We start from the raw sequence: 288,358 nt of genomic DNA on the forward strand, positions 1-288,358 counted from the left end.
GGAGGTGGTGGAGTCACCATCCCTGGATGTGTTTAAAAAAAGATTGGATGTGGCACTTGGTACCATGGTTTAGTTGAGGTGTTAGGGCATGGGTTGGACTTGATGATCTTAAAGGTCTCTTCCAACCTAGTGATTCTGTGATTCTGTGATTAGAGTCCTCCAAATGTCTCTTTCAACCTATATCATTCAATAATTCAATAAATGCCTGTCATCATCCACTTGTTTTCTTGTTCCTCTAACTGAACTACTACAACACCTTAGGAAGCTTTAAAGACTTCCCAAGCTATGGAACAAAGGTATTACTCACATCATCTGTACTCACATCACACTCACCATGGGAAACAGCAACTTCAAGCTGGAAAGAGAGAACAGTTGGGGACAACATCTTGTTAAACACCACTCCAACTAAATCTGTGAAAGTATGTCTGACTATGCATTAAACTCTAGTAGTGAAGACAGCTTCAGATTTTGGGTGCATAGTATTTCCTTAGGAAAACAGTTATATTAATTAAATTGTTCAGAACAAACTGTCAAGAGCACCACATTGTAGGCAAGATTTCTTTTTGTTTGTTTTTTTTAATATCCTTAGGCTAATCCAGTTATTGGGGAAGAATACATACAATGGTATTTAGTGAAATTTGGAACAAGATTAGGAATAACAGCATCAAGTCAACACAGCAACTCTATTTGGCATAACATTAACAGTGCCAGAAAGAGATAAAGGTTTTGATGCCTTGAGAGGCTGACCTGGAACAGACACTAGACAGAGCTAAAATAATAAAGTAGGTATTTATTAAAAGGCCTTAATGGATACACCTTGGGCAGTACAAGACCCTGGCCAGGGCTACACCCAAGATGGACGCAAAATGGTCACAAAATGGACGACCAGTCACATGGTTTCAAACTTCTATAAATTTTGGTCCGTTTACATATTGGGGTTATTTGTCCAATTACAGCTTCAGGTTATGAAGTCCCATCCTCCTTATTTGCTCTCTTCAGTTCACCATTGTTTATGCTTTTTGGGCCTGAGGCTGTAACAGTTGTCTTTGGTTCTCAAGCTGGAAAAGGATTGTTTTGTCTACCCACCCTGTGAAGAGAACTTACTAACACTTAATATGAAGCTCAGAACTACACACCAAGGCAGCACAGAATCTGAAAAATATGAAAGGTAAAACTTAAGGCATCAGTTTAAGTGTCTGGGTTCATTTGTGGAATAATAATTGGCTTTATATTTGTCTAGGCTTTTGACACAGTTTAGATTGTTGTGGACTATATGTGTTTTTACACATTAGAGGCGATTGCCTGAGGTGAGGCAAATTAAATACATTTAAAATAACCTGATATGGACTGTGACTTGCTTGGTAATATCAACACTGTGCAGAAAAATCACCTTGCAGAAGTAATAAAAATGGTATTTTGAGGTGCAACCCATCATATTCTATTGTCTTCTTACAATAACTTGCATCCCTGAATTTCCACCATTTCTGCCGTATTGTATGCTATGGGAACTATATTATAGCACTGCAGGGGGGTTGAACGAAACTTCCATTTATGATTTAAATAAAGTTGAAATAATTTTTCTTCCAAATTCATTAGTATTGCAATCTAAAGTATTTAATTATAGAAACCCCAAAACAATTCAAATGTCAAATGTTTGTAACAGGAAAACAAATTTATTTATTTCAGAAGACAATACACAATTTTATTTTGAAAAACACAAGAAAACTAGCCTGAGTTCAAGTCTGAAATATTCAGAAAAATCCTACCGTCCTTAGCATGTTCCAGCCATTATTTTTAAAAACAACACACTAAAAGTTAATATATATTTTTAGAGTTATAAAAGTTTCCTAGTTATTGTACAGTACACAATACAAATTGCCCACAAACTATTATCTCCTTCCAATTTTGAGAGGACATGATATACCAAAAGATTAACCATTTCTCACAAAAAAAAAAAAGAAAAAAATCACATCAGGAAATACATATTTACAAAATCAAGCACATTATACAAAAAATCCTATCAAATTATTCTCTAAAGAGGTTTTCCTTAAATAATTAAAAAGTGTGTTCAACAAATTAAAAAACTGCAAAACTACATTATGTCACATGCACCTTCTACAAAAAAGTTGTTTTCTTAATTTACATAATGTATGTAGTAAATAGGAAAGCAAAAGTTCAATTTCTCCTAGTGTTATTACATTTCTGTGCCTGTGGTACTGAATAATGTAAACTGCCACTTACTAAGTGAAATTTAGATGATGGCACCTTAAAAAAATACAGTAGAAAATAAATGGAACCAAGTAAGTTTTCTAGAAGCTAAGAAAGCCCTGAGTGATGACAGAATTATTGATTGGCAAGCTCTAGAATTAACCTAATTACAGTTTACCACCTGAGGCAAAATTTCCTAAGTGTTTGAAAGGCACTCAAAGTTTATTCAATAGCCTCATTGGTCATTACTGTAAATCCAAATTTTCAGTGAGGATGAGAAACTTGCTTTGGTGCATAATTATATTTTTTTTACATTTAAATTGGTTTATTGGGTTACTTCAATATGATATTTAATGTTTAAATACAGAACAATCACTTTAACAATGTATTTGAGAACCCTATAGTATTCTTTGCGTAACAAAATCTAAAAGAAAAAGACCCTCTTATCAGCGAGTCAAAAGATAATGGATAAATATACCTGGTGAACCCAAATCAAGGGAGGTTGTCCCTCTACAGTCTTAATTATTTTCAAATATTTATTATTTTAAAGTTCACCCAGTGCTGAAAATTCTTGAAGACATTTGCAACATGATCAAGGAAGCACTTAAGAACATAAGAGCCTTTCCCTGATTCTGATTTAAGTGAGGGTCATTTTGATGCTCATAGTCTTGTTATAGAGTTTTTTCTCTATAGTGAAGAACAATTTTTACAAAAACTTTAATTACTCAGGGCTTCCAGTCCCAACATTTTAATTGCTGAGTTTCTTTTTTAAAAGAAAAAAAAATAGAATAAACCACGAAAGTTTAAATGATCAAACTGAGGGATATTTTCCTCAAACAAAAACTAGGCAGTCACTTTGTAAGTGGCTTTTACTCTTTCTTAAGTAAAATGGGTAAATTACAGTTAGGTTTGCTCACATTTAGAATCACTAGCAGCAATATTCAAGGCAGGCAAACTGGGGAGCATTTACAGTAAATTATGAATAAAAGATTGTTAAATTAAACCCCTTTGAGTATTGCATTATAATTATGCATGAATTTGCATTAACTTACTAGAAATCTTTACAACTTACTTGCACTATATTAGTGATGTAATTCCACTAAATGTAATGAGACTTTTTTCACTCAGCTAGATTTGAATAAAATGCATTTGCACCTACTGTTGTTGATTGCTTCTGCCATCAACCAGTAGAAAAGCTAAGTAAGGTGGTATTTCTATCTATAATTTTCAACAACTCTGTACTCACTTCTGAACTTGTTCCCTTGTTCTGGTAAGTACTACTTGTAAGAACAAAGGACTTTTCAACACAGCAGAAGGCAGGTGCAATTTCTAGGGTTTGGTTTTTATTTCTTTTTAAATTCTGACATTCAATAAGAGGCATCCAAACTGCATCCCTGTAGAGGAAGCTGAATCTAGTACCACTGTCTTTCCATTAGTTCATATCACAGTGACTGATTGTTAAAAGTAATATGAATACAATGTCCTTTTTGTCTATTTATCAGATAGACTGCTGAAAATTTGATTGCAAACATACCAAGGGTTCTGTAAAATTTATTTTCTTGTTAATTAAATAGTTTTGGTTTTATTTGTGAAGATTTTAATTTACAGTATTAAAGTATTTTAATATCAGCCTGAAGATATTTCCAAAAGAGTACAAACATTTTTTCTAAACCTCCATATTGTAAAGAGGTCTTAAAGTAAACAACCTATGACTGTAGAGTCAAATATTTTATTTCTTCAGATATTTATGCAATTATGAAAATAAAATAGCAGAAATAGTTTTGCACCATACAGCACATATTGGTGGCAGTGAATAATTTCACCTAAATCTATTAAGCCTTTTGAAACAGAAACATTTCTGTCTACCATGCAAATATTTAATTTAGAAATTAAAAAAAAAAATTCTGCAGGACAATCAGTTACTTAAATATATAGAATATTTTCAGTGGTCTAATTAAATTACCTAAAAAGTGTATCCTCACAATGCTCAAAGGGTTAATGCAAGGCATTACATTAAATTAATTTTCTAAGGCTAAAACTAAGTAAGTACTTTGTATTTATTCTTCTATTCCTGTTTTTTATTTTTTTAATCACCAAAGTAGCAAAGATACTAGAATACCATTTATTGACCTATTTTTAAACCACAGACATGATAGTTTTCTTTTTCTACAGATGAGGATGTAATTTTCAGAAATCTATACTGATCTGTCAAAAGAATGTTTTAATCTCTGAAATAACTGTCACAAAGTACAAAAAATACTTACATCATTTAAAAAGTTACTTTTCCACCTTTTTTTTCCATGACTATAAAATGTTATTTCATTTTGTAAAACCACTCTGTAAAGTAAGCTAGATTGCAATGTAGTGCTAACTAATATAAATGTATTTCTAAACAATGCTGATATCATTTGGTGAGAACCACAAATATCAGGTCAGGTCTTCCCCCGTGGAAAATATTTTGAACAGAAGCAGTATTTCAGACATTTAAAAATGCTTCAGTTTAAACTGAAATGTTTTATAAAGCTATACATTCCTCAGCGACAGTACACCAGCACAGTATTTTACACATTTTTGAACTAAAGGCAGAAATGCTGTACATCATAATTTTGCAAGTAAACAATTTAAAGAGTACTATCCAGTTTTTTTTAATGGAACATTAAAAAAAAGATGCACAAAGCATGCTACAGTATAATAATAAAACACAGAAGCAGATAACTGAAAAGAGGGGGCTTTTAAAAAAACTGATTTACAATGAGAAATATGAAAATGTAACTTTTCATATATTTAAACTTGTGAAAATTGGGCCCCATGTTACGAAAAAGTAATTCAACAATACCCATTCCCATTCCGCCACACTGTTTACTAAGTAATTTATGCCAATGGGGGAAGCGACTCTAAAATAATTTTTTAATTTCACGTCAAGATTGGGTAAAATCCACAAATGATGTGAACCCTTATCTTGTAGTGTCTAGACAGTAGATGCTTGCTACAGCTCTTTAGAGCTCTAAAAGAGTTAAGCAGGCTTCAGAGTGGCAATTCAGCCACATGCTACACACTACATAATTTGGACTGAGGTATCCATATTTCTGTTCTCAAATCATTAACAATACCCATCTATTAACAAATATCAAAAGTACTAAATTTTTTCATGCGCGTATGTTTGATTTAAATTGCAGTAAATTTAAAAGCAAAGCAGAGCAGCTTACAGCAACTTAATTCTGTCAAATAATTGTTAAAGTGGGGAAAATATTACTTTAAAATTTGAGAGAATAATCAGTTGATAAGCATAGATATACAAACTTAATTCAGTTATCTGAATAAGGAATAATTTAAATTTGTTTTGACAACTGCTATTAGAATCCATGATATGCATTCTATCTTTGTATGCATATATTTTGTTTTCTTTTTGCACTACATGAACAGTGATTAACTGTTCAGAAGATGTTCAGGTCCCACCTCTTCTTAGCAATCTAGATTTACATGTTACAACCATACTTTTCTTTCAGCAACAATAAATCCAACATTCTACCAATAAAAAATATTTAAAGTTTGTCAACACAAAATTTGAAACTAGGCAATAGGGACCATCAGTACAGCATAGGGCACCCTATGTTAAGAATGAAAAATGCTAAGTATTCAACTATATTTTATTTTTTAAAATATTATAATGCAAAATAAAAGGGAGCAAATATCATAGGTTAGTTTTTAGGATTTTTGGTGAAAGGTGCTGATTTCTAAGGGAAAAAAACCCAGGATGCAGTGATATTTGGGAGAACACAACCTATGAGGATTCAGTGCACAGGTGAATTTAGAGAGAAATTAATACAAACCTCATTTGCACTTTTTGCTGTGACAAAAAACATCCACAGACATAAGTAGGAATTGTGCCTACATAGAATGGAGCAGGATGGGTTTGCCTCCAAATTTTGCTAAGAAATTTACAAATAATTTTGTACCCCAAAAAGTATTAAGCCCTCTTAGTTGAGCTATAACCATTCTTGATTAATCTGAAAGCTCTAGCAACAAATTTCTTTGCTAAAAATACACTGTTCATGTCACATGCTGTTTAACCATTTGGTATATATGACTTTAAAAAAATATCAATCCACAGTCACACTAGATAAAACAAGAGACTCCCTTCATTTTTAATGCAGTCCTTTCTATAAAATTACCTTTGTTATTCTTTCTTTCACTTTTTTGCTTTTATTTAATTATTTTCAATATTTTAGCCTAGCAAATTTATGTCTGCTTTAAAAATCATGAAAATGCTTAAAATAATCAGAAAAAATAATAAATGTTTAACATCAATTAATATGGACTGTATAAACTATCACTATAAAATATAATCATTAAAACCTAGCATCAGACTGACACCCTACCACATATGCAAATTGAAAATATGTGCTGCATTATGTACCTGCTTATTTATTTAGTCTGAATTTTTAAAATTAAAATCTGACAAGAGTTTAAACAATATAACCATGCTTATGACTATGGTGCATTTAATTTAACAAGATTTGAAGTTGGCATTAAAGCTAGTTTTGCTTTTCAAGTTCCCAAGCAAATTTTATTTGTAATGAAGTGAAATTCAACTAGAAACAAGAAAAAATATTTTTAATATCAATTTTACGAGGGATATAAATATCACTTAATAATAAAACCCTCTTTATTTCTTTGAAGACTATGCAACCTGCCCCTAATACTTAGGAAATTTGAAAGTGACAGGCACACCTTGTTGAATAAATTTTAAGAGTTATTAAAAATAACAAAAAATACTAAATCTTAGTTTCAGTTCTGTTTAAGGCACCATGTAATAGCCGAGGTACAATGATCCCTGATGTACATTCTTAAATAGCAATGATCCATCTAGCCACCTATTAAAATTTAATGCAATTGGGAATAAGTACAAGGGAGGCATGCCAGTTACACTACCTTAATAAGTTTTTGTAAAAAATTAAATTCACTTTATTAATCAGGAGACACATTTTAAAAAGAAAATTATGCAGGTTGCTACATTTCTTACATTCTATAAATTATCATTTTTGAACGCAGCTAATTAAAATAGTAGGAACAGGCCTAGAATAGAAGAAAGTCATCCAAAAGGAATGTTTTCCTATATGTCTAGTTCAACATAAGTAGCATGTACACTTAAAAAAAATCAAGTTACTTCTATTGTGGTTTAGTTTCTATTAACTACAGTACCATTTGACAACCAGATATATCTGTGCAGTGGTCTCAAAATAGAATCAGTAGTCTCCAAAACCAGAGGAATTGGCATGCAAATATAATCCAGAGCTGTTGATTTTAAAGGAAGCTTGTATTGTTTACATGTGATCAGATAATTAGGTGTGCCTACAGTGTACACATTACCACATTGTTACAATTTTATCACTTATTCTGCATTTGTAAATGCAGTGAAAACACTTCTTACTTACAGAAAGAAAACTAGATCTTCCCAACCCTCCAACATTATGATAAAAATACCCCCTGAATGCTCACACTTTCATGAAAATAGCGTCTTCTAGTTGTGTTCAATGAAAAGCACCTTTTATAACAGATTTGATGCATCTACTGTCAAATGAGTATGCATCCAGTATGTCAAAGAAAGTATTTCTTTTCATATTTTGCATCTAATTAAAAATCTATGTATATGAAATCATTATGAGAAATAATTAGCATTAAAATATATTTAAACTATGAAAAAAATAAGTTATTTTAATTTTAAGAGGACAAAAGCATTAACATTAAAAGCTTGACAAAAGTCTTCATTGACACTTGAAACTACGAAAACTCAATATTGAATAACCAATGTAAAATGATTTTGCTTAAAATTTTTTTAAACATCTGGCAAAATGCATACACCCATTTTATTTCACAATCCAATAAAAGGTAATGTTCAGCACAGCTAAAATTTGATAAGATGACTTTTAGACCTATTCTCCTATCTCCCCCATTAAGTCCAGCATCAACAAGGCTAATGCAGTTAAGGAGCACTTCAATATTAGACTGCAGTATATGTATTTCCAGTAGCACTGCATTGTCTGATAGTCTGAGTATTTGTAACAATGTGCTCATTATGAATTGGGTTCAGGAGGCTCTGCTCTATTCCACTCTCAAGCACTGGCTGCTGCAAGCAGCCCACCTGAAATGCTTGGTTTAAGTCTGTTTTCTCCCTCTTGGCTTGTGGCCCTCCATTTTCATCCATCTCTTCTTCTACTTCACTTTCAACTTCACTGCCTTCATCTGAAAAGAAAAGAAAAGAAAAGAAAAGAAAAGAAAAGAAAAGAAAAGAAAAGAAAAGAAAAGAAAAGAAAAGAAAAGTAGCACAAAGGGGAAAAATCTGAATACAAAGGCCTTCATTTTGCAAATAACATGAAATATGAAAACACAGGAAAGTGTAATAACCAATCATATCTCCTTTATCCAGCTGTCCATCCCCTTCAGCTCTCTCACCAGAATATACAATTAAATTTTGAAAATTTCTTGTGTAAAATATAGACATAAAAAAAAACTATTTAGGCCCTAGAGTATTCTAGTCCTTATAATATACTATATATCATGTATAGCATATTGTACCCCTATAATAGTAATATTCACAAAATTTAAATTATGATGTAGCTTTCAATTCTGCTTAACTATATTTTTTAAAAAAAGAACTTGCTTTGCTCCAATAGACATGTTAGTTCTATATAAAATTATACATTTGGGAGTGCTTACCTTTATCCATATTTCCAGGGGATAGAGCATTTAAATCACCAAACTGCAAAATAAACAATAAAAATTGTGCGCACAGTCCTACACAAACATGACCTTAGATTATCTATGGTAAAGCCAGTAGTATGCTCTAATGGCTTGTGGCTAGTATGAAAGTGCATGCATTTGACTGCAGTCACATCCATAGTATACAATTTCATTTTCCATTCCATTATATTTGTGTTCATATTAAGGAAATTAAAATAAAATATTGACAGCAATTAAAACAATAGGATATAAACTTAAGCATATGTATTTGCATTTTTAGGGTGACATGTTAAGGCCTTTGTTGCTTTGAGTGAGATATTTCTGATGTAGAATGCTGGAAAATATGACCGGTGTCCATTTTTAAACTGCAATACTTTAACCAAAAGCTTGCTTAAAAGTTATCCTGAAATGGTGTGTCACTAAGGCAGTTATAGTGTAGCAAAACTATACATAGAGTAAATAAATGGCACCACTGAAAATAGGGTTGATGGTTACTACAGTATATTATGCTGACTAGTTTACTTATAAAAAATAAAGTGAAAAGCTGCTCACAAGTAAAAAATCAAACTTCTTTCCTCCCTTTCTTTGTCTGAGTCCTTTACCCTTCTCTTAAATGAGAAGCTGCAGAGCATAATTTGATTCGTTAATCTCAAATAAAAGGAGTACAGTATTTAAATAAATATATTTCTAAACATACCTGACTCAGTCCTTTTCAGAAATACAGAAAGATAAAACTTCAGTGAACACTAAACCAGCATAAGCAGCAGCAGCCCTATCTTTCCAGGTTCCCTCATATATACTCCCTCCTCACCTTCCCATACCCATCCTTTCACCTTAAGTCATCCACATGGCCATGCAAAGAACAACATGACAGACCTAACCCAATAAAAATAGCCCAAGGGATTATTTCAGACAGGATTAATTCTCTGATCCAGTTAACCACAGGACTGTCTGAGTACTTGTACCAGAATCAATCTACAAATCTAAGGGGATGGGAGAGAAGGAAACTTTTTCTCAGCCATAAACACAGTTCATAATGGCTTCAAGTGTTTGTCAAACTAGCCTTAGTCTTTCCCATTTTATTTCAACTAGTCAGTAAATGCAGAGAAACACAAGAAGCCATGCATTAAATGAATGTTTACAACTTCCCTGTTCCCCTCTCATCTCTCAAAATTTTAGATTACATGTTTTCTCTCTAAGATAATATCTGTCTTAAGTTCACCAAAACATTCTAGGAAGTCCCACAGTACACCACAAGTATTACATTTGACATATACTATGTCAAGAAAACAAGAATGTAGCAATATTATACTTTTCCAATACTTTGCTATAAATGTAATGGCAGAGTTCAAGTATCTAATCAGAAAGTAATTTCTTTTTTACATGTCAGATTAATCAAACTACAAATTAAGCCAAGACTTCCAATCTCTATGAAAATGTACATATTTTTATAATATTTAATTATACTTTTTAATATATCCTGAGGAAAAATATATATATCAAGTCATGCAAGGTGACTTACAACTTATCAGTAAGATTAAACATGATATAATGATCATCAAGTATAAAAACATCGAGCTTCAGTCTGGTGAACTATCTATTGTATGTCCACATCCATTTTCTAGAACTTTACAAGTACAATTCCTTGATGATAACTCCTAAGATAATGTGAATTCCTAAGCAACTTACACAAAATTAATTGTTAGGGGTGCTACTGAAAAAAAAAGAGTGAGGAAAACTTCAGATTGCAAATACCATAAATGCATATAAGACACGGTGTTTCTGAATTTATACTTTGCTCTGTTTATTTTAAACAAAATACATTGAAATATAGGCATGAAATTATGCCATGTCCCAATCCTGCAAGTACTTCCATGCTACTTTCATTTCATTTGTGTGAAACATGAATGAAGGCATATAACCCAAATTTGAAGATGCCAATGTATTTGCAACTCAATCTACAACAGATTACAAATATTATTAAAAAATATCCTATAGGTCCATGTAAATGTTAAAAAACCTGAAAATGCATATCTGAATTTATTGCTTAATTCACCAATCCATTTTCGTGTGTATTATCTTACCTCTCCCATAACTGCGATAGGTGTTTCTCCTGTTGCCTGAGCAACACGATGTTCGACTAAGTAAAACATGTACTCATCATAAAGCAAGCGGATCAGATGAAAAGAGCCAAAGCTAGCAGCACTGCGTAAGGTTAAATCTCGAATCACCATTGAGCTATTTAAATATGGGGGGAAAATATGAAATAAATATCACAATTCTTTAATAAATCATTCATATGGAATATACACTTCAAGAATAATAAAGTAATGCTATTCAAAACCATCTGATTTATGATGTCTTCAGAAAGAAATGTCTGTGAAAGACAATTATTTGTCTCTCCCCTTTTTTGAAAGCATGGTTAGAGACCATATTACACAATGAGAAGCTAAATTTTCAAAAAGGCAGGAAGGGGTTTTTTGGTGTATGCACAATTACTAATATGTGAGCACGTGTAAAAACTGAACTTAGCAAAAGTAAGTTCTTTGTTAAAATTTTAAGTAGCAAAAGTGTATTAAAGTTATTTAATTTCAAACAAAGTGGTCTTTCAAAATATTGTGTCTGTTATGCTCCCATTCCTAGTTCAAAGTTTTTAATTGGTATGATTTTTAAGCTTGTAAAATTTAGATAAGTTTGTGTATACCTTATAGTAGAAAAATACAGATTGTAGATGAAAACATCCATATGATACTCTCACAAAGTAGATGCTATCATGCACCATTTTGAAAAAAAATAGCTTTACTATGATAATTGATACAGTAGCAGATGACATAGAACATTTGTCTTGTTCTTTTTACACAATTAAAAAAAAAAATTGTCCCTACATAATAAAAATAGAACCCATGGTATTTTAATAACTAATAGTAAAACATTGGCTTTAAAATTGTATAACTATTCAATCCAAAATATTTCATAGCATGTTTCCAAATCCGGATAAAATTCTAACCTCATTACACTTGCACAAGGTCTATAAAACAATATACAAGAATAATTTCATCTGCTGCTGAGTTGCACATATCACTGTGTTTAATGTTAAGAACACCGATCTTTTGGGGGGTGGGGGAAAAGCTCTACATTTCTTGGGAACTATTGTCTGATATAACTTTTTTCAACATTATTATGGCATACTATTGAGCAAATAATAAAATAGCTAAAATAATTTAGAAGACTACCTGTAGAAAGACCATTTTAAAAGAAATTGCCGTGCTGCTTTAGGAAAGCTGGGTCTTCCTTCATATGGTTTCAATGCTTGCACCATTACATTATCAAGCCAGGCCGCCCACTGCTCTAGAGTGCTCTGCTGCTGAAGAGTCATCTTGAAATCTGTTTCTAGTTTTTGAACCATATTGTCATCACACTGACACACCCAGGAAGCCTGTTCCTGTTATAAAACATGGCAAAAATGAAAGCAAAACACAAAATGTAAATTATACCTAAAGATTGAACAATTAAATTAAAAGGATGAAATATACTTATTAGACAAACTAATGAGTATTTTTATCTTCATGTCTGTCTCAGTTTTGTTGGAAGAAAATGAGAGGAGGAATCCAAAGTACAAAAATGGACATGAAATAAAGCACACAGACAAAATTACAATGAAAATCCATAAATACATTGCAATGTTCCATATTCATTTTCATTAAAGAATTTTCAACTTCCCTCATTCATAATTTTTCTAGTAAAAGTTCCAGGAATTGTCAGGCTTGAAACTGCAGGAAAAAGGAGTGGAAAGGGCAGTCAAATGTGTGAAAAATGACCAGATAATACTGGCTTTCACATTTATGTATTAGCTTATGTATGTTGCTAGTGATTATAATTATTTAGAAATAGTATCAATTATAACTCTTTTTAGCTATATATATATATATATATAATATAATATAATATATTAGCTTAAGTATGCACTGCGTTGCTCATAGAAATAGTAGTGTAATGAATATAATATCTATGTATCGTTTATGGAAACACTAGTGTGATTGATGTATTGTGATATAGATCTTAGCAAAACATAAGATGTAAAAAAGGCTTTTGTGTAACCAAGAAGAACAGTGTAAGGCCATCCACTGACCAACCTGTCCAAGTGATAAGATAACCCTGACACAAACCAGAGCACTGGAGGACAATTAGAGAATACCATGTTAAATTTAAGGAGGACATACTAAATCCTTATCAGAGGATGTGAAACAGCAGGATAGAGACACAAGAAGAAATAAAATATATTGACCTGACACACAGGATGTCATGCAGATAAGCCAGAGTGTGAAGAAGCTAGGCAAAGGAGTTTCCAAAACATCAGAAAGTTCAAAAGAATGTTTGAATAATGCATGAAACACATGAATACTCATGTATCTCAGCGATGTAACCTATAAAGATAACACTGTCCATATACATCAGCAGTGTTCTTTGGCTGTTGGCCAGGAGCACCCCAGCGCCGGATTTTTTTTTTTTGTTGCTTACTTAATCTCTTATTAAACTTTACAAAAATTATTTATTTTCTACTTCATTTTTCACAAATGGGAGTTGAGAAAGTAAAAACTAAAGAGGAACAAAGAAACCTAAGTACCATGGCCACTTTTGCTTTGAAGGAGTGTCCTGATTCTGGCCAGGAAAGAATTAATTTTTGCAGCAGCCAGATGGGTTAAGACCAGGACCCTGGGTTTATTCTATACCATGTCATACCATGCACAGGAGGTGATGTGGTAGGCCCTATGTGGAGCCTGAACCAAAGTTGACCACTGTGTGAACCTTTAAACATATGTACCTTTTCAAAACAACACATGCAATTTTAGGAAAACAGGGGCTTCATGATTGACATGCCCAGGAGCCTGGCCAGCAGATGGGTATGTCAGACCACAAAGTTCAAAAATAAACATCTGATCATGTACCTTTATACAAGTAACAATATAAGAGTGAAATCCCTTTTGTCTTAGTTCGAAAGACAGGTGTCTGCCAAGGAAGGTGGGAACCTCCTTTGAAATAGAAAATATGACCTCCTTCCCTCCAAATTACTATAACTTTGAAATTAAGAGGCTTTCAGGCAAAGATATGGGAAAAAGAATAACACTTCTTTACTAGTATGTATAACAAGGCAACCAAACAACCACAACGGCAGCAACAACAAAGAAAACCAGAAACCAATTAACAGCTTTCTCATGGTTGCCAAGCACTTTCCCCTTTGGTGTAGGTATGGTCACACCTGGCAGGGGCGCTGTTGGCTCCTGGCCAGGTGGGGCAGGTGCAATGATTCTCCCGTGGCTGCAGGGGGTACTGTGATGCACGGTCAACTGCCTTTCTGCATGTGGGTAATGGTGGGCGAGCTGGCAGAAGAGATGGAAAAGAGGCTTCTTTTACAAACCCCCAGGGGCAGCCGTTCTCAGTGCCCCTCTGGATGGCAGAATGGGCTGTTACAGGAACCTCTGAGCGGCAGCTGGAATGGCAGAGGCAGGCACATCCAGGGTAGTGAACAAAATGTAGCAGAAACTCCGCAGCCGTAGCAGCAGTCGTGGGGTGTCCTGGCAGGCACAGGGTGCTGGGTTAAAATGTAGAGAAAAAGTCCAAGACAGCAGCAGCCAGGTGTCTGCAAGCAGCTGCGGCACATAGCCGAGAGACGCGCCCTCAGGGAAGGGGGAGGAGTTTGGGGTCCCAGGTTTTTTTCCCCTGAGGCATCTGATTAGATGATGAGGGTCCTTTCTACTGCGACCGGATGTTAATAAGGTCCCAGTTCAATGTCCGCTATTACAAGCAAAGACTCACCCACCGTAAGGAAGAAGCAGTACAGGGACTGGACTCCACAGTGGCAGCGAATTCTCCCTGTGGTAGCGGCAATTCGACCATTCTCCTCCGATCCGAGAGCAAGAGAGCGAGCGAGGACCTGAGCCTAACCCCACACCCCTCAGCCAAAGTCTCAGTCCTTCCCGAGAAAACCCCCCCACCCCCAGCTAAGAGAGTAGCCAGCTGCGGGTCCCGGCCATGCCGGGGCTACCGGCCCGGGTCGCCGTGTCCCGCAGGGGCAGCTGCTGGCTGGCTCCCTTAGCCGGGCGTCGCCCTGCTGCTTCCTGGAAGATGGCACCCGGATGATGAAGGGGAAGGGACATCGAGTCGGCATGCAAATGACATCGGGTCCAGCATGCAACGGGAGGGACCCCTCACCAAACCTAGCCAAAAACCCCTAAAACAACAAGCCAACACAAAATTGATGAATCAAAGCAATGTCTAGATGTGAAGAACAGAATCTAGTATCCGCCAAGACCTTTTTACCCCTCACCCTAGACAGAGGACCTTGAATGTTGAACATAAAACTAAGGGAATTTCCCAATGCTCTCGTGCAGACAGAACTCCCAGCTCTGCCCACAGACCGGTGGACAAAGATGCACTCTTCCTCCTCTTCTGAGTCGCTCCTGGGAGCAGTGGCGGGATGAGCACGGGCCCATTGGTTCTCCCCACCCGAGCGGATCACTTTTAGTAAAGGCATTAAAAAGGAGAAAGGTCTCCTGCCCGTGTTTATTTCACCAATCAAGTCTTACCTTAGCGTAATATATGTTATGAAATAATTCACGCTTATAAAGAGAATGTATTTTATGAGATTGTGAAATCCAAACAAGCTTCTGACCGCAAGCAGCCCAGAGGCAGACGTCTACTTTGAAATCTCAAAATTCCTGAAGGCGGCAGAGTAATCGGAAGACGCCCAATAGACAATCATCACCCAACTGGTACCATCGATTGAGATAGCAGAAGTCGCCAGAAAAATACATCTGAGTATGCGACTTCCCCTGACATGATCAACACCAGCTACCCCGGCTACCACTCAGGAAACAGCGATTGTCCAGCTCTGCACAGTGAAAGAAACTGTCTTGAATATGCAGAGTTACAAAAGAAATCAGGACTCCTCTGCCTCAGGCATAAAAAACTGTATAAAATAGCCCCGCAAGAAGTGGCGCTCATGAACAGAGGGAGATCTGATACAATAGAGGTTGGATCAAGGTTCACCCAGTGCCGATCCCGGGCTCAATGCTGTCTCTTTGGCTGTGGGTTTTTTGAGGACCGTATTTTGGTCACAGAAAAAAATAAAATCTTTTTTGCATTTTGATAAATTTGGCTTTTCGATTGATCATTTATAACATTAGCAAGTCACATTGTAAAAGGACCCACTACTTTCATTAAACTGGCCTTCTGATTCACCTTATGAAGTCTGGAGTCTTTCATTCTGTCTCTGACTCAACAGCGTCATAAGTCATTTTGTTCTGATCCCTTTGCTGATCACATAATTTGGCAGAACAAAAATGGTGTAGTTGACAGGATTTGAACAAAATGTTTAAATCAAAAAAGAAGAAAGACCAGAAACCCCTGCTTGACATTACAGGAGGGGAAGATATGCCTTATAGTTCAATAGCCAGGAAATGGTCTGTTGCTGCAGGACTACACGAATCATGGAATGCAAAATTGGGAGAGGCTGAACGTCTTGATGTGGTTAAATGTTTACAAAAATTGCCTGTTGCAAAAGGGAAAGAAGTTACGAGTTTAGGTGGAAGGGGATGGATTCTTTTGACTGCTTATCACATACATCCGACCAAACAAACACTATTGTGTGAACAAAGTATTTTAGAGAAACAAAATTGTGATGCTACAATGTCAGAATAAGCTGCTTGCTCATAAATAGGATACCTACCAAACCGTGGATGAAAAAGCAGCTGTTAGAGTAGCTGAATATAAATACTGTAAACACAGGGGGCAAGTGAATAAAATCAAATTACATGTAGTAATTGCAGAAGCTGGATTGTGTAGAGAGCTTTTTGGATAATTGGTTAGCTGAGAAAGGCCATTTCGATGTGATACCAATGGATAAGGATAGGGGAAACAAGCTGGGGATTATGTAACCGGTGTCCAATCACTGACAAAGGTCATAGTGACCTTCACTGAAACGGGAAGACGGGGGAGAAAATCGCTTGCCAGAAAATGTAGATATCCTAGGTAGAGAAGCTAGAAGAATGCAAACATAGAAACAAAATAATCATTAGAGCGTAGAAGTAGGTGTGGTTGATCTAAGTGTGCTTTAACCAATAATGAGCTCAGCTTTTGCAATATGTATAAGCTTCATTAACACCAATATAAATATGTGTGAGCTTTCAATAAACTTTGGGATTTGCCATCCACGCATATTGTGTGAGGCATTTCTTCCGCCGTTCACGACAAATGGTGACCCCGGACGTTCTTCGACACTAGCCACGGTCGAGCGGCGTAACAGAGTTCGGGTCCTATCGCAGCTGAGGACGGCAAAAGCACCGCTGAAAAAGGGAAGGTGCCGTGCCCTGGGGACCTCATCGGAGACCCCGGCCGATACGTGCTGCCGACGCCTTGAAGGGCTGCGAGAAGCGCGCTGTTATCTTCAACATGGATAAAGAAAGGCAAGCAGCATATGATTTATTTCCTAGCTTTTTATAAAAGCGTAAGGTTAAGGGTATAGATTTGCAGAAAGAGCTTCATGGGTTGTTAGCTCATGAGTATGCACAAAGACTGTTTTAAAATCCTCACACAGTGCATAGGTTATCAGAGTGCCATATATTTAGGAATAAGTTGTGGCAGGCAGTCATAGATGATGATAAAGCCGCGAGAAAGTTGGGAAATTTATGGCGGGACGTGCATGCTGAATTGTTGAAATACCAGGCAGAGGAAAGAGCTGCCCAGCAGGCTAGTGCAGCCTGTGACTGTGGTCACAAGGGTTTTCAGGATGAAGAAGAGATGAGAATGTTGACTCCATGATCAGAAGGCTTGATTTATTATTTTATGATATATGTTACATTAAGACTATACTAAAAAGCAATAGAAAGGAAAGGTTTCTTCGGAAGCTAGCTAAGCTAAGAATAGAAAAGAATGAATAACAAGGATCTGTCCTCAGACAGAGAGCAAGAGCCAGCTCTGCCATGAGTGGTCAAGAAATCCAAACACCCACAGGAGACCAATCACGGGTCTACCTGTTGCATTCCACAGCAGCAGATAACCATTGTTTACTTTGGTTGCGGAAACTGCAGCTTCTCACAAGGAAAAATCCGAAGAAAGGATTTTTCATGAAAGATGTCTGTGACATGTCACCTTTTTTTATTTAGTTAAATTAAAAGGAAAAAGTGTTTGTAATTTTCTCTGCTGTACTCACGCCGAAGAAAAAGACAAACACTTGACAGGTTATCTGTTGCCAATCAAACTCCACTCAAGTGCTCCTGTGGAATGCACTGGGAATTTCTTCACCCGTAGAACATAAATTCTATCATATCACTAAAACAGTTTTACAATATAAGAAAATGCAAAAACAATGCAAAGAAAATTCAAGTCCAAGCAGCTGAGTTTCAGGAAAAGTCCATGGTCTGAAGATGTTCCTCTTTGCCATATCTGAAAGTTTCTTTTGGTCCTGAAACAGGCCTGCTACAGAAAAGTCCATCAATAGTTATCAAAAGTCCATTGACAGTCTTCAAAGAATTTTGAGAAAATTTCTGAAATGTCTTGCCACAGCCCTTTATTGAACAACTTGGGCTGAAGCCAATCCCTGGCTCCTCAATGCCTCTGAGCTGCTGCCAGCTCTTTCACCCTTTTTTATTCAATTTAATTTTTTTTTTTTTTTTTTTTTTGTCTTGTCGGAAAGAGCAGCAGCAGAAGAGGAGCCAGAGAGAGGCCCTTGGGGGCCCTGGCCCATGTGGAAGGATCAGGAACCCCAGACCTGGCCCACAGAAAGGTGGCCCAGGACCAGAAGGGGGAAGCAAAGCCCCCAAACCCAACAGTAGGCCGGGAGGTGGCCCTGGCCCAAGCAACCAAGCCAGACAGCCCAGGCCCAGCCCCCGAGGCAGGCTCTGCATTGGCACAGACCCGCACCCTGCTGCCAGTACAATGGCAGAAGGGGTGAGCAAACGCTTCCTTTCCCCAAAATCACCGAGGCATGCCGGCAATGGGAAGACAGAAACTGTCCCGAGAAACTTCATCTCAGGTCTGGGGATGTCTTTTCCCCACAGCAGACAAGCGATGCTCGCTTCCTGCTGTGCCCTCTGCCTCTGCAATGCAAATGCACCAGGTGTTCCTCCCATCTGCCTCACGGCACCACCGCCACCCCCTCTGGGCTGGGGACCAGGGGCAGAACTTTCGGGACCCACCTCCCCCTCGCCGCTGGAGCGTGCGAGGGGCGGCAGAGAGATCCGCATCCCCCAGGGGGAAACCCCGGACCAAACACCCCCCAACCCGCCAAAAATGCTGATCTTCAAAACAGGCAGCCGGGCTGCGCCCACAGCCAGCTGTCGGGCCATGCCTCCTCCACGGAAGGACAGGCTGACGCCCTCTTCCCCTGTCCCAGCTCCCCTCGTAGGGGCAGCCCCGGGACAACCCGAAAAACTCGGGGAGGAAGTCATGCTGGATGCAGGAGGCGCCGCTGCAGCTGCCGCCGGCTCCAGCGCAGCCTCTGATGCAGACACGGAGGACGGAGTCCCCGCAGGCGGCAGAACTGCTGGGGCGGGCAGCGGGGCTGCCTGGGGAGGCGGCGGGGGCGGTGGGGGCAGCACGGGGTCGGCAGCTTCTTCTGCGACGGACATCGGCCGCAGAAGCGCAGTCGCAGAAGGCGGCGGGACGGCCAGGGGGAGCGGTGGATCGCTGTTGCCCAGCAACATCGGCGCAGCCGCGGGAAGCGGTGTCTCTGAGGTCTCAGATGCAGGCAGGGAAGCCGGCGGAACCGCGGCCGGAGTGCCCACAGGCTCCCCCGCAGGGGCGGCCGCGGGAGGGACCGTGCGGGGAAGCGCCCGCACGCGCGGGGTAGGTTGAGGCGGCACTCGCGGCGCTGGCCGGGGCGGTGCCGCCCACTCCCATCCCCCCTGAGAGCAACGGGAGGGGGGAAAAAACGGCTCCGTCTGAGCATGCTCCGAAGACGCAGTAAAAAAAACTTCGGCTGCGGGCGAAACTTCGTCCCCCCACTGTGGTTCAGGGGGGCTGGAAAGCAGCAGAGCGTGTCCCTCCAAAGGGTCTTCCCCCGGAATCGGGGGGAACGGGGTTTTGCCCTTGCAGTTAGCAATCCAGGGAAAAACAGCTGCTCTCCGTTTCAAGACTAGAAAGAGCAACAAAAAGGTTGGATAAATTGAGGGGCATCCGAACCCACGGCCCAAAAAGAATTGGAAAATGGAGTCCATACACTCCCAGATGAACATATCGAGGGCATATAGCACATTCGTAAAAAACCCAAAGAGCTTTGCCCATTGAAAAAACTCATAGAAATCTGTCTCCAACAGGAGAATTCCGTCCTCTTCACCCCATTTTTGCCAGAGGGCAATAAGTTTCTCCTCTGAAGGGGAGAATGGAACCTCATCCTCTAGGGGAGAAGTCCTCCAGATGAGCAGCCACAAACTGCGAATGGCCTCATCTTTAGGAGGGGAAAAACCAACAGTACCATGTGACAGTGTCCAGGACTCTCTGGCTATCTGCACGGTGCTGCTGAGCATTCTGAACATCTTCCTGGAGGCTTTTCAGAAGGTTCTCTTTGTGGTCAGCCTTGCTGTGAACTCTGTCCAAATCTGGATCCTCAGTTCTTCAGCTCCTGGCTAGAATCCACTTCTGTGGTCACTTGTGAAGCAACCATCAATGACACGCATTCGGGGTTTACCCAGTGCAGCAATGCTCCTCTGGTGGTCTCACCAAGTGATGATTGTCCTCCTCAGTCGAGGGTCACCAATTGTGACTGTGGTCACAAGGGTTTTCAGGATGAAGAAGAGATGAGAATGTTGACTCCATGATCAGAAGGCTTGATTTATTATTTTATGATATATGTTACATTAAGACTATACTAAAAAGCAATAGAAAGGAAAGGTTTCTTCGGAAGCTAGCTAAGCTAAGAATAGAAAAGAATGAATAACAAAGATCTGTCCTCAGACAGAGAGCAAGAGCCAGCTCTGCCATGAGTGGTCAAGAAATCCAAACACCCACAGGAGACCAATCACGGGTCTACCTGTTGCATTCCACAGCAGCAGATAACCATTGTTTACTTTGGTTGCTGAAACTGCAGCTTCTCACAAGGAAAAATCCTAAGAAAGGATTTTTCACGAAAGATGTCTGCGACAGCAGCCCATGAAAGAAACAGGAGTTACGGAGACTGGTTTGGCCCCCCCCATCACCGACTTCGGTTCCTGCCTCATACGGCGGTCCCCTGCCGGCACCGGCATCTACATTAAGCGGCGGCTCCCCGCCGACACTAGCTCCTGCTCTAAACAGCAGCTCCCTGCAGCTATCAGCTCCTGCTTCAGGCGTCAGCCCCCCCCCGTGCGTACTCCAGCAGTGCCGTCCACGCCGCCTGCCCCTGTGTCGAACCCTACACCTCCTCCGCCTAGTAACGCGCCCATCCCCGGGTCAGAGAGTGACCTAGCAGGGGCCGTTGCACAGCAGCGAAGGGAGGCTCATGCCAGCCCCGGCCCTAAGCGGCTTAGCAGCTGCAGCCCGGCCGCCTCCCGTCCCGCTCCGCTCCGCAGCCGCCCCGACCCCCGAGCTGGGGGGGCGGCAGGACGGGCCTCCCACCCCCCGTGGGGCCGCGGGCTCCGTTGGGTCCACCCGCCCCGCGGCTGCCCGGCGCGGTTCTGCTTCCCGGCCACCAGCCGCCGCGCCCGGACACAAGTAGCAGCTGTCACCGCTTCAGCTCAACCTGCCTCCAGCCCGCCACCACCGGGAGCCTTGGACTGGACCTGGCAGCCGCAGCAACAGTGACTTTGATGACTATTCACCCAGAAAAGGTTCCAACTGGGGTAAAAGGACCACTCATTATTGATGGATTACCTATGGGAGCTCTGCTTTTAGGACATTCCTCGGCTACAATGATGGGATTATTTGTTTTATCTGGAATAATAGACGCTGACTATACAGGGGAGATTTCCATTATGGTGCATACCCTTTTTCCACCTATGCGAATCGAAAAAGGACAAAGGATAGCTCAATTGATTCCTTTGCAACAGTTGGCTAAAACTGTACCCCCTCGTCAGGCACAGTCAAGAGGAGAGCATGGATTTGGATCCACGGGGGGTCTTACTCTTTTAACAATGAACTGTTAGATGAACTTCGACCTTTTTTAAAGGGAACTGATCCGGCACAGCCTGTTCGTATAACCCCTGAACAGGTTGAAACACTGCAGCAGATATTGGACTGTGTCACACAAGGCAGTGTTCGGAGGCGTGATCTTGATCTCCCTATACAGCTGACAGTTTGGTGTGGACCAAAATTTTTCCTGGGTGCACTTACTCAGCATAACAGAAAAATGGGGGAGACATGGGCCTTGGAATGGATATCTCCTCCACTTCAACAACATAAAACCCTTCTTCAGAAAATTGAAATTTTAGCTGATTTGCTCAAAAAGGGTCGTGATAGGACAATGGGGTTGGATTCAATGCCCAAAAAGATCACTAAAGCCCTTATCGGATGCTATAACTGTTTACACAGATGCAGGAAGAAAATCCAAGCTGCGGCAGTGACCTGGCAACAAGAGGGACAATGGCATCATCATATACTCCAAGCTACTGAGTTGGACACTTTGCAAACGATGGAGCTATTGGCTGTTGTATGGGCCATGATGCATTTCTCTGGACCTCTTAACATTGTAACAGATTCTTTGTATGTTGCAGGCGTGTGTGAGCGAATAGAGGATGCCTCTATAAAAAGGGTTCAGAACAGGAGGTTGCATGAACTGTTTATGCAGCTCCAGAGAGCAATCAAGCTAAGAAAGCATTCTTTTTGTGTTATCCATATCAGAAGTCACAAATGGGATATTGGTCTGGGAGAGGGTAACATGCGAGCAGATAAATTAGTCTCAATCACACAAGCAAATCCGATTCCCAAACAAACCATAGCCAGAGAGGCACACTCCATGTTCCACCAGAATGCAAAAGGCCTTCACAGAGAATTTCAAATACCTATGGAGGAGGCACGGGCAATAGTCAAAGCCTGTCCTATATGTAGTCATCATAATGGAGGCTGTGGTTTAGGTCTGGGAGTTAACCCAAGAGGGCTGAGCACAAATGAGACCTGGCAGATGGATGTCACACATGTGGCAGAGTTTGGGAGGTTGAAGTACGTACATGTTACCATAGACACAGTCATTTTCTATGGGCCACAGCACAGACTGGTGAGAAAGCAGGGCAGGTAGAGAGACATCTCAGCAGTTGTTTTGCAGTAATGGGAGTGCCACAGTGCATCAAGACAGATAATGGGCCTGCTTACTGTAGCAAAAGAATAAAGCAATTCATGCAAGTAGGGGGGATAGAACACGTAACAGGCATCCCCAGTTCTCCTACAGGGCAAGCGATCATGGAGAGAGCAAATGGTACCTTGAAAAGATATCAGAGTAAATATATGGATACCAGAGAGCCACAAGAAAGATTGTTAAAGTGATTGTTTGTTTTGAACCACCTGTGTGTTTTTGGGGAAAATAAGGTTCCTGCTGTGATTCGTCACTACGTACAAGAAACAGATGGTGTAAAGAAGGATGTATGGGTGAGATACAGAGATCCTAAAACAGGACAATGGCAAGGTCCTGCTAAGGTGTTATATTGGGGCCATGGATATCTTTGTGTTTCTACCCCTACAGGATCTCTGTGGGTACCTGCTAAATGGACCTGAGCAGCTGTGTTTGATGGAAACTTTATGTTATTGCTTTATTAATTTTTGCTTCTTTTGTGGACAGTGTAGACCATCAGGCATGGGCCCCACCTCAGCCCAAGACTAACATATGGGTCACCCTGGCAAACTTGACTAAACAGGAGACTATTTGCCTGTCATTATCTTCTCCTGGCAATCCATTCACAACCTGTTTGGTTGGCTTAGCAGCAGATCCCTGGCCGTGCCCTTCACATGTACCAACTTGTAAGGTCAGCAGTGCCAGGACGAGTGTGGATAATTGGGATCAGTGGATTTCCCACTTTCCTATAGCACCACAGGAACCCCAAGAGTTGGAGTTGTTAGGGTCAGTGATGGCAGATGCATGTATTCATTTTAACCATAGAAGCCTGCTGTCAGTCAAGAACCACTCTAATGTCGTAACTTCTAGCATGGCTGTCTACCGAAATGCATCGGCCTGGTGCAATTATACAACAAAGAGAGTGTCAGTCTCATCAAATGACCCTATTCAATTGCCAGCAGGATATTTCCTGATATGTGGAGACCGTGCTTGGGCCGGTATCCCATCAATGCTGCACGGGGGACCATGTACACTTGGACGGCTGTCTCTACTTACACCTAACATGTCCATGATACTAAACATGAGCCGCTGCCATCGTAGAAGCAAACGAATGGCTCATGCATTTGCAGCAGACTGCCGGGATGATGTAGAGTTTTGGTCCCCAGCAGCCATAATCACAGCATCTTTCTCAGCTCCAGGGGGGTATCAGCAGCACGTGCTCATGCTATTTTAAATAGGTTAGGGTGTTGGCTTGCTAAACAAACAAATGCAACTTCTTTAGCGATTTCTAGTCTTTTGCTTGATGTAGATTCTATTCGCCATGCGACACTTCAAAATAGAGCTGCAATTGATTTTCTCTTACTTGCACAAGGCCATGGCTGTGATGAATTTGAGGGCATGTGTTGCATGAATCTTTCTGATCATGCACAGTCTGTTCACTCACAGCTCTCTGAGTTACGGAGGTTAACTGGGAATTTACAGGTAGAATCAGGCCTTGGTATTGATGGATGGCTCAAATCTTTAAGCTTAGGGTCATGGTTACGCTCTGTTGTTAAGGTTGGCATTGTAGTAGCTATTGTAGCTTTGTTGTTAATACTAATTTTGCCGTGTTTTTGTATATGCTTGCAGAATATGGTGCGAAAGATGATAACTACCGCATTTAATCAAACCATGCTTGTTCAACAGAAAAACGGGGGAAATGTAGAGAGCTTTTTGGATAATTGGTTAGCTGAGAAAGGCCATTTCGATGTGATACCAATGGATAAGGATAGGGGAAACAAGCTGGGGATTATGTAACCGGTGTCCAATCACTGACAAAGGTCATAGTGACCTTCACTGAAACGGGAAGACGGGGGAGAAAATCGCTTGCCAGAAAATGTAGATATCCTAGGTAGAGAAGCTAGAAGAATGCAAACATAGAAACAAAATAATCATTAGAGCGTAGAAGTAGGTGTGGTTGATCTAAGTGTGCTTTAACCAATAATGAGCTCAGCTTTTGCAATATGTATAAGCTTCATTAACACCAATATAAATATGTGTGAGCTTTCAATAAACTTTGGGATTTGCCATCCACGCATATTGTGTGAGGCATTTCTTCCGCCGTTCACGACAGGATTGCAATGGGATCTCGACTGAAACATGAGGTCAGAAACTAGAGGACATATATTAATCACAAAAATTAGAAGGTATTGATTAAGAATAGGCACATAAATGATGGACATTGCTTAATATTTGCTGCATCCTTGGTTGCATGAGAAAGGAATGACTATGTGCAAAACAGCAAGAAAGAATGCAAGGATGCCTGATAAGGGTAAGGATGTTTATCAAGAACAGGATACAATATGCAAGGATACTGAGATAACAAGGCTCCTTGAGCCCCTAAAACCAGATGAATCTGGACTCCTGGCTTAGTCCGTGGCCAAAAGATCAGTAAGCATGCGCAAGGCAGCGGGGTCAGAAAGTCAACCCTGAGGAAGACAACTTTACTTCATCCCCTACAACCCCTGAGACAACCAGCAGAGACAACTGTGCAGGCACAAAGGGCTGATAAGATCATTAGCATGTGAAGAAGAGAGGGAGGGGAGCCAAGAAATGATCTATTGTGAAACTTGATGCATATGTAACATTCTAGGGGATAAAAGAAAACCTGAGTGTACAGGGGGTACACGTCTTTGTGGAGATATTCCCATGCGTCAGGCTGAATAAAAACATACCTATAGGAATGTGCTCCCTGTTGACGGAGTGACCAAATTATCCTTTGCCCCATTAAAAAAGAAAAGACCCCAGAAATTTCTCTCCTCAATTTGGTAAAAAGACACCTCATAGGACCTTTGGGACTTCAGGTCAAACCTGGGGCTGCCCAATTGTACAGAGGCCAAAAGGTCCCACCTAGGTAATTCACTAGAAAAAGAAGAGAACAAAGGAAATAATTGCTTTTGTTGGGTGTTTTTAGCAGGAGCAAGAACTTCTTGCCCCTGGCTCGGTTTTTCTCTGTAAGAGCTTTGTTATTTTGCCTTTTATTAAACCTTTTTCTGTTTCCAACACTACCTCAGAAGCCATCCTGCTAATTTTATGCCATTAGATGTAGCTGGGCTATCTCAGGTGTGATAGGTTCTCTGAGAGCTCATAAGACCTGGCTCGAGGAGAAAACCTATCACATACATACTTTAAAACTCATTTTGTCTTTGAGTTTTAGAGTCTCTCTCTGCATGTCACGACCAATGGGACAGAGACATTTGGGACTCAACTGATCCAGATGATTCTGGAGCCACTGGTGTAGGTACAGACCCCGGAGACAGTAGGAAATTTATGACTTTGAGCTCGGATTCTTTTATTCAAGAGGCATTTTGGGGAACACAGCTAGATACTAAACTGCTGTCAGTTGTAGCTGAGAAGTGTAAAATAATAAGTACACAGTAGAAACTGAGTGGTTGGGGGGGATAGACCTTGGTACACATTAAGAGATTGCATGAAGCATCTTGAGGAGGAATGAAAAGAGTTGTCTTTATTGGAGATGCAGACACAATGCCTCAAAATGTTTTATCAGTACACATGAGAAATTGATAAATTAAGGTTGGTCCTCCTGCATATAAAAATGCCATAATGACCCTGTAAATTAATGAAACAGGAAATTCAATTAGAGATGTGAGAAAAAATACAGAAGTTAGGGGATTTGGGAGAATGGGAGCCACGTGGATCTGGATGGAATAAATCAGACTCCCTGTCTGGAGGGGATAATAAAGTTTCAAAGAAAGAAATGTTTGCTGCACTTCTGAAAGACAGAATGGTGCGAGAAAATATAGATGGAATTCCCACTGATGAAATGTGGAGGATTTACAAAGACTGTGGGCTGAATAAACTAAATAAGAAAGTACAGAGCTCCCCACTGAAAATTAGGGCCCCTGTTGTGTTGTGTTATTATGCTCCCCCGGTTTAAGCTGGAATGTTCTGTTACCCCCTTTTTCTGTATAATGGTTCTGTCTGGAATTCCCCCTCTTTCCCAGTTATCTGTCCATCACCAGTTACCCTGGAAACTCGCGCCTTTCTGTCACCCCCAAATGCCCCCCTTTTATCCAGAATTTTCGGTGTTACACATGAGATTATTGGGTCGGGGACCGGGGTCCCACCTTTGAGCTCTCTCGGTTGGCTACCCGTCCTGTCTCTCTGAAAAGCCCGCGCTCACCATGAGCCCCGATTCGCTGCCTGAGCTCTCCCCCTCCCGTTTCTCCTATATAACACGTGTATTCCCTCCCCCCCGCGGCCCTTCGATCCGGCGGCTTCCCCTGGGTGTTACTCTGCGTTCTAGAATAAAACCTGGACTGGCTCTGGTCGGAGGGACACTCTCCCATCCCTGTCTGTTGGTGCCGTGCCTTTTTATCCGCCTCTGGCAGAGCTGACAGCCGATCCGGCACGTCCCTGACGACAGAGCGGCTCCCGCACACCGAGCCGCGAAACCGCGCACCCCCCCCCCCCCCCCCGGCTCCGTCGGCTGGCAGGCGGGAACGGCGGCGCAGGCGGGATTTTTAAAGTCACGGTTACCGCAGGCCCCAAAAGATGCAAGTCAGCCATTGGCTTCACCTTTGGAACCTTGATGGGACATTCCATCTGCCCATGGAAGGTCCCCCCATGGGTGGGTCATTAGTTCCAGGGGAAGGAGGATTGGGATCTGTACACTAACTTGCTGTACCCCTTACAGGAAGTGCAGGAAATAGAAGTATATCATAACCAAGATTAGGAAATAGGCCAAGCTCCAGTACAGGAATGGGCAAGAAAGGATTGGCATTCCCATGTGGACCTTCAAATTTTTTGGATAAACCAATCTACTCAAACAGTTAAAACCCTTGTGGATACTTGAGCAGAGGCCTCGCTAATTTAAGGGAATCCAAAAAGATTTAAAGGCCAAACGGTTCTCATAAGTGAATTAGGAGGTAAACAAATTGAAGCTGTACAGACACAAAGTGAAATGAAAATAGGAAATTTACCATGTCAAAAATACTCAGCGATGACAGTTCCAGCCCCCGAGTATATAATTGGAATTGATATCTTAAAGGACTTAACTTTAGAATTACCAGATGGACAGTGTCAATTTGGCACCAAGCCATATATTAGTATGAGACCTATTCTGGTAGAAAAGGTAAAAATACCTCCAGTAGAAATTCCCCAGCCACAAAATTAGTCTCTTTGAAGCAGTATTGCATTCCTGGAAGGCAGAAAGAAATAATGTTAGCAATTAAAGATTTGCTTGAGGCGCGTGTCTTAAAACCCATCACCACATCTTGGAATAATCCTGTATGGCCCGTTAAGAAAAATGATGGGTCATGGTGAATGATTGTGGGTTTACACAACCTGTTTTTTGGTAGTGGGGGGCCAAAGAGGTTGCTTCTGTGAGAAGCTGCTAGAAGCTTCTACCATGTCTGGCAGAGCCAATCCCTGATGGCTCTGAAGATGGACATGCTGCTGGCCAAGGCTGGGCCAATTAGAAATGATGGTGTACTGGGGTGACTTTATGATGCTTGTATCCCCAGTCGTGTGTTCTGTTTAGGCTGGATATTATGTTCTGTGCCTTCAAGACTGGCTCTGAAAAGAGAAGTTTTGTTTTGTTTTGTTATCAGCTTGCTCCCCCACAGCTGGCGGGACACAGAGATGAAGCAGTACATAGTGCAGCTTTTTCTTTTTTTTTTTTGTGTTGCTCTTGCTCTTGCTTCTGCTTTGCTCCTGCTTTGCTCTTGCTTTTTGCTTCTGCTTATTAGTTAGTTTAGCTAAGCAGTCCAATTTTTTCCCTGGACTGTTTTTCGTTTCCCTTTTTTGGAACTATTCGAACCTGCTCTGGACTGGGACCTGGGAAACACCGAGAGTTTGCACCTTGTGGCCTGCAGCAGCTATTCCCAGTGCCAGAGGGACTGATAACAGAGCGACCATTCCCAAGAGAGACTTTCTGAATTTGTCATCTTTTTCAGAGCAGTGAAAGAGTGTTGTCGTCCGGTATTGTTCATTTTGTGTGCTGGGGGGTGCTTTGCCTGTTAAATAAACAGTTTTTTTCCATTTGTCTCCGAGGAATCCTTCCTGAACCGGTTGGGGGGAGGGGCTGTGTGGGTTTGCTTTCTGGAGGGGCCCCCTTTGGAGGTTTTCTCACAAATTTTGCCCTAAACCAGGACAACATCCCAATGTTACAATTCATCAGTTACATCAAGTACCAGCCACTTGTATAGATGTAGCTCATCAGTATCAACAACATATGATTCATTTTAACATTACTTTTCCTAAATTACCAAAGTGTAGCCAAAAATGAGCCTGGTATATAATACCTTTTTAGGAGGAGTAGGAGCTGAAGTAGGCTTTTTAAATTTCGGTGATATTGGGCCTATGAATAATAAATTGAGTCGTACTGGATATGATGTGGGGCAAAATTTCCAGTTGAAAGCTAAGTGAATGCCTACCACATTCAAGACAAACACTATGATATGATACTGAATTTTTAAAGTTCAGTTGGACAGAATGAGAGCAGTTTCAAGCTGATCAAAATCTTACACAGAATCACAGAATCACAAAATGAATTAAGTTGGAAAAGACCTATGAGATCATTGAGTCCAACCTATGACCTAACACCACCTTGTTACTAGACCATGAATTGGACTGAATGTACGTTGCAATCATATGTTCTTATGCAGAGAAACAAGGCACAAAGTGATCTAATATCTAGTAATGAACTGCTTTGGTGATCAATATTTGAAACATATTCTAACACAACACGGGGTACAACTGACACCACAAACTGTAAAATGTACTGATTTATACCGTACCAGACAAATAATTCATTATAACATTAGTAATGTCAAAATGATGTACAAATTTGTCATAATGCTTGTAATCTTTGGAGAAGAATCTTTCGTGCCTGAATATCGGTTACCAAGTTTCGCTGGAATGTATATTGACAAACAACACAGAATTCATAATCTATGTTTATGTAACATAGTGTGGAATGGTGTTCTTTGTGGACAGGGATCACAACTATACGAATCTTATTTACTAGAACATTCAGTTAATAACTGTAAATGGGCAATATTACCTTCTTTCCAGATGTTTATTGAAATAGGACTGCAACAAATATGTATTGTCACAAATGATGAACAAACTATGTAAATGTATAATTTAACTGCTCCTTTTTCAGGGTGTTTAGAAAATGTTACACATCTAATTTGGCAAAATTGGATATATGTATGTTGATCTGACATAAATGAGCAAGTAACTATGTATTGGCACTCCAAATATCTAAACATTTCCATAGGTGTATTGTTACACAAAACCTTGTTACAGGCCTCAGAACATATGCAAAAACATTTGTCAATATGAAATAAAACTTTAGCAGAATGTCAAATGAATACTGTAATAGTAGAAGACAAACTGCTATCTAGCCAAATTGAAACTGCCCATCATTTTGTTCCTGGATATTCACCCACCGCCACTAAGTCATTAGATGTATTGGTGCACTCTATCTTAATTGCCTTTATTATAATTGTACTAACAACAATGTTTAATTGCTTTATTTCGTATAAATTAAATGGATTGATAGCACTTATATGCCATATTCATTAACTTGAAGTTCACACAGAGGTCAAAGGACCGAATTATGTGGTAGGCCCTATGAGGAGACTGAACCAAAATTGACCTCTGTGTGAACTTTCAAACATATGTACTTGTCTTGGGGTGATTTTATGATGATGCTTTATTCCCAAACTGTCTGCTTTATGCCCAGAAAATAAGTGCTGTAGCTTTAAGATGGACCCGATGGGTGGGGCAGGGAGCCTTGGGCTCCTGCGTGGGCTCTGTTCAAGCTCTCCATTTCCAGCTCTCCATGTGTTCCAAACAGTGTGGATCTGGACGCTACATTGTTCCTTTTGTTGGATTGGTTTGAGATTTTTTTTGCTAGCGTGAAGCAGAAAGGTTTTTTCCTTTTCCCTAGCCTGGAGGCTGGACAGGGAATCCTCTAGGCGATTTGTTGTTTGTTTAATTTTGGGGTGGGTTTTTTTTTTGTTGTTTTTTTTTTTTTCCCTTGAACTGTTTCAGCTCGGCCCTTTTGTTTATTTTCTTTTTTCTTTTTTCTTTTTGTTTTTTTTCAGCCTGTCTGGGGAGCTGGCAGGACCGCTTCAAACCCGTGACCTGGAAGGAGCTGAACTGACACGAGAAAGGACATTAAAATCCACCAACTTTGGCTGCTGCATGGAGAAGACCCATGCCAGAAATCCAACAGGTTCCCAGATGCTGTGAACTCTTCTCCTCCCGTCCCCATTGAAAAAGAAGGGCAGTCGCCATCTTTGCCTCTCGGCCTCGTGGCAAGGTGGGGATGGGGTGTAAGGTTCAAATTGCTTTTTCCTTTTCCTTTTGTTTTCTGTGCCTTGTGGGCACTGTGGTTTTTTTTGTTTTTGTTTTTTTTGTTTGTTTGTTTTTTTTGTTAATAAACAGTAATTTTTTTTCACTTTCATCCCCTGGTATCCATTTCTCTCACTGGCAGAAGAAAGGGGAGTTATTGAAGCCCTCTCTCTTTAGAGAAAAGCACTTATTTTAGAGCGTTTTTCCTCCTAGAATTTGTTTTGAAACTGAGACAGTACCTTTTCAAAACAACATATGCAATTTTAAGAAAACAGGGGCTTCGTGCTTGACATGCCAAGGTGCTTGGCCAGCAGACGGGTATGCCAGACCTTAAAGTTCCAAACTAAACCTCCAGTCACATACCCTTATACAAGTAGCAATATAAAAGTGAAGCCTCACCCATGAGCAGATGCGCTATGTAGGATTTCCCAATTAGCAGGAAGGTGGTTTTGGTCCTTTGCTGAAGTACAGACCATGATAATGGTAACCTAAATGGGTAACTGGTGATGTATCTTTTCTTAATCACTAGCTGTAGTCTGTAGCAATGATTTGATACATTGCCTTTCTATGCTTATTTCTGTTATCTGCTTATTGTCTTTGGAGACCCTGGGAGACACAAGAAGCTTCCCTCAAAAAGCTGTTAAGACCCCACTGGCTCCTTCCCCTGTTCCTATGTATGTTCCTATGTTCCTGAGCCACTCCCTCCCTATTCCCTGATTGGCCCTTATCTTTGTACTGTGTGGCAGTGGGGGTTTGAAAATGTTTAGTCTCTCCCTGTTTGTGGCAGTGGTGGTTTGAAGATGTTTAGTCTCTGTCTAAGGTTGTTTGCCCCCTGTATCACCATGGTAGTTAATAATTCCAGATTTTTCCCTATCTCAAAAAATCCTGCCCCTTTATCTAGAGAATTCTCTGTCAGTAATGATTTTTCCTTTTTGCCATTGGTCTGTGTCTTTCCTGCTTCAGGTTATGTTTACAGTTGTCACTCTAGCTAGCCAGACAGTCCCCTCCCGGGTTTCCACCCCCCTCCTCCATAAAAGACGCTGTTTTCCTCTTTTCCCGCTCTCTGCCACTGCCCCCCCTTCGAGTCTCGAGGCTCCCGTGCCCCACCGGCACTCGCCGCGGGGCAGCCCTTTGCAGCCGGCACCACTCTCCGTCGTGAAAGAGAAGAACACCAGTGTGGCATCAACTGCTCCGTTCCGGTGACGGGAAAGCCGCCGCCGCTACCGTGCGCCCTCCCCGGCGCTCCCCCTGTGCCGCCCGTGCTACCGCGGCTCCTGCCAAGAGAGACATCGTTCATACTGTTGACGCCGCCGGCGCTGCTGCTGCCCGCGTGGCTCCTACCGCGGGAACAACTGCCACCGCCGGCGCTGCCGCTGCCCGCAAGGTTGCGTCACCTGCCTCGCTTCGGCTCTGCTCATGCCGCGGGAAAGAATAACTCCTGTGCCACGCCTCCGGTTCCAAGCGGCGCCTCCCCGGCACCGCTTCTGCGTGAGAAAGAAAGCAGCTCGAAGAAGCAAGCAGAGAGTCCTAACTTTTTCCTTCGCTTCGATCCTTTGTCGTTGGGTCCACGTTTATCGGCCGCCTCTAGCAGTTTAGGGACCCCAGCCAGTGGCCGAACGGCAATCCTGCCTGCCAGCGGCAGAGGTAGGGCGCGGCCCCTCCTGGCGCGCGTGTCGATAGCCTCCTGCGATCAGGGGGCAACATCAGAACTGTCCGGAGACCAGGGTCACCCCCGGCCCTGAGAGAGAGAGAAACCTGGACCCTCCACAAGTGTGTGCCTTGGGACTCTGAACATCTCACCGCGCAGCTGAATTAAACATCTGTGGAGATTATGCAAAGGCCCTTTTTGCTTCTTTACCTTGGACTTTACTAGCAGCAATACAGGCTGCAACAAATCGCACCCGAACAGGGACCTCTTCTGGAAAACATCTGCACTAGACCACCCTGAGAATTTGAGGTTTTTTACCCCAGTGTGGTGAGTTTGAAATTTTTGTTCTTTCCTCCTTTTACTCTCGAGTGTTGGGAAGAGATTGGGTTAAGATGGAAACAACACTCACCTACACACAACAAGAAGTTTACCTCCACCTTAAAAAGTCTTTTCTTCAAGAAAATTTTTGTTTTTCAGAGGGGAGTTGAAGGGTTTTTTACACTGGTTATTCAAGCATTTCCCTTATATTTCGCGAAACTCAGTCCTAACCGATGAATTTTTGGACGTACTTTGGGAAAAGTTAAAATCTAAGACAGAATTCCGTCCTTTATTTAATATGATGATGAAATGCATTCTGAATCTTGAGGATGGTGAACCCCAGCTGAAAACCCCTCCTCCATGTTCCCCTCTTTGTGCCTCTGTACCTCCTCCCCTGTCGCAAGGAAAGACTCCTCCAGGTTCTCCCATTCTTACTCCTGGGGCCCAAGTTGGCTCTCACTGCATGGCCGTGGCTGCACGGTCACATTCACGTGCTCAAGATGGCGGAGACCGCATGGCAGGGGCCACGGGGTCCCTCTTTCTGCCCTCTGGTCCTCACACCTCATCCCACAGTTCCCAAAGTCCCGGTCCCATGAGTGAAGGTGGTGGGGTACGAGGAGCTGCCCCTGATTGTCAATATACAGCTGCACCAGGTTCTTACAACCAAAGGGAAAGAAAACCCACATGCGCTTGCAGTGCTGGAAAGGACAGTAAACAAAAGAATGGACGTGTTTACCTCGGTTGCTATAGCACCGCGAGACAAGGCGCAGGTGGCAAGAACTGCCCCCCCTCGCACCGAACTGCTGCCCCTGCAGAAAACCCGTGGCCGCCCCACTGCCGCTCCGCATGGCCAGAGCAAGCCGGCCGATACACGCTGCCGAGTCCGGGTCGCGGCAGCCTGGTGCACCGGGGCCTAGGGCAGGTGGGTGAGGCCGGCGGGCCTGGGGCGCCGCTGTTGCCAGGCGGTGGATGGCTCAAAGCTGCAGTCCTGGCAGCAAAACCGTCGCCCCCCGCCCACCGCTGCTGTAATAGAAGCCCCGCACCAGGAGCGCGTGCGGGCACCAGCCGAGACAGACCCCCGAGAAGGAGAAGGGGTCGAGTCTCAGCGCGGCTGCCAGCACCGGGAGCAAGACGAACTTCGCACGGCAGCGCACCAGCGCCAGCAACACGTCCAGCACCACCAACACAAACACAAACCCACTGGCAAAGGTAAGAAAGTCCTTGCCATGAACGTTTTGGGGACAGTGAAATAGTTCAATGTAAAAAACAGATGCGGTTTCATAACCCGGAATGATAACAAAGAAGATGTGTTTGTTCATCAGACTGCTATAAAAAAGAAAACCCCAAGAAATACCTCCACAGTCTAGGAGATGGAGAAATTGTGGAATTTAATATAATACAAGGAAGAAAAGGCCCCCAAGTAGCTGATGGGACATGACCTGGTGGAGTTCCAGTGCAAGGTAGTAAACATGCACCAAACTGCAAACCTGTGAAATATTATCCACTTCATAGAAGTCCTACACACACCTACCAAGGAAATAGAACCCAAAAAACAACCATCAAGCCCCAGCAACAGTCTAAAAACCAAAAGGGCACAGAACACTGACAAGCTGTCCTGCACCTTAAAGTCCACCTCCATAATGACTGAACCTTTCAATCGTTAAAGTCCCACTTCTTCTAATACCCTTCCTCAATTCCTGTGGCTGCCCTACCTCCCTCCCACTTTCCCCTTTTCCTTTCCATTGTCCTATTACCCTTTTGTTATGTTCCCACAAATTCCTACCTCCCTTTCCACCCTTCCATGTCCTTCCTCCACTAATCCCTTTTCCCAGAGTTCCTTCCCAATACCAGAGGGAGGGTGATTGGGAGGGAAAGAAAGGAAAGTTTCCCTAAAGTAATAATCTTTTTCTTAAAAATTAATGATTTCTATTTGGAGTTTCCAACAGGCACACCACCACCTACACTACCTTGTACAGAGTCTATCACAGCCGACCACTCGACCACAGGTGACAGAGAACCAGTCCCTGCTGAAGGAACCTTCTCCTGACTCAGTTTCCTGATAAACCGTACTAAGAAAACCCCACATCTGTCCTGCCAGCTCTCAGTTTGGACACTGGGGACTCAGATTTGTTTGCATTTTGAAAATTGTCTTATGGGTGCTTTTGATTGTTTTTGTCATTTTGTGTTGATTCAGTTGATCCTTCAGAGAAGCTTTCTTAATAATATCGAAACGGGGAGTTGTGGAGACCCTGGGGGGCAACCCCTGAGTTGAGGAGACACAAGAAGCTTCCCTCAAAAAGCTGTTAAGACCCCACTGGCTCCTTCCCCTGTTCCGATGTATGTTCCTATGTTCCTGAGCCACTCCCTCCCTATTCCCTGATTGGCCCTTATCTTTGTACTGCCCAGAGACCAGGCCCACCCCCCTGCCCCCCGGCCCCTTGGAAGAGAGAAACCTGGACCCTCCACAAGTGTGTGCCTTGGGACTCTGAACATCTCACCGCACGGCTGAATTAAACATCTGTGGATATTATGCAAAGGCCCTTTTTGCTTCCTTACTCTGGACTTTACTAGCAGCAATTCAGGCTGCAACAATTATCCATGTAGCTTATTTCTGTTATTTGCTTATCATTCATGTTATAAATAAGCCTATCTCTAAATAAGTCGTTGTTTTGTTCTGATCCCTTTGCTATCCACATTAATAAGCAAGAGGTCAGTAGTGTCTTTGTGGTTTGCCGGAGTGTGCAGTTGGCTAGCACCGGGTACCACATGGTGAGCAATCGCATGTGAATTGTTTGCCTATCTTATACACTCTGTTATTAATATTGTTGCTGTTACTGTTTGTTTTCTTATTTCATTGCTGGTTTTTGGTAAATTGGTCTTATCTCAACCTGTGATCTTTACCTTTTTGTGCCTTGAATTCTAGTCTCCAGCCCGTTGCGGGGGAAGGGTGGGGGGGTGAGGAGGGAGGGTGTGCAAGTGGGACCATGGTATGAGGTCTTTCAGTGGGAGTACTAAACTAGCCAATACAATTCCTAAACCACAACAGCCTTATTTGGTGCCCGCAGCACGAAGGCTTGACATAAAAACAAACCTGCCCAGAGCGGGTTGGAAACAAATTTGATCTAGCATTTGCTGTACTGGTACGGAGTCACTGGTTACAATATTGCTTTGTCTGTTAACGTGGGTGTTGTACCTAACCCTGTATATATTCCAGTATGTGCTCCTCATGATGATCTTTTTCAGAGCAGGGAGAAGGATCAGCATAGCTTTGTTGCTGTACTGTGGGATATCAGTTTATGACAGGATAACATCAAGAGCAATGAGGGTCATTTGAGATGTGTATTCAATGCTGCTCTCCTGTCCTTACCTCAGACGCTACCTCTGGGAATTCATTAATAATTGTACCCAGTCTCGGAGTGGAAGAGGAGAGAATGACATTCTGCACCTTTTCACCCCCTTTTCCTCCTTCAGGCCTGTTACAAGAGCTTTTGAGAATTTAGAATTTCCCTTGGATGTTAAGGAAAGCATGTTCTTATTGCTAAGTCTTCAGGTCTCCTCAGTGCAGTTCACACCATATTTAGAGTCAAGAAAGAGATTTTTAGGAAGGTCATTCAGAGATCTGCCCCAAGGGGGAATAGTCATGAGTAGCATGGAATGTGAGAGAAGATGGGCCTGTTTCTGGACAAATTATCTCCTCCAATGTTTTGGGAGTTCACCCCTGAACAGGACCCTGATAAAATGACAGAATATTTGCAAGGAGAAAGCTGTGGCAACTCCAGAGAAAAACAAATTGCAGTGTGCTGGGCCCTGGCTACTTGTCATGGTTTTTCATGGGGGACATTTAGGGAAGTGATGCAAAGCTTCCAGCCACTGGAAAGCTGGACACGCTTCTGTGAAAAACACATGTTAAAGACGAAAGAAACCCGGGAACTTCCTCTTGCCCTTCCGGCTGGCAGAGACGTAACACGGCTGGGCCGCCCCTGCCATGGGACCGGGCCCCCTTTCCCGGGGCGCCCGCCAGCCCCCTCCCCACACCTCGGCGGCCAGGCAGGGGAGGGGAGGCCGCAGAGCCGGGCCGGGCCATGGCTGAAATTGCTAACATCTGTCTGCTTGCTACAGCCCTGCCACTCAGCCTGGGGGCCAGCTGGGCCCGCTGGGCCCCAGAAGCAGCCCCGGGCCGGGGCCTGCTCCCAAATCCCATCACCATGGAGATTTGCCCGCAACCACTGGGCAGGGGGAAGGAGAAGCCACCCCCCCTTCACCCCCCTCCCCCCCCCCCCCGGTGTGCTGCTGCTGAATTCTGGCCTGGTTGATTATACCCGAGCCATCCCCCCCAGCCGCAGTTCCGCCGCCTGTAGCACCCAGCCCGACCGGAGTCAGGTGACCATTTGCAGGCTCCAGGCGAGATAGTAACTCTTTCAGTGCTTCAATACTCCCTCGAGTGAGAGAAAGGAACAAGATGCAAGCATGTAAAGGGGCAACATGAAGACATCAAGATCTTAAGAAGTCAAGTCCCAGATAGGAGGGATGAGGAGATGCCTTAATCTTGGGGCTGAAATCCTCTGATAAAGCTATGGAGAAAGACTCTTTTTCCCTGTAACACATGAAAGCCATGGGGAGATGAGGGGTTCAATTTGATTTCGAGCAAAGGCCTCCATGCCAAAGTAAGCAGATGTTAAAGTAGCTGTGATTTTATGAGAAGTTTGAACAGAGGAGAGAAGAGTGATCCTGTGCCCCCAGGAAGAGAAGACCTCTGTTCCCAGAGATGAAGATGATTTTAGTTAGATAATTAGAACTTTTGCCTTTGAACAGCTCATCTTTAGAACAATACCCCATAAGTTGACATGGCCCATAAACACAGCTGTGGGAAAAGCTTGTGGAAAATGGGAGGGACTTCACGATTCCAGATTTCCCCGGGTGGCTGCTAGTTGTGACAAAATTGAGAGCCATGAGACAACTGCTTTTTTCTTGTGGGGAAATCTCCATAACATTAACAAGAGGGACTTCTCTCCTTAAGTGAACTGAAAAAAGACTATTTTAAAGGTGGTAAACTGACTGGAAATTTTAGGTTTTGTTTCTTTACATTGTGAGTGGAAAAGGTTGTGGGGGGGAGGAGAAGTGTTCTGAAGGGTTTGTTTTGATTCTTGCTACTTCTTTTTTTTTTTTAGTTACTGTTAATAAAACTTTCTTTATACCCTTTTAAAGTTTTGAGCCTGCTTTGCCTTTCTCCTAATCCTATCTCACAGCAGGAAGTGAGTGCACAGGTGATTGGCCAGCACTGAACCCACCACACTAGTTGGTGCATTGGCTGGGAAATCTAAAAATTGGTGAAATCTAATTGGCGAGCCAAAACCACTACACTACTATTTATCAAACACTGCTTGTCACTAGACAGCACCCTCGGGGGGAGGAGGAGGGAAGCAGACCAACAGGCACCATGGCCACTCAAACTGCAGCTGAGCCAGAGGAATAACCTGTGCCGGTAGCAGCCGCCCTTATCCAGAAGAAAAAATCCAAGACAAAATCAGTTCACTTAGAAAGGGATGAAGACGAGTAAGCAGGGCCCTGACAACAGGAGGAAGAGGCAGAATCAAAGATAATCACCCGACCCTGGGTGAGCTATGAGACATGCAAAAAGATTTCTGCCACCAATCGGGTGAGCCCCTGGTGACCTGCCTGCTCTGATGCTGGGATAGAGCAGCCCAGAGTTGAAAACTAGATGGTAGTGAAGCCAAGCAGCTGGAACCCCTGTCTGGGGATGTGGACATTGACAAGGGCATTGGGAAGAGGACAGAAACTCTCAGCCTCTGGGGGTGACTCCTGTCAAGCATGAGGGAAAGGTATTTTCTCAAGGATGATCTATCAGTGCACCAAGGCAAGTAGAACACCATGGAGAAAGGTATCTAGTACCAAAGAGAATTCGCTGTGCTGGAGGTACTCTATAGGGATTCAAATAATGAGCAAACCCCTCTAGATTCAGATGAGGTCCACTGTACACAGTACATGTGGTGGAAGTTTCTACAGACCATGCCATTGTCATATGCCAACTCATTGTCAGTGATGTCATGAACAAACAGTGAATAATTTGGTTGCCCAACTCTGGCAATATGAAGCAAGTCTGTCTTCCCCCATACAGGCCTGCATCTTGGCTGTAGAAACACTAAGGACCATCAGCAATTTAAAGAGGAAATATCCCATGCCCTGCCAGTACAGACAAGAATCTCTGCTACTAGGAACAAGCACCACCCTGTTTAAGAGAGGGAACACACCTTGAGGTATTCTGTGATTTTACGTTCATGATCACAGAGAGGAAATGCGGAAGTGGGATGGAAAACCCACGTCTGCCCTAGGACCATGGATACACAAGTTGAAAGGAAGAACAACCACCACAGGAATTTCTTCAAGAATAAATGCTGCTCCAGTTTCCAGTGGGCAACTCTTCACACAGAATAGATTATGTTATTTCTGATTCTCTTGAAGGAACCTCAAGTTGATCATAATTACAAAAAGTGAGCAATGAGTACCATGACCAGTACTAATTTGAGAGACAGTTCAAATTGGAGAGACATGGATTTGATGGACGGACCACTCAGTGGATAAAGAATTGGCTGGATGGCCACATGCAAAGTGTTGTGGTCAACAGCTCATTGTCCAGGTGGAGACCAGTGACTAGTGGTGTCCCTCAGGGGTCAGTACTGGGGCCAATACTGGTCAACATCTTTGTTGGCAACATGGAGAGTGGGACTGAGTGCAGCCTCAGCAAATTTGCTGTGTGGTGCCGTTTACATGCTGGAGGGAAGGGATGCCATCTAGAGGGACCGTGACAGGCTTGAGAGGTGGGCCGATGCAAACCTCATGAAGTTCAACAAAGTCAAGTGCAAGGTCCTACACCTGGGTTGCAGCAATCCCAGACACCCCAACAGGTTGGGGGGAAAAGTGATTGAGAGCAGCCATGCAGAGAAAGACTTGGAGGTGATGGTTGAATTAAAATTCAACATGAGGCAGCAGTAAGTGCTTGCAGCCCAGAAAGCCAACTGTATCTTGCTGCATCAAAAGGAGCATTGGCAGCAGGTCCGAGGTGAATCTCAGCTCTGGTGAGATGCCATCTGGAGTACTGCATACAGTTCTGGTGTCCCCAACATAAGAAAGACATGGAACTGTTGGAGCAAGTCCAGAGGAGGGCCATGAAATTGATGACTGGAGTACCTCCCCTACAAAAACAGATGGGGGCCTAAGAAAGTAGGTGCTATTCAGCCTGGAGAAGAGAAAGTTGCATGGAGACCTCATAGCAGCCTTCCAGTATCTAAAGGGGACCTACAGGGAAGCTGGAGAAGGACTCTTCATCAGGGACTGTAATGATAGGACAAGGAGTAATGAGTACAAATTGAAAGAGAAATTTAGGTTAGACATAAGAAAGAAATTCTTTACTGTAAGGGTGGCGAGGCACTGGAACAGGTTGCCCAAAGAAGCTGTGGTTGTCCCATCCCTGGCAGTGTTCAAGGCTGGGTTGGATCAGGCCTTGAGCAATGTGGTCTAGAGTGCAGTGTCCCTGCCTATGGCAGGGGGGGTAGGACTAGATGATCTTTGAAGTCCATTTAAAATTCTTAACATTCTATGATTCTATGATTAAAGGGGCCCTGCCATCAGCCAGGTGGAGGAAAGGGATAATCAAATCTATTGCACTGTGTGGATCCCATGGCCTGGCACATCAGACCCACAAGAGTATAAGACTTTAGTTGACACTGGCGCACAATGTACTCTGATGTCATCAAGATACGTAGAAGCAGAATCCATCTCTATTTATGGGGGATGGGGGACCCCAACAGCTGACTGTACTGGAAAATGAAGTGAGCCTGACAGGGAATGAATGGCAAAAACAACCCAGAGGCCCTGTGCATCCTTGGCATAGATTACCTCAGGAGAGGGTATTTCAAGGGCCCAAAAGGGCATCTGTTGGGCTTTTGGGATAACTGCTGTGGTGTAGCAGGACATCTCACTCCTCCACAAGAGCTTACCTGTTGTTTGTTAACTGGTCAAATAACTCGAGCAGGACAAGCAGTCTTGTAGTGAGTTATTTTGGTGCCATGGGGTTAACATCAATCTGGCATCTCCCAACTGTCAATACACATCTTACTGTTGAAGTGAGATCTGGAAGATAAGCTGGATTTCTGACCAACAGACACCTCACTTTATGACTATAACAGCCACACCAAATTTTCACAAATCAGTAATCTTCTATACATTTCACTGGAAATGTGGGGAGCTTCTCCCATAAATAGGGACACCTGCTTCACAGTTACTCCCAGGGGGTTAAGTGAAGGAATCTGTACATTATCATCATTTTGGTGGCAAGTTGCATTTGACTCCTAATCAATACTATTTCTTTTGCTAGTGTTAATATGGTACCTTGATATTGTGCACTGTTTTATGTTATGCTGTAATCTACTAGTAGTTTAGTTCTATACTGTGTATTAAGTAACTCTGATTAAGATCTTTCATCTGTTATTTCTTGTCTGTTTAATAAATAATTTATTTTTATAAATAGACCTGATTCACCATCACTATAACTGGCTGGGCCAGAGTGATTCCTTAAATTTAAACTCCTGCCAAAATCTGAGGCTAAGGCAGGGCTTGTCTGAAGCTCCCACTCATCCCATGACATGTGAAGACATAGGGAATTCAACAGCTGAATCCCTTGCCTGGTGTCTCAGAGGACCCTTCTGCTGTGGGGCTCCTGCAGGTCAAAGAACAACAGGTACCAATTGCTACCACAACAGTGCACTGTCAAAAACACTGCACCGACTGGGACTCTGTGACCCCCATTCATGAGATGATTTGTGAACTGGAGAGCCAGGGAGTGCTCAGCAAGACTTGCTCACCCTTTAATAGTCCTATCTGGCCAGTGTGTAAGTGTAATGGAGAGTGGAGACTGGCAGTGGACAATCATGACCTGAACGAAGTCATACCACCACGGAGTGCTGCTATGTTGGACATGCTGGAGCTTCAGTATGAACTGGAATCCAAGGCAGCAAAGTGGTGCCACCATCGATATTGCTAATGCATTTTTCTCCATTCCTTTAGCAGCAGAGTGCAGGCCACAGTTTGCTTTCACCTGGAGGGGCGTCCAGTACACCTGGAACCAACTGCCTGTGGTATTGCATACCTGCCTCACCAGGCCACATTATGATCTGAGAAATGCTCATTAGGAGCCTTCACAAACAGTTCCTCTTGAGCTTATCAAAAACACTGTCTGTTCCCAGGAACCTGTGCTGTCTAATGAGCTCCTTTTTTTAATTAACAGCCTTGGAAACTTATTTTTCTTGCCTGAATAACAACCCAAGTGGAATAGTATTTTTTAAATCAACCTTTCAAAGAAAGTTACTGACCTGAGTTGCAGCCAGAATAGAAAATTATTATGACTAAAGTCCACTCTCTTGTGACCCTATCAACAGTGGTCCTAAGTAAGATCCTTTGAGCTCTCCTGGACTGCAGCAGGCTGTTACCAGCAATGTCCCTCTGAGTAGGGTCTCTCAGAGCCAGTGAACTCTCAAATTTACTATACTCGGAGGATCACTAAATGACAACAATGGATCCTGGGCTGATACCCTCACTCCTCAGGAGTCAACCCTTCACCCTCTGAGAAGATGCAATGGCATCTGAAGTATCTCACTGAATTTGGGGGGATTTTTTCACAGGTACCGTCTTTGTACATGCGAGTTTGCATATGCTGTAGCAAATATACCAGGAATGTTGTTCTCCTAGATTCTCAAGTATTTTAGATTTGTAACTAAGTTAGGACTGCAAGTAAGTTACTGTTGTAGTATAGCAAATTCTACATGAATCCTTTACTAAATTGCTTAACTTATCAATTGAGTTTAAGTACTATTAAGTTTAAATGCAGTTGTTTAAGTTAAATGAAGTGCTGTTCATCAAGTCCAGGGCTCAGTTTATCATTGGAGTCTACTCTGAAGCTTGTGACTTGTTGTGTTGTGTCTGTATAAGTTGGACTGTTCTGTTCCCCCTATCATGTAATGGTTCTGCCCTGGTTCTCCCTTCCCTCCTTTATGCTGCCAGTTATCCCAACTCCTCCCCAATTGCCTTGGAGATTAATGTACCCTTTCTCAAATCCCTCCCCGGTGCCCTGTCCGTCACTCGGCGCTCCCACCCTTCTCTCTAGAACTCTCTAGAAACTTCCAGCTAGAGCGTCAAGCGATTGGCTCAGGGGCCGGGGCCCCACCCTCAAGTTATCCCCATTGGTGTTCTCCCTAAGTCAATCTTTTGTATCCCACTCCCCTCTGAAACCCTATTCGTCCAAGGACTGACTCCTCCCTTGTTTCCCTCCCTCCTTATAAGCAGTTGCAACTTCCCCCTCTTCCTCTTCAGTTGTCGGTTTCCCCTGGGACCCAATAAACCTGGATTCACCACAGCTGGAGAGCGCTCTCTTCTTATTTCTGCTGACTGTAGCCATAAGCCAAGCCACGTCCTACCACAAGGTAGCACTGCTGTCATAGCATAGAGCGTTTGCCTTAGGTGCTGTCCTGAACCACAGAAATCGGGATAGTGCCTCCCTACTGCTAGCGGTGCTGGATAGCTAGCCGGGACGTCCAAGAAGGACAATCAATCTTTCTGCAGCTGGACCGCTTCAATTCTTGGTGCCCAATGTGGGGCCTGAGGGCATCTCCAGACCCCGCGGACGAGGCTGTAAGTCTCATTGGCCGTCAAACTACCTCCAGAAGAGTCGACCCCTTTTTGGTGGGTGGCGCTCTGGGGGATTGGGAACAGCAGCTCCTCACACCCAAGGAGTCATTCCCCCAGCAGAAACCATCGCTCCCAGATTTCTTTTGGCCCTCGCTAGATTGTAAGAATGTCTCTCTTTCTCTCCCTGTCTTTCTATTTTGTCTATCCCCCGGCACCATGCGGCACTTTCCTCTGCCATTTTTCGCGCGCGTGGTTTCGCAGCCGCGGCACGTTCTCTCCCTGCCCCTCCCCTGCCTGGCGGCATGGCGCCGGCTCGGTTTTCAGGCTCTCTTGGCTTTTCGGCACGGGGCGGCTTTCCCGCCGCCACTTTTCGGCATGGGGCGGCTTTCCCACTGCTGCTTTCGGCGTGTACGGGCTTCCACCGGCTCCCGCCGCTGCTTTTGGCGCGCGCGGGCTGCCACGGGCTCCTGCCGCTGCTTTTGGCGCGTGCGGCTCCCGCCGCTATGGCGGAGCACCGGCACGGGCAGTTCCAAGCTCCCGCGTGGCGACCACATGGCGCGGGGGAGCTGGCGGCCATCGCCCGCCATTTTAAGAGCCGCGTGACGTGGCGCAGGGGAGCCCGCAGCTGCCGTTTGCCATTTTCCGCACGGTGCGGCGGGGGGCTTCACTTTGCTGCGCAGCTTTCTCTTTTTTCTGACAGGGGCTGGTGTGGGGCTCTTTGTTCTTTTCTTTAAAGTTTTTCTGGGGCGGTGGGCGGACTGAGTCGCACCACATAATATCTTTATAATGGGTGCTCGCTTTTCTGCAGCTCAGAAGAGAGCTTTTACCCAAGTTGCGGGAATCCTTGGGGGGGGGGGGGGGGTGGATTTTAAAGTTCAGAAAAGAGAGTTAAAAAATTAGTAAAATGGCTGTGTTCCAAATTTCCAGAAATTTCCCCCAACCAAATTTATGACCCCAGTTTCTGGGATGTTGTTAATCATAAATTACAAGATTCTGTTAAGTCAGGAGACTCTTCTTTGTTAAAAATCATATTTTGTACTTCTCAAATTAAATCGGTGTTAAAATCCAGCTCAAAATTGGGAAAACAGTCGTCTTTACAGAGCTTAACCCCCAGTTCTCTCTGTTCCCCTGCTCCTAGCCCTTTTCCCTTCCCTGCTTGCCCTAAAAGTGGGATTTTGAGAGGAGCAGCTTGCTCCAGCACAGCACAGGGTGCCCACCACCATTCCCCTGGCTCCCCTCAAAGCTCCCAATCCCCCTGCCCGAGGAGTCCTGGCCAGACTCTTCGGGGTTCCTTTCCTTCCCCCTCTCACCCAGTTAATAAATCCCCAGTTTCTAAATCCTCAGTTCGGTTTTGTCTCCCTCCCCAAGATGGCTCCTATGGAGAACAAGATGGAGGGAGCCACATGGTTTTTCCTGCCCTTTCTCCTTCTTCATCCCACAATCCTTTTCGTTCTCCAAAAAACCTCTTCCTGTCCCTAGACTCCTCCCAACTTCCTTCTGCCCCTCCTCCCTTGGCAGCTCCTCCCATTTCTCCTCCCTCCTATGAAGCTCCGCCCTTTGAATACTCCCTTGGGGCGGAGACCCAAACATCTGACATCCCTGCCCAGTCCTCCAGCCACTCCCCTTCCCCTCTCAGTTCCGGTTCCCACGCCCCGCCTTCCAGTTCCCACGCTCCGGTGCCCAGGGGGAGGAGGGTGGAGACCCAGGACCCAGAGCCAGTTTCCATCCCTTCAGCGGCTCTGGTCACGTACCACCTGGTGAGGGAGGGAAGAGCCCAGGCCCAGTGGACCCCATTCCCCCACCACATCATCAAAGAGCTGTGCAAGGCCCAAAAGGATTTCTCCCGGGAGAGCGAGTACTTCCGGGGGATCCTGAGGGCCACGCTGACAGAATCAGAAGTCACCCCCTCCAACCTACGGTGCCTTTTTTCATGCCTGCTAAACCCCACGGAGTTTGTTATGTGGGAGGCAGCATGGAAAAAGGAGGTGGTGGGAATCTTACCCTCCCTTTGGGACGATCCCCACACTGGTGTTGATTTTGATGGTGAGACCATCTCAAATGACCATCTGTGCGGGATGGGGAATTGGGCAGATGGTCATTCCCAAGCTAGGTCCATTCCCCCGGAGGCATTGAAAGAAAGTACCAGGGCAGCAGAAAGGGCTTTCTTGAGGTTGCGGTCAGCAGCGCCTCATGTCACCTATTCTAAAATTTTCCGGCATTGAGATGAATCATTTGTGTCTTTTGTTGAGCGCCTTCGCAAGGCAGTTGATTTGCAGGTGCAGAGCAAGGAGGCTGGGACAGAGATTCTCAAGCAGGTAGCGTCTGCAAATGCTAACCCAGCTTGCAAGGCTGCCGTTTTCAGTTTACCCCTGGACCCTCCTCCTACTCTGCAAAACATGCTGGAAGTTTGTGCGCACAAAGTCTCACTGTCACCGGGAGACCTCGATTACAAAACCTGACCACAACCTCAAAGGATTGCTGCTGCTGACACCACGGACGTCACACCTGCAGATCCAGCCCTGCCTTCGGCCGATCATCCACCGCATCCCCGCGCCCCAGGACCGTCCCAAAGGAGAATTGCTCCCTGCCATCTCTGCAGGAAGCTTGGACACTGGATGCCTGACTGTCCCCTGAGACTCCAGTTTTTAGAATTTAGGAAAGGGCAGGGACCTCGGGGAAACCCCCAACAAAAAAACTAGTTTCTGAGCGCAGCTCCCCCTTGCGTGAAGATAAAAATGAGGCGGGTTTAATAACATCTTGCGGGGAGGGGAAAGGAGGAGAGAATTCTAAACCAGGCCTGCCTGTGTCCACAACCGAAACAGACTTTGTTAAACCGGACTTGACTTGTCTAGACTGCATTCAACCTAGACCCATTTTAACTACGCTTTCCAAAACTGTCCCTTTCAGGTTGCAGCTGACCAAACCACTCCATCTAAGAGACTCCAACTTCCATCTGGTAACTGTTTCCCTTGAGTGCCCAGGTAACTGACGACAGATCGGACGTAAGTATGTCGTCGTCGGAGACACAAAATTTACACCCCTTGAAGTAAATATAGTCCCAGATCTCTTAACATCAGACCCAGGGAAGTTTTCTATGGGGCTGTACTGTGCCCGCCCTCCCCTCTTCCTGCCTAAAGGCCAGGTTGTAGCTCAGGCCATCCCAGTGCCTGAGCTGACCTGGGGTCAGAGCTGCCTTGCACACCTCGGCAAGATATCCCTCACACGGCAGCTTGGGCCCAGGTTCTGGGGCGAGAAAAACCCCGGATCACCTGCCGCCTTTCGAGGGGTGGAGATCACAAATCTCTCCAAGGGCTTTTGGACACAGGGGCAGATGTGACAATCATTCCTTCTCGGGAATGACCGTCACATTGGGAGTTGCAGGATGTGGCTGGTCGCGTTCAAGGTGTCAGGGGCATGCAATTGGCAAGACAATCCAAGAGTATCATGCAAATTAAGGGGCCAGATGGGCAATTGGCTTCTATATGCCCATTCGTTTTGGATTATACTGAACCCCTGTGGGGGAAAGACCTTCTTGCCCAGTGGGGAGCCAGAATTGACCTCCCAGCAGCTCATCAGGTTTTTCGGGCAGCGGTCGCTGAAGAGCGCCCTACCCAGAAGCTTCATTGGAAATCCAATAAACCAGTATGGGTAGAACAGTGGCCATTCAATAAACAAAAATTGAGGGTGCTCAACGAGCTTGTCCAGGAGCAGCTACTTAAGGGTAATCTGGTAGAGACCATGTCGGAATGGAACTCCCCAGTTTTTGTCATTAAAAACCCCAACAAAGATAAGTGGCGGCTCCTCCACGACCTCCACCAAATTAATGTCATTAAAAATATGGGTCCTCTCCAACCAGGGATGCCATCCCCAACGATGCTCCCCCAAAATTGGAATTTGACAATTGTAGATATAAAAGATTTTTTCTTCCAAATTCCTCTACACCCTGACGACGCCCCACGTTTTGCCTTCATGGTCCCCACCATCAACTGTGAAGCCCCAAGGAAGCGCTATCATTGGCGTGTTTTACCACAGGGAATGAAAAACAGCCCTGTTATCTGCCAGTGGTATGTAGCTTCCTTGTTGTCCCCAGTACGTACAGCCGCGAAAGATGCTATAATTTTCCATTATATGGACGATATACTTGTTTGTGCTCTGACGGATGACATACTTACTCACGCGCTTGACCTGACAATCAATGCATTGATTGCTGCAGGGTTCAAGCTTCAGCAGGACAAAATTCAGCGGATGCCACCCTGGAAGTACCTGGGTTTGGAGATTAGCAGGCGGACCATTGTGCCGCAAAAATTAGTTATAAAGACTAACGTTAAGACCTTGGCAGATGTCCACCAGTTGTGTGGGTCTTTGAATTGGGTAAGGCCTTGGCTAGGAATTCCAACTGATGACCTAGCCCCCCTTTTCAATTTATTGAAAGGGGGAGAGGAGCTCAGTTCTCCTAGGTCACTTACCCAGGAGGCACAGACAGCACTGGAGAAAATCCAAGAGTCCATTTCAGCCAGGCAGGCCCACAGATTTCAGCCGGGTCTGCCATTCAAGTTTATTATTCTAGGAAAGTTGTCACACCTCCATGGGGTGATTTTTCAGTGGGACGAGTCACCCCAGGATAAGGACCGAGGCTTGAGAGACCCTCTCTTAATTATAGAGTGGATCTTCCTCAGCCACCATAGGTCCAAGAGGATGACACAGCCACAAGAGCTGGTGGCAGAACTGATCCGCAAGGCAAGATCGTGGATCAGGGAGCTTGCAGGTTGTGATTTTGACTGAATTCACATCCCCATCCAATTGAAATTGGGCCAATTCAAAAAGGACACATTTGACAAACTGCTTCGAGAGAATGAGATGTTACAATTTGCACTGGACAGCTACACCGGCCAAATTGCTGTTGATCGACCGGCCCACAAAATTTTTAATCAGGACGTTCAATTTTCCTTGTCATTAAAAAGTGTTCAGAGCCGAATCCCTCTAAAGGAACTGACCGTGTTTACTGATGCGTCTGGAGCATCCCACAAGTCTGTAATGACTTGGAAGGATCCTCAAACCCAGCGGTGGGAGGCTGATGTTACTGAGGTGGAAGGATCACCTCAAGTAGCTGAGTTGGACGCAGTCGTCAGGGCTTTCAAGAGGTTCTCTGAACCGTTCAATCTGGTCACAGATTCGTCTTACGTTGCAGGTGTAGTGTCCAGGGCAGAAAATGCAATATTGCAGGAAGTGTCCAACATTCCCTTATTCAACTTGCTCTCAAGATTAGTCACACTGGTCTCCCACCGAGAGCAACCTTTTTTCGTAATGCATGTCAGATCACACACTGACCTGCTGGGGTTCATTGTGGAGGGCAATCGAAGAGCTGATGCCCTTGCCACTTCAGTCCAGATGGCCCCACTCCTGGATGTGTTCAGCCAAGCTAAGATTAGCCACCAGCTATTCCACCAAAATGCCCCTGGCCTTGTTTGACAATTTCAGATCACTCGAGAACAGGCCAAGGCGATTGTGGCTACGTGCCCTCAGTGCCAGTCCCATCAACTCCCATCCATCAGCTCCGATGTCAACCCCAGAGGCTTGTCTAGTTGTGAGGTGTGGCAAATGGACGTGACACACGTCCCATCTTTTGGCCAGTTGAATTACGTCCATGTTTCCGTGGATACCTTCTCCGGTGCAGTCTATGCTTCCGCCCATACAGGGGAGAAAGCAGCCGACACAGAAAAACATATTGTGCAGGCTTTTGCTGTGCTGGGCATCCCCAAGGTCATCAAAACTGACAATGGCCCAGCGTACAAATCCAGGGAACTCAAGAGCTTCCTGCAGCAATGGGGAATAGAACACAAGACTGGCATCCCCTATTCCCCAACAGGCCAAGCCGTGGTGGAGAGGACCCACCAGAGCCTAAAAAAAGTTCTGGAACAACAACGCACGGCAGTGAAGGTGGAGTCCCCACATGTCCGACTGTCCAAAGCACTTTTTACGATTAATTTTTTAAATTGTTCCTTTGACAACCTTAATCCCCCTATAGTTAGGCACTTTGGTCACCACGAACAGCTGCACCTGAAAGCCAGGCCTCCACTCCTAGTCAAGGATCCGGAGACCTGGAAGACAGAAGGGCCCTTTCACCTGGTAACCTGGGGAAGGGGATACGTGTGCGTGTCCACACCCTCAGGTTTGAAATGGGTTCCATCGAAATGGGTCAGGCCCTTTCTTCCAAGGAAAGCACCGGTAGTTGGAGTTGTGGCACAGGTTGAGGAGGCCTATTGGAGGAGAAAGCGCAAACTCTTCAGCCTAGACCTAGACCTCCTCCTGGGGCAGAACCAAGGTTTTTAAAATTGTTTCTCCATTTTGTTTCTCTGTTGTTTTTGAGACCCCAACCTGATGGCTCCCTCTCAAGCTGCTGTCATCCTTCTGGTGACTGCATTCTGGTCCTTTGTTCCACCGTCGGGCCAATGGATTGTCCCTCAGCCCAAAGCTAATGTCTGGAGGACACTTGTGAAAGTCGTCGGCCAGGATCACATCTGCCTTAACACCGCATCGGCAGAGGACCCGATGTCATCTTGCCTTATGGGGATCCCTCTCCCTCCCAATGATTTCCCCTCTCCCCTTGCTACCTCCCTTGCTCCCCTGATGCCCCAAAAGGTTGCCTATTCTCCTGGTTTCGATCCTACGATTGGTTGGAGGGACAGAATCCAAGGTCTGACACCTTTGGATTCCGAACCCCTGGAATTCGACTTGCTCGGCTCCCCTGATGCCTCCCTCTGCGTTCAGTTTATGTTCACCCCCAACCCTCCAGATAAGTTATTCCAATCAGTTCAGCAGTTCAAAAAAGAATATACTGCCAGTCTATGGTGCAAAGTTGTCGCCCATATAGATATGGCATCCACCTTTGATTACAAACCTTTATCCCTACCCCGTGGTGTGTTTTTGGTTTGCGGAGACCGAGCATGGGCAGGCATCCCCTCTCACCTAATCGGAGGCCCTTGCACTTTTGGACGGCTGTCGCTGTTTACCCCCAACAAAACTCAAATTAATAATTGGATCTTAAAAAATGTCACACTGAATTCGGCCTGTTCCAAAAAGGAGTTGCGGTTACTGTGGTTTTGCCCTGGGTATCCGCAGCAAAGGCTCTAGGCGAATTGGCCCACCGAGAGTGTTGGGTGGCTAAACAAGTCAATCTTACATCAGCCGTATTATTGGACCTCCTATCAGACAAGGAAATTACAAGGAAGGCAACATTGCAAAATAGGGCAGCCCTCGACTTTCTGCTCCTCCTTCACAACCACCACTGCGAAGAATTCGAGGGCCTCTGTTGCCTCAATTTATCATCAAAGGCCGAGGACGCGAGAAGTGCTATCAAGAAGATGTGAGACATTAAGAAAAAAACATCGGACTGGCTGGGGGACATTTTCTCAGGATAGGGCCTTTCAAGTTGGGTGGGGTCGATTTTAAGGTCTGTGCTTTTAGTTCTTTTAATTTTAGTTATAGTTTTAATTGCCTCCTCCATCATTTGGAGTTTAGTTAAGAGACTGTTAATTAATTTGGTACCCACTCTGAGCATCAACCAGGTGGTGAGCCCAGATGATGGACAATCAGATGGTGGACAATCTGATGATGGACAGGCTGCAGAAGAGGATCAGTGGGCTTCAGACACGCTGAGCCACCCCTGGTTCGGAGACATTTACTCCGACTCTGAGTTCAATAACCAAGTTCAATTCACTTCTTTTTAGATCTTTATTTATTTATGTATTTATTAAACAAAAAAGGGGGAGATGTTGTGTTCTGTCTGTATAAGTTGGACTGTTCTGTTCCCCCTATCATGTAATGGTTCTGCCCTGGTTCTCCCTTCCCTCCTTTATGCTGCCAGTTATCCCAACTCCTCCCCAGTTGCCTTGGAGATTAATGTACCCTTTCTCAAATCCCTCCCCGGTGCCCTGTCCGTCACTCGGCGCTCCTACCCTTCTCTCTAGAACTCTCTAGAAACTTCCAGCTAGAGCGTCAAGCGATTGGCTCAGGGGCCGGGGCCCCACCCTCAAGTTATCCCCATTGGTGTTCTCCCTAAGTCAATCTTTTGTATCCCACTCCCCTCTGAAACCCTATTCGTCCAAGGACTGACTCCTCCCTTGTTTCCCTCCCTCCTTATAAGCAGTTGCAACTTCCCCCTCTTCCTCTTCAGTTGTCGGTTTCCCCTGGGACCCAATAAACCTGGATTCACCACAGCTGGAGAGCGCTCTCTTCTTATTTCTGCTGACTGTAGCCATAAGCCAAGCCACGTCCTACCACAAGGTAGCACTGCTGTCATAGCATAGAGCGTTTGCCTTAGGTGCTGTCCTGAACCACAGAAATCGGGATAGTGCCTCCCTACTGCTAGCGGTGCTGGATAGCTAGCCGGGACGTCCAAGAAGGACAATCAATCTTTCTGCAGCTGGACCGCTTCAGTGACTCAACAGGAGTGTCTTTCATATTCCTTTTTTACCCTTACCATTTCCTAGCCGCTTGTCTTCCCCTCCTCCTGTCCCAGCCTCCACATAGATATTTTTGTGTTTATTTTGATTTGGATTAACTGATTTCAGATTTTTGTTTGCTTTTTCTCTGTGTGTTTAAACCATCTAGTAAATAAAAGAGTGAACCTTGCCAATGAACTTTGTAATGATGTGGCTTTTTATATTAAACTTTTGCTGGTGATTAGGTGAACTTAAAACACTCATTCACAACATTGCCCCAGGAGTGGAAACACAGCCCGCTATTTGCCATGGACTGATCTAGACTGCACTGGAAAAGGGTGAGGCTCCAAAATACTTACAGTACATTGATGACATCATCCTGTGGGGCAACACAGCAGAGGAAGCTTTTGAGAAAGGGGAGATGATAATCCAAATCCTCCTGAATGCCAGTTTTGCCATAAAACTAATTAAGGTCAAGTGACCTGCCCAGGAAGTTCAGTTTTTAGGAATAAAATGGCAATATGAATGTCATCAGATTCCAAGGGATATGGTCAACAAAATAGCAGCTATGTTCCCACTGACCAGCTAGAAGGAAACACAGGCTTTTTCTGTGTGCTGTGAGTTTTTGGAGGATGCATATTCCAGATTACAGTCAGATTGTAAATCCTCTCTATCAAGTGACATGGAAGAAGAACGATTTTAAGTGGGGTCCTGAAAAACAACCTTTTGAGCAGGAGACGGTTCATGCAGTAGCCCTTGGGCCAATCAAGACAGGACAGGATGTAAAAATGTGCTTTACACTGCAGCTAGGGAGAATGGTCCTTCCTGGAGCCTCTGTCAGAAAGCACCAGGGCAGACTTGAGGTCAGCCTCTAGGTTTTTGGAGCCAGGGATACAAAGGATCTATGGCCTGTTACACCCCAACTTAAAAAGAGATACTGTCAGCTTATGAGGAGCTTTGAGCTGCTTCAGAAGTGATTGTCACTGAAGCACAGCTCCTCCTGGCACCCTGACTTCCAATGCTGGCTGGATGTTCAAAGGGAAAGTCCCTTCAACACATCAGGCCACTGATGCTACATGGAATAAGTGGGTTGCACTGATCACACAGCAAGCTTGAATAGGAAACCCCAATCGCCCAGTAATCTTGAAAGTCATCATGAACTGGCCTGAAGGTGAAAATTTTGGACTATCGGAGGAAGAGGAAGAGAAGGTAACACATGCTGAGGAGGCTTCACCATATAATCAGCTACCAGAAAATGAAAAGCGATACGCTCTCTTCACTGACAGTTCCTGCCGTATTGTAAGGCTCCATTGAAAACAGAAAGCTGCCATACGGAGTCCTACGTGGTGAGTTGCAGAAGTTATTGAAGGACAAGGTGGATCAAGGCAAGTTGTACCTCAAGGAGATTTGATTTTTGGGTGAGAACAGTCTGCAGTGTTGAATTGTATAATACTGGTTGCTGAATGATACTGCCACTGTATGTCATAACTACCATGGACAATGAGGATGGAGTGCTCCAGATACACCAGTCCTGATGCAGCTTTCAACCAGCCAACAGCACACCAGCTCTCCTGCCCTGGAAGACATCTAGGATGGAAAGAACCTACAGTCATGGACTAAATGAACTCAACAGACATCTTGGAGGGATGGCCATTGACTCAGGCAATGACACCTGTGATTGTGCATATATGTGTGTGTATATATATATATATATATATAGTTGGAAGGTGTAGGGGTGGATGATGTCCTGGTTCTGGCCAGGACAGGGTTAATTTTTACTGTAGCCAAGAGGGGGCATGTCTAGGACCTGGAGGCTGTTCTATACTACCTCATGTAATTTTCCAGGAATGGGAAAAGGGGTCCCTTCCAGGTCAGGGTAGTGTGGCAGAGGTCGAGTATTGTTGGGCTCCATTTAGTGTAGTGGTGAACATTTCCATGTAAATTGCTCACCTCTCTTATACAGTTTTGGTATTAATATTGTTGCTGTTACTGTTTGTTTTCTTATCTCATTGCTGTTTCTAGTAAATTGTTCTTATCTCAACCCATGTTTTTTACCTTTTGTACTTCCAATTCTCCTCTCCATCCTGACACGGGGAGGGGAAGAGTGCGTGAGTGAGTGGCACATGGTCTGGGGTGTTTCAGTAGGAACACTAAATTGGGGAATACCATTCCTAAACCATGACAAAGGACTTAAGGCCAAATAAAATTTCTGTTACATTTTTTAATCACCTCACTTTAAAAGAGCTTTCTTTTATAGGCAAGAAAGGATTGTTGTGTTTATCCACAGTCTGCGATATATTACTCATTGCCTAATGAGTAATATAAATAGCACACAATTGGACAAACGCAGTCTACATGCAATAAACAGCAATTCACAGTATTATCATGGAATATGACTATAATAAATTTTAAAGTTTTAATAAGACCAATATGGATACTTCTGTTAAATGGAAAAAACAATATTGATTTAACGAAGACCATATTCTTAAACTCTAGCTATCACATGCCAAGTTAACATCTCAACTTTCATTAACTCTATATCTTACCACAGAACAATTTTTAATATACCATATATTTGGTTACATGCTAAATCTTAGGTAGTTTACACACTCTTATGCAATATAACTATTTTGTGTTAAATGTTATTTATTCAAAGACCTTTGCAACAAACAAAAAGAATTCAACTGTGCTAGTGAAGTTCTGAACTTCTTTTAAGTTAAAATGTTTTAAAATGTTTGTTAATGAAAGAAGACAAATGTATGACTACCAGTAATCTGGGCCATGTAAGTTAGTTGAGCAACAGAAGAAAAAACTTGTTTCTTCTAAGCAGAAGAAAGAGATAAAAAGGAAACCTTTTTCTACACCAAATGAAAAATAAATTGATGTTTTACATATAACTGGAAACTAGTTCTAACCATTTACTTAGGAAAGGTTGGAAATGTAAACACAAACAATTAAAGAAAGTATGCTAATGATATTGTATTTTAAATAAAAATATGAAACATATTAAAATAATTAAACCATCTGTACTAGAAATAGTGCTTTATGATCAGTATTTTTCAATGAAAGATCAGAAGCTATGCTATCCAAGATTTCATCTTCAGGTATTGTTCATGCTGTTCATTCTAAGAACACATGTAGTCTACACTTTCATCTGCATTAAATAAAAACTGGCAGAATGCATGGTCTGAAGGATAAGAAGACTTCAGAGAAAATGGAAACAGATAATGTTTCTGAGGTTCTATTTTTCTTATGGCTAAAGCAGAAGCTGGAAAGTTTTGACTGAATGTCATGGTTTGACACTGGCACAATGCCAGTGCCCCCATGAGAATACTCTCTCCCTGGTTTCTGCTGTGAGATGTGACCAGGAATAAGCAAAGCAGGCTCCCACTTAGGAAAGAAAAAAAAATTTATTAACTAAACTACAAGGGAAAGGAAAAAAAAAAAGAAACACACAAGGAAAATGAAAACTTCACAGATACATCTCCTCCTCTTCCCCACCAAATTCCCAATACAATACATCCCCCAAATCATTGACTCTCAGTCCGGCACCACGCTTCAGAATACTCAATCCTCAGTTCATCAAGAGAAGGAGTCCTTCTTGTGCCAATGGTGACCTCTTCCTTTCATGTCCAGTGCTCTCACCACTGAACACGGACCAGAGCTGCTTCTAGGGTCAACTTTTAAGGATGCTTCGTCCCACTCCAAAAAGGCACAGTCTCAACTTTGGGACATCTGTCCCCCCCATATTTTTCACCCCCTGGGGCCGAGGGGTACCCACACCGAACCCTCTTGGTCCTGAGGCATTGCCTCCCCCTAGAATGCAGTCCCTGTATCACAAGGAAACATGGCTCTGTCCATGGCTATACAAAAAGAGTCCAGCATAAGCTACTTCATCATCTCTTCCACCTGCGTTCTTCTCTATTTCTCTCGTGGCCCATTCCCTCTTATCTCATCTATATCTCTCTTCTCATTCAGCTCCAGGAGGATTAGCATTCGCAAGGTTTCCATCATCCAAGGAAAGGGTTAAAAATCTGAGGCACTGTCTGTCCGGAACTCCCACGGCTGCCCTGCCGGGCACCTTCTCACACCCCCCCCCCCCGCTTCTCCTTCTCGGCCGGCCAAGCACAGACACCAGCTCTCTCTCTGTCTCTCCGGGGGGGGGTGGCTGCCCGATGCCTCTCAGTGCTCCTCCACCCTTCCATCCTGCAGAGGCCTTCGCCTCCCTTCTGTCCAGGGCCCCGGCCTACCTCACCCAGCCGCATGGCTTCCCCTCCCCCGCCCAGCCCGCAGCCAGGCAGGGGAGGTTGGAACCTTTCACTGACCGGAACCCAAGAGAGCCTCCCAGGGGAGAGCCCTGCTTTTAACCCCGTGTTCTCAGAGGCGGATCCAATGTCCCAATGGCCACATTAGGTGCCAATATTAAAATCTGAGCATCCATTGGCCTAACCCCAGCATCCCAGAAAACACATTTCCCGTCAAACCACCACACCGAATCACTGTATATATATATATATATATATATATATATATATATATATATCAGAAAAATGTTCCCACTTTGCTTTCTTGATAAAATAAGAAATAACAATAAAATTTTTTTACATGTGTGGAAATAATTATTTTTCAAGTCTGGGTTTTAAAGCTAAAGGTACCTGTACATTGGCAAAATCCACACGGTTGAGATCACTGAGCATCTGGTTGATCTGAGAAGTGTTCTGAAGCACAGCCCGAGCTGCCTGAGCCAGGTGATTGAGAGATGTGTATCTTCTCAAAGTCTGGGCAAAGGCACTTACAGTGGCAACCTATGAAGAAATCCATTTATCTTAACACATTGTATTATCAACCAATCTTCTGTTTTGTCTATTTTAATTCTAAAATTGCTGTATTAATTTATGAGCCCTCAGATATTGCAATTCACATATAATGGAACAAATACAGTTTTTCCTATGATTTACTTTTGGCAAAACAAAGTTATTTCCAACCCCATGGTTCATGTTTGAAGTTTAACCTAAATATGACATTTAGCATAAAAGTTAAAATGCTGCTATTTTTAGATCTTGAATGACATCTAGTGTACAATTGCAAAAAGAGAAGAAAACTGTAGTCATCTTTGTTTACCTTGCTTTGTATCATTCTCTGTGGAATATTGTTCATGGCACTGGAAAGCCAGCCTTCAAGGCTTTTTGCAAAATTGCGAATGGCCTGAGTCAAGGCACCTAAACATTAAAGAATAAAAATAAAATGAAAAAGATGGCAAGGTGCCTCTCTTGAAACCTTTTGCATCTTCAGTATTTAAATATTCCACATTGAGAACTACTGCATTTATTGGCTCAGAGACTTATCCAGTTAGGTTTGGATCCCTATCATTACAAGAAGTATGTTGATAAGCTGCAGTAAGTTCAGTAGAGGGCCACTGACATGGTCAGGGAGCTGGATCACATACCTTATGAGGAGAGGCTGAGGGAACTAGGTTTTTCAGCCTGAAATAGAAAAAGTTTAGGGGGGACCTAATAGAAGGCTTTCAATACCTACAAGGTATCAAGAACAGACTCAGCCTCTTCACAATGATGCATGGCAGGACGGTGATAAACACTGGGCATAAACTGAAAAAGAGTGATCCTGACTTGATAGGAGAAATTTTTTCACCTTGAGGACAGTTAAGCAGTGCCAATTCATGGCCCTTCATTGGACTCTCTTCAGTATGTCCATCTCACTCTTGTACTGGAGAGACCAGAACTAAATCCAGGACTCCAGGTATACAGCACTCAAATGGTGCTGAATAAAGGGGAAGGATCGCCTACCTGGACCTACTGACAACACTTTGTCTAATACAGCCCAGGATACCACTAGCCCTCTTTGCAGCAAGGGCACTCTGCTGGCTCATGTTCAACTTGGTGTCCACCAGGACCCACTGGTCCTTTTCTGCAAAGCTGCTTTTCAGTTGGTTGGCCCCCTTGGCATGTACTGGCAGGTGGGATTGTTCCTCCCTAGGGGCAGGACTTGGCACTTCCCCTTGTTGAACTGTATGAGGTTCCTATCAGCCCATTTCTCCATCCTGTCGAGGTCCCTCTGGATAGCAGCACAACCTTGTGATGCATCAGCCACTCTTCAGTTTATTCAGCATAAACAGAACAAGACGATTGGGGATAAAAGCATCATATAGTCAACCTAGGACAGTCATCAACAAACTTGCTGAGGGTATGCTCTGCCCCATCATCCAGATCACCAATAAAGACATTGAACAGTGTTGGACCCAGTACTGACCTCTGAGGTACACTGCTATTTACTGGACTCCAACTAGACTTTGTGCAACTATAACTATGGGATTCTCTGGAGTGCTGCAATGGATAAATACAGAATCTTTAGGGGAAACAAGACAAAAAGGTGCTATATATGAAAGAGGAGCTGCAATGCATAGAGCTTTACCGAGGGATGGATGATAAGCCAGTTCAGAGCTTAAGGGTCCAGGTTAGATTACATAACAACATGGGTGATGTTGTGGGTATCTGATACAGCCTACCTCATAAGGAAAAAGTACATGAAGTCTTGTGGTGGCTTGACCTTGGCTGACTGCCAGGTGCTCACCAAGCTGCTCTATCACTCTCCCTTTTCAACAGAACAGTGGAGAAAAATACAAAGAAATGCTCATGGGTCAAGATAAGGACAGGGAGATCACTCAGCAATTGCCGACACAGGCAAAACAGACTCAACTTGGGGAAATAAATTTAATTTATTGCAAATCAGAGTTGGAGAGAGATATAAGAACAAATCTAAAAAAAAACTTCCTCCAACCCTCCCTTCTTTCCAGGAACAACTTAACTCCCAACTCTTCTACCTCCCAAGTGGCCCAGGGCAACAAGAAATGGGGATTGCACTCAGTTCATAACACTGTCTCTGCCTCTCCTTCCTCCTCACGCTCTTTGCCTGCTCCAGTATGGGGTCTCACCCATGGGAGACAGTCCTTCGCAACCTTCTTGAACATGGATCCTTCCCATAGGCTGCAGTTCTTCACAAACTGCTCCAGCATAGGTCTTTTCTATGGGGTGAAGTCCTACAAAAACAGACTGTTCCAGAATTTGTCTCCTCACAAGGTCACAGGTTTGTAAGAGATGGTCTGAAGTTTCCCTCTTTTGCCTCACGACCATTGCAAGGACAGACACTGGGACCCTGAAGACCCTGACTGGAGTTCTGGCCTGGTTGAGGTGGATGCTCGCCAAGTGATTGTTCGCAGCTGTGTCTATAGTGCCACCATGGTATACTGCTTTCTAGCAGGGCCTGGCAAAGGAGCAACTCGCCCTATATGCTTGCACCTGCTTCATGACAGTAGCCCATGAATTTCCCCACCTCTTGGCCAAATGAACTTTCTGGGGTAACTTTGGTGGTCCCCCATGGAAAATCCTTCATCTGTTTCACGACCACCGTGGCAAACAGAGATTGAAGCTCCCTCCCAAGGACTGAGACTGAGACCCTAATAATTCTGACACAGGGGCGCTGGCCTGACTGAAGCGGGATGTCTGCCGTGTTACCTGCAGATGTGATCGCTGGACCAAGAAAACAATGGCTCCCGCTCACTGCTGAGATTGACTTATCCTGTTTCAGAACGTGGACTGTCTGTACCCGTTTTCAATAGACTTATTCTTCATTGTCTTTTACCTGTTCCCCCCTCGACGGAGGACTATAATAGACCCCTGAGTTAACCAAGACCTCGAGATTCTCCCCGACGTGACAAGGCAGATCTATTGGCTGGTCTACAAGGATTTTGTCTCTACGTCTGGTAGCTATACCCCTTTCCCCTCTTTCTCTCTCTCTCTCTCTCCTTTATCTCTTTTCTAATCCCTCTATCGCATTTGCTGGGGGCACTCAATAAAAGGTGCATTTGTTTTGATTAACACTGAAATCCCCTTTGTGTTGTTTTTTGCACTCTGAGATCAGTTAACGAACCATCACGACCCCCGCTTATACGAGTGGATCGTGACAAGGTTCCAGCAAAAAACCTGCTCTGGCATGAGCTCCTCTCCATGGGACCACTGCTCATGACAGGACCCTGCTCTAGCACGGGCTCTCTATGGGCTGCAGCTTCCTTTGGGGTACGCCCACCTGCTCTCGTGTGGGATCCTCCATGGGCTGCAGGATGACAATGTGCTTCACCATGGTCTTCCCCATGGGCTGCAGAGAAATCTCTATTCCAGCAACAGGAGCACATTCTCCCCTTCTTCACTGACCTTCATGTCTGCAGAGTTGTTTCTCTCACATATTCTCACTCCTCTCTCCTGGCTGCTGCTGTGACCCATTTTTTTACTCTTTTTAATATGTTACCACAGAGATATTACTAATGTCTCTGGTTTAGGCTTTGGCCAGCAGCAGGTCCATCTTGGAGCCAGCTGAAAGTGTCCCTTTCTGACATGGGGACAGCTTATGGTATCTTCTCATAGAAGACATCTGTGCACCCCCCACCTCTACCAAAAGCTTGCCATGTAAAGCCAATACAGGTCTCCTTCAGGTACCTGGAATAAGTTTCATGTTTACAGGCTCCAGTTTTGATGAGGGACTTGAACAGCAGAGCTGTCCCTATCTGCTAGAGGGACAACAAAGCAGAGCAAAAGCAACCCAAGAAGACAGTTGAACAGTGCAACTGGTCACCCAGAGAGCTTTGTGTAGCTTCCATCCTTAGATGTTTTCAAGACCTGACAGGGTAAAGCCCTGAACAAACAAGTCTGAATTCAGCATTGACCATGCTTTGAGCAGGAGGTTGGACTAGAGACCTCCTGAGGTACCTTCCAACCTGAATTATTCTTTGATTCTATATTATGTAATAATTATTTCGTTTCTGATTTAACAAACAGAACTGACCATTTCACCTAAGACCCCTTCAAAAAACTTATGATCAGCAGTGAAAATTCTTTTTGGCATTCCTACAGGTACATCAGTAATTGTAACAACTGTTTCCTATCTTCTGAAAACTTTCATAATGAATTTTCTGCCATAAATTTTTTGCCTTCAGTGCTTTTGCTTTTAAAGAGCAAAACCCCACAGGACACAGCAATTATTGCACTAGTTCAGTTTCCTCAAGTAAGCTTGAAGTACCCTGAACCATTGCCAACATGTTTTTCTTTTAGTTCTGAAGAACAAAATGCAATGTGCAATGTTCAATGACAGTATCAATAAGGAATATATAAGAATGTATTAAACAAACAAGGTAGGATTGCTCATACTGGTATGAAAATTTGGTGGTGGAGAATGAATGCTGCTAGAGTAATAAAGAAGAAAAAAACAAACAGAAAAGGGAAATATTACTATCTATAAGTGATTTTGTTTTTATTACATCTAAGAAGAAACAGTGGAAATAAACAGTGAATTTTGTTTATGAGGCAAAAGAGCACTTTTGGTAGAGTAAGAATTAATTGCTCATGGAAGTCACCTAATATGAGAAATGTCCTTTTTCAGTTTGAGTAATTGATGAATCCTGTAAATAAAAACTTCTAGTAAAGTTAGCCAATTTGCTTTAAAAAGAAAGAAATATTTTATATTTTAAAGCATTATTTTCTTCAAATTTATAGTGATAACTGGTTTGTGTAACTGTCCCCAAATGTGAAAGCTCATATGAAATTTAATTTGGACTTATAAAACTTCTGAATTAGCTCTATGGAATGGGCTTTTTCTTTTTTCTTTCTTGAGGTTTCCAGGCAAAGAGCAAACACTCTGTTTCACTGTCAATCATTTAACCCACATGTTTCTACATTAACATTTTTGTATGCACTTGCTAATTAACAAAGCATTCGCTCATGTTTATTTATTACCTGCAGAACAAAAAAAAAAAAGCTCATTCAGATAGCTTGCAAAGTGTTACTAAAGACACATTAAATGATACAGCAAAAAAAGTTAAAAGGAAAACATGTATTTTTGTATAAGCCTTCAAAAGCTTGTGTTTCTCATCTGAAATATTTCTTCTACATAAATAACAAGATTTTGCATTCTTTCTGGTATTTGTAATTGCTGAAATTGACAGATACAACATGAAAAATATCTTGAACATAACTTCTCTGTCTGGAAGAGGAACTCCCAAACAAGTTTGGTGCTATCCATCCTGTCATTTGTGAAGAGATAATAAGGCCATTCTCAGGGGAAAGGATCTATTGCCATTGTGGCTCTGGTCTTTTGCTAGAATCATAAGATAATAAATTTTACTCCTGACTGAAGTATAAAATGTTTGGACTCTTTAAACAAAGAAATGGGGCTTTTTCCCACACAGTAGTTTTTCATTTATTTTGTGGACACTGAAATGTTTTCACAACAATTTCAACTAATCAAATTTTACTTAGAGCTTGCTTTTCAAAAGGTTTTCTTCACTATTAATTTATTTTATGGTAATATTTATTAGGAAGTTATGTGAAAGAGTAGGTTTCCCCAAATACTTGTCCTAGGGTGACGTTATGATGCATGTATCCCCATTCGTGTGTTCTGTTTATGCTGGATATTATGTTCTGTGCCTTCAAGACTGGCTCTGAAGAGAGAAGTTTTGTTTTGTTTTGTTATCAGCTTGCTCCCCCACAGCTGGCGGGACACAGAGATGAAGCAGTACATAGTGCGGCTTTTGCTTTTTGCTTGGCTTTTTGCTTTGCTCTTGCTCTTCCTTTTTGCTTTGCTCCTGCTTTGCTCTTGCTTTTTGCTTCTGCTTATTAGTTAGTTTAGCTAAGCAGTCCAAATTTTTCCCTGGACTGTTTTTCCTTTCCCTTTTTGGAATTATTCGAACCTGCTCTGGACTGGGACCTGGGAAACACCGAGAATTTGCACCTTGTGGCCTGCAGCAGCTATTCCCAGCGCCAGAGGGACTGATAACAGAGCGACCATTCCCAAGAGAGACTTTCTGAATTTGTCATCTTTTTCAGATCAGTGAAAGAGTGTTGTCATCTGGTATTGTTAATTTTGTGTGCTGGGGGGTGCTTTGCCTGTTAAATAAACAGGTTCTTTACACTTCTCTCTGAGGAATCCTTCCTGAACCGGTTGGGGGGAGGGACCGTGTGGGTTTGCTTTCTGGAGGGGCCCCCTTTGGAGGTTTTCTCCCAAATTTGCTCTAAACCAGGACATACTGAAAATCAGGAAAAGAAAAAAAGATGAAACTCAAAAATAGAATTATCAGTTTGCATCCTTGTCCTCAGTAATGGTGTTAATGTGTCACAGATTACCACTTTCAGCCATCAGAGCAACTATCCCTATAAAGTCAGAGGCCTCAATCCAGACCAGACTTCTGAGGGAAGATGCAGCTCAGAGTACAGCAAGTGCTTGGGGTCTCTTGCTGAGGCTGAGGCAGAGGGACACAGTTACCTTGCCTGCAGAAGGTGTGCAGTGGAACAGGACCTGTGTTGCCAAGAAAGTGCAGGAAGAGGTCAGCAGACTGTGCAGTATCAGAGAAGGTGAGAAAGAGATCTAGTGGATCTTTATCAAGACCCTGCAGCCTGAAGTCTCAGCTGTATTGAAGGAGAATCAGGTGGTCTGTGCTAACTGGATTAGGAAATAGCAAAGGCTGGAAGCCTATGACTTCTGGAAACAGAAAGAAGGCTCCTGCTTCACTTGCATATCTCCAACAAAGAACAGATGCAGTACCCTCACAGCAGATGAGGGTCTGGCAACTCTGTCCAAGAGCTAGTTAAGCCTGAGCCATGTAGCAGCATCAGAAGGAAGTGATAGCTGATAATGGGAGACTCCATGCTTAGGGGATTGGGGCCCACATCTGCCAACCTGACCTGCTGTGTTGGAAGATTTACTGCTTGCTGGGGGTTGGATCTGGGATGCTGCGGTGATGTTGACAAGGTTTGTGCAACCCTCGGATTATTACTCCTTGCAAATCTTTATGTGGGCACCAATACTGCCAGAGGAGATCTGGAGCATATAAGTGTGACTACATGCATCTAGGGGCAATGGTCAAGGGTATGGGGGCCCAGGTAGTTTCCTCATTGGTCTTTCCAGTGAGAAGCAAGAGCTGGAGGGGGAATGGAAGTATCCTGTGGGTCAACAGTTGCTTGCCCAGCTGGCAATGACAATCGGCATTTGTATTTTATGATGACTATGGGGACCCTTCTTTAAAGATTGAAGACTGTTAGAGATGGGATCCACCTGACCAAGTGGGGCAAAACCATCTTTACCAACGGGCTGGCCAACCTGGTGAGGAGAACTTTAAACTAGAAATAACGGGGAATGGAGATGATGACCCACAGTCAAGTGAAGGAGTACTGGAATGAGTTGGTAAGCAGAGTGTTATGGAAAAGAGAGAGCTTGTAATTGGCAAAACAGATGAAAAGGAGACTGCTGGACCAAATTCTTACAAACAAGGAAACTTTTCTTACAATTCTTACAAACTGTTGGTGATATGAAGGTTGGGGGGAGTCTGAGCTGCATTAACCATGAGATGGTGGAGTTGAGTATACTGAGAGGATGGAAAAAGGCAAATGGCAGGATAACAATTCCAAATTTCAGGAGAGCAGACTTTGGCCTGTGCAGAGACCTGCTTGGAAGAATCCCATGGAAGATGGTCCTGGAGAGCACTCTGGATCTAGGAGACCTGTTTGATATTCAAAGATCACCTCCTCCAAGCTCAAGAATAGTCCATCACAATGAGCAGGAAATCAAGCAAACGTGACAGGTCTGCATGGATGAACAAGGAGCTCATGACTAAACTCAAACATGAAAAGGAAGCACACAGGAGCTGCAAAAAGGGGCAAGTGACCCAGGAGGAATGCAGAGACACTGGCCAAGTATGCGGAAATGGGGTTAGGAAAACCAAACTGGAGTTGAAACTGAGGAGCAACATTAAGGGTTTCTACAGGTACATCAGCAGAAAAAATGAAGACCAGAGAAAACGTGGGCCTGGTGCTGAATGGGAGCGGGGAACCTAATGACAAAGGCTGAGGTACAGGATGCCTTCTACACTTGAGTCTTTACTGGTAAGGACTACCTTCAGAAATCTGAAGCCTCTGAGACCAGAGGAAAAGTCTGCAGCAAAGAAAACTTCTCTTCAATAGAGGATGAGCCAGTTAGGAAAACATTTAAAAAATTGGAGAGGCATAAGTCCATGGCCCTGATCAGTGCACCCATGAGTGCTGAGGGAGCCGTCTGATTTCACTGTGAGGCCACTCTCAATTATCTTTGAATGGTCATGGTGATCAGGGAAAGTTCATGAGGACTAGAAGAAGGCAAATAACCATGTCCCTAAGCACCACATCTATATGTCTTTTAAATACCTTTTAAAACTGACCAGAACTGTGGGTCCCTAAGCCCTCAAAGCAGATTCCGAGGGTACTCTGCTACATATCTCCCTTAATAGCTTAGTTTGCTTTCTTAAAGTCCAGTGTAACAACTCTGCTGATGTTTTTTTCTCACTACACTGAAAATTTTAAACTCAAACATTCCATGATTATAGAATCATTAAGATAATTGAGTCCAACTGTTGATCACTGTGGGCAAGACAGCCACCAACCATCACATCTCCCAAGAGTCCTTCTCTAGTCACAAACAAGTCTAGGAGGGCATCTTTCCTAGTTGGCTCACGGAGTACTTGTGACAAGAAGTTACCTCCCACAAACTTCAAGACTTCCCAAGGCCTGCTCATCACAGCAGAATGATATTGCCAGTTGATGTCCGGGAAGTTGGAATCTCTCATAAGGATGTGGGCTACTGATCCAGAGATTTCTCCTAATTGCTTACAGAAGAACTCATCACTGCTTACATCCTGGCTGGGAGATCAATAATAAACACTCACTATAATATCTCCTTTGTTTTCCATCCCCTTAAGCCTCACTCAGAGGCTCTCCACCACATCACTGCCAACTGTAAGGGCTGTACAATCAAACCTCTTCCTTACATATAGTGCCACATGTCCATCTCACCTGCCCTGCCTATCCCTCCTAAACAGCCTGTAGCCCTTCATCCCAGCATTCCAGTTGTGGGACTCATTCCACCTAGCAAATATAGCACTACCTGCTATATCAGTTAGACATACACAAGTCTATGGGACTTAATGGGATCCACCCAAGGTGGAATGTTTTGGAGCAGATCACCCCTACAAAGAGGGGTCTGGACAGGCTAAATTGATGGACTGAGGTGAATTGTATGAGGTTCAGCAAGGCCAAGTGCCAGGTCCTGCACCTGGGTCACAACAACCCCATTCAGCACTACAGGTTTGGGGAAAGCAGGTGGAAAGCTGCCCAGTGGAAAATTACCTGGAGGTGTTGGCCAATAGCCAGCTGAACATGAGCCATCAGTGTGCCCAGATGGCCAAGAAGGCCATGTATCGGAAATAGTGTGGCCAGCAGGACCAGGGAAGTAATTGTCCCTCTCTACTGGGCACTGGTGAGGCCACACCTCGAGTACCGTGTCCAGTTCTGGACTCCTCACTACAGGAAGGACATTGAGGTTCTGGAGCAAGTCCATAGAAGGACAAGGAAGCAGGTGAAGGATCTAGAGAGTAAGTCATATGAGGTGTGGCTGAGGGAGCTGGGGTTGTTTAGCCTGGAGAAAATGAGGCTCAGGGGTGATACTATCACTCTCTACAACTACCTGAAAGGAGGTTGTGGTGAGGTGGAGCTTGGCCTCTTCTCCCAGTCAACTAGTGACAGGATGAGAGGACACAGTCTCAAGCTGCACCAGGGGAGGTTTAGGCTGGACATCAGGAGGAATTTCTTCACAGAAAGGGTTGGTAAACATTGGAATGGACTGCCCAGGGAGGTGATGGAGTCACTATCCCTGGAGGTTTTAAAAAAAATGGTTGTGACACTTAGTGCTATGGTGTAGTTGACAAGGTGGTGATTAGTTAAATGGTGGACTCAATCTTAGAGGTCTGTTCTAACCTAAATGATTCTGTGATTCTGTAATAATATTTATAACACACAGATGTTTTGGTATTTCCCAAGTAGAGCTTACCCTAAGTCAAGGACTTTTCAGTATCTCATACTCTGCTAGTGAGGTGCACTAAAAGCTGGGAGGGAACATGACTGGAACAGGAGACCTGAACTGGCCAAATGGATATTCCACTCCATAGAAGGTCATGCCCAGGATATAAACTGGGAGGAGTTAGCTGGAAGTGATCAATTGCTGCTCAGGGACAGGCTGGGCATCGGTCAGCAGGTGGAGAGCAATTGTATTGTGCATCACTTGTATTTCTTGGGTTTTATTTTTTTCTCTCTCTCCTTTTCATTACAATTATTATTATTGTTATTATCATCATTAAAAATATTAGTATTATTATATTTTAATTTGTTTCAATTTTTAAACTGTTCTTAACTCACAAGTTTTACTTTTTTCTGATTTCCCATGCAGCTAGTGGGGGAGGGAGCATCTGTATGGTACTTATTTGCAAGCTGGGGTTAAACCACAACACCATCTAAGTGGCCAGAATATTTTGGGGGACTGTATCAAAGGCCTTACATAAATCCAGGTAGATTACATCTGTAAGCTCTCCCCTTTTCCACTGATGCAGTCACTCCATTGTACAAGGCCACTAGATTAGTCAGACACGGTTTGTCCTTGTTGAAGCCATGTTAGCTGTGTCTAATGTCCCCCCTGTCATCGATGTAGCTTCCAGGAGGATCTGCTCTGTTAAGGAAACTACCCAGTCTGACCATACACGAGACTCCTTAGAGGCACCAGCTCAGGCTGTTTCTGTGCTGCTGTGCAGTGAATAAATTGCTTTATGGAACAAGACATCTGAGATTGCTATGGGAAACATGGGGTCGAACTGGTAAGGAAACCTGGTCTGACTGCATGTGAGTGGGGTGTGCAGGGGCTCCCTTCAGCTCACTGGAGCCACCACTGCGAAGAGGCTTTAGTCCCAGCAGTTAAAGTCTCTGACATTTGGAGTGTGACTGCCAGAGACTCTCCTGAATGGTAAGACTGGGAAGTTTCCTTTACATGCTCCATGATCTTACAGGTAACAGGTGAGGCCAACTGGTCTGGTGGTTCCCAAAACCTTGTTTTTACACTATTTAAAAATGGGTGCAATGTTTCCCTTTTTCCAGTCACTGGTGATGCAGTCTGACTGCCATGACTTCTTAAATGTAATGGAGAACGGCTTGTGAACTACATCAGTTCCTTCAGGACCCTGGCATGCATCTTGTTGGGTCATGGAATCATAGAACTATTTAAGTTGCAACAGACCTCTAAGATCATTGAGTCCAACCATTAACCTAACACTGCCAAGTCCACCACTGAACTATGTTCCTAAGTGCCACAGCTGCGTCTTTTAAATACCTCCAGGGATGGTGACTCTAATGCTTGACAACACTTTCAGTGAAGAAATTTTTCCTAATATCTACTCTAAACCTCTCCTGGTGCATCATGAGGCCATTTCCTCTTGTCCTATCACTTGTTACTAGGGAGTAGAGACCCCCACTTTGTTGCAAGCTCCTTTCAGGTAGTTGTAAAGAGACATAAGGTCTCCCCTGAGCCTCTTTTTCCCCACACTCCAGCTCCCTCAGCCGCTCCTCATAAGACTTGTGCTCCAGACCCTTCACCAGCTTCATTGCCTGTTTTTGGACACACTCCAGCACCTCAATATCTTCCTTGAAGTGAGGGGCCCAGAAGTGAACACAATATGAGGTGCAGCCTCACCAGTGCCAAATACAGGGGAACAATCACTTCCCTGGTCCTACTGGCCCCACTATTTCTGACACAAGCTAGGATGTCTTTGGCCTTCTTGGTCACCTGGGCACACTGCTGGCTCATATACTCCCCACATAAACTCATGACATGTTTGTAGTCCTCCTGAGTTTCCTGTCCCTCCTTCCAAAGGTCATAAACTCTTCTTTATTTTTCCCTGAGTTCCAGCCAAAGTCCTCTGTTCAGCCAGGCCAGTCATCTTCCCTGCAGGTTCATCTTTGAACACGTGGGGACAGTCTGCTCCTGCACCTTTAGAATTTCATTCTTGAAGAATGTCCAGTCTTCCTGGACTTCTTAGCCCTTCAGCACTGCCTTCCAAAGGACTCACTCAACCAGTTTCCTAAACAGGCCAGTCTGCTCTCAGCAAGTCCAAGGTAGCAGTTCTGTTGTCACCCCTCTTTACTTGTCTGAGAATCAAAAACTGTCATTACATGATCACTTTGCCTAAGACATCATCCAGCAGTCCATTACTGTTCACATACAACAGGTCCAGCAGGGCACCTTCCTGAGTTGGCTCACCATCTGTGTAAGGAAGTTCTCTTGCACACACTCCAGGAACCTCCTAGACTGTTTCCTCTCTGCTGTGTGGTATTTTCAACAGACATCTGATAAGTTGGTCTCCCACGAGAACAAGGGCTAGTGATTATTAAGACTTCTCCCAGCTGTTTATAGAATATTTCATCTGCCTCTTCACCCTTTTTGAGTGGTCTATAACAGACTCACACAATATCTGTCTTGTTGGCCTTGCCCCTGATTCTTGAGTAAACACTCAACCCTATAGACACCATCGTTAAGCTCCAGACAGTTGAGTCAGTCCCTAACATACAGGGCTACCCTACCATCTCTCCCTCCTCGCCTTTCCCTTCTGAAGAGTTTATAGCCATCCATTGCAGCACTCCAGTCATGTGAGTCATCCCACCATGTTTCTGTGATGGCAATAATGTCATAGTTTTCCTGCTGCACAATGGCTTCCAGCTTCTCCTGTCATCCCATGGACTGGTGTATGCTCAGGTTCCTCAGGTGGTCACAAACCTGATCTTCTCCCATGATGGGAAGGACTTCTTCCTCCCAGTCCCTACCTTGAATTTCAGGGTCTTGAAAGATGTGGGAGGAGAGATTGCTGGTGTCAGGGCAGTCCCCCAAGAGGATCAGAGCCTGTGAGTGTGATGCTTCCTGTAGCTGAAGTAAGAACACTTCATCAACAGGCTCCCCTTGATTGGGCAGCCTGTAGCAAACACCAACCATGAGGTTTCCTTTGTTGGCTTTTCCCTTATTTTTACCCAAAAGATTTCAACCCATTCAGCACTTGTTTTCAAAGACAGCTCTCTCCAGTCAATTTTTTTTTACACAGAGGGCAACCCCTCCACCCCTTCTTCCTTGCCAATGCTTTCTGAACAGTCTATAGCCATCGATTGCAGCGTTTCAGTTGTGTGATTTGTCCCATTGTTTCAGTGATGGTATTAAATCATAGCTTTCCAGGTGCACAGAGGCTTCCATCTTTTCCTGTCTGTTATCCATCCTGCATGCATTGCTATAGAGGCACTTCAGTAGACCTATCAGCCTTGTCACCATTTTAGAGGAACACAATTCCTTTGTGGCATTTTAAAGGTGTCTCCCTGTTGGTTCCTAATATTTCTTTTATAATTTCTTTTAATATTATATATATATATATATATAAAATTATAATTACATTTCAAGATTTAACACAACATACAAAACATGCAATAAATGTTTTTAAAAAGAATTTATCCTTCCTGGAAAACAATTTAAAAATCATTTACTACCAAAAGCAGCCATTAAAAAGTACCATGGATGCTATAAAAGAATGCTCTATTCCTGATAATGGTCAGTTTGCCATAATATCAGAATGAATCAATGAGTCCTTCATACTGGAAATCAAAAATAAACTACAATAGACTGGAACAATAAACAAGTCTTAAGATGTTTGATAGTGTTATGTTGGTTAAATAGGTATCAAAACTGATAGGGTTTTAGAAGCCGCTAATAATACATTAATGTTTAATTATCCAAAAATAAAATAAAAAAGTATATACATTTTACTTTTTTTAATAACTAGAACTTATATATAAAAAACTTAAACTAAAGCCTACTGAAGTCAACAGAAAGACTGTCTTGACATTATTGGACTCAGGCTTAGGGCCATAGTGCATTCACAGCTGTCAGTTAGACTAGAACTAGTATATTAAAAAAGCCATTTTTATCTTTGATAAAAACTTAGAATTAGCAGTAAAAAAGGCATAATTCATAATAAAATATATTCTTAAAAATTCTATAGGCTTTCCTAAATACAATGAAACATCCACTCCGCTTTTCTTTAAATACAATGCTTACATCAACTCCAGTATGCCTTTCTAGTCAACAAAGTTAAGGAAAGATCACACACATACACACACAACGTTTAGATCCTTTGAAATCATTCCCAAAAGTTTCACGAGGCACAAAAATCTCACCACATAAAACAAAACAAAAGACAGTCTTATTAAATGTTATCTGTGTTTAACTTACTAGGAATAGGTCTAAGGACATCAGGAATGAGAATCTCCACCAAAGCCTGGTACATCACATGGTCACAGTTACCCATCCATTTCAGAATAGACTCATTTTTGCACAGAGTAATAAGTTTTCCTTTTGGAAGTCGACTTTCTATTTCACTCAGATTGCTGTTGCGAATAAATGTAACAAATGGAAATGCATTTACATACAGATAAGTGCAATCCATTTTGAAATAGATTATTTAATGAAAACTTTATAGATGTTTCTGTTACATCCAATTGAAACTCTAACTTCATCATATGAAACTGGGGGGGAAAATGGCCTCCAAAGTTCTGCTCCAGACCATAAATAATGCAGATATGATAAAAATGGTCCTTGCAATTTAAACAGATCAGACAACATATTGTGAAAAGATACTTTGAATCTAGTAATCCAAATGAAAAAAATAGATGTATACAATCATTTCAAGGCTGCAGTTTGACATATACCAACACCGTATATATCAAATAGCAGACAACACAAATTTAACCTGAAAAACTATTGTTATCAGAAAAGGTTCTTAGCCTATAGGTAAAACTAAGTCTTCTGTTGATTTGACTCCTGCTGTTATATCATGATGTTGAACAGTAAGCAAAGATACATTTACTGACCTCAGTTCAATAATAGCCGCATCGTCAGCTGGAGCAGAGGGAGAATAGCGCCAGAAAGTTTGCCACAATTTTTCTATCAGGCTAAACTGAAGATTCACAATAACATCCACTATTGCCTAAAGAAATATAAAATCAGTGCAGATAGTCTTCTAAGTGATTCTCCCCACAATTCTTTCACGGGGTATAGCTGCCCCTGGTCATTTTGCAGAAAAAAATATTAAAATGCATGCTTATAAATAAACATAGAATATCCTTTTTAATAACTTTGTAGCAAAAATTTTTCCAGCTGTCTGGACTGGTGTAACCAGAAACTAAGATCAGGCCAAGTGACTAAGATCAGCCCTCCAGAAAAGAGCCTAAGCATATATATATATCAGGTGAATTCACTTAAACTGAACTTTTAACACTAGTGAAAACACAAAGGAAACCTATTTCATTAATTTTGTTAGTTCATTACATGCTTTAAAACACCTTCAACAATAATTTTAAAACACGCTATTCAATATAAAATGCGGCCTTAAGTTCTTAAGCAACCTGCTTCTTTAAAACTTGAAGAAAAAAATTAGTTTGTTTTTAACATAAACATTACAAATAATAATTTGATTCCATCTCATATTAAAAAAGCTCAATTCTGAATATATATTATCTAAAGTTTGTTTTATCTAAAATTCTCAAAATCTACACATGATTACATTCCAGTATCGGTATTCTATTACATGGGGGTTTTTTTCCTGTTAAGAGAGAAATTTCAGGGGTCTTTTTGTAAATGTCCTTTCTGAATAAGCAAAATATTTGAGAATCACATAAGATACAAGTAGGCTGGCTGTAATCTGTTTTGTGTCAGTCTGATTCTCACTAGAAGACATGAATTTTCAAAAAATGATTTCTGTGAAAAGACACTTTTCTTACCTCACAGTGTTCTCGATAAAGACTTTGCAGTGATTTTATGTCCTCAAGGGTAGTACCATCTGGCAGAGAAGATATTTCAACTTCTCCAAACTCTGGAAGTACTCGAGATGCATCTGTTTCCATGACAACATAACAGAAGAAAGACATTGCAAATTATGCCAATTACAGTTTGATCAGAAAACATGTAAGGATGATGTAAAGAAATAAAGTCTAGAAGGTCATAATGCCCAAAGAGGAATGTCTTTCATACTTAACATGTTTTAAAGTTGCAATAAAATTGTGAGCAAACCAGCTAGCTATTTTTAAAACAAAAGATGTTAAATTATTCTTAAGAGGTAGCAGATAAAAATGATTACACATACATATTGTATCTGTATGTAAAAAAAGATAAGACTAATTTTCAGAATATTAATGTCAGTATATAAGAGATCAATATAATGTACTAGTTTTATTTTGATCAACCAAAGAGCTTTTGCATTGACATGCATGTTAGGGTTTAGTAGACTCAGCAGCATATACTTACTTGAAATTTAAAAGCCTTTCTACTGTAACCAACATGTGCTTTTACTATTACTCATAAGTGTTTCCAACAGATATACTGGTACGGGGGGGAAAATGCACTGTCAACTAGGGGGACAGTGGAAAGGAAATTAAAAAAACCTGCTAACTATAGCCAAAGGTTCCCAATGATTTTGGTAACAGCAAGGTTGTGCCAAAAGATGAGATGCTTCAAAATCCCCAATATATGAATTCAAAACAAAGTGTACAATTACTGCAATAACACATTTAATAAGCATTTTTACATTAGCAAATGTAAAAGCCAGGATGCCATTGGCTTTCTTGGCCACCCGGACACACTGCCATCTAAAGTCCAGCCGGCTGTTGACCAGCACCCCCAGATCCTTTTCCAACACTTTCCAGCCACTCTTCCCCCAGCCTGTAGCATTGCATGGGGTTGTTGTGACCCAAATACAGGACCCAACACTTCACCTTGTTGAACCTCATGCCACTGGCCTCGGCCGATTGATCCAGCCTGTCCAGATCCCTCTGCAGAGCCTTCCTACTCTCTAGCAGATCAACACTTCTGGCCAATTTGGGGTCATCTGCACAGTTACAGAGGCACATTCAACCCCCTCATCCAGATCACTGCTAAAGATATTAAACAGGACTGGCCCCAATACTGAGCCCGGGGGAATACCACTTGTGACCACCTACCAACTGGATTTAACTTCATTCATCACCACTCTTTGGGCCTGGCTATCCAGTCAGTGTTTTACCCAGCAAACAGTGTATCCATCCAAGCCATGAACAGCCCCTTCCTCTGGGAATGCTGTGGGACACAGTGTCAAAAGTTTTACTGAGGTTTAGGTGGACAATATCCACAGCCTTTCCTTCATCCACTAGGCAGGCCACCTTGTCATAGAAGAAGATCAGGTTATAGAATCATAGAATGGTTTGGGTTAGAAAGGACCTGAAAGACCATCTGCATCAGTTGTGTGACTTGTTCCATTGTGGCAGCAGCTCTCTGGCTACAGAGAGTGGCACACAACTTTCCCAGGCATCATGCTGGGAAAGACTGTGAGAAGATCAGAGAAAAGAATGATGAACAATTCTTATCTTCACTTGCTGCACCTGTTGTTGTGAACATGTGGAATGTGTTATGGAGATTTGTTTACCAAAGGGTGGTTTCTTAATTAGCCAATGGTGATGAGGTTTTAATTAAAGGACCAATTAGGTCAAACTGTATCGGACTGTTTGTAAAGGCGATGGGTTTCTTAATAAGTATAGTATAATAAAGTGATTGATCAGCCTTCTGGAATCATGGAGTCAATGCCAATTACCTGGCTGGGGATGCCATGCTACGACAGTTCCATCGTGTCTCTCTGATGGCAACTATGTCATAGTTTTCTTGCTGCACCATGGCTTCCAGTTCCTCCTGTTTGTTGCCCATGCTGAATGCATTGATGTAATACACTTAAGTTGTGCTATTGATCCACTATCTTTTCAGGGGGAGAAGCTCTAATTTCTGCTTGACCATTCTCAGCTGCTTCTGTGGTTTCTAGCACATCAATAACCCGTGCATCCTTGCTACTGCATGGATCTCCATCTCCTACCTCTATCAAGACTACAGACTGAAGGACCTCATTAGCACACCATCTGTCATTGGCGTGCCACCCCCAGGCTTATCTCCAGTGTTCCTGATTTTATTCCCTTGAAATCTAGTTTAAAGCTCTCTCAATGAGCCCTGCTAGCTAATAAGGATCCTTTTTACCCCTTTGAGACAGGTGTACCCCAGCTGTTGCCAGCAGGCTCAGTGTCATGTAAAACAACCCATGATCAAAAAAACCCAAATTCTGCTGGTGACACCAGGCTCAGCACCAGGTATTCATCTGCATGATTTTCCTGTTTCTACCTCCATCATTCCCTGCAACTGACAGAACAGAGGAGAAAACTGTTTGCTCCAGATCCTTCAACCAGTCATCCCAAAGCCCTGGGGCTCCTCTCTATTGTCCTCAGACTTTTTTTTGGACTTCATTATTGACCACCTGAAAAACCAGTAATGGATAATAATCAGGGGGCTGTTCCAGGCTACAGAGTTTCTTGGCAATGTCTCTTACCCAGGCCTCAGGGAGGCACCAGACTTCCCTATGGGTTGGGTCCAGTCAGCATATCAGGCCTTTGTTCCTCTCAAAAAGGAGTCATCAATGACAATTGCTCTTTTTTTCTTGACTGAGGCAGTTGTGATGCAGGGGGTAAACTTACTCACTCTAGGCAACTCCTCCAACCTGGACAGACCTTTGTTCATATTGTAGGGTGCCCATGTTGTATTTGTGTTCAAGAGGCATCTGGATATGGCACTTGGGGATATGGTTTAAGGGTGATTATGGGAGTGCTGGGTTAATGGTTGGACTAGATGATCTTGGAAGTCTCTTCCAACGTTGATGATTCTGTGCCTGGTCTTCAAGTTCTAGGGCCTCATACTTATTGTATTGCAGCTGGGAAGGTGAGGTAGGCCAGGAGGGGATTTGCCTGCTGCCTTGAGTAGACACCTGTTTCCATTCCCTCTCATCTCTTAGGTCCCCTCCTTCTGCCTGGTAGTGAGAGTGTAAGGGATCATTTTCTTCTTGTGGTGTGGCCAGCTGGTGCATTTGCCTTAGGAATGGTAGAGATTGGCTCAACCATTCAGAGTCCCTGATACTTCTTTTCTACCTCCTCTCTTAGATCTGCCCCTGGGCTGAGCAGATAATCCACTTCACCACACCTCACACAGCTGTTGTCTCTACTGCCATCCAGTACCAGTGCCAGGCTCTGGCATTCCCTGTAGCCCAAGACCTAGATGGCTGCGTGTTTTCATGGCATCACTGTCTGTGTCACCACATCCTTTCTGGCAAGTCCAGAGGACATAGCTCCCCTCCAAGTGGATACTATAGCTGAGCTCCTTCTGAGAAGGTAATGACCACCGAGTTCTCCTCTTGAGCTGGTGGGTGACTGCATTCTACCTTCCTGAACTGCCACACCCTGCCCTGTTTACCTACTTTGTGCCCTAGGAGCTGCTTTTGTAGGGGTGTGTCAGAGACTGGAAAGATCAATGTCTGGAGACAGTTTGGGATGCTTGGAATGTGTGTAGTAGGGGGCAGTCCAGCCTTGCTCCGGTGAGGTGGTGCCCTGCCCCCAATACCCCCCAGCCCTGCAGTCTCTGTCAATAATAGAACACTGGAGGCATCCCCCCAGTGTTGCCTAACCCAGCCCCTGAGTGGCTGAGCAACTGGAAGTCCCACCTGGGAGGAAGGCCCATGAAGGGCCAAGGGTTTAAAAAGGCTGAGCACAAGGCAAGCATGTCATTCTTTAACCCTACCTTCATCTTGGAGTTTTCTATCTGTTGCATTGTTGGAACCCAAGAGTTGGTAGCTATGACTCTTTTGCTATATCTTTCCCGTCTTTCTCCCTTTCTTCTTCTTCTAACTTTCTTCTCATGGAACGTAACATCAAATGGGTTTAAAGGTTGCGAAGTTGAATGGGCTAAGATGATGCCGTGATAAGTGTTTTATGTTGTACTAAATCTTTTGCCAAAGTTCCTTGATTTTCTATTTTTTGCCAGTAAACCTTTGTAGGATTTTTACCTCTTGAGAATATCTGGTTGGTATTTCTCCCTTGCATCTACCCAAAGCAAAGGAACCTCAGTTTAGCCCCATACATTGTCTGGGGTGTTACAGGGTGGGGAGTGGACCTCATCACTCCTGACCTCACCCACACTGAGTCAGAGCTGCCTCTGGGTCAGAGCTTCAGTGCTTCCTGCTGGGAGGGGAAGGTGGGGTGCTGAGGCACCTCTCAGTGCTAATTTTGAGGTCTTGCCACTTCAGGAACTCTCTCCACAGTCCCTGGGCATGATCCTTGACTCCAGAGCACATCTGCCAGAGCAGTTTGCCTCAGAGTCTTCACCACACTTGCATTGCAATATATTTTAAATCTACTGTGCAAATAGATTTTGTACATTTTTTTTTATATCTGCATAATGAATATTAAATACTGCAGAAGTCTTGCAATACAGAACATATAGCTCCTATGAGTATCTTTTTGTTCTATTATCAGTGAGACGACAGTATAACATCTTTTCATACCTAAAAACTGTTGATGATGTTGACTTTGGGCAATTATAGTTTGTTCAGCAGATGTGCCTGTCTGTTGACCACTTCCTGTGAAACTATCTGGAACTCCATCCACTTTCTGCAGAGGCTTGTACCTACAAAATGATCAAATACAAAATCATTCTTTAGGATCACTTTTTTGTAAGTGCCTGATTTCTGAGTCTTAATATACAGTTTTGCTAGTTCACACAAAAGAAAAAAGTAACATCAGAATAATTGTAGCAAGGAAATGTAGAACATTGGCAACACATAAAATTCATAAAGCACATATCACAGCACAACTACCAATTTCTTGTGGAATTTGGTTAAAAACTATACCACTAACATCTAAAGCGCATTTACACTAAACAGAAACACAATATTTCCTTTTCCAAAGGACTTGTCTTCCCAGGAATCAAGTAGCTCAAAAATAAAGGTTTAATCACCTAAAGAAGGGTGATTCATTTGTATGAAGACAAAGTAATTTAAATAATTTTAACATGTAACAAACCTCTCATGAGCTCAGAAGGTCTGAGAAGGCTACCTAAACTAAGTAGCTGAAGCAAGGGAGGTTCAGACTTGATATTAGGAAGCATTTCTTTACTGAGAGGGTAGTCAAACACTGGAACAGGTTTCCTACAGAGGTGGTCAATGCCTCAAGCCTGTCACTGTTCAAGAGGCATTTGAACAATGCCTTTAATAATATGCTTGAACATTTGTTCAGCCCTGAAGTAGTCAGGCAGTTGGACTAGATGATTGTTGAAAGTCCCTTGCAACTGAAATATTCTATTCTATTCTATTCTATTCTATTCTATTCTATTCTATTCTATTCTATTCCATTCCATTCCATTCCGTTCCATTCTATTCTCTTCATCATTTAAGTCGCAAAAACTTTTATAAAGGATAAAAAGGACAAATATACAAATAGGAGTTCTGTTTAGGGTGGTCAGATGTTAAAACCATCACACAGACAGGCTGAAGATTCTGCCTGCCATCTTCAACACAATTGAAAATTAATTCTGCCATAGCTCTTATGATAAGAACTTGGAACCTTTGTCCTTCTGAAGTAGCTTTGTAGCCAGAAGAAAACTAGACAAACCTCAATGCAGAAAGCAATGCATGTGAACTGTTGCTCAAGTCTGAAATTGCAGATTGTAAAGCTTTGTTTTAACTTTAGAAGCATCAACAAATTCCACTCTGAAAATGCTCCTCTTAAAAGTAGTTGAGTCAGATGTGAGCATGTTCCCATTTTGATCTTATTCAATAGATAATAGAAATGTCCTATGTGGCTATTTAGATTTTAGTTTATGAGAAAGTTCCCTTAAGAAGCAAGCATCCAAGGTTCTGGTCATTCTAGACATATATTTAACTATACAATAACATAGAACATGTGATATACAAGTGTGTTGATTTGGCATGGCCTGGTTTTTTGCTGCGGCCGCTGCCATCCCCAGTGTGGCTCGTGGCCAGCCTTGCCTGCCTGGCTGCCCCTAGCCAACTGCGCTGTGGGCAAAAAGGGCAGGAGTGATGACGATAGCTTCCCCTTCCTGGTGCCCCACATAAAGAAAGGTGTTAAATAGTGTCAGTGCTGCAGCAGCCGCCACTGCCTGCACAATGGCAGCAGGGCCGCCTGGCCAGCAGCAGAAGCATGACGAGCGATTCCCTGACGCGGAACCTACATGAGATCAACTTCTCAGCACTGTGGGATCTTGCAAGAATCTTTGAATTGGTGGAACTTGTTGACAATGGTAGCTACAAGCAGAAGATTTTCTTCTAGTCAGAGAAGAGGAGGAATTCAGGATATGTGAGGGAAAACAACATGGCGGCACCAAGGTCAGTGGAAAAGAAAGAGGGGGAGGAGGTGCTTCAAGCGCTGGAGCCAAGATTCCTCTGCAAGCCGTGGTGAGGACTATGGTAAAACAAATTGTCCCCTTTTAATGCATGAAGTCCACAGGGGATGCAGAGGTCCACTCGCAGCCTGTGGGAAAAGTGCTCATGCCAGAATGGGTGGATGTTTGAGAAAGCTGTGGTCTAGTGGGAGACCTGAATAGAGAGAGAGGGCCCCTGTTTCCAGAGATAGAGAGAGAGAGAGCCATTGCTTTCAAACTTGAGCAGCCTAGCCTTAAAAGACCACACCCCGTGGACAAAGGACCCATGCCACAACAGTTTGGGGATGATGGTTTTGCCCGTGGGAGGGACCCCATGGCATAGCAGAAAAAAGACTCCTCTCCCTGAGTGAATGGAAAAAGATCTTGAAAGATGATCTGACCAAACCCCCTCATGCCCTGTCTTCCTGTGCTGTCGGTGGGAAAGATGGAGGGGCTGGGGGGAAAAAAGGTGTTTTAAAGGCTTATTTTACTTCCCATTTTCCTCCTCTAACTCTGTTAATAATAAATTTACTTTATACCTTTAAATTTGAACCTGTTTTGCTGTTAAAGTCTTTTTTTCTCCCAGTCCTTAACTCATGAACTGTTAGTTAATTTTTTCCCCTCTCCTCTACCCAACTGTAGCAGGAGAGAGTAAGCAAACAACTTCCATGAGTGCCTGGCATTTGGACAGCGTCGAACCACAACAACAAGACGTATACTTTTCCAAAAGACACCTCTTGGCCTTAACATAGAGTATGATAACTTTAGGAATGAGAATACTTGAAAACAAAAACTTTTGTCATCATCTAAATCTCCATGAATTTTTTATGAAGTTTAGTTATTGTAAAGGCCCAGGATAAAATCCCGGGCCTGCAGAAATAAATTTTACAACTGTAATCAACTTTAGGAAGATTAATCTCTAGTATCACAGTGATGCTGAATTGATTTTTGCCTTTTTTTCTTTTATATATTCTCTATATTCTTTACACATATATTTGTAGCTCTGTAGCCTATTATTGTATTTGTAGTTAGCTCCAGTACTTTTCCCTACCTTTTCCCTACCTGATCAACAGTGACATTGAACTCTTATGGATAAACTTGTCATCACTTGATAGATCTCTTTGCAATCAAAAAACCTAATTTTTAAAGAATTATACTCATTATACGCTAAAAATGTCTGGCAGAAGATCAATTTCTATTTTTAAATCAAAATCAGTATGTTCACATAGTTCCACTAGTTTCTAGAAAATTTATTATTTCACAATTTTTTCAGCTCTTTGAGTAGAATCCAAAGTGTCTTGAATGTATAAAAGTAACAGTCTTTTGAGTTTCCTGGGTTTAAAAAGAACTTTCACACAGAAAAAAAAAATCTAGGTACTAGGAGCCAGGATTATGCTACCACTTGCTCCAATGTGCTTTATCTTGGGGAAAAGCCTTAATTCTGGCATTATTACAGGTGACATTATAGAAGTCAAACAGTTTTAACAGTTTTTATAGACCGGTTAGCCTCACCTTGTTCCTGAGAAGTTGATGAAGCAGCTAAACCTAGAAACCATTTAAAAACACATGAAGGAGAAGATGGCAATTGGGAGTAGTCAGCATGGATTCACCAAAAGGAGTTCGCACTTGACCAAATTGATAAACTTCTACAATGAAATGACTGGCCTGGTAGATAAGGTGAAAAATTGATGAAATATGGGCTGGATGAGCAGACACTGAGATAGATTGAGAATTGGCTGAATGGCTATATTGGGTTTATGTGGCAAAGTTTTGCTAGTGGGGGTCTTCAGGGGTAGCTTCTGAGAGGAGACAGCAGAAGCTGCCCCCATGTCAGAAAGAGCCAGTTTCAGCCAGCTCCAAGATGGACCCACCACTGGCCAAAGCCTGAGCCGATCAGACATTAGTAGTGCCTCTGTGATAACATATTTTAAAAAGAGTAAAAAATGCTGCACAACAGTAGCTGGGAGAGAGGAGTGAGAATATGTGAGAAAAAATTCTGCAGACACCAAGGATCAGAAAAGAAGGAGGAGGAGGAGGTGCTCCAGGTGCCAGAACAGAGATTCCTCTGCAGCCCATAGTGAAGACCATGATGAAGCAGCTGTTCCCTTGCAGCCCATGGAGATCCATGGAGATGCAGAGATCCACCTGCAGCCTATGAGGAACCCCCACCAGAACAGGTAGATGTGCCCTGAAAGAAGCTGCAGCCCATGAAGAGGCCACACAGAGCAGGATTTTTTTGGCAGGACCTGTGACCTTATGGGAGACCCATGCTAGAGCAGTCTGTTCCTGAAGGATTGCACTCCATGGAAAGGACCCATGCTGGAGTTCATGAGGAACTGCAGTCTATGGGAAGGACCTACACTGGTGAAGTTCATGAAGGACTGTCTCTTGTGCAAAGGATCCCACACTGAAGCAGGTGAGGAGAAAGGAGAGGCAGAGATAATGCATTATGAACTGACTACAACCCCCATTCCCCATCACTCTGTGCTGCTGGGAGGGAGGAGTTACAAGAGTTGGGAGTGAAGTTGAGCCTGCAAAGAAGCAAGAATTGAGAGGAATGTTTTTCTAAATGTATTTTTATTTCTCATTATCCAAATTTGATTGACAATAAATTGAATTAATTTCTCCAAGTTGAGCCTGTTCTGCCTGTGACAGCAATTGCTGAATGATCTCCCCGTCTTTATCTTGACCCATAAGCATTTTGTGGTATTTTTCTTTCTTGTACTGAGCAACTTGGTGAGCAGTTAGCAGTCAGCCAAGGTCAACCTACCACAATGGCTGAGCCAAGAGGATGATGATCAGTGGCAAAAAGTGTAGTGACTAGCAGTGTACTTTAAGGGTCAATACTGGGTCCAGTCCAGTTCAACATTTTCATTAATGATGTGTATGATCAGGCAGAGTGTACCCTCAGCAACTTTGCAGACAGCACCAAAACAGGGAAGAGTGTCTGATATTACAAAGGGTTGTGCTGCTTCCAGGAAAGCACCTGAGAGTCCTCATGAACATCAAGTTGAACATGAACAAGCATTGCGCCCTTGCTGCAAAGAAGGCCAATGGTACCCTTGTCTGCATTTGTCAAAGCATTGCCAGCAGGTGGAGAGGCATGATCCTTCCCCTTTACTCAACACTGATGAGGCCACACCTGGTGTACTGTGTCCAGTTCTGAGCTCCCCAGTACAAGAGAGACATGGACATACTGGAGAGACCCAAACAAAGGGCCATCAAGATGATTAAGGAACCTGGAGCATCTCTCTTATGAGGAAAGACTGAGAGAGCTGGGACTCTAGTCTGGAGAAGAGAAGACTTGGAGGGATCTTACTCATGTATATGAATCCTAGAAGGGAAGATACAAAGAAGATAGAGCCAAGCTTTATTCAGTGGTGCACAGTGAAAACAAAAGAGGCCATGGGCACAAGATGAAACATAGGAGATACCCTCTGAACATCAGGAAATATCCAGTGATTGAGCACTGGAGCAAGTTTCCCAGGGACATGGTAGAGTCTCCCTCTTTGGAGATATTTAAAAGCCATCTGGACATAGTCCTGATCAACTGGTCTAGGTGGTCCTTCCTGAGCAGGGGGGTCGGACAAGATGACCTCCAGAGGTCCCTTCCAACCTCAACCATTCTGTGATTCTGTGATTCAATTATTTAAATATCCTGGCATTTCATTCCTGTCTTGGGGATGGTTTATTATCCCATCCAATTTTGGTGGTTTTTGATCTGTTTTGTTTTGTGCCCAAGGGTGGCAGCTGTCCCCACCCCACCCCCCATGCACGTGAGAGGGAGAAGGCCAAAACCCGTGCCACAGCGCTCCCTGCAGCCACAGGGGAATCATCGCCACCTGCCCTGCCCAGCTGAGGAGCCACTAGCACCCCTGCCGACTGCAGCCATAACTACACCAAAAGGGAAAGTGCTTAAAGAGCGGGAAGACTGTTTATTGGGTTTTCTGTTCTTTGTTTGTTGTTACCATTGTTGTTGTTTGCCTCGTTATACATACACATACTAGTAAAGAACTGTTATTCCTTTTCTCATATGTTTGCCTGAAAGCTCCTTTATTTCAAAATTATAATAATTTGGAGGGGAGGGGATCATATTTTCCATTCCAAGGGAGGCTCCTGCTTTCCTTAGCAGACACCTGTCTTTCAAACCAAGACACTTCCCATAAACGATCTAGCACCAGAATGTCAAACACAAACCAGACTTCCATTTGGAAGTCTGAGCCATATAGCAGCTACAGTTGAAAGGCAGGGCTAATACCTATATAGGTGAGGCAAGTCCTTACCTGTGCATTTCTTCAATTCCAGTACAAAGGTGCTTTAAATTGCTTGATCTGTGTCTGTTGAGTCCAAGCTACTGTCTCAAATAGGAGATGGGACTGTTATCAACAGTCATCTGTAGTTTACATGTACTATTTTTAAATTGCTTATTGGAATACAAAAGTAGTACTCCCATAGCTTATGTTGACCACAGTTGTGACTCAGCAACCTTTGCATTAGCTCAGTGGTTGTTGCCACTCAACTGAAATTAATTTCTAAAATCTCAGACCCTGAATTAAGGGCCATGTCAAACACTGCACACAAGCATACCTCTAGCAGGTCTTTGGATATATTCACATTTGTGGTGGTTTAGCCTTGGATAACAGTGAAATTCCCACTCAGCCACTCACACCCTCCCTGCCCCAGTGGGTCAGATGGAGAAAATAGGAAGAACGGGAGCAAGAAAGATTGTAAGCCAAGATAATGACAGGAGATGCTTACAAATGATTGTTGCAGCAAAACAGAATCAATTTAGGTAAAATTAAGTAAACTTATCACCAATTAAAATAAAAATGTAATTACTAATTCAGGTAGCAGAAAGCAAAAAGACAAATATTAAAATGCACTTCCTCCTTTCCCAGGCTCATGGCTTCATTCCAGACTCATCTTTTCCCCCCCGTTGCGATTGACACAGGTTACATGCAGCCGCTTCAGTGAGGCAATGGGCTCAAGGGTGTAAGGGTGTTATGGTCAGTACATAAGAAAATCTCTCTGCCACTCCTTCCTTCTCACACTTCTCTGTCATGGATTCTCCATGAGCTGCAGTTCCTTCACAAAATATCCAACTGCTCCAGCATGGTCTGTTAAGTTGCTATGTGAATACTGATTCTGGCACTATGCAGCACCTCCTCCCCCACCTTCTTCTTTGACCTCTGTTCATACAGCTGGCTTTCACTCTTTTTTTTTTGCCCTACTCCTCTGCATGTGTGGTGGGTTTTGCCCTGTCTTAAGTATGTTTTCACAGAGGCACCATCAACTTTGTTGATTGGCTCAGCTTTGGCCTGCATTGGGTCCATTAGCAAGGCAGCTGAAACCAGCTGTGTCCAGCACAGGGCAGCACCTTACCCACTACCAAAAACTTAAGAATCAAAGGACAAACAAATAATGCAGATGTTATCATGGGAGTCTACCATAGACCTCCTAGCCAGGACAATGATGCTTCCAAGTTAACTGTCCTTGTCTTTATGGGATACTTCATCTTGCTAGAAATTAACTGGGACCATCACACAGCTGGTACTAACAGGATCAGAAGATTCCTAAGAAACCTGGATGACAACTTTATGGAACAGGTCCTTAGGGAGCCTACTCAGAAAGATGCCCTCCTTGACATACTGCTTGTCAACAGAGTGGAACTCATGAGCAAAGTGGAGATTGGCAGCTGTCTTGGCCACAGTGATCACAAAGAGATCAATTTTAAAATCTCTGTTGACAGGAGAAAAGGTCCATCAAACCTCAACTCTGGACATGAGGAGAGCAGACTTCAGGTTGCTCAGAGAATTAGTGAATAAGGTCCCCTGGGAAAATGTTTTTGCAGGTGCTGTGGTCCATCAGTGCTGGTCACTTTTTAAACACCACCAGTTAAAAGCACAGGAGCAGGCGATTCCCAAGTGTTGGAAGTCAAGCAGGCAAGGCAGAAGACTGGCTTGGCTGAACAGGGATCTTCTCTTGGAAATAAGGCCAAAAAGAAGGGTATGGCCAGTGGAAGCAAGGTCAGGGGACATGTGAAGAATACAGAAATGCTGCTCGCCACTGTTAGGAGAAAATCTGTATGGTCAAACCTCAACTGGAGTTGAGCTCCTCAAAGAGCTGGCTGATGTCATTGCAAAACCTCTCAAGGATTTTTGAGCAGTTTGGGAATCCGAAGAAGTCCTAGCTGACTGGAAGCTGGTGAATGTTGTCCTGATTTTCAAGAAGGGCGAGAAGGAGGTCCGTGGAAATGTCCTGGGTTGTAAGATAAGTGTGTATTCTATTTGCCATCTGTTAGAGGTGGGGCAGTTAGCTTCTGTTAATTGGGCAGTTTTCTTTATCTCTTCCACAAACCAGTCCTCCCTCTGGGGAGATACCTTCTGTTAATGGGCCATTGAGTCTCACTGCATGACTGATAAAATGACATCATCCCATTGTGAGATGCTCCGCCCAGGGGGAGGAGCCAAGCATTCCTACCTGGATATAATCTGAGATTTTGGAACACCAGAGCAGTCTTTTCCCACTGGATTCCCAGAGGAGTAGCTGTCTTCTGCACTGGATTCCCAGAGGAAGACCAGGTCCATCTACACCACCACTGGACCTTCAGAGGAAACTTACACCCTTCTACAGGATCACTGCTTCAACAGAACCACACCTGTCACTCCAGGAGGACTGCATACACCATTTAATTGGACTGCTACCAACACCCTGACCCACAGGGTGTCAGGTCGTATTCTGACTGTCAGTGTTTTGGGGGTTTTTTTGTTTGTATTATTGCATTTGTATTTTCTAGTTTTCCTAGTAAAGAACTGTTATTCCTATTCCCATATCTTTGCCTGAGAGCCTTTTAAATTCAAAATTATAACAATTCGGAGGGAGGGGGTTTACATTTTCCATTTCAGGGGAGGCTCCTACCTTCCTTAAGCAGACATCTGTCTTTTCAAACCAAGACAGGAAACTACATGCCTGTTAGTCTCACTTAGGTGCCTAGTAAAGTTATGGAGAAGATTATTCTGGAAGGTATTGAAAAACACCTGAAAGACAATGCAGTCATCGGTCAGCCAGCACAGCTTTATGAGAGGAAAGTCCTCCTTGTAAAACCTGATTTCCTTTTATGATGAGGTAATCCAGATAGGTGATCAAGGGAAGCCACTTGATGTAATCTTTTTGGAGTTCAGCCCAGCTTTTGATAGTGTCTCCCACAAGATCCTTCTGGACAAAATGTCCAGCCCACAGCTGGATAAACACATCATGCAATGGGTGAACAACTGGCTCATGGGTTGGGCACAAAGGCTTATAGTGAATGGGATGACATCACACTGATGACCTGCATCTAGTGGGGTTCCGCAGGGTTCCATCCTCCTCCCTGTGCTCTTCAACATCTGCATAAATTACTTGGATGCAGGAGGGGAAGGTATACTAAACAAGTTTGTAGATGATACAAAACTGGAGGAGGTCTCGACTCCCTCGAAGCCAGAGAGACCTTGACAAATTAGAGGACTGGGCAATCACCAACCATATGAAGTTCAACAAGGGAAAGTGCCAGATTCTGCACCTGGGATGGGGCAACCCTGGATGTACAGACAGACTGATGAATGAGATGCTGGAAAGCAGTGCCGTGGAAAGGGACCTGGGGGTCCTGGTTGATGGAAAGTTTATCATGAATCAGCTGTATGCCCTGGCAGCCAGGAGAGCCTACCATGTCCTGAGGTGCATTAGGCACAACAGTGCCAGACAGTCAAAGGAGGTGATTGTCCCACTCTGCTCTGCACTGGTGCGGCCTTACCTTAAATACTGTGTGCAGTTTTGAGCACCGCAATATAAGAAAGATATTAAGCTATTAGAGAGTGTCCAGAGGAGGGCAGCAAAGATGGTGAAGGGCCTTGAGGGGAAGCTGTGTGAGGAGCAGCTGAGGTCTCTTGGTCTGTTCAGCCAGGATAAGAGGAGACTAAGGAGGGACCTCATTACAGTCTCCAACTTCCTTGTGAGGGAAAGAGGAGGGGCAGGCACTGATCTCTGTGGTGACCAGTGACAGGACCCAAGGGAAGGGCCTGAAGCTGTGTCAGGGGAGGTTTAGGTTGGATATGAGAAAAAGGTTCCTCACCCAGAGAGTGGTTGGGCCCTAGAAAGAACAGGCTCCCCAAGGAAGTGGTCATACCACCAAGCCTTACAGAGTTCACTAAGTATTTGGACAATACTCTCAGGCACATGGTATGACTCTTGGGGATGGTCCTGTGCAGGGCCAGGAGTTGGACTCGATGATCCTTGTTGGTCCTGTTCAACTCATCATATCCTGTAATTCTGGGAATGCAGCGTCACACAAGTAGGAAAGTTGCATGACCTTTCAAATTAAGAAAGAATGAGAAAAAGTGTTCTGTAGCATAAATTCAGCCTATACTTTGTCAAGAACTCAAAGTGTCTATCTGATTCAATGTGATTGATGGAGAGGGGGTAAAATTGATACATGTTAACAGAAAAAGCAAACACAGTTGTCAGATGATTTTAAAGGAGAAAAATATTTCCCAGCTTGAGTTATCAGAAAGGAGAAGGAAACATTCATGATTCTTAGATTCTCTTTGCTCTGAATATCTTTTTAAAAGAGAATTATTGCATGTAAGTTAAAACTTTTTTAGTTTTTAAATAAAATTAGAAATATTCATAAAACTAAATAATAAAGATTGCTCCTAATGACTCAAGCTATAGTATTAAGCCCTTTATATCATGTAAAAACACGATAGATTTATGAAGACTGTAAGATAAAATTTATAAAAATATACAGTTATATACCAAAATTCTCAAATATTTACTAAGCATGATTCATAACTGTGGCAGAAGTCTTAGTTCAGAAATGTAGTGTTTAAAAAATGTAATGCAGCTTAATGCATGCTTTTGTTTGTTTGTTTTTCTTACATGTAGCTCTTTTATCCTGTCCCCCACCTCCCAAGCATTAACCTCTGTGGTCTAGTACATACATGAGAATCTTTATATCCATTAAAATAAACAAGTAACTATATGGGTCAAGCTTTCCCCCCATACACATTTCAGAAGAAAATCTGACCAAAAGTATCCTAAACCCTGCAGAATAAGGATATAAACAGAAATAAAAAGTAAAATGAAAGATTTCTGCATGCTAGAGAACAGCAAAATTATATTAAACATATTAGAATAAGAAATGCTGGTGTTTTATATATATATTTAAACTTTTGTTTAAAATTATTATTATGTTAACCACAGTTCATTGTGATAAAAATATTAAGAAGACATCTGATCTTGCTTTTAAAATGTCTATTTTTCCATCAAAAATTTACATAAAAACCTTCAAATTTGGCAGTTTTTGCACAAAACATTGTGTAGGTAGCAGTTGGTTCATGGATTCCCAATCTTTTCAATGAAATTTTCTTATTTTTCTGTTGGATAAACACCTCTTTTCTGAAAAGTATATTAGTATATCTGATTTTGCACAGGAAACAGACAGTACTAAGTTTTTTACCTTGTAAATATCACACAGTCATGCTAGCTCCCTACTCTCTGCGTTTCATCTATTTAGAATGCCTGGGATTTGGAAATTTATTTTACCGAAATCTTTGCACCCCTGAATTGATTTAGGGGATGAACAAAGATCTTCAAAACTACTTTATAGAGATACTGTTGGGATGTAATAAATAAAGCAGATTCCCACTATTTTCATTAGTATCCAGTGAAAGGACAAAAAGCAATGGGAACAAATTGAATTGCAGGAAATTCTGCTTTAACATAAGAAAATTCTTGGGTTTTTTTACTCTAGGGCTGGTTGAGCACTGATACAGTTTGCCCAGTAAGTTTGTGGAGTCTCCACCTTTAGAAAAGTTCAAAACCCAACTGTACATGGGCTTGGGCAACCTGTTCTAGCTGACACTGCTTTGTGCTGCAAGTGTGTGTGTGTGGACTAGACAATTGCCAGAGGTGCTTTTCAACTAAATGACATTTTCTCTTTTTCAGTTTGTGCCCATTGCTCATTGTCCTGTTACTGGGCACTGCTGAGAAGAGTCTGGCTTTGTCTTTACTACCTCCCATCAGGTATTTATACACATTGATAAGATACCTGTGCTGCAGGATTACTGATTTCTATCTCAGCCACACCCACACCTGTGACTGGTATGGCCCATTGACCTAGACCCCAAATTATGGATTTGCTTTCTGTCTTGACCTTGGACCTGTCTTGCCCCTAGGGACCTACCCAATGATCAGTGGACTGTGTCTGACCCTGGTTGTCCTCACCAGACCTGAGTCTGATTTGTGGACTGACTTCCTGGCTGGACCTTGCACGTGTGTCATCATCACAAATTTGTCTGATGATCTGGACTCTCGGTTGAATCTGACTCCCATCTCCAGATCTGCCCTGCTTACTTCACTTGGATACTGCAGGACTAGGCCTAGGCTGGTGAGGTCTCTGCTGTGTATACCATGGTACTCAACTCCCAACTTCCCATTCCTTAAGGAGAAGACAGCCCTTGCTGCTCCCTGACAGGAAGACAGTTTTGAAAGCCTTGCTAAAGTCAATATAGACATAATCCACTGCTCACTCTTCATCCACGGAGCCATTCACCTAATTTTAGAAGACTATTGGGTTGGTCAAGCATGATTTCCCCTTTGTAAATACATGCTGACAACTCCCAATAATCTTCTTGTCCTTCATAGGTAGGCTTTGACTTTCCTAACATCATCCCTGCACAGTCAGACAGTCTATACAGAGTCTATAGACAGACTCTATATTCCTCTTGGGTTCCCTGGCATTGCTTCCACCTCTTGTATACTTTCTTTATATGTTCGAGCTTTGTCAGGAGCTCCTTGTTCATCCATGCAGGCCTCGTTCTACCTTTGCTTGACATCCTGTATGTTGGGATGGACCATTCTTAAACTTCAAGGTGATCCTTGAAAAATAAACCAGCTCTTCTGGACTCCTTTGCCCTGTAGGACTGTCTCCCATAGGATTATTCCAAGCAGAGCCCAGAAGAGGCCCAAGTCTTCTCTGCTCAAGTCCAGGAGTTTGATGCATCAGTTCTTGCCAGGAGGAGGACATCAACACAAAACTGAACCTAATAACAAGTTCTTCTATAATTTTTTATATGTGCTGAATAAAGACATGAAAATGAACAGCAGGATTTGAAACTCAAAGCTCCTATTACTTTTCCCCCCCATCTTTTGATCAAATAACCCAAAACCACCAAGAAGTGTCTGTTCTGAAGAATTGAATAATATCTTACTTTTTAAATCAATTTTTCAAATTTATGAGTTTTTAGAAATGTCTACTGATATCAGACTCCAGTGATATCAGCTGCTGAACTGACAAACCTTTATTTTTTCCAAGAGAAGTTTAAAAATTTCCATTAGAGATTCAACTTTGCCACATAAATGCAGACAAGTAAGGTTCCAAGAACTAGAAATATGAAAAGGTAGTTTCATATAACACTATACCTCTGTTTCTGCTGCATGGGTTGCTGTCTCATAGCCATATATTGCATGTCCTCTTGTAACCGATTAAGGGGAGAATCTGGTTTGACACGAATCCCATAATAATGGTATTTAGAGTTCCCCCTTCATGAAAGAACAAAAATAACATTGTTTCTTTAGTATATACATCACACATTAACATTTGCCTTGACTGGAAAACAGTACATAAAAGTTAGGCTTGTCTTTCACTCTGGTATAAAACTGATATAACTCCACCAGCTTCTGAAAATCAGTTCACTTAAACTATATTTTCTGGCACTTTACTGTTGGGCTTCATTTAAATAGAATAAGGTAAATAAAAAATCAACTAAATTACTTATGCAGTCATGGTGAATAAAACAATTCCATAAATGGGGTATGCTTGTGAGTGAGGGTTTGTGAATGTTTCACTAATCAACTTCAGTCCTGGTCAACTGGAAAGAAAGAACAGAATTGGGCTGTCTGTGTTCATGTTTATGAGTGTCTATATGGGTGCTGGTAAAGACATTGCCCTGTGTTAGCTTCTGTGGTTAGCTGTGTTAGTGTCATGTGTGTGTTTGTCTGCATCTTTGGAACACATGTTCAGTCTCACTGCTATCTGGAGCTGCAAATGGAAACAGCAGTAACTGCATTGATTGGACTGAGATGGAAGATATCTGGGTCATAAGAGTACACAGAATCTGGCTATAGCAGACCAGGAGTCCCCTGAGTCCTGAAGTCTGCTGGATTTGGCAACTCCCTTAACAGAAAGGTTTTAAATATTTTTATTTGCTTATTTCCTTGCTTGATTTTAACATATGAGCTTCATGCTCATGATTATTATTGATATTTTTCTGTTAAACTTGAAGATTTTATTAACACAAACCTGGTTCCCAGTCTTCTGGTCCGTAATCCCATGAAGATTGACCGTATGAGTTTTCCAAAGGAGGCAGCATTGACTGGATCTAACTTGTGCTCCTGACAATGACGTAAGTAATGGTTGTAAAGGGTACTTCTGGGGAGACTCACTCCTTCTGCAGTTTCATAGTTGTCTAAAAGCCATTGGAGCTATGTCAAATATGAAAGAGTGAACATATATAAATTCATTATTACTCTACTGAAAACCCCCACTTAATTGTACAACATAGAACTGATATTTTTTAGACCACTCAAGGCCTGTTTAATACAGTGACTGTTCTTTGAGCAAATATAATCTCTTTAAATCTCTTTCAATGCTAGATATGCCATGATGCCTTAGTTATGGAATTTTTTTTTTTAGGTTTACAAGGAAATAACAAGACTCATGGTACCTGTGAGCTCAGATAGCTCCACTTCTAAAAATATTTCAGATTCAGTACCATACATTAACATTTTATGAAGTTATTTGTGCTTTCGAGAAAAATTGCTAGAACTCCAAAGAAATAAAATAACCAATGTAATTTATACTTATTGCATTTAAAAAAAAAACCCTAATAGAACTAAGTTAATACATTTTTAATTCTGGAATGATATACTATTTCTCTTCACATAGAATTAAAAAAAAATACAAATAAAAAACCCCAGTACTACATTTAACTGAATAGGGTTTATTGTCTTTCAAATACAAAGAAGAAACGATCAAATATAAGGTAAAAAGCAATCTAGATGATATGAAAAATAACTTGTATAGCTATAAAGCATCATGGGCTCAATCCCTTTCTGTTGTAGCCTGTTTGCTTCTAGGAGGAACAAAATCAACTTTTTTTTTCCTGTGTAATCTATTGCAGAATTTTGGTGAGTAATTTTGGAAGCATTTAGGCAAACAGTTTCTAATACATGACTGTACCTCTGTATATAACAAATAGTAACTAACATAGCTTCACAGAATATTCTGAGTTGGAAGGGACCCACAAGGATCAAGTTCAACTCTTAAGTAAATGGCCCATACAGGGATTGAACCCACAACCTTGCTGTAATTGGCACCACGCTCTAACCAACTGAGCTAATCTCAGGGTCATGCACACTAAACTCAAGTAAAATGGTCATTTACCAGTATAAGAAAACAAAAAAATAAAAAGGAAATATTTTTATAGTTTTTATTTATCAGCAGTCCTGACTAATGGGGGAGGTCCTACTTGACTAGAAGTTAGCAAACCTATAAGGAGGGCCAGAAGGAGGATCCAGGGAACTACAGGCCTGTCAGTCTGACTTCAGTGCCAGGGAACATTATGGAGCAGATCATCCTGAGTGCCATCTCATGGTACGTACAGGACACCCAGGGGATCAGGCCCAGTCAGAACTGGTTTAGGAAAGGCAAGTCTTGCTTGACTAACTTGGTCTCCTTCTATGACAAGGTGACGCACTCAGTGGATGAAGGAAAGGCTGTGGATGTTGTCTACTTGAACCTTAGTAAGGCCTTTGACGGTGTCTTCCAGTGCATTCTCCTGAAGAAGCTGGCTGCTTATGGCTTGGACAGGCATACTGTTTGCTAGGTAAAAATATGGATGGATGGATGGATGGATGGATGGATGGATGGATGGATGGATGGATGGGCAGGCCAAAAGAGTGGTGGTGAATGGAATTACATCCATTTGGTGGCTTGGTGCTTCCCAGGGCTCAGTATTGGGGTCAGTTCTGATTAATATCTTTATCAATGATCTGGACAAGGGGATTGAGTGCATCCTCAGTAAGTTTGCAGATGACACCAAGGTGGGTGGGAGTGTTAATCTGCTGGAGGGTAGGAAGGCTCTGCAGAGCTTGCATGAGGCTAAACAAGGTGAAGTGCATGGTCCTGTACTTGGGTCACAACAACCCCATGCAGCACTACAGGCTTGGGTAAGAGTGTCTCGAAAACTGCTGGTCAAAAAAGGATCTGTGTGTGCTGGTTGACAGCTGACTGAACAAGCCAGTGTGTGCTCACTTGGCCAAAAAGGCTGATGGCATCCTGGCTTGTATCAGCAATAATTTGGCCAGCAGGGCTAGGGGAGTGATTGTGACCGTGTTTACAGGGGTCTTAGGATGAGGGAAGAGACGAGGATTTGACTCCATGTTCCAGAAGGCTTGATTTATTATTTTATGATATATATTACATTAAAACTATACTAAAAGAATAGAAGAAAATATTTCATCAGAAGGCTAGCTAAGAATAGGAAAAGAAAGAATGATAACAAAGGCTTGTGGCTCGGACTCTCTGTCCGAGCCAGCTGGGCTGTGATTGGCCATTAATTAGAAACAACCAACATGGGCCAATCAAAGATCCACCTGTTGCATTCCACAGCAGCAGATAACCATTGTTTACATTTTTTTCCTGAGGCCTCTCAGCTTCTCAGGAGGAAAAATCCTAAGGAAAGGATTTTTCATAAAAGATGTCTGTGACAAGTGATTCCCCCCTGTACTCAGCAACTGTGAGGCCAAACCTCTAATCCTGTGTTCAGTTTTGGGCCACTCATTACAAGAAAGACACTGAGGAGCTAGAGTGTGTCTGAAGAAGAGCAATGAAGCTGGTGAAGGGTCTGGAGCACAAGTCCTATGAGGAGCAGCTGTAGAAACTAGGGTTGTTTAGCATGGAGAAAAGGAGGCTCAGAGGGGACCTTATCACTCTTTCTACAACTACCTGAAAGGAGCTTGTAGTGATGTAGGTGTCAGTCTCTTCTCATAAGTAACAAGCAGTAGGACAAAAGTAAATGGAAATACAGGAAAAATTTCTTCAATGAAAGGATTGTCAAGCATTGGAACAGGCTGCCCAATGAAGTGGTTGAGTCACAACCCTGGACGTGTTTAAAAGACATGTAGCTCTGGCATTTAGGAACATGGCTTAGTGGTGGACTTGACAGTGTTATCAGTTGGACTCGATGATCTTAGAGGTCTTTTCCAACCTAAATGATCCTATGATTCTATATTTAACTTATGGGATTTCAGATTTTTGAGGATACAATAATTTTATTTAGCTTAACCCTTCTTTCTGCCATGGTTTCATATCCTTGGAATTTCCCTTTAATTTCCACTTGAATTTCCAAATTTTGTTTTTGTCTTGTATTTACTAATTAGTTAAGAAAGTAATTATGCCAAAATGAATTAGAATGAAAATCCAAATTTTCCAGGTTCACAAATCTTACAAAAAGTCTGGACTTAGTTTGAGCATCCAATAAATCCCCAAACTATGGATTTGGGTTTGGCATTTGGAACAAAGTTTTATTCCAATATGCTGGACCCTCACACGATTGTTTAATTCATTTCATTTTAGACCACCAAAGTAATTAATATGACCAAGATATGTGTTTAAAGTACAGTAAAATAGATAATTATGTGACATTGAATATGCTACTCTGCAGGGCTACTTACTAATAGATCACTGAACTAATTCTGTTCTAGTAATGTTCCATATAACTTGTCATTTACAGAACAAGAATATCAATATTTTAGTGCCCATTACTCTTGAAATAATTTTCCACTCTGACCCTTCTTTATTGCAGAACTATTAGTAAAAATTAGATTATAATGAATATATTGGACATACAGTCCTGTTTAAGTCAGTTGTGAGCAATTTACTGAACACAATACATGAAAAATGAAAAAAAAATAGGAAAACATTTACTCAAGACCTTCCAAAGAACATCTTCATGTTTACTTTCTTATAGAAAACATTACCAGAACTATCATGCTTAGGTTTCTAAACAAGAGCTCTGTGTAAAGATGTAGGAGAAGCATGATCTAGCTGTTTGCAAAATGGATGTAGATAATGTTGCACTTTAAATAAACATTAAAAAGTGCAGTTCATCATCCTTATATCAACTTTTAGGTATAAATGCAGTCCTAACATTCACAATGTTTTATCAACTTGAAACAAAACCTAGGAAAAATATTTTAAACTTTTACCTTTAAATGAGTGTATTATCAAAACCATTTCACTGTATCTTAATTATAGCCTTCAAACTTATCATTTAAGCTATACCAATTAGTTTATGGAATATGAGCAATTTGTTTTATTTCACAAAGAAAAAAATTACTGACAAAACCCCCAAATTATTTCCAATTTAACTTCTAAATATAGTATTAAATTTTTTTCTAGATTAATTATAATTTATTAGGATTCATTTCAGTGCATTTTACTAATGATCTATATTTGACAGATATTCTTTCAACCACAGCTTGGCATTAGCCAACAATGAGAAAGCAAAACCCAAGATAAGTACAAAGTAAGGATATTTGCTCCAGGGTGAAAATATTTCAATAAAAAAAGGTTGACATGATTATTTGGCAGGTTACAGCCTTCAAAGAAGAATGTCAATAGCTGAATGCCATGTAAAAAAGTAAATAATCTGCAGACATGAAAACATTATTTCAAACAGCCTTAAATACATTTTTGTATTTATAGAAATCTAATTCTAAAATTGAAATGTTTACACTTTGACTTGTTGATTTATAATATTAACAACATTAGAATGGTATGAAATGGTTTATGCAGAACGGGTAAATTGACTACAACTTCAATGGAACTCCGGTATTTAAAAATCATTAGATTAAAAATTAGTCAACTCAATCACATACAGAAAGAAATCAGGAAAGAAAATAAAATAAAGTAATTTTTTTTAAACCATTAAAATAAACAGATATTGTAGCAGCATGGGGTTTATATAGTGGTTGCTGCTACCTATATTCCCCAGTAAGCATCTCCTGTGGAAAAGCCGCTTGGGTAAGCATTCAGGCAAAGCAGTTAAGTACACACACACCACGACAAGCTCAGCGAAGAGAGGCAGAAGGGCCTTTTATATGGTCAGTTCTGGTGAGGTTTATTTCAGCATACCAAAGGGAAACCAGAGACAAAAAATGAGCCATGTGCTATGCAGAAGGTTTAAGTAGGGGAGGGCATGGGGGCGGTACAATGGGCAGGGCAAAGGTGATTGGCTTTTAGGGAAGATGGGGCCGGCCACCAGGGATGCCACAACCAATGAGGAAACAGGGAAAGGAGAAACCAGGGGAGATTGGGACATATGGGGAAAGGAACTGGGATGGATCACTGTTAAGCAAGAGTCCATGAGGAAGACCTTTCTGTCTGCCCAGGTAGGGAAAGACTCTATGGTAAGTCTCTCCAAGGGAGGGCTCTGAGGATTTCCCTGAGGGGGAAGGAATCAGATGATTCCACAAGGTATTAATTAAGGCAACAAAATGCCAGCTTAAGGAAGAAGATAGGACTAAAACCATATTTACTGTCCTTATTTGAGTTGCAACTCAATAAAAGTTTCTAAGAAAGGGAAAATATCCAGTATTTAATCTGGGCTTCATTAATTTCTTCCAAAATGACTGAGGCTAGGAAAGAACATTTATTACACCAAGACACCTGGAGGTCTTTTTTTCCCACAGAATCCACAATAGATCCTCTATTTGTCTTTCAGTAATTTTGAAAATACCTCAGAATATTTAAGAAACATCAGAATAAGACTACCATAACAGACAGATGCAAATCTCCTTATTGGAAACATATTTTTATAAAATCATAGAATAGTTTGGGTTGGAAGGGACCTTTAAAGGTTGTCAAGTCCAATTCCCCTTCAGTGATTAGGGGCATTTTCAACTGGATCAGGTTGCACAGAGGCCCATCCAACCTGACCATGAACACTTCCAGGGACGGGGCAGCCATAACTTCTCTGTGCAACCTGATTGTTTCAATGTCTCACCATCCTCATTGTAAAGAACTTCCTTCCTTATGTTCAGTTTAAATCTATTCTCTTCTAGTTTAAAACCATTGCTCTTTTTGCTGTCACTACAGGCCCTGGTAAAAAGTCTCTCTCCATCTTTCTCATAAGCCCCCTTCAAGTACAGAAAGGCTGCAATAAGGTCTCCATGGAGCCTTCTCCAGGCTGAAAAACCTCAACTCTCTCTGCCTTTCTTCATAGGAGAGGTGTTCCAGCCCTCTGATCATTTTAGTGGCCCTACTTAGACCCACTCTATCCCACTATCTAAGCTGTTGATGAAGTTATTAAATGGCAATGGTCCTAGTACAGTCCCTTGAGGGATACAACTCATTACTGATCCTTGTTTGGACATTGAGCTGTTTGCTGTAATGCTTTGGATGCAGCCATCCAGCCAGTTTCTTATCCATCTAAGAGTCTACACATCAAACCTATCTCTCTCAAATTTAGCAGCAGGAATGGTGTAGGGGGCGATATTGAAGGCCTTGCAGATGTCTAGATAGGTGACATCCATATCTCTCCCTTTGTCCACCAAATCAGTTGCTCCATTGTGCAAAGCCACTAGATTAGTTAGGCATTATTTGTCCTTGCATGTTTCTAGGTTGTCTTAACATGATCTAAATCTCTTTCTTCACACTTTACAGAATTCAATTTCCTTTACCAAATTTTAGCATTTTCTAAGAAAACTAAATTCTCTTCCAAGAAATTGTACTGGCTGTCTTTTTCTACCATGATGATAAACTTTTACAAAATATTTTTGGTATTCATCTCCATATTACCACATTCTTGGGGGGGGAAATGTCAACAAATCAAAATAAGTGTATAGACTACCCAATATACTCATACATTCATATTACAATCAATATTTTCTGTGGTAAAGAAATACAAGAATCTGAAAAAATATGTAGGTTAATGTTTGTTAGTAAGGCTGAGAAGCAAAAAGGATGCAGTATGTATAGCAATTTAGCAGCAATTAAAAATACAAAACTATTTATACTAGCTAAAGAAAAACCATTTTGTTTACACAACATTTCAAGAAAGACTAGCACTATTTAAAAACAAACTGAAAATTAAATTTTGAGCCTTACTCCTTTACCTAAAAGTTATATTTAATGGCTTTGCTACTATATTTGCAACCATCTTCTTATGCGAACATCTTCACCCTTTTATTATGGAAAATTGCTAACTACAGGATTTGTAAAGACAGAACAAAGCAAAAGGCAGAAGAAGCAAACATATTAGACACTAACAGATTGTTTTAATTTTTAAATCTCATGAGATGGATCTACAGAATTGTTATACTAAACTTATTCAGAATAATAGAAATATTTGAAAAGAAATCTAAAGTATATTTTTATCCAAACTGTGTGCAATACTTCTTTCCCCCTTTACCTGCTCTTGAATTATTATATCAAGTACATAAATTATAGAAAATTATTTTTGAATGTCAAACACAGACTACCTAAGGTTTATTTGGTTATTATTTTTACATTTACATTGGGACCTGCAAAATAGACAAATCTGTTAAGTTGCGTTAACACAATACAGAACCTAGAAAAGAAATGCACTCTACAGTGTGTCATGACACTTTGCCTGACAAAATATAGTGACATAAGATGTAGATTACAAGCAACTAAAATGGAAAGATTACAAGTAAATATAGCAATAAATTAAAACAAACATTTAGAGGCAGGCTAAGCATGCAGAACAAGATAGAGATTAGCTTTCATGAAAGAAGAGACAACTTACATGGCTGTTGAGAAGAGAGCTTCTGTGAGTAGAAAGACCATCAGATTTTTGAAGTGTCTCAATCGCCATCTCAATCTGATAATAGATGTCATTAGAAAATGACTCAAGACAGTATAAAAGACTAATCAGAAAAATTCTGATAGGTTCCCTTAAGTTTTACAGAAATATCTAGTTGGGTCAGAGCTAAGGGATATTTTCTACTTTAAGGCCTCATCCTTAAGTCCTCATGAAGGCAAACCTCCTAGTGATGTCAGAGTGGCATTTTGCTTGCATATATACTGCAGGATCCCACTTTCAAAGTCCAATTTACCTTCCTTCCTACTCATGAAATAAGAGAAGTAGATTTACTAGTAAGCTACATTGCAAACAGTAAAAATTACCGAACAATCAGTGTTTTGAATAGAAAAAAACCCCAGAATAAAATCCTTAGAAATTAAAAAACCCCAGAATAAAATCCTTAGAAATGCCTGTGTTTCTTCCTCTAAGTATTTGAGAAAGAACTGTGCACACTTTGAGTGTGAATAAGAAGCAAAATTTCTGCTCTCTGCAACCATAGAGTAAAATCTCAGTCATTCAGTGGGTTTTCTGCCATTAGCTTCATTGTACAGGATATCACCCCCTACAGCCTGTTAGAGCATTCTTTGAATATCCAGAGCTCTCAAAGTAAACAAAAATTGGAGGCTTACACAGACAGCAAGATCCATCCTTAAAAGAAAATAAAAAATCAGATGGGTTCAAAATAATACTTTTAAAGGAAAAAGTATTATAAGCCACTAATTATACAGTAGCATTACTCCTAATACAAATGAGTAAAGACAACCATAACCATTCCTATTCTTCCCTTCCATATTAATGCCTCTTATTAATTCAATGACAACAATAAAAATAAAATTACAATCTAACTGTAGTTTAGATGCAGAGCTAAAATAGCAAAAACATTGAAAGTCATTGAGACAATGGGATGTACAGTAAAAGAAGGCACATAATGACCCACATTAAATGGAAAAGACAGAAAAGCAATGGAACAGTATCTGTACATTTAAAACCACTTATATCCACTGTTGACAGTTTTAAAATAAATCTTCCCTACACTTCTTTAATTATTACACTATTATCCAAAGAGTTTATACTGGTAAATTGCATTATTGAGTTCACTCAATATACAGCACAAAACTGAAAAATATTTTAGATTATATTTCACTTAGTGCATAAATAAAATGTGGTTTCCCCTTTTTATAAACGAATCAAATAGTATTCTTACTGTCGGAACTCTCAATGAAAAAGGAAGTCTTTCTTACAACTATTTACTATTAGAAATATGTCTTGATAAAAGCATACTAGATCTGATGAGTATGCAAGAAATATTGCAAAAATAATGTTTGAACGCAGATTTTTTTTCTTGCATCAGTAGAAAATACTATTAAGTCAAACTATTCAATCAGACAGAAAAGGTCAAATTTAAAAGGATGCTGTATATTAAAAATTAGAAGTTTAAGGTTTCATCATACTAAGATCAACTCACTATATAGTGCAACCATAGACTCTCCCATTTTAACATGATATTATAACATCATGCAAAATTTAAATTATAATTCTGAATCTCACTCCACTCTGACAATACCTTTTCTACAGCAGTACTACAGGGCTGAGGTCCTGCCTCCTGCTGCTCGTTCCACCTATTACACTACCCTCTCACTTCACTGAGACAAGTTTTTGTGACCTGTTCAAAGAACCAATTTTTTAAAATCATAAATTATGAAGATATATATATTCATAGAATCATAGAATGGTTTAGGTTGGAAGGGACCTTAAGAATCATCCAGTTCCAACCCCTCCACCATGAGCAGGGACACATTCCATTAGACAAGGTTGCTGAGACCCCCATCCAACCTGGCCTTGAATGCTTCCAGGGATGGAATAGCCACAACTTCTCTGGGAAACCTGTGCCAGGGCCTCACCACTCTCACAGTAAAGAATTCTTCCTAATATCTAATCTAAACCTACTCTCAGTCTGAAGTCATTCCCCCTTATCCTGTCACTACATGCTCTTGTAAAATGTCCTTCTCAGGCTTTCCCTTTGGCTCCCTTCAGGTACTGGAAGGCCACAATAAGATCTCCCCAAAGCCTTCTCTTCTCCAGGCTGAACAACCCCCACCTCTCTCAGCCTTTCTTCAGAGGAGAGGTCCTTCAGCCCTCAGATCAATCTTGGTGGCCTCAAGGGCGAGTCTCACCAGAGTGAAGTAAAGGGGCAGAATCACCTCCCTTACCCTGCTGACCATGCTGCTTCTGTTGAACCCCAGGGTACCATCGGCTTTCTGGGCTGCAAGCACACATTGCGAGCTGAGCTCATGTCCAGTCTCTCATCCACCAGCACCTCCAAGTCCTTCTCAGCAGGGCTGTTCTCGATCAGTTCATTCCCCTGACCAGCACCTTGCACTTGGCCTTGTTAAAACTTAAGAGGTTCTCATGGGCCCAGAATTTAAGCTTGTCCAGGTCCGTCTGGATGGCATCCCATCTTTCAGGTGTGTCAACTGCACCACTCATCTTGGTGTTGCCAGCATACCCATGGCCACAGATACATAGATTTTAAAGCCAGAGATCTTAATGATTACTATGATCAGCTTGTCTTATTTTTTTAAATAATGTAGGTCAAGAAGTGTTCATTGCCTCTAAAATTCACCCTTAATTCACCTTTCATTAATCTCATGAAGTATTACTGAACTAGAGCAGGTCTTCCAGAAAGACTTTTCATCTATATTTGAAATTATAAGTATTCTTCCTATTCTAGAGTAACTTGTTCCAAAAGTAATTGTAATATATAATGTAAAATAATTCATGCTTAAGGGGAAATGTATAACATAAAATTTGTAAAATGAATTTAACATCCAATGAGCCTCTGACCAAAACCAACCTGGAGACAGATTACTACACTGGAATTCCGAAACTCCTGGTGGCAGCAGGAGAACAATGCCTCATTAACTAATAAAACAACTTGGGGGGCACAGAGATGGGTTTCCTCCAGAACCATCAGGGAACACCCAAGGACGATCAGCACTTGATAGATATCATCAATCAAGATAACCGAAGTCATGGAGAAACATACATCTGAATACACGACTTCCCCTGACATGATCAGTGCCCGCCACTGCCCAGGAAACAGCAATTGTCCAACCCTGCACAGTGAAAGAAAACTTCATACATATGCAGGGTTACAAAAGAAATTGGGGCACCTCTGCCTCAGGCATAAAAAACTGTATAAAACAGCCCCACTGGAGACGGCATGGGTGAACAGAGGGATATCCGATGCGATAGAGGTTGGATCCAGGTTCACCCAGTGCCAATCCCGGGCTCAACACTGTCTCTTTGACTGTGGTTTTTGAGGACCGTATTTTGGTAATGAAAAAAAAAATCTTTCGCATTTATTAATTTGGCTTTCTTGTTGATCATTTATAACAGTAATTATTTTCATTATTAAACATTTTGTGCAGTATTCCTTGTCTAAATTTTGATGAGTTGCCTTTTAAGCTTTACCTGTATTGTGGGTTTGGTTTTTTCTGTGAATTTTCTCCCATTTGTTACCTGAAAAGGGGGACGCTGAGAGGAAAGGGGAGAATGAATGATGGGCAATTAAGGTACAAAAGAACTGGCCAACGACTGTTGCATTTCAGTGAAAGCTTCTGGGGAGGGAGGGCCGGAATCAGGAATTGGGCACTGGCTTGCTGAGGGGGGAGCCAGCTGGCTGGGCTGAGATCAAGTCAGTGTAGGTGGTTTTTGGTGCTGGACCCTTGCTGCTGGGGAATTCTTGCCCCCCCCCATGGGTGAGCTCGCTGCTTGCAGTAGCTGCCAGTTGATGGGGACTTTTCAGGACTCGCCATTGCTGGGAAGACCCATGCCTATGTGCGTGGGTGCTTCAGGGGAAACCGGACCCCCCTCACACACAACTCCTCCCTCCCTTTCTCCAGAGCTGCTGATTTAACTGGAACCTCGGCTGCTGCCATCACCAGGATACCATTTCGTGCATGTGAGAACCTGGGGAAAACCATACTCTCTCCCTCCCACACACCTTCTCTCTCTCTCTGAGGCTGCCATTACCTCCTGGGGAGGCTCAGGGCTTGCATTGGCTACCCTCTGAAGCCACAGGGGAGTCGCTGTAGCCTCTCTGCCTTGACATGAGCCAACAGCCCCCCTGCTTGGTTGGAGTCATAACTACACCAGAGGGAAACTTGCTTAACAGATGGGAAAAGGCTGTCATTGGGTTTTCTTTTTTTTCTTGCTGTTGTTTGTTTTGTCTTGTTTATATATATATATATATATATATATATAGTCTAGTAAAGAACTGTTATTCCTTTTCCCATATCTTTGCCTGGAAGCCCTGTAAGTTCAAAGTCATAATAATTTAGAGGGAGAGGGTCATCTTTCCATTCCATGGGGGCTTCCTGCCTTCATTGGCAGACATCTGTCTTTTAAACCAGGACAACGTGCTACTGAAATATCTCTTTACCATCAGGTAACTTTTTCCCATGCAGGGACCTAACCATAGACAAAGCAGCTCTTAACCTTCTCTAACATGTAGTTAATGGCTTACCTTGAAGGCAGATTTTCTAGACAACGAATCATTTGTCTGGCTCATTTTGAAAACTTTCAGCTACTTCTGGGTTCCCTCTCATTCAAATTCATTCAAATTTATTTTATTTTTAAAAATCCCAAGCTTCTGAGAGGCTTGAGTCCTCAGGCTTTCAAAATGTTCTATGTGAAACAGTCCCCTGCATGTTGGGGAAGTAACAGAAACTTTAATGGCAAGTATTTTTAATCATATATCCCAAATTAAATAGTGGTTATCCCAAATAGTGGGGTTTTCTTTTTAATTGTAGCCTTGACATTTTGGAAAAAAATACAAAAATAAGTTGAACATTTGAAATTATGCACATATCGTTGAAATTATATTATGCACATATCAAGGTTAATTAATTACATTCCTTACATTTCTAAGGACAATCAATCAGAATTTACAGGCCTATTTAACAACTGGAATGCTAATTGACAAAAAAATCACACCCCCATCAGTTTGAATGTGTGATCAGTCATACATTTCTTCTCACTGAAAAACTATTTCTATATGAAAAGTCATTTAATAAAATGTTTTGACTGATAACTGAAAAAAGTTATCTTTCCCACAGCAGCCCCAACCAAAGCATGTTAAACAAATCTGCATTACTAATTACTAATACATGTAATCATGAGTGTACATGTTAATATAAACATGGGTGGGGAAATTACAGCATGATAATAATGGGAATTGTGATTTTAGACTTCTATGTCAGTTCACTCAGATTGCCTTCTAAAATGCTAATTTAATATCTGCCATAGTCATTAATGGTTGAGAAGGGTAGAACATTTCTGTGGATAATAAATTCAAAACTGTGATTATTATATGTCAACTAAATCCTACAATGTTCAGCCTTTATGTAATCTTATTAACTGTTATTTTTAAAGTCTTTTTGTCCATTAACATTTTATCAGATGAACATATACATTAACATCTCAGATGCCTCTCTAGTATATACATAGAAAAACACTTAAAAATCCCCAATTTGCATTGAAAAACTTCCTAAAAGTCAATGGCAAGGAAAAATTATTTTCTTCATGATTCAAGTATTTGACACAAAATACTTAAGTTGTTCTGAGGAGGTCAGGACATAAGGAAAAAAATCCTCAGAAATTTGAGCTCCAAGTTACTGAAATTAACATGGACATCCTCTAATTCATTATCTATATTTGTTTGCCTTTCTAAACCCCTCTTCACTGACAGTAAAACAGACTACTTTTCATATCTTAAAGTTTAAGACATCTCCTGCCTCATGCCCAAAAGAAGTCCATGTCTCTACACAGGCACCTATTTTTAACTTCATCTGCTCCCTTTAATTTTTATCTGCTGTATATTTAGCAAATTTTAAATTTATCTGTTTCAAAAATGTTGCAATTTTAGTCTTTAAGCAAAGTGAAATACAAAAGAAGTTGTGAAGAAATTATCAATTCATCAAATATGTATTAAAAAAATTAAATTCAGCACAGCTAATGAAGTCTTGAATACTAGTAATAACTGTATTTGCTGTTATAACTTTTCCTGGTAACAATTCTTACTTTCTCATTGACAATCCTAAAAAAGGTCTATGCACATCACTATATTAAAGTGTTATATGATCAATGAATGAGAACTCCAGCATCCTTTTGAAACTGAGTGGAAATTTAACTGGGTAGAAATCCATTTCGGATTTAGGTGAAATGTGCCGTTTTGAATTATTTAGTCTGTAGCTTGCTTGCATAGATGAAATATGCTGTTTTAACTTGTTTAGTCTGTTAACTCTGCTGTGCTCAATACGGCCTGTTCTCACAAAAAGCCTGTGCTCGCAAAACTGCCTCAGCCAAGGAAAAAGAATGCGAACTTCCAAGCTAAAAGGAAGATAAGGGGAGGGGGGCCCTTGAACTTTGAAACAAAGACGAGAGCTAAAGCTGAGGCTGCAAGAGACGGAGAGGGTGACCAGAGAGTTCTCTCTGTACAAGGACTGATAAAAACTAGATGCAAGTTGTAACTCGAAACCAGTAAAATGAATATGCATTAACCTATTGTGAAACTCTATGCATATGTACAAGTAAGGGGGGTAAAAAAGGTTTGGAAATTCTCAGGGGCATACATGTCCTTTGGGGGGAACGATCCCCACATGCGTCTGGCACTGTAATAAACATACCAGCTTTACAACTTTTGCAAGTTGTGGAGTTAGCTTTTTTTCTGCAAATCACTTTCCACTTATATTTCAAAACAGTGCATTCATACAAATGCTACTGTCCTCTGAAGAGGTTCTCATGCCAGAGCCTTGATTTGGGCAGACAAACTTGCCTAGATGCAAAGACTTGAAAATGAAGCATCAGTGACCATCTAAAGAGAACTCACAGGTCCAACACCCAGAAAAATGTGATTCTCTTGAAAGTTCTCATAGACTAAGCAACTGTCATAGAGCTTTTACTAGGTTATATTGGATTTTGCTCAAAGAATGAAAAAGTAATTGAAAGACAGAAGAAAAAAACCCAATTGTTTTAAATTTTTGTGAAAAAAAGTTTTGTACATACACACAAAAAGATCACGAAATATATCTGATATTTTATACATGCCAACTTTAAAAGAACACGGAAAAGCTTTAGAAGTGTTTATATTGGACTAGACACACAAATAGCAGGAGGTAGATCATATTCAAAGGAGAACAAGAGAGAAAATAATGAATTACTGCAACAGTGTTGTCCCCTTCAGTAAGAACAGTAGTCAAATAATGAAAATACTGAAATTTATGGTAATCCCCAAACAGACAGACACAGTTGTTGTCTTTGCTACTGTATCACTTGTTTTATTTCTGTTTACCTTCCAAAACAGAATACTGTAACTAATATAATAATTAAGGGGAAGATGGAAAAGTTCAAGAAAATAATGGCTTCCAAAATTCACACTATTCCCAGCTGAAATGTTTAATTAGTCTGAGGACTTCTTTTCTGTCCCTAATCAGATAAGACAGATGGGAGAAATTGAAATGGGTATTAATTATTTTGTTTGTTTTCTGATGTTGATGTGAGGGTATTTCAGATCCATTAAATTTCATAAAATAAACATCACATTTATCTTCAGTATTCTGCATGTGCACAGGGTATGCTTATTGACTGACGAATATAAATATGTCTTATGATCAGAAAACAACATATGGGGCCAACATATGGAGCAGAAGCATACATAGCATCCATGACTTGGTAAAAATTAAAAATGTTTGGTGTTTATACCAGATGACTCCTTTCTCCCTAAGTTCTCAAAAGACAATTAAGTGTCCATTTTTATTTCCTTATTAAATGTTTCAAATGGCTGGTCAAATTATCAATTCCACTCTTTCTCTTCAATACAATCCCTTTATATGAATCAAAAGGTAGTCTGTATACCTCACCTTTCTCATGCACTTGAGATTCTAAACCCCTAAGCTGCCCTAAGTTGATCTGCCAGTTATGGTACAGACTTAAAAATCTCCCCAAAACCTTGACAAGCTTACATACGATTTCTAAAACAGGCACACTCCAACTGAGCTAAAAAGCATATAGCAAGAGCTGTATGCTTCCACAAGAGTTAGTTCCATCAGGAAATCAGGATTGAGAAACAAAGCAGAAAGTTTAAATTTTTTTTTTAAATTCAGAAAAAATATGACAAGACAGAATTTGCAAGAAATTGGCACTTTTTGAACAAACTATCTATTTAATTAGACACTGTGCTGGTTTTGCCTGAGGTATGGTAATTTTCTTCCCAGTGGCTGATACAGGGCTGTGTTTTGGATTTGTGCTGATGTGCTGGTTTAGCACAACCTGTTTTTTGGTAGTGGATTGGGGGGAGCCATAGAACTGGCTTCTGTGAGAAGCTGCTAGAAGCGTCCACCATACCAAACAGAGCCAATCTCTGATGGGTCTGAAGATGAACATGCTGCTGGCATATTAGAGAGGTTGGTAACGCCTCTGTGATGATGTATTTAAGAAGAAAATTTGAAACAGTGCAGGCACAGCTTTATCCAAGGGGTGGCAAGGCATTGCCACTGGGGGCAATCCTGGTGGTGGAGGCTTCTCCTTTTCAGCACCCCACATGAAGAGAGGCATTGAATGGTACCGGCACCACCTGCACGTTGGCAGCCAGGCTGCGTGGCCAGCAGTGGAAACATGGCGAGCGATTCCCCAACCCAGAATCTAGACAAAATCAAATTCTCAGTGCTGCGAGATCCTGAAGAAATCTTTGAACTGGTGGAATTTGTTGGCTATGGTACTTACAAGCAGCAGTTTTTTCCTCCTAGTCGGAGAAAGAGGAGGAAGTGAAGAAGTGGAAAAAGACAGCATGATGGCACCAAGGTCAGTGGAAAGAAAGAGGGGGAGGAGATGCTCCAAGCATCAGAATCGAGATTTCTCTGCAAGCCATGTTGAGGACTATAATAAAACAGTCTTCCTGTAATCTATTAAGTCCATGGGGGGATGCAGAGATCTGCTTGCAGCCTGTGGGAAAAGGTGCTCACGCTGGAGCGGGTTGATGCTAAAAAAGCTGTAATCCAGTGGGAGACCCAAACAGAGAGACAGGGCTCTTGCTTCCAGAGACAGAGATAGAGAAAGAGGGCCCTTGCTTCCACACTAGAGCAGCTTATACTTAAAAGACTACACCCCATGGACTAGTGACCCATGCAATGGCAGATTTGGGAAGACTGTTTTGCCTGTGGAAAGGACTCATGTTACAGCAGCTTGGGTGGGACTGCTATTTGTGAAATTAGAACCATGCTAGAGAAGTTCATTGAGAACTGTGTCCCATAGGAAAGACCCCACAGCATAGCAAAAGAGAGAGACTCCTCTCCCTAAATGAACTGAAGAAAGATCTCGAGTGATGAACTGACCAAACACGCCCACATCATCTCCCTGTGCTGTCGGTGGGAAGGAGGGAGGGGCAGGGGGCAGGGGGGGAAGGTATTTTAAGAGCTAATTTTACTCCTCATTATTCTCCTTTGACTCTGTTAATAATATATTTATTTTATGCCTTTGTTTGAGCCTGTTTTGCCCTCAGGCTGTTTTGTCCCAGTCCTTATCTCAACTCATGAGCCCTTCATTATGATTCTTGTGGGTGCCTGGCGTTTTAACCAGTGTCAAACCCCAACAGCTGAACACAAGGTTGATAATATATAGATGGTTTTGTTATTGCTGAACAGGGCCTACACAGAACCAAGGCTTTTTCTGCTTTTCATACTGCCAAGCTGTCAAGGAGGCTGGGGGTGCATGGGAAGTTGGGAGGAGACACAGCCATGACAGGTGAGGCAAACTGACCAAAGGGATATTCCAGACCACATGACATCATGCTCAGTATATAAAGTGGGGGTAAGAAGGAGGAAGGGGGAGGGAGATATTTGGAGTGATGGCGTTTGTCTTCCCAAGTCACTGTTATGCATGATAGGGCCCTGCTCTCCTAGAGATGGCTGAACACCTGCCTGCCTATGGGAAGCGGTGAATTAATTCCTTGTTTTACTTTGTTTGTGTGTGAGGCTTTTCTTTTCCCTATTAAACTGTCTTTCTTTATCTTAGCCCATGAGTTCTCCAGCTTTTACCCTTCCGATTCTCTCTCTGATCCTGCTGATGGGGGAGTAAGCAAGTGGCTGTGTGGGACTTGGTTGCTGGCTGGGGTTAAACCACAACAGACACATAGAAATCCACTACTCTAGAAAAGTGCTAACACCATGCCACTAAGATTTGAACTATAATGATAGCAGTGGCTAGTCATATTTGACCTACTTTATACATTTTTACAGAAGAAAAGAAAAAGAACAGACAGAAATTCACTTCAGGGATTCAGAGGCATCTCCAATATCAAATTTTGAATACCTCAGAAACAAAATATCACTGTGTTCCTTTGACCAATTTTTTAATGATGAGAATAGTTTTCCATACGAGTGTATTAGGTTTATGTGGCAAGGTTTTGGTAGACCTGGCAGTTCAGGGATGGCTTCTGAGAGAAGATGCTAGAAGCTGTTCTCATGACAGAGACAGTTCCAGCCAGCTCCAAGACCAAACTGCCACTAGCCAAATCTGGGCCAGTGATGTTGCTAGAGCCTCTGTGCAAACATATTTAAGAAAGGATAAAAAAAACTTCACAATGACAGCTAGAAATGAGAATATGTGACAAATAAAATTATGCAGCCACTAAGATTGGTAAAGGAAGAGGGGAGCTGTTGCTGTAACGAGCCCCCAGCTGGGTAATAATTAGTATTGATGCCATGATTTACAGAAGGCTGATTAATCTCTTTTTATTATATATATTATTATTAAGAAACTTATTGCTTTTATAGACAGTTACGATACACCTAGACTTAATTGGTCCTCCAATCATAACATCATCACCATTTCTACAGGTTCACAATAACAGGTGCAGCAAGCTAAGATAAGAATTCTCATTTTTTTTTCTCTGATCTTCTCACAGCCTTCCCCAGAAAGGCCTGGGAAAGTTATGTGTTGCTCTCTGAGTCCTCAGAGCTGCTGCCACAGGGAGCAAGTGCTCCAGGCATCTGAACAGAGATTTCCCTGCAGCCCATGAAGGTTAACAGTGGAGCAGATATCCACCTGCAGCCTGTGGAGGACCCCACAACAGACAAGGTAAATGTGCCCTAAAAGAAGCTCCTGGCAGGAATGGTGGCCTGTGGAGAGGAGTCCATGCTGGAGCAGGTTTGTTGGCAGGACTTGTGACCCTGTGGGGGACCCATGCTAGAGCAGTCCATTCCTTAGGGACTTCACCCCATGGGAAAAAAAAAAAAAAACAAAACACTCTGGAGCAGTTTGTGAAGAACTGCAGCCAGTGGGAATGCTCACATTAGAGAAGTTCATGAAGGACTGTCTCCTGTGGGGGGGACCCTATGCTAGAGCAGGACAAGAACACGAAGAGAAAGAAAAGGCAGAAACAAAGTGTTATGAACTGATGGCAACCCCCATTCCCTGTCCCCCTGTGCTGCTCTGAGGGAGGAAGTAGAAAAGTTGGGAATGAAGATGAGCCTGGGAAGAAAGGAGGGGTGGGTGGAAGGTTTTTTTAGATTTGTTCTTATTTCTCATTATCCTGCTCTGCTTAATTGGCAATAAATTAAAATAATTTCACCAAGTCAAGTCTGATTTGCCTTTGAAAGTGTGGTAGGTTGACCTTGGCTGGCCTTCAGGTGCCCACCAAGCTGCTCTAACACTCCTCCTCAGCCAGACAGGGGGAAAAAATATGACAAAAAGCTTATGAGTTGAAATAAAGACAGAGAGATCACTCACCAGTTATGGTCAGAGGGAAAACAGGCTGTTGAGGAGTGGAATTGAGAGTGGCTTGGTGGGCACCTGGTGGCTAGGCCAACCTACCACAAAGAGTTATTTCAGAAACAATTTGTTTGTAATGAATACACTAAATATAGCATGCTGATATAGGTATGTGATCTACTGAATACATACATTAAGAGGCAAAACTAGAAACAAAATACTAGGTGCTACAGGGCTTTTAAAATTTAATTTTTAAATGCAATTAAAAATTTTTAACACAACAAAAGATAATGCCTGAAAGCTAGAGAGAAATGAGCAATATAAGCATATGAGGCCAGAATGTAAATGGTGTGTCTGACCTTAGTCTCATGGGGATTTTCTGGAAATCCAGTGGGGGCTGTATGGGGGTCCCAGGGGCAGAGTAGGACATATGTAATTCTATCTACTGTGCAACACTAAAACTTCTCTCTTTTCCTGGGAAGGGATAGAAACAAGTCATGATGCTTCACAGATATGGAGCAGAACAAATCAGGAGGCAGAGTCTTGGGGGACAGAAGTTAATGAGAGTACAAGACCCCCCAAATCCTCTAAACTTCTACCCCACTAGTTAATTCATAATTGACCAACATTTTTAATAGTGATAGTACTTGAACATTTGACTGATTAAACAGATTATTCACCTTCTTGTGTTTGGAAGCCTAGACTGAATGCCTTTTTCACCAAACAAGTCACTGTGTTCAGAAGAAGATTTGAATAAAAGTGTCAGGCCTGTATAATTAAAAGGTCAGAATAGGTGATTTAATTTTCCAATATAACGTAAAGATCCATGTATCTCTGATTTTTTCATCTGAAGCAGTTTGTCTGTTTTAGGATGAATTCAGCTATAAAAACTGTTCTGCCAATTACCAGAGGGGTGAGGAAAAATGGAAAAAAATCCTTTACCTAGAAAGAGGTTGGCTGTTTGAATAAATAAAATCTTACTTCAAACTATTTTCCAAATCACAACTACTCCAGCTTAAAATAAGGCTATGGAAGCTTACACATTTTTATATTTTTTTTTCTCTTAAAAGAACTATCCTTCTTCCAAAATTATACTATCAGGATTTGACATTACTATTAGCCCTCCTTATTTGTGGCTGTTATTCTTTTTCTCCCACTCCATTATCAAATGGTTTATTTTAGAAAGGTGCCATGCTTTCTTTTACATCAGGAGAATGCTTAGCACACTGTATTTAGTACCAGGAGTATTCATTAATGAATTCAGAAGTATGAACTAATTAATTAATTCATATTGGCTTTGTTTTTATTTCCATGTACCTTTTGATGCGCACAAGCATGACTGAAATAGGATACATTTCTGAGTCAATAGTTCCTATGGATAGTGATGACTGATGAATAACAGTGATTGCAGATCAACCCTAATGCTTGCTAGAAAAAACAACTAATAGGTGAGAGTTCCTTCCAGGCTGACAAGCATAATACATTTTTTAATTTAATAACTAAATACACATTTTGACAGTTTTGACATTAGGAAACATTGGTATTACAATGCAAATTTTATCATAACAATCCTTAAAATATTTACATATAGTAAAAAGTGCAGGGTGATTTAAAATCTATTATTTATAGGAGAGTTAATTTTCTAATTTGTCTTTGCTGTAGCTGCTAGTCCTCTGACATTAACCATCGGTAACCCACCCAGACTCATCGTTCAAGTAGGATACATGTGATATAATTTCAAATTGCTACAATGTATTAATAGAATTATCAGGAAGAGCTAAAATCTTATCAATGTTACGACTAATTTGCTAGTTACAAAAATGTAATTTTTTAATTAGTGACAGTGAATAAAACAAAATGAAGTTATTGTAAACAATGAAACAGAACTAAATCTTGATATGGCAAAAGTGTCAGAGGTTATAAAAAGCCTGTGCCTGGTTCATTTGTCTTCATGTGAAAATTATCCAAGATTATTTAAAAATATTTGAATACACTTGATGAATATTACAGTAAGAAGTAGGTTTGGCTACATATTATTGTGATCTCTTAAATTGTCTATACAAGTATGAAAAAGAATATTATGATGGTGCAGGTAGAATTAGGATTAAAAGTGAAATCTACCAGGTAAAAAACAAGAAAAATTGAACTGGTGTGTTGCTCTAGTTTACCTGGTTTATTTAAATCTTCTAGTAAATTTAAAGCAGCATGTGTTTGATTTCACACTTTAAGCTGAATTGTTTAGGTTTCAATTGATTATTGCTTGTATGAGTTTAACCCTATATATCAAGAGCCTTAAATTAATTAAAGATGTCAAGAACTAATTAGAGTTCTCAAGACTGGTGGCAACCCTTGCTGCAGTAATCCTGCCCTGGTGGAATTCACAGTCTTGAGGGATATGGGCCAGGTGAAGAGTAGAGTCAGGACTTTGAATTTTAAGAGAGCAAAATTTCAGTTGTTTAGGGAATCAGTGGATGGGACTCCCTGGGAAACTGCCCTCAGGGATAAAGGAGCTGAACAGAGTCGGCAGCTCTTCAATGACATTATTCTTAGAGCACAAGAGCTCTCGATTCCCACATGCAAGAGATCAGGCAAGGAAGGCAGGAAACCAGAATGACCTAGTAAGGACCTCCTGGTCAAACCTAAAGTACGAGAAGGAAATGCACAGGCTGTGGAAACAGGGACATGGAAACATGGAAAAAATATAGGGATGCTGCCTGAATGCATAGGGATGGGATCAGGAAAGCTAAGGCACAGCTGGTACTGAATTTGGCAAGGGATGAGAACAATGAGAAGGACTTCTACAGGTACATTGGCCAGAAAAGAAAGATTAAAGAAAATGTATTCTCTTCTCCAGCCTGATAAATAGCACAGGAGAACTGGTGACAACTGACATGGAAAAGGCTTAGGTACTCAACAATTTTTTTTGCCTCAGATTTCAATGAAAATCTCTCTTCCCACATATCTAAAGCCCCGAACCTCAAGACAGTAAATGGAGGAAAGAAGTCCCTCCTATCATAGGAGAAGATCAGTTCATGACCACCAGAGGAACTTGAGTGCACACAAGTCCATGGGACCCAACAAGATGCATGCCAGGGTCCTGAGGGAATTGGCTGATACAGTTGCCAAGTCATTCTGCATTATATTTGTTATGGCAGTCAGGAAACGACCCAGGTGACAGGAAAAAGGGAAATATTGTACCCATTTTAAAAAAAGGTAAAAAGGGGGACCCTGGAAACAATGGACCAGTCAGCCTCACCTCCAGCCTAGTAAGATCATGAAACACATTATCCTGAAAAGTATTGAGTCCAGTATTATTTAGCTTATTCATCAATAACTTGGATGAAGGGATAGAGTGCCTTCACTGCAGGTTTGCTGACCATACAAAACTGTGAGGAGTGGCAGATACTCCAGAGTGTTATGCTGGCATTCAGAAGGATCTCAACAGACTGGAGACATGGGCAGAGAAGAACTGTCTGAAATTCAACAAAGGCCAGTGCACAGTCTTGCACCTGGTAAGGAATAACCCCAGGCACTAGTACAAGCTGGGGGTGACCTGCTGGAAAGCAGCTCTGCAGAGAAGGACCTGGGGGTCCTGGTGGACAACAAGCTGCCCATGAACCAGCAGTGCCCTTGTGGCCAAGAAGGCCAATGGTATCTTGGGGTGCATTGGGAAGAGCATTGCCAGCAGGTGGAGGGAGGTGATCCTGCCCCTCTACTCAGCCCTGGTTAGGCCTCACCTGGAGTGCTGTGTCCAGTTCTGGGCTCCTCAGTACAAGAGAGACATGGAGATCCTTTACCAAGTCCAGTGGAGGGATATAAAGATGATTAGAGGACTGGAGCAACTCACTTATGAGTAAATGCTCAGGAAGCTGGGCCTGTTCAGCTTGGAGAGGAGATGACTGAGGTGATCTTACCAATGTATATAAGTATCTAAAGGGAGGATGTCAAGAGGATGGGACCAGGCTCTGCTTGGTGGTGCTGAGCAATAAGATGAGAAACAACAAGCAGAAACTGGAACACGGGAAGTTCCAACTGAACATTAGGAAGAACTTTACTGTGCAGGTGACTGAGCATTGGAACAGGTTGCCCAGAGAGATTGTGGAGTCTCCTTCCCTGGAGATATTCAAGAACTGTCTGGATACAATCCTAAATAATGTATTCTAGGGCCCTTGCTTGAGCAGATAGGTTGGACTAGTCAACCTCCAGTGGTCCCTTCCAACTTACCCCTTCCATGATTCTGCATATGTCAAAACGTGGAAAACAAGGAGGTGATTAGAGACACAGCCAACATGACTTCACCAAAGGCAAATTATGTCTGACTAATCTAGTGGTCTTCTACAATAGAGTGACTGCATCAGTGGAAAAGGAAAGAGTTATGGATGTCATCTACCTGGCTTTCTGTAGGGCCTTTGAAATGGTCCCCCAAAACATTCTGGCCACTAAATTGGAGACATATGGGTTTCATCAATGGACTGTTAGATGGATAAGGAATTTGTCTGGATGGCCACGTCTCAAGAGTTACAGTCAATGGCTCCATGTCCAAATGGAGATCAGTGACTAATGGTGTCCCTCTGGGGTTCATACTGGGATCAATACTGTTTAATATCTTCATCAACGTAACACACAGTGGGACTGAGTGAACCCTCAGCAAGATTCCAGATGACACCAAACTGAGTGATTCAGTTGGTTTGCTATGTAGCATCCAGAGGGACCTTGACAGGCTTGAGCAGTGGGCCCATGCAAATCTCATGAAGTTCCCCAAGGACAAGTGCAAAGTACTGGACCTGGGTCAGAGCAATCCCCAGTATCAATATCAGTATCAATATAGACTAGGGAATGAACAGATTGAGAGCAGCCCTGCGGAGAAGGACTTGGGGATGCACTGGTGGACGAAGAGCTGGCTATGAGCTGGCAATGTGCACTTGCAGCACAGAAAGACAATCACATCCTGGGTTGAATGAAAAGAAGCATGGTCAGCATGTCAAATGAGGTAATTCTCCTTCCCTACTTCACTCCTGTGAGACCCCACTTAGAGTACTGCATTCAGCTCTGAGGTGCCCAGCACAAGAAAAACTTGTTAGAGTGGTTCCAGAGGATGGACACAAAGATGATTGGAGGGCTGGAACACCTTTCCTATGAGGAAAGACTGAGAGAGTTGGGGATTTTCAGCCTGGAGAAGAGAAGGCTCTAGGTAGTCTTTCAATACTTAGAGAGCTTATAAAAAAGACAGGGACAAAATTTCTAGTAGGGCCTGTAGCAGTAGGACAAGGGGTGAACACTGAAAGAGGGTAGGTTTTGATTAGACATAAGAAAGTGTTTACAATGAGGGTGGTGAGACACTGAAACAGATTGCACAGAGAAGTTGTGGATGCCCCATACCTGGAAGTGTTCAAGGTCAGATTGGTCGGGTCTTTGAGCAACCTGATCTAGTGTAAGATGTCCCTGCCCATACTGTAATCGGTTTTGGGCCCCTTACTACAAGAAAGACATTGAGATGCAAAGAAGGACGAGGAAGCTGGTGAAGGGTCTGGAGAGTAAGTCATATGAGAAGCAGGGCTGAGGAAGCTGGGATTGTTTAACCTGGAGAAGAGACAGCTCACGGCAGACCTTATCACTCTCTACAACTACCTGGAAGGAGGTTGTAGCAAGATTTTCAGTCTTATCCACATTCTTATGCATGCAAGCATCCCCAGTGAACTGCACTGGTTTTGGCTGGGATAGTTAATTTTCTTCACAGTAGCTGTTATGGGGCTGTGTTTTGGATTTGTGCTGAAAACAGTGTTGATAACACAGGGATGTTTTAGTTATTTCTGAGCAGGGCTTACACAGAGTCAAGGCCTTTTCTGCTTCTCACACTGCCCCACCAGTGAGTAGGCTGGGGGTAGACAAGAAGTTGGAAGGGAACACAGCTGGGACAGCTAACCCTAACTTGACCAAAGGGATATTCCATACCATATGATATCACAGTCAGCAATAAAACTAGGGGAGACATTGGCAGGCGGGCCACTGCTTGAAGACTGACTGGGCAGCTGGACTGGCTCAGTCGGTTGGTGAGCAATTGCTTTCATTTGCATCGCTTGTCTTTCTTGGATTTTATTTGCATTCTCTGATATTTCTTTCTTTTCCTTATAATTTTTTTATTCCTATCAGTATTATCACTATTGTTTCCATTTTAAAATTAACAAACTGTTTTTATGTCAACCCATGAGTTTTCTCCTTTTTATTCTTCTGATTCTCTTCCCCATTCCACTGGGTGAGAGTGAGTGTCTGTATGGTGCTTAGTTGCCAGCTGGGATTAAACCATGACAGCACTATACTATTTACATGTACAGAGTTAAGCTAAATGTAAATATTTGCAAGACAAAGTCATGTATTACTGATTCTGCCAACATAATATGCTTTTTGCTACAGAAACATGTTAGCATGCCAGAACATCATAGTGATTAAGAAATATCCCCAAAGATTTAACATAGTTCTGAAGTACTTACTGTAGCTGGGGAGGCCCGTGTTGTATGAGTCACTGAATGACCAGAATTTTCCATTGAATTGCCAATCAGATAGGTCCCTCCTGAGTTGCTAATGAGCTGTCCTCCTGCAACACCCATCTGAATCCCTCCGGTGCCCACCATACTATGAGAGGAGACCACCGTAGTTGCCTGTGCAGAACTTCCTTCGAAGTAATTTCCCCCAGTGTTTTGGCTATACATCTGGGTTTCCGTGTAAGGATAAGTTGTTCGACTTCAGGAAAAGAAAATAAAAGAAGTAATAGTTATTTATTTGAATTGTTTAAGTGAGGGAAACATCATTGTAGAAAAGAGTGTACAGTTGCTATAACCAAACTTAACAAGATTGGCAAAAAACCCCTGCATCTACACAAAATAGCATTTCATATGTCAAAGTACTGAGTAATTAACTTGGACTCACTGTTAAAAGAAGTATTCATTAAACTTAAGAGAAAATTATTTTAGCCCCATCTGAAGATGGGTGGAGAAAAGTATGACAAAAATTGAAGATATGAGAGGAAGATCTCATTCAAGTATTAATATATTATACAGTAATTAAAAAAACTGTTTTAACTTTTAAAATCCTCCAGTCAAAGATGGATTTTTATTTATATGACATTTATTTTGTATACTGTTTTCAGCTGGAATAGAAGTAATTTTTTTCATAGAGGTTGATATAGTGCTGTGTTTTGGATTTAGGATGAGAATAATGTTGATAACATACTGATGTTTTAGTTGTTGCTATGTGGTGCTTATACTAAGTCAAGGACTTTTCAGCTTCTCATGTCCAGCCAGCAAGAAGGCTGGGGGTGCACAAGAAGCTAGGCAGGGGCACAGCCAGGACATCTGACCCAAACTGACAAAAAGGATATTCCATGTGTGAGCTCACAGCCCAAGAAACCAACCACATCCTGGACTGCATCAAAAGGAGAATTGGCAGCAGGTTGAAGGAGGTGATTCTCTCCCTCTACTCATTTCTTTTGAGACCCCATCTGGAGTACTGGGTACAGTTCTGGTGCCCCCAACATAAGAAGGACATGGTACTGTTGGAGCAAATCCAGAGGAAGGTCATGAAGTTGATAGGAGGACTGGAGCACCTCCCCTACAAATACAGGCTGAGAAAGTTGGGGCTATTCAGCCTGGAGAAGAGAAGGTTCTGTGAAGGCCTCATAGTAACCTTCCAGTACCTGAAGGGACCTACAGGGAAGCTGGAGAGGGACTCTTCATCAGGAACTGTAGTGATAGGACAAGGAGTAATGGGTACAAATTAAAAGAGAAATTTAGGTTAGACATAAGAAAGAAATTCTTTACTGTAAGGGTAGTGAGGCACTGGAACAGATTGCCCAGGGAGGTTGTAGATGCCCCAAACCTGGCAGTATTCAAGGCCAGGTTGGATGAGGCCCTGAGCAACCTGATCTAGTGGGTGGTGTCCCTGCCCATGGCAGGATACTTGGGACTAGATGATGTTTAAGGCCCCTTCTCCCAGCCCTTAACATTCTATGATGTCATGCTCAGCAAATAAACTGGGAGAAGTTTGCCAGGGGGCTGGAATCACAGCTCAGGGATGGGCTGGGCATCAGACAGCAAGTGGTTAGCCATTGAATTTCGCATAATTTGTTTTGTATATTCTATTTTTTTCTCTTCCTTTTTTATCTTAGTAAACTTTCTTTATCTCAACCCATAAGATTTGCTATTCATAAAATCACTGAATCATAGAATCATCAAGGTTGAAAAAGACCTTTAAGATCATCAAATCCAACTGTCAACCTCAACAACTGTCAAGTCCAACCATCAAACCATTTTTCCCAATTCTCTTCCCAATCCCACTGTAGGGAGGGAGGAGTGAATGAACAGCTGTGTGGTGCTTAGTTGTTGGCAGGGGTTAAACCACAACAACTGTGTACATTACAGAACTGTGAGAAACGACTGCTCACTATAAAAATTTTAAAAGGTTTATTAAACCTTAACAAAAATACAACAAAAGGACTAAATAAGGAAAAACAGGTCTGGGAGCCTCCCTCGTGGCTGTGTTATAAATGATCAAATTGTGAGCCAAATTTATAAGAAAATTTAGCAATGATTTATTAGATCGTCAGCAAAACAGAATTTCGAAAAACAACCACCACAGCCAAGGCAGCGTCAACCCCGGGATCGGCACTGGGTGAACCTGGATCTGACCGCCAAAATGTCAGAGTCTACCCTTCGGTTCACCCCGACTGCTTCATGCAGTGAGCTTATATACAGTTTATTCTGCCCGAGGCAGAGATGACCAAATGTTCCTTCACATGCAGAACTGGGGCCATACATGTGCAGGGTTAGACAAAAGTTGGTTCCAGATGTCTAGATGTTGTCAGAACGCTCAGAAAAGTCTGCATTCACATGTAGTAGGGTGGCGCCGGGGCAATCTTCGAGGTGCGAGATCACTCCTACATTCCAGGGAAGTCGTAGATCATCGCCCAGGAAGGTCCCAGTCATACGTTAACAGACTTGATATTATCTGAATGTCGTCTGGGAACTAATTGAATAAAAATAATACTCCTGCTCCCAGCTGGGGTGGTCAAAAGACATGGCTTGGATTTTACAATATTTTATACATAAACAGCATGAATTATCTCTACCATATACTACAGCTGCCTACCACACGGCTCCTCTTCAAGATCGATGATTCGCCTTTTATACCCCGGGGGGGGGGGTTTGCATCAGCCAAACCTGGCCCCTCCCAAAGTCTGTCCATCAACTCTTCTTTGCCATTTATTGGTGGACACTGCTTTCTTGCAACTTGATTGGAGGGTCAGGTATTGTCATGCTGTGCCCCCCCCCCTCCCCCCCAGCAATAAGCTTTTCCATTCTCAACTGCCCCATGCAAGGGGCACATGTACACGCCTTTTTTCTACCTGTCCTAGATTACCCAGGCTGTCTGATGACAACAATACAAAGGGGGGAAAAGGGGACTATGGGGAGAACAGAGGACATCTAAACAACAAACTACAATAACATAACGATACATCAATAAAGCTTCTCTTAATATTCACACAATATTCATCCCTTAATTGCGAGTGCAAATAATCTCATTATCCATCTATAACAAAACTGTAAACATGACAAAAAAATGTCAGCCAAGAGGGTCCTATATACAGGAACCCTATAAATGCTTTGCTTTTATTTCAAATTCACTGAAATTCTCTGTCTGAAGCTTGAAATTCTGAGCTCATTTGTATTTTAAGACATTCAGTTAGTTCAGCAGAGTGAAATTTAAATTGGACGGCAATATGTACAGTGTTATTATGTTATGAAAAAGAAGGAAAAACTAAAATAGAACTACAATTTGTGAAAAGATTTGTGAAGGGAGTAGAAAAGTCAAAGGAACAGCAGCAATTTTACACAATTCTTTCCAACTATTAAACATTTGGGCCTCATTAACCAGGTAATCTTTGTGGAAGGTTAAAATGTTGGGTTTTTTCCTTTTTCTCTCAGGAAATTTTCTCCCATTTGTTACTATGAGATATTAATGACTGGTACTTAAGAGACACAAAAGAAGTGTCCAAGGTGGGGGGAAGGGGTGCAGCTGGCTGCATCCCCTTAGCCAGGGGCTTTTCTCTTGGGAAGGGCAGAGATACTGTGAGATTTTGGCTGGGGGTAAGGGGCTGGGCTCAGCTCCAAGCTGTCTCTCGCTCTTGGGACCAGAGGGGAGATATGCTGCAGTCGCTGTGGGAAGAATTCACCACCACTGCAAAGTCCCATCTCCTACTAGTTTTTCCTACCGTGAGTTTTGGGTTACTCTCCTGGCAGCTGAGTGAAAGGACTCTGTGTACACTATTGTCAATTCGGTAGTAAATTACATTGACTCCTAATCTATACTATTTCTTTGCTAGCTATAATATAGGTACCTTTATGTTGTGCACTGTTTTATGTAATCTACTAGTAGTTCTTTTAGTTTATACTGTGCAGTAACTCTGTTTAAGGCCTTTTGTCTGTTACCTCATATCTATTCAATAAATAACTCATTTTACAATAGACCTAATTGACCGTTCTTAAGAACTTGGGAGCTAGAGTGATTTAGGTGAGGGTCACTTAAGTAGAGCTGCTGCCAAAAATCTGAGCCTAAGGCAGGGCTTAACTAAAGCTCTCACTCCATCCAAAACAGTCTCACCAGAGTGAAGTAAAGGGGTAGAATCACCTCCCTCAACTTTCTGGCCACGCTGCTTTTGATGCAGCCCAAGGAAACAGTTGGCTTTCTGGGCTGCAAGCACACATTACCAGCTCATATCCAGTCTCTCATCCACCAGCACCCTCAAGTCCTTCTCAGCAGGGCTGCTCTCAATCAGTTCATCCCCCAGTCTATATTAACACCAGGGTTCACCAGGACCCAGGTGCAGCACTAGCACTTGTTAAATCTTATGAGGTTCTCATGGGCCTGGTTCTCAAGCTTGTCCAGGTTCCTCTGGATGGCATCCCATTCTTCAGGTGTGTCAACTGCACCACTCATCTTGGTGTCATCTGCAATTCTGCTGAGGGTGTACTCGATCCCTTTGTCTGTCATTGATGAAGATACTAAATAACACTGGTCCCAATATAGATCCCTGAAGGATACCGCTTGTCACTGATGTCCATCAGGACTCTGAACCATTGATCACGACCCTTTGGATGCAACTGTCCAACCAATTCCTCATCCACCTAACAGTCCACCCACTGAATCCATCTATCCAATTTAGAGAGAAAGATATGGAAGACCATGTCAAAGGCTTTACTGATGCCAAACTGATTCTTTGCCCTTTTTTTTAAAATATATTTTCTGTATTTTTTACACATATATTTGTAGCTCTGTAGCCTATTATTGTATTTGTAGTTAGCTCCAGTATTTTTTCCCTAGACTGATAGGCAGAAATACAAAACACATTCCAGAGACTCCAAGCTGGGGGTCCAAGGCTCCTTTCCTATCTTGGTTCTTCCTGGGAACCAAGGTTGAAACCAGCTCTTTGAGACACATTTTCATAAACAGAGTTTAGTCCCTATCTAGAGGAGGGGGAATTCAAAAAAGGGTTGAACTGGGGGGGAATTACCTTACCAATTATGCTTCTAATTGGGGATTCTTGTCAGATATGCTAATTTTCAAAACCTATAAAAATTGTATATGCATTATGCTGTGTGTGCATCTTCGGTGTTTTCCACCTACCCAATTGTGCACCAAAGGATCTTTATAAAGGTAACCCCTTTTTATCACCCTGTGTCTGGCTCATGATTTTAGGGCCAGTGAAAAGGCATCATTACAGAAGTCCAAATAAATGTCATCTGTAGCCCTTCCCTTGTCCACTGATGGAGTCACTCCATCATAGAAGGCCACTAGGTTGGTCAGGCAGTACTTGCTCTCAGGGAAGCCATGCTGACTGTCCCAAATCACCTCCCTGTCCTCCATGTGCTTTAGCATAGCTTCTGAGAAATAATATTTTTTTTACTCTAAGGGTGGTCAAATGTGTATTTGGTCTGCCTGAACTGGAATTAATTTTCCCATAGCAGCCCTCCCAGTGCTGTGCTTTGCATTGGGAGCTGAAAAGGTGTTGATAACACACCAGTGTTTTGGCCGCTGCTGAGCAGTTCTGGCACAGCATCAGTGCTGTCTCCCCCACATCCTCTCCCCCCCCATCAAGGGGCTGGGAGTGGGCAAGATCCTGGGAGGGGACACAACTAGGCCAGCTGACCCAAATTAACCAAAGGGATATTTCATACCATATAATGTCAGCTTAAATATAAAAGCTAAAGGAGGGAGGAAGAATGGTGGGCATTTGTTATTTATGTTTGCCTTCCAGATCAACCACTTCATGTGCTGAAGCCCTGCTTCCTGGGAAGTGTCTAAACATCACTCACTATAGAGAATAAACTTTTTTTCTCTGCTTATGTTCCTGCAAACTTTTGCTTTTACTTCAGTAAGCTGCCTTATCTCAACCTTATCTCACCTCATCTCAACTTGTTTTCCATCTTATTTTCTCTCCCCTGTCTCACTGGGAAGGAGAGTTATAAAGTGGCTTGGTGGGCACCTGGCATTTAGCCAAAGTCAACCCTCTACAACATGTTCATCCTGTTTGTTTCTCATACTGAGTGCATTGGTGTACAAGCATTTCAGCTATCCTCCTGATCCCTAAATCTAAATGTAAACATTGCCTCTTTCAGTTTAAAACTATTGCGCCTTGTCCTGTCAGTACAAGCTCTGGCAAAAAGTGCCTCTCTGCCCCCTTTATATATTGAAAGGCTGCAATAAGGTCTCGCCAAAGCCTTCTCTTCTCTAGGCTGAACTACAACAACTCTCATAATCTTTCCTCTTACGAGAGGTGTTCCAGCCCTCTAATAATCTTTGTGGCTCTCCTCTGGACTTTCTGTAACAGAACTGGATGTTGTACTCCAGGTGGGGGTATCATGAGAGTGAAGTAGAGGGGGAAAATTCACCTTCCTCAAACTGCTGGCCACACTGCCTTTTATGCAGCCCAGGGTGTGATTGGTTTTCTGAGCTGCAAGCGCACATTGCCAGCACATGGCAAATTTTTCATTTACTAGTATATCCCCAAGTCCTTCCCTTCAGGGCTGCTCTCAATCTATTCATCCCTAGTCTGTATTGATACTGGGGATTGCCCTGATCCAGGTGCAGGACCTTGCACTTGGCCTTGGTGAACTTCATGAGGTTTGCATGGGCCCACTCCTCTCTAGCCTGTCAAGATCCCTCTTGATGGAATCCCATTCCTTCCCTTTTCCTGTCTGTTACCCATGCTGCATGCATTGCTACAGAGGCACTTTAGTGGGCCTATTGACCTTGTCAGCTTTTTAGAGGAACACAAAGGCAAGGGATGTCAACTGTACCACTCAGCTTGGTGTCATCTGCAAACTTGCTGAGAGTGCACTCAAACTCACTATGTCATTGATGAAGATATTAAACAGTATTGGTCTCAATATGGACCCCTGACAGACACCAGTTGTCACTGGTTTTCACTTGAACACTGCACTATTGACTATGAGTCTTTGGACATGGCCATCCAGCAAATTCCTTATCCATCTAACAGTCCCCATATCTCTCCAATTTAGTGGTCAGAATGTTTTGGGGGACTGTTTGAAAGGCCTTACAGAAGTCCAGGTAGATGACATCTGTAGCTCTTCCCTTTTCCACTGATGCAGTCATTTCATTGTAGAAGACCACTAAAATGATCATGCACAATTTGCCTTTAGTGAAGTAATGTGCTAATCTCCTCCCTGTCATCCGTATGCCTCAATATATCTTCCAGGAGGATTTGTCCCATGATCTTACTGGACATGGAGGTGAGGTCTACTGGTTGGTAGTTCTCAGGGTGGTCCTTTTAACATTTTTTTTTAATGAGCACAATGTTTCCTTAGTTCTAGTCATTGGGGATGTGGTCTGACTGCCCCATAACTTCACAAATACAGTGGAGAATGGCTTAGCAACCACATCAGCAAATTCCCTCAGGACCTTGACATTCATCTTGTGTGATCCTGTGAATTTATGTATGCTCAGGTTTCTTAGGTGGTCACAAATCTGATCTTCTCCTATGATGGGAGGGACTGCTTCCCCCCTGTCTTGGATACAGACCTTGAGGTTCAGGTTGTGAGAAGAGCAATTGCTGGTGTCAGGGTGGTTGAAGTCCCCCAGGAGGATCAGAGCCTGTGAACATGATTCTTCCTGCAGTTGAAGTTAAAATGCTTAATTGACATCCTCACCTTGATCAGGCAACCTGTAGCAAACACTAGCCATGAGGTTTCCTTTGTTGACTTTTCCTTTATTTTTACCCAAACTGTCTCAACTCATTCAGCACTGGTTTTCAAAGACAGCTTTCACCAGTCAATCCATTTTTTTACATAGAAGGCAACCCCTCCATCCCGTCTTCCTTGCCTGTGCTTTCTGAAGAGTTTATAGCCATCGATTGAAGTGCTCCAGTCATGCAATTTGTCCTAACAAATCTCAGTGGTAGCAATTAAATCATACCTTTCCAGGTGCACAGTGGCTTCCATCTTTTCCTGTCTGTTACCCATGCTGTATGCATTGCTATGGAGGCACTTTAGTGGGCCTATTGACCTTGTCACCATTTTAGAGGAACACAACCTAATTCCTTTGTCGAATTTCACAGGTGTTTCTCTGTTGGTTTCTAACACATGAGCAGCCTCTGGTTCTTTTGTCTGGATGGCAAATGGATCCTTCAGTGCCTTTCAGTAAGGAATCTTTAAGATTCACAGAGCATCCACTATTGCCCAAAAAAGTATAAAACTAGTGCAGATATTCTTCTACCCCCTTTGAACTGGGCAAGGGGAGTGGGGGAGGGGTGTGCACTAGACAATCTTCAGAGCTTTCTTGATATATGTGCAGGCAATATCTTTGTCCCAAGAAGTCTGTCCCTGATTCCACCTTCTGTGTACTTTCTTTTTGTGTTTGATTTCAGTTTGGAGCTCCATTTGCTTGGGTGGTGGTGGCTGTTCCCCAGCCAGTTCGAACCATGGGAAGCCAATGCCAGCAGCAGCAGTGGCGGTAGTGGCAGAAGTACTATTTGCTGTGTGCTGAGAAGAGTGTGATGCTTATGAAGTCCTGGAGGGTGTTTGAGGAGCTTTCTGGGCCCCAAATACCCTTGGGCTCTGTGTGTGTAGAGACTGGCTAGCAGTCAACAGGTCTCATAAGAGGGGCATGAGAGAATTGGGTGGTCCCCGCTGTTGGTGCAGCCAGTTCAAACCACAGGAATCCACATGTAACTGGCCCCTAGGAAGTGCAAGTGACCAGGGTGTGGTGCTGTAGGGAACAGTGCCTGAGAGGAATGGTGCAAAAGATTGTGCAGCAGTTCAAGCAGAAGGGTGCATAAGGAAGGCAGCACATCCTACTAGTTGTTGGACTGCTGCTTGCTCTTCTAACACAGTCTTATGCTGCAGCTCCAATGGTCACCCCAAATAGCTGTTAGCTGTGCAAGCCTATCCAGCAGTTTGATGTCTCCAGAAAATTATAGGTCCTTATTAGGCAGTGTTTTGAAGTTGTTGAAAGCATGGTGGTAGAGACCAGATGAGGGCTGAACTCTGTAGCAGGCAGGAATTGGCTGTCTAGCCAGTCTAGCCTGGAAGGAGTGGAGGCAGCCACCCAGACAGAGCTTCCTGTCAGGGAAGCTGCCATCCAGGTGGAGGGCTATAAAGACTGCACCTCATGCTCCTGAGTGGAGGAGATGCAGGAGAAGTCACTAGGTTATGCTGTACTAGGGAGGGGTGTGAAGACCCACTCTTAAGGGGAAGGGAGCACCTAAGATTCATAAATGCTCGTGTTCGAAAGGAATGACCAAAGTCAGAGGCTCTGCAAACAATGAGAAAATTTTATTACTAATTTACACACTTGGCATGGAAATCAGTATGTTAGTCCCTGGCCTACTATATAAGCACACGGCAGTGGGTTTTGGATAAAGGGGTGGGGTGAAAGGAAAGACAAAAAGGAAAAGATTAAAGAGGGGGAGAGAAAATGAAAGAGAAAGAAATAGATCACCAGTCTTGGTTTCAGCATCAATCCAGCAGTGTTGGTCCGGCTGATGAGATGTCCAGTATCCTGGGGGCGCTGCCTGGGCTTGGGGGGTGGGTACATTTTTATGGATAGGTTTCTCTGCCCTGAAGACAGGTTTCTCGGTTTCTATGCAAATTAATTCTCATGCGCAGTCCATTCTTTCAGACCTTTCTGGAAATGGGCCAGAGGGCTTCGGGGGGGGGTCTTTGGTGGTCTTAATCTCCCCCGATAATCCATGCCCACTTCTTGGCCTCATTCCTGTGGTTGCACTGTACTGTGTTGTGCTTATCTTCAGGAACTACAACAAGGATGTTTATCCCAGAAAAGTGCTGCCCTACCCTACCTCTGCATGGCCCCCCTTCTCACGCCAAACCTTGTTTTTTCTCACGGCAGCCAGTCCTTGGTTGGCTCCACAGCCATCTGGTTATCAGTGTTTGAGACATACACATTATCCCCTTATCTTCTGGTAATCAAGAGCTCAAAGGGTGTCACGTCGGACTGCTGTTCATAATGTTGTTGGAGAATGAGCTTTAGTCATAGTAAATTTCCATCCTGGATGCAATTTGAGTCAGTAACTTTCTTTGAAGGTCCAATAACAAAAATATTATTCCACTTGGGTTGTTATTCAGGCAAGAAAAATAAGTTTCCAAGGCTGTTTGTTAAAAAACAGAAGTCACAGAATAAGCAGAGTTGTTAGTTCCTGGGAACAGACAGTGTTTCTCATAAGCTCAAGAGGGGCTTAGTCCAAGAGCAGTTAGTCAAGACCAAGGCCTAATGAGCATTTTTCAGATCATAGTGCAGCCTGAGCAGGGGGGCAGTAGGATGCATCCTGTGACCAAAGTCACCTTCTCTGGGCCTTTACAAGGGGGAACAAGAAACAGAGTACTATTTGAGATGTTGCAAGAATAAATACTAGGACCCCATGGCACTGACCTCCAAGGACTACCAGAGAAAGAGCTGCAGTGCAAAACAGACAGCACCTTGGAGGAGGCACCATGGTCTTTGGTGAACCATGGAAACAGGATATTGCTTCACTCCCCTTCCTTGTATGTACCAACCAGAAAAAGATATGAAGCCTTGGTAGTGGGCAAAACCAATGGGCAAGATTCACAGGGAGAAACTGCAACAGCAGGGCATACTAAAAGCTGCAAAAGAAAGCAGCAAGTGCTAAGAGTGGGTGAGAAGCATAGAGGCACCCACCTGCCAGCCTGATATACAGTCAAGGGAAGTTTGCTGCTTGCCAGGAGCCAAGATCCAGGATGTCACAGAGAAACTGCCACAACTGGCTAAAAGTGCAGATTACTATCCACTACTTCTTTTCCACATGGGCACCAATGACATGGTAAGGCATTGTCTGGACAAGATCAAGCAGGATTTGAAAGCACTAGGGCTTCAAGTGAAAGGGACAGGTGTCCAAGTGATCTTCTCCTTTGTCTTGCCAGTCAGGGATAGGGGTGCAGGCAGAAGTCAATGCATCATGCAGATCAGTATCTGGTTTTGTGGATGGTGTTGTCACCCAGGCTTTGGTTTCTGTGGTCACAGGATTTTCTTCAATGAATACAGCCTATTGGGAAGAGTTGGAATCTACTGATCTAGAAGAGGTGGGACAATCTTCGCCAACATATTGACTGACTTAGTAAATTGTGCTTTAAACTAATAAACTTGAGAGGACAAGAAAGGATTCTTCGGGTATGTCAGACAGAAAGGAAGGTAAAAGATTATGTACCCTCCCCCCCTCCCAGTAAGCAAGGCTGGCAGATGGGTAATAACAGACAAGAAGGCTGAGGTACTCAACAAAATTTTTGACACAGTCTTTGATGGCAACCTCTCCCACACATCTTGAGTAGATGGACTGCAAGATGGGGGACTAGGGGAGCAAAGTCCATCCCACTGATCATGTTTGTGACCACTTGAAGAAACTGAACAGATTTGAGTCTATGGGACTTTATGAGATGAATCACAGTCCTGAGGGAATTGGCTGATGTATTTGCAAAGCCATTCTCCATGATATTTGAAAAGATGTGGAGGTCAAGTGAAGTCCCAGGTGACTGGAAACAGGGAAATATTGCACCCATTTAAAAAAGGGTAGAAAAGAAGACCCTGGGAACTACTAGCCTATCAGCCTCACCTCTGTGCCGAGTAATATTATGGAAGAGATCCTCCTAGAAGCTGTGCTAAGGCACGTGGAGGACAGGGAGGTGATTCGGGACAGGCAGTATGGCTTCACCAAGGGCAAGTACTGCCTGACCAACCTAGTGGCCTTCTATGATGGAGTGACACCATCAGTGGACAAGGGAAGGACTACAGATGTAATTTATCTGGAATTCTGTAAAGCCTTTGACATGATCCCCTACAACATCCTTCTCTCTAAATTGAAGAGAGATGGATTCAATGGGTGGACTGTTAGGTGGATGAGGAATTGGTTGGATGGTCTCATCCAGAGGGTAGTAGTTAACAGCTCAATATTCACATGAAGATCAGTAATGAGTGGTGTCTCTCAGGGGTGTCATTTGGGACCAGTGTTATTTAATATCTTCATCAATGACATAGACAATGGGACTGAGCACAGCCTCAGCAAGTTTGCAGATAACACCAAGGTGAGCGGTGCAGTTGACAAGCTGGAGGGAAGGGATGCCATGAAAGGCAAACTTGACAGGCTAGAGCGGTGGGCCTGTGCAAACCTCAAGAATTTCTATGAGGCCACATGCAAGGTCCTGCACCTGAGGGAATACCATGCAAATATACAGGGCGGGTGGAGAATGGATTGAGAGCAGCAATGATGATAAGGATTTGGGGATGTTGGCTGATAAGAAGATGAACATGACCTGGTAGTCATAGAATCACAGAATCACAGAATCATTAAAGTTGAAAAAGACCTCCAAGATCATCAAGTCCAACCTTTGACTTAATACCACCATGTCAACTAAGCCATATTGTAAAGTGCATGTCCATTCATTTTTTTAAACACTTACAGGGATGGTGAATCCACCATTTCCCTGGGGAGCCTTTTCCAATGTTTAACCACTCTTTCAGTGAATAAATTTTTCCTAATATCCAACCTGAACCTCCCCTGGTGCAACCCGAGGCCATTTCCCCTTGTACTGTCACTAGTTGCCTGAGTGAAGAGGCCAACTTCCACCTCACTATAACCTCCTTTCAGGTGGAGATTGATAAGGTTTCCCCTGAGCCTCCTTTCTCCAGACTAAAAAACCCCAGTTCCCTCAGCTGGTCCTCATAAAACTCATGCCTTAGACTCTTCACCAGCTTTGTTGGCCTCCTTTGGACATGTTCCAACATCTCAATGTCCTTCCATGTCCTTCCTGTAGTGAGGGGCCCAAAACTGAACACAGTATTTGAGGTGTGCCCTTGCCAGTGCCAAGTACAGAGGGACAATCACTTCCCTGGTCCTGTTGGCCACACTATTTCTGACACAAGCTAGGATGTCTTTGGCCTTCTTGGTCACCTGGGCACACATCAGGCTCATGTTCAGCTGGCAGTTGACTAACACCTTGTCCAGGTTTAGAGCAAATTTGGGAGATAATCCCCCAGAGGAGCTCCGGTAGGAAAGCAGATCCAATCAGCCCCTCCCCCCAACTGGTCCGGGAGAAAATACCTCCTTGGAGAAAGGTGGAAAAACCTGTTTATTAAACAATAAAACCTAAACAATATCAAACAATAAAATCCCTTGCCACTTCAAAAGAGATGACAAACTGAGAAAGTCCCTCCCCGGGTTGCGGCTCAGCTCACTCAGTCTCTGATCAGTCCCTCCGGTGCTGGAAATGTCGCAGGCCAGGCCCGGCCTGGTGGGCCACAGATGCAGCTGCCGGTGCTCCCCTGGGTGTTCAGTCCAGAGCAGGTTTCAAGAGGTCCAAGGAAAAGGGAAAAAAACAAAAGTCCAGGGAACTTCTTTGCCTCAGCTAGCTAAAACTAACTAAAAGCAAAAGAGAGCTCTGTCCCGCTGTCTGTCCATCCGCAGACAACAACAGTCCAGGAGCAGGAATGTGGAGGAGTGAGTACAGTGTCTGAAAAAAAACTGCCGCTTCTTCTCTCCCCCCCCTTCATTCTCTGGAACACTCTTAAAGGTGCAAAACTTATTATTCAACATAAACAGAATGAGACGACTGGGGATAAAAGCATCATATAGTCAACCCAGGACACACCTCCAGATACTTTTCTGCCAGGCAGCTTTCAAGTCACTCTTCCTCAAGCCTGTAGTGTTGCATGGGGTTGTTGTGACCTAGGTGCAGGACCTCGTGGAGTGCTCCCATTCCAAAGAGGTGGGAATTTGGTTTTACCTTCCCTGTGTTGCTAATAACTCCTCCCTTGACCCAAACCCTAAACTCCACCCCTGCGATGCCCTATAAAAACCCCGTGACCCTGCCTTTGCCCAGTCTTTTCGTCTTTGTCTCCCCCCTCATCTCCGGGGGTAATAAATGGATTCTCGAGCTTTATGAAATGAAGACCTGTCTCTTTTTTGTTCCCATGCCTGACACCGGCAGCTGCACTCTCCCTGGACACAATGAACTCTGTTGCAACATGACACAACAAATGGTGGAGAATGCAGGCAACCAGTGAGGACAGCATGACCAGCACTCCGTAAGTCACCTGCTGACGGCTACACCTTGCATGATCCCCATCTTAAAAAGGAAGACTCAAGAGTACCATGGCAAGAGGCCAGGTTGAGAGTGACCTTAAAAACATGGGGGTAAAAGGCTTCTAGGGAAGGGAATTCCCAGTAAGGGGACCAGCTTACTGGGACCGGGTGATGGGACTGACATCTATCATCACGCAGTGAGATGTTTATGAATGGTTTAAGTTTTTTCATTTTTCATGGAAGGGGGTTTTTAAGAGCTACAAGCAGCTAGTCTGCCTGCAAAAAGGACCATTCTACCGACTCTTGTCAACTTTCCCAACACGTCTGCTGCAGCTTATGGACGGTAAAGCTCTGGGAGCTACTTATAAATGGCTATGGAAGATTACATGCAGTGCCTTGATGCCCTAGATGAGTGGTTCCCCCTCCTGTGAACCCCCACGATTTTCAGTTTCTGTGAAGCTGCCCATATCTTTCCTTACCCTTTTGTTCTTAGAAGTGCAGCAAGGAGTGAAAACTGCCAGGATGGCATGGAGTTGCTACCGTCTCTCCGTCCCCCCCTGTCCCTCTCCGCCACCCTATCCCCCTTTTCCTCAAAGCAGAACAAGGGATGGAATCTGTCCACAGAAGTGACATGGGAGCGCTACCATCCTCTCACCGTCCTATGTCCTCCTTCGCCCGCTGTCTTTCCATATCCCCTGTTCCCTACCCGGGAAGGTGATGGCTGCACTGTCCTGGGCCCTCCTTTTAAAAATGGTGCTTACCACACTGTTTAAGGTTCCCCTTTTTCCCACCTAAGTCCTTCTTTTCCTGTCCCGAACTTTCCCTTTCCTTCCCCCCTACCTACCTTCCCCACTTCTTGCCATGCCGCTGCAGCTGAGCCCGCCCCGGGCCCGTGTGGTGGGGCTGCTCAGCCCTGCAAAGAAGCCATCCCCTGCTGTAGTGCTGGCCCCGCTCCAAGCTCTACGCCTAGGGCTCTCGCCACTTCCCTCGCTTCCCAGTCATCATCATCTAAAATAACAACACCCATAACACCAGTGCCAAAGCCGAGACCAAACACTAAAGACTGTGCCCCTCATGAAGAGGAGATCAAAAAACTTCACCCCTTCTGGTGAGAAGATCAAAAGCTAGAAGAGATTGAACTATTACCTCATTAAGTAAAAATGCATTCATTTAGTCAAGTATCATAATTTCTGTTACTTTATCCTTTGTGATTAAGTCTCAAATGCTTTTCTATTACTTGTTAATTTAGCTTAATAATGTTCATTTTAGTTTTGTAAACTATTAAGTCATATTCCCGAGAATCCCCTTGTTATGAGTTATTCAACATACATTGATCGATTTAAAAAAGGGGGAGTTGTGGAGTGCTCCCATTCCAAAGAGGTGGGAATTTGATTTGGCTGGGGTTAAACCACAACAATCTTTAATGCACAGTGTATTTAGACACAGATAAGATCCCTCCTGGGCCTTCACTTTTGCAGACTAAACAATCTTAAACAATTCAGGAAGTGTGGACTGGATGGGTGGACAGTGGGGTGAATTGACATCTGTCTGAAACTCAGATCCCGGAGGGTGGTGATCAGTGGCACAGGGTCTAGTTGGAGGCCTGTCACTAGGGGTCCCCCAAGGTTCAATACTGGGGCCAGTATTGTTTAACTTATTCATCAATGACTTGGATGACAGGGTAGATGCATCCTCAGCAAGTTTGCTGACAAACTGGGAGGAGTGGCCAATACTCCAGGGAGATGTGCAGCAATTCAGAAGTACCTCAACAGACTGGAGACATGGGCAGAGAAGAACTGTCTGAAATTCAACAAAGGCCAGTGCACAGTCTTGCACCTGGTAAGGAATAATCCCAGGCACCAGTACAAGCTGGGGGTGACCTGCTGGAAAACAGCTCTGCAGAGAAGGACCTGGGGGTCCTGGTGGACAACAAGCTGCCCATGAACCAGAAGCGCCCCTGTGGCCAAGAAGGCAAATGGTATCTTGGGGTGTATTGGGAAGAGCATTGCCAGCAGGTGGAGGGAGGTGATTCTGCCCCTCTACTCAGCCCTGGTTAGGCCTCACCTGGAGTGCTGTGTCCAGTTCTGGGCTCCTCAGTACAAGAGAGACATGGACCTCCTGGACCGGGTCCAGCAAAGGGCTAAAAAGTTGATTAAGGGACTGGAGCATCTCTCTTATGAGAATAGGCTGAGGGAGTCGGGCTTGTTAAGCCTCAAGAAGAGATGTCTGAGAGGGCACCTCATCAGTGTCTATAAGTATCTGAAGGGAGGGTGCCAAGAAGATGAAGCCAGGGTCTCAGTGGTGCCAAGCAATAGGACAAAAGGCAATGGGCAGAAACTGATGCACAGGCAGTTCCACCTGAATATGAGGAAGAACTTCTTTACTGTGTGGGTGACCAAGCACAAGAATATTACCTGGAGAGCTTGTAGAGTCTCCCTCACTGGAGATATTCAATAACTGTCTGGACACAATCCTGTGCCATGTACTGTGGACTGATCCTGCTTGAGCAGGGAGGTTGGACCAGATGACCCACTGTGGTGCCTTCCAACCTTACCTATTCTGTGATTCTGTGATCCTGAGTCAACATCCCTGAAGGCATTTGGCAAGGCATAAAGACAAGGCACTTAGGGACATGGTTTAGTGCTAGACCACAGTATTAGGTTAATACTTGGACTGAACGATCTTAAAGGTCTTTTTCAACTTCACTGATTTTATGATTTTATGATTCTGTCCCAGCTCTTCCACCATCTGTTCCTGTAGGAGATGCTCCAGTCCTTTCATCGCTGCAGTGGCTCTTTGCTGAACTTGTTACAGTATTTCCATGACTTTCTTGTACTGAGGAGATCATAACTGCACACAGTACTACAGATGTGGCCTCTCCAGTGCTGAGTAGAGAGGAAAGTTTACCTCCCTCAATCTCCTGTCAACCCTGTTCCTAATGCAGCTCAGGATACTATTGACCTCCTTTGATGCAAGGGCACATTACTGGCTCACATTCAGCTTATTTTCCGCAAGGACCCCCATGTCCTTCGCTGCAAAGCTGCTTTCCAGCCAGTCAGCCCCTGCCTTGTACTGGTGCATCATGTTATTCCTACCCAGGGGCAGGACTTGTCATTTCCCTTTGATAGACTGCATGAGGTTCCTGTCTGCCCATTTCTCCAGTCTGTTGAGATCCTTCTGAAGGCACAACAGCCATCTGGTCTATCAAATGCTCCTTCCAATTTTGTACCATCTGAAAACTTGCTGAGGGTGCTCTCTGTCACATTGTTCAGGTCATTAATGAAGTTGTTAAACAGTATTGGCCCAAGGATCAGCCCAGGGAAACACCACTAGATGCTGACCTCCAGCTAGACTTTAGGCTTCTCATCACAACTGTCTGAGCCCAGCAGTTCAGCCACTTTTCAGTCCACCTCACTGTCCACTTATCTAACCTGCACTTTGTCAGCTTGTCTATGATGATGTTATATGAGACAGCATTGAAAGCCTTCTGCTGCTCTCCCCTCATCCACCAAAGCTAGTTGACTTGCAGAAGGCTTACAGGTTGGCCAAGCATAATTTGCCTTTTGCAAATCCATGGTGACTACTCCAAATCACCCTGTGTCCATTGTGTGCCAGGAAATGGCTTACAAGATTATTTTTTCCATCATCTTCACAGGAATAGAGGTGAGGCTGACCAGCCTGTATTTCCCCAGATCCTTCCTCTTGCCCTTTTTGAAGATTGAAGTGTCATTTGCTTTCTTCTGGTCCTCAGGTATAACGATGGGGTTCTTGGGGTCTGTCTAACCCCGTCAGCCATCAGTGTCCTGGATAGAGGAGTACCGCTAAGCACAACCTGTCCAGGTGCCTCAGGCAGGCTCCCAGCCACAGGCAATCTTAGCAAGCAGCTCAGCTCTTAAATGAGATCAGCTTTTTGGTGAATTCAGCTCTTTAGCAATTTCAGCTCTTTGCTTGCTAAATGCCTCAGCAGATGCAGGGATGAGAGAGGAGAAGGCTGTATGAGGTTCCACAGATGTGTCTTTATTGGCAGCCTCTGCGAAGGGTGACAGTGACAGCTCTTCTGCCGAACTGGGCAGAGGAAGGGGTTTAGATAGGGTATGTGGGTTTTGGGGAACAGTCCAATAGTAAGGGTCGAGGTAAATATGACCTATTGTCTTACAGAGAGATAACAAGGGTCTGAGGTGGAAGAGGGGTCTCTTGGTCCAGTCATTGTAACTAGGCATTTCTTATCTTAGGCAACTGACTGCCAGGGAGGCCTTGCAGGCCCCGTGGCTGCTACACTCAGGAACCTCCCCTATCCTTGGAGGTGTACACAACCTCTATCCCTGGAGCTGTACATGACTTTATGGGACAGGTCCCTGAGCAACCTGATCTAATTAGACTTAGTTTGAGCAGAGGGTTGGACTAGATAACCTCTGGAAGTCCCTTATGGCATAAATTTTTCTATGGTAAATTATCAGCCATACTAAAATACAGCTTACTGGTGGATGAAATAGGACTACGAGCTATGTCACATCAGCCAGCTCCTCCTTCCATAGCCTTTTAAGGTGCTATCTACAAATAAAATTGTAAGGAGTTACACCAGGGAAAATATAGGCATCATCTCCTGTATGGAGACAATTTTTCTGGGCTGTTTATCCAGTCAGTACTTTTGTTTTGTTTTGCTTTTTAAACTTCTTTTTCCCATGCATTTTGACATTTTGTTAGATTTCTATGTCTGCCACCAGACTTCCTTCTTTCCACCCACTGGTTCTTGGCTTCCATCAGCTCTTTATCTAAGACCAGAACCCTTTCCTGCTCACTCGATCACAGTTTCACTATTCTGAATCAGACAACTCATGTTTTCCTTTCTTCCTCACCAACGGGGCCTAGTTGCTGTTTTCATGAGCAAGTGATCTCTTGGGAGGTCTTAAGGGTTGCATTAGAATCAAGCTAGCACATGACCAAAAAAAGAGAATGAAAGAATATCCATGTTACTTGTCAGAACATTTTCCATTCTCACCATAGGTTTAGTACTTGCTCCTTTCTCTGTTTTAATAGGATAGCTTCCTTCAACCATTTATCCTAGGCCCTGTATATGGAATGGAATAGACTCTTTGTTAATAGATTAGGTACTAGAAACCAGAGTTCAGATAATTAATAGCAAAAGCAGCAGGTGCAAGGAAATACCCCATTTAGGGTCATCTGGAGGACATCCATTGGTCTTTGGAGCAATTAACATATAAACAGGATAAAACAAACAATCCTCTGCTTGATATATTTGAGCTATAAAGTCAGGTAAAATGCCATGAACTGCAATAAACTACACATTCCCAATATCACTGCCCATAATTTAAAGAGGAGAAGCACTAGAGCTTTTAAAAGAAAAACAAATGTGGATGAAGAAATATGTTTTCTTTTGTCTCAACAGTTCAGTGTCTTTAGCTGACATTTTTCAAATAGAAGTTAGCCTGATCAGACATTCTACAGAGATATTTTCAGTCTTCGATTACAGTTTAACAATGTGATGAGCAACTTTCCATTTTTACAGTATCTTAAACAGGGACACATTGGTAATTCTTAATAATAAGCATGTCTTAACAGACCCATTTATGACAGAAGATTGCTTAGATATTATAAGAGTAAAGAAAATAAGGGAACAAGAGTGTTGAAAAAGTTTATCGGAAGAATAAATTTGGCAAAATATGTCTGTGAAGAGGATGCTGCAAGTGTTAACATCAGCATCAGAACCCAATAGTGTTGTTGACTTTTTTGTGTCAATGCCAGATTATCATCAGTGGACATTTGCTGGCACCAAAAAAGTCTTCTACAGGCCTTTTGCTTCTTCCATAACCTTATATCAGAAGTTTCAGGGGATATATTTAGACTTAACTGGAAAAAGAAGGAGGGAAGGTTCTTCCTGAGCAACTTTGAAGTTAGTCCTACTCTGACTGTGTGTGTGGGTTTTACCATATAACCTCTAGAGGTCTCCTTTGACCTAAATTATTCTATTATTTTAAGTTTGAACATGGGAGAAAGGAATTTGATGGTAGAAAACCATGTTCATTGAAGCAAGAAAAGCACAGTAAATAGAGGAGTCTGAGAGAGAAGCAAAAGGACATATTCTCCTTCTTCTACCTTCCTTCATTTGGAAAAAATAATATGTATATCATTGCACTTAAAACAATAAAGAAACTATATAATTGTTTTCTGTAAGTAATGACTACAGCTGCCTCAGCAATTTAGGAACTTCCCAGTAAAATTTCAACTAGAAGAATAGAGGCCCACATGGAGACTACTTTATTACACAATGATCATATTATGACAAATTTAGATCATACTTCCTATCAGCATAACTTGTCCATAAACTCAAGTTTTTCCCCAAACAACAAAATGCTGCATATACAGTTTCACACTGTCCAACTGTAACAATTACCTGAATTCATTTTAGATTAATTCAAGTGATATGAATCTTACTTGTTTTCACTCAAATAATGATTTAATATGACAAAAAATAAAGTTTTTGTTCAAACATTTTTCTTTGCTAATTCAAACATAGCAGCCCATATGATGTCATGAAAAGTGCATTATTTTAGTAAACATTTTAATTTAGATGAATAACCAACTTACATTGTTCCATTTGTGTAGACTGTGTCACTTCCCTCCACATACTGAACCTGGGCTGGGTAGACATGTTGTACCTGTTGCACAGTCTGTACTTGCTGTACCTACAAACAAAAACACCAGAAATATAGGATAGTTTACCTTATAAAAAGAATGACTAGTGCTTCAGAGCATCTAATCATCTAATGGTTTCTAAACAATACTCTTAATTTTGGGACATCCCTGTTCTCACAATTACTAAATGACACAGAATGCAATACTGTGCTGCAAGTCTGTAATATGCTAAGTGGAGTGCTGTGTTGATTTGGCATAGCCTTTTTTGCCTTTTTTTAGCCTTTTTTTTTTTTTTTTGTAGCCGGGGGGGGAGGGGGGGGCACAGGAGTAGCTTCTGTGAGAAGCTGCTAGAAGCTCCCACCATGTCCAACAGAGCCACTTTCTGATGGCTCTGAAGATAGACATGCTGCTTGCCCAATTAGAGAGGTTGGTAACGTCTCTGTGATGACATATTTAAGAAGAAAATCAAAACAGCGCACAAGCAGTTTTTTTCCCCAGGGGTGGGGAGGCGCTGTGGCCGCTGCTGCGGCTTCCACCATCTCAGTGCAGACTGCGGCAATCTTTGCCTGCCTGGCTGCCCCTAGCCAACCACGCTGCAGGTAGAAGGGCAGAGGCGATGGTGGCGGCTTCTCCTTCCCAGCGCCCTGCATGAAGAGAGGCGTTAAATAGTGCAAGCACCGTGGCGGCCGCCACTGCGCACATGGTGGCGGTGGGGCTGCATGGCCAACTGAAAATGTGATAGGCAACTCTCTGATGCAGAACCTGGATAAAATCAGCTTCTTGGCACTGCAGGATCCTTCAAGAATCTTTGAATTAGTGGAACTTGTTTGCAATGGTACCTACAAGCAGCAGTTTTTCTTCTAGTCAGAGGAGGAAGTAAGGACATGTGAGAGAAAACAACATGATGGCACCAAGGTCAGTGGAAAAGAAAGAGGGGGAAGAAATGCTCCAAGTGTCAGAGCCAAGATTCCTCTGCAAGCCGTAGTGAGGACTATGGTGAAACAAACTGTCCCCCTGTAATGCATGAAGTCTATGGGGGATGCAGACATTCACTTGTAGCCCATGAGAAAAGTGTTCACACTGGAGTGGGTGGATGCCAGAGAAAGCTGTAATCTAGTGGGAGACCTGAATAGAGAGAGAGGGCCTTTGCTCACAAAATAGAGCAGCCTAGCCTTAGAAGACTGCAGCCTATGGACAAGTGACCCATGCCACAACAGTTTTGGAAAAACTGCCCATGGGAGGGACTCCACAGCATAGCAGAGAAAAGGCTCCTCTCCCTGAGTGAACAGAAAAAGATCTCGAATGATAAACTGACCAAGACCTCCATGCCCTGTCCCTCATGCATGTGATGCATCATCATATGTCTCCGAGGTAAACTGCTCTGGCAGACATGCTCTGGAGTGGAGGATTGTGCTGAGAGCTTTCCAAAAACCAGCAAAACTGTGAACCTAGCTCAGAGACACAGAGGGCACACTAGCCTCAGCCAGAGCAGGAGGTGTTAAAAGCTAGATAAGCAGCAGCTCTAACTCAGTGTGGGCAGCGCCAGGAGTGAAGGTGACCAACCCCCACAGGTACAAAAGACGTACCCAAGAAGCAGCCAGGAGTGGGGCAAATAAGGTAGGCAAACAGGGTGTGACTGTCATGGTTTAGGAATGGTATTCCCCAATTTAGGGCTCCCATTGTTTTATGGCAAAACCAGCTTTCAGGAGGATTTGGATTATCTTCTCCCCTTTCTCAAAAACCTCCTCTGCTGTGTTGCCCTATAGGATGATGTCATCGATGTACTGTAAGTGTTCTGGAGCCTCACCCTTTTGCAGTGTAGTCTGGATCAGTCCATGGCAAATAGCGGGGCTATATTTCCACCCCTAGGGCAGTTGGCTCCAGGTGTACTGGACACCCCTCCAGGTGAAAGAAAACTGTGGCCTGCACTCTGCTGATAAAGGAATGGAGAAAAATGCATTAGCAATATCGATGGTGGCACCACTTTGCTGCCTTGGACTCCAGTTCATACTGAAGCTCCAGCATGTCCAGCATGGCAGCATTCAGTGGTGGTGTGACTTTGTTCAGGTCATGATAGTCCACTATCAGTCTCCACTCTCCATTGGACTTAGGCACTGGCCATATGGCGATATTGAAGGGTGAGTAAGTCTTGCTGACCACTCCCTGCCTCTCCATAAATCATCTGTGGATGGGAGTCCCGGAGTCCCAATTGGTGCAGTGTTGTTGACAGTGCACTGTAGTGGTAGTAATTGGCACTCATTGTTCTTTGCCCCGTAGGAGTGCCATAGTAGAAGGGTCCTCTGAGAGACTGGACAAGGTACTCAGCTGTCTAATTCCCTCTGTCTCCACAGTAGCTATCCCAAAATCCCAACAATGCCCTTTTGGGTCTTTGAAATACCCTGTCCTTGGGTAATCTATGCCAAGGATGCACAGGGCCTCTGGGCCAGTCACAATAGGATGTTTCCACCATTCTTTTCTAGTCAGGTGTCCTGGGGTGACTTTATGATGCTTGCATACCCAATCATCTGTTCTGTTTATGCTGGATAATAAGTTCTGCACCTTTAAGACTGGTTCCGAGAGCCAAGGGGGGAGAGAGAAGAAGCACGGTGTTTGTTATCAGAAACTGCACTTGCTCCCCCGCATCCTTCTCCTGGACTGTGTTGTCTGCAGCATGGACAGATGGCGGGAAAGAGCTTTCCTTTGCTTTTAGTTAGTTTTTAGCTAGCTGAGGCAGACAAGTTCCCTGGACTGTGGTTTTTCTTTTTCTTGGAACTGATTAAACCTGCTCTGGATTGAAAACCCAGAAGAACACCGGGAGCTCGCACCTGTGGCCCACTGGGCCAGGCCTGGGCCATGGCATTTCCAGCACCAGAGGGACTGATAACAGACTGGGTGAGCCGAGCTGCAATCCACAAAAAGGACTTTCTGAGTTTGTCATCTCTTCAGATTGGCAAGAGGTTTTATTGTTTAATATTGTTCATTTTTTGTGCTGGTGAATGCTTTGCCTATTAAATAAACAGGTTTTTTCCACTTTCCTCCAAGGAAATCTGTCACAGATGCATTTTATGGAAAATCCTTTCCTTAGGATTTTTTCTCCTGAGAAGCTGAGAGGCCTCAGGAACAAAATGCAAACAATAATTATCTGCTGCTGTGGAATGCAACAGGTGGATCTTTGATTGGTCTCATGTGGTTGTTTATAATTAATGGCCAATCACTGTCCAGCTGTCTCGGACTGTGTGGTCAGTCACAAGATTTTATTGTCATTCCATTCCTATTCCTTTCAAGCCTTCTAATGAAATCCTTTATTTGATTCTTTTAGTATAGTTTTAATATAATATATATCATAAAATAATAAACCAGCCTTCTGAAACATGGAGTCAACATTCTCATATCTTCCCTCTTCCTGGGCCCCCTGTGAACACCACCACAATTGGTGACCTCGAGTGATGAAAAATTCCCACCACATTTGGTGACCCTGAGTGAGGAAAAATTCCACATTTGGTGAGACCCCAGAGGAGCATTGCTACACTGAGTGAACCCCGAGTGTGTAGCATTGATGGTCACTACGCAAGTGACCATGGAAGTGGCTTCTAGCCTGGAGCTGAAGAACCGAAGACCCTGAAGTTGGACAGAGTTCACAGCCAGGGCTGGCCACAAAGAGAACCTTTTGAAAAGTCTCCCAGACAGAATGTCTGGAACCCTTCACAGCACAGAGCAGCCTGCTGAAGCCCAGAGGACACTGTCGCAAGGTACTGTTAACTCTTCCCTTCCTGAAAATGCTGCCCTTCGCAGAATGTGGGTGGACATTTGGCAGAGACTGCCTATGGAGACGGAGGTTCCGTTCTCTCCCTCAGAGAAAAAAATTATTGCCCTCTGGCAAAAATGGGGTCATGAAGACAGAGTTCCTATGGTGATGAGACATTTCTATGAGTTTTTCAGATGGACAAAGTTCCATGGATTTTTTACAGATGTGGTGTATTCCCTTGATTCATACATATGGGAATGCATGGAATTCATTTTTGGGGAGGCTCTTTACCAGGATTTTGGATTTCCTCGAATTTATCCAGCATTCAAAACTATCTTCAAAGTTTTGAAAGGAAGGGAGCGCTTGGAGCTGATTGCCGACTGCAGAGGTCGTGCTCCCTTCCCGCCGGACCCAGCAGGAGGGACACCTGTCCAGGGACACAAACAGCTGGTTCCCAGCCCCCTCGCATCGCAGCGAGGGGGCAAGGCTTTGCCCGCAACCGAGGAAGGGTTTTTTTCTGCGCCTTTGGAGCATGCTCGAACGGAGCTGCTTTTCCCCCCCTCGTTGCCCTCAGGGGGGATGTGAATTGGCTCCACCGCCCCGGCCAGCCCCATGGGTCCTGCCCAAGCCAGCCCCGCAGGCCCCGCCCCAACCAGCACCGCGGGTGGCGCCAGTCCCCGCGGCCCCGCCCACGGCCCCGCCCGCGGCCCCGGCGCCCCTGGCGGCCCTGCTGCTTCCAGCAGAGTTTGTCGGTGTTCCGGTCGCGGAAGCACCGCCTCCCGCGGCTTCGCCCGTGTACCTAGGCAACGCGATCGATGGCAGCGACGATCAACAAGAGCCTGTCTCCGTGTTGCTAGGCAACACACTCGACAGCAGCGGCGATCAACGGCAGCCCATCCCGGAGCCAGGGGCAGAAGCTGCTGCCGCTCCTGTGCCTTCTCCTTCTGCATAGCAGCCAGCAGTTGTATTCACAACAGTGCCGGCAGCGCTGGCAGGGGCCGACCTCGTGCCGCCCCCGCCAACCCCTCCCGCAGGGACAGGGCTCGCGCCTGCGCTACTGCTCCCAGAGCCAAGTGAGACAACGGCGGTGCTTCCCCAAGAACCTCTCACACCCCTGCTGCCCCCACCGGCCCCCCCGGCAGTTCTGCCGCCCTCAGGGACCCCGTCCTCCGCCGCAGCGTCTGTGTCAGACCCTGCGATCAGGCTGTCCTGCGGCGGAAGCGGCCCAGCTCGACTGCTTGCGGCTGGTGCCGCAAGAGTGAACACTTTCAAACTTAGCGTTTTTGTGGGACACAGAGTTTTTCGCAGGCCAATTCGCGTTTGGTCGGGGATTTCTCGTTGGGGGTTGGAATGCCTGCTGTCCCTTGCGTGCCCCAGCGGCGTGAGGGAGGTGGTTCCCAGAAGTTCTGCCTCTGGGCCCAAGCCCAGAGGGTGTTGGGGTGGTGCCAAGGGGCAGAAAGCGGGAACACTTCTTGCATTTGCATTGTAGAGTCAAGAGAAACAGTGGAAAGCGAGCATTGCTCGCTTGCTGTGGGGACAAAGCACCCCCAGATCTGGGGTGATGATCCCTGGGAAAGCTTCTCTTCCCCAGCTGCCGGTATGCGCTGGTGGTTCGGGGAGGAGGAGACGCTCCGTCCCTCGTGCTGCCCAGGCATTGGCAGCGTGGTGCCAGGTTGTGAGAACACAAAGCCCGCTCCGCGGGCCAGGTCTGGGCCATTTGGCTCAGTTGCCTGGGTCAAGGCCACCGCCCGGCCGGCTGTTGGGTTTGGGGGCTTTGCTTCCCCCGTCAGGACCTGGGCCACCGTTCTGTGGGCCAGGTCTGGGATTCCTGATCCATCCACGAGGGCCAGGGCCCCCGCGGGGTCCTAGAGGCTCCTCTCTGCTGCTGCTCTTTCAGGAAAAAAAAAAAAATCAATAAAAAGAGTTGAAAGAGCTAGCAGCTCAAAAGCATTGAAAAGCCAAAAATTAGCATCAGCCCAAGTGGTTCAAAAAAGGGCTGTGCCCAAGACATTCCAGAAATTTTCTTAAAATTGTTTGATAACTGTCAATGGATTTTTGATAAATATTGATGGATTTTCTTTAGCAGTTCTTGGTTTCAGGATTCTGCAAGCCTGTTTCAGGACCAAAAGGGACTTCCAGAGATTTCAAAGAGGAACATCTCCAGTCCATGGACTTTCTCCTGACACTCAGCTGTTTGGACTTGAAGCAATGAACTTTCTTTGCATGTTTTTGCATTTTCTTATACTGTAAGATTATTTAAGTGATATGATAGAATTTGATGTTCTACAGCTGAAGAATTTCCCTGATCATTCCACATCAGCACTTGACTGAGGGTTTTGATTGGCAACAGATAACCTTTTAAGTGTCTGTTCTCTCTTCTGCATGGGCCCAGCAGACGAGATTACAAACACTTTTCTTTTTAATTTAATTTTTAAAAGAAGGGTGACATGTCACAGACGCATTTTATGAAAAATCCTTTCCGTAGAATTTTTTTCTCTTGAGGAGCTGAGAGGCCTCAGGAACAAAATGTAAACAATAATTATCTGCTGCTGTGGAATGCAACAGGTGGATCTTTGATTGGTCTCATGTGGTTGTTTATAATTAATGTCCAATCACAGTCCAGCTGTCTCGAACTGTGTGGTCAGTCACATGGTTTTATTATCATTCCACTTCTTTTGCTTTGCTTGCTAGCCTTCTGATAAAATCCTTTCTTCGATTCTTTTAGTATAGTTTTAATAAAATATATATATCATAAAAAATTAAACCAGCCTTCTGAAACATGGAGTCAGATTCTCATCTCTTCCGTCTTCCTGGGACCCCTGTGAACACCACCACAGAAATCTTTTTCCTGTACCAGTTGGGGGAGGGGCTGCTTAAATCTGCTTTCTAGAGGAACCCCTTTGGAGGCTTTCTCCCAAATGTGCCCAAAACCAGGACATCAGGCTGTCCTGGTTTAGGGCAAATTTGGGAGAAAACCTCCAAAAGGGGCCCCTCCATAAAGCAAACCCACACGCCCCCTCCCCCCAACCGGTTCAGGAAGGATTCCTCAGAGAGAAGTGGAAAGAACCTGTTTATTTAACAGGCACAGCACCCCCCAGCACACAAAATGAACAATACCAGATGATACCACTCTTTCACTGCACTGAAAAAGATGACAAATTCAGAAAGTCTCTCTTGGGCGTGGTCTCTCTGTTATCAGTCCCTCTGGCACTGGGGCAGCTGCTCCAGCCACAAGGTGCAAACTCTCGGTGTTCCCAGGTCCCAGTCTGGAGCAGGTTTGAGTAGGTCCAAAAAAAGGGAAAGGAGAAACAGTCCAGGAAAAAATTTGGACTGCTTAGCTACTAACTAATGAGCAGAAGCAAAAAGCAAGAGCAAAGCCGGAGCAAAGCAGAAGCAAGAGCAAGAGCAAAGCGAAAAGCCAAGCAAAAAGCAAAAGCAGCACTATGTACTGTCCCATCTCTGTGTCCCGTCAGCCGTGGGGGAGCGGCTGATAAGAAACCAAAACAAAACTTTCACTCTTCAGAGCCAGTCTTGAAGTCACAGACCATAATATCCAGCATAAACAGAACACACGAATGGGGATAACGTCACCCTAGGACACAGGCTAACTTCAGTTTACAGTACAGTCAGCTGTTGGGATCCCCCTGTCATCCCAGAAAAAGATGGATTCTGTCCCTACATATCTTGATGGCATCAAGGTACATTATGCGCCAGTGTTAACTAAAGCCTTATACTCTTGTGGCTCTGATGTGACAGGCCATGGGATCCCCACAGTCCCATAGATCTTACTGTCCCTTTACTCCACCTGTCTGGGAGCATTACCCCTCTAGTCCTGGTCATAGTACTCATTGCTCACTTCTTGTAAATATGACCTGGAGGTCCCTTCAAGATTATGGGAAGTGACATCAGCTCTTCTATTCTGTCTGAGGACTTGCCCACTGGAAACTGGAGCTCATTTATCCTTGAAGAATTTCCTGCAGTGGTTGTTCTTCTTCTCAAATCACATATCCATGCTACTAGGGCAGAGGTGGGTTTTCCATCCCACTTCCTCATGTCCTCTCTGTGGTCATTCAGGTAAAACCACAGGTTACCTCATGGTTTGTACCCTCTCCCTCGAGCAGGAGGATGCTTGCTCCCAATAGCAGAGACTCTGGTTCATACTGGTGGGGCATAGGACATTTTGTCTCTAACCTGCTTGAGTCTTTCAACTCTGTCCATAGTCTTGGACAGTTTTTCCACAGCTGAGGCACAGGTTGGTAGGGAGGAAAAAAGTTGATCTTCATATTGCCAGAGCTGGGTAGTCACCTGAAGCACTGTTTGTTCTCCTTCTGTCATTGACATCAAAGCCAGTGAGTTAGTGTATGACAGTGGAGTGCTCTGTACAAACTTCTGCCAAGTGGATTGTGTACACTGGACCTCATCTGGATCTATAGGGGACTGCTCGTTATTTGAATCCCTACAGAATACCTCCAGCACAGCTAATTTTCTCAGGTACTAGATACCCTTCTCCATGGCGTTCCACCTGCTTGGGCTCACTACTAAATCATCCTTGAGAAAATATCTTTCCCTCATGCTTGATGGAGTTACTTCCAGAGGCTGAGAGTTTCTGTCTTCTTCCCAATTGCCTTGTCAATGCCCACATCTCGGGACAGGGATCCCAGTTGCTTAGCTTCACTACCATCTAGTTTCATATTGTGGGCTGTAATATCCCAGTCCTGGAGCAGCCAGGTCACCAGGGGCTCACCCAATTGGCAGCTGAAATCTTTTCACATATCTCTCAGCTCACATGAGATAGGGATCGGGTGATTATCTCTGGCTCTACCTCTTCCTTCTTTTGAGATGGCCCTGCTTCCTCTTCAGCCCTCACTAGGCAAAGTGATTTGGTCTAAGATTTTTTCTTCTGTATAGGGGTGACTGCTACCAGCACAGGTTGTTCCCCCAGCTCAGATGCAGTTTGATGGCCATGGTGCCTGCTTGTCTGCTTTCCTCCTACTCCCTCTGAGGGTGCTGTCTAGTGACAAGCAGTGTCTGATAAATAGTAGCCAGGGCCCAGCACACTGCAATAAGTTGTTTTTCTCTGGAGTTGCCACAGCTTTCTCCTTGCAAATATTCTGTCATTTTATCAGGGTCCTGTAGTTGTTCAGGGGTGAACTCCCAAAACATTGGAGGAGATAATTTCTCCAAAAACAGGCCCATTTTCTCCCACATTCCTTGCCACTCATGACTATTCCCCCTTGGGGGAGATCTCTGAATGACCTTCCTAAAAATCTCTTTCTTGACTCTAAACATGGTGTGGACCATACTGAGGAGACCTGGTAGACTTAGCAATAAGAACATGCTTTCCTTAATGTCCAAGGAAAAGTCTAAATTCTCAAAAGCTCTTATAGCAGGCCTAAAAGATAAAAGGGGGGTGAAAAGGTGTGGAAAATAATCCTCCCCCGTTCTCCCCAGAGGCTAGGTATGATTATTAATGCATTCCCAAAGGTAGCGTCTGAGGAAAGGATAGGAGAGCAATACTGAATACACATCCCAAATAACCCTCATTGTACTTGATATTATCATGTAAATATAACAGCTGATATCCCACAGTACAGCAATGAACCTATGCTGATCTCTCTCCCTGCTCTGAAAAAGATCATCACGAGAAGCACACTCCGTAATATATACACGGTTGGGTACCACACTGTCCTGGGTTGTAAGATGTGGTTTGGGGGTGTGTATTCTATTTGCCACCTGTTAGAGGGGGGGGCAGTTATCTTCTGTTAATTGGGCAGTTTACTTTATCTCTTCCACAACCAATCCTCCCTCCAGGGAGATCTCTTCTGTTAATGGGCCATTGAGTCTCACTACATGACTGATAAAGTTACATCATCCAATTGTGAGATGCTACGCCTAGAGGGAGGAGCCAAGCATTCCCAACTGGATATAATCTGGGATCTTGGGACACCAGAAGCAGCCTTTTCCCACTGGATTCCCAGAAGAAGACCAGGCCCATCTACATCACTACTGGATCTCCAGGGGAATACTACACCCTTCTACAGGATCACTGCTTCAACAGAACCACATCTATCACTCCAGGAGGACTGCAGCCACCATTTAATTGGACTGCTACCAACACCCTGACCCACAGGGTGTCAGGTTGTATTCTGACTCTGTCAGTGTTGTTTTGTATTACTGCATTTTTAAATTTTATTTTCATTTTCTTCCCTAGTAAAGAACTTTTATTCCTATTCCCATATCTTTGCCTGAGAGCCTTTTAATTTCAAAATTATAACAATTTGGAGGGAGGGAGTTTACATTTTCCATTTCAGGGGAGGCTCCTGCCTTCCTTAGCAGATACCTGTCTTTTCAAACCAAGACACACACCCACTTGAACAGACCAAGCAACATTGTGACCAGTGTCTCCGTACCTTATACAAAAAATGCTTAGATCAAATTTGTTTCCAACCCACTCTGGGCAGATCTGTTTTTATCTTAACCCTTCATGCTTCACATTGGGCGCCAAATCAGGCTGTTGTGGTTTAGGAATGGTACTCCCCAATTTAGTGCTCTCACTGAACACATGCTTCTGCTTCCCCACTCCCCTCCAATTGGAAGCATGGAAGGCAAAGATCACATTTTGAGATAAGAACAATTTATTGGAAACAGCAATAAGATTAGAACAAACAGCATCAGAAGCAATATTAATAACAAAAGGTATAAGAAAAAGAAATTATTTACACAGAAATCCCACAAGAATAAACAAATACCTGACAGCTTTACCTGCCACATTTTCTCAACCAGAAGGAACATCTTTCTCCTTGGAAGTGAGAGAGATTCTTTTCCCCACCCCCAAAGCAAGAGAGTCCCTTTCCCACCCCTGGCAGTGATGTGAGGCGGTATTGAATAAAATTATGGTCCTGCCCACACCCCCTCCTGGATACTGCAAAAAATTAACCCTCTCCTGGATGAACCCAGGACAGTGACACATCAGCCAAGGCAGGTGTGGCAGTTTACACAGCAGTTCAGGCAAGAAGGGCATGCAGGGAGGACATGGCCCCCCTATCAACTCAAGTGGCAAGCCCAATTAGTGGTCATTAGTAGGTTTAGGAAAGGCAGGTCCTGCCTGACCAATGTGATCTCCTTTTATGACCAGGTGACCTGCCTAGTGGATGAGGGAAAGGCTGTAGATGAGTTGACCTGGAATTCAGTAAAGCCTTTGATACTGCCTCCCATGGTATTCTCCTGGAAAAGCTGGCAGCCCACAGCTTAGACAGGTGTACTCTTTGCTGGGTTAAAAACTGGCTGGATGGCCAGGCCCAGAGAGTGGTGGTGAATGGTGCTGCATCCAGTTGGTGACCGGACACTAGTGGTGTTCCCCAGGGATCAGTGTGGGGCCCAGTCCTGTTTAACATCTTTATTGATGGTCTAAACGAGGGGATTGAGCCTACCATTATCAAATTCCTCGATGACACTAAATTGGGTGAGAGTGTCAATCTGCTGGAGGGTAGGAAGGCTCTGCAGAGGGACCTGAATAGGCTGTATCAATGGGCCGAGGCCAATTGTATGAAGTTTATTAAGGCCAAGTGCCAGGTCCTGCACTTGGGTCACAACAACCCCATGCAACACTACAGGCTTGAGGAAAAGTGACTGGAAAGCTGCCTGGCAGAAAAGGACCTGGAGGTGTTGGTCAACTGCCAGCTGAACATGAGCCATCAGTGTGCCCAGAATGCCAAGAAGGTCAATGGCATCCTGGCCGGTATCAGAAATAGTGTGGCCAACAGGATCAGGGAAGTGATTGTCCCTTTGTACTTGGCACTGGCAAGGCCACATCTCAAATACTGTGTCCAGTTTTTGGCCCCTCACTACTAGAAAGACATTGAGGCGCTGGAGTGTGTCCAAAGGAGGCCAACAAAGCTGGTGAAGGGTCTGGAGCACAAGTCTTTGTGAAGAATGGCTGCGGGAGCTGGGGTTGTTTAGTCTGGAGAAAGGTGGCTCAGCGGACACCTTATCAATCTCTACAACTATCTGAAAGGAGGTTGTGATGAGGTGGGGATCAGTCCCTTCTCCCAGGTAACAAGTGACAGGATGAAAGGAAAAGGCCTCAAGTTGTGCCAGGGCAGGTTTAGATTTGATTTTAGGAAAAATTTCTTCACTGAAAGCATTGTCAAGCACTGGAACAGGCTGCCCAGGGAAATTATTGAGTCATCATCCCTGGAGGTATTTAAAATGTGTAGATATAGAGCTCAGAGACATGGTTTAGTGATGGACTTGATAGTGTTGGATTTGATGATCTTAAAGGTCCTTTCCAACCTAAATTATTCTTTGATTCTGATTCTATGATTTACAAGAGCTCTTTAATAACATTTTAGTTAGAACACATTCATCATCCTCACTATATTCTCTAAAATTCCTATCCCTCCTTTTCCACCATTAACTTATATACTTCAAAACAAGATTCTAAACATTGTTAACTACTGGGAGTAGTCTGGAGGTGCTCAAGAAGTTGAGAGGGAACACAGCTGGGACACCTGACCCCAACTGACAAAATTGATATTCCATACCATACGATGTCATGCTCAGCAATAAAACTAGGGGGAAGGTTAGCCAGGGGACTGCTGGGCATTGGTCGGTTGGTGGTGAGCAATTGTTTTTATTTGCAGCACTCACCTTTCTTGGATTTTATTTTTCTCTCTCTTTGGGTCTTTTTTCTCCTTCTTTTCCTTACAATTTATTATAATTACTTTTAATTTATCAAACTGTTTTTATCTCAGCCCATGAGCTTTCTCATTTTTACCCTTCCAATTCTCTCCCACTGGGAGGAGGGGAGGAGTGAGCAAATGGCTATGTTGCTTGGTTGCCATCTGGGGTTACATCACGACACCTAAGGAAAAATTTATATAGAAACCCTTAATTTTGAAAAAAAATACATTACTTTGAAAAAGACTGTTCAAGTGTGACAGAAAAACAGAGTTTCTGTCAATCAGTAATAATGATATGTACTCTTTTTGATGATTAAATGGAAAATTCAGCAGGTTGCTGATTTCATATGTTAACTGTTACATAAATTGACATTGGCCTACCATCCCTTAACAGTGCTCCTGAACTATAATTTCCCAAATTCAAAAAATACATCTCTTATATTAAGCAAGATAAAATTGTACAGAATTTTGATTTTAGATACATGTGTTTGCATTAAAAGTACTAATAAGGTCAAAAGAATAATACCAGGGTAAGATATGGGAGGATTTATAAACTCCATTTAAATTAAAAAAAAAAAATCAGAGATGTATACACAAAGATTTCTGTTCTCAGAGAAAAAAAAATCATCTTAATAAATTAATTAGTCTGTAATACTTTTGGAAAGCAATTCATGCTGTAATGTTGATATTTAGATAAATGACCAATATAAGTTCATTACTAGTTTTTATGTTTAAAATTATTTTTCATTTAGCTCCAATTTTCATTAGCAGAAGTTTGTATGTCCAGTTGAATGATACATTTATTTCTGAATGCTATGGTTATAGTCTATGATGGATAGGAAGATTTATTTTGTGTAATCTTTGATGCATGGATACACCTTCTAAAATAGGTTAGACAATTGTTTTTAATTTTACTCTTTGAATCCTTCTGTACTTCATGACATAAACCATAAGGTCAGTGAAATTAATTTAAAATCCTTTTAAGCTTGCTACCTCATGCCTAAGAATGCATGTTAAAACACAAATGATACATGATTGGAAAATTATATTTAAGGAAAAATAAGACTAAGAAAAATCACACAAGATGTTAAATGGCATTTAATTATGCTTCTCACTTTTTCACCTTACTTTTGCTATGTTTTACTTGCACATATATAGGTTTCTCCCTTCACCAATTCAAGGTTCCAAAAATGACAATTCCTGTGCCATTTGAAAACATCTGTGAAACCACTGCCACTACACTCGGAAGGGAATCTTAGTTTTTCCTTAAGGACATTTCTTTTTTCTTCATTTGAAGCACCATATCAAACTTTCATGAAACCCATAGTTATATTGTCAGTGTGCAAATAAAAAATTTATTTCAGCAGAAAATAATTTAGATGCTGAAAAATTATTCCCCTCATAGCTAAAAGAAAGAATTTTTAAAAATAAATTATTTCTTCTGAATTTTTAATCTTTACCTAAAGTAGTCTGCTCCTAAAGTATGTGTACATAAATTCAAATTTTAAATTTAAGCAAATATATAATATATGCATTAATTTTTTTTCAGATCAAAGCCACTCTTCTTCATCAAAGACCTTGTTTTAATGCCTGAGAGCCTTTTCTTTTCCTACAGTGGAAAAGCACCTATCTTACCCACATTCTTCATCAAATTTCCTAGTGTTATACTAGATTCACATCTTCTTCCCAGAATCACAGAATAGTTATGGTTAGAAGGGATCTCTGGAGATTATCCAGTCCAATCCCCCTGCCAAGGCAGGGTCACCTAGAGCAGGTGACACAGAAACACCTCCAGGTGGGTTTTGAATGTCTCCAGATAGGGAGACTCCATCACCTCCCTGGGCAGCTATTACAGTGCTCTGCCAACCTCAATAGAAAGAAGTTCTTCCTCATGTTGAGATGGAACTTCTTGTATCTTAGTTTGTGGCCATTGCTCCTTGTTCTGTTGCTGGGCACCAATGAAAAGAGTCTGGGACCATCCTCTTGGCACCTGCCTTTGAGACATTTATATGCATTAATAAGATCCCCTGTCTTCTCTTCTCTAGACTAACCAGGCCCAGCTCCTGCAGTCTGTCCTCATAAGAGAGATGCTCCAGACCCCTAATCATATTTGTGGCCTCCACTGGACTGTCTCCAGTAGTTCCTTGTCTTTTTTGTTCTGAGGAGCCCAGAACTGAACACAATACTCAGATATGGCCTCACTAGGGCCGAGTAGAGGGGGAGGATCGCCTGCCTTGACCTGCTGGCTGCACTCTTCCTGATGCATCCCAAGATCCATTGGGCCCCCTAGCCACAAAGGCATAGACAGCTCATAGTCAACTTGTCTACTACCAAGACTCCCAGGTCCTTCTCTGAAGAGCTGCTCTCTAGTAGGTCCGCCCCCAACTTGTACTGGTACTTGGGGTTATTCCTCCCCAGGTGCAGGACCATACACTTGCTCTTGTGGAACCAAGTGGGCCTTGGCCTTCCTCGTCACATCCCTGCATATTCTGACGATATCCATATAGTCCTCCCATGTGGCCAGTCCCTTTTTCTACATCCCATAATTTTTTTTCTTCCATTTGAGATTTACTAGAAGCTTCCTGCTCATCTATGCAGGTCTCCTTTCCCCTTTGCTTGATTCTTACTCATGGGGATACACTGGTCTTGAGCTTCGTGGAAGTGATGCTTGAATACTGACCAGCTCTCTTGGACCCCCTTCTCTTCTAGGGCCCTAACCCATGGGATACCTTTTAAGTAGGTCTTTGAAAAAGTCAAAAATAGCTTTCCAGAAGTTCAGAGTACTAGTCCTGCTTACTGCTTTGCTTCCTCCATGCAGCATCCCGAGTTCCGCCCTCATGGTCACTACAGCCAAGGCTGCCCCCAGCCTTCATGTCCCTCCTGGTTTGATAGCACAAGGTCCAGCAACACACCTCTCCTCATTGGCTCTTCCACCACTTGCCTTAAAAAGTTTTCATCAATAATCTGCAGGAACTTCCTGGACTGTGTGCGCCAAACTGTGTTGTCTCTCCAACAAATATCAGGGTGGTTGAGGACACCCAGGAGAACTGGAGCCTATGACCATGAGGCTATTTCCAGCTGTCCATAGAAAGCCTCATTAACTTCCTCCTCCTGATCAGGTGGTCTGTAGCAAACAACCACAAGTGTCACCTATATCAGCCTGTCCTTTAATTATCACCCATAAACTCTCAACTGATTCATCTGCCACTGGGTACATCTGTCCCTGGATCAATACATTTCAGTTGCTGTCTCACATAAAGAGCAACTCCACCACCCTGCCTCACTGACCTGTCTTTTCTAAACGGTACATAGGCATCCATAACAACATTGCAGTCATGTGAGCTATCCCACCATGTCTCAGTAATTGCAATGAGATCATGGCCCTGGGACCACACAGAGATTTCCAGTTCTTCCTGTTTATTCCCCATGCTGAGTGTGTTTGTATACAGGCACTTCAGAAAGATAATCAAGCATGCAGGTTACCTAGAATAGGTCTAAGAGGATTCACCACAGCCGTACACACCCTCAATGTGGTTAGCCCTGTGATTTTCATCCTGAGAGGCAGCCCAGGAACATCTGTTGCTGAACTGGTTGTCATGGCCTACTCCCTGTGAGGAAGCAATGGCATGAGCATTGCCACTTTGGACCCCATTCCCTGAGTCCTTCAGTTTAAAGCCCATCTCACCAAACTGGCCAGACTGCTGCCAAAAATTCTCTTGCCCGTTTTAGACAGGTGGATCCCATGCCTCCCTAACAGGCTACAATCATTGTCATAAAAACCAAAACCTTCTCGATGGCACCAGCCACAATGCCAGACATTGATGTGCACTACATGTCTGCTTCTGGCTGTCCCCAATTCTCTAACCAGTAGGATAGATGAGAAGATGACTTAGGCACTGATGTTTTTCACCTGCCTTGCCAGGGCTTTATAGTCTTCCTTGATCCTATCTATTTTTTGGCTTGCGGCGTCATTTGTACCCACATGAAAAAGTAGTTGTGGGTACTAGTCCATGCTCTTGACAAGATAGGGTACCCTCTCAGTAACATCATGGATCCTACCCCCTGGTAGGCACATACCTCTCGTGACTGTTTATCAGGCTGGCAGGTGGGGGCCTCAGTGCCCCTTAATAGAGTCACACACTATGAGCACTCAAAGTTTCTTTTTATGGTAACTGCTGTGTGCTGCTGGTGTGGATTCTCCTTGTTGGCCTTGCTCATGGACATCTAAAGCCTTTAAAGCATCAAATCTCTTTTGGTCTGGACGTTGGAGGGTGGAGGTTGAATTGGAACTCTGCTTCTGTGGGTCACCAGGTTCCAAGGTGCCTCATGCTCAGTGGTATCCATTGTAGGTGGATGGTTCCAAAGCCACATTATCTATCCCCATTTCAGCCCCTCTAATACTGTGCAGCCTATTAACTGTCATGTAATTCAGCCACCTACTGCAACAGGTCATCAACCTGTGCATGCTTTGTGCAGGTATCAGCCTTTTCTCCAGGAGAAGCATCCGGGCATCCATTGCAAGCTATCACCTGTACTGACATCTTCCTTACCAGTTCCAGCTGGGTTGGAAGCATCAGACTTCTTAGGGGCTATCTCAGTAGACACACTGTTTTTGGCTCTGAGACAAGTGCCCACCATTATGGCTGAGAGCTAGAGCACTTAGCACTTACCTGAGCTGTGGACCTACTTTCAGATTGCACCACCTTCCCCATATGCCCTGCCCACGTGAACTGCAGTGTCACATCCTTCTGACGTGCCACATCTTGTTTGCTTGCCCTGTTCGACACTTTCTGGGTTGCTCATGCTTTCTGGAGTTGTTTAAATCTCCCACAGTGCTCCTGGCTATAACCCCTCCTTGTCTGATTGGCTCACAAGAGCTTCCAAGCTCTGACATGGCTCTGGGTTGCTGATCAGGCTGGACTGCTGATTCTTCCTTTTCCTTCCCTACAGAATCACAGAACCACTAGGTTGGAAGAGACCTTAAAGATCATCAAGTCCAACCCATGCCCTAACACCTCAACTAAACCATGGCACTGAGTGCCACATCCAATCTTTTTTAAACACATCCAGGAATGGTGACTCCACCACCTCCCCGGGCAGATGATTCCAGTACTTTATCACTCTTTCAGTAAAAAGCTTTTCCCTAACATCCAACCTAAATTTCCCTTGGTTCAGCTTAAGACTGTCATCTTGTTCTGTTAGTTGCTGCCTGACACCTTCAATTCCTTTAGAATTCCTGACCTTTTCTCAACACTTTTATAATCTATCCTTTTCTCTCTAAACTAGTATCTCTTTCATATTCTGTCCTAATCACTGCAGAATCATCTGGATTGTTTTTCACTACATATGCATCACCTTTTCAGTCTATACAAATTATTGCAGCAAATTCCTCTTCTTTGGCCAGGCTGATCCCCCAACATTCCTTTCTGAAACCTTACATAACTTATACTTTCAAAATAAGACTCAACTGAAAAATACAGTCCAACAGAATCAGAAAATGCTCCTAAGTACAGTTGAAATAGTGAAACAGAAATATTTGGAATAATAACACTAGAACATAAGTAATACCTTATTGAAAATATATTCTGATATAAACTATATCTAGTTTTCAAAAGTTTGAAGCAAAGCTTAAAAAGAGTTAACCACAGTAAGCTTCATAGAAATCTTTACTAAGCCAAAGCACCATAGTAGCTTAATTTAAAAAGTTAGCACAATAATAGAAAAACCTTATAGTTTTCCCACAGGCAGATAGTAACAGGACAAGAGGGAATAATTTTAAAATAAAAAAGGAGAAAGTACACAAAGATAAGCTTTTAAATTCATGTTAAGTGCCCAATATTTGAATGTTTTGTTGAAACACTGCATTTTGGGGGTTTTGGGGAAGACGGCATGTCTAAAAAAAAAAGCAAATGTATTCCAAGGTACATTATAAGTAGAAGTGATATTAATGCAATTATTATGCATTATGAGTTGAGTCTGTATACCAGGAAATATTATTAGTTAAATGTATGAGACAGTTAACCAGTATTGCAAAGAACATGCTGTATTGGGTTTGCATGGACTGTTTTTTGGTGGGGGGGGGGGGCACAGAGGTGGTTTCTGTGAGAAGCTGCCAGAAGCTTCCACAATGTCTGGCAGAGCCAATCCCTTGGGGCTCCAAAGATGGACATGCCACTGGTCAAGGCTGGGCTAATTAGAAATCGTGGTAACACCTCTGTGATAACATATTTAAGAAAAAAGCAAAACAAAGGTTGTGGCGCAGTTGTAATTTTCATCCAGAGAAGAGTGGAGTGAGAACATGTGAGAAGAGCAATTATGCAGACACCATGGTCTGAAGAAGGACGGGGAGGAGGTGGTCCAGGCACCAGAGCCGAGATTCCTCTGCACCCTATAGTGAAGCTCATGGTGAAGCAGGCTGTCCCTCTGCAGCCCATGGAAGACCATGGTGATGCAGAGATCCACCTGCAACCCATGGAAGAGCCCCATGACACCTGGGAGGAAACTGTGATCCTATGGGAGACCTGTCGAGGGAGGAGCCCTGCTCCCAGGATGGACCTGTCTGTCCTTGAAGGACTGCACCCCATGGAAGAGTGACCCGCTCTGCAGCAGTTTGAGGGGTACTGTTGCCTGTGGGCTGGACTCACTGCAGCAGTTTGCAGAGAGCTGTTGCTTGTGAGATGAACTCACGTCAGAGAAGTTCACAGAGAACTGTCTCCCATGGGAGGGACCCCACAATGCAGCAGGGAAATGACTCCTCTCCCTGAGCAGCAGAAGCCTCGGGTGATGAACTGACCATAACCACCATTCCCTGTCTCCTTATGCTGCTGGGGTAGGCAGTAGAGCTGGGAAGGAGGGAGGGGTGGGGGGAATGTGTTTTTAAAGGTTAATTTTACTTCTCATTATCCCACCCTGATTTTGTTAGCAATAAATTCACTTTGTATCTCTAAGTTGAGCCTGTTTTGACCATGATGGTATTTGCTGAGTGATCTCTCCCAGTCCTTATCTCAGCACATGAACCCTTTGTTAAATTTTATCTCCTCTGTCCAGCTGCAGATAGGAGTGAGTGAGCGGCTTTTGTGGGTGCCTGGCATTCTGCCAGCTTTAACCCACAATACATGCAGAAAATATCACCTTAAATTTTTAGACTAAACACAATGCTAGAAATTTTAGTTTAGACAACAGTGATTCACTAGTACAGAAACAGACATACATAATTTAACAAGATATTCTCAGTTTTAATATTGTTGATTTTGAAACTGTAAAGCCAAGTTATATGAAAAAAGAACATCAGATTTCACCCAAATAACCTGAAACAGTGACAGCTGAATGGAGGGAAAGTGGAGAGGGAGATGATGATCTCTTCTCCTTGGTATCCTGTGATAGGATGAGTAGGAATTGTTTAAAGCTGCACGAGAAAAGTTTCAGACTAGATATTAGAAAACATTTCTTTACTGAGCGGGTGGTCAAACACTGGAACAGGTTTCCTAGAAACGTGGTTGGTGCCCCAAGCCTGTCAGTGTTTGAGAGGTATTTGGACAATGCCCTTAATATTATGCTTTTGGTCAGCCCTGAAGTGGTCAGGTAGTTGAAGTAGACAGTCATTGTAGATCCCTTCCAACTGGAACAAAGAATTTTTTTAAAAAAGGAAAAAGCTAAATTACACATACTAAAGGAGTCTTGAACAAAAGTCATGGCTTTTCACATTCAGTTCCTGTTTTCCAACTCCTGTTTCCCTCCTCGCTCACCCCATGCAGCACACCCTCCAATGTTGGTGGGGCTGCATAGGTAATTAATCATGTGACAGAAGTGTGTGCTGAGCTGGCTGCTTCAGAAGCCCATTTAATTCCCTGACAAATCCAAATTATGCATTACTTACTGTAGTATACGGTAGAGATAATTCATGCTATTAATGTATAAAATATTGTAAGATCCAAACTATGTCTTTTGACCACCCTGGCCGGGAGCAGTGTCTTATTCATATACATCTAGTTCCCAGACGAAGTTAAGATAACATCGGGTTCTTTAACGTAAGAATAGAAGCTTCCAGGGTGATAATCACCGGCTTCCCTGGGTTGCCAGGACCACTCAAGAGTGATTATCGCCTTGAACATTACATCTACCACGGCACCACCCTGATGCATGTGAATGCTGACTTCCCCAAAGTTCTCTGACAACATCTAGACACCTGGACTGGATCTTTGTCTACCTCTGCACATGTAAAGCCCTGGTTCTGCATGTGAAGAGACAAAAAGAACATTCGGTCATCTCTGCCTCGAGCAGAATAAACTGTATAAGAACTTGCTGCACAAAGCAGCATTCGTGAACCGAGGGGGAGACTCTGACATTTTGGAGGTCAGATCCAGGTTCACCCAGCGTCGATCCCGGGCTCGACGCTGACTCTTTGGCTGTGGTGGTTTTTGACGACAGAAATTCGGTCTCGTGGACAAATTAATAAATCTTTGCTAAATTTTCTTATAAGTTTGGCTCTCGATTTGATCATTTATAACACTTATAGTTTTACTTCACATGTCTTTCTGCATTTGCTCAAGAACCTGCAGGGAGATCAGCTTAGAAGTACAAAATTACATTGCTTTTGAATTTTATATCTATATTGAATTTATTTTAAAAATCCATATTCCTTTCAAAGGAATAAATGTGAATATTCAGTAACTCAAATGAATGTAATTTTTATGAGATATTGCACATATTTCATAGTAATCAACTTATAGAATCATGCATATATATTTCTGGTGTTTGACAAATATTCTAGTTCAAGAAAGAAACTCTGAAAACTGCATGTCTGCTTATGTAGATATTTTAGTTCCATCAAAATAAAATTGAATAAAACAGTGAAAAGGAATTGGTTTTGCAGCCTTGTACAAAATAGGTTCTTCACTACACCTATTGAAATGCATCATTCTGTCTTGCCAGGGCTTTTTGTTTTCCCAAAATTAACAGACACCTACCTGTTGCTGAACCGGTACCTGCTGTACAACCTGTGTGGGCACTGCTGCCTGGCCAGCCACAGATGCTTGTAAAGTCACAGTCGAACCTGTGTCTGACCCAGACTCTGATGTCTGCATCGTGGTCTCTGAATAAAATTAAAATGTAAAATTAAAAGTTCAGCACAAACTTCTTTGCTTTTTGTCATTTATTCAGATCTTAAAAGAAGTATATTCACCCAAAATCAAATCGGGGATTAGCTAAAGATTGTTTCACGTACTATTACATAAGTACACAGACATATTTATTTTTCATTTTTTAAAATGCTGCTTTGGCCTAAAATATTAGAAAATTCATATTCTATATTCTATATTCTATATTCTATATTCTATGTGCTATATTATTACTTTGTCTAATCTAAGGTCTGCTTAGAGCTTGCAGCACATCAAGAAGAGAAAAAGCTTTGGACTTCATGATTTTTTTTCTAACAGTTTACAGTCTGCTTTGTAATAGCAAATAGATTTATCAAGTCAGAAGCAAGGTGCACACAAACCTATTTACTGCTTTAAAGAACTTTTAGAAAAACATCTGTTCACAGGCCTGATTCTTCTCTAACTACACTTGTATACATAAGCTGCAACTATTATTAAATTTTGAGAGGAGACTCAAAACCTTTTACCATATTAAGACAACACGCTTTAAGCTACCTATATGCACAAAAATAATTAATTATAAAAGCTGCACATATAAATGCTTACTTCTTAATTAAGCATGCCTTCACAAAAAGACTTGCAATCGCCAATGCAAAAAAAACTGAATTATGGAAATATTTAAAACTAAGTCATCACAATTCTAAAGAACAAAAAGAGTAATTTATGTAGTAATCACAGTACAAGTAAATTATAGTACCTTCAATATCATCAGCTTTCAGAAAGAACTAACATACACTGAATAAAGTATACTGCAAGAACACAATGGGTAAAATATGCAATACCAGAAAAAAATTTCTTTTCATTTTCTTCCCTGAAACAGTTCAAATCCTTATGTACTAAAATATTAAAAGTTTTCTCTTACCTTGCTTGCCCTCAAGATATCTTATTTAATAATGCAAATCAATAGAAACTTCTCACTTATTTATGTGACTTCAGGAACAACTCATTAAAATCAGAAATAAGTCAAAGTCCTGCCATCAGCTTGTAAATGACTACACATTCTTCAAAGCTGTCCTTCCTCTGGTTTACTGAGTTGCACTACAAATTTTTCATATTCTAATGCTGAGTTAAAGCTCTGGTAGGTGATAGAATGAGGGGCTTCAACCTGAAAAGAACCTGGAAAGAATTTTAAAGGTGAAAAAGTGACTCAAGTAAGCTTTTTTAGCAGATCACTAGGATTATAAACAGGTATTTTACCCCCACATGAGGTTGGGGCACTGACATTTTTAAGAGGACTATTCAAAATTTGGATACAGCACAGAAATGGTCCAACAGTTAAGGAAAATGCCTTATGTTATAAGTAGAAAAAGCTGCCAATTTTTTTTAAAAGGTTGCAGAGTGAACAGGTTGGACCAGTTGCTGCCAGGGTGGAGTTCTAACTGTTATTGTAATCACCAGTCGTTTTCGTTAACTACCTGTTGTTGATGGTTAAGAATTCCGCCTTTTGTCGAGTGACACCCTGCTGCTTCCTAGAAGATGACACCCAGACGGTGGAGGGGAAGGGACATCGAGTCAAGATGCAAATGACATCGGATCCAGCATGCAGCGGGAGAGACCCCTCACCAAACCTAGCCAAAAACCCCTAAAACAACGAGCCAACACAAAATTGACGAATCAAAGTGATGACTAGACGTGAGGAACAAAGTCCAGAGCCTGCAGAGACGCTGAGACCCTTTTTTGCCCCTCGCCCTAGCCAGGAGGACCTCGGCCAGAGGTAGGACCCTGGAGGTTAAACGGTAGGAACAAGGGATTTCCCCTATGCTCTCGTGAGGACAGAATCCCCAGCTCTGCCCATAGACCAGTGGACAAAGCTGCACTCTTCCTCCTCCTCCGAGTCACTACTGGGAGCAGTGGTGGGGCGGCGTGAGCGTGGACCCATCGGTTCTCCCCCCCAGAGCTGATCACTTTTAATAAAGGCATTATAAAGGAGAAAAGTCTCCTGCCCGTGTTTATTTCACCTTGCAAAGAAAACCTATTCAGATCATCATAAAGAAGACTGAGGATTACTTACTCTGTTGGGTTTGTGTGGCCAGTTTTAGCGAGTGGGGGGGGAGGGGGCTACAGGGGTAGCTTCTGAGGGAAGCTGCTAGAAGCTTCCTCCATGTCTGACAAAGCCAAAGCCAGACAGCTCCAAGACTGACCCACCACTGGCCAAGGCTGAGACAATCAGTGATGGTAATAACACATTTGTTATAATATAGTTAAGAAGGGAAAAAAAAGGTATTGCATAGAAGTAATTGCAGTTCAGAAAAGAGTGGAGTGAGAACATGTGAGAGAAGAAACTCTGCAGGCCCAAAGGACAGGGATGAAGGAGGGGGAGGTGCTCCAGGTGCCAGAGCTGAGATTCCTCTGCAGCCTGTGGTGAAGACCATGGTGAAGCAGCTGTGCCCCTGCAGCCCATGGAAGAGTCCCACATTGGAGCAGGTGGATTCCTGAGAGGAGGCTGTTACCCTGTGGGAGGCCCGTGCTGGAGCAGGGTCCTGGCAGGGACCTGCAGACCCATGGAGAGGAGCCCACACTGGACTGGGTTTGCCCGTAGTACTTGTGACCCTGTGGGGGACCCACAGTGGAGCAGGCTGTGCCTGAAGAACTGCACCCCATGGAAAGGGATCCACACTGGAGCAGTACCTGAAGAACTGTTACCTGTGGGAAGGATTCATGTTGGAGACGTTTGTGGAGGACTGTCTCCCATGGGAAGGACCCCATGCTGGAGCAGGGGAAGGACTGACTCCTCTCCCTGAGCAGCAGCAGGAACAACGCGTGATGAACTGACTGTAATCCCCATTCTCTGTCTCCCTGAGCTGCTGGGGAGGGAGAAGGTAGAGCCCAGGAAGGAGGGAGAGGTGGGGGGAAGGTGTTTTTAAGATTTGTTTTGCTTCCCATTGACCTGCTCTGATGTCGATTGGTAATAAATTCAATTAATTTTCCCAAGTCAAGTCTGTTTTGCCTGTGATAGTAATCAACAAGTGATCTCTCCTGGTCCTTAACTCATGAGCCTTTCATTATATTTTCTCTCCCCTGTCTAGTTGAAGAAGGGAGTGATAGAGCAGCTTTGGTGGGTACCTGGCATCCAACCAGGGTCAAATGACCACACTTATACATAACAGGAATTAGAGTAATCTTCAGTTTTGCACAGAATTACAGAATTGTTTAGGTTGGAAGGAACCTTTTGAGATCATCTAGTCCAACCCTCCTGCTCAAAACAGGGTCACCTAGAACAAGTTGCCATGTCCAGTTGGGTTCTTAATACCTTCCAGGATAGACACTTCACAACATCTTTGTAAAACCTGCTATAGTTCTTGACTAACCTCACAGTAAAAAAGTGTATTTGAGTATTCAGATGAAATTTCCACATTTTTTCCATTCGTGCCCATTGCCTCCTGTCCTGTCAATGAGCACCACTGAGAAGAGTCTTGCTCCCGCATCTTCACTCCCACCCATCAGGTATTTATGCACAGTGATAAGGTCCTCCCTGAGCCTTCTCTTTCCAAGCTGAATAGTCTCAGATCTCTCAGCTTCTCCTCATATGGCATATGCTCCAGTACCTTAATCATTATTGTAGTCCTTTTCTGCCATTGCCCTTTCTTGTACAGAGGAGCCCAGAACTGAACATGTGGCCTCACTAGGACTGAGTAGAGAGGAAGGATCTACCTCAAATACTAGCAATGCTCTTCCTAATGCAGCCAGGGATACTCTTGGCCTCTTTTGTCATTAGGGTGCATTGCTGGCTCATGTTCAGCTTCTTCTCCATCAGGACACATTTTCTTCTCCCCAAAGCTACTTTCTAGCTAGTCATCCTGCAGCCTGTACTGGTGCCTGGGGTAAATCCTCCCCAGATGCAGAACTCTGCATTCCCACCTGTTGAATATCATGAGATCCTTCTCTGCCAGTTCTTTAGAGTGTAAAGAGCTCTCTGAATGGCACAAGAGACATCTGGTCTATCAACAGCTCCTCCCAATTTCATGTCTGTTGCTGGGGTCGTTCAGCCTGGAAAAGAGAAGACTCCAGGGAGATCTTATAGTGGCCTTTTAACACTTAAAGAAGGCTTCTAAAAAATATGGAGAGAGACTTTTTACCAAGGCCGGTAGTCTCAAGAAAAGGGGCAATAGTTTTCAACTAATTTAGATGGGAAAGATATTTAGATGACCTAGTGAAAGGTGTCCTTGTCCATGAGAGCAATTAGCTGATGATACCAAACTGAGGGGAGCTGCTGAATCCCTTGAGGGACAAGAGGTCATGCAGAGGGATCTGGATAGACTGGAGCAATCACCAATGGCATGAAAATTAAAAAGTCCAAATGCCAGATTATGTACCTGTGACAGAGCGATGCCAGGCACAATTATAGATTGGGAGAGTGTAGGAATGTGCCCTCTGTTAACAGTGTGACCAAATTATCCTTTGTCTCCTTAAAAAGAAAAAAATCCCAGAAGTTTCTCTCCTCAATTTGGTAAAAAGACACCTTATAGGGCCTTGGGTACTTCACCTCAAACCTAAGGATACCCAATTGGACAGAAACCAAAAAGTCCTGCCTAAGCAATTCACTAGAAAGAGAACAAAGGAAATCATCACATTTGAGGGGTGTTTTCAGCTGAAGCAAGAACCTCTTGCCCCTAGCTTGGGTTTTCTCTGTAAAGAGCTTTGTTATTTTGCCTTTCATTAAAACTTTTCTGTTTCCAACACTACCTCAAAAGCCATCCTGCTAATTTTATGCCATTTGAGGTAGTTGGCTATCGCAGGTGTGATACGTTTTCTCTGAGAGCTCTTAAGACCTGGCTCAAGGAGAAAACAGATCAGGAAAGTAGTGGCTGGAGAGCAGCCTTGCAGAAAGGGATCTGGGGGTGCTGGTTGACAGGAAGCTCAATATGAGTCAGCAGTGAGCCCTGGCAACCAAGAAGACAAACCTCATCTTGGGGGGCATTGGGAACAACCTGACCGTAAAGGGATTCCCTGCTCGTGACAGCGGGGTTGGACCTTTAAAGGTCCCTTCCAACCCAAACCATATGATGATGATTCAGAGAACTATAGCCTGTCCAACTACTGATGGTAGAACCCTCACTCACTCCTGTAGCTGACACCACAGGCCCCAGGGTGTCTACACCCCCCAGTCTGACTCCAGTAGCTGGGCACCAAATTTCACTCACACAAACACAGGTCTCACCAGCTGCTGGCACCTGTTCCTTGCAGCACACATACTGTCCTAGTTTCAGCTGGGATAGAATTCATTTTCTTCTCAGTAGCTGGTACAGCGCTGTCTTTTGGATTCAGTATGAGAATGATGCTGATAACACAGATGTTTTGGTTGTTGCTGAGCAGTGCTTAGCCTGAGTCAAGTGCTTTTCAGTGTCTCATGCTCTGCCAGGGAAGAGATGCTCAAGAAGCTGGGAGAAGCATACTCCAGGCAGCTGACCTGAACCGCCCAAAGGGATAGTCTGTATGATAGAACATCATGATCAGTGAATAAACTGGGGGGAGTTAGACAGAAGGGGCCAATTGCTGCTCAGTCAGTGGGTGGTGAGCATTTGTATTGTGCATCATTTCTTTTTCTTGGGTTTTACCTTCCTCTCTCCCTCTCATTTTTATTAAAACTATTAGCAGTAGTATTATTATTACCATATTACCATAATTATTATTATTATATTTTACTTTGTTTCAATTATTATACTGTTCTTATCTCAATCCATGAGTTTAATTTTCTTTCCTGATTCTCCTTCCCATCACAATGGGAATGGGGGCAAAGGGAAGTGAGCGAGCAGCTGTGTGTGGTATTTAGTTGCCAGTTGGGCAACACATACACAGAGGACAGAGAGTGAGATTAAGCAGGGCGATAGTTAAGAAAACATTTTAAAAGAAAATATAAGAAAATAGGACATTCTGCAGTGATCAGGCACAGGGCTCAGCCAGACAAGCATACTGACTGGCTCCATTTTACCTGTGACTGGAAACTTTTATCCCCCTTTCTGTCTATCCCCCCCTCTTTGTCTCTCCCTGCTTCCTCTTTCCCCTGTAATTCCCTTTATCAGTTTGTATAGTTCTATCAATTCCTGCCTCCATCCCAGTTTGATGTCTGGGATCCCCCCTGGTTTGACATCTTATCAGTTGCAAAGTCCATGTTGATCTTCCTGAAAGTGGTGCCTGTAGTTTCTTGACAGTCCATTAATTAGTGTGACTGGAGGTTTGTTTCTTGTCATTGTCTCCCATTGTAGTGGAGAGCCAGGTGAACCCATGTAGTGGTTTAGGAATGGTACTCCCCAATTTAGTGTTCCCACTGAGACTCTCCAAACCACACTGCTGCTCACTCACTCCCCCTCCTCCTCCTCCCCCTCCCCATGGCAGGCTGGAGAGGAGAATTGGAGGCACAATAGGTAAAGATCAGGGTTGGGAGAAGAACAATTTACTGGAAACAGCAACAGCAACCATATTAATAACAAAGGTATGCAAAAAGAGAGAATGATTCATATGCAAATAATGCTCACCATGGAGCCAGCAACAATAAACAACACCAATCATCTTCCCCTCACTTTTTCTCCACCAGAAGGAACCCCTTCTACCTGGAATAAAGAGCCCCTTCCCCCTGCCCCCAGCAATGAGGTGGTATTGAATAACTCCCGTGTCCTAGCTGCACCCCACCCCAGCTACTGCAAAAAATTAACCCTGTCCTGGTTGGAACCAGAACAAGAAAACATGGAAACCCCCTGACAATAGACAATATCAAATCACTCTCTCTGCCAAACTACGCCGACCTCGGAAGAGACTCCCTTCCTCCCACCCCGATAATGACATGAGGTAGTATAGAATAACCTCCAGGTCCTAGCCATGCCACTCCTGACCAGAACCAGGACAACCTGGAACCTTGTCAAGTAGCTAGTCAAAGGTCTGTTGAACAGGAAGGCTGGAAGCTGATCACTGTCCATACTTGAAGGGAGGCTCCTCTGCCTGAAAACTTGACAATGACAAGTAGGACTGGAACTTTTTACAACAGGTATGAAGCCCCGGAACCAGGACAGTCAACTGATGAGGTGGAGGAAGGTCCTTCTGGGATAGAGGGGCCACCTAGGGCAACACAATCTACCCCCTGCATCATGACCACTGTAATATATGGTAGGGATAATTCATGCTATTAATGTATGGTATAAAATATTGTGAAATCCAAACCATGTCTTTTGACCACCCCAGCCGGGAGCAGCTGTCTTATTTAGATTCAACTAGTTCCTGGACACAAGTTAAGATAATGATCGACGCCTTAACATAAGAATAGAAGCTTCCAGGACGATGATCGTCAGTTTCCTGGTTTCCCCAGACTTGTCCAGAGCCACCCAAGAGCAATTATTGCCTTGCCGATTGCATCTATCAAGATAGTCAACGGTGCCATCCTGATACATCTGAATACACAGCTCCTCCAAAGCCGATGGCACACCTGGACTTGGCCTTTGTCCACCTCTGCACATGGAAAGCAACAGCGATGCGATGCGTGTGAAGAGACACAAAGGAAATTTGGTCATCTTTTGTGGAGAGCTTTGTGGATAATTGGCTAGCTGAGAAAGGCCACTTCGATGTGATACCGTTGGATAAGGGGATAAGGATAGGGGAAACAAGCTGAGGATTAAGCAACCAGTGTCCAATCACTGACAAAGGTCATGGTGACCTTCGCTGAAACAAGAAGATGGGGGAGAAAATCGTTTGCCAGAAAATGAAGATAGCCTAGGTAGAGTAGCTATAAGAATGTAAACATAGAAACAAAATAATCATTAGAGCATAGAAGTAGGTGTGGTTGATCTAAGTGTGCTTTAACCAATAATGAGCTCAGCTTTTGCAATATGTATAAGCTTCATTAACACCAATATAAATATGTGTGAGCTATCAATAAACTTTGGGATTTGCTGTTCACGCATATTGTGTGAGGCAATTCCTCCGCCGATCACGACAATCTTTGCCTCGGGCAGAATAAACTGTATAGAACCTCGCCACGAGAGGCAGCATTCGTGAACCAAGGGGGAGACTCTGACACTCTGGAGGTCAGATCCAGGTTCACCCGGCATCGACCCCAGGCTCAACGCTGTATCTTTGGCTGTGGTGGTTTCAAAGACCAAACTTCGGTCTCGCAGACAAATTAATAAATCTTTGCTAAATTTTTGATAATTTTGGCTCACGATTTGATCATTTATAACAACCACCTCTGTTAAGAGAAGAAAGGTAATTGTCATACATAACTCCCTTCTAAGGGGAACAGAGGGCCCTATATGCAGACCAGACACAACCCACAGGGAAGTCTGCTGTCTCCCAGGGGCTCGGGTAAGGGACATTACTGGAAAACTCTCCAGTCTAATAAGGTCCTCTGATTATTACCTGTTATATTTTCTTCAAGTCAGTAATGATAACAGAGAGAAGTCCAAGGTCAGTCAAAAGGGATTTCAGGGCCTAGGGACAACTGGTTGAAAGACTGGGAGCAAAGGTAGTCTTTTCCTTGATCCTTCCAGTAGCAAGGTATGATATAGAAAGGAACAAGCAGATCCATCAGATCAACACATGGCTCCCAGGCTGGTGTCATCGGAAAAACTTTGGGTTTTATGACCATAGGATGATTACTCAACACCTGATCTACTGACATCTGATGAGATGCACGTATCTCAGAGGGGAAAAATTGTTCTAGCACAGGAACTAGTGATGCATTAAACTAGATTAGAAGGGGAAAGGGATGAAACCAGGCTTGCCAGTGATAGACAGTGGGACGGTGTGCCAAAACATGACAAGGTGAGCACTAGTGGGATCCCTCAATCGACCAATCGGCTCCATAAGGTATCAGCTACAATAAACCACACCTGAAGTGTTTCTATACCAACGCATGAGGAACAAACAAGACGGGCTCAAAGCTTTGGCCCTGTGTTGATTTGATTTGGCACAGCCTGGTTTTTGGTAGCCGGGGGGGGGGCGCAGAAGTGGCTTCTGTGAGAAGCTGCTAGAAGGTTCCACCATGTCGGACAGAGCCAATCTCTGATGGCTCTGAAGACAGACATGCTGCTGGCCCAATTAGAGAGGTTGGTAACACCTCTGTGATGAAATATTTAAGAAGAAAATCAAAACAGTACGTGCATGTTTTTTTTCCCAGGGGTGGCAAGGCACTGCCACCTGGGCCATCCCAGCACAGCCTGCAGTGATGGGCTGCTGCAGCCGCCACCATCCTGGCATGGCCTGCGGTGAGCCTTGCCTGCCTGGCTGCCCCTAGCCAGCTGTGCTGCCGCCAGAAAGGCAGGGGCGGCAGGGGCTGCTTCTCCTTCCCAGCACCCCACATGAAGAGAGGTGTTAAATAGTGCCAGTGCCGTGCCAGCTGCCACTACCCACTTGGTGGCGGTGGGGCCGCATGGTTGGCAGCAAAAACATGGTGAGCAACTCTCTGGTGTGAAATCTAGACAAAATCAACCTCTCGGTGCTGTGGGATGCTGTAGGAATCTTTGAATTAGTAGAACTTGTTGGCAATGGTACCTAAGAGCAGCAGATTTTCTTATAGTCAGAGAAGAAGAGAAAGTGAAGACATGAGGAAAAACAACATGACAGCACCAAGATCAGTGGAAAAGAAAGAGGGGGAAGAAATGCTCCAAGTGTCAGAGCCAAGATTCCTCTGCAAGCCATAATGAAGACCATGGTGAAATAAACTATCCCCCATAATCCATGAAGTCCATGGGGGATGCAGAAATCCACTCACAGCCCATGAGAGAAGTGCTTATGCCAGAGTGGGTAGATGCTAGAGAAAGCTGTGATCCAGTAGGAAACTCAAATAGAGAGAGAAAGACCCTGCTTCCAGAGATAGAGAAAGAGAGCCCTTGCTCCCAAACTAGAGCAGCCTATCCTTAAAAGACTGCACCCTGTGGATGAGTGACCCATGCCACAACAGTTTTGGAAAAACTGTTTGCCCATGGGAGGGAAGCCACGGCATACCAGAGAAAAGACTCCCCTCCCTGAGCGAACAAAAAGAAAATCTCGAATGACAAACTAACCAAAAGCCCCATGCACTGTCTCCCTGCACTGTCAGTGAGAAAGAGAGAGGGGCTAGGAGGGAAAAAAAGTGTTTTAAAAGCTTATTTTACTTCTCATTATCCTCCTCTGACTCTGTTAATAATAAATTTACCTTATACCTTTAAATTTGAACCTCCTTTGCCCTTGAAGTGTTTTTTTCCCAGTCCTTATCTCAACTCATGAGCCCTTTGTTAACTTTTTTTCCCTCTCTCCTGCCCAACTATAACAGAAGAGAATGAACAAATGACTTTTGTAGGTGCCTAGTGTTTGGTCAATAACAAACCACGACAGCCCAGACCCAGAGATTTTACATCCTTGGCATAAGTGAAACCTGGTGTGATGAGTCCTGTGACTGGAGTGCCATGTTGGACAGTTACAGGCACTTCAGGAGGGATAGGCAGGGCAGGCAAGGCGGGGGGGAGAGGGTGGAATTGTATGTATTGGAGGGGGTGGAACGTATGGAGCTTACAGATGACTGGTGCAGTTGAGAGCATCTGGGTAAGGATTAAGGGACAACCAAATAATGCAGATGTCATTGTGGGAGTCTAGTATAGATCTCCTAGCCAGGACAATGATACCAATGAATTATCCTTTGAGGAACTAAGAAACCTCTAAATCAACTGCCCTTGTCTTTATGAGGGAATTCAACATGCTTGATGTTAACTGGGAACACCACATAGATGGTACAAACAAGTCCAGAAGATTCCTAAGAAACCTGGATGACAACTTTATGGAACAAGTACTAAGAGAGCTGAATAGGAAAGATGCCCGCCTTGATTTGTTGCTTGTCAACAGAGAGGGTCTTGTGAGAGAAGTGGAGATTGGCAGCTGTCTTGGCCACAGCAACCACAAAGCAATCGAGTTTAAAATCTCTGTTGACAGAAGGAAAAGTGCCAGCAAAACCTCAACTCTGGACATGACGAGAGCAGACTTCAGGCTGCTCAGGGAATTAGTGAGTAAGGTCCCCATGGAAAATGCTTTTGAAGGTGCTGGGTCCATCAGTGCTGGTCACTTTTAAACACCACCTGTTAAGGGCACAGAGGCAGGCAATTCCCAAATGTCAGAAGTCAAGCAGGTGAGGCAGAATGCTGGTTTGGCTGAGCAGGGAACTTCCTCTGGAGCTAAGGCCAAAAAGTAAGGTATATGCCAAGTAGAAGCAACATCAGGTGACATGGGAAGGATAAAAGGGTGCTGTTCACCACTGTAGGGAGATATGTGCAACCAAAGCTCAGTTGGAGTCGAAGCTGCCAGAACTGTGGGGGACAATAAATGGGTTTTTTTAAATGCATTAGTGGCAATAGGCAGTGCGGAAATTACATCAGCCCATTACAGGATGAGGATGATCACCTCACAAACAGGGACATGGACAAGGCAGATATGTTTAATGCTTTCTTTGCCTCTGTCTACAAGACCAATGACAGACTAACAGGGTCCTAGTGCCCTGAGCTGGAGGACCATGGCTGTGAGAATTATCAACTCCCAGTTGACCCTGAAGTTTTGAAGGACTTCATGTTCCAGCTGGATGCTAATAAATTTATGAGGCCTGATGGGATTCATACAAGAATGTAGGAATATGCCCCCTGTTGACAGAGTGACCAAATTATTCTTTGCTTAAAAGGCAAAAAGCTCAGAAGTTTCTCTCCTCAATTTGGTAAAAAGACACCTCATAGGACCTTTGGGACTTCACCTCAAACCTGGGGCTGCCCAACTGGACAGAGGCCAAAAGGTCCTGCCTAGGTACTTCACTAGAAAAATAAGAGAACAATGGAAATAATCGCTTTTGTGGGATGTTTTTAGCAGAAGCAAGAACGTCTTGCCCCTGGCTCGGTTTTTCTCTATAAGAGCTTTGTTATTTTGCCTTCTATTAAAACTTTTTGTTTCCAACACCACCTCAGAAGCCATCCTGCTAATTTTATGCCATTCGGGGTAGCTGGGCTATCTCGGATGTGATAAGTTCTCTGAGAGCTCATAAAACCTGGCTCGAGGAGAAACCTATCACTTGGTGACCAAACTGGTGATTTCTCATATTGAGAGACATAGCTCGGGAATTTTTGATTGGCCCTCGATCAAAATAGGACATTTTTTCCTTGGTCTTGCGTTTTGGGGAGTGCAGGCCTGCGACTGGGTTTTTGTGGCACCAGAGGAAAAAAACAATCCAGGTTACAGAGGATCTGAGGCCATTGGAGGGGACCACACAGATCAAAGCCTTATAGCCGGTGGCAGGAGGCTGAAAACAGGGACAGGCTGGAAAACGTACAGCGAAAGTCTAAGTACCCCTTCGGAGAGAGCTGCTATTGGTTTAGCTAAGACTGCCGAACACCGCTGCGTTTCCAGACCCGGGGAGTTCAGACCAAGGACGATAGCTGCTCTGAAAACCATCTTTTGGTGAGTAAGAGTATGGGAAACAAGCTATCTATAGCAGAGCAGGATCTTTATTTTTATTTGAACAGCAAATTAGAAATTCAAGATGTAAAATTTGAGAAGAAACAGCTTTAAAAACTCATCAGATGGGTTTTCACAGAATTCCTGACCATAAATACATCTGAGACGCTTATTCTAAAGTTCTGGGATGCTGTGGGACTTAGATTATACAGTTTAGAAAAGAATAAGAAGTCCAGCCTAAAACTACGTCTAATATTTCAGACAGTGTTACAATTTGTAACATTGGAGAGTGAAAAGCAAGCTAGAGAGAGCCACAAAACACCTCAGAGCATAGAGAGAGCCGAACGCAGGGTGCAGCAGAAAGAAAGAAGGGTGGGCAGAGATTTTGAGACCCCAACCCTGTCCCCAACTCACCCTGAAGCACACTGAACCCGGGAGGGCTGAAGACGGCGTGGCCAGTTGCTCCCCATCCGGCCCCCCCTCCCCCTCTGCCGCGAGGGAAACAGACTGACCCCGGCCAGGCCAGTCTGCAACCCATCTCTCCTAACCTCTCCCCTCGGTTTCCTCTCAAAAGTAACCTCAGACGCGCTAAATTGGTGAATTTTGGCAGTACAATTGAAAAAAGCTGAGCTGAATCCATGCTCTGTGAGGACAATAGCCCATGTGGCCAGTGCCATGTTTCGGAACTGCCATGGTCTGCCCTTCGTGGGCGTATTCCACCCTCATCTGACTCACAGAATTCGCTTTCCGATTCGTCAGTAAGCTCCTGCCCATCAGACGTGGGACGCTCCCCTTTTGTGGGCCGAGCCCGGTCTACCTCCCTGCCCCTACTTCCCGCCCACACCCCTGGACGGCACGCCCTCACCCTGCCTACCGTGGGAACCGGATGTGACCTCCCAGAAGTGACACCAGCCCCCCAAATGGCGGCAGCCATATCGGGAGAAGCCCTGATCCCAAACAGGAGATATTCACACTCCCCCCCGGGGCAGCCCCCCTAAATCTGATGACGAGTTTTATACATCAAGAGGCACAGATACCTGGCAGAGAATAAGAAGGGACGCAGGTCAGGATGGAGAATGGCACATTGACTCTAAGATATCCGTGTTTCCAGTCCGATATAATGTCGGGGGTAGGGGAGGACCACAGATGGGAACAAATAAGCTTTGCAGAAATAAAAGAAATCTGTAAAACGGCAAGCTCGTATGGGAGGGAATCAGCATATTTCTGAGGTTTACTACAAGTTACCTTTTTAGCCAATGTATTCACCCCTCATGACCTAAGACAGCTTTGTACATCTTTGCTGTCTCCGACAGTATTCTCTGTGGGAACTGGCATGGAAGCGTTTATTAAATGACCTTTTAAGAGGTTATACAAGAACTACAGCCACTGCAAATATAACTCTAGATCAGCTTGCTGGGGAAGGAGCCTACATAGATCCACAAAGACAGGCAAGGGCTCTTAATAGACCAATCCTTCAGGATATTAAGGAAGCAGCAAGGACTGCCCTGCTCCAGGTGCCTGACAGGAATAAACCAGAATTAGACTTCACAGAAATAAAACAAGGGATGGATGAGCCATACATTAAGTTTTTGGACCGCTTAAAATTGACATTGGATAAGCAAATTCCCATAGATCATGCCAGACAAGAGATATTAAAACTATTTGCAATCTCTAATGCAAATCCAAGCTGCAGAAAAATCTTATGTGCATTGCCACGAGACTCCAAGCCTACCTTAACACAGCTAGTGGAGGCTTGCAATCACCTGGGTACCCCTGAACATGCAGCAGCCATTGTCCTGGATTGCCAAGCAAACTGTATTCTATTTGCCATCTGTATGGCAGTTGTCTTCTGTTAAGTGGGCAGTTTTCCTTATCTCTTCCACAACCACTCTTCCCTCCGGGGAGACATCTGCTGATAACAGGCTATTGAATGTCACTGCATGACTGACAAGAACTATAGCATCCCATTGCTCCGCCCAGAGGGAAGAGCCAAGCATTCCTACCCAGATATAATCTTGAGATTCTGGAACACCAGCACAGCTTTCTCCACTGGATTTCCCCAGAGGAACAGCTGCCTCTTCCACTGGATCTTCAGAGGAAGACTACACCTTTCTACAGGATCACTGCTCCAACAGAACCACACCTGACACTCCAGGAGGACTGCAGCCACAATTCCAATTGGACTGCTACCAACACCCTGACCAACAGGGTGTCAGGTTGTGTTCTGACTTAGTGTTGTTTTAGTTTACTGCATTGTTTATTTTATCTTTTTATTTTCTTCCCTAGTGAAGAACTGTTATTCCTGCTCCCATATTTTTTGCCTGAGAGCCCCCTTAATTTAAAATTTACAGCAATTCAGAGGGAGGGGTTTACATTTTCCATTTCAGGGGAGGCTCCTGTCTTCCTAAGTAGACACCTGTCTTTCGAAACCAAGACAGCCATGCAGGCAGAGGTGATAGCTAATGCCATCACACCTGCACAGGAAAACACCCTAAAGCAGCAGGAAAAAGCTGTAGAAATTTAAACACAAACCCTAGCAGAAGCTCTAACAGCATTTAAAGGGGCAATTGAAAACCAACAGATTCCAAAGGATACATGCTATTCCTGTGGTCAAAAAGGGCATTATAAGAGAGAATGTCCAAGAATACGAAGGAGGCTGCCTCCAAAAAACAGTGGATACAGAGGTCCCTGTCAGAATACTAACAGTTTTTGCCCAGCACAGGGTTGTCCATGCCATCTTCCGGGAAACTTGCAGCCGAGCACAGTTCAGTGGCGTGCAAGGACACAAGAACCACTGTATCACAGGCGAGAAACCACCACAGGCCACCAAGTACAGAACTGCAGCAGTTCTTTGCAGGACTATCGAGCACAATGTCCCCAGGTACCAGATTGGAGCTGTCTACAGCCCAGCCAGTAATGCTAACAAATGCCATTGCTCACACAATATTCACAGGACAGCTGGGCCCTGAACCACAACCACATCAGTTCTTAATAGTGGGAGTGAACAGATCTCGTGCAGAAGGTTTCTATATCATTCCAACTGTGTTATCTGTCACCTGTTCATAGGAAATCACTGTATTAGCTTTATGCCCAGACCCTCCATGTTTCCTGCCTAAAGGACTTAACCATAGTGCAAGCTTTTCTCCTACCAGAGTCACGGAGCAACACATCCCTCATAGCTTGGACCAGGCACATCAGCCACGAGCGGCCTCAACGCACCTGAGTTCCGAAGCATCTCGGGGAAACCATCAGCCTTGTCAGCCTGATAGATACCGGAGCAGACATCACTCTGATATCAAAATCGAAATGGCCACAGGACTGGACCATTGTACCCATGCTGGACCAATTGGCAGGTACTGGTGGTCACTGTGAAAGCTTTCATAGCTTGCACTCTGTCACATTTGAGGGACCTGAAGGCCGTGTTGCCACCACAAAATCATTCATAGTTGGGGCAGATATAGTTCTTTGGGGAAGAGACATTCTCTCTCAATGGAGTCTGAGAATAGAAACCAATTTTTAACAAGGGCTGTTGATGGACATAACACTCTAAAACTCACATGGACATCCAATACACCTGTCTGGGTCAGCCAATGGCCCTTGCCAGAAGAGAAACTTGCTGCATTAGGGCAGTTGGTACAGGAACAGTTAAATAAAGGTCACCTAACTCCAACTACCAGCCCCTGGAACACTCCATTTTTTTAAATTAAAAAGCCAAACAGTGGGAAGTAGAGGTTATTGCAGGATCTCAAAAAGGTTAACAAAGTGATTCAAGAAATGGGTTTTTTACAACCAGGTTTACCTTGTCCCGTTATGATTCCAAAGGATTGGAAGTTAACTGTTATTGATTTAAAAGACTGTTTTTTAAATATTCATTTGCATCCAGACGATGCACCACGATTTGCCTTTTCCATCCCATCAATAAATCAGCAGGCCCCTTTAAATATACCATTGGCTCGTACTTCCTCAAGGTATGCAAAATTCTCCGAGTATATGCTAATGATATGTAGCAAAAGTACTTTCCTCAGTTTGTGTACAATACCCAAATTCCCTCATCTTGCATTATATGGATGATATTTTAGTAGCAGCAAAGGACCAAGCATCAATGCAGGAGACAACAGATCAGGTCATCTCAGCAGTGCAGAAAGCAGGACTCACAATAGAGAAGGAAAAAAATACAGACACTCCATCCCTAGAAATATTTAGGATACAGAATCACAGAACAAACAGTAACTCCACAACCACTCCAGCTAAAGAGAAATCCAAAACAACTGAATGAAGTACAGCAACTGGTAGGGACTCTGAACTGGCTTCATCCCCTCCTAGGCATCTCAAACTAGGACTTAGCCCTTCTGTCTGATATATTGAAGGGAGACACAGCTTTAAACTCACCACAAGAATTCAACAACGAAGCCCACAATGCTTTAGATAAAGTGATGTGAACCATCCAATCACGCCAGGCTCACCCATATAATCCTAACTTGTCTTTTTTGTTTGCAGTTTTAGGGGAGAGTCCACACCTTCACAGTCTAATATTCCAGTGAGATCTAGAGAAGAAGGACCACCTGATAATCTTAGAATGGGTTTTCCTATCTCGTCAGCTGGGTAAAACTATAACAGCTTGCCCTGAAATTATATCACAATTGATTATAAAGGCTAGATCCCAAATGTTTTCGCTTTCAGGAAAGGATTTTGCAGAAATCTTTCAGCCTGTCACATCCATCTCTTTGGAATGGTTAATTCAAAATTTAGAGGCTATGCAATTTGCCCTAGAAAATGTTACAGGGAAAATATCAGTCAATTGTCCCAAACATGAGCTACTAAATTCATCTTTAAAATTAATTCATAAGCCCTTAAGAAGTCATGTGCCTCTAGATTCAATCACATTTTTACAGATGGTTCAGGGAAGTAAAAAAAATCAGTGATTGCTTGGCAAAATCCAGAGACAAAAAAATGGGAATTGGATATTAAAGAAGTAGACGGTTCTTCACAAATAATAGAGTTAACAGCAGTTGTGTGAGTCTTTTCAAAATTCACATTTCCTTTTAATTTAGTAATGGATTAATTCTATGTTGCAGGTGTAGTGGAGAGAGCAGAAGGGTCTCTGCTAAAAGAGGTTTCCAATGACCAGCTATACGGTTTGCTTAAGAAATTAATCTTCCTTCTTTCTATTTGACAGGAACCTTACTTCGTAATGCACATTTGTTCACATTCTTCACTTCCAGGTTTCTTAGCAGAAGGCAATGCCATGGCTGATTTTTTAGCCATGTCAATACAGAATACACTTCCCAATGTTATTGAACAAGCCAGAATGAACCATGCCTTCTATCACCAAAATGCACCTGCTCTAGTAAGAATGTTTAACATCTCTCAGAACCAGGTGATTGTTCAATCATGTCCAGATTGCCAAAAATTAGCCATACCAGCAATAGCAACAGGGGTTAACCCTCGAGGCTTAAATAGCCTACAGATATGGCAAACTGACGTAACTCAATATCAGTCGTTTGCACAGTTCAAACATATACACTTATCTATAGATCCGTTCTCAGGAGCAATTTTCACTTCCGCACATCAAGGAGAAAAGAGTAGAGATGTAATTAAACATTTCTTACCAGCATTTGCATCTGTAGGCATTCCTCAAGAAGTTAAAAAGGACAACGGACCAGCCTATGTTTCTAACAAACTGCAGGAGTTTTTCAAAACCTGGGGTATCAAACACACCACAGGTATTCCACATTCTTCCACAGGGCCAATCTATTATAGAAAGAGCACACAGATCTCTGAAAATGATCCTTGAAAGGCAAAAGGGAGGGACAGAAGTGCTGTCTACCATAGAGAGGCTGAATAAAGCTATATATGTTTTTAATTTCTTAAATAATTCTGTTGGAGCAGGTACCACCCATTTTCAGACATTTCAGCAATACCAGTCAAGTGGAACTCAAGGAAAGGCCACCAGTCTTCCTCAAGGATCCAGAGACAGGACAAAGTTCAGGACCCCATCCTTTTGTGACACGGGGGAGGGGGTTTGCATGCATTTCTACAAATGCAGGTCTTCAATGGGTCCCTGCAAAAAATGTCAAACCACAGGTACAGCCGATCCAAGAGCAGCAGAAGACGCCAAAAGAAGAACACGCAAATAACTGAGCAACAGCTGACTATATTCAAATGTGAAGATATTTCTTAAAGTAGAGACTGTGTTTTCTAAGTTTGCACTAGTTAAAATTGTTTAAAAAATAGTTTTGCACTGAAAAAGGTTCTGTAAGTTACTGTTGTTGTGTTAAAAAGTTATTAACCTACCTTCGAAACATATGTTAAAAATGTGTTTTGAAGTTCTATATGTTCAAATCATATATAGCCAGAAACTTGAGGCTTGCCTGGGAAAACACTTCACCAAAGTTAAGATAGAAGAATAGTTTACAAGCAATAAAAATTATAACCAAATTTAAAAATTATTAGCATAACTACAAATTGTCAACAAGGGTGAGACTTTTTCAGATCATGTTCCTTTCTCCTCTTTCCTTTTTATATATATAGAAAGGGTGAGATGTAGGAATATGCCCCCTGTTAATGGTGACCAAATTATTCTTTGCTTAAAAGGCAAAAAGCCCAGAAATTTCTCTCCTCAATTTGGTAAAAAGACACCTCATAGGACCTTTGGGACTTGACCTCAAACCTGGGGCTGCCCAATTGTACAGAGGCCAAAAGGTCCTGCCTAGGTACTTCACTAGAAAAAGAAGAGAACAATGGAAATAATCGCTTTTGTGAGGTGTTTTAGCAGAAGCAAGAACTTCTTGCCCCTGGCTCAATTTTTCTCTTTAAGAGCTTTGTTATTTTGCCTTTTATTAAACCTTTTTCTGTTTCCAACACTACCTCAGAAGCCATCCTGCTAATTTTATGCCATTCGGGGTAGCTGGGCTATCTCGGGTGTGATAAGTTCTCTGAGAGCTCATAAGACCTGGCTCGAGGAAAAACCTATCACAAGAATCCTCAAAGAGCTGGCTGATGTCATTGCAAGGCCTCTCTTGAGGATTTTTGAATGGTCTTGTGAATCTGGAGAGGTTCCAGTTGACTGAAATCTGGCGAATATTGTCCCGATTTAAAAAAAAACCAAGAAGGATGACCCTGGAAACTACGAGCCTGTTAGTCTCACTTTGATGCCTGGTAAGGTTATGGAGCAGATTATTCTGGGAGTTATTGAAAACCACTTGAAAGACAATGCAGTCATTGGTCACAGCCAGCATGGGTTCGTGAGGGGAATGTCCTGCTCGTCAAACCTCATTTCTTTTTATGGCAAGGTAACCCACCTTGTTGGTCAAGGAAAGCCACCTGATGTAATCTTTTGGGACTTCAGCACAGCTTTCGATAGTCTCATAGTATTCTTCTGGGCAAAATGTCCAGCCCACAGCTGGATAAACACATCATGTGATGGATAAACAACTGGCTCATGGGTCAAGCCCAAAGGGTTCTAGTGAATGGGGTGACATCAGACTGGCAAAGGTATGCTAAGCAAGTTTGCAGATACAAAATTGGGAAGTCTTGACTCCCTCAGAGGAAGAGAGGCCCTGCAGAAAGACCTTGATAAATTAGAGGGCTGGGCAACCACCAACCATACAAAGTTTAACAAGGGCAAGTGCCGGATTCTGCACCTGGGACAGGGCAACCCTGGATATATGTAGAGACTAGGAAACGAGATGCTGGAAAGCAGCACCACAGAAAAGGACCTGGGAGTCTGTTGGGAGGAAAGGGTTAAAACTGGAATATTTGGCAAGGAGGGAATAATTTCACTAAAAGTAACCTTGAAAACTCTACTTATTATGCCTAGTGTTGTTTGTCCTCTGCCTGTTTTGAGAAGTAGAATTCCTGTGTAGAGATAACACACTCTCACAGGCATGCTTGAGCCTCCTGTTGGGAGAGAGAGAGAGATGATAAAAGCACAGCCTTGTGATAAATTGTGCATGCCCAAAGCCTTTTGATATATTGGGGGCAGCAGCTGCCCCGCCCTCCCCCCCCCACTGCTGTCCACTAGAATGAATTAAGCTTAACAGAGCCAGTGTCCCTGTGTGTCTCTGCTGCCCAGTGTTGTTAGTGAGGTAATGAAATAAAGTTGTTTTGATGGTCACCTTGGTTACCTGTATGTGTCAATTCACACAGGGTCCTCGTTGACGGCAAGTTGAATATAAGTCAACAGTGTGCCCTGGCAGCCAGGAGGGCCAACCATGTCCTGGGGTGCATCAAGCACAGCATTGCCAGCCAGTCAACAGAGGGGATTGCCCTGCTCTGCTCTGCACTGGGGTGGCCTCACCTTGAGTCCTGGGGGAAGTTTTGGGTGCCACAATATAAGAAAGATATTAACCTATTGGAGAGCATCCAAAGGAGGGCTATGAAGACGGTGAAGGGCCTAGGAGGTTAAGCCATATGAGGAGTGGCTGAGGTTGCTTGGTCTGTTCAGCCTGAAGGAGACTGAGGGGAGACTTCATTGCATTCTACAGCTTCCTTGTGAGGAGAAGAGGAGGGGCAGACACTGATCTCTTCTCTGGTGCACAGTGACAGGACCTGAGGGAATGGCTTGAAGTTGTGTCAGGGGAGGTTTAGGTTGGATATTAGGAAAAGGTTCTTCACCCAGAGGGTGGATGAGCACTGGAACAGGGTCCCCAGAAATGTGGTGAGAGCACCAAGCCTGACTGAGTTCAAGAAGCATTTGGACAACACTTTCAGGCACATGGTGGGATTCTTGGGGCTATCCTGTGCAGGGCAAGGAGCTGGACTTTAATGATCCTTGTGGGTCCCTTCCAACTTAGGATGTTCTATGATTCTATGATGGTGGAAAGTTTCATGCTATAAGAGATGAGAAAGGTGAGAGCAACTTGAGAGAGTAGAGACACAAGGGAGATGAGAGACAAGGAGGGGCAAGAGAACTGCGATGTGAGGCAAGAAGTATGGGGGGGATGAGAGGTGGGACATGAGAAATGTGACGAGACAAAATATGAGACATGCCATGAGAGTCAAGAGGAAATGAGAGATGGGAGAAAGAAGAAAAGTGGAGGTGAGTGATGAGAAGGGAGACAGAGAGTCAAGAGGTTAGAGGCTAGAGATGAGAGAGCTGGAACAGGAAACCAGATGAGGGACAAGCCGACAGAGGCAGAAGAGAGAAGAGATGAGAAGAGGGAGACCAGGCAAGACAGGTAAGAGAGACTGGATCATATAGGAGCAGTGAGATGAGAGAAATGAGAGACCTGACAAGATGAGAGTGAGTGAACAGCTGTGTGGTGTTAAGCTGCCTGCTGTGGTTAAATCACAATAGCCCTTTTTGGTGCCTGTATTGGGTTTACATGGCAAGCAGGAGGGCTGCGGGGTGGGAGGGCTGCGGGACAGGGACAGGGATGGGGATGGGGGGGGCTTCTGTGAGAAGAAATCATAAACTAGCCCCATGTTTGTCAGTCAGTTTTAGGAAGTTTGTGGTGCTTCTGTGATAACATCTGACATCTGCTGGAGGAACACCACCACAAGGTACAAACAATCCAGGAGGTTCTTGGAAAGCATAGACAATAACTTTCTGATACAGGTGATAGAAGAGCCAATGAGGAATGGTGTGCTGTTGCACCTTATACTGACTAACAAGGAAGGTCTGGTTGGAGATGTGAAGGTTGGAAGCAGTCTTGGCTACAGTGACCATGAGATCATGGAATTCAGTATTGTGTGAAGATGAAGCAGGACAATGAGTAAGATCACAACAGTGGACTACAGGAGAGCTAACTTTGGCCCCTTCAGGGACCTTCTTGGAAGAATCCTATAGGAATGTGCCCTAGAGGAAAGAGGGGTAAAAGAGAACTGGTCAATATTCAAGCACCACTTCCTCCAGGCTCAAGAGTGGTGCATTGCCATGGGCAAGAAATTGAACAAAAGGGGCAGGAGATCTGCACAGATTAACAAGGAACTGTTAAAACTCAGACATAAGCAGGAGATACATGAGGTGGAAGCAGGGACAGGCCACCTGGGATGAATATAGGAATGTTGTCAAAGTATGCAGAAATGCAGCAAGGAAGGCCAAGGCCCATCTGGAATTAAATCTGGCTAAGAATGGCATGGATAACAAGAAGGGCTTCTTCAAATGCATCAATAACAAAAGGAATACCAGGGAAAATGTGAGCCTGCAACTGAATGGAACAGGGACCCTCTGCAACAGAAGTTGCAGAGAAGGCTGAGATACTGAACTCCTTTGCTTCAGTCTTCACTGCCAAGGCAAATCCTCGGGAATTCCTGACCTAGGAGACCAGGGAGAAGGTCAGGAGAAAGGAAAACTTTCCCTTGGTTGAGAAGGATTGGGTTAGAGACCATTTAGTCAAACCTGACATCCACAAGTCCATGGGCCCTGATAGAATGCACTCATGAGTGCTGAGGGAACTGGTGGACATCACTGCTAGGCCACTCACAATCATCTTTGAAAGGTTGTGGAGATCAGGAGAGGTGCCTGAAGACTGGAAGAAAGCAAATGTCACCCCAGATTTCAAAAAGGGCAAGAGGGAGGACACAGGGAAATACAGCCTGACCTCAATCTCTGGCAAGATGATGGAACAGCTCATCCTGGAGGCCACCTCTAAGAACATGGAAGACAAGGTGATCAGGAGTAGTCAACATGGAATTACCAAGGGGCCATCTTGCTTAACCAGCCTGATTGCTTTCTACGATGAGACAACTGGCTGAATAGATGTGAGGAAAGGGATGGATATTGTGTACCTGGAGTTCAGCAAGGCTTTTGACACTGTCTTTCATAATATCCTCATAGGAAATCTCAGGAAATATGGTCTGGATGAGTATATGGTGAGGTGGATTGAGAATTGGCTGAATGGCAGGTCTCAGAGGGTTGTGATCAGTGGCCCAGAGTCTAGTTGGAGGCCTATAACTACTGGTGTCCCCCAAGGGTCAATACTGGGTCTAGTATTGTTTGACTTATTCATCAATTGTTGTATTGCACTAAATAGTTATTTAGTTGTTTGCACTGGGTGTTTGGTAATTTGCACTGTTCACATGATTTGTATCCTATCATCATGTGGTCTTCCCCTTTCCCCCTCCTAAGTGTCAGTGTTGGTGGTCTCTTCCTGGTTTACCCCTCCCCTCACCCCTCCTCACTTGTATCCCATTGGCTGTTGCCCCCTTTCTCCTCCCCCCTTCGCCTCAGCTCAAAATGCCCCCCCCCCCCCCAGGCCCCCCCAGGAGAAGGCCACTCACTCTCTTCCACCTGGGAAGTCACCTAGACAACTTGGTGTCTTCTATTTATAAAATAGGACCTAATCCCCACGTGGAGAAGAGCGCCTCTTTTGCCTTTTGTCCTATGTAAGATCGTGTGGGCTGGGGTCTATAGCTAGCCGGATTGGACCCGAACAGCCCGCCAGGCATGAATTCTTACAGCTGGCGCCCACGTGTTCGTCTCCCACGTGGTCTGAGATGCCACGCTGAAGCCGGCAATCCAGGTATGGATTTTCATAAGCTTTTGGGACTTCCAGCTTCCTCTGACTTCTTGGCCGCTTTTTGGACGGCACAGAGTCACGAGGGTGGAATCGGCAGCCTGTCCAGCACAGGGCAAACCAATCTCAGGATGGAAGACTTTGTTTCATCGTTCCAGCCAACCAAGGTCCCCAGGAGGGGTAAGTTAACCCCAGCGAGTGGTAGTGGGACTCCAGGGTTGCCCCCAAGGGGTGGGGGTTAGTTCCCGGTGCAGAGGAAAGGTCCAGCCCCGAGTGTGAGGGTTTGTGTATCCCGTGGTTTTTGCTGGTCTGCACGGTGCTTGTTTGTGCGGTCCGAATGTGCGCGGAGCGGCTCTGAGCTCCACGGTTAGCGGTGGAGTGGCTCCCAGGCTGTGGGCAGCAGCAGCGCGCGGTTCTGGGCAATGCGCGACTCCAACTTTTGGTTTCTCGTGGTTGGTTTCAGCAACGCAGCTGTTTCAACACTGCGGCAGGACCGCAGGCAGCGGCGGATGCCGCGGCTCGGGTTTTTGCTGCAAGCGGACGCACACAGGTGGAGGCGGACCCCAGCAAGTTGCGGGGGGACCGGCACGTGCGGCACTGATCCTGGCGCAGGGGCCACATGGCTTGGAGCGGCGCGGCAGCTGCCACCCGCCATTTTAAAATCCACGTGGCTTGCACGCAGGCATTTTCGTTCCTCCCTCAGAGGTGGGGGAGAGGAAAGCTTCCTGAACCCTTTCCCAGATTGGCTGTGGACAGAGCGCTTTCAGTTTTCTGTTTGTGCTTGTATAGAAGGTAGATTCCAAGTGTTGCAGAAAGCAAATAACATCAGAATGGGTGCAAAGCTTTCTGCAACACAGAGAAGCATTTATATCCTAGTTTTAGATACCCTAAGTAGTGGAAACACTAAGGTTTCCAAAGCAGTTTTGAAACGGTTTGTGCACTGGATATCTTTTCATTTCCCTCAGTTTACCCAGCAGAATGTTAATTCTGTGTCTGCCTGGGACAAAATTGGAGCGTTGCTAACAGCAAAAGCGGAACAGGGAGACGGAACAGTGTCTCAATTTCTCCCTGTGTTCCTTGTGATTCGGAAAGAAGTGCTTAAGAGGGATTTGAAGGGACAGCCACAGCAAATCTCCCCTCCTGCGGCTCCCCCTACCCCTTCTCCCAAACCCTCTGCCCCTGAACTGAGAGGGACGAGCAAGGCACCCCGAGAATCGCAGGGTACCTGGAACAGCCACTGTTTCCCTGGCCTTCCACCTCCCTCTCAGTACCCTGGCTCTGGCAGTTGTGTGCAGGCTGAAAGAGTACCTTCCCTGCACCCCTTTAACCCAGTTGCTGTTTCCCCAATTTTGCGTGCTGACCCCCCCATCCCCAAAATGGCAACAACCACATGGTTGGCATTCAAGATGGCGCCAACTGCATAGTCAGGGCCAAAATGACTGGCGGCCACGTGGCTGACCCCTCAACCTACCCTTCTTCTTCCCACAATCCCTTTTGCCTACCTGGCCCATCCCACAACCCCTTCCTTCCCTTGGACACTCCTCCCCTGCCCTCCATGTCTCCGCCCTCCATATGTCATCCTCCAACCCCACCCCTGGTTCCCAAGGTTGCCATGCCCCCCAAAAAGCCCCTCCCCCCTGCCTGTTCCTGTTTCCCACGCCCCCCTGCCCGGGTCCCAATAGGGTGGGGCCGAGGGGTGGAGGGGTAGGCCCCTTCCTGGTTCCCACAGGGGTGGGGCAGGCAGACGGGGTGTCCCACCTCCCAGTTACCAAGGGGGTGGGGTGGGGGGGATGAATCCCCGTGTGCTTCACAAGGGGGTGGGGCTGGGGTGGGGGGTAGCCCCTTGTCCAGTCCCCAAGGGGGTGGGGCTGGGGTACAGGGTGGTTCCCTTCCCACGTCCCATGGGGGGTGGGGCCAGGGGAGGAGGTAGCCCCCCTGCCGGTTCCCAAGGGGGGAGTGGCCCTCCTGCCAGGTCCCACGGGGGTGGGGCCAAAAGGGAAAACCCTAGGGTTCAAAACTGGGAGGAGGAAGCAATTCCCTCAGTAGTCCCTGTCCAATATACTGGTGGTAGAAGCGGGCCTAGAAATTATCAGCCTTTCTCCTACCAAACAAAGAGAGAATTGTGTAAAAGTCAGAATTAGGAAGATATAGTGAAATTTGTAGAAGCATGATGAGAGCCACACTAACATCCCTTGAATTTGTTCCTACTGACCTCCTAGACCCTTTCTGGTGACTGCTTACCCAGTCAGAGTTTGATCTATGGGAAAGCTCCTGGAAGAGATCTCTAAGGGGACTTTTGGTGGAACTTTAACAAAGCACACAGGGTGCCAAAGATTTAGAAGATAACGACATCTCTTATGAACATCTATGCGGCGAGGGGGAGTGGGTTAAGCCCGAGGACCAAGCTCGAGTGTTATCAAAATTCATTCTAGATAAGATCTCGAAAGCTGTGAACAAGGCTTTTAACCAGTTGCCGACTGTTAAAGCTAGGAGTAGTTACCTTAACATTACACAGTCTCCTTCAGAGAGTTTCTTGCAGTTTGTTGACCGGCTCCATGCACAAATTGAGAGAAAAGTACAAGACCCTGGGACACAGGCGGAGATAGTTAAAGAGGTGGCACAGAGGAATGCCAGTGAGGTCTGCAGCAGGGTGCTCCTGGGACTGCCTCTCGACCCTCCACCTACACTGGCAGAGATGATTGAGGCGTGTGCTAAGAAGGCAGAACTGTTTGCTGCACAGGAGGTGTGGGCAAGGCCGACAAACTCAGGGACTGTGGCAGCTGTATCTCCAGGAGTGAGGAGGGAACAGATGTCACCGGAGCAGCTTTAACATGTCATCTGCTTTACAACCCGTGGCTGGTAAAATCCAAGGTGTAGGAGGAGTCACACTGGCAAAGATATCATAATGCGTTGTGCAAATTGAGGGGCCTGATGGAAAATTGGCCAGCGTCTGTCCATTTGTCACCGATTGTGAAGCTCCCTTGTGGGGGAGAGACACCGTGTCCCAGTGGGGGGTCAACTTGGTCATCCCTAAGACACCCCAGGATTTTTAGAGCTGACCACTGTGGAGCACCCTGCCCACAAGTTAACATGGCTGGATGATAATCCAGTCTGAGTAAATCAGTGGCCACTCAGTAAGGAAAAGCTGAAGGCACTCGATGATCTCATAGAGAAGCAATTGGCAAAAGGACACATTAAAGAGACAACTAGCCCTTGGAATTCCCTGGTCTTTGTAATAAAAAAGCCAGGGAAGGATAAGTGGCAGCTCCTCCATGATTTAAGAGAAATAAACAAGAGAATTGTGGACATGGGGTCACTCCAACCAGGGATACCCTCCCCAACGATGCTTCCCCAAACTTGGCAATTGGCTGTCCTCGACATCAAGGACTGTTTCTTCCATATTCCCCTATACCTGGAAGATGCACCACGGTTTGCCTTCTCGGTTCCAACCATCAATCAAGAAGCCCCAATGAAGTGCTACCACTGGAGAGTATTGCCTCAAGGCATGAAATGCAGTCCTTCCATCTGCCAGGGGTACATGGCTTCATTGCTGTCCCCAGTGCGCACGCAGAAAAAGGAGGCAATCATCCTACACTACATGGATGATGTGCTTGTGTGCGCTCCAGATGACATAATACTCTAAAACACACTTGACCTAGTGGTTAAAGTTCTAACCTCTGCTGGATTCCAACTGCAGGAAGACAAAGTTTAGAGGATGCCCCCTTGGAAGTACATGGGCTTGGAGATCACTGCGCGGACCGTTGCGTCGCAGAAATTGGAAATCAAGAGTGATCCCAAAACCCTAGCAGATCTCCATTCCTTGTGTGGGTCTTTGAACTGGGTCAGGCCTTGGCTGGGCCTCACCAACGAGGACCTAGATCCCCTCCTCAATTTATTGAAAGGGGAGAGAGAGAGCTAGCTTCTCCCAGGGAACTAACCCCAGAGGCAAAAACCGCCATCCAAAAAGTGCAGAAGGCTTTGGCCAAGAGGCAGGCTCATCATTATCAGCCCGAGATGCCCTTCAAATTCATTGTTTTGGGAAAGTTACCACACTTTCACAGGTTGATATTCCAGTGGATCGAAGGGCAGAAGGATTCACTCTAAATCATAGAGTGGGTTTTCCTCTCCCATCAGCGATCTAAAATCGTCACACAGCCATAAGAGCTGATAGCTCAGCTGATCCAGAAGGCCAGGGTAAGATTGCGTGAGCTGGCTGGTTGTGACTTTAAGTGTATTCACCTCCCGGTCAAACTTTCTAAGGAGGGAAGGAACTCTCCTGAGAGGTTGACCAAAGAGATGTTCGAGGACCTGCTCCAGAGCAATGCCAGCCTCCAGCTATCTCTGGACAGCTACAGTGGACAGGTAGCAGTCCACGCCCCGTCACACAAGCTGTTTAACGAGGAATTCCACCTCATTGCTCCTGAGAAAAGGAGTCATAGGCCACTCAAGGCACTTACAGTGTTCACTAACGCGTCCAGGGCATCCCACAAGTCGGTGATGACTTGGAGAAATCCCCAGACTCAGCATTGGGAAGCTGATGTTGAGTTTGTGGAGGGGTCACCCCAGGGTGCCGAACTGGCTGCAGTTGTGAGAGACTTTGAGAAGTTCTCGCAGCCAATTAATTTGGTCACCAATTCAGCCTACGTGGCAGGAGTAGTGTCCAGGGCAGAGCAGGCAGTTCTCAAAGACATCAAGAATGAGCATCTCTTCAGGTTGCTCTCAAAACGAACTTATTTAGTTTTGCAGCAGGAGCATCCATTCTATGTGATGCACCTCAAGTCACATACCGATTTGCCAGGCGAGGTCGCAGAAGGTAATCGCAAAGCAGATTCCCTTGCTGCCCCAGCAGAAATGGCACGCCTACTGGACGTCTTCCAACAGGCAAGGCTAAGTCATCAGCAATACCATCAAAATGTGCCAGGTCTGATCTGTCAGTTCCAGCTAACACCAAGTCAGGCTCGTGCCATTGTGGCCACCTGTCCCAATTGCCAGCTCCAGGCAGAGCCATCGCTAGGTGTTGGGGTTAACCCTCGAGGCCTTGGGAGCTGCGAAGTGTGGCATACAGACATCACACACATTCCCAGTTTTGGTCGCCTGAAATATGTGCATGTCAGCATAGACACATATTCAGGTGTGGTTTATGCCTCTGCCCACGCAGGGGAAAGGGCTGTGCATGCCAAACAACACCTGGTGCAAGCCTTTTCAGTGCTGGGGATCCCTAGGGAGATTAAGACTGACAATGGCCCAGCGTATGCCTCCAAGGAGTTCCTAGAGTTTCTAGAGTTTGTCCATCAGTGGGGGGTGGAGCATAAGACAGGCATTCCCCACTCCCTCACAGGTCAAGCTGTGATTGAGCGTGCCCACCATATGCTCAAACAAGTCCTAGCTAGGCAGGGCAGTTCAGCAGCAGGGATGACACCACAACAAAAGCTCTGCAAAGCCCTGTTTACCATCCATTTTTTGAATAGTTCATTTGAAAACATGAGTCCTCCAGTAGTACAGCATTTCCACAGTAACAATTTATTTAAGTTGTCACAGCGTCCACCAGTTCTCATTAAGGACTCAGAAACTTGGGAAACCAAGGGTCCTTATGAGCTCGTCACCTGGGGGTGTGGCTACATGTGTGTATCCACCCCCACAGGCCAGTGATGGATACCCCAAAAGTGGGTAAAACCTTTCGTCCCCATTAATCCAGCTCCAGCAGATGGAGATGAAAAGCAAGCAGCCATCGCCTTGAAGAGAAGATGCTGCCAGAAAGAGGAGGAAGAATCTTCCTAAGAGATTTAGCCACATTCTGGCAGACCCCTGAACTTTAATGTGTTTTGAAAATGTTTGTTTTTTCCCTTTTAGAGAAGAAAATCTACTTCCCACCCAACCTCACGATAAGCCCTGTCCCAGTTGTCATCCTGTTTGCACTGAGCAGTCTGACAGCTGCGTGGATCGTCCCTCAGCCACACCAAAACATCTGGGTGACCCTGGCACAGACGCTCCAACAGGACAATATGTGTCTGTCCACTGCAGCAGCGAAAGACCCTATGTCTACCTGCCTGGTAGGGATTCCATTACAAGCTGGAGAGTTTCCAGCCAAGTTCGATATACCTATGCCTGACCCAAGTCCCAAATCACATCACACACAACCACACAATACCTGTCAGCAGCGGGCTGTAAAGATTAGGAACCCCATAGGCTGCCAAAGTTACCCAGAACTGCTCAGGAACTCCAAGAGTTATCATTGTTGGGTTCGTCTCCCACACCATACTGCGTACACAGTCTTTATCCCACTTTCCAACACTAAACCTTTTAACAATACACTACAGTATCGAGAGGAGTTCACTGCCAGGAGGTGGTGTAAGGTTTTAAGCCATGTCAGAGCCATTCACATCCCAAAAGCCTCCCTAAAGGTTGGTTTTTAATTTGTGGGGACTGGGCATGGGCAGGAATCCCTTCTCGGCTTTTAGGAGGGCCATGTACCATCGGGCGGTTGTCCCTGTTGACACCCAACCAAACCATGAGTGGTGAATGGACTCGAAAGAACAATTCAGTCAGCAAAATTCAAAAGAGAAGCATTGACAATTTGGACCAAAATTGTGAATCAGAAATTTTTCATTGGGTGAAGCCAAAGCAAATCGCTGTATCCCTGTTCTATCCATGGGTTGCAGCAGCCAAAGCTCTAGGTGAATTGGGCCACTAAAGAGTGCTGGGTACTCAAACAGGCAAACTTGACATCCATGGCCATCAGCTCCCTCCTGGGGGAAGAGGAGATTACCAGGCAGGCCACACTCCAAAATTGTGCGGCCATAGATTTCCTCCTGCTGCTGCATGGACACGAGTGCCAGGAATTTAAAGGACTTTGCTGCTTGAACCTAACATCAAAAGCACCCAATGTCCACACGGCTCTCTGAGAAGTGAAGAGCCTGATCAGACAAGTCGAGCAGGAATCCAAGGACTGGTTCAGCAGACTGTTCAAAGACTGGAGACTCGGGGTGGTGGACTTGTACTGTAGTAAACCCCATAAGTTTGGGAAAGGCACCATGGAGAATATGAACAATAGGAATGCTGAAACAGCAAAAGAAAATTCCTGTTTCCCTGTCCTCCACCCTTAACCTACCTCTGTAACCCTATAAGGCAATGTCATGTTAACCCCTTAGCATTGGTCAAGCTTGGATCCTTTCCAACCCTATAAAAGAAGCATACTGTACCCCATTAGTTGGGAAAGAAGAAGAGCAGAGACCCTTCATGGACCTCCCCAAATAAAGCCATCTTCGTGGAACAGCCTGCGCCTTCTCCTTCTCCTCTCTCTCCGTCTGCTGCAGCCTCAAGCCCGGGGCACCGCTACCTAGCAAGCAAAGCTGAAATCCTGAGAACTTGTTAATCACTATAGAGCTGATAATCACCATGCTTACTAGATGGTAGCCCCGCGGCATTGGCATGAGCAAGCTAGCTTCGGGCACCCAGTCCCTACCCAGGGACTGAGCTCCTGAGCCCTATTGCTCTGCTTTATAATAACGCCAAATCAGAGGCTTTATTATTCTATAATTAAGACAATTCTGTTGTTTTTTGTTGTTCTTTTTCTAATCATGTTAGCTTTTGGAATTCTATGTCACATACTTTTAAAGGCTATCAACTATTTAGTCTCCACTACCTCAGAAGTCAACCACACAGAGTTTGTGGACCTAAAGCAAACTGACAGGCCTGCAGATCATGAGTAGTGGACGAATTCATAATCTGTATCAAAAATGGGCTGATGATTTTCCTTTAATTTTTTTTTAACAGAAAAGTGGGAGGTGTTGTATTGCACTAAATAGTTATTTAGTTATTTGCATTGGGTGTTTGGTAATTTGCACTGTTCACATGATTTGTATCCTATCATCATGTGGTCTTCCCCTTTCCCCCTCCTAAGTGTCAGTGTTGGTGGTCTCTTCCTGGTTTACCCCTCCCCTCACCCCTCCTCACTTGTATCCCATTGGCTGTTGCCCCCTTTCTCCTCCCCCCTTCGCCTCAGCTCAAAATGCTCCCCCCCCCCCCCAGGCCCCCCCAGGAGAAGGCCACTCACTCTCTTCCACCTGGGAAGTCACCTGGACAACTTGGTGTCTTCTATTTATAAAATAGGACCTAATCCCCACGTGGAGAAGAGCGCCTCTTTTGCCTTTTGTCCTATGTAAGATCGTGTGGGCTGGGGTCTATAGCTAGCCGGATTGGACCCGAACAGCCCGCCAGGCATGAATTCTTACAGCTGGCGCCCACGTGTTCGTCTCCCACGAATTCTTGCAATCAATTACTTGGATGAGGGGATAGATGCTTCCTCAGCAAGTTTGTTGATGAAACAAAACTGGGAGAAGTAGCTGATACCCCAGAGCTATGCAGCCATTCAGACACATCTTGACAAGCTGGAGGGATGGGCAGAATGGAACTTCTGAAATTCAGCAATGGCAAGTGTAGGGTCCTGCACCTGGGGAAGAATAACCCCATGCACGTTTTGATAACAGCAATGATGGTGCGCCTAGGTTGGCAAATGCCCATGGCATTGCTGCTGTTTCTGTGCTGCTGTACTGGACAGGCTCTAACTTTAGTGTGAACTTTAGTCAAAGTGACCTGTGGTGAGTCTATGTGGGAGCAGAGATCCACCTGCAGCCTGTGAAGGACCCCACCCTGGAGTGTGTGGATGACCAAAGTAGGCTGCGACCCTGTGAGAAGCCTGTGCTTGAGCAGGCTCCTTGGCAGGACCTATGGACTCATGGGGGACCCATGCTAGAGCAGTTTGTTCCTAAAGGAACAGTGACAGACACTTTGTAAATGCACACAGGAAAGTAAAAAGACCATAAGTTAGGTCTTGCACTAATTGTCATCTCCTTCAACTGTGTACATCTCCAAGTGTACATCTAAGAGCTGTAAATTTCTGACAGGCATATAGCAGCATGCATCTTTTTCCTCTGAACCAATTTATGAAGAAAGACAGATTTGACTAAAGTCAATATACATAAATCAATCTTCTTGTAAAAGAACTGCATTGTCTCAAATGAGCCATAGTTTATCATCCCTCTTTATGATCAGAAAACAACTTGGGTCAAGTTAATTAATCTGAATTTCTTAAATGCTGCTTCCACAGGAGGAAGCAAGTCTTTTAAAGCATGCTTATCTGAAAAAGGTCCCCAAAGTGAGGGAGGGATATGAATAGAAGAATAGGGTTAAAATATACAAAGTAATCTTGCACTATCTTTAGGATTTACCTTTCCATGGTGATATAATTCCAGCTATTAAATAATGGGACAATCTCTACAATGGAGAAAGGTGAATTGTACTAAAAATGCAATACAGTTTCAATACATCACACCATATCTAGGCTGTAGTTCTAAAAACAATGATACAATCAATGTGTTTTCAAAAGGAAGTTTAAAACTTTGTTTCTTGCATTGTTTCATAATGTTAAGGGTCACTGTGAATTTAAGGTAAAGATGAAGACATTGACACGTGAATTCCAAAACTTTTCTTGGAGACTGATCCACACTAAAGGACTTTAATCAACTTAGTATCTGTGGGGAAATGACTGGGGGTAAAATTAGAGAAAACTTGGAAGTTATATTCATATTCTAACAGAAGTTATAACAGTAAGGAAATTATAGGGTGAAATGCAGTAGCTACTCCCAGGATGAAATGTGGTTGGCATGCCTGAAACCTATTCCATGGTAGTTCCCCACACAACACATCCTGCAACCTTAAGCACATGCTAAGAAGGACAAAAAGGAGGGTGGAATGAAGACACTCGGCCAGGCTCTGTTGCAATCCCTGCAGGAATGGGAACTTGATGGTACCATGTAGTTGATAAATAGCATAGTGGCTGTCATCCAAGGGAGATAGATGTCTTGTTGTCGAATCAGCAGCTGTGGCAAAACCATTTTCCTCAGATGAACTTGGTTCATTATAATCTCATTGTAACACCAGAGCACACCTCCATCCCAAAGTTACACACCTCCAAGGTACAACTATCGATGCAGGACAGCCCCCACCCGGGGAATGACGTGCAATGACTCCATGATTCAGAAGGCTGAACAATTGCTTTATTAAGCTATACTATATTATACTATATTATCCTAAAACTATATTAAACTAAAGGAAAACCCGTGACACTTTCAGACAGTCACAACACAGCTTTGACCTAATTGGTCAATCAATCCAAAAAACCATCACCAGTGGCCAATTAAGAAATCCCTTTTTGTAAACAATCTCCATAACACATTCCACATGTGCCAAAAAACAGATGCAGTAAGTAGAGATAAGAATTGTTTATCATTCCCTTCTCTGATCTTTCTCACTGCCTTCCCCAGGAAAAATCCTGGGGAAGTTGTGGTAGGCATAGGGACAGGCGTTCGGAAGATTTCGGGCTGTGATGGAAAATTACAGGAATCCTTCTGCCCCCCTCCCCATAGATAAGGATCACCCTTGGAATGTAGCCAAACGTGTAGCCCCCCTAACCTATGCATGCCAGTAACTTTCCACTCCATACTAACCCTAGAAAGTATAGCCAAACCCCTGTCTGACGTAGAGAAGCCCCTTAGTCCATAAATACCCTCGAGACCCCTCAATAAACGCCTTTAACCGTCCACCACATTGGTGTCAGCGTCCGTTATTGGCCACGAGGGATCCCAAGGGAAAGATCACGGTGCTGGACTCCGATACCAGGTCATCGCAGCCTTCACAAGAAGGCAACATAGTGGTGCCAAAACCCGGGACCGGGAACGAGTCCGGGCGACGGGGGAACTCCTGGCCAGGGGACAGCACTCAACGCCGGAACGGCTATAGCAAAGAAGGGGGACGTCCCAGGACCCGCGATTCGTATGGAAGCGATAGCGAAGGTCGTAAGTTTGATACATATGCAATGGGGAATCAAATGTGAGCTCAAGAATTTTAATCTCGCATTGACGAGACTCTTAGAGCTTGGGGTCGTTAATCGACCCATAGATATATTGCACTCTGAAGTGTGGCAGAAATGCACTGTCGCGCTAGCAGAGGACACAAAAGCCACAGGCAGCAGCAAAAGCCTGAAAGCGTGGGGGAAGGCAGAAGCTGCCCTACGCAAAGCATTAGAAGAACAGGAGGCGTGGAACACTGTGCGCTCCTGTCTGTTAATCACGCCACAGCTGGGGGAGGGGGCGATAACGCGAACCCCCCTTGGTGGCAACCCGATTGAAAACGGGGAAACGCGGGGGCCGGGCGCATCCCATCCCTCCCCGAGCCCAGAGCCCCCAGAGCCCCCGGAGCCCCCGGGGGACCCCCTGACCCCTTCGGGGGACCCGCCGGGGCCCAGACCACCTCCAGAGCCCCCCGGGGTGCCCGCGGGCCCCTCGCCCATCCCTTCCCCGCCGATAGCCGACTTAGCGCAAGAAGCGGAGGGACTCGCACGGTCCTTTTGGGAGGGATTGGCGGCAGAAGCCCGAAATATCGACAGGGCTGGCGCGCGGGCGAGCGGCGGAGGGGATCCGCCGCCCTACCCGTTTGAATATGGCGCGGGTGGCCGGGAGGAGGGGCGGAGCCCGCCGGCCCGCGGCGGGAAGAACCCGGAGACGCGGCCAGCCGCGAACACTCATGCGCGGGAAACCAGCGCTAAGCCCATGCCCAGCCGGGAGCTGTGGATCCCAGCAGACGCGCATGCGTGGGGGTGCGACAGAGGGCGGGCACTCACTCGGGAGCCGCGCCCACTGATGCCACCATATATGGGAGAGATCCCTCCCTGCGGGAGGCAGGGCGAGCCCAGGGGGCGGGAGCGGCACCGCCCCCGAGGGGAGGAGCGGGGCCGAAGCCGAACAAAACGGCAGCAGAGACCGGAAGTTCATTGGCAGTCGACTTCCGACTCTGAAGGGAGCCACAGCTCCCCAGACCGCCCTGCGGAGCCCACCGAGTCCAGCAGCGACTCGGAAGCAGAGAAAACAGAATCAATGCGGTTTCGGACGAAACCAAATAAAACTTTTAACACAGTCGGGAACCAGCCCCAATACGAACTCACCGACTGGGGTAAAATCAAAATCGAATGCGCGGGATGGGCACCCGCAGCATCGGTGCATGCCTTCCCGGTGAGAATTACAGGACCCCAGGGGAACCAGCAAAGAACATATACTCCCGTTAATTCCAAAGACGTTCAAACAATAGTAAAAGCTATTTCAGAAAAAGGAATTAACTCAGGAGTGGTTTCCACTCTCGTGGACGGTCTTTTTAGCAATGATGATTTACTCCCTTTTGATATAGTGCAAATAAGCCGTATGCTTTTTGATGGGGCGGGTTTGATAATATTTAAACAGGAATGGACAGACCGATGTACGGCCATGCTCGCTCAGGCAGCGGGAGAAGGGCAGCCACTCCACGGGTCGAGTTTATCTAGGTTGTTGGGGAAGCATGACGCGGTAGCCACACCCCAGCAACAAGCTGCGCAGCTTCGGACTGAGGAAGTCAGGGCGACTTCCCGGGCGGCCAGAGAAGCTATACGCGCCGCATCCAGGGTTGTGGACAGACCGACACCATGGTCGACCATCAAACAGGGGGAGAGTGAAGGCTTTACACAATTTGTTGAGCGCCTTCAGGCTGCGGTAGACTCTTCTAATTTACCCGCTGTTGCAAAAGGTCCGGTGATAACCGACTGCCTTCGGCAGCAATGTAACACCGTAACCAAAGATATATTGCGTTCCCTGCCGGCCGGGGCCAGCCTGGCTGACATGATTAAGCATGTTGTGAGGGAAGAACAGCTGACCCCACTCCAAGCAGCCGTCCACACCTTAACCAGTGCGATGGCCTGCTTTAAATGTGGCCAGTCAGGTCATGTCGCGGCCAGCTGCCCCCAATCAGCACAGCTTCCTCAGGCAACACCCTCGCCCCAGCAGCGCCCCAGAGGGATCTGCTGGAACTGTGGGAGGAGAGGTCACCTCGCTAGGGACTGTAGATCCCGGCCCCGGGGAAACGGGGGGGGGGGGGGGGCGTGCGGGCCATATTCGGCCCCCTCCCGCTATGGATGCGAGACGGCCCATCCATGCCAACCCACAGTGGGGCAGGGGACCTTCATACCCTATGCTCCCACAGGAGACAGTCAGTATCGCACCCCCGCCAGCGGTACAATGGCAGGGCTATGCAGTACCACCAACCGTGCCCTCACACCCCCCATCATCACAAGCCAAGCAAGTGCTACAGGACCAGCAGGGGACGCCCCAAACCGGGACCCCTGGGTGGCCCTGGCCATGAAAATAGGGAAGGAACCCCCGAGGGTGTGGGGGACATGCCGCCTCTATGGCAGTCGGGACCCCCACATCATAGGACTTCAGTTTTGGGTAGACACGGGATCAGATTGCACGATTCTCCCCCAATCACATTGGCCCAGACATTGGCAGTTTAAGGAAGTCCCTCCAGTGAACGGGGTGGGGGGACAAACTCGGGCGTGGAAAAGCACCCAGCTGGTGGCTATAACACTTCACACGAACAAGGGACCAGAACAGACAGTAGCAATTTACCCCTACATTTTACAAAATTCTCCGCCACTAATAGGAAGGGACGTCCTTGCTATGCTAGGAGTCAAGATCACAAATTTATCATAAGGGCCACTGCTGTACACCCTCAGCTGCCAATCAAATTGACTTGGAAATCGTCAGATCCTATTTGGAGGGAGCAGTGGCCTTTGTCAGAGCCTCGAGTGGCAGCTTTGCTGGAACTGGTCAACCGCGAACTGCAAAAGGGTCACATAGAACCCTCCACCAGTCCGTGGAACACCCCTGTGTTTGTAATCCCCAAAAGGTCCGGAGAGGGTTATCGTCTCGTCCACGACCTGAGAGAAGTGAACAAGACGATTCGACCCATGGGTCCAGTCCAGACACTGCTACCCATGAATTCAGCTATCCCTGAAGGGCAGCCGTGCGCAGTGCTGGACATCAAAGACTGTTTCTTCTCGATACCCCTGCATCCGGACGACAGAGAACGCTTTGCCTTTTCCGTGGCATTTCCAAACGGTAATCGGCCTAACCTCCGTTTCCAATGGAGGGTGCTTCCACAGGGCCTAGTGGACAGTCCTGTTATCTGCCAGATCACCGTGGACAGAGCACTGATGCCAGTCCGACATTCCTACCCTGCCGCAACCATCATCCAATACATGGACGACATCCTAGTCGCTGCACCATCGACGAGCCAGGTGGACCACCTGGTGTCTGCAATCACAGAAACCCTCCGGGCCAACGGCTTCGAGATCGCAAGTGCAAAGGTCAAGAGAGGACCCTGCGTGACCTTCCTGGGAGTAGGAATCACAAGCTCCTACGTGACTCCTCCCAAGGTAAAGATCAACCGGGATATCAAGACACTTCACGATGTGCAATGCCTGGTGGGATCGCTACAGTGGGTCCGCAACGTCGTCCTGATCCCCCCCGAGGTCATGGACCCTTTATATGACCTCCTGAAGGGACAACACCCCTGGGAACCCAAGGAACTGACACCACAAGCGGCGAGCTCCCTCGATTTCATCGATCAGCAGATGTCCACTAGCACGCTAGCCAGGTGGAACCCGGCCATGCCCCTGGACTTATACGTTCACTTCACACCAAAGGGCGGAGTGGGAGCACTAGCACAAGGACCTTCCGAAAAATCCCGACCGATCCAATGGGTAGTCCTCGGGAGACCTGCTCGTGCATTCTCCCCGGGAATCGAATGCGTCGCCAACCTCATCAGAAAAGGCAGGAAACTCGCTTTGAGACACCTAGGAACTGAGCCAACGAGAATACACCTTCCCTTTCGCAAGCAACCATCTGCGGAGTCACCCGCGATTTCCGAGCACCTAGCCCTTGCTCTCACCGGCTTCGGAGGAGAAATCTCCTACTCTGCAAAACCACCCTGGACTCAGCTGCTGACCATCGTCGAAATAGACATACCACTAAAGGTCAAGGACCGACCGCAGCCAGGACCAACGGTCTTCACGGACGCTTCCTCCACGACCTCTACTGCGACGGCAGTGTGGCAGGCAGGGGAACAATGGCATTGCATTAAAGCATGTGACCCCACACTGTCAGTGCAGCAACTGGAAGCGACAGCAGTGGTCTTAGCATGCGGACTTTTTAAAGATGAACACCTCAATATAGTAACGGACTCTATATTCGTGGCAAGGCTTTGCCTAGCCATGGCAGGACCAGGTGTGTCAACATCTACAGCAGCCCTAATGCTGGAAGAAGCGCTCTCCTCACGACAGGGCACCGTATCCATCATTCACGCCAACAGCCACGACCCAATCAAAGGTTACTTCCAGACAGGCAACGACAAGGCGGACGCCGCAGCAAAAGGCGTATGGACGTTGCAGGAAGCTCGTCAGCTGCATGAATCACTCCATATCGGTGCCAAGGCCCTGGCGAAGAGATGCGGGATTTCAACAGCAGACGCAAGACATGTGGTGGCGACCTGTCCCTACTGCCAGAAGTCACCCCTGTGGACCAGTGGAGTCAACCCGAGAGGTCTCAAGCCTTCACAAATCTGGCAGTCAGACTTCACCTTGTGTCAACTGCTGAAGCCCCGAGCCTGGCTTGCTGTGACGGTGGACACTTTCAGCGGAATGATCGTGGCCACACAGCACCCCAAAACTAACTCTAAAGCCACAATTCAGCACTGGCTGACAGCCATGGCGTGGCTTGGCATCCCCAAACAGATCAAAACTGACAACGGTTCCAATTTCACCTCCAAACCAGTACAAGAATTCGCCTCGAAATGGGGCATCACATTAGTACAGGGTATCCCGTACAACAGTACTGGGCAGGCCATAGTCGAGCGGGCGAATCAAACCCTGAAAACCAGGCTGGAGGTGTTGGCAAGAGCAGAGGGTTTTGCCAGTTCTATTCCCCCGGGAGATCAGGCGCACATACTAGCAACCGCCTTGCTAGCACTGAATCAATTCCCTAGGGGGGATGAAACAAACAGCCCCGTCCAGAAACACTGGGCCACCAAGGCGCTAGAGGAAGGCCCACAGGTTGCAATTAGAAATGAGCTAGGCGAATGCGAACAGGGCTGGAGGTTGATGCTCACGGGACGAGGGTACGCGGCTGTCAAAAAGGACGGCGAAATTAGGTGGTGTCCGCTTAGGTCGATCAAGCCTGACCTTCACACTGGGCGGGACAAGACTGATGAGAATTGTGAGTTTCTATTTACAGGACATGCTTATGGGTCGTCCCCGGGATGCGTATGTTCCCCTCCCAGAGGAAAGTGACAGTCCGCCGAGCCGCCGGACAGCACCCGAGAGACCCGCACGGGCGAGACCCAAGCAACCACGATGTTTCTGTGTGATTATGCTATTGGGGCTCGTCGCCGGAGGGCAAGCCAGCCCAGACCACTACCCTCACCAGCCCTTCAGGTGGGTCATGCAACATCTTGATGGTGACAAGATGCTCAGAGACATCACCACGCCAAACGCCCCGTCCTTCGTGCTTCGCGTCACCGACCTGTTTCCGGAACAGCCAAAGGTAGACCCCCATTCTTCACACGCCACACACATGTACCTAACTTACTGGTGCCCAGCCTCAAACCCAGGAAAAAGTTATTGCAATCGCCCAGGGTGGGGATACTGTGGGCACTGGGGCTGCGAAACAATAGTTACAGACGCCAGGCCGTCAGGACCTGGATGGGACCCACAAGAGCCCGACAGATTCCTACAGTTCGCCTGGGCACCCGCAGGTTGCAAAACACCCGTCTTCCTTCAGGGAAGTTTCTATCGAAACCACCATAAAATCCCCAAATTCCGGAAATGCACTCACTATAACATGACAGTTTTACAGCCAAATCACCCTAGCTGGGCCGTGGGCAAAACGTGGACAGTAGTCCTTCAAGGGTCAGGAAAGTGGGTGAATGTGAGAATTACCAGACTCCAACCGTCAGCACCTAGAGCAGTTGGACCCAACAAAGTAATCAAAAGCACACAGAAAGGGAGAAACATGACCTACCCCAAACCCTTCCCCACAAGGGTCACCGACGTCCCGACTGGCGATGAGGAAGCCTTCCAGATAGGCCGCTCAGCCAGGTCGGACCCGGACCCAATCCTTCGCATGTTAGAAGCTACCTTTCTATCCCTGAATGAATCTAACCCTAACCTAACCGACTCCTGCTGGCTTTGTTACGATGTTAAACCCCCTTTTTACGAAGGAGTCGCTTTAGATACCCCCTTCAGCTATTCCACAGCCGATGCCCCTCGCCAGTGCAGATGGGACACACCCCGCAAAGGAATTACCCTGAGTCAAGTCACAGGTCAGGGCAGATGCTTTGGCAATGCAACCCTAGCTAAGCGGAAAGGCGACGTCTGCACCGAAGTAGTTGAGCCTGACAGGAAGAATAATAAGTGGGTAGTCCCATCCGCATCTGGGATGTGGGTTTGCCAGAGATCTGGAGTGAGTCCCTGCGTGTCTCTTGCCAAATTCGATAACTCTAACGACTTTTGTGTTCAAGTTCTGATCATCCCTAGGATCCTGTACCACTCAGACGAGGAGGTGTACCACCTTTTCAAGGAAAACAGCCGGCTCCACAAGAGAGAGATACTAACAGGTATAACTATCGCAATGCTGCTCGGCCTAGGAGCGGCTGGAACGGCAACAGGTGTCTCAGCCCTAGCAACTCAACACCAAGGACTGTCTCAGCTACAGATGACCATCGATGAAGACCTACAGAGGATCGAGAAATCCATTTCCTTTCTAGAAAAGGCAGTCTCCTCGCTCTCAGAAGTGGTCCTGCAGAACAGGAGAGGACTGGACCTCCTGTTCATGCAGCAAGGGGGCCTGTGTGCTGCCTTGAAAGAGGAATGTTGTTTCTACGCTGACCACACAGGAGTCGTTAGAGACTCCATGGCAGAACTCCGAAACAGACTGGCTCAGAGACAGAAAGACAGGGAAGCCCAACAGGGCTGGTTCGAATCCTGGTTCAATCAATCACCATGGTTAACCACCCTAATTTCTACCCTAATAGGTCCATTGGCAATGCTGCTTTTAGCTATTACCTTCAGGCCATGCCTGCTGAACAAGCTAGTCTCATTCGTTCAGGCCCGCCTAGAATGGACTAACATCCTGTTCGTGGGACAGCAACAATTACTGTGAATTCAACAGAGAACACTGCCAGTCACGAGAGACTTGCCTGGCAGAAACTTACTCAGGTTTCCCAAGACCCTTTTCCCTAGTCAGATCTCAACCTCCTACCTCATTTCGGTGCCTATGTATAAGACTACCCCGTTCATTTGTGAAAGAGGGGGGGGAAGTGTGGTAGGCATAGGGACAGGCGTTCGGAAGATTTCGGGCTGTGATGGAAAATTACAGGAATCCTTCTGCCCCCCTCCCCATAGATAAGGATCACCCTTGGAATGTAGCCAAATGTGTAGCCCCCCTAACCTATGCATGCCAGTAACTTTCCACTCCATACTAACCCTAGAAAGTATAGCCAAACCCCTTTCTGACGTAGAGAAACCCCTTAGTCCATAAATACCCTCGAGACCCCTCAATAAACGCCTTTAACCGTCCACCACATTGGTGTCAGCGTCCGTTATTGGCCACGAGGGATCCCAAGGGGAAGATCACGGTGCTGGACTCCGATACCAGGTCATCGCGGCCTTCACAAGAAGGCAACAGGAAGTTGTGCCTGCTGCTCTCTGAAGAGAGCTGCGGCCATAGTATGACCACTGCTCACTGGGAGTGCACTCTAAATTTTATTGACTGTGTCTTTAAGAGCAAAGCAAGAGAATTTTACACCAATCAGTGAGAAAGTTATGTATGATTAGAGTCACTTAAGCTCCACCTAAACGCAAAGAAATAGTATAAAAGTAAGTTTAGAATGGAGAGAAGTTAAAGAAGACTTCATTATAACTGCAGGGATCAGTTGATGGGCTGAACCTGTCTTGTCCCCCCTAAAGATGCCTATTGGATACAAACTATACTCTATGTGGGCAGAATGATTATCTCGAGCCCATCTTTTGTTAGGGATTAGAGCTTTTCTGTATATCGCTTCAAATTTGTTTTTGCAGTCAATATACTATCAAAGGCAATCTTTGAACTTTAATTTGTCACAATTTTCTATTATCAGTGTGTCTGTTAATAAAGTGTGTTATTCCATGAACTGTGTGAGTCCTTCTCAAGGGCACTAGAAGCAGCTGGCAGCAGATAACATACTTGAACAAAACTGATAATATACCCAACTATGAGTAGGGAGATCCAGAAGGGGGTCTCTCCTTGCAAACTGAAATAAAGGAATTTACTCCAATTTGATGTTGATGTATGTTCTTCAATACAGTAGACTGTTTAGTGGAGTCCCCATAACAGGACGTTGACAGACTGGTCAGATGCAAGGGTCTTGTCTTTCTTGGGGCGTTGACAGACTGATCAAACATAAAGGGTTCGAGGAAAACCCCCCTTTTATGTGACAGTATTCTTTCCTTTATTTTTCACTAAAACATGGTCAATTTAGTATGAACAAAATATTTTCTTCAAATGTGATATTCCCAATGGAACTCAAAACCCTTTTTTCCCCTGCAAGTTTTGAAGACAGGAGAGACAATTTGACAAAAAGTATAGAAATTCCAGTTATTTTCCTTTTAATTTGACTAATGTATATACCAGAGAATGAACCAAATATAAAATCATATAAAGGGTATTAACAAAGTAAAAAACCCCTGCATACTTTCATATACTTGAAAATTGCAATCAAAGAGTAGCTAAGAGGAATTAGGTCCCTGATTATCTTTGATTATCTGAGCCCAAATAATTTGCTACAGACCACACACCCAATCTGTAACACAGCAGGGAACTTAGCATAGATCTCCAGATTACACCCTCATTTCTGGACTTTCCTTTCAAATTAAAAGTGAGAACCACTAGAGGGAACCATACAAAATACACTACTGTACATCATGACAATTAAAAAAAAAAAAAAGGAAAAACAAAAAGAAAGGAAAAGCAGGAAAAAGAAAGGTAAAAAACCACAATTTTGAAGAAAGAAACTTCATTAAAAATTATTTTGCAACATTTTAGTCAAAACCAAATAATTGTTATATTTGATAATAATCTCTCTATTGTACATAGAATTAACATTTCTCATACCCTCCTTCACCTATCCCTTTTCTGAAGATTTTGATCCTGTTCACCCTTTCTTCTTTTTCCACTTTCACCTAAGGTATGTATTTATCAGAACTCCAGTCTCTCATATTTCCATTCTCTATTCAAAGTCAGTCCAATGGTCCTATCCCTCCCTGGTATCTGCTTCCATGCACCACCAGATTTCTTCTATACAAAATTTAATTTTCCAGTAAATGTCTTCCCTGTTCAAGCTCCTGTTCATATTAACTAAGCAGCAGTAAGGGAAGTGGAAGATATGTATCAGAAATAGTGTGGCCAGCAAGACTAGGGCAGTGATCATCTCCCTGTTCTTTGGCACTGGTGAGGCCATACCTTAAATACTGTGTTCAGTTTTGGGCCCCTCAATACAGGAATGAAATCAAGGTCTTAGAGTGTGTCCAGAGAAGGGCACCAAAGCTGGTGAAGTGTCTAGCGAGTAAGTCATATGAGGAGCAACTAAGTTAGCTGGGGTTGTTTATTCTGGAGGAGGCTCAGGGGACACCTTATTGTTCTCTACAACTACCTGAAAGGATGCTAATATCTCAGCTGTTGTATTATTTTGTTGGTAATTTCTGACCTTTTTATATTTCCCAACACTGCTTAGTGTCACAGTAAAATGAAAGATGTGATCCAAATTAAATAAGCATTTATCATAGAGCTTCAAGTTTTGCATAGCTATTGTCTAGGCATTGTTCTGTCTCTGCCAGTAATTAGGAATGAGATGTTCAACAGATTTTCTACAGGCATATATTTGAAATTATAACAGCAGTTATGCAATCTTAACCTCCCCTGGTGCAACTTAAGGACATTTCCTCTTTTCCTATCCCTTGTTACTTGGGAGAAGAGGCCAATCGCCATCTTGCTACAACCTCCTTTCAGGTAGTTGTAGAGAGCGATAAGGTCTCCTTTCAGCCTCCTCTTCTCCAGACTAAACAACCCCAGCTCCCACAGCTGTTTCTCATATGATTTACTCTCTAGACCCTTCACCAATTTTTCTTGCCCTTCTCTAGACTCGTTCCAGCACCTCAATGTCGTTTTTGAAGTGAGGGACCCAAAAGTGGACACAGTACTCAAGGTGCACTCTCACTAGTGCCCAGTACAGGGAAAAATCACTTCCTTAGTCCTGCTGGCCATACTATTCCTGATACAGGGCAGGATGTCATTGGCCTTCTTGGCCACCTGGGCACACTGCTGGCTCATGTTTAGCTGGCTGTCAACCAGCACCCCTGGATCCTTTTCAGCTGGGCCTTTTTTCAGCCAAATGTTGCACAAACTTCACTTCTAAACTTTGCAATGAATTCTTAGTGGTAGGCATCAAGAAATACACATCTATATATGCTGATTTTGAGGTGTCGTGTAATCACCTACTTGAAAACTGTCCTAATCTGCATTCATTCTTTTTGGTTTTGTGTTGTGATCAAATGGCAATAATACATATCTGTTTTCCACTCAAAATTCAATTTTAGAAATAGGTTTCCTGAGTGTCATGTTAAGTAGAATCAGAAAACATCTATATCTAGAATGTGTGTCAGGAAGTAATTTTAACTGAAAATAAGACTGAAATGTTGTTTAGATTATTACCAAGAATTTCAGATCCTGCTTATGGTTGCTTCATTTTCAGGAATAATTTTAAATATAGTTGAGATTCCTATATAACACTGAAGAGAATAAATTCCTAACCAGTTTCAATAAATATTCTTAACACCGGAATCCATGGCCACAATAAAAAACTTACCTTTCTTTAAAAAAAACAAAACCAAAAACATGTGGCTAGGCTGGTACAAATTTCTTTGGTTTTTGGGGTTTTTTTAATAGATGATAGGGAGACTGAAAACATGCTACCTAATGCCTCCTGAAACACATTCTTTCCCCCCCTTTCTATGCAACTTTTGCTAATATCAGGTCAGAATTTCCCCTGTTCCAACTTGTGTCCATTGCCTCTTGTCCTTTCACTGTGCACCTCCCAGAAGAATCTGGCTCCATCTTCTCTACACCTTCCCATTAGGTAGTTGAAAGGCAGCAATAGGGTCTCTCCATGCTTTCTCTTTCTTAGGCCGAACAAATCCGGTTCTCTCAGCCTCTCCTCATGTCACGTGCTTCAGACCCAGACTTGCTCAAATCTCTCTCTGTCATATACTGGGAGCCCAAGACTGGACACAGGATTCCAGATGAGATTTCATCAGCATGGAATAGAGGGGAAGGATCACTTCCCTGTGACGTCTCAGGTTTTAGCTTTTTTATTTTTCTGATTCTGTGCTGCTTTGGTGTGTAGTTCATATTAGGGGATAGTAAGCTCTCTTCACAGAGTAGGTAGACAAAACAATTCCTTCTCTAGCTGGGGACCAAGCACAAATGATCCAAATTTCAGGCCCAAGAGCATAAACAATGGTGGACTGAAGAAAGAAAAACAAGAAGGATGGGACTTCATAAGCTAAAGCTGTAATTGGACAATTAACTCCAATATGCTAATGGACCAGAACTTATAAAAGTGTGAGACCCCATGACCGGTCGTCCATGTTGTGACCATTTTGGGTTCATCTTGGGTGTAGCCCTGGCTGGGCTCTTGTACTGCCCAAGGTGTATCCATTGAGGCCTTCTAATAAATACCTACTTTATTCTTTAACTCTGTCTAGCCTCTGTTCTAGGTCAGCCTTCATAAGGCATCACCTGGACCTGCTGGCTGCACTCTTGCTAATACAGCCAAGGATGCTTTTGGCTGCCTTTGTCTCAAGGGCATGTTTTTCTGGCTTGTGTACAACTTCTTGCCCACCAGCACCCCCAGATTGTTCTTTTTCTGCAAGGCTGCTTTCTAGCCAGTAGGCTCACAGCTTGTACCAGTACATGGGGCTATTTCAGCCCAGACATGGGACTTGGCATTTCCCTTTGTTGAACTCCATGACATTCTGATCAGCCTATTTCTTCAGTCTGTCGGGGTCCCTCTGAACAACAGCCCTGCCCTCCAGAATACTGACCACACATACCAATTGACTGTCACCCACAAACTTGTCAAGGGTGCACTCCATTCTACTGTCCAGATTACTAAAAAAGGCATTAAACACTATCAACCCCAGTATCAATCCCTGAGGGACAACACTGCTATCCAGTTCTCAGCTAGGCTTTGTATCACTACTCAACACCTTTTGAGCCAGGCAGGCCATGACAGTTTTTCCACCCACCTTATTGTCCACTTATCCAATCAATATCTCACCAATTTGGCCATAAGGTTACCATGAGATGCCATGTCAAAGGCTAAAGTAAAAGGCGTGACATCTACTGTTCTCCCCTTTGAGACACAAACACAGTCAGCTCATCACAGAAAGCTATTAGGTTGGTCAGGCACTAGTTTGCCTTGGTAAATCCATGCTGGCTGTTCCCAAACACCTTCTTGTCCTTTATGTGTCTGGAAACAATTAACAAGAGGATTTCCTTCATAACCTACCCATGCACTTCGGTAAGACTGACAAACTTGTAGTTCTCCAGTTCCTCATCCTCATTTAACTTGAAGATGAGCGTAACATTTGTCTTTTTCCATACTTTTTTTTTTACTATTCACACTTGTAATTATTTTGATATTGAAATACAAACAGATCTCAGGACCTCCCAATAAGCCTTGATCAAACCAGTGGGGTAGTGAAGCATCCCTTGACCAGGAGCTCTTGTGTGGTATTCACATGTCCTCTGAACAGAGAGAAGCAGAGAAAAGAATAATCAAAACAATTCTTATCTCATTTGCTGCTCCTGTGTTTTTGAACATGTGGAATGTGTTGGAAGATTGTTTACCAAAGGTGATCACTTGATTGGATTCTGGTGATGGTGTCTTGATCCATTGACCAATTGGATCCACGTGTGGGTGTCGGGACTGTCCGCTGACAGTCACGAGTTTTTCAGTAGTTAGAAGTTAGTAAGTAAGTATGATATAGTATAGTATGTATCTCTTTAATATAGTTGTAATGTAATATAATATAGTTTTAATAAAGCGAGTGTTCAGCATTCCAAGGCCACGGACTCAGATGCCAATAATTTCCTTTGTCAGGGGATCGCCTGATTTTACAATACTCTTGCATGGTAAAGGTGGGAACAACACTGATCGTATCAGGAACATCAGTTGCCTGACCAAGGTGGGGAAAAAGGGATAATCAGTTATCCCCTGATAGCCTTGGAACACTATTTACCTGAATAAGTGAAATAGTACCATTGTTACATTGTTATAGGCTTGAAAAAATGTCCAGTAGTTACCAACTTAGGTTATGGCCAGGATGAAAACTTACTGATGACTAAAGCAAATCATCTTGTGACCCTATAAAGGCCCTTTGAGCTCTCCTGGACTGCAGTAGGCTGTGCCAGCACATCCCTCTGAGTGGGATGCCTCTCAGAGCTCATGAACCCTCAAGTTTGCAATAGTTGAAAGACCATTGCTGATAATGAGGCTTAGGCTGACACCCCCCCACTCCTCGAGGTATAACCCTTGCTCATTGAGAACACAAAGGGATTTGGCATATTTCACTGAATTCAAGGGGAGTTTTTAACAGGTACCTTTGCACATATAGATGCATACATCTGTCCGAGTGCATGTGAATTGATTATGGTATAAATGTTGCTATCTCAAATCTATAATTAAGTCATTGTTGCAATTGTAGTAAACCCTACTGAATCACTTCATAAATGTAAATTCTTCCATGATTAAGTACTGCTAAACCCTTTTGCATTGTCCTGGTTTCAGCTGAGAGCGAGTTAATTTCTTCTCAGTAGCCGTTACAGTGCTGTGTTTTGGATTCAGAATGAGAATGGTGTTGATAACACACTGATGGTTTGTTTTTTGCTAAGTTGTGTTTATCCTAAGTCAAGGAGTTTTTTCTTGTCTCATGCTCTGCCAGTGAGGTTTGCAAAAGAAACTGGGAGGGGGCACAGCCGGGACAGGTGGACCCAAACTGACCAAAGGGATATTCCACACCATAAAACATCATGCCCAGTATATAAACTGGGAGGAGTTACCCAGAAGGAGAGATGATCTGGGTTTGGGAAGGGGGTCTGACATTGGTCAGTGGGTGGTGAGCAATTGCATTGTGCATCACTTGTTTCCTTTTTATTATCAGTATTATTATTTGTGATTATTATTGTATTTTACTCTATTTTTGATTATTAAATTGTTCTTATCTCAACATACAAGTTTTACTTCTGATTCTCTTCCCCATTCCACTGGGTTGGGGAGGAGAGAGGGGGGGTCAAGCGAGCATCTGCATGGTTTCTTAATTTCCACCTTTTATTTTGGTTTTATGTCATAAAATAAAGCTTTATGGCATGCAAGACATTCTTTTATATGGATTTCTATCTCTATCTCTCTATCAAGGGCATATGAAGAAATGAAATAGCCTCATTACATTTAATGAGTGGTTTAAAACAAAACAAGATTTACATGGCAAGATTTTGGTAGTTGGGGGAGGTGACATCCTGCTTCCTGATACCCTCCTTCTTGACCAGTATCAGAAGCGCAGGCAGGATGCTGCCCACATCTTTCATGTAAAGTATGATTCTCTAAAATCACACCACCACTGGTGTGTAGAAGCCCAGAAGATAAGGAGCTAATGTGTATGTCTCAAACACTAATACCCAGGAAGCCAGAAAAGGATTATTGCATAAGAGCACACTGTGCAAATGGGCAAAAAAGAGCAGGATGTAGCTGGAAAAGGAGCCATGCAGAGGTAGGGCAGCACTTTTCTAGGACAAACATCCTTGTTCTAGCTCCTGGAGATAAGTACAACACACTCCAGAGCAAGGGCAGGAATGAGGTCAAGTAATGAGCAAGACCAGTAGAGGGGGGATGAGACCACCAAAGACCCCCAAAGCCCTTCAACCCATTTCCAGAAAGGTCCAGAACAACCAACTGTGTACGATGACTAATTTGCATAGAAAGCAAGGAACTTATCTCTGGTGTGGGGAAAACTTATCTATAAAAAGGTACCCTCACAAAGCCTGTGTGGCTTCCCCCAGGACCCGGACACCCTGTCAGCCAGATTAATGCTGGACCCAGGACCAGTGATCTCCTTTCCTCTCCTATCTGACCTCTCTATTTATCTTTCTCTCCATCTTCTCTCTTTTATTTTTCTTGCTACTAGAAGATAAGGGACTAACTTATACCAATTTACATGCCAAGTTTATAATTTACTAAGAAAACTTGGTAAGTTTTTTTCAGACTTGCTGATATTTGTCATTCCTTTTCAACCACGGGCATCTACAAATCCTGGGTGCTCCCTTCCTCTTAGGAGTGGAATGCAACATGGTGGAGTCAATGGAAGGCACAAATTTTACCCACACTCAAAAGGCAATTGCATGATTGGCAGTTGCTGTCAGATGACCCAGCCATCTAGTGTACCTGGCAGTCCACCAGAATTATGACATCACTTATGAACCTATGTTTGCTAATGGTGATTGTGCCATATGGGCACATCACTGCTCATCTTTCTTACTGCTTCAATAAAGCTTTGTTTTATAACATGTTGTCAGACTTCATTAGTGTTCAGACCTCAAGGGGTTGCACAGGTGGCTTTTGTGAAGAAAGATCAGGGGCTGCCCCTGTGCCTAACTGTCTTGGTTCAGGGCAAATTTGGGAGAGAACCCCCAAAGGGGTTCCTCTAGAAAAGCAGATTCAATTGGCCCCTCCCCCAACCAATTCGGGAAAAAACATCTCCTTGAAGAAAAGTGGAAAAAACTGTTTATTAAACACTAAAACCTAAACAATAATTAACAATAAAACCTCTTGCTGCTCCAAAAGAGATGACAAACTCAGAAAAGTCCCCTCCCTGGATTGCAGCTTGGCTCACTCAGTCTCTTATCAGTCCCTCCGGTGCTGGAAATGTCGCAGCCCAGGCCCAGCCCAGTGGGCCACAGGTGCAAGCTGCCAGTGCTCTTCTGGGTGCTCAGTCTAGAGCAGGTTTAAACAGGTCCAAAGAAAAGGGAAAAAAACCCCCACAGTCCAGGGAACTTCTTTGCCTCAGCTAGCTAAAACGAACTAAAACAAAGAAGAGCTCTGTCCTGCTGTCTGTCCATCCACAGACAACAACAGTCCAGGAGCAGCAATGTGGAGGAGTGAGTGCAGTGTCTGAAAACAAACTGCGTGCTTCTTCTCTCCCCCCTTCACTCTCTGGAACAAGTCTTAAAGGTGCAAAACTTATTATTCAGCATAAACAGAGCAGACGATTGAGGATAAAAGCATTATATAGTCAACCCAGGACACTAACAAAGGTCCAAACAAGATAACAAGATAACTAACAAGATCCAAAACGAACTCACCGCTGGCCAAAGTTGAACCAATCAGCAAAGCTGGCAGCACCTCTGTGATAACATATTTAAGAAAGGGCAAAATCACTGCACAGCAGTGTGAGAAAAGGGGGGGGGGGGAGGGGGGAGGGGAAGAATGTGAGAAACAACCCCACAGACACCAAGATCAGTGAAAGTAGAGGGGGAGAAGGTGCACCAGAGTAGAGATACCCCTGTAGCCTGTGGCAAGGATGACAGTGGAACAGGTAGATATGCCCCAAAGAACGCTGGAGCTTATGGAAAGCCCATGCTGGAGAAGGCTCTTGGCAGGAACTGTGGCCCATGGAGAGGAGCCCATGGAGAGGCATGTTGTATTTCTCTGTCTCATTCCATCTCCATACCACCTACCTGCCCACATATTTTCTACCTTTTTCACACCTTTAACACAAAGGATTTTAAAGGGTAAAACAGTGTCGTGGTTTGAGAGGAAGTGAGTTTTTTTTGAGATGCTATGGTCATACTGACAGACTGGTGTGACAGAGTAAATTTGTCCGTCGGTAACTTTTATACAAATCTTCACAAGAATTTCACAAACCTTTTTGAAAAAGGTTAGAGTTTGATTTAAAATAGTAGATTTTATTGTGTTTGGCAAATAAAATTTTAAAAAATCAATATAGGATTTTATATCAACATTCATCTCAAAAAAAGTTAGAAAAATTGTCCCAGAATATTTGTTAGCTGAACCAAGAGAAGACAACAGAAAAAAAATAAAAACAATGAAACACTGACCATCTATATTTTGGAACATAAAAATTGACTAAATGAGTTTTGCAAACTTCACATAGACACAAGCATCTCTACAGTAGGCAGTTATGGAATAACCTGTTCAGAGGAGATCTCTTTCTAACTCCATTAGTTTGACTTATACTCTGAAGTAAAAGAATTTTGATTCCTTCCAAAACATTTGTTTATTTGTTTAGCTGGTGACTTTTAAGAAATCCTACAATTAATTAATTTACAAGAGAAGTTGAAATTTACAAATCTCCTAAAGCATGCATTAAATTTCTTATGTAATGCTCCATTTATTGATTCTTTATTTTCTGTTTTATCTCATAGTATTATGCTAGAAAAAAAAAGGAAATTAGAAAAAAAAAATCCTACCCCCACACCAAAACCTGACAGCCACTCTCATTCTAAACAGCTTTATTTGTTTTGGTGCCAGAAGTGGGGCACACACATTTTTTTTCTCCCCAGAGAAGAGGAGGAGGGGAGAACGTGAGGAAAGAACATGGAGACACCAAGGTCAGTGGAGAAGGAGACTTCCTATTTTGGAGGGACAAAAAGTTCCTTAAATTCAAACTAGTTTATTATGAAAAGAAAACCATTACAATTGCTTGTACTCTTGCTTTATTATTACATCTGACATGTCGCTCTTAAAAATTCAATCTGCTACTGTTGCTAGGAGTCAGTTGCTGTGCAACCTAAAAGGTATGTGGTGCTTTCAGGTTAAGAAGCACTAATAAATCTATAGCCCTCCTTATGCATTTCTGACAAATTTGCTAAAGAGCTTAAAAGTCTACTCAAATAGCCACCCCACACTGACAGATCTCTTATTAAAAGCTTACACTAACAGATTTTACAGTTGCACTGGGTTTTGGTTGGGATAATATTAAGTTTCTTCACAGCAGCTTGTATGGTTCTGTGTCTTGGATTTGTGATTTAAAAGAGTGTTGATAACACATCCATGTTTCAGCTATTGATGAAAGGTGCTTACACAGCACCAAGGTCTTTTCTGTTTCTCATACTGCCATGCCAACAAGTAGACTGGGAATGCTCAAGGAGTTGGGATGGGACACAACTGGGACAGCTGATCCAAATTGATCAAAATAATATTTTATATCATGACATCACACTCATCAATAAAAGCTTCATATTGACTCCAAGTTGTTTTTGTCAAACTCTTTTTCTGGTTTTATTCATTATTTTTATTCCTGAAGATTCTGCAGGCCAAATTGCATACCTAAAAATACCTCTACAGGATCAGTTTTTTCAATAATATTTTTGCAAATCCACTGAAGAAGACTGAAGAAATGGCTAATAAATTAACAATATGGCTTTTCTCCTATAAATTGTTCAAAAGTAGCATGATTGATGACATCTATAGGAAAGAGGTAATCTGGCCTATGCCTTTTGCTCTTCAATTGTATCCATATTACAACAGAGTATAAGGTGTGGATGTTTGCTGACTGGCCAGATGTTTATTGCCAAATGAAATATATAAAACCTGAGAACTGACTGCATTTTCTTCAATAGTATCATAAATTTAGTCTTACCTTTCCCCATATAATTATTCTGATGAAATCTGTGTTCTTGAAACCTCTACCCCTTTCAAATAAGATGGAGGGCACTATCACAGAAATTATTTCTTTAGGAACACAAGAATAAAAGCATGTGTTATCAAAAAAGATGAGATAACTAGTCTATACAACACCCAGTTTGTGCATCTCAAAACATTTAATACTACTTGGTCAAGGTTTTCTACAGGGACCTCAAAAAAGAATAACAAAATGAAGACTCCTTTGAAAGCAAGAAGTTGGGGGGAAGGGGGGACAGAAAAATTTCTTCCTAAGAGAGCATTCATGAATGACAACTGCTTTTGTAACTGGTATTTTGTTTCTTCTCCATATTTCATAAACTTGCAGTATTTTTTCTAAAGCAAATCACAGAATCACAATTAACTAGGTTGGAAAATACCTCTGAGATCATCAAGTCCAAACTATGACCTAACACCACCTTATCAGCTAAACCATGGCACTGAGTGCCACATTAAGTTGTTTTTTAAACACCTTCAGGGACGGTGACTCCACCGCCTCTCTGGGCAGCCCATTCCAGTGCCCAGTCACTCTTTCAGTGAATAAGTTTTTCCTAATGTCCAGCCTAAACTTCCCCTGGAGCAGCTTAACACTGTGTCCTCTCATTCAGTCAGTGTGGCCACACTATTCCTGATACAGGTCAGGATGCCATTGGCCTTCTTGGCCACCAGGGCACACTGCTGGCTCATATTCAGTTGGCTGTGGACCAGTACCCCCAGATCCCTTTCTGCCTGGGCACTGTCCAGCCACTCTGTCCCCAGCCTGAAGCAATGCAGGGGGGTTTTGCGGCCAAAGTGCAAGACCCAGCACTTGGACTTGTTAAACCTCAAAGCCAAGCCAAACCTTTTTTTCTTTTTTTTTGCCTAGTGAGCTTATAAAAGAAACCATAAAGAAAAATTACTTCATCAGGCTAGTGAGGCACTGGAACAGGTTGCCCAGAGAACTGTGGACACCCCATATCCGCATGTGTTCAAGGCCAGGTTAGATGGAGCCCTGAGCAACCTGGTCTAGTGGAAGGTATCCCTGCCCATGGCAGGGGGGTTGGAACTGGATGATCTTTAAGGTCCAGTCCCTTCCAACCCAAACCATGATGATTCCATGATTTCCTGCACTTTTAGGATTTAGCCTTGTAAAGAACACAGAGGAAAGTCAGAATCCTGAATCAAGCACCTATTTTGCTCAACAGAGACAGATTAATATGGAGACATAAGTACAGTATTCACTACTTATAATTACTTTCAAGGACAGATCACTGCAAAATTAAAAGCTATCCTATTGATTGTGATCTCAAAAGTGAGAGAAAACAGCTTAGAAAACAGTCTAAAATATTTTATCTACAGAGCTACAGTTAAAGACATCTAGATATTTATACTGTAAAAATAGCTGTACTTAAAAACTAGCTAATAATCATCTGAACTCCACTTTACAGTCTTGGTTTTTGTTAGATCTAGTTTCTACTAAGAGCAAATGTTTCCTTCTGTGTTGCTCAAGGATACTCTAGAGACGGGAGGGATTTAGCAAAGAGCAGTTGCAATGCTGTCCAACTTCAATTGTTCAATAAGTAACATTTCATTAGTACCATAAGACAGTCTCTTGAATGCAACTAAACTTCTGCAGACATATAGGTTTGTTTATATAAGAAAAGGATAGAGCATCAATCTGTTAAGTTTGGTGAGATGGCTTGGTTAAATAAGTATTCTTCACATGAAGAAATTCAACTAGAATCAGACCCTACCAAGATTAAACCAACATTTCCCCCTTCACTATTGAGTATCTTCCTCATCTGTGAAATGTTTCTACAGTACATACTAAGTTCAATGTTCCCTTTAGTCTTTTCCATTCAAATTTCTTCTCCCTCCCTCACTTCTCAGCATCAAACTTTTAAGTACTTGATGCAAGTACATAGACCAGGCTTTGACACACATGTAGATGTTCATATGCTCATGTCGCTATAGGACACAAAATAACACGACACGGACACGCAGCTTTCTGATGGTAATAAGAGAATTTTTAATTTCTGACTCCAAAATTTATAGTTTTCCAAAAGTGACAGTGGATTGGAGGGTGACAGTGCCACCTCTCCAATGACACTGGACAAACCAACAGTCCATCAAATTTCTCCTCCTCCAGAAAAGAATGCCAAACAATAAGTTATTTACATAAAGTGTGTGAAAAAGTTTGTTACAAGAATGTAAACATCAGAAGGCTTAGAAAAACTTTAAAAATCAGGGCAACATGCTCAATCTCTATAAACACCTGTTTTACATATACATGATAGATATCTGCCCAAAATGAAATAAATATTGCCATCTACACTTAAGTCTCTTGAACATTTTCCAACATGAGTATGTTTTCATTTTGTTGTATCTTTACTAAATTTATTCTTTTTTCAGCTGGCATAGTGCCAAACACCCAGAACCTTCAAGAAAATTACCTTCTCTGCAATTCCAAGAACAGGGCATGTTTAAAAAAAAACACCACCTCAATCACCTGTATTTAAATGTATACATAGATACCAGTAAATACCTGATTTTTAAATGGTAAATTTAATGTAGTAAAGGGTTATTACACCAAGAGATGTCAAGCCAGACACAGAAGCACTACTATATCACAAAGGAATGAGGCTTTAATATGTTCTGCAGAAACCTAAGCAGATATCAATCAAGCACACTTCTATATTATCTAAAAAAATAATTTTAAAAATTCCTCAGATTCTCCAATTTGACAAAAAGGCAAATTCCTCCATATGATTATTTTCACAATATGTTTGAAGATGTTTTAACTGATCTTCAGGTTTCTGGTGTGAAAAACAAATCCTGAACTGCTGAATAAGTGTTCTTTCTAGTAATTTGCAATTGTCTGAAGGAATCTTCTTCAAAATAAATTTTAAATGTCAATTCTGTGTATATTGAGATGAAGCAGGTAACATTTACACCTCAAAAGAAAACAGATTAATAAAAGAGCAACTGCAGGCTATCTCTGCAGCTAAGCTGGATATACGTCAGAAATGTCTAATATACATTACTTCCCAGCCTTGACACACCCCCCTACCTCAAGTAAACTGAAACATTAAACCATGTGGAAGTGAAACGTCTAACAAGGAAAAGGAAAGAATAGTGGATCGGAAACAATTCTGCAAAAAGGAACCATATTGAAGAAATGAAACCCAGCAACAGCAGATAGAGAAAACAGAATTATAATATGTACAGTACCAGAAAAAAATTATCAGCAATAATAAAAAAACATAGTAGGACTAAAACATAAATTGCAAAAGCAAAGAAAATGTTGATCCAAAAAAGTTTTCAAGACTGGCATTTAGTTTAACTCATCAAGAAACAAAATCAACAAAATGGTGGACAAGGGAACTAGAGAGACATGGATTTGATTGATGGAACACTTGGTGGAAAAGGAATTGGCTGGATGGTCACACTCAGAGTTGCAGTCAGTGGCTCAATGTCCAAGGGGAAAGAAGTGACGAGTGACATTCCTCAGGGGTCTGTATTGGGACTGGTGCTGTTTAATATCTTTGTCAGCAACATGGACAGTGGGACTGAGTGGGACTCAGCAAGTTTGCCAATGACACCGAGCTGTATGGTGCAGGTGATGTGCTGAAGGGACAGGATACCATCCAGAGGGGCCTTAACAGGTTTGAAAGGTGAGTCTGTGCAAACCTCATGAAATTCAACAAGGCCAAGTGCAAGATCCTGCACCTGGGTCGAGGCACTCCCAAGTACAAGTACAGTCTGGGCAGAGAATGGATTAAATGCAGCCCTGGGGAAAGGGATTTGGGGCTGTTGGTGGATGAGAGTCTTAATATGTCTCAGCAATGTGTGCTTGCAGCCCAGAAAGCCAACTGTGTCCTAGCTGCATCAAAAGAGGTATGGCAGCAGTGTGAGGGAGGTGATTTTCCCCCTCTATTCTGGTTTGGTGAGACCCCATCTGAAGTTGTGCATCCAGCTCTGGAGCCCCCAGCACAAGAAAGATGTGGATCTGTTGAAGCAAGTCCAGAGGAGGCCACAAAGAATATCAGAGGGCTAGAGCACCTCTCCTATGAAGACAGACTGAGACAGTTGGGGCTTGTTCAGCCTGGAGAAGGCTTTGGGGAGACCTTTATAGCCCCTTCCAGTACCTAAAGGGGGGCTACAGAAATGCTGAAGAGGGACTTTTTACAAGGACATGTAGTAATAGGACAAGGGGCAATGGCTTTAAGCTGAAAGAGGGCCAATTCAGATTGGATATTATGAAGAAATTCTTTGCTGTGAGGGTGGTGAGACACTGGAACAGGTTGCCCAGGAAGTTGTGTATGTCCCCGTCCCTGGAAGTGTTCAAAGCCAGGCTGGATGGGGCTCTGAGCAAGTTGGTCCATTGGAAGCTGTCCCTGCCCATTGCAGTGGGGTTGGAACTAGATAATTTTAAGGTCCTTTCCAACCAAAACCATTTTATGATTCTAGGAAAATGTTCCAAGGCTGTTCTTTAGCTTCCCCCATTATCTGTATTTCAAATATCCCTTTAAAAATACAGCATTTTTTCTTCCATTTCATGGACTTGTATCTGCATGTTAGTAAACAGCAATTCTAAAAATTGAATCATTATTTTCCTGATACAATATTACTTTACAGTTAGCTCAAAATTAGGTTTAATTCAAAAGTATTCATAATGTGATAAAACAAAACAAAACAGAATCACTGAAGATAAAAATATCCTAATTTTGTGCCATGTAAATATGGGTGTAAGAGGCAATTAAACATTTCATCGTGGCACTAAATGAGAAAGAGTAAATTCGAGTAATGCAATTATAGAGGAAATACATATGGGATTTATGTGGCTAAGGGGTGGTGAAAAACTAGATAGTTACATGGTATCCATGTTTTTCTCCTTTTAAAGTAATTTAAAAATAGGTTAAAACCCATAGTAGATATGTTCTCTCCTTTTTCCATGTAGAACTTGTATTAGGCAGCAAAAAGACACTATGCTCATGAGAAAGATAGCATGTACATTTTTTGTAAGAAGAGGTACACTTCCCAACACAGTATAAGCTAGGGTTAATAGACTATGAAATTATTTTAAATCATCTACTGAGATAATACAGCTTGATACAGAAACTGAATGACAAGAAACCATATGGATCAGCAACGTGGCATGGTAGGGCCACCTTAATTAAGAAGGCATAGCCAGGTAGATGGCTCTTATTCCTTTCAAACTATACATTCAACATTTCTTTAGCTCTTCAGAAACAAATATGTTTCTAAGAAAGTAAGACAAACACACAGCATTGTGTGCTCTAAATATGCACAGCTCCTTTGAGTTTACTGAAAACTTAGACGTTTCTATACTAGCAGGTTAAATTCTACAAGTAGCACAAGCTGAAGAATTAAAAAAGGCTCTGAATCAGTGCATGAAAAAATAATATCATCAAACATTCCATGTAGAACAAATATGTTTCTAAAATAAAATGAAAGTGCTAGTTGATGAGAAGAGAATGTTAGGAATTCAGAGGTACAGCCATAAAATAAATTAAAAAATTAAATTACACTTACACCCAGACATGACAATTAATTGCACTGAAGAATCTTACACAGTACCAGTTAGCCCTTCAACCTCTACTATTAACTACTAATCACACCTTCAAGATAATTTTAAAGGATCTCTAAATGTGTACTACAGGTAACATAGGCCTTTCCCTATTGATGTACAAGATACTTTGGAACACTACAAGTACTGCAGCGTGTTAGATAACTTCTAATTATAATTTTTAAAAATAAATACTCTTCATAATAAACAACCACAGGGCAATTTACATAATTTTTCCCCTTTGGAAATGATGTTTCTTCCTATATTATGAATTGGGAAGGAAGAAAGGCTGAGGAAGAGAAAGCGCTCGAGGCTTTTCTCTCTCCCTCCTCCCCGCCCCCCCCCCCCAATCAATAGCGAAGCCCAATGCAGCAGTCCCAGCCTGGATGCTGCAAGGAGGGAGGAGGTAAAAGCTGGGGTGGAGGCAGGGGGGGAGAAGAAAGGAATAGAAAGGTAGAATTGCAAGTCTATACAGAACAGTTACATTCACCTGAATCGTGGAAAGCTGTGTTGTTGTTCTTGCTGGTGGTGGCTGCTGTAGGTGATGATTAGGAAGCAAATAGAAAGCGGTGGAAGAGCAGATGTTGTTGATGAGTAACAGTCACCAGGACTACGGTGACTATGGCGCTTGATTCACAAGGCAACAGTTGCTATAACTCACAAAAGAGAGAGAGCAAGCAAGAAAGAAGGAAGCAGTGGCCCAGCCGAAGAGACCCGGAAGAGGCAGGGCTTACCGTATGACGGACAGCTTTTAGGGCCGGAGGGGAGGAGGATCTGTTTCTTCAAGGAGGAAAGAAAAGAAGGTTTGTAGGAACGTATTAAAACCCCACCTCACTAAGGGCTTGCGAGGGTGCATTCTATCCCCAACAAGCAAAGTGGCACTAGTATGACAATGGACTATCCATGGATGTAAGATCATACGATGTCGGAGTGGGCAAGGAAGGAACCTATAGTGGTGGCTGATAGTTTAAATGGATAGCAACTGCCAGGCCAAAACACGAGTGGGAGGGAGAAGGAGGGAAGAGAGGGTGTGGTCATATCAGCATATCTGTCTCCCGTGTGGATCATGCTCACCGACATCCTGATGTCATATCCAATTAGTGACTAAAATGAAGGGGGTTTTGTGCAGGCATCTCTGTTCGGTGATTTGCTTTGCTTTTCCACTCTGTTTGTTTCCTGCTACTTGGAAGCAGTTTAGAGTGAACAGGAAGTTCTACTTTGTCCAAACAGCTTATCACCATCTCTATTTCTTTTTCCATCAGAAAGTAACAGTGAAGAGATGCTGCTGGACGTGGTATTTGTTGACTGCTGCCATCTAAAGTAGGTGAGGCTATGACAGCAGCTGTACTGCCCTCTTTGCCAAAGCTGAACATTTTCTGTAACTGCTGTATACACTTGGCCTGCTGGACTCAGCACATGCACAACCAGTGTGTGCATTACCAGCTGCCTTGTGCCAACCTTTCCCTTCAGCAATGTTTCTCATGGACCCCTACCCTTCCCCACATATGTCTTTCCTTAGAATGCAACCTGCTTCACTTTTATTCCTTCCCTGAACACACTTCATTCTGCATGCTGCCACCAGGGCAATGCTCTTTAAATTCCCTTCCTCATCCTGTTTCCCCTTAATCTCCCATATCACCAATGATTCTCTGCACCTTGTGGTCATGGGGCTACAAGATATTGAGCATTAGTGCTTGATTAGGGATATAAGAGATGTTGCATACTGGAGTCAATACACAATGTGAGAATTTACACAGCACCATAGCTATTTTTCTGCAATGCATCACTAATGGTCACTATGATTCCATAGATCCCTGTAACCCAAATACATGCAAACTTGCAGCTCTTTTACACATTTTGTAACCTATAAAATTATTGTTGTATGCAGCCCATTATACCATCTACATAACGAGTAATATTTGGCTGTAATAAATATACTGGTCATAGCCAGCATGAGCTCATGAGGGGAAAATCCTGCTTAACTAACTTAATTTCCTTTTATGACAAGGTTGCACATCTAATTGACCAAGGGAAACCAGTAGATGTGGTGGGGTTTTTTTATTAGTTTGGCAAAGCTTTTGATACTGTGTCTCACAGTATTCTTCTGGACAAAATGTCCAGCATACAGCTGGACAAGTCCATAATACATCAGGTGAACAACTGGCTTACAGGTTGGGTTCAAAGAGTTATAGTAAATGGGGTCACATCGGGGCTGGTGGCCAACCACCAGTAGGGTTCCCCAGGGCTCAATTTTAGGGCCAGTACACTTTGATGTTTTTATAAATTTTCTGGGCACAGGAATCAAATGTACATTAAGTAAATTGGATGATGATACTAAATTAGGAAGAGCTGTGGATTCCCTTGAGGGTAGAGAGGCTTTACAGAGAGATCTGGATAGACTAGAGAGCTGGGCAATCACCAACTCTATGGAATTTAATAAGAGCAAGTGCCAGATTCTGCACCTGGAATGGGGTAATCCTGGTTATATGTACAAACTGGGGGGGTCTGGATGCTATACGTACAAACAAGAGGCTGGAGAGCAGCACCATGGAAAGGGATCTGAGGGTTCAGTTTGATGTCAAGTTGAATATGAGTCAGCAGTGTGCCCTAGAAGCCAAAAGGGCCAATCGAGTCCTGGGGTGCATCAGGCACAGTATCACCAGCTGGTCGAGGGATGTGATTGTCCCACTCTGCACTGGTGGAGCACCACCTCAAGTACTGTGTGCAGTTTTGGGCACTTAATCATAAGAAGGACATAAAATTATTAGAGTGTGTCCAGAGGCAGGGGACTGATATGCTAAAAAATCTCAAAGGCAAGACTTATGAGGAGCAGTTGAGGCCACTTGGCTTGTTGAGAAGAGAAGAGAAGAGAAGAGAAGAGAAGAGAAGAGAAGAGAAGAGAAGAGAAGAGAAGAGAAGAGAAGAGAAGCTGAAGGGAGACTTCATTACAGTCTGCAACCTCCTCAAGAGGGGCAGCAAAGGGAGAGGTGCTGATGGAGTGAGTCCAGAGAAGAGCAAGAAAACCGGTGAAGTGGCTGGAGCACAAGTCTTATGAAGAGCAGCTGAAGGAACTGGAGTTGTTTAGCCTGGAGAAAAGGAGTCTGAGGGGAGACCTTATTGCTCTCTACCACTCCCTGAAAGGAAGTTGTAGTGGGATGGGGGTCAGTCTCTTCTCCCAGGTAACAAGTAACAGGATGAGAGGAAATGGCCTCAACTTGTGTCAGGGAAGGTTTAGATTCAATATTAGGAATTTTTTTTTGTCTCAGAAAGGATTGTAAAGCATTGGAACAGGCTGCTCAGGGAAGTGAAGTCACCATCCCTGGAAGTGTTCTAAAACATGTGGATATGGCACCTGAGGACATGGTTTAATGGTGAACATGATGGTGGTGCTCAGTTGACAGTTGGACTCGATGATCTTAGAGGTCTTTTCCAACCTTAATGATTCTATGATTCTATGGTGGAAATGGTATGAAGCTGCATCAGGGGAAGTTCAGATTGGACATTAGGAAAAGGTTCTTCACTGAGAGGATGTTCTATCACTGGAAGTGATCATGGCACCAAGCCTGTCAGAGTTCAAGGAGCTTCTGGATGATCTTAGTCATATGATTTAGTTTTAGGTATTCCTGTGAGGAGCAGGGAATTGAAGTCAATGATCCTTATGTCAACCAGCAGGAAATGGTCTTCCAAATCACTGCTGACTATCTGAATGAGCTGTATGTATTCTCTCACATAGCAGCCATTCTCAAAATCAGGCTGCGCCAGTTTAATGGGCATTTGTTCAGTATTCACATAGAGGACTACTGTAAGACTGATCCCTGGGGCCTTTCAAGGGTCCGATCCAGTTAGCTCTGGACCCCTGGCCCCTCTCAGTCTCACAAGGACAAAAGTAAAAGACAGGAGGCGCTCTTTCCTCTCAGGACCAGAGTCCCAATTTATTTGTGGATAGGAGCCGTCAGGGAAAGAAGTAGACATCCGAGAAAGAAAGAGCGGGAATGCCTAATGGCGGGAGATTTTAAAACCAGGGGAAGGGGGGCAGAGGAGAGGGACCACAGCCAATGGGATACAACTGAGGAGAGGGGCGAGGGGAGGAGTAGACCAGGGAGAAACCACCACCACTGGGGCTTAGGGGAGAAGGGAGCATGGGACAAACCATGTGATACAGACATACTATTCAGTGCAAAATACCAAACGCCAGTGCAAAACAACAACTAAATAAACTATTTAGTGCACTACAACAGACTACAAAATGTATGTCATCGTATCTAAGGTTGAAAGGGTTCTCAGGATAATTGCTGCTAAAAGCAAGACAGAATAATCTTAAATTAATTAATTTCTAAAGGTTGGCCACCAAATAATTTTATCTCATAAAATCTGTTGCCAGAACACTGTAACTGTAAGTCCACAGTAATTCTTCAGAACCATCCTACCCATGATGGTTAAGAAAGTATTGACATCAGGAAGCACTTTATTACTATGAAGGTGACTGAGCGAGCGCTCAAACAAGTTGGCCAGAGTGGTTGCCTTGGAGATATGGTCCTGGTCAGCCAGCTCTAGGTGGCCCTGCTTGAGCAGGGAAGTTAGACTTAGATGATCTCAACAGGTCTCTTCCAACCTCAACCATTCTGTGACTTGAAGGCTGTTTCTTCTTGATACTGTACTCTTATCTGTTCTGTCAAGCAGCATTTGTATACTTACTTGTTTGGAAAGAAGAACAGGATAAGCTGTGGTACAAGCCTTAAATTTGGGTCTTTATCTCAGTTGACTGGGCTGTCAATTTGTGTTCTCAAAGGAAGGAACTTCATGTGCCTATCTTTGAAGGAAAAAATCAAACCTGTTTCAGGCCTTGGCACAAATAAAATTAAATGGTACAAGTTCTTTCCCCGCCTCTACATATTTGTAGAATGTTTTAGAAACATCTTCAGCTTATGAATATATAATCATCTGTTATATAGGTAGGAGGGTTGTAGCTGCCAGTGTTACAAGGAAATTATCAAATCGGTTTAAAGTTGTAATATTTTCTTCTATGTAGTTAATTTGCACAGATATCTTTCCACTTAGATCCATCGGGGCTTAATAGGACTAATAAAAATTAAAATAAGAATAGGAAATTCTACTTCAAATAATTCCAAATATATAGATTTTTCTCTCAAAATATTTTTTACATCATTCTCAAAGAAGGTATGTCTCTTCTCAATTTTTTAAGCGATCATCCTTTTTTCTGAATTTTACAATTACTCATTTCTATTGTGGAAGTAGAAATGCTAAGGCCTGGGTGGGTCTCTTGAGTCAATTCTCATCCTGTCTCATGGGCCTCTTGACTGAACTCTCACCCTGTCTCCTGAAACAATAATCACTGTGTAACTTTCATGATCAGTCTCTGTGCTAAAGAAAGCAGATTCTAAACCAGCCTTGAGCAGTTCTGTGGTCTTATGTATGTGACAGATTAATAACTCACATTACGTTATCTGTCTTTGGCACAGCATCTTTAAGTGCATAAAAGCTTGTATCCACTTTACATAGACAGAGTTCACATCAGCAGAGACTGTTTGTCTGTTGCTCTGTGCTCTCTCCAATAGCTTCTGTTCTGATCTGATGTAAATGGTATTCCATTTTTTCCATGACAAATTTGAAGCCATAAGTCAGATTCACATATCATGCTTCACCTGGGAGAACCACAGACTGCTCCCTGCCAAAACTCCTTGGTGCCACTCAGAAGGTACAGGACCTTTTGAAATCATTACTGGGACTTTGGGCAATGGTCATCTGTAGGCTTCTGTGGCATGCTGAGACTGCTGAATCCAAACTTTTGGTAAAGGTCAGTTCAGACCCAAATTGCTGTCTTAAAGAGAGAAGAAATCTGTAATGCTCTTTCTGGTAAAATTTAGGAGAGGTAAGTCAGGAAAAGTCTGGGTTGGTTTCTGGTATTAATATGGTATGAAAGAATGAATGCACCTGTGTGAATGGTGATTCTTGAGAGCTGGGCATTGATTTCTGCCACTACTTAGAGTCATCCTCTCTTCTGATATCCATTAGCCACCCAGACTACCCTCTGCAGAGCGATTAGCCCTAGCTGTTAAAGAAGAATGGTGTGAGCTCTTGGTGTAAGTGACCCCATTATCCCTCTTTTGTCTCTAGTTCTAGCATGAGCCTCCTTTGGTTTCACTGTTGATGACCCCAACCTCAACCAGTATGGTGGGCTCAGGCTAGACACAGTGACCAGGAGGGTCCCTCCAGTCTCTGGTTATGGTTAGTCACATTGGAGAAGAAAAACATGGTTGATTGCTGTGAGGGGATTAAGTCAAAGCTCTGTCTTCTCCAAGCTGCCCAAACCTTTTATCTTATTCCTCTTTGCCATGGAAAGGCCTAGATTTGCACTCCCTCACTGAGGATCCAAGCCACATAAGTCCCTCTGACTTTGCTTTGTTTCCTCTGAATAAGTGAAAACGGGAATTGGACAATCAAAGGAAGTTTCACTGCCCTCAAAGAGAACTCCAGAGTACTATATGTAAATGCAGTTCTCTCCTAAAGCCTGCAGGTACTTAGATAATTGGGATTTGGGGACCAAAAAAAATGATGCCTCAAAACAATTCACTCTAGAAGGTACCTTAACTTAGATAAAATAGTCCGCTTAATGTGGCATGTATTTTTAATTGGTATGAAGAGGTCTCCAGAAGGAGAGACAGAGTCCCTTTCCAGAGGGTTAGGAGACTCTCAGGAAGAAAAAAAAAATTGAACAGCTAAAACCAAACCAAACCAAAAAACAAACAAACAAACAAAAAAAAAAAAAGCCTGTTGGTGTATGACTTAAATGTGGAATGCCTGTGGGATGAATATGTGCATGTTTGGTGACCAGATGGCGAATAAAAGGCCCATGAAACAGGTAAGAGAGCCTGGAATATAGCCAGGCATACAGAAAGGACAGAAAGGTTGGTGCCAGTATGTCGCAGACATCTTTCATGAAAAATCCTTTCTTAGGATTTTTCCTTGTGACAAGCTGCAGTTCAGCAACCAAAGTAAACAATGGTTATCTGCTGCTGTGGAATGCAACAGGTGATTGGTCTCCTGTGGGTGTTTGGATTTCTTGACCACTCATGGCAGAGCTGGCTCTTGCTCTGTCTGAGACACAGATCCTTGTTATTCATTCTTTTCTATTCTTAGCTTAGCTAGCTGCTGAAGAAACTTTTCCTTTCTATTGCTTTTTAGTATAGTCTTAATGTAACATATATCATAAAATAATAAATCAAGCCTTCTGATCATGGAGTCAACATTCTCGTCTCTTCTTCATCCTGAAAACCCTTGTGACCACAGTCACAATTGGTGACCCCCGACTGAGGAGGACAATCATCACTTGGTGAGACCACCAGAGGAGCATTGCTGCACTGGGTAAACCCCGAATGTGTGGCATTGATGGTTGCTTCACAAGTGACCACAGAAGTGGATTCTAGCCAGGAGCTGAAGAACTGAAGATCCGAATTTGGACAGAGTTCACAGCAAGGCTGACCACAAAGAGAACCTTCTGAAAAGCCTCCAGGAAGATGTCCGGAAAGCTCAGCAGAACCGTGCAGATAGCCAGAGAGTCCTGGACACTGTCACAAGGTACTGTTGGTTTTTCCCCTCCTAAAGATGAGGTCATTCATAGTTTGTGGCTGCTCATCTGGAGGACTCCTCCCCTAGAGGATGAGGTTCCATTCTCCCCTTCAGAGGAGAAACTTATTGCCCTCTGGCAAAAATGGGGTGAAGAGGACAGAATTCTCCTGTTGGAGACAGATCTCTATGAGTTTTTTCGATGGGCGAAGCTCTTTGGGTTTTTTACGAATGTGCTATATGCCCTCGATGTGTTTGTCTGGGAGTGTATGGGCTCCATTTTCCAATTCTTTTTATACCGGGGGTTCGGATGCCCCTCGATTTATCCAACCTTTTTGAAGCTCTTTCTAGTCTTGAAACGGAGAGCAGCTGTTTTTCCCTGGATTGCTAACTGCAAGGGCAAAGCCCCGTTCCCCCCAATTCCGGGGGAAGACCCTTTGGAGGGGGACGATCTGCTGCTTTCCAGCCCCCCTGAACCACAGTGGGGGGGCGAAGTTTCGCCCGCAGCCGAAGTTTTTTTTACTGCGTCTTCGGAGCATGCTCAGACGGAGCCGTTTGTTCCCCCCTCCCGTTGCTCTCAGGGGGGATGGGAGTGGGCGGCGCCGCCCCGGCCAGCGCCGCGGGCACCGCCCCGGCCAGCGCCACGGGCACCGCCCCAACCCGCCCCGCGGGTGCGGGCGGTTCCCCGCGCGGCCCGTCCCGTGGCCGCCCCTCCAGCAGAGCCTGTGGGCGCTCCGGCCGTGGTTCCGCCGGCTTTCCTGCCTGCATCTATCTCAGAGACACCGCTTCCCGCGGCTGCGCCGATGTTGCTGGGCAACAGCGATCCACCGCTCCCCCCGGCCGTCCCGCCGCCTTCTGCGACTGCGGTTCCGCGGCCGATGTCAGAGTCCGGCGCAGAAGAAGCTGCCGACCCCGTGCCGCCCCCGCCGCCCCCGCCGCCTCCCCAGGCGGCCCCGCTGCCCGCCCCTGCGGGGACTCCGTTCTCCATGTCCGCGTCAGAGGCTGCCTTGGAGCCGGCGGCAGCAGCAGAGGCGCCTCCTGCATCCAGCGTGACTTCCTCCCCGAGTTTTTCGGGTTGTCCCGGGGCTGCCCCTACGGGGGGAGCTGGGACAGGGGAAGAGGGCGTCAGCCTGTCCTTCCGTGGAGGAGGCATGGCCCGACAGCTGGCTGTGGGTGCAGCGCGGCTGCCTGTTTTCAAGATCAGCATACTTGGCGGGTTGGGGGGTGTTTGGTCCGGGTTTTCCCCCTGGGGGATGCGAATCTCTCTGCCGCCCCTCGCGCGCCCCAGCGGCGAGGGGGAGGTGGGTCCCGAAAGTTCTGCCCCTGGTCCCCAGCCCAGAGGGGGTGGAGGTGGTGCCGTGAGGCAGATGGGAGGAACACCTGGTGCATTTGCATTGCAGAGGCAGAGGGCACAGCAGGAAGCGAGCATCGCTTGTCTGCTGTGGGGAAAGGACATCCCCAGACCCGAGACGAAGTTTCTCGGGACAGCTTCTGTCTTCCCATTGCCGGCATGCCTCGGTGATTTTGGGGAAAGGAAGCGTTTGGTCACCCCTTCTGCCATTGTACTGGCAAAAGGGTGCGGGTCTGTGCCAATGCAGAGCCTGCCTCGGGGGCTGGGCCTGGGCTGTCTGCCTTGGTTGCTTGGGCCAGGGCCACCTCCCAGCCTCCTGTTGAGTTTGGGGGCTTTGCTTCCCCCTTCTGGTCCTGGGCCACCTTTCAGTGGGCCAGGTCTGGGGTTCCTGATCCTTCCACATGGGCCAGGGCCCCCAAGGGCCTCTCTCTGGCTCCTCTGCTGCTGCTGCTGCTCTTTCCGACAAGACAAAAAAAAAAAAAAAAAAAAAAAAAAAAAAAAAAAAAAAAAAAATTAAATTGAATAAAAAAGGGTGAAAGAGCTGGCAGCAGCTCAGAGGCATTGAGGAGCCAGGGATTGGCTTCAGCCCAAGTTGTTCAATGAAGGGCTGTGGCAAGACATTTCAGAAATTTTCTAATTTTCTCAAAATTGTTTGAAGACTGTCAATGGACTTTTGATAAATATTGATGGACCTTTTTCTGTAGCAAGCCTGTTTCAGGACCAAAAGAAACTTTCAGATATGGCAAAGAGGAACATCTTCAAGCCATGGACTTTTCCTGAAACTCAGCTGCTTGGACTTGAATTTTCTTTGCATTGTTTTTGCATTTTCTTATATTATAGAATTGTTTTAGTAATATGATAGAATTTTATGTTCTACAGGTGAAGAAATTCCCAGTGCATTCCACAGGAGCACTTGAGTGGAGTTTGATTGGCAACAGATAACCTGTCAAGTGTTTGTCTTTTTCTTCGGCATGAGTACAGCAGAGAAAATTACAAACACTTTTTCCTTTTAATTTAACTAAATAAAAAAAGGTGACATGTCGCAGACATCTTTCATGAAAAATCCTTTCTTAGGATTTTTCCTTGTGACAAGCTGCAGTTCAGCAACCAAAGTAAACAATGGTTATCTGCTGCTGTGGAATGCAACAGGTGATTGGTCTCCTGTGGGTGTTTGGATTTCTTGACCACTCATGGCAGAGCTGGCTCTTGCTCTGTCTGAGACACAGATCCTTGTTATTCATTCTTTTCTATTCTTAGCTTAGCTAGCTGCTGAAGAAACTTTTCCTTTCTATTGCTTTTTAGTATAGTCTTAATGTAACATATATCATAAAATAATAAATCAAGCCTTCTGATCATGGAGTCAACATTCTCGTCTCTTCTTCATCCTGAAAACCCTTGTGACCACAGTCACACCAGTACTCATGGGATCTACTAATGTTCATGTGCTTGTCCATCTAGACAGTGTCGTGTGTGTGCCTTCACTACTGACCTTCAATTTCTACCAGTCAAAGAGGAGGAAGGGGACTTAGCTATGTTTGTTTTATGCAAATCCTATATGTAGGTGCTGTTGAAGGCAGTGCCTTATCTGTGGCAGTCTGTGTAACTGGCCATGTCAGTGTCTTGTGTATGTCCTCTGTGTGTCCTGTATGTGGGTGGGGGATCTCTGGGATACAAGCTCAGCTTTGTTACCAGTTGAACCTGCAAATGGGAAAGTGGCAGCCATGTCCCTCAGCCTGGGAAGAGACCCTGGAGTCCCTGGGACACACAGAACTGGGCTCCAGTGGCTGGAGAGGAGTTCTGGGCAGCAGCTGTTAGACAAGGTAGTCATTCCTAACATCCTTTAATAGTTTTGTAGTCAGAAGGATATGGTCAAATTGTGAGCATTCCCAAGATTACATGTGTAATCCTTGTGTGATGGAGGAGTGAGCCTTTGTTAATGTGCTTACAGCGATAAATTTGTAACCAACCTTCTAGAGTGTTATGCAGGCACCAAAACAGGACCTGTGCTAGTAAATTCTTTGGTTAATTGGAACAATTGGATTCGGGGGGGGGGGGGGGAGAAAGGAGCATTAGAAGATATAAATAGGTCAAACTGCAAGGCCTAGTGACTAGAATTTGTAGTTTGGGTATGAAAGGAGATGCTTACCAGAGTATGTACAAGACTCCCTGTAAGAAATCACTTTCACCTATCAAATCAACAATGATATTTTCTATAAAGCAGGAGGAAATCTGAGAGAATCAGACTAAGGCTGAGCTCTCTAGAATTTGAACTTTGAAATTTGTGAAGAATCAGGTAGAAAAGTGAAATGCACAGTTCCAAAGGAATAGCCTCAACTTACAGAAATTTAATCCCGATGAAGCCAAGTAGTGGAACTGAGTATTGCAGAAGAATTTGGTGAATTGTTGGGGAACAAATATCACTTAATGTACCTAGTGGCAGTGTAAATCTCTCATGGCTACTGTCATTACACAAGTGCATACCATCCTGCTTGTAAACAAGGGGTGTCTGGACAGGACAATTTAGGATCAGCCACTATGATTGTAAGTGGCACAAGACATCCTATATGTTTGTTCAAGGATGCTCAGATAAGTTCCTGATCCAAGAAGAAATATGATTTTTTTACTTTTTTCCCCCCTAAGGAGCTAGAACCTTTCTAGGGATCCTTAAAAGATACTTAACAAGCCCTTAATGACAACAACTTGGGCACAAGGTATGGGTAAGGTTACAGTTTCAGTGCTATCCTACATTATTCCCACCCTGCCCCTGGAACTTTGCAGGAAGTGGTGAAGGGGAGTGGTCACCCCGGGGGAAGAAGCTGAGAATATTCAGACCCTCCCCTCCACTGGAGGGTCAGATTTCAAGCTTATTTGCTTAAAAAACAAGAACTTTCCTTTAAATATTTTAATTTGGTTAGAGCATGACACAAATAGCGCCGAGGTCACAGGTTCAATCCCCGTATGGGCCATTCACTTAAGAGTTGGACTCGATGATCTTTTTGGGTCCTTTCCAACTCAGAATATTCTGTGATTCTGTGAATATGCTCTAAATTAACTACTCAACCACCACTGATTGAGATTAGATATTTAAGGATGAAGAAGGTGCAGTCAACCAATAGAGACACTTCTCAAACCCCCTATAGCTGCTGGGGAGATGGAGTTGCTCAACTCCTACAATGTTCCCAGGGATTTCTCCCTAGCACATATTCTTGAGAAGACAGTAAAGATAGGGAGACTTTTCTATTGATCAAAAACCTTCTCTAGCAATTGAATGTTTTAGTGAAGTCACTGAGCTAATGGCTATGTCATTAAAATGTTGTTATATCTAAAGATGCAGCTAATACTGAAAGCACTTTAATATGTCATTTCCCTTTTTTAATTTTCCACATAAATTTATCATTTTTAAAATTCATACACATTTTTATTTATTAAAAAATTTCTATAGCTTAAATGACCAGGAAGGGGCTTTCATTTTGTCATTGAGATGCAAATGATTGAAGTTTATTATTGTTCGAATTCTTAAATCTTTATATTGTTGGACACCTTTTCAACAAAATAGTATAAGACAGAAAGGGAAGAAAACTATAGCTACACACCTCCTAAACCATGAGGATCATTTGTAAATTTGCAAATTGACTTTATTCAGATGCCTAAATGCTATAATTTTGAGTAGTCTTTGTCATTTTAGAGATGTTCTCAGGATGGGAAGAGGCCTATCCTTGTAAACAAGCTGATGCAACAACTGTTGAAAAAGGTTGCTGAGAGAACTAATTCCTGGGCTTAGTATTCCTCTAACACTACATAGCAATAGAAGGACCCATTTTACCAGACAAGTAAGCGGGAAAGAGAGAGAGAGAAAAGGGCCTTCCTTTGCAAAATCACGGGAAGCAGCCAGTCTAAGTGCCACTCGGGAAGCTGAATGGACTGCAGCAGGAAATCTCTGAGCAGCAGGCTGGAACAGCAGAGGCGAGCACAGCCGGAGTGGCAAAGTGTAGCAAAGACTCACGAGCTATGCCAGAAGCCACAGGGTATCCGGGCGGGCACGGGGTGTCGGGTTAATAAAAAAGAAACAGACAAAAACTACAAGGCAACAGTATGTCCAGTCAGACGCACACGCCGCGTGGATGCCCGAAGTCCGCCACCGCCACCGGAAGGAAGCAGCAGACCCTGGCCCCCAACTCTCGCAGGATCCCGGGCTGCCTCTCACCCATCGCGATACTCCCGGAGCTGGGAGGCAGGGGGCGGGCAATGACCATTCTGGACACAAAACAAAAAAATAAAATGTGTATGGGATAAAAACCATCCCCTAGACAGCACTGCTCAGCAACCACCAAAACATCCGTGTGTTATGAACATTATTCCCATACTGAATCCAAAACGCAGCACTGTACCAGCTACTGAGAAGAAAGTGAACTCTATCCCAGCCCAAACCAGTGTCAGGAAAATTAATCCACGAACACCAGAGGTTTATGTCCAAAAAGGAGACAGAGGAGTCCTGTAACTTTATTCGAATGAAGGGAGAGGTGATGCCTATATAACTTAGGTCAAAGTTACAAGGTGCTTATATAGCTTGAGTTATAAGATATCAATATAACCTGATATCAATATAACCTAAATCATAGTTTTTGTACCTATATAACATGAATCATAACTTTTTATGCCTGTATAACCTGATATAAATAGCTGTCTATACAATGTAACGTCTAGTATACGGTTAACTAGTTGCTTAATGCTGAATAGACAAAAAAGAAGAAAAAAACTCACCAGGAGGATAGCTTTAGAGATAGATAAGTATAGTACTAATGAGAAATTGGCAAATGTAAAGCCAATAGCCACGAAATAAAGAATTTAGGCCGATTAGGACCAGATAGACCAAGGAACACCATAATTGCACATGCTCCGAAGACAAAGTTGAAACGTTCAGATGCGAAGAAGACTTTGGAAGCCTTCATCAAAAACCCCCAATGACCCCCGAATTGGGGAGGCGCAAGTGCAAAAGAACTATCTAATAACCATGAGATCATACTATGTAAATTAGTTCCAGTGTGTATGTGATGATGTTACAGTGACATAGTGATACTAAGCAATACTTACTGTATAAATATACCACAGCACTTGACAAAGGTGAGTGAGTTAAGAAGACAAATCCCCCTCACATCCAGCACTGCAATAAACAAATACCTACTCCATAGACACCAGTCTCTGGGATTTTATTTCCAGCCTAGCTTTTGGGTATCAGAGGCCATGGGGCATTTCCCCTGCGGTGTCTCAAAATTTTTGGAGGATGCAGCCTCCTTTTTATCCTAATTTCCCAGCTGTATTTCCCTCTCTCTTTCCCTTTTGGCTGAAGTACTTGAGAGGTACAGACTTCCCAAATCGCCTAATACCTAAGACCCCCTTCTAATGTATATCCCCCCCCCCCCGTTTTTCTTTTTCCTTGTGTCAATTAGTGGAATTCCTATGGAATTTATGGTTCTTCCCATTGTTACTTTCATCTCTCAGTATCCAATTTTATTTATCAGCAGACCTACAGTTTGTTTGTAAAGACAAGTCCCTCATTCCTTTCACCAGGATAGTATCCACCCCTTATTCCATACCATTTACATAATGCCAGGTCCAACAGTATCCAAAACCTCATCACCTTTCCTGTTTTTGATTGATATACACAGAGATATGGAACAAATAGACTTTGTGTTGAAGTATGTGGTGGTATTTAGAGGAGAATTGGAAAGGAGTGATTGAAAGGGAATGTGGATTGATATGGTTGAAACAAGCATCAGGAGAGGTCTATGTGTTAAGAAAGAAGGAGGAAGAGGAAAAAGGGGAAGAAGAGAAAAATGGTGAGGATTGGGATGTTTTTTAGCACCTTCCCCCGTCTTGTCCTCCAAGTTTGCCAGCTGACCCAGGGCCAGCTGCAGGTCCCCTGTATCCTCAACCTCTGGAGCAAAGGGATCAGGGAAATGCTGTTCCTATAACCCCACCTGATGATAATGACAGTGCAGGGGGACGAGGGCAGCATATCATATCAACCCATAGAACTAGAAGAGGAACTCAATTTAGGACATCAGAAGCCCCCTGGACCCAAGAATCAGGGGTACACCAGATGCCACTATGCCAAGTTCCCTTGGGGGGGTTAAGGGGGAGGGTTTGGGTTTGTAATTGTATCACTTACTACCCAGGATATAAGAGGGTTGAAAAAGGAATTATTTGGATGATCCCATAGGGGTGGGGGAAAAAAAAGAGGAATATTTGGGAAATGCGGATTATACATGGAAGGACTGGGATTTTCTTTTGGGGATTTTGTTTGGGTCATCAGAGAAACAAATGATTTTGCAGAAAGTTCGGCACTGTGGGAGGATGAGCATCCACAAGCAGTGGGGGCGGGGGGGAGGGGGGCAGACCCAATGCACCTACCGTGGATGATGCAATCCCCCAGGTGGACCCCCAGTGGGATCAAAATAATCAGGCCAGTCTGGCTTGCCTTTGCAATTACCGTGCTTATTTGATTAGGGCAATTAAATCAGCCTCTCCTAAAACTAACAACATAGCTAAGGCTATGTCATTGGAACAGGAAAAGCAGGAAAGCCCCTCTCATTGGTTAAAGAGGATTAGGGATGCCTTGTGAAAGCACGGAGGGATGGATCGTGAGGGTCCAGCCTTTCACACATTGCTGAAGGTACAATTTGTTACTAGATCCTGGCCCGATATAAGAAAAGAAGTACAGAAAGATGAAGAGTGGCAGAATAAGCATCTGGAGGAATTGGTTAGAAAAGCACAGCAGATATATATGTAAGAAGGGATGAGGAAAAGGCAAAGACAAAGATGATAGCAGTTTTTACAGCCCCAGAGGAATAAGCCACAGGGTCCAAGGGGTCTTCCAGGACAGAGGGGATGGGGTCAGTCACAAGGAAGTGGCAGAGGCATTCCCTCCCCAGCAAGGGAGAGCCAACCCAAACAGTGGTTGGGGAGAAATCCATGTGCTATCTGCAGGGCAGAGGGACACTGGAAGCAGGACTGTCTGCAGCGACAGATGGATCCTCAGGAGGAGGAAGTCGAGCAATTAATGGAGATGGATTGTTAGGGGTGTCAGGGGCTCCCATTATAACAGCGACCCACAACTCTGGAGCCCTTGAGAACTTTTAAGGTGGGTCCATATCGAGAGGAGATGTGTTTCCTGGTAGACACAGGGGCCTCTTGATCCACCTTAAATTTTATCCCAAAGGGGGAAAAATTGTCAAAAATATATTTGATTATTCAAGGGGTGAGTGGAAAGGATAAGCAGGTGCATTTTATTCAACCCCTATTAATAGATGTGGGAGACAGGTTTGAAATGCATGAATTCCTGTTTGCTCCTAATTGTGATTGTAATTTACTAGGAAGGGATTTGATGGCTAAAGTGGGAATGCAAATTAGTGTTGTAAAAAATGATACAGAGTCTAACACTGTGGTAACTTAGTGTAAAATGTCTGAGAAGGCTTATGCTGAAATAAACCCAGAAATGTGGGCAGCTCCAGGGAAATACAGAAAACTAGACATAGAGCCTCTCCAAATTACTTTGAAGCAACCAGGACAGCTGGTGTCTAAAAAGCAATACCCTCTTTCAAGGGAGAGAAAGAAGGAGTTACAGCCTGTCATTGAGTCCCTGCTAAAGGCAGGTCTTTTGGAGTCGTGTATGTCTCCCTATAACACTCCTGTCCTGCCTGTTAAGAAACCAGATGGAACCTACAGAATGGTGCAGGATTTAAGAATAATAAATGAAATTGTCAGACCAAGGCATCCCACAGTCCCAGATCCCTATACCATCCTGAATCAGATCCCTTCTTCACATCAGTATTATTCGGTAATTTTATAGATGCATATTATAATATTAGCTTTTAGCAAATATTAAAATGGATTTATATGTGTAGTGTTAAAGTAACTTTGATATAATTTTTATTTCTGTTGTTAATTAAGCTTAAACATAGTTGTGAAATAGCTATGCTTGTGTTAAAATGCCTGCTTGGATGGGATAACATCCAATGAACATAGGATGAGGACACCTGCTACAGATATGCCAACTATCAGCACTCACCATCTGAAAAAGTATGGACCAAGGCCCAGACTGGAGGTGATAAAGAGAAGGAGCCAAAACCACAGCCAAGAAACACGCATGCTCTAAAAAGGCGGACCCAAGGAGGGGCCATGTAAAATAGGTCCTGGAATATGTAAACTAGTTTATGGATAGGCATAAGGGTCTATGAATATGCGACAGGCTGATGTAAGGGAAAGGGTATTTAAGGGGTATCCCCGAAGGTAATGGTGTGTTCTTGGCTGAGTGCCAAGATGCACCTGGCCCTAATAACCTTTGCTCTATGGTCCTTGTCTCCTATTGTCCTTTATTAAACTTTTAAAATTTTCCCAGGAGAGTGAACATGTTTTTCACAAATGGGTGCTTGGCCCAGGATGTAACACCTCGCTTCTGAGACCACCGGGAGATCCCGAGCGGGGGGAGGTGTGCCCTGCCAGGTTTAGGCAGCCTTGCTCTGTCTCTCCTGGTGTGATCAGCACTTGCAGGTAGAACACCCAGTGGACAAAAGGAGACACATAAAGCAAAGGAAAAGGGAAAAAAAAGGCTCCCTAAGAATCATGGTAGCCCCAAAATTCTTGTGCACAGACTTGAAGAAAAAAAGAAGATTGGTAAAGTATTCTTTCAGGGGGGCAAATACAGGGGGTGAAAGTGTGTGTGAATGTGACGCAGGCTGGTTATTCCAGACCTGCTAAGTGTGTGAGTGAGGAGTCTCCCACACTGCAGTTCTGTTCTTTCATGAGAAAAACGGTCAGTAAAGAGATGAAGCAAGAGATAAAAGGAGTGAGAGAATCCCCTGGGGTAACTGGGACTGGGTCTGGGGGAAGGGGTGGGACCCCTTGGAGAGGGAGCCGAGGGTTTTCCTGGCACAATCCACTGGGAATGCGGGATAAAAAGTGGAGGGGGCCCCTAAAAATTCTGCTAGATTGAGGGATAAGACACCCAAGAACATCCAGGGTTGGACAACACTGCGGGATTGAGGGACACCCAAGAAAATCCAGGGTTGCCCAATAACATTTGAGATTTTATAATACCCATGGGTGGATATTAACAAAGTGACTTGGAAGTAAAAGGTACCTTGTTGTCTTGTGAGTGAGAATGAGTGAGATAATAAAGAAATAAAAGTGAGTGTGAATGAATGAATGAATGAATGAATGTATATGTGATATGGATTATTAATTTAAAGTTTAACCTTATTTTCTGGAGAAAGATGGATTGTATTATACTGTTGGAAAGGAAGGATTTTTCTGTGCTGTGAAGAGTGGGAGGTGTTCGAGCTGGCAGGGGAATGGATTGGAGCAGGGAGACTGAAGCAAGGTACGTGCAGGCAGGGCCCTGGGGAAATGAGATGGGCAACCAGAGAAAGGGGCTGGGACCCCCTGGAAATGTTGCCTCTCCCTGTCTCCAGTTTCTCTGCTCATGCCAGGAGCTCCAGTCTCCGTACCTGTATCAGCTTCTCTGCCTGTGGCAGGAGCTCCAGCCCTCCCCGCCCACTCCCATCCCCACCATGACTGGAGCTGCCTGCTCCTGCTCCTACCTCTGCTTCTTTGTTGATTCCAGCTTTCCTGTGGACTTCTGCTCCTAACTCTGTTGCCTTCTTGTGAAGGCCGCGATGACCTGGTATCAGAGTCCAGCACTGCGATCTCCTCCTTGGGATCCCTCATGGCCAATAACGAACGCTAACACCAATGTGGTGGACGGTTAAAGGCATTTATTGAGGGGTCTCAAGGGTATTTATGGACTAAGGGGTTTCTCTACGTCAGAAAGGGGTTTGTCTATACTTTCTAGGGTTAGTATGGAGTGGAAAGTTACTGGCATCCATAGGTTAGGGGGGCTACACGTTTGGCTACATTCCAAGGGTGATCCTTATCTATGGGGAGAGGGGTAGAAGGATTCCTGTAATTTTCCGTCACAGCCTGAAATCTTCCGAACGCCTGTCCCTTACCTACCACACTTCCCCCCCCTCTTTCACAAATGAATGAGGTAGTCCTATACATAGGCATTGAAATGAGGTAGGAGGTTGAGATCTGACTAGGGAAAAGGGTCTTGGGAAACCTGAGTAAGTTTCTGCCAGGCAAGTCTCTCGTGACTGGCAGTGTTCCCTATTGAATCCACAGTAAGTGTTGCTGTCCCACGAACAGGATGCTAGCCCGTTCTAGGCGGGCCTGAACGAATGAGACTAGCTTGTTCAGCAGGCATGGCCCGAAGGTAATAGCTAAAAGCAGCATTGCCAATGGACCTATTAGGGTAGAAATTAGGGTGGTTAGCCATGGTGATCGATTGAACCAGGATTCGAACCAGCCCTGTTGGGCTTCCCTGTCTTTCTGTCTCTGAGCCAGTCTGTTTCGGAGTTCTGCCATGGAGTCTCTAACGACTCCTGTGTGGTCAGCGTAGAAACAACATTCCTCTTTCAAGGCAGCACACAGGCCCCCTTGCTGCATGAACAGGAGGTCCAGTCCTCTCCTGTTCTGCAGGACCACTTCTGAGAGCGAGGAGACTGCCTTTTCTAGAAAGGAAATGGATTTCTCGATCCTCTGCAGGTCCTCATTGATGGTCATCTGCAGCTGGGACAGTCATTGGTGTTGAGTTGCTAGGGCTGAGACACCTGTTGCCGTTCCAGCCGCTCCTAGGCCGAGCAGCATTGCGATAGTTATACCTGTTAGTATTTCTCTCTTGTGGAGCCGGCTGTTTTCTTCGAAAAGGTGGTACACCTCTTCGTCTGAGTGGTACAGGATCCTAGGGACGATCAGAACTTGAACACAAAAGTCGTTAGAGTTATCGAATTTGGCAAGAAACACGCAGGGACTCACTCCAGATCTCTGGCAAACCCACATCCCAGATGCAGATGGGACTACCCACTTATTATTCTTCCTGTCGGGCTCAACTACTTCGGTGCAGACGTCGCCTTTCCGCTTAGCTAGGGTTGCATTGCCAAAGCATCTGCCCTGACCTGTGACTTGACTCAGGGTAATTCCTTTGCGGGGTGTGTCCCATCTGCACTGGCGAGGGGCGTCGGCTGTGGAATAGCTGAAGGGGGTATCTAAAGCGACTCCTTCGTAAAAGGGGGGTTTAACATCGTAGCAAAGCCAGCAGGAGTCGGTTAGGTTAGGGTTAGATTCATTCAGGGATAGAAAGGTAGCTTCTAACATGCGAAGGATTGGGTCCGAGCCTGACCTGGCTGAGCGGCCTATCTGGAAGGCTTCCTCATCGCCAGTCGGGACGTCGGTGACCCTTGTGGGCAAGGGTTTGGGGTAGGTCATGTTTCTCCCTTTCTGTGTGCTTTTGATCTGTGGGAGCATAGGGTATGAAGATCCCCTGCCCCACTATGGGTTGGCATAGATGGGCCGTCTCGCATCCATAGCGGGAGGGGGCTGAATCCCGCATGTCCCCTCCCTCTCAAAAAGCATACGGCTTATTTGCACTATATCAAAAGGGAGTAAATCATCATTGCTAAAAAGACCGTCCACGAGAGTGGAAACCACCCCTGAGTTAATTCCTTTTTCTGAAATAGCTTTTACTATTGTCTGAACGTCTTTGGAATTAACGGGAGTATATGTTCTTTGCTGGTTCCCCTGGGGTCCTGTAATTCTCACCGGGAAGGCATGCACCGATGCTGCGGGTGCCCATCCCGCGCATTCGATTTTGATTTTACCCCAGTCAGTGAGTTCGTATTGGGGCTGGTTCCCGACTGTGTTAAAAGTTTTATTTGGTTTCGTCCGAAACCGCATTGATTCTGTTTTCTCTGCTTCCGAGTCGCTGCTGGACTCGGTGGGCTCCGCAGGGCGGTCTGGGGAGCTGTGGCTCCCTTCAGAGTCGGAAGTCGACTGCCAATGAACTTCCGGTTTCTGCTGCCGTTTTGTTCGGCTTCGGCTCCGCTCCTCCCCTCGGGGGCGGTGCCGCTCCCGCCCCCTGGGCTCGCCCTGCCTCCCGCAGGGAGGGATCTCTCCCATATATGGTGGCATCAGTGGGCGCGGCTCCCGAGAGCGTGCCCGCCCTCTGTCGCGCCCCCACGCATGCGCGTCTGCTGGGATCCACGGCTCTCGGCCGGGCATGGGCTCAGCGCTGGTTTCCCGCGCATGCGTGTCCGCGGCTGGCCGCGTCTCCGGGTTCTTCGCGCCGCGGGCCGACGGGCTCCACCCCTCCTCCCGGCCACCCACGCCATATTCAAACGGGTAGGGCGGCGGATCCCCTCCGCCGCCCGCCCGCGCGCTCGCTCTCTCAATATTTCGGGCTTCTGCCGCCAATCCCTCACAAAAGGACCGCGCGCGTCCCTTCGCTTCTTGCGCTAAGTCGACTATCGGCGGGGAAGGGATGGGTGGGGGGCCCGCGGGCACCCCGGGGGGCTCCGGAGGTGGTCTGGGTCCCGGCGGGTCCCCCGAAAGGGTCAGGGGGTCCCCCGGGGGCTCCAGGGGCTCTGGGGGCTCTGGGCTCGGGGAGGGATGGGATGCGCCCGGCCCCCGCGTTTCCCCGTTTTCAATCGGGTCGCCACCGGGGGGGGTTCGCGTTATCGCCCCCTCCCCCAGCTGTGGCGTGATTAACAGACGGGAACGCGCAGCGTTCCACGTCTCCCGTTCTTCTAATGCTTTGCGTAGGGCTGCTTCTGCCTTCCCCCACGCTTTCAGGCTTTTGCTGCTGCCCGTGGCTTTTGTGTCCTCTGCTAGCGCGACAGTGCATTTCTGCCACACCTCAGAGTGCAATATATCTATGGGTCGACCAATGACCCCGAGCTCGAGGAGTCTCGTTAAAGCGAGATTAAAATTCCTGAGCTCACATTTGATTCCCCATTGCATATGTATCAAACTTACGACCTTCGCTATCGCTTCCATACAAATCGCGGGTTCCGGGGCGTCCCCCTGCTTCGCTATAGTCGTTCCGGCTCTGTGAGTGCTGTCCCCTGGCCAGGAGTTCCCCCGTCGCCCGGACTCGTTCCCGGTCCCGGGTTTTGGCACCACTATGTTGCCTTCTTGTGAAGGCCGCGATGACCTGGTATCGGAGTCCAGCACTGCAATCTCCTCCTTGGGATCCCTCGTGGCCAATAACGAACGCTAACACCAATGTGGTGGACGGTTAAAGGCATTTATTGAGGGGTCTCAAGGGTATTTATGGACTAAGGGGTTTCTCTACGTCAGAAAGGGGTTTGTCTATACTTTCTAGGGTTAGTATGGAGTGGAAAGTTACTGGCATCCATAGGTTAGGGGGGCTACACGTTTGGCTACATTCCAAGGGTGATCCTTATCTATGGGGAGAGGGGTAGAAGGATTCCTGTAATTTTCCGTCACAGCCCGAAATCTTCCGAACGCCTGTCCCTATGCCTACCACATAACTCTGTCCTTTTATTGGTTCCAGCCTCACTGCCGACCCCCTCTCTTGTCTCTGCTCCCTTGGTCATTTCAGCTCCCGCTATGTCTATGAGAGGGGTTCAGGAGGAGGGCAGAGCCCCGGTGTGGTCAGGGTCCTGGGAAGGGACTAGGGATGCCTCTTTCTGCTGTAGCAGGGAAGGGCACCCTCACTTAGAGGGAGACTTGGAGGTGCTTCAGGGGATGTGCCCAGTGAAGGAGTGGGAAGGACATGGGCTCTGTTTTCTGGAGGAAGAATGCTGTCTGGAGCCTTTGATAACTTCGGAAACAGGCCCCCAAGAGGAAGTATTGGAATTTGTGGTTGATTCTGGGGCAGAGAGAACTTGTGTGGTGGAGATTCCAGGGAGATGTAATATGGGTGATGACACGGTGGAAGTGGCAGGGTGTCATGATCTGCTAGTACAAGTGGGGGTCGCGATGGTTCGTTTTACTGATCTCAGAGTGCAAAAAACACACAGCAGGGGACTTTCAGTATTAATCAAAACAAATGCACCTTTTATTGAGTGCCCACAGCAAATGCGATAGAAGGATTAGAAAGGAGATAAAGGAGAGAGAGAGAGAGAGAACGCGGCGGGGGGGTGAATAGCTACCAACGGACAGACAAAATCCTTGTGGTCCAGCCAATAGATCCATCTTGTCATGTCGGGGAGAATCTCAAAATCTTTGGTTAACTCAGGGGTCTTTTATAGTTCTCCACCAGGAGGGGAACAGGTACAGGACAGTGGAGAATAAGTCCGTTGAGAACAAGTACAAACCGTCCAGTTCCAAACAGGACAAACCAGTCCCAGCAGTGTTTCAGGACTGGTTTCTATAGGAAACCAGTCTTGGTCCAGTGAACACACCTGCAGGAAACACTTGGCAGACATCCTGCTTCAGTCAGCCCAGCACCCCTGTGTTAGAATTTTAAGGGTCTCAGTCCTTGGGGGGGGGGCTTCAATCTCAGTCCTTGATGGCGGTCGTGAGGCAGATGAGGGATCTTCCCTGGGGGATCACCAAAGTTCTCTAAAGCAAGTGGCATCTGGCTGAGAGGTGGGGAAATTCATGGGCTATTGTGATGAGCGGATATTGAGAATGTGAAAAACGCCAATCACTTGTTTTTAAAATTTTAAAAGTTTAATAGTAATAAAAGGGTTATAAAAATAGTAATATAATTAGAATAATAAAAATTTGGACAATTAGGATTTAGGACAATACGAGACAATAAGAACAAAGAGTTACGGATGGTCCGGGTACCTTTTCTGGGCAAAATAAACCCGAAAAAGGACACACGTTAACAGAGGATTAACCCTTGAAAACAATAGCCTGTTGCATATTCATACACCTCATACATGATGCATAAATTCCATTCAAACAAAGGATTCTGTCTGGTCAGTGTCAACTTCTTCCTCTTAATCCTGATGGCATCTTCAGGGCTGAGTGAGGTGGGAAGAAGTTAGTTTCTTCTGATAAGAGAGCAATAAATTCTTTTTCTTTGAAAGATTTAGGTGTCCTGTGGCTGCTATCTAGGTGAAAGTACCTCATTCCTTTCTTTAAAAAAATATCTCACATACATAGTTTCTATTTTAACTACAAAAGCTACATTACCATACTACTAAAATGTTAATACAGCACTACTAATCAATACAACATAATACATATAGTAAATATCTGCGTAGAGCCATATAATATGCACTTTTCACAAGAAGCAATTTACAGGATACTCTATCATTTATGGAAGGGGGGAGGTTACTGCCGACATGGTCAGCTCAAACAGCGGAGCTGTATGTGCTTGTGAGAGTCTATGAATTATTGGAGGTGGTGAATTTACCAAAAGGGGTCACAATAATACACGTTAGGGGACACCAGGCAGGGTGCTCAGAGGAGGTAACCAACTGGCTGATGAAGAAGCTCGGAAAGCTGCGTTGTTGCCAAAAATCTCTAAGATGCTCCCTTTGCTCCCAGTAACCCCACTGCTGCCAGAGAAGCTGTCTTTTCCACCAGAGGAACTTGAGATAATTGAAAAGAGTGGGGCAGAGGAAAGAGGGGATAATTGGTTTACAAGGGATGGTAAGCAGTAGATACCAAAAGCTCTGGCCTTACAGATATTAAAACAACTCCATGAAGGGAGTCATTGGGGCTGTCAAGGACTGGCAGAAGCCTTCCTCAAGATATATGTTGCTGTGTGTCTTTTTACTTTGTCAAAGTGAGCTATTGAGGGTTGATTTGTGCTAAAACCAATAACAGGGTTACAAAGAAACTTGCCAGGGGAGGGAGGCCTTGGGCTGTACATCCCTTCCAAAGATGCCTGGTGGATTTTACTGAAATGCCCTGTACTCAGGTTTAAATATCTTCTGGTAATAGAATGTCAGGTAACAGGGTGGGCAGAAGCATATCCAACTGTTTCAGCAACTGTGGTGTGGATATGACAGTCTGGTCAGAGAAAGAGAAAGCCAGATAAGCTTTCCCATGAATTGGTCTGGGAAGTTTTAGGGAGGCAGAGAGAAAGAATGGTAAACAAATGGTAAGCTATCTGCAGGTCATGTTTGTAATAAGTTGTTTTTCTCATAAGATGTTTACCAAAGAGTGTCTTCTTAATTAGCCAATCATGTGAAATGTGTTGATTAAATGACCAATCAGGTCCACCTGTATCAGACCAGTGTATAAAAGAAGGGGTTCCAATAAACTGGGGGCTTTAGCATCTTAGCCTTCTGACCTAGAATCTGTGTAATTTATTATCCATTCCTGACTCAACAGTGACGCTACGGGATCAGTTATTAAAGTATTTTAAGGGCAAATAATTCCAAGATATAGGATTGTGGAAGCAATAGACTCAGATAGGGGAACTCATTTTACAGGAAAGATCCTTCGAGGGGTTATGACTGCTATAGGAATACAATGGAACCTCCATACCCCCTGGCACCCCCAGAGCTCAGGCCAGGTTGAAAGAATGAATGGAGAAATAAACACCTTTTGAAGCGGGTGATAGAAACTAAGATGCCATGGGTACGACTTTTACCATTGGCTTTGGCAAAAATAAGGGCCAGACCCGAGGAGATATTAAATTATCTCCCTTTGAATTGATATTTGGAATTCCTTACCCTTGTAATTCTCAATGCAATGGGGGGAAGGGGTGTGTGTGTGTGGAAATAAGTGATGTATGTTTAAAACAATATGTGGCCAGGATACTGTCTCTTGTGAAATCTCTTTGACAGAAAGCCCAGTTAGCACAGACCCTGTCTTTGGACTTTTCTGTTCATAATATCCAACCAGGATATTGGGTCCTAGTTAAGGAGTGGAAAGAAGCACCACTAGTGGCAAAGTGGCATGGACCTTTCCAAGTGTTGCTGACCACAGAAACAGCTGTCAAGACAGCTGAACATGGGTGGACCCATCACACTCAGGTCATGGTCTCTAAAGCCCCAGAAATTTGGACATCTAAGCTGGAGGAGAAGGATGGGAAGCCACGACTGACACTCCGCAGGAGTGCACTGGAGCAGTAGCCAGTGTGTCATCGGGGGAAGCCCTGTGTGCCTACCCACAGACTGCCTGCTGAAATAGTCTGTATGGGCATCCCTCCTTTTGCTCTCCAATCATTAAGGGGCTAATCCTTGCTGTCACTGTTTTCTTTATGTTGAATTGCTTCTGTGCCTTCACTAGCCACAGGTGATGTGGAAGACAACATGAAAATTAGATTAGGAGATTAGATTATACCATCTGAATGTTTTTCTTAATGATCTTACCTTTATATTGTCAGTTAGGTTTGGGCCAGAGATGGGAGAATCATTTTTTGGTCCTAGGAGAAGAAGTACCAAAAACCTTTGACCTTATAATTGTTGGGTCTGTGGAGGGCCAGGAGGATTTGAAGAGTGGCCATGGGTGACCAGCCCAGTTGAGCCTAAATGGTGGGTCAGCACCCTGAGTGAGGTCCATAATGGAATGGGATTTTAGGATGAGGAAGGAAGTCCATGGCAGCTTCATTCTTCTGAAAGAGGCATTTATTGTCTAAATAAAACAGGAGGTGTATATGTGGAAAAAAGTGTTTGTGACTGGACTTTGTCTTTGGGTTTAGACTGTTGGATCTCAACTGTCCTCCTTACAATTGTTCTAAATATCGAGGCAGATGGAATCAAACACATGTTAAGCTCACTAATGGTAGCTGGGTAAGGTGTTCCTACCATAGTTACCAAAGGGATTTTGAAGGCTATAAAGCAGCGAGGAAGGACAGTTTTTTTTGACCCCTTACTTTTAGGCTGCCCCTGAGATAATTCCACAAGTAAGACACATGTTGTCCGTGACTATCAGTGGAAGTGGCAACACCAGAATGGAACTCGAACCCTTTTTAATAAGTTCTGGTCCAGATCCAACAAAACAGATCTGGGATGTACTTGCAGGTGGAAACCTCATGTGGGAGCCTGGAAATGCAAATATTGTGATTCTTATGGTGGGGCAACTATTGTTGGAGGACCGTTAGGCCCTGGAAGCAAGCTGTATTTTGACCCTCCAATTGATGATGAAAATTAGGAAGGCCCCTTTACCAACAGGACCTGGGCTTTGAAAGGGCATTGAAAGGGCATTATTGGATTTGTGGCCAACATGCCTATCACAGATTACCCCCAAGCTGGTCAGGGATTTGTTATGCAGGGTATTTTGGACCGTTGTTCTTTCTGCTACCACAAGTTCAGTTAGGAATCAAGGTATATGATGATCCAATTAGAGAAAAGCGTTCAGTTGATGCAGCCTTGGCTGGAGGGAGAACCCAAAAGTGGGAAGAAGATGAATGGCCATCTGAGCAAATCACACAACACTACAGACCAGCCATATGGAATCCTAATGATTTAATATCAGGTGCCAGAGGACCCATTTATAATTTAAATCAGATAATTAGGTTACAAGCTGTCTTTGAAATAATAAGCAGCCAGACAGCTACAGCCCTTGACCTCCTTGCTGACCAATCCACTCAGATGAAGAATGCAATATTTCAACATCGGATGGTATTAGATTATCTATTAGCAGAAGGGGGAGTGTGTGGCAAATTAAATGGCTCAAACTGCTGTTTGCAAATAGATGACAATGGAAGAGTGGTGAAACAAATAAAAAAGGGAATAAGAAAGTTAGCTCATGAACCAGTCCAAACATAGAAAGAATGGGAATGGGACATGTTTATGTGGTTACTTGGTGATCTATGGGTTAAACAAATGGTTTTTTCCCTCTTAAGTGCTGTAGTAACTCTCATCTTTTTACCATGTATTATCTCTTGCTTAGTGCAATTTATTCAACGTGTGATCAAAGGGATGCAGGTAATAGCCATGCCTACTGATCCAGAAATGGCTACAAAAGGACAGAAAATAATGTCCCTACAAATAATTGCAAAACCAAAAAGGACCCAGGAACAGAAAGTTAAGTCAATGATAACTGTTTGTATAGAAAATTATTGAGAAAATAAGAAAAGGAGGGATTGAAAGGAATGAGAAGGATGTGTCTTTACAAACAAACTGTGGGCCTGATGGTAGAAAAGGACAGATACAGAGAGGTGAAAGAAGGAATGGGGAGAACTATAAATTCCCTAGAAATTCCACTAATTGACACAGACTTACTCACTCAAGACTGTGCTAAATCTCTGGATTTAGAGAAAAAGAACAGAGACACAAAGAAAAATAAAAACATGAGGGGGGGGGCAGGTATACATTAGAAAGGGGGTCTTAGTTATTAGGCGTTTTGGAGAGTCTGTACCTCTCAAGTACCTCAGCCAATGGGGAAAGAGAGAGGGAAATGCAGCCGGGAAATTAGAATAAAAAGGAGGCTGCATCGCCTATAAATTTCGAGAGACCCCATAGGAAATGCCCCATGGCCTCTCCCTTTATTTGAATAAAGTTACAGGACTCCTCTGTCTCCTTTTTGGATATAAACCTCTAGTGTTTGTGGATTAATTTTCTTGACAGGAGCTTGCAGGGTGACATCCCAGGATGCCCAGAGAAGCTGTGACTGCCCCATCCCTGCAAGTGTTCAGGGCCAGATTGGATGGGGTTCTGAGCAACCTGGTCCAGTGGAAGGTGTCCCTGTCCATGGCAGAGGGGTTGGAACTTATATAACATTATATACAGCAATACATCTAGCAATTGCATCATACAATTTAATACATTTTCTGTTCTTGCCCAAAACCAAATCCCCTTGAGGCATACACCAGGTGTCCCCATCCTCCCACATTACCCACCAAGTGCCCCTGAGTCCTTGTGCAAAAGCCATCCCAGGAATGGGTTTGCCTTTGCGTGAGGCAGGAATAACCCCGACTGTTTTCCCCAGCATGTTTTTTAATGTGCAAGACAGGAACTTTATCCCCTTCTACAATACTGTTAAAAATTACCAGATAATATTGGCTTTCACATTTATGTATTAGTTTTTGCATGCTGTTATTGATCATAAGTATTTAGATATAGTACAAATTATAACTCTTTTTAGCTGCTTGTTGATATAACATAATCAATCCATATGCACTGTACTGCTCATAGAAATAGTAGTGTAATTAATATATCTATGTATCGCTTATAGAAATAGTAGTGTGATGAATGTATTGTACTATAGACTGTAGCAAAACATAAGATGTGAAAAGGCTTTTGTGTAACTAAGAAGAGCAGTGTCAGGCCATCCACTGACTGACCTCTCCAAGTGATAAGGCAACAGTGACACAAGACAGAGCACCGGAGGAGACTGGGGAAGAACTCGTTAACTCCTATGAAAAAAGGAGTTCAGGATAAAGAATTTTGGTAAAGTTTAATAAAGGATAAAATAAGAGACAAAAGTCCAGCGCTGGGGTGCTCCTGGCAGACAGCCAAAGAACACACCGGTATATACAGGTATATACAGACAGTGTTATCTTTATGTTACATCCTGAGGTACATGCATATTCATGTGTTTCATGCATTATTCAAACATTCTTTTGAACTTTCTGATGTTTTCAGGAACTCCTTTGTTTGGCTTCTTCACACTGGCTTATCTGCATGACATCCTATGTGTCAGGTCAATATACTTTATTTCTTCTTGTGTCTCCATCCTGCTGTTTCACATCATCTGATAAGGATTTAGTATGGCCTTAAATTTAACATAATATTCTCTAATTGTCCTCCTGTGCTCTGGTTTGTGTCAAGATTATCTTATCCCTTGGACGATTCAGTCAGTGGAAAGGGGAACAACAACATGATCACTTTACACCATTTGTTTGGTTACATAGAGGTATTTTAACACCTAGTGTTCAGCTAAGGCCTATAATATAGTATATTGACCCCACTACTATTTCTATAAACTATGCAGTACATACTTAAACTTATAGATTTTGTTATACTGACAAACAGCTAAATAAAGGCATACATGATATTATATCTGAATACTTATGATCAATGCAAAAACTAATATATAACTGCAAAAGCCAATATCATGTTACAGTCCTCTTTTTTAACACTCATCAGAAAAGTGTGAAACAACAGGGATGAAATCACAGGAAGGAATACAATTTATTGACTTGATCTCAGGATGTCATACAGATAAGTCAGGAAGGGAAACCTAAACAGAAGTCCCTGCAACATCAAAAGCTCTTGGGAATGTTTAAATAATGTATAAGGTAATGAATAAGCATCTAACCCCAGCAATGTAACCATATATAGAGAACACAATTTTAAGCTTTTTGGGTGCTCTTTGGCCATTCATCAGAAGAACCCCAGCACTGGAAATATTGTCCTTCTTTTATCATATTATTAAACTTTTAAGTATTCTAAGGAGTGAACTCCATTTTTCACAATACCTAAAAGTTTTGATTAGGCAAGGCCAGCCTGATTGGCAGATCCTTTGGTGTTGACTAACCAGGTGCCCTTTGCTAAATGTGTATCCCACTTAGTCATCGACAGTCCATTACATCATTTGATCTTTACAGAGGCTGGTGCATAATAGGGAATGTGATACACCCACTCAATACCATGGTCTTTGGCCCACGTGTCTAAGACGTTGTTTCAGAAATGAGTACCATTGTCTGGTTGTGGAAAACGAGGTTCACTTTCCTGGTAAAATTTAAAAAGTGTAATAAAAAGACAGTAGGAGACAAAACTAAAGCAAAGGGTTAAAAAAAGCCGGGGTGCTTGGCATTCAGCCAAGAGCACACTGTTTTCTTCGGGGATACCCCTTAAATACCTTTTCCTTTACATCAGCCTGTTGCATATTCATAGACCCTTATGCATAGTAAACTTTTCCCCCAAACTAGTTTGCATGTTCCAAGAACTGTTTAGCATATCTTCTTCTTGGTTCCACCTTTTTAGAGCATGCATATTCCTTGGTTGTGGTTTTAGTCCATTCTCATCATCTCCAGTTTTTGGGCCTTGGTCCACACTGTCTTCAGACAGTGAGTGCTGATAGTTGGCATATCTGTAGCAGGTGTCCTCATCCTATGTTCATTGGATGTTATCCCATCCAAGCAGGTATTTTAACACAAGCATACTTATATCAGCTATTTCACTAAGCTTAATTAACAATAGAAATAAAAACTATATATTTATAACAAAGTTACTTTAATATCACACATATGAATCCATTGTAATATTTGAGAAAAGCCAATATTATAATATGTATCTATAACAATCCTCCCTCTTATTCTTTATAAATAATTTGGCTTGAACAATATTTCTCATCCGCTTGCATTCTTTGGACTATGCTGGTAATTAGTCGAATAAAACAGGGGATTAAACAAGGAAGAAATATCAAAACAGTTATAACACATAAAAGGAAGAAGCCTAATTTCTTCCACCAATCTATCTCCAATACATTACCCCACCAGCTGGGTTTTTAACCTTGGTTCCCACTTTTGGACCAGTACCTGGGTTATTTTTCTGATAGCTTTTGCTTTTTCCAGGATGACATCCCTGTTGTCATCTATTTTCAACAATCTGATATATTAAACTTTCCACAAACACCCCCTTCTTTAGCCAATAAATAGTCTAAAGCCAACCTATTTTGATGCACTACAGTTTTTGTTCGGCTTTGGTGACTTGATATTAATTCCAATGCCGGAGCAGCTTTGTTTGTTATCACCTCCATAACTGCTTGGAGTCTTATAATATGATTCAGCATATAACTTGGGGCTAATACAGAGTTAGATTGCTGTGCTGGTTTTACCTTTTTGTTTACCATTTGTTCTTTTACCGAACCTTGGACTATTTCCCTAAGGTCAAATGTGAAACAAATCCATCTCTCTCCTTTTGGACATTCAATTCCCCATCTATTACCACTTTTTCCTAGGTTTCTTGCAATCCAATATTTTTCCCCATTTTGCCTACAGGTACTTAGTTTGGATGGGTTATAACAGACACTGTTGACATGGGTGTGTGTAATAAAAGAGGAACTTTGGTTTCTTTCCATGTAATGCTTTTGGTAGCATTTGTAGCACGATTTTATCGGTATCCCAAAAGGGAAAAGACAACAAATGAGTGATTGAAAAAGAAATAACAGAGGTCCGGTATGGCTTATACCCCCACCTCCCCTGCTTTATGGATTTGCAACCCATAGCAGGTGTATATGATCGGCAAGTACAGTGGCCAAACCAAGCTTGCCCTCTATATTCTTGTCCCTTCCTTTTTACTAATTTCCAGGCAAATAGTTTTTGACACTCCTTAACCGTAGCATCCCACTGTGAGAAATGACTGCTCACTTTAAAAATTTTAAAAGGTTTATTAAACCTTAACAAAAATACAACAAAGGACTAAATTAGGAAAAACAGGCCTGGGAGCCTCCCTCATGACTGCCTACCACGTGGCTGGCTCCTCTTCAAGATGGATGCTTTGCCTTTTATATCTCTAGCCCCTCCTAGAGCCTTGTCTGTCAACTCCTTCCTTGCTGTCCAGTGGTAGAGGTCACTTTCTTGCATTCTGATTGGAGGTCAGGTGCTGCCATAGTAACAACCCACCTTCCCAAATGCCTGGATTACCAAGACCATCCCATGATAACACATACTGGGGGGGAACACATTGTAGTAACATAATTATACATTTATAACACTTCTTTTTAACAGACATATAATGTTCACCCCTTAATTGTGAGACCCAACCATTTACTCATCTGTAATAAACCCCTCTTTTTTTCTTTTTATAAGTCATTTGGCTTGAACAATTAACCTGTTTCTTCAATTCTGATTATTTACTCTCACTTCTCAGAAATAAAAAATTTGAATGAGTCATGGTAGCATCCCTGGATGTGGGTGAAGACAGAGGGAATAGTGACAATCTCAGGTTCTCTTTAGGCCCACATTGATTAATTGGTTGGAGCGGACAAAAAGGATCCTTAGAGGTCCGATATAGCTTTTTACTCCCATCTACCATGTCTATGGGGTTGCTACCCATAGCAGGCGTATATTAGTAGCAAGTAGAGAGGCCAATTCGGTCTTGCCCTCCAGTCCTTGTTGTTAATTACACCTGTATTGGGTGTTGAAGGGAAAAGTCAGCTGAGGAATGATAGAGGTCTGGTATGGCCTTTTTTCCCCCACCTTACCATGCCTACAGGATTGTTGCCTGCAGCAGGGCTATGGAATCTTCTCAGTGATGAACACAGGGGCCAACCCAGTCTTGCCTTCTATTTCTTGTCTTTCCAAGCATACCACCCCAGCACCTCTTAAGGTTCTCCGTGTATGTCTCCTCAACAGATGCTTGCAATCTCAATCTATTAAAGCAAGACAACTACATCAATGGCAAGTACGGTTCAAATTCCCCAACTAAAGAACAAACCAGTCCTTAAGCTGGCTGGTGGGAGCTTGATTTCATTTTTTTTCTTCAAACTTTCTGGTTATCTCTCTGCCTCTGCTTGAGAGTTGCACAGCCGATTCAGTGGTTGACAGTACCTGGAAGGGACCTCCCCATTAAGGGGTTGAAAGCTGGTCTTTCTGTAATGCTTTAAACCCTTCCCCTTTTGCACCTGCTACCTGCATGGTATTTTGACTCTTCCCATATCCCTGTGGATGTGACAGCCTGGTCAGAGAACAAGAAAGCGAGATAAGTTTTCTCACAGCGGACTTGTGAGACTTCCAGGGAGTTGTAGAGAAACAATGATAACTTGTTATTATAAATTACCTGCAGGTGGTGTTTTCCTATTCTCTCTTTTTCAGTTCTTCTCAAGGATTGTTTGTGAGAAAGGTATTTTTGTTAATTAGCCAATCAAGTGGAATATATCAGAACTGTCTATGAAAAGAGAAGAGTTTTTTGCATTAAAGCAGCTGTTGTGCAAACCAGCCTTCTTGGAGTCCGTGCTGCTTTCTTACTCAACAGCGACATATCCCCTTTTAATTCTATAAACAGAAGTTGTTCTCTTTTTTTTGGTTGATTATTTTTAATTCCCATTCTTCTTCATGAGGACTTATTTTATTAAGGGTTACTGATGATATTTTGTCCTCAGGAGGTAGAGCCCTTGACATCTCTAGTCTTCTATCTCCCCTCTTTGCTCGTTCATAAAAATCTTCAGGTCCTCTTCCCCTTGGGGGCAATTCCTCTTGAAATGTCCATTTTCCTTACAATAAAAACAAATTTGTCCTTCTCTAATGGCAGTTAACATTATTTAGGCTTTTTCCTTTGCTTTCTCTTCATCCCTCCTGACATATACTTACTGTGCTTCTCTTAAGAGATCTTCCAATTCCCTTTCTTGCCAATTGTCTAATTTCTCCAGTTTTCTCCATATGTCTAGCCACGCATGGGTGACAAAATATGTTTTTAATAAGATTTGTCTGGATGTTGTTTCAGGGTTGATACCTGAATATTGCCTCATATTTTTCCTCATTCTTTCTAGCCACTCTTTTGGAGTTTCTGCTCTCTTTTGTTGTTCATCAAATACTTTGCGAGCATTTTGGCCCTGTGGGGCCACTTCTTTAATAGCCCTTATAATTAATGTTCTCTACTCCTCCATGTTTTGCCTTCCTCCAGTGCGGTTGTGGACCCAACTAGGGCACACTGTGGGCATTTTCAGATCCCCAGGAGGTCCTTGTATTTGTCCCCTTTCCCATATCAGTATCCCAGCCACTCTGATCATCTGTCTTTCCTCTGGTGTAAATGACATGGCCATAATTGATTGCATTTCTTCCCACGTATAAATATTGGGGCCTTTAAATTGGTCTAATTGTTCTGCCAGTCCAATGGGGTCCTCTAATAATCCTTTTAATTCCTTTTTGAACATTCTAACATCAGAGGAATTGAGAGGTACAGTTATGAATCCAATTCCTCCTTGCACCACCCCAGGGGTACTTCCCTCAGGGAATATAATCACACTGCTTGGTTCCCATCTCCTGATTTGCTTTCCTCTCATTGTGCCACTGTTTCTGGTGTTTCGGCTAGGCCCATCAGAGCGTAGGGTGTAGTAAACCCCATAGATTTAGGAAAAGCACCATGGAGAATATGAACAATAGGAATGCTGAAACAGCAAAAGAAAATTCCTGTTTCCCTGTCCTCTGCCCTTAACCTATCTCTGTAACCCTATAAGGCAATGTCATGTTAACCCCTTACCATTGGTCAAGCTTGGATCCTTTCCAACCCTATAAAAGAAGCATACTGTACCCCATTAGGGGAGAAAGAAGAAGAGCAGAGACCCTTCACGGACCTCCCCAAATAAAGCCATCTCCGTGGAACAGCCTGCGCCTTCTCCTTCTCCTCTCTCTCCGTCTGCTGCAGCCTCAAGCCTGGGGCACCACTACCTAGCAAGCAAAGCTGAAATCCTGAGAGCTGGCAATCACTATAGAGCTGATAATCACCATGCTTGCTAGATGGTAGCCCCGCGGCGTTGGCATGAGCGAGCTAGCTTCGGGCACCCAGTCCCTACTCAGGGACTGAGCTCCTGAGCCCTATTGCTCTGCTTTATAATAATGCCAAATCAGAGGCTTTATTAGTAGGGGGCGTGCCATTTGGGCTACTGGAGGTGGAGGGGTCAAGTGTTCTAATGAGTCCCATTCTTTATTTTCTGATACCTTAAACATGCTCGCCCTCAAGGGTAAAATCTCCCCTTCCCAGCAGGTAGCATAGTCATTCTTTTCCTGATTGAATGGTTTTGTAGCTCTTACATACATGTTTAATTAACCCCGTCATATCTATCCTTCGTCTGATCCATATCTCGACCATTGTACATGATCACTCTTAATTTCCCTTCTAGTCAATTCTACCATGCGGTACTGAATAATAATACGCATTTCCACCGGGCTAATTTCCTTCCCAGTGGACTATCTGGGTGTATGCCCATTGGTTCCTCTTCAATTTCTGCTTCTTCCTTTGGGGATTCGCTACTCACCCATAGTCCCATCCAGACCGGCAGATCACAGGTCTTCCCCTCAGAGCCTGCATTTCCAACCACAGTCCCTCCCGACAGAGCCCACCTCTCCCAATCAGCCAATCATACAATCTCCCAGCAGGGCCCGCCTGCCTAAGAAGGGAGAGGGAAAAAGAAACGAGAAAGGAGGCTAGAGAAGTGTCTTGGTTCAGGGCAAATTTGGGAGAGAACCCCCAAAGGGGTTCTGATAGAAAAAGCAGATTAAATTGGCCCCTCTCTCAACTGGTTCAGGAAAAAATACCACTTTGGAGAAAAGTGGAAAAACTGTTTATTAAACAATAAAACCTAAACAATCTTAAACAATAAAACCTCTTGCTGCTCCAAAAGAGATGACAAACTCAGAAAAGTCCTCTTCTTGGGTTGCAGCTTGGCTCACTCAGTCTCTTATCAGTCCTTCTGGAGCTGGAAATGTTGCAGCCCAGGCCCGGCCCAGTGGGCCACAGGTGTGAGCTGCCGGTGCTCTTCTGGATGTTCAGTCCAGAGCAGGTTTAAAGAGGTCCAAAGAAAAAGGAAAAAAACCCTACAGTCTAGGGAACTTCTTTGCTTCAGCTAGCTAAAACGAACTAAAAGCAAAGAAGAGCTCTGTCCTGCTGTCTGTCCATCCACAGACAACACAGTCCAGGAGCAGGAACATGGAGGAGTGAGTGCAGTGTCTGAAAACAAACTGCGCATTTCTTCTCTCCCCCCTTCACTCTCTGGAACAAGTCTTAAAGGTGCAAAGCTTATTATTCAGCATAAACAGAACAGATTGGGGATAAAAGCATCATATAGTCAACCCAGGACAAGAAGGAGAGAGAGAGGGAGAGAGAAGAAAAATGAAAAGGAAAGAGAAAAAAGAGAGAAGGAGAAGAAGAAAAGAAAAAAATACCCCAACATTTTACCTCTCTTCCGAAAAGTAAAAAAAAAAACTCGCCTACGATCCACGGACCTCCGTATAACCAGATTGGTCCCTGCCGTTCCTCTCCTCCTCGGCTCTTTGTTTTGGTCCACAGCCTTATGCCGGCGGGTGTCCCAGGGAAGCCGGTCCGCGGCCCGCCCGGCCTGCCACTAGCTTGGCGAGTGGCGACTCGGCCCCACTCCCGGTGTGGCGTGTGGTGGCTCCGCCCCACTCCCCGATCCGCGGCCGGCCTGGCCCGCCCCCGACTCCGTTAGAGAGAGAAAAACAAAGTAAAAAGAGAGAGAGAGAAAGAAGGAAAAAAAAAAAACCCCTTGCTTTCCCCTTGGCAGGCTGGAACAAATAAAAAACCCACTCCACCTGCAGTCTAGAAACCCCCGCGCGACTGGGTCTGCCCTTCTACTCTTTTTCCAGCCAGGATCTCGCATCCCGGTGATTTTCGGCACGCATGGGCAACCGCCGACAGACCTCCCTCCCTTGGGCTCCTACGGCCCTTCTCTGACGACCAGGGCCGCGCCGCATCCCCCCGCCCCCGGCACCGCCGCCGCTCCCGGCCCTGCCGCACCTGGGCTCACACCGAAACCGAGCTGCGCCGAGACGCCGAAAAACCTCCCCCACGTGGACTCCCACGGCCCCGCTCTGCCGAGCTTGAGCCGCGCCAGGACCTTGGCGCCGCCGCAGCTGGCACCTACGTGGCCTCCTGTGGCGGCCTCCGAGACGCTGCTGTCCATACCAGCGCGGTCAATCCCCCCCCCACCCCGCCCCAAATCCAGAACCCCCCGCCCCAAATCCAGTGGCTCTCAACCTGGCACCTCCAGATGTTCTTGAGCCCCCAAGTCCAGCAACTCTTACACACACTCCAAGCACACTCTCGGACTCTCACACGCATGCAAATACTCACATATTTTGTCTGCTTTTTCTTCCCCCTTTTCTTTTTCGTTATTTAGTCCTCTGCTGTCCCTAGGGAGGATACCTGCACTCACCGGTGGACACAGGAGAACTCGAATGAGCTGCCGAAATTGGCAGGGTACATCTCTCTTTTGAAATCTCCTACAGGCATGGAGAGGAGGTTCTTCTCCCGGTTTACGAGGATCCAAATTGTGAGAAACGACTGCTCACTGTGAAAAATGTTTTCGTGATTCATGTCAATTGGCAATGGAACCAGCAAATACTTCTATCTGCTCTGTCGAAAGTAGATGCATTCCCTGGGATAACTACTGTGAAAGATGCATGTATTTTATGATTGGCTTTTCGCAAATATTGGGATGGATATTATATGTGTTGTGTTAGAAAGTAATGCTGTATTGATTTTCTTAAGTACTGTGTTAAATATAGTTTTAGGTTATAAAAAATGTTAAAGTAGAAACTATGCTATGTTGGATACTTTTTTTAAAGAAAGGACTCGCAGAGAGATAGCAGCCACAGGACAACCAAATCTTTCAGAGAAAAGGAATTTATGGCCCTCTTATCAGAAGAAACGAACTTCTTCCCGCCTCGAAGGTGCTGTTAGGATTGTTAAAAACGCCAATCACTTGTTTTCAAAATTTTTAAAAGTTTAATAGTAATAAAATGGTTATAAAAATAGTAATACAATTAGAGTAATAATAATTTGGACAAACTGAATTAGGACAATATGAGACAATAGAGACAAAGAGTTACGGATGTCCGGGTACCTTTTTCTGGGCAGCACGAGCCCGAAAAAGGACCCCTGTTAACAAAGGATTAACCCTTAAAAGCAATAGCCTGTTGCATATTCATACACTTCATACATGATGCATAAATTCCATTCAAATACAGGATTCTGTCTGGTCATCATCAACTTCTTCCTCTGAATCCTAACGGTGCCTTCGAGGCGGGAAGAAGTTCGTTTCTTCTGATAAGAGGGCCATAAATTCTTTTTCTCTGAAAGATTTGGTTGTCCTGTGGCTGCTATCTCGCTGCAAGTCCTTTCTTTTTAAAAAGAGTATCCTACATAGCATCGTTTCTATTTTAACAATTTTTATAACCTAAAACTATATTTAACACAGTACTTAAGAGAATTAATACAGCATTACTTTCTAACACAACACATATAATATTCATTTTAATATTTGTGAGAAGCCAATCATAAAATACATGCATTTTTCACAGGATTCAGAGGACTTTCCAATGGGGACTGAGTGGTAATAGTTTGGGAAAACCCAAATGATTCAAGAAATGTACAAAGAATAACACTGAATTAAGAAATAAGACAATGCTTATATCACTGGTTTTGAGCACTGCCTGAATAAAACATCTCCTTCAGGGAGGAATACTTCATATAGAAGGATCAAGACTGTTTTTGTATTCTGACCTTAGCCTGTGAATTGTACAGGGGAGAAGGGGAGTTACCATTTCCATCAGTAAACTTTATTTGATTCATTCCAGTTCTGTACATGCTAGCTGGGTTATAAGTAAATGCTTGAATTGTGAGAATAATTAGTATTGTAGTTCACAAAATTTATGCTCTTATTGCAAAAAGTGTTAAAGTAATAACTTAGTTTTGTGGATGGGAATTATTAGTGCCTGTTGAATGAGAGATACCTGAGGAATGGTGGGAAACCACAGTTAAGGGGTGTCAAAAACAATTTGCCTGGAAATTAGTTAGGAGAAAGTGACAAGGAAATAGAGGGCAAGACCAGATTGGCCTCTGTATTTCACCACCAAGAAGATCAAATGCACCTGCTGTGGGCTGCAACCTCACAGGCATGGGAGGTGGGAGTATAAGCCATACTGGACCTCTGTTATTCCTGTTTCTGGCATTCATTTGTTGACTTTTCCCTTTTGGGATACCAGCAAGATTGTGTCACAAATGCTACAGAAAGCATCACATGGAAAGAAACCAAAGTTCCTCTTTTATTACACACACCCATGTCAACAGCCACTGTTATAACCCATCCAAATTAAGAACCTGTAGGCAAAACGGAGAAAATTATTGGATTACAAGAAACTTAGGAAAAAGTGGTAATAGATTTGGAATTGAATGTCCAAAAGGAGAGAGATGGATTTGTTTTACATTTAATCTTAAAGATATGGTTCAAGATTTGGTAAAAAAACAAACAGTAAACGAAAAGGTAAAACCAGCACAGCAATTTAACTCTGTATTGACCCCAAATTATCTGTTGAGTCGTATTACAAGACTCCAAGCAGTTATAGAAATGATAGCAAATAAAGCAGTCCAGGCATTAGAGTTAATATCTAGTCAGCTAAGCCAAACAAAAACTGTAGGGTATCAGAATAGGTTGGCTTTGGACTATTTATTGGCCAAAGAAGGGGGTGTTTGTGGAAAGTTTAATATATCAGATTGATGAAAATTGATGACCACAGAAAAGTCATTCCAGCAAAAGCAAAAGAAATCAAAGAAGCAAAAAATATATGCATATAATTACCCAGGTACCAGTCCAAAAATTAGAAAACAATGTTAAAACCTAGCTGGTGGGGTAATGTATTAGAAGAAATTAAGATTTTTCATTTTATGTGTTACAACTGTTTTGATATTTCTTCCTTGTGTAATCCCCTGTTTTATTTTGCCAGCGTCAAACTGTGATGTAGTCCAGCATAGTCCAGAAGATGCAAGTAGATAAGAAATATTGCTCAAGCCAAATGATTTACAAAGAATAAGAGTGGGGATTGTGAAAAATGCGTATTTTATGATTGGCTTTTCGCAAATATTAAAATGAATATTATAGGTGTTATGTTAGAAAGTAATGCTGTATTAATTCTCTTAAGTACTATGTTAAATATAGTTTTAGGTTATAAAAAAAAAAAGTTAAAATAGAAACTGTATTATGTAGGATATTTTTTTAAAAGAAAGGACTTGCAGCGAGATAGCAGCCACAGGACAACCAAATCTTTCAGAGAAAAAGAATTTATTGCTCTCTTATCAGAAGAAACTAACTTCTTCCCGCCTCGAAGGCACCGTTAGGATTCAGAGGAAGAAGTTGATGATGACCAGACAGAATCCTGTATTTGAATGGAATTTATGCATCATGTATGAAGTGTATGAATATGCAACAGGCTATTGCTTTTAAGGGTTAATCCTTTGTTAACAGGGGTCCTTTTTCGGGCTCGTGCTGCCCAGAAAAAGGTACCCGGACATCCGTAACTCTTTGTCTCTATTGTCTCGTATTGTCCTAATTCAAATTGTCCAAATTATTATTACTCTAATTGTATTACTATTTTTATAACCATTTTATTACAATTAAACTTTTAAAATTTTAAAAACAAGTGATTGGTGTTTTTCACATGACCGAATAGCCAAATAAAGCATTGAAATAGAAAAAGTACAATAGAATAAAAGAAATGAGGTAGCAAGACAACTGATGTTTAGAATAAAATAGAGGAAGTTGTGGTAAAGCTAAGAGATATTGCAACAAAATGACTAAATGCTTATGTATAATAAAAAGCTTGATGCACTTAACAAAATCATGTAGCAGACACCAGTGTAAGGCCTCCCTCCAGATGAGCACAAGAAGGACAGGAAGCCAACAACCACCTGGAAAGATTATGAAATTGCTGATCCCAGCTTATTGGTATTTGCTGATTCGCACTAACCAAGCACATTGAAAAATGCTTTGTAGGCTTAGAAACAGTATATATATTTTACCGAACTTGTAAGAAGTGTGTACCATTAGTGGAGCAGTGACTCCCTGGCCACCAAGCGCTGCCTGCTTACTTTCTTTAAAATAAAAGATATAGAAATAAAATTTGGTATAGCTATCAAAATTTTATATCAATTTGGTGACCTGACGTGATGCCCTTGGATTTCTCAGACTGAGGCTGCTGCAGGGGGCGCCCCACTTTTGTGGCCGGTGGAAGCCAATAGCCCAGGAACTAATGGCACCACAAACTCGGTAAAGAAAGCAAGCAAAGAATTGAGCTCCCAGAGAACTGCAGTTTAAATCACCTATAATTCTAGTGCACGAAGATCCAAACGAGACCAGCAGGCTGTGAGTATCGTTCAGTCGGGTGGACATGACAGTGTCTGACTGAAAGTGAGTGAGTAAGACACAATATTATTGGGAAGCAATTGAAGAGTCCTATCTGCAGTTCCATCACTCCATGAGGGGCTTGGCCAATGAAAGGATGAAGCGAGTGGTGTGACACTGGTCATGATGGGTCAGGGGAATAGTAAGACCTCTGGCTCAAGGAACCCCCAGAGAGGTTCCACAAGCCCCCAGAGAGGCTCAAAAGGCCCCAAGAGAGGCTCAAGGTTAAGGAGCCCCCAGAGAGGCTCTAAAAATGAGAAGGAGAGTGAATTACCAGAGATACCCCTGGACAGCTCCCTGGGGTTAATGATTGCACATTGGGATGCAATGCCCTCTAGGAAGAGAAAAAGTAAAGAAAAGATGGTACATTATTGTATAGTAGAGTGGACTAAAGAAAAAATTAGGCCTGATCATTTATATTAGCCAATGTTTGGATCCTTTGATGATTAGATGTGTCAAGATTTAAATATTTATGTAAATAGTAAGGAACCCTTTGATCAGGAGGAAAGTGATTATGCAGCACTTTAGAGGGGGTCCTCTGTAGAGATAGCATTATACCCTCTGAAAACTAAAAAAAAGAGAAAGGTGGAGGAAAAAGAAAAACCTTAGGAACCATTAGACAATTTTCCCCCTCCCTATCAAGGGCAGGAAACTCACTCCTCCCCTGAGAGGCCTTGAAGCCCGATGGCTCCACTACTGTCACCACCATCTAGTAAGACTCAGAGCAACAAGAGAGAACAATGTGAGGAAAATAATTCTAGTGGGGAGGAGGAAGATCAAAAGAAGAGACTATTCCCCCTGAGAGAAGTACCTAAGGAAGGAAATGATAAGGGAATAGAGTTTGTAACAGTCCCACTTAATACTGGGGATGTAAGAGAATTTAAAAAGGAAATGGGGCGGCTACTTGAGGACCCTTTAGGGGTTTCCAAGAGGTTAAACCAATTTTTAGGCCCAAATACCTACACCTGGGATGAGCTTCAAGCTATATTAGGAACTATTACTACTGAGGAAAGATAAATGATTAGGCAAACAGGAATGAGAGACTGAGAAAGGAGACACCAGCAGGATCCACGTGGTGATCAAAAATGGACTAATCAGAGACCAGATTAGAATCACCAGAATGAGCAAGACAGACAAAATATGAGGGACCTTAGGGATATCATTGTACAAGGGATACGGAATGCCGTACCTAGAGGGCAAAATATTAACAAGGCCTTCAGTGTGCACCAAAAATAAGATGAATCACCTACAGATTAGCTTGAGAGGCTCAGAAAGAGCCTGCAAATGTACTCAGGAGTGGACCCAAATTCCCCAGTAGGAGCAGCATTGCTTAAAACTCAATTTGTAGCAAAATCATAGGGAGACATACGGAAAAAGCTAGAGAAATTAGAAGATTGACAGGACCAGGGTCTCCAAGAGCTATTGCGGGAAGCCCAAAAGTTATACATGAAGAAAGATGAAGAAAAACAAAAGGCAAAAGCCAAGATGTTTGTAGCAGCTGTGAGGGAAACTCAGAAAAGGGACTTGTAAATACCCAAGGAAGAAGACTTGTTCATCATGAATTGATTGTAAGAGTATTAGAAACTTTGAGTGGTCCATCAACGATAGCTGTTGTCCATGTAAGAGGACATCAGAGAGGAATGGATTATCAGACTTGTGGGAATAATTTGGCTGATGCAGAAGCACAAAGGGCAGCAGTATGCTTACCCATGTCTTTAAAAAATTTGAGTAAAAGTGAGGATGAGATAAAGTATCAAGAATGCTATACCTCAAAGGAAATACAAGAGATGGAGAAACTAGGGGCTAAGCTAGAAGGGAATAAGTGGCTTTTACCAGAGAGTAGAGAAATGCTATCTAAAAGTTATGCTAGAAGAAAAATTCAACAGTTACATCAACAAACTCATTGGAGAACATGAACACTAAACAACCACTTTTTAAAGTTTTTTGGGTGTATAGGAATATTTGATGTAGCAAAACAGGAGACACAAGGATGCATTATTTATCAGAAAATTAACAAGAAGACATCTAGACAGACCCCGCAGGGAGGGAGAAAAACTGCGTATAGGCCTTTTGAAAAGATACAAGTGGATTTTACTGAACTACCGAAAGTGAGAAGATATAAGTATTTGTTAGTAATATTAGACCAATTAACTCATTGGGTAGAGGCCTACCCTGTGGCACGAGCAACAACACATTTTGTTACAAAGATTATTTTAGAAGAAATATTTCCATGATTTAGGATGATTAGAGTGATTGATTTAGATCAAGGTTCCCACTTTACCTCAAAAGTGTTAAAAAAAGTAATGAAAGCTTTAGGGATCTCTTGGGAATATCATACCCCTTGGCACCCTCAGAGTTCGGGGAGAGTAGAAAAAATGAACCAGACCCTAAAGCATCAACTAGGAAAACTAATGGTTGAAACAAAACTATCTTGGATTAAGTACTTACCATTAGCGTTGTTAAATATTTGAACAATGCCAAACTCAGAGCATGGGATCTCCCCATATGAGATGTTATATGGGATGCCATATTCTCAAGAGATGCCAGTGGGAAATCCTATAGAAGATGATATGTCAATCCAAGTGTATGTCATGACTTTGAGAAAAAATGCTCAAGAACTTTGTAAGAAAGAAATAATGAACCAAACTCCTCCCCTAAGACTTACAATTAATAAAATACAACCAGGTGATCAAGTATTGATCTGTAGTTGGAAAGAAAGTATCTTGACTCCCCATTAGGATAGACCTTTCTTTGTGCTCTTGACCACAGATACGGCAATCCGGACAACAGAGAAAAGGTAGACACACATCTCCCGAGTAAAAGGACCTATAACAACAAAAGAAGCAGGCTGGAAAATTACCTCTCAGCCAGGAGAACTGAAGGTGAAAATAACACAAAAATCAGCTACCAGGAGATAAAATAACCTATATTGCAAAAGATTATAATTGCTATCCCTTTGTAAACACTAAATGCAACTATTGTAAGGAAAGGTGGTATTATCATTGTCGCAGGGGTTATCCTCCAAGTGGGTTGTGTCCAGAGTGTAAACACATTGAACAGATTTGAACCGAATATATTTTAAAAATGAGAATAGAGGACAGAACATTAGAACTAGATTCTCATGAGTGGTACATGTTGTAGAAATACAGATTAAAAAGGATACAGTTTAAAAAGGGGACTATCCAGTGAGGCAAATATTAAAAAAATTGAGTATTGCAAACATAATTGAGTCCCTTGCAGATCCGAACCAGTCAAAACAAAGAATTGGGAAGTATTTAAGAAACGGCACGAAATCTGAGAAAGCTCATATGGAACCCCTGAAGAATATCCTTGCTACCGAGAAGATGGTACCCCTTGCTGCTGGAAGCACCCCGGTAGGCAAAGGAGGCAGAAGGATAATAAAACTGTAAGGCCTTATAGTACTGTTAAGTCTTCCACAGAATGAGATAACCGATCCCTGCTTGAAGTGCTACCAAAATGTGAAGCATGGCTGGACCATAACTCGAGCGTTTGCAACACACACTCATATTAATGCAAGATGTTATGAGCCAGGAAAACTTGAAACCTGTACAATAAGAAAGAAGAGTTACTAAGTGGCAACAAATTTAGGAATGGGAAGATAGGCCCCTAAAAACTATCAATTTTGTCCCAGGAGAGAACCATTCCTCTGTTTTACCACAGGCGGAATGCAAGGATACTCAGATAAAAGAAGAGTACAAGATAAATTCAAAAAAGAATTAGTGAAAAACATCACAAAGAATTTAGGGGAAATTCAAACCAAAAAAGGAGCAAGAACAGGAAGTGACCTGTATAAAAGATTAAGAAGACTCAGTGATTGGGACCTCCCCACATTAAGAAAAAATTTGTTTATTAATTTAATGCAATAAGTAATTAAGAAATTGAATGTGACTAACTGTTAGATTTGTAGAGGATCCCAAATGATCAAGCAATGGCCATGAAGAGGAGAAAGGGTAAGACCTGATCAGTTGACATTATAGAACAGGACACATAAATCTAATGAACTTCAACCTGAGGGGTAGATATTGAGTCATAAAGTAGTAAGCCAAATTTGTATTTCTAGGAAAAGAAACAATTTTACTACATATGTAGGACATACCCCCTGCAAGATTATATATACCACCAACTCCACTTTTATGACCTGGTGGCCAAAACTACTAACAGGTTATATTATTCTATCAATTATACCAATAGAACTGTTTGCTAGAAAAGTGTAACACATGCTAATCCTTTAGAGGAAGTAAAAGATCTTAAGAGATATTAAGAAAATCTGGGGCAGACAGCTGAAAATTGAAAAGCTCCAGATAGATTATTTTAGATATGTAGTAAAAAGACATATAATGAACTATCAAAGAGATGGAGAGGTAACTGTACAATTAAAATTATACAACCTGCATTCTTTTTGCTACCAAAGAGCAAAAGTGAATATTTAGGACAACCTCTTTATGGAACTCTGCACAGAAGAAAATGAACTGAAATAGGAAGAAAACAGACCTAGACTAATGAAGAATAAACTTCCCAACAGATCATAGATTACTATGATCCTGCCTCTTGGGCTCAAGATGGCAGCTGAGGTTATAGAATGCCTATTTATATACTTAACCAAATTATTGGATTACAGGCCATTGTAGAACTTACTTCTAATCAAATATCAGAGGCATTAAAGCTTGTAGCTGGACAACTAACCCAGACCAGAGCAACATTATATCAGAATAGGCTAGCCTTAGATTATTCATTAGCTGAAGAAAGAGAGTTTTGTAGAAAATTTAATACATCTGAGTACTGTTTAAAAATTAATGATAATAGAGAGGCTATTACAAATTTGGCAGACAAAATTAAATGAGTCGCACATGTTCCAGTGCAGAAATGGAATTCCATATTAACTAACAATTAGTAGAATAATTTGTTTGAAGGAGCCCAGTGGAAGAAGTTAAGGTTCATGTTGCTTTATTCTACATTACACCTATTGTTTATACCATGTATGATTCCATGCTTTATTAGGCTAATACATTCAGTGATCCAGGGAATGCAGATTTCAGCAATGCCCATAAACGCTAAAATAACAACCACAGGAAAAAAAACCAAACTCACTCCCTTATGATAGTCAAGGCCAAAGCAGAACCAAATAAAACTGCAACCCAAAAAGTATTAGCTCGATTTGAAGCAAAGACACGAATCAAAAACATAAAGAAATAGGGGAGGGATTGTGAAAAATGTTTTTGTGATTCATGTCAATTGGCAATGGAACCAGCAAATACTTATATCTGCTGTGTCGAAAGTAGATGCATTCCCTGGGATAACTACAAAGAACAGTTTTGAAACTTTCTGACCGAATAGCCAAATAAGGCATCAAACTAGAAAAAGTATGATAGAGAAAAAGAAATGAAGTAGCAAGACAACTGATGCTTAGAATAAAATAGATGAAGTTGTGGTAAAGCTAAGAGATATTGCAACAAAACAACTAAATGCTTATATATAATAAAAAGCCTGATGCACTGTGGCAGTACCAGTTGTCGGTTTTTCTGGGTGTGGATTGAAGGCACTTGAGACACTAATTCGTGTTCGGACTCAAGTGTTTATTATTTCTTATCAGTAAAACAGTCTCATTACTGTGAGTTAGGCAGCTTTTCATTAGAAGGCACAAAATGGCTAACAGTCTCTTGTTACAAGGTCTTTTAAGACTAAACTATCCAATTAAGAACTGACACCTAGATTATTTTCCCTTTTAACTCAATAACTGATCCCAAAGAGCCCGCAATGCGGACTTTTCTGCCCAATTAAAATATGCCACCCAAACCCATGAAGAAGAAAGAAGAAGAAGCATGAAGAAGAAACCCAGGACGACACCCTGTGCCTTCCATCTTGCTTCCATCCACAACATACTAAAAACCTCAAAACCTAAATTTCTCACCAAGTGATACACCGACACTACTCTCTATAATCTATTGCACACTTCTGTGGATTCCAGTCAATCTTGAAGTCTAGGAAACTTTCTCCATGAATGAGGGTCAAAGTGAGTGCTCCCCTGGGGGTCAGGACACCCCAGAGCAGACAGAGAAATATTCCCGGTGCCCTGGGTTTCCACAACGCACTTAACAATATCATGTAGCAGATACCAGTGTAAAGCCTCCCTTCAGATGACCACAAGAAGGACAGGAAGCCAACGACCACCTGAGAAGATTATGAAATTGCTGATCCCAGCTTATTGATATTTGCTGATTCGGACTAAACATGCACATTGAAAAATGGTTTGTAAGCTTAAAAACAGCACTTTACCTAACTTGTAAGTGGTGTGTGCTGTTGGTGGAGCGGTGACTCCCCAGCCACCCAGTGCTGCTTGCTTACTTTCTTTAAGATATAGAAATAAAATTCAGTTTAGGTATCGAAATTTTATATCATCACTTTAAAAATTTTAAAAGGTTTATTAAACCTTAACAAAAATACAACAAAGGACTAAATAAGGAAAAACAGGCCTGGGAGCCTCCCTCATGACTGCCTACCACGTGGCTGACTCCTCTTCAAGATGGATACTTCGCCCTTTATATTTCTAGCCCCTCCTAGAGCCTTGTCTGTCAACTCCTTCCTTGCTGTCCAGTGGTAGAGGTCACTTTCTTGCATTCTGATTGGAGGTCAGGTGCTGCCATAGTAACAACCCACCTTCCCAAATGCCTGGATTACCAAGACCATCCCATGATAACACATACTGGGGGGGAGCACATTGCAGTAACATAATTATACATTTATAAAACTTCTTTTAACATACATAAAATGTTCACCCCTTAATTGTGAGAGCCAACCATTTACTTATCTATAACACCAGTGTTCCTCAGGTATTTCCCATTCAACAGGCACTAATAATTCCCATCCACAAAACAAAGTTATTATTTCAGTTGTTCTTAGTTCTATCTGGAGAGGGGATAGATTTGGTACTTGACACTTCTTGCAACAAGAGTGTAGATTTTGTGAACTTCAATACCAATTTTTCCCACAATCTAAACATTTACCTATAACCCAGCTAATGTGTCCAGTATTGTGATGAATCAAACAGAGTATACAGTATGGCACTGATGGAAATTGTAATTCCTCCTCTTCTTTGTATAAGTGACAGGCCAAGGCGAGAATATGAGAATTCTCTGACTGAACCAGTCCTGATCCTCCTGTTTGAAGGGGAAGTATTCTTCCCCCAGGAGGTGTCGGGAGTGTGAAAAATGCCAATCACTTGTTTTTAAAATTTTAACAGTTTAATAGTAATAAAAGGGTTATAAAAATAGTAATATAATTAGAATAATAAAAATTTGGACAATTAGGATTTAGGACAATACGAGACAATAAGAACAAAGAGTTACGGACAATCCGGGTACCTTTTTCTGGGCAAAATAAGCCCAAAAAAGGACACATGATAACAGAGGATTAGCCCTTAAAAACAATAGCCTGTTGCATATTCATACACCTCATACATGATGCATAAATTCCATTCAAACAAAGGATTCTGTCTGGTCAGTGTCAACTTCTTCCTCTTAATCCTGATGGCATCTTCAGGACTGAGTGAGGCAGGAAGAAGTTAGTTTCATCTGATAAGAGAGCAATAAATTCTCTTTCTCTGAAAGATTTAGGTGTCCTGTGGCTGCTATCTGGTGCAAGTACCTCATTCCTTTCTTAAAAAAATATCTCACATGTATAGTTTTTTTTTTAACATTATAACCTAAAACTATAACACAGTACTTAAAAAACTTAATACAGCATAATTTTCTAACATAACACATATAATATTCATTTTAATATTTGCAAAAAGCTGTTATAAATGATCAAATCATGAGCCAAACCTATAAGAAAATTTAGCAAAGATTTATTAATTTGTCTGTGAGACTGAAGTTCAGTCGTCAAAACCACCACAGCCAAAGAGTCAGGGTCGAGCCCGGGATCGGCGCCAGGTGAACACGGATCTGACCTCCAAGTGTCAGAGTCTCCCCAGTTCACAAATGCTGCCTCGTGCAGCGAGTTTTTATACAGTTTATTCTGCCTGAGGCAGAGATGACCAAATGTTCTTTGTGTCTCTTCACATGCATCGTCGTTGCTTTACATGTGCAGAGGTAGACAAAGGTCCAGTCCAGGTGTCTCGATGTTGTCAGTCAACTACGGAGAAGCCATGTATTCACATGTATCAGGGTGGTGCCGTTGGTTATCTCGACAGATGCAATCGGCAGGATGATAATTGTTTTCAGGTGGGCCCAGCAACCCGGGGAAGCCAACGATTATCGACCTGGAAGCTTGTATTCTTACGTTAAAGCGTCGCTGTTTATCTTAACGCGCGTCCGGGAACTAGATGTATATGAATAAGACAACTGCTCCCGGCCAGAATGGTCAAAAGACATAGTTTGGATTTTGCAATATTTTATACATTAATAGCATGAATTATCTCTACCATATACTACAATCCCTCCCCATTTTTATCACCAATTTAATTCATGCTCCCAAATTGCTAAATTTCTTTCATTTCTACTTCTATCTGCCACCATTAAGGGTCTTTCACAAACTGAGCAACCTTTTACACTATCCTGTACTCTCCTTGTGGAACACCCTGATATTCCATATTATTCACATTCGTTTTTGCTCGTTTCTTGAACTTTGTCAATACTTCGGCAGCGTTGCTGGCATACTTCCTTTCTCCCAATCTCATGATTTTAGACGTGTTGCCTCTGGAAGCCCCCTCCGGATCCACGGGAACTATCGCTGTCTGCATTTCCTGGACCACGGAATGGATCAGTCTAATAAAACACGAAATTAGACAAGGCAGGAATAGGATTCCGGCTACTGAACAGAGCACAAAAAACATCACTTTGTTCCACCAGGCCCCATCAAACAATTTGTCCCACCATGTTGATTGTAAAATCGAGTTCCACTTTTGAACAGGGACACGGGCCACCTTTTTAATCTCAGCCGCCAAACCTCTTATGGTTTCCCCATAATCATCGATTTCAATACAACATTCTGATTCATTGAACTTTCCACACACTCTCCCTTCTTCAGCCAGCTAATAGTCTAAAGCTATTCGATTCTGGTACACCAATGCCCTTACCTAGGTGTGCTGCCGACTAAGTAAATCCAGGGCCTCAGAGGTGTGATTTGATACAATTTCCACCACTGCCTGCAGCCGAATCAGTCTGTTCAGTAGATAAATGGGAGTCCTATACCCATAGCTTCCATCCTGGGCCCACGTGGCCGGTCCATAATAATCAATTATTCTTGCTGCTGGCCACTCTTCTTCCCCCCAGGTTTGCTTACCACTTATCACTGGTATCATCTTTTTCAGACTTCTCCTCTCCCTTCTCAGGGTCTCGTACAGTTGAGCCCCTAATAGGTTACTTTTTGTTCGAGGGAGAGTGAAGAACACTGGCTGGATCATGCCTAAAGTGCATGATCCCTTCCACCTTGGGGGTAACTTACTGTATGCCTTCTTTCCACAAATCCAATAAATTCCATCTGGGGCTTTCCATCTGATGTTTATTCTCCTTGGGTCTCCCCAGTATTCTCTCATGCCCTCCAAGGATTGGAAAGGGTTGGCTCCTGGATTTTTTACCCAGCACAGTCCCATTTTTTTGTTCCATTCACAATTTGTCTCATTCTTCTGGCTCCAGTAGCCCAAAGGAGGTTCTGGCTGCCAGACCTTGCTTTTTGTGTCTGAGTTCACCGTCAGGGTAGACACACAAGGGGTGTATCCCACCATTTCAGTGTTCTCCTTTCCTTCTCAACTGATGCAGAGGGTTCCAATCACCCTCTGGTCCAAAATCCACCCGTCAGGTCTCTGTGCCAATTTTGAGACCCTCGGATTGTCCCATTTCAAAAGCTGTTCTGGAGCCAAACCTTCCCCTTTCCAAGGCCATTTTTCTGCTGACTTCAGCCCCCCACAAATCCAACAATTCGACAATCCTAATTCAGTTGCAATCTCTTGCATCAAGTCAATGAACAGGTTCCTGTCTGGGGAAGGTAGTTCCCCATCAGCATATTGTTTCTCCAGCATTTCATACTGTTCTCCCAGTGTTTTCAGTCTTTCCTGTTCAACTCTTTTCCTCCTCAATTCTGAAACCCTTCACCTCAGTTCCTGAGTTATCTCTCTCATTCTCCCCTCAGGATCCTCATCATTTTTATTTCTCGTGAAGCAGACAACCCGGTCATATTGCAGGCACACCCTGTCATCATTTGCCTGTGCCAAATCCAATATGAGTGGGTCTCTGTTCAAGGTAAATTTGCTATCAAACTTAACATTTCTCCCCATCCAATACATTTTCCCATTCATCATGCATAGCCTCAGCCTCGCATTGTCATAACACAATGGATTCACCTGGTGATACGCGACAAAGATCGATTCCGTCTTCCCCCCAACCCACATGGTCTGGTTACATTGATTACAAATGGGGATTGACATGGTTTCTACATTTCATTTCCGTATCTGGTGTTTGTGCTCATCTGACTGCCCGTTCCTTAGCCCTGCCTCGGGATTGATACACCAAATCCCTGTTTCCAATTCACACAATTTGACCCTCGTGCCATTCTTCCAACAGTACCTGTCAGGTTCCCTGAGACATTCTTCCAGGGCTTGGTGTGCTGAGGGTCTCCCGTCCCCTTTCACCACTGGGACCACCTGAGTGCAATTTCCGCACCCATCTGCGGAGCTCTCATTTCCACCTCTCCTTGGGACCTCAGTGTGCAGACTCTGCGTCCCGCACACGACTAGGCTCAGGCCAATCAGGATTCCCACCAGGTGTACTCCTCTGCCTTTGCCTCCGCCCCCTGGGGTGCCACCAGCGTCGAGGAAGACCATCTTCGCGGCAGCAGGAGTATTCTTCAGGGAACACATTCTTTGACCTAGCCACATACCTCCTTTAAAAAGCGCCCCACCTTGAAGCCCTGACGGCATCGGAACTGCACGGTACTTTGATGGATTTCCGGCACGCCACATCCGGAATTTCCGCTTTTGATCTAAGCTTCCCACACACCCCGTTTTGAAAGATGTGAAACCACTCCTGTGAGTCTAATTCAATGATTCCCAAATTTGTGGCTAAGGTTAGGATCCGGTCAGTCAGCTCAAGCTCCTCCTCCAGACACTGAGTGCACAGCCCCTTCGGCCTCTGTCCCCTTCTACAGTGAATAACAAAAACCCCTTGACAATATTCACACTTAAAGTGTACAAACGGATAGCATACACAGTCAGACAGTATACAACCTATCCGCTCGCCGTCGGTCATTTACAAGGACGTTGGAGTCTGAGTTTCAAGTCGCCTGGGAAAGAAGTGACCCTCCACTCGGGCGCTTCCTCCTGATGTTCGACTTTCTTCACCCTAGACGCGTGTGTCCAGCCTTTCTCCGCCGTCCGAATGGCCGTGTCTGTTGTCAGGAGCACAAGAAAGGGACCTTCCCAGTGAGGAGAGAGAGGTACCTCCTTCCACACTTTCACAAGCACTCTGTCACCCGGTTGGATTTTGTGGATAGCGAATCCCAGAGGAGCACTCTGGGCCACTATCCCTTGTTTTCTGAGTTCCTGCAAATTTTTGTTGATTGCAACCAGATATGGTTGAATCTGACAATCCTCAAACCTGGGGTGTCCCACTGGCATTCCATGTCTATATGGCATTCCATAGAACATTTCAAACGGCGAGAGCCCCGTCTCCAAATGAGGCATTGTTCGGATATTAAGCAATGCCAAAGGCAGGCATTTCAACCAAGACATCCGAGTTTCTAAAATCAATTTAGATAACTGCGCCTTTAAGGTCTGATTCATCCTTTCTACTTGTCCTGAACTCTGGGGATGCCACGGAGTGTGGTATTCCCACCGAATGCCTAGCACATCAGCCATCTGCTCAATAAACTTCGATGTGAAATGTGTCCCTTGATCTGAATCAATGCAATTCACCACCCCATATTGGGGTATAATTTCTTCCAATAATTTTCTGGACACCGTCTGAGCCGTTGAATTTGTCCACAATTACAAGCACAAATTTGAACCTCCCTACTTTTGGCAACTCTGTGAAATCAACTTGAATTCTTTCAAATGGTCGGTACGCAACGGGGTGGCTGCCCAGGGCAGCCTGTTTTGCTCTCGATTTGTTAACTTTCTGACAAATCAGGCACCCCTGTACCTCTTGTCTGGCCAATTCATAAATTCCCTAGTACCTGAAAAATTTCAAAAATTGTTCTGCTAGGGCCTGTGCCCCCCAATGTGTTCGCTGGTTCAATTTCCACAAAATCCTCCTGGTAAAACCTTTAGAAACTAGTTGTCTCCCATCAGGTAATCTCCACTTACCTTTCAATTCTCCCCTGATTTTCTCATAACATTCGATCTCCTTTTGGGAGGGCTGAGGAGGATCATCAGGGACCTCAGCCCCTTCGATCTCCGGGGTACTCACCGTCATCAATGCCGCGGTTTTGGCTTCCTAGTCCGAAACTGAATTCCTGCCTGGTGTCCCTTCACATGGACCACCGCAATTTCCTCTGGCCCCCATAGAGCTTCTAAGATTTGCCGGATTAATTCTCCGTGCATCAGTCCCTTTCCCCTCGTGTTGATCAGCCCCCTTTCCTCCCAAATTTTCCCAAACGTGTGAACCACCCCGAAGGCGTACCTAGAATCTGTAAAAATTGTTCCCTTTTTCCCTTTCAGTCCCTTCAACGCCCTCAGAACTGTGTACAGTTTGCATGCCTGTGCCGACCAACTCGCACTCAGGGGACCTGCTTCAATCACCTTTCCCGTCTTTCCATCCACAACTGCATATCCTGATTTCCTTTTTCCCTCAACTACTCTGCTTGATCTGTCCACAAACCACTTTTCTCCCTCATCCAATTCTTCCTCTTCTAAATCCTCCCTCATCTTTGTTTCCAATTCAACCACTTCCACGCAATCATGAACCAGTTCCGCTGAAGCCTCCCTAAACAGAAATTGCACAGGGTTCTGCGCGGTCGTTGTTCTCAGTTCCAAGTCCTGTGAGTGAATCAAAATGGCCTCATACTTTAACAACCTTGCATCAGTGAGCCATTTGTCTGCCTTCTGCTGTAGTATGCCCTGCACATTGTGCGGTGCAAATACTACCAGAGGTGCGCCGAAGGTTACCTTCTTGGCTTCCTCCACCAGCAATGCGACAGCGACAATCGCCTGCAAGCAGGTGGGCCAGCCCCTGCTGACCGGGTCCAAAAGCTGGGACAAGTAACCCACAGGTTTCCTGACCCCCGCCCAGTCCTGCATCAACACCCCATGTGCTGTGTGACTGCTCACATCCACAAACAACTGAAAGGGTTTCCTCACGTCAGGGAGGTTCAGCACTAGTGCTGCCGCGAGTGCTTTCTTGACTCCCCTGAATTCCTCTTCGTCCGCCTTTGTCCTTTTAATCTGGTCCATGGTGAGTTTCTCATATAGAAACTTCACCTTTTCACTGTGCCCTTCAATCCACTGCCGGCAATATCCCAACAACCCCAAAAGCTGTCTGACCTCCCTTTTTGTCCGTGGGGGTGGTAAGGCAATAATCCCTGCCACCCTTTCTGGATCCAATTTCTTTTTGCCCTTGGTTAACCAATGTCCCAAGTACCTGACCTCGGGCTCTGTGAATTGCAACTTCGACTTGTACACTTTCAACCCCTTTTCCCCCAGAAAGTTCAAAAGCTCGATTGTGCTCGCCCTTACAATCTCCTCCCTCGGACCTGCAACCAACAAATTGTCTACATATTGTAGCAGTTTTGTTCCCTCCGTTGGTACAAAATGACTTAAAACCTGCTCAACTGCCTGCCCGAATAAATTCGGAGAGTCCACGAAGCCCTGAGGCAACGACGTCCACCTGAGCTGCTGCTTTCTGTTCGTCTCTGGATCTTCCCACTGAAATGCAAAGTAATCTCTGCTGTCCTCAGCTAGAGGACAAGTCCAGAAAGCGTCCTTCAAGTCAATCACACTGTACCACGTGTCCTCGGGAGAAATGTTACTTAACAAAGTGTAAGGATTTGAGACCGTGGGGAACAAAGTCTTAGTTCTCTGATTCACAGCCCTTAAATCTTGCACCAGCCTGAAGCTGCCCTCTGTTTTCCTCACAGCCAGAATTGGGGTGTTGTGCCGAGACATGCACGGCTTCAACGTTCCTTTATTTATCAATTCATCAATCACCAGTTTCAAACCCCTCCTCCCTTCCATGGAGATGGGATATTGTTTGACCCGTATTGGGTCTCCTGGTCTTTCAATTTCGACACGAATCGGCTCTATGTCCAGCCTCCCAGCCTCCCCCTGAACATGCCACACTCTCGGGTCTGTCTTTTCTTCGTCTTGGATGGTGAGTTTGTACATCCTCACCTTGAGCCGGGATTTTTCCACTGCCAACCTAATCTCTAGAGCAACCATCATGTCCCGCCCCAGCAAATTGAAATTAGCATCCCTAACCAACAATATATTTCCTTTGCGCTTCTTATTTTCCATTTCTATTTCTACATCTTTTATGATTGGAACCTCGAAAGGTTACCCCTTTTCCCCTATTACCATCATGGAATTGTCGCTCAGAGAGCACCCCTTTGGCAGCTGTTGCACTGCCGTCCGTTCCGCCCCCGAATCTACCATAAACCACATCTCCTCCCTGTGGGGTCCCACTTTTAATTTTATCAAGGGCTCCCTCGGTGTTCTGGGCCCCAAACTGAAAAATCCCTGACACCCCTAATCTTCTTGAAACATCGCCTGGTCCTTGGCTTTGTTGGGACAATTCCTTCGGATGTGTCCCTTCTGTTTGCAGTAATAGCACTCAAAATCCCGCCTTTGATAGTTTGATCCTTTCCCCTGTGAAGAGCCCTGTTTCTTTGCTGGCGCCTTTTTCGCCACATCTTTACCTTGGTCCTGCTTTTGTGCTTCCCTTACTGCAGCCACCAATACCTTGGCTTGAATCTTTTGTTTCTCCTCATCCCGTCTCATGTAGACTTTCTGGGCTTCTCGAAGCAGCTCCTGCAATCCCTGTTCCTGCCACCCATCTATCTTTTCTAACTTCTTCTGAATGTCTTCCCAAGATTTCGCAACAAATTGTGTTTTCAACAAAACCATCCCCACCGGAGAGTCAGGGTCCATCCCCGAATACATTCTCAGACCCTTGCGGAGTCTCTCCAGCCATTCCATGGGGGTGTCATCTTTCCCTTGGCTCTCTTGGAGTACCTTGCTCATGTTCTGTCCCTTGGGTACTGCCTCCTGGATACCCTGAATTATCATATTTCTCAGATTTATCATTTTCTGCCTCCCCTCCTCCGTCTGGGCCTCCCAAGACGGTTTCTGACCTGGCCATCTCTCCTCCCTGGCTCCCCCGTTAGGGTTGCTCTTTTCCCAATCTTTGATCGCAGCTTGCCTGATCATGTCTCTTTCCTTGTTGTTAAACAGCGATCTTAGGATCGCTTGGAGATCCTCATAGGTGTATATGCTGGTCCCCAGAAACTCATCTAATCTTTCTGCCACCCCCAAAGGATCATCCATTAATTTTCCCATCTCTTTCTTGAATGCCCTAACGTCATTCATGTCTATTGGAGCATGTACAAAGCCAATCACTCCCGGAGCTGTCGGCACTTCCGGTAAGGGGAAGATACCAGGCTTCTCTTCCTCATCCCCACTGTCTCTCGTGGTTGCCCTCCTTGTTCGCTGCCTTGTTCGATGGGCCAGGGGAGAGATGTCTCTGGAGACGGTTACCTGTTTCTTTTCGGGTTTGGGAGAGGTCTGCGGCAGCGGTTGCTCACATGGGAGCGGGTTCGCCGCTGCTGCTTGTCCATGTGGAAAGGAGGGCGCCGCAGCCTGCTCTGGTGGGAGCGGCGGCGCCGTGCCCTGACCCAACAGGACCACTGCCTCGAGAGGCATCGCGGGCACCGGTTGTGCCTGTACAGGTTTGGGTTGTTGCAGAGGAACAAGGTAAGGGGGTGGAAGATTTTCCAAAGGTTCCTATTCCTTTCCGCTGTTTGCTGCACGTTGGAGGGCTCGTATCGGGTATAGACTCATACAAGCATACCTCTACATCTCGGCATACTCAATTTCCTCAAAATACTGCGGGCGGCGATCAAACACGTGATCGTACAAGGACTCGCAAGTCCAAGCTTCAAAAGTGCTGAAAATCGGCCACACCACGTATTTTCCGATCTCCCTCCCTCCCCATTTTTCCATGCAAAAATGGCCCATTTTCTCCTTGGATCTCCCCACTCTCCTCGGACTTTCGTCCCAATTTTCTAACATCCACCCCAACAGACTATGTCTTGGGATTTCTGGCAGAACTTTCCTGGGACCCTGGGGAGGTTTTTCCTGGGATTTTCTCTGAAATCTGCTCTTTCCCAACCCCATTTTTCCAAAGATTCCTGTGATTTTTCTTACCTTCTCTCCTCCGGCCAGGATGTTCGTTGCGAGTCCCTTTTCTTTGTCCGATGCCGATTTGTGAAAAGCCGCCAGTCTCACTCAGTCAAGCAGAGAACCGTTCTGCTGACTTTTTGACTGACCTGCGGTTTTCTTACCTGTTTCATCCAGGTCAGAAGGCAGATGGGCTCCTACAATTTTATAGGATCATCTCTTCCCCCTCCGGACACCAACTGTGACCGATTTTTCCCCCTCGAACTCCCCCCAAGCCTCGGGTCCTGCGTGTGTTAAGCAAAAACGTTCCGCTTCCCCCTTGACCGACCACGTCCCTCGCAGGATGGTGGAACTGCGATTGTGGGGTCCGCACACGCCTTGTGACAGAGTCACGTCTCACACACACGTTCGGTCACACCCCACTCAACCACATGATACTCACGGTTCCTTTTTCTGCGTGGATTTCTTCGTGCACGTCAATTTTTCTGAGTGAAACAAACCTCGGGCTTGGAGATCCCTCTGGATCGTTCCGAGTTTTCCAAGAACTGGTCCCGTTTTATCCCTCTTTGGCTGTGGCTCCGGTTTCAGTTCTTGTGATTTTGATTGGTCTCGCGGACTCCAATCCTGCTCAGACCGCTGAAATCAGCAGGGTGCCTTCTGGGCAGGAAGGAGGTCCTGAACCCCAATATCAAATCACGACGGGTTGTCACCAGATTGTTATAAATTATCAAATCGTGAGCCAAACCTATAAGAAAATTTAGCAAAGATTTATTAATTTGTCTGTGAGACTGAAGTTCAGTCGTCAAAACCACCACAGCCAAAGAGTCAGGGTCGAGCCCGGGATCGGCGCCAGGTGAACACGGATCTGACCTCCAAGTGTCAGAGTCTCCCCAGTTCACAAATGCTGCCTCATGCAGCGAGTTTTTATACAGTTTATTCTGCCCGAGGCAGAGATGACCAAATGTTCTTTGTGTCTCTTCACATGCATCGTCGTTGCTTTACATGTGCAGAGGTAGACAAAGGTCCAGTCCAGGTGTCTCGATGTTGTCAGTCAACTACGGAGAAGCCATGTATTCACATGTATCAGGGTGGTGCCGTTGGTTATCTCGACAGATGCAATCGGCAGGATGATAATTGTTTTCAGGTGGGCCCGGCAACCCGGGGAAGCCAACGATTATCGACCTGGAAGCTTGTATTCTTACGTTAAAGCGTCGCTGTTTATCTTAACGCGCGTCCGGGAACTAGATGTATATGAATAAGACAACTGCTCCCGGCCAGAATGGTAAAAAGACAAAGTTTGTGTTATATATGATAGAGATAATTCATGCTGTAGAAATAGATATATGTACGTATAAAATATTAGGAGAAAATCAAACCTATGTTTGTAACCACTCTGGCCGGGAACAGCATTCTATTCACATTATAACTAATTCCCGGATGGCGTTAAGATAATATCAAACCTGTTACCGTATGAATGGGGAAGCCCTGGGCCATGAGCTACGTTTGCAGTCGCTCTGACCCGGAACGGAATTATGTACATTGTAACTGATTCCCGGACAACGCGGAGACAATACCAGATCTGAATAGGACAGACTGGAGCTATCAGAGGGGGTTTCCTCTGGCACCAGCATTTGGAAGATATCATCTGGACCTTCCTGGAGATGATTAATGGAATGTCTCGAGAAGCTCACAAGACCATGCACCTGGACTGATTAAATCTACGGTACTCAAGGAGCTGGCATCACCTACTCCATGTGAATACATCTTCTGCCTGGGTACTCAGACACTTGTCTGTGTCTTGGACACTGTCTTTGCCTGTTTCTGCACATGTATGGATTCAACTTTACATGCAAGGAGACACAAAGAAATATGTGGTCATCTCTGCCTCAGGCAGAATAAACTGAATATAAGCTGGCTGCGAAGAGCACTCAGTGTGAACCTTAGGGGGAACGCTGTCACTCTGTCAGCAGGAACCCAAGGTCACCCAGCGGCTGCACCGGGGGCTGATGCTGTTTTGGCTGTGGGGGGATTTTAAAATTGTCTATTTTTTTGGTTATTCGATCTAATAAATCTCTGTTAAATTTTTATAAATTCGGCTACAGATTTGATCATTTATAACAGTTTGGATTTTACAATATTTTATACATTAATAGCATGAATTATCTCTACCATATACTACAAAGCCAATCATAAAATACGCATTTTTCACAGGAGGCGTCTCAGAACTTGTCCACGTGGCACTTGAAATCAGTGATGTAAGCTGGACCTTGTAGTAAACCCCATAGATTTAGGAAAAGCACCATGGAGAATATGAACAATAGGAATGCTGAAACAGCAAAAGAAAATTCCTGTTTCCCTGTCCTCCACCCTTAACCTATCTCTGTAACCCTATAAGGCAATGTCATGTTAACCCCTTACCATTGGTCAAGCTTGGAACCTTTCCAACCCTATAAAAGAAGCATACTGTACCCCATTAGGGGAGAAAGAAGAAGAGCAGAGACCCTTCACGGACCTCCCTAAATAAAGCCATCTCCGTGGAACAGCCTGCGGCTTCTCCTTCTCCTCTCTATCCGTCTGCCGCAGCCTCAAGCCCGGGGCACCACTACCTAGCAAGCAAAGCTGAAATCCTAAGAGCTTGCAATCACTATAGAGCTGATAATCACCATGCTTGCTAGATGGTAGCCCCGCGGCGTTGGCATGAGCGAGCTAGCCTCGGGCACCCGGTCCCTACCCAGGGACAGAGCTCCTGAGCCCTATTGCTCTGCTTTATAATAAGGCCAAATCTGAGAGGTTATTAAAGTGGCACCCAACGTGAGGAAGTTTTTTAGGCCTTGAGGAAGATAACGCCAATGATATCTTTTGAGCGGGGCCTCCTTGTTAAGAGAGGCAACGGAAAAAGCAAACCATGGAGCATCTTCAGGGTGCAGAGGAATGCTGAAGAAACAGTCCTTAATGTCTATGATAGCAAGTGTCCAGTCTCTAGGCAGCATCGATGGGGAGGGTAGGCCAGGCTGGAGGGGGCCCATGTCCTCGATGACCTCATTGATTCTGCGAAGGTCGTGGAGGAGCCTCCACCTGTTTGTCCCAGGCTTTGGTAGAACAAAGACTGGAGAGTTCCAAGGGCTGTTGGACTCCACTATGTGGCCTTTTGCGAGCTGTTCTTCCACAAGGGTGTTTAGGGCGCACAGCTTGGCTTTATTGAGGGGCCACTGTTCAATCCAGATTGGCTTGTGACTTTTCCAGGTGAGACAAGGTGTTTCTGGCAGCGCGATTAGCTCAGTGGCCCCGATTAGAAATCCTGAGTGGGATAGAACGTCTCTGCCCCAAAGGGTGATGTGGGCCCTTACCACAAATGGACGAATGGTTGCCAGCTTGCCTTCAGGCCCTTCCACGAGGATGTTGTTCTTGCTTCTCATGGACACTGTAGCTCCGCCAATCCCTGAAATCATGCCTGCAACAGGTTGTAGATCCCAGTGTGCTGGCCATTCTGAGCGGGCAATGATGGTCACATCAGCACCGGTGTCCAGCATCCCTGGCAGGTGGGTCTTCTCGCCTTTGCAGGTGAGGCCGCACTCGATGGTAGGCTTCGATGGTCCCACGACTTGTGCCCACATAGCTGTAGGGTTGAGAGGAATCTGTTCCCTGTGATCCTTTGGGAGTAAAAAGGCTTGTGCTATTGGAGTTCCCTTTGAAAGAAAAAATGGTGAGTCTATGCAGTATACCTGGACGAGAATCTCTTGTCCTGGCTGCACTGTCAGCACTTCTGGAACAACGAAGATCTCCTTTGGGCTATTAAGAGAGTCACCTATAATTAAAATGTGCGAAGGACCACCTTTTGGCCCATATTTGCCTGTGGGAACACGGTGAACATTCTCATTATTAAAGTCAATGGACAAAGCAGTTACCAGTTGATGGCGGGTTCACATCTGGGTTGCCCTGTGGGTTGGATCCTCTTCTTGTGGTCCGGAACCTCCTGGGTTGGTGCGGGGTTGTGTCTGGGTGGCCTTTGATTTGTTGTCAGCGCCCGGGGCTCGACCGGGCTGCGCAAGGAGTTTAACGGCCGCTGGTGGTAACGCTGCTGATTCTGGGGTCTTTGGTAATTGTTACGGTGGTATCGGGGGGGTGATCTCTCTGGGCAGTCCTTTATGTAATGTCCAAGATCCCCACAGTGATAGCATTTAGCTTGGTCTTTAGAAGCTATTACTGCATATGCCCCAGAAACTCCTTCAGCAATACCTTTGGCAACTGCTTGGGCCACTGTATTTTCAGTGGACATGTAACGTGTACAGCATTCTAGCATTTGCTCTATGGTGGGGTCTGTATCCATGGGTAGAGACCTCAAAATGACTTTGCATTTTTCATTTGAGTTACTCAAGGCAAGTTTACATAAGAGTTCCTTCCTTGCCTCTGTGCTCTCTATCTGTTTCTCCAGAGCATCTCTAAGTCTGTCCACAAATTTGATAAAACTTTCATCTATCCCTTGTTTAATAGTAGAAAAATGCATTGTTGGCATTGACTCATCATGCACGAGAAGTAAAGAGGTTTTTGTTGCGAGAGCGACGTCCTGCAGTGCCTCTTTATTCAAGGTTTCCAATTGGTCTGCTGGTTTCTGTAAGTCACCTTCACCAGCTAGTTGAACTACCGTAAAATTCGTCTTATTAGCATCCGCAGAATATGAATCTGATAATGTTTTTAAATGTCTTTTCCAATGCCTGTCCCATAACATATATTCAGCTGGGGACAGGAGGCAGTGTGAAATATTTTTGATATCGTGGGGAAGTAAGACATGTGCTGAGAACATGGCTTCTAAGAAATTTCTAAAAATATGTGAGCTTCGCCCATGTTCTTTGGCTATATTTCTTAATTGCACTAGTTCCTTATTCGCGTTAGCCTTCCATGTCTTTATAGTGGACTCGCCACCATTCCGTCCTTGCTTATATTCTACCGGGAAAGCATTAATTTTCTGTGCCAGCTCCCAGTCCCCAGCTTTGGTCGCTTCTATTTTCATAAGAGCCCATGGTTCCGTGTGGATCATATCAGATTCAGATTCACTGCAAGAGCTCTGGCCCTCTGAAGAGGACTGGGCGGGGGTTGCTATCCGTGACTTACGCTTTTTTCATTTAGAAGTGTTTTTCAAAGGTTTCAATGGCTGGGGGGGGAGACATGGCATGATCTCGCCGGGGGGAGGTGTCACTGGAGCTGGGATGGCAGCACAGTACGCACAGGACCAGGTGGGGGGGGGGCAGCACGGGGGGTCTCTGGGATTCCGTTCGGGTGGCATTGAGGGTGGGTGGGGGGTTGGGTCGACGCGTGATGGGGGCAGGGGGGCTGGGCGGGGTGGGGGTGCGGGCATGGGGGGAGTGATGGGAGGCAGGCAGTGGGACCGGTCCGGGGTGCCGCGGTTACGGGGTGGGTTGGTGGCACTGCACTTGTGTGAGGTCCCCCTGCTGTGGCAGGCAGGGAGCAGGGGGAGGGGGCGGGGATGGACACGGGCTCGGGAGTGGTGGATATCGCCTCTGGGGGAGTCCGTAGACGTTGGGCGCCACTTTAATAACCTCTCTGATTTGGCCTTATCATAAAGCAGAGGAATAGGGCTCAGGAGCTCAGTCCCTGAGTAGGGACCGGGTGCCCGAGGCTAGCTCGCTCATGCCAACGCCGCGGGGCTACCATCTAGCAAGCATGGTGATTATCAGCTCTATAGTGATTGCAAGCTCTTAGGATTTCAGCTTTGCTTGCTAGGTAGTGGGGCCCCGGGCTTGAGGCTGCGGTAGATGGAGAGAGAGGAGAAGGAAAAGGCTGTTCCACGGAGATGGCTTTATTTAGGGAGGTCCGTGAAGGGTCTCTGCTCTTCTTCTTTTGTCCCCTAATGGGGTACAGTATGTTTCTTTTATAGGGTTGGAAAGGATCCAAGCTTGACCAATGGGTAAGGGGTTAACATGACATTGCCTTATAGGGTTACAGAGATAGGTTAAGGGTGGAGGACAGGGAAACAGGAATTTTCTTTTGCTGTTTCAGCATTCCTATTGTTCATATTCTCCATGGTGCTTTTCCTAAATCTATGGGGTTTACTACAGGGCCTTGTGGATATGACAGTCTGGTCAGAGAGAGAGAAAGCTAGATAAGCTTTCCCATTAATTGGTCTGGGAAGCTTTAGGGAGCAGGAGAGAAAGACTCATAAACAATCTGCGGGTAGTGTTTATAACAAGTTGTTTTCCTCATAAGATGTTTACTCCAAGGGGGTGTCTTCTTAATTAGCCAATCATGTGAAATGTGTTGCTTAAATGAGCAATCAGGTCAACCTGTAGCAGACCAGGGTATAAAAGAAGAGGTTTCAATCAACACGGGGCTTCTAGCTTCTTAGCTTTCTGATCTGAGTCTGTGTCATTTCTGACTCAATCATGACATCTCCTTATTTCCCAATTAGGTGTGATTCTTTGTACATTCCTTGGCTTATTTGGGTCTTCCCCAAGCATTACCACCCAGTCCCCATTGTTTTGTGGAGATAAAGGAAACTCCACAACTTTGTGGAAGTTGTAAAGCCGGTATTTTTTTTACAGCTGGAGGCTGGACTGGAAGCCTGTGGAGATTCTTCTCCCTAAAAGACATGCATGCCTCTGGGAACTCTAGATCCTTTTTTTGTCCCTCTCTCATATACATATGCATGCAATTTCACAATAGGTTCATACATATTCATTTTTACAAATTTCACGTGACATTTGCTGCTAATTCTTCTTTATCAGAAAGAATTCCTAAGTCAAGTTGACCTGCTCTCACAGCAGTCTCTCTGTCCCCCCCCTCTTATCTCTGTCTTTTGGCTGAAGTAGTTTCTCTGAACTTAGGCTTTTTACAAGAACAGGCAGTCAGGCTAAACAGCTATGTTTTCAAACTACAGACTTAACTCAAAGATGTACATTTCACCTAAATCAAAATGGATTTCTACTGTGGAAAATTTCCACTCTATCTCACCATTTGAAAGTCAATTTGGTATCACCTGGTTTAGATGTGATAGTCCATTCTTCAGATTCTTTCGCAAGTCCTTTGATTCTGCTGGCATGAATCCACCCTCTTTCCCTGGTTCAGATTGCTCCCTCAGTAGTACCTGAAAAGAGCTTCTTAATAGCCCAGGGACAGTGACAAAAGGAAGACAATACTACATCAGCATTCCCCAAAACTTTCTGGGTTTAGCAAAAAGTTTTTTTCCACAGCTGCCTCTTCTTCTTGTATCCAGCTGTGCTAACAGCTGCAAAGGCAAATTCTTCTTTCTGTGAGCCACAATTAGTTAAACAAGAAAGGCCAGGCCAATTTTAACACGAGATGAATCACATCTATTGCTTTTTACCCTGTGGGCAGTATTTAACTTTTTTTAGCCTCACAGACCCATTCTTCTAACAGTTTCCCTGAACAAAAGCCCCCCTTCCTAACAGCGAGAAAAAAAGGAAAGAAACAGAAGGAAAAAAAAGGAATCTTTCTTTAAAAATTAACAACTTGGTGAGGTTTGGAGAATTAGGGAGAGATTAAGGCTATCTCTGCCTTGATCTTATCGCTTGCGCTGGCCCCTCTCCCTCTCTTCAGAGCAGCACTTTCAATGCTGTCCCTCGTCCCTCCCCTGCTGCCGCCACTGCACCGCAGCGGCCCTGGCTAAGGCGGGCTTGACTTCCAGACAGCCACCTGCATGGGGACCCTGGGGGTGTGCCTTGCCTCCCTTTCGCCCTCTCTCTCTCTCTCCCTCGATCCACCTACTGGGGCCGAGGCTGCCGCTCCGGACTCGGGACCCCGGCATGCTGAGACCCGCCCCCGGCAGTTCCGTCACCGAGCCAGCCCGCTCCTCCGTGCCCAGCACTGCCGCCGGGCTGGCGAGCACATCGGGAAACCCCCCACCCTCCAGGACCCTGGCACAACCGCTCGTATGAGAGTGGCCAAACACCTCCTAAACTTGACAACCCCCAACCTGGCATCTCCAGGTGTTCTCGTCATTTCTTTTTCTTTTGTAAGGATCTGGACAAATCATCAACATATTTTCTTTCCCCTTCTAGGAGGGCTTCTTTTGCTAGATCTTCCTGAAGCCCAGCTCAGCACTGAACAACCTCCAAACAACCATCTGTTAAGGCACCTCCCTGCTCTTCATACAGAAATTGTATTCAAACTCCTGTCCTCCTCCTTCAGCACCAAGTTATCATTATTCCAACTTCCTAGAGTCTGTGAACCACTCTTCTTCTTTTTCAGCTTCTCTTTTTTTTTTTTTTTTTTTCTGATTTAACACATTTTGGACTGCACAAGGTGTACACACCATTAGTTTAAAAGTAAGTCCACAGCCCTTTCTTCTTCTGGTACAACCCCCATTTCCAGTTGCATCTGCAAGTCTCTCCCCAACAAGCTGATGCCTGCTCCAGGAACCAACAAGACATCTCTGTGATAGATGAGTAATGCGATGATTGACTCTCACAATTGAAAAGCAAATATCATGTATATATGTTAAGTTTTATAGACTTATAGTTATGTTTTACCCCCTTTGTGTTGTTATCAGGGGGTGGCCTGGGTTTGGGACTTTTGGGAGGGTTGGCTTGTTACTGTAATATATGTTATAAAGTAATTCATGCTTAAGGAGAAAATGTATATTATAAAAATATTAAAATCCAACGAGTCTCTGACCTCAAGCAGCCCAAGGACAGATAACTCCTTTGGAATCTCGACATTCCTGAAGGCAGCAGGAGAACAGGGACCATCAAGAGACACCCAAGGGTGATCATCGCTTGATAGATACCATCAATCAAGATAACTGAAGTGACAGGAAAGATACATCTGAATACACGACTTCCCCTGACTTGATCAGCTCTGGCTACTACTCAGGAAACAGCAATTGTCCAGCCCTGCACAGTGAAAGAAACTTTCATACATATGCAGGGTTACAAAAAGAAATCAGGGCACCTCTACCTCAGGCATAAAAAACTGTATAAAATAGCCTCACTGGAAACGGCATTGGTGAACAGAGGGAGATACAGTGCAATAGAGGTCAGATCTAGGTTCACCCAGCACCGATCCTGGGCTCGATGCTGTCTCTGGCTGTGGGTTTTTGAGGACTGTATTTTGGTCGCAAAAATAAAATCTTTCACATTTAATGTTTTGGATTTCTGGCTGATCATTTATAACAGTACTATGGCAGCTCCTGACCTCCAATTAAGATTTAAGGCAGTAAACTCCACCACTGGACAGCGAAGAAGGAGTCAATGGAAAGAACTTAGGGTGGGGCTAGAGGGTTAAAAGGCAAAACCTCCATTGTGTAGATGAGCATGTGGTGGGAAAGATCATCTACTCCCGGCACCACAATATTTTTTCTACTCAGTCTTTTGATGTATTTTTTATAAGGTTTTAATAAACCTTTTAAATTTTTTTGGAAGTGAATATAATTTCTCACAAATGGGGGGGGAGCTCTCCCCGGGACTTACACCTCACCCTGGTGGCACTAGGAGTTCTCGAAAGGGGCGCCCCCCGCCACAAATTTGGTGGAATCTATCGGACTCTTCCAGGGCCACTGGTGGTTGCAGGTTGGAATCCCGGGGGCAACAGGAGGCTGGATAAAGAAAAAGAGAAGGAGGGGGATGAGTAACATCCTCATAACTATCTTTGGCTGGATAGTTACTCTGTAATTCTAGTATAGGAAAGCAAACTTCTCGCTATTACTATACTAGACCCGTCCTGGTCTGTTTAAGTTTCAGGATAATGGGCGGTAGGAGGGAACGGCGGGACGTGTGGTGGAGAGGAAAGCGGGGATCCCCTGTGGCCGGTGGGATGTGTGAGATTAAAGGGTTTATGAGAGGTTTGCAGCACCAAGCAAGCCAAGCAGCAGTAGCCGGTGGCAGCATCTGGGGAGGCACTGGGGGTGGCCCGAGCGGAGGGCTTGTGTCAGGATGGGGACCTATGGTGGGGTTCCCAGCCAGCACACACAAAGGGAGTTGGCGAGCCCATGTGGGGAAGCACCTGGCTCTAGTGCACAGCCAGCGCTGTGGTTTTCCAAGCCAGCCGAGTGACAGCAGCGCCAGGGATGGACTGAGCATCAGGGCCAAGCAGCGGTGGCAGCTTGTGGGTGCGCAGCCAGCTCTGTGATTTCCGGAGCCAGCTGGGACCAGGCTGGGAGAGGGGCAACTGCCTAGGTTTGTGGTGGGGGTGGGTCGCCCAGGAGTAGGTGCAACACTCAGTGTGGTGCAGCAGTTCGTGCACTCACGAACCACAGTGGGGCAGAGCCAGCTGCAGGATTGAATTGGGGCAGGTGGAACTCCTTGGAGCGGGGGCAGAGTTTCTGAGCCAAGCCCTGTCGGGTCAGGGGCAGAGCTGCCAAGCGGAGCCATGGCGGGCCAGGGGTGGGCCCTAGCAGAGCTGAGCCAGGCAGGGCGGGGAGCAGAGTGCGACTGTCAGACAGAAGCCCCTTGGATCGTAGGTGTTTTTCAGAAGAGGTAAAGTTTTTTTCTCTTTTTTTTCCTGTTTGTTGTCTCTTCGCTTTCCTTCTCCTTGCTCCTTTCCTGGTTTCTTTCTTCTCCTCCTTTCCCTCTCCCTTCTTAGGGAGGCGCGCCCTGCTGGGAGAGTATGTGATTGGCTGATTGGGGGAGGCGGACTCTGTTGGGAGGGCCTGTGGTTGGAAAGAGGGGCTCTGTGGGGGGAAGACCTGTGATTGACTGGTCAGGATGGGATTATGGGTGAGTAGTGAATCCCCAAGGGAAGAAGCAGAAATTGAGGAGGTACCAATGGGCATACCCCCAGATAGTTCACTGGGAAGGAAACAAGCCCGGTGGAAATATGACCCCAGTACCAGAGATAAGGACGAGAGCAAAATGATTCAGTACTGCATGGTAGAATGGACCAGAAGGGAAAATTAAGAGTGATCATGTACAATGGTCGAGATATGGATCAGACGAAGG

General features: G+C 43.9%; 1 protein-coding gene across 1 annotated transcript; it reads right to left on the minus strand.

Moving 5' to 3' along the window:
* Positions 1–8,162: 8,162 nt before the first annotated feature.
* LOC136568518 (transcription factor RFX3-like) lies at positions 8,163–220,241 on the minus strand. Its single transcript, XM_066568526.1, has 17 exons — positions 220,034–220,241; positions 160,228–160,352; positions 138,788–138,885; positions 118,053–118,302; positions 99,739–99,813; positions 92,208–92,389; positions 91,328–91,447; positions 77,997–78,118; positions 73,378–73,490; positions 72,469–72,584; positions 71,831–71,985; positions 57,776–57,873; positions 57,310–57,459; positions 12,183–12,391; positions 11,034–11,187; positions 8,926–8,968; positions 8,163–8,451 (listed from the first exon to the last, which is right to left on the minus strand). The coding sequence occupies exons 2-17, from the start codon at positions 160,342–160,344 to the stop codon at positions 8,210–8,212; spliced, it is 2,244 nt and encodes a 747-aa protein (XP_066424623.1). The 5' UTR covers positions 160,345–160,352; positions 220,034–220,241; the 3' UTR covers positions 8,163–8,209.
* Positions 220,242–288,358: the final 68,117 nt, after the last annotated feature.

Source organism: Molothrus aeneus, chromosome W (assembly GCF_037042795.1).
Source record: "Molothrus aeneus isolate 106 chromosome W, BPBGC_Maene_1.0, whole genome shotgun sequence".
NCBI lineage: Eukaryota > Metazoa > Chordata > Aves > Passeriformes > Icteridae > Molothrus > Molothrus aeneus.

Coding starts and splice junctions, on each gene's coding strand:
- LOC136568518 (XM_066568526.1), bottom strand. CDS start 160,344: ATGCAGACATCAGAGTCTGGGTCAGACACAGGTTCGACTGTGACTTTA. Junction 118,303..138,787: donor GTCTACACAAATGGAACAAT/GTAAGTTGGTTA, acceptor CTTTTCCTGAAG/TCGAACAACTTATCCTTACA. Junction 11,188..12,182: donor TTAAAATGGTCTTTCTACAG/GTAGTCTTCTAA, acceptor ATATTTAAATAG/CTCAATGGTGATTCGAGATT.